The following is a 288,358-nucleotide window of genomic DNA, read 5'->3' on the forward strand; positions in this document are numbered from 1 at the left end:
TGAATAGGCAGTTAGCACTGAGCACCCTGTGGCCATTACTCTCAATAATAGGTATATAGTCATAGTCATACTTTATCGATCCCAAAGGAAATTGGGTTTCATTACAGTTGCACCAACCAAGAATAGAGTATAGATACAGCAATAAATAAAGCTTTGGATACTGTTGTGGGGGATGACCTTCCAGGGGAATAGCACAGAGACCAAGTTACTGGCACAGAGTATAGGTCCATGATGCAGAAGCGAAAGGGAGAAGAGGGGAGCAGTAGTGATAGGTGATTCAATAGGGGAACAGACAGGAGATTCTGTGGATGTGAACAGGACAGCCAAAAGGTATTGCCTCCCAGGTGTCAGGGTCAGGGATGCCTCAGATTGCGCCCACAACATTTTGGAGAGGGAGCGAGAGCAGCTAGATGTCTTGTTACATGTTGATACCAATGACGTAGGAAGGAAAAGCAAAGAGAATTTAGAAAGCTGAGAAGCAGGAGCCCCTAGATTGTAATTTCTGGATTGCTGCCTGTGCCATGCACCAGTGAGGGTAGAAACAGGATGATTTGGCAAATTAATATGTGGCAGAGAAGCTGGTGCAGGGGGCAGGACTTCAGGTTCTTGGATCATTGGGATCTCTTCTGGGGGAGGTATGACCTGTTCAAAAGTGACGGGTTGCACTGAATCCAAGGGGGCCATATTCTTGCAGGTAGGTTTGTTAGAGCTGTTGGGGAGGGTTTAAATTAATTTGGCATGAGAGTGGAAACGAGTGAAGGGACTCAGGATAGGATGGATGGTACAAAAGCAAAGACAGCATGCTGTAAGAGTGTCAGGAAGGGTAGGCTGATGATAGGACATAATTGCAGCCAGCAGGGTGGGTATCAGTGCATTTGGGATGCAGAATCGAAAAGGGTAGCAAATACAGCACTCAAAGCGTTATATCTCAATGCATGGAGTATGAGAAATAAGGTGGGTTATCTTATTGCACTTTTACAGGTTGTTGGGTATGATGTTGTGGCCATCACAGAATTGTGGCTGAAGGATGGTTGTAGTTGGGAGCTGAATGTCCAAGGTTACACTTTGTATCGGAGCGATAGGAAGGTCAGCAGAGGTGTGGCTCTGCTGGTAAAGAATGTCATCAAATCAGTAGAAAGATGTGATACAGGATCGGAAAATGTTGAATCCTTGTGGGTTGATTTAAGAAACCAAGTGTAAAAGGACCCTGATGGCAGTACTATACAGGCCTCCCAACAGTAGCTGGGATGTAGACCACAGGTTACAACAGGAAATAGAAAAGGTGTCAAAAGGGCAATGTTAAGATTAGTCATGGGAGATTTCAGCATGCAGGTCAACTGGGAAAATCAGTTTGGAAATGGATCCCAAGAGAGTGAGTTTGTTGAATGCCTACGAGATGGCTTTTTAGAGCAGTTTGTCATTGAGCCTACTAGATTATCAGCTATACTGGATTGCCACTGTTCAGGACATTTACAGAGATGGGTGAATGAAAAGGGCCTGAAGGATAATTGGGGACCCAAGTTACCCCAACCACAAACTGTTCCAGTTGCTAGCATCCGGGAAACGGTACCGCAGCATAAAAGCCAGGACCAACAGGCTCCGGGACAGCTTCTTCCACCAGGCCATCAGAATGATTAATTCACGCTGATACAATTGTATTTCTATGTTCTATTGATTGTCCTGTTGCACATACTATTTATTACAAATTAATATAAATTGCAGTTTGCACATTTAGACAGAGACATAACGTAAAGGTTTTTACTCCTCGTGTGTGAAGGATGTAAGCAATAAAGTCAATTCAATGTAATGAACCGGAGCTGATTAGGGAGCTCAATATGATGGAGTTCAACTTGAAATTTGATAGGGGGAAAGTAAAGTCTGATGTATTTCAGTGGAGGAAAGGAAATTACAGTGGTATGAGAGGAATTGGCAAAAATAACTTGGAAGGAGATACTAGCGGGGCTGACAGCAGAGCAGCAATAGCATGACTTTGAAGGAAAAACTGAGGAAGGTGCAAGATAGATGTATTCCAAAAACAAAGAAATACTCAAATGGCAAAATAGTGCAAGGGAAGTCAAAGCTAATGTAAAAGGAAAAGAGGGCAGAAAACAAAGCAAAATTAGTGGACAGGCAGAGGATTGGAAAGCTTTTAAAACCCTACAGAGAACAACTAAAAGAAACATTAGGAAGGAAAAGATGAAATAATGAAAGCAAGCTAGCAAATCATATCAACATGGATAGTAAAAACTCTTTGAAGTATGTAAAAATAAAAGAGAGGTGAGAGTGGATATAAGACCACTAGAAAATGAGGCCAGAGAAATAATAACGGGCCAAGGAGATGGCTGATGAACTAAATTGAGTATTTTGCATCTGTCTTCACTGTGGAAGACACTAGCAGTATGTCTGATGTTTGTAGTGTGTTGGGGGAAAAAGTGTGAGTGCAGTTACTATTACAAGAGAGAAAATGCTCAAAAAGCTGAAAGACCCAAGGGTACATAAGCCACCTGGGCCAGATGAACTGCATCCTAGGATTCTGACAGAGTGGTAGAGATAGTGGAGGCATTAGTAATGATCTTTCAAAAATCATTGGACTCCAGCATGGTGCCAGAGAGACTGGAAGATTTCAAATGTCACTCCACCCTTTAAGAAAAGAGGATGGCAACAGAAAGGAAATTATAGACCAGATAGCCGAGCTTCAGTGATTGGGAAGATGTTGGAGTCAATTGTTAAGGATGAGGTTATGGAGTACTTGGTGACACAGGACCAGATAGGATACAGTCAGCATGGTTTCCTTAAGGGAAAATCTTGCCTGATGATCCTATTAGAATTCTTTGGGGAGATTACAAGCAGGATAGATAAAGGGGATGCAAAGGATGTTGTATATTTGGACCTTCAGAAGGTTTTTGACAAAGTGCCACACATGAGGCTGCTTACCAAGTTAAGAGCCATGGCATGACAGGAAAGTGACTGGCATAGTTGGCTGATTGATAGGAGGCAGTGAATGGGATTTCCTCTTGTTTGTGATGGGAACAAAAAGATCCTTTTCTGGTTGGTTGCCAGTGACTAGTGGTGTTCCGCAGGAGTCGGTGTTGGGACCACTTCTTTTTATGCTGTATATCAATGATTTAGATAGTGAACAGATGGCGTTGTTACAAGTTTGCAGACGATACGAAGAATGCTGGAGGTGCTGGTAGTGTTGAAACAGGTAGGCTGCAGAAGGACTTGGACAAATTAGGAGAATGGGCAAGAGAGTGGCAAATGAAAAACAATGTTGGAAAATGCATGGTCATGCACTTTGGCAGTAGAAATAAATGTGTAGACTATTTTCTAAACCAGGAGAAAAGCCAAAAATCTGAGATGCAAAGGGACCTGAGAGTCCTTTTGCAGAACACCCTAAAGGTTACTTTGCAGGTAGAGTCGGTGGTGAGAAAGGCAAATGCAACGTTAGCATTCATTTCAAGAGGTCTAGAATACAAGAGCAGGGATGTGATGCTGAGGCTTCATAAGGCACTGGTGAGGCCTCATCTTGAGTATTGTCAACAGTTTTGGGCTGCTCATCTAAGAAAAGAAATGCTGGCATTGGAGAGGGTTCAGAGGAAGTTCACAAGGATGATTCTGGGAATGAAAGGATTATCAAACAAGGAACATTTGATGGCTCTGAGTCTACTGGCTGGAATTTAGAAAGATGGGGGAGATCTCATTTAAACCTTTTGGATGTTGAAAGGCCTAGACACAGTAGTTGTGGAAAGGATGTTTCCCTTGGTGGGGCAGTCTAGGACAAAAGGGCGCAGCCTCAGGATGGAAGGGCATCCATTTAAAACTGATGCAGAGAAATTTCTTCAGCCAGGGGGTGGTGAATTTGTGGAATTTATTACCACAGGCAACTGGAAAGGCCAGGTTGTTTGGGCGTATTTAATCCCATAAAACATGGGAGCAGAATTAGGACATCTGGCCCATCGAGTCTGCTCCGCCATTCAATCATGACTAATCCCTTTTTCTATCTCCTCAACCCCAGTTCCCAGCCTTCTCCCGTAACCTTTGATGCCATGTCCAATCAAGAACTTATCAATCTCTGCCTTAAATACACCCAACGACCTGGCCTCCACAGCTGCATGTGGCAACAATTTCCACAAATTCATCATCCTTTGGCTAAAGAAATTTCTCCGCATCTCTGTTTAAAGCGGAGCCTGATAGGTTCTTGATTGGACACGGCATCAAATGTTACGGGGAGAAGGTCAAGGAATGGGGCTGAGGAAGGGATAAAAGGATCAGTCATGATTGAATGGCGGAGTGGACTCACTGGGCTAACTGGCCTAATTCTGCTCCTATGTCTTATGGTCCTATTTTAAATACTTTTAAGCTGTTCAGTGACGGCTGTATTTGTAATCTAGATCCTATGTGAGATGAATTTGTGAGCCCTTATCAAGTGCTGAGTGCATTAGTAACTTTTAAAAATAAAACTCGTCCTATAGCAGGATCCAAAGTGAACAAGCAACATATTCATATTAGGAGACACAGACTAGGGTCAATGTGAGGAAGTGGGGAACTGGTTGAAGGGGCTTCGGTGATTTTCTGTAATGGATTGTCCAACAGTGTAACTGACTTGGCAATTAACAAATTGAAAACTCCTTCCACCAATCACTTGAGAATTGCACAATTCTTTGCAGATTTTTCCTTGAAAACAGATTTGTTTCAAAAGGATTCTACTCTGTGGTAGCGCAGCTGTTAGTGCAAAGCTGTTACAGCTCGAGTTGTTGGAGTTCAGTCCCGGTGCCCTCTGTAAGGAGTTTGCATATCTTCCCCATGGAATGCATGGATTTTCTCCAGGTGTTCTGGTTTCCTCCCACAGTCCAAAGACATACCAGGTAGGTTAATTGGTCATTGTAAATTGTGGTGTGATTAGATTCGGGTTAAATTGAGAGTTGCTGGGCAGTATGACTCGAAGGGCCTATTCCACGCTGTATTTCTAAATAAATAAGTAACCATTCTTGTGCTGTCACAGAAGCATAAAGTTTAAAGCTGGATAGAGGCCATATGGCTCATAGAGTCCGTGCAAAGGGCAATATAGCTTGTCCAATGTCCTACCTGCCAAGCAACTTTTTCTCCCTTACAAGCACCTATCATCTTGATGCAGGATTTCAACCCAAAGCATCGAAAATTCCTTTCCTCCATCAGATGCTGTTGACCTATTGAGTTCCTCCAGCAGATTGTTGCTCCCAGCTCCAGCATCTGCAGTCTTTAGTGTTTTCTTATCATTATATCTACCACCTCCACTTGAGTATTTCAAAACATAAACGCTTTGCATAAAATTTCTTGTCAGCTTAATCCTTTTGCTATTTTGATGCACAACTCTTCTACCAAAGTTCTTCATCTTCCTTATGAAAAGTTTTTGCTGGAAAAGTCAATCTGGCACATCTCTTCACTCTTTCTAAGGTCTTTACAACTTCCTTGAAGAATTGTGCCCAAACCAATGCTTAACATAATTTCCAGGAAGTAAATAAAAAATAGTTCAAATAACCAAGTACTCCCTTCCCATTTCTAATGAGACATTTACAAATACCCACTATTACCGGCCCTTGGAACTTTACCTCCCTGCATCCATCCCTAACTTTTCCAGTATCTATATTAGTTTATTTATTTTAAGATTTTGATGTCATTGATCGTCTAAGTTGCTCTGTGAAAGTGATCATCTTGAACCAATTGATACAACAGAAATTATGTCTCATGGAAGTGGTAGATGCAGATACGAGAGTTAGACAGAAATGTGAACAGGCGTTGAATACAGGGATATAAACATTATGCAGGCAAAAGGTAATTAGATTGGCATCATAACCAGAGGAGGCATCACTGGCGCAGACATTGAAGGACCTGTTCCATTGCTGGTCTAATAACAAAAAATAGATTCTGGAGTATTTAGTGTGACTCCCTTAGATATGTTCTTCCTTTCAGTATGATCGTAGGTGATCTGTCATGATTTTCGACTTCATTTTTTTACTTGATCTTCATCATGATATTTCCCTTATAGTCCAAGAATTGATTTCAAATTTGCTTCCACCTAATAACTGTATCCATAGTCGGCTGTGATTTAGAGCTCCAACAACTCTCTGGGAGAAGAAATTCTCTCAAATTGCTGTATGCTGTTGGTTCAAGATTCTTCTATCAGGTCAAACTTCCTTACAACTTCTATTTGTTAATCCATCTCAATATGAACAGCTCTCTGAATATTACAGAAGATTACAATTTCATTGTTGCTTGGATTTCCAACATCTGCAGTTTTCTCTTGTTTTGCGGTTTCAGTCTTTTCTGATTTCCATCTGGTCCTTGAAAACTGAGGCATGGAGGCACAGAAGGTTTTCCTAAAATAGTATTGAAACTTTACACAGTCCTTGAAATGTGGTCACGCCAAAGTCCTATATATTTGTAGCAAGATGTTCCAGTTTTTTATTCCTTACTTTTCAAAGAACCAACCAGATTGTTGTCGGAATTTGGACCAGACCAAGACATGACAGAACCAGTGCTTTTCAATGTCACAGTTTTTTTATAAAACTAACTGTTATTTTCAACTTGTCATGTCTTGACATACCTAATTTAATAGGACTTCCTTTTCTCCGTCTTGTCTGAAAGGTGGAGGTGAAACTGGGAGCATCTGATGATGAATGGTCAGGGCAATAGTATGGCCATAATAGATTGGATCTTGATTGCCTGAACCTTTTTTGGTAGCAACGGTGGTAACTTAGAAGGGGCAATGCGGTTCAGGTGCTGAAGAATGTATAGAAGGGAACTAATAGTCTCCAAGTCCAGCACTGTGCTCAGAAAACTGGATTGTTTTGAATATCCCAGAACAATATAGTCTGCTCAAAAAGAATATTGCGCAGAAATCACAGCTGGGGCACAATGGTAACTTATGCCTGGAAGTATCTGGTTAAATAACCAGAAAATTTCAAAATGATCTCAAAATTGTCAATTAACATGGAGAAGGGTCTTTTATCCCACAATAATAAAGATACAGTATGTCAAGTTGATTTCTAGACAATGGTGCTTCTTTACCTATGCAAGTACTGGCAAATCTCGATCAAGCTCTGTGTCGTAAGTTCTACCTGCCCTTGCACCTTAAAATATTTCCATCTACATACCAGAGTATGGATTCCTTGTGCAGTAAACACTTGATAAAACACACACATTGGGATGAACTTTAATTTTTGATTTAAGACTGTCCATGATAAAGTGAGGCATATTGATAGGTAACAACATCAAAAGCAAATCAATAAAGGTGCTGTAATCAGGAGGAATTTGATAAATGCATAGTGTGTGCAATATGTGCTCTAAATGGCCCAAGTCAGGTCCATTTCCTCAATATAATTATTGCAATCACCCAAACCATTTGCTACTTTGGAGATGAAAGGCTGAACAAATTTAAAGCAATGGGTCTCCAATGTCAAGCTGGTCCTGATGGCCATCTTAATCAGTGGTTATCCTGAAAGGCTTGGTACTCTGTATGTAATTGGAAAGTGCTTAAGTTTCCATTTGCTTTGCCATCACTAATAATATCCAGTAGGCTGGATAGTGATGAGGAAGACTTCATTCACAGTCCTTTCAGTACACCAGAAATCTCAGCACCATGTTACCTGTCCTCAGAGTTGCAGCAAGGAAAGGCCTTGCTGGAGGAATTCAGCAGGTCAGGGAGTATCTACGGAGGAGGATAAATAGTTGACATTTCGGCCTGCAAAGTTGACTGTTTATTTCCCTCTATAGATGCTATTTGATTTGTTGAGTTCCTCCGGCATTTAATGTGCCTTGCCCAAGATTTCCAGCATCTGCAAAATCCCTTGTGTTTATAAAGGACATCAAACACTTGCTGTTGGAAACGTTTGAAGGAGTTGAATTGGTGTCTTTTCCAATTCATTCACAACAGATTGGTAACACGGGTATTTGCTCCACAAACTTTCCAGGGTTGCCTACCAGGACAGTGACAATGGGAAATGGAAGACTGCTAACTCAATGGAAGAAGCTCTGTGGTTGACCTGAAGCTTACTGTCCTTCCAGCAAAGAAACAATTCACAATTTAATGTTGGCCACGCAGTATGTTCCAGGATCCAGGGGTATGAGTTCATGATGTACCCATTGGAGATCTTACCAATACATTGAACATGAGCCAAGCCTATTGTGTAATGCCTTCCCTACCAATATACTATGCTCAAAATGTAAAATGGCAGAATCCCTGCCTCTGTAAAACAATTAGAAATGTGTGGATTGTAAAAGTGTAAAATTGCTCAAAGTTCAGGGTAAATTTTGTTATCAAAGTCACCATATACAACTCTGAGATTCATTTTCTTGCTTTGTGAATATGATCAGCAATTGATACACTTATTCAGCACTAGTTATTAATCACTATAAAGTATTGAGAAGCATTGTGGACTAAAAAACATGTGGATTGACAGAAGCAAGTACTTTTTGATCAAGCCTCTCTCCTTTTACGGTCTTGCTCAGGCAGTTGTTTGGCTGCTCGATAGGAGTGGGACAAACATCCTGGGGGTCAGATCCCAGCATTACATTGAGGGAAAAGAATCAATGCTCTAATTCAATAAAGTGTCTACTCCAAAGCATATTCATTTTCAAAACTGTAAAGCAATCATGGTCAGGTCAATGAGAATTTGTAACCATTATTTCCAACGAGTGTAGGTCAAACACCAATACGCAAAGTTAGCAAGCAGAGGGTTGGAAGGAAACAGTTTTGTTGAAAAATCTCCAGCTCTGGGAAGTTGCAGCAAAGTTCAAAGTAAATTTATCATTAAAATGCAGATATGTTATCATATGAGATTCACGTTCCTGCAGGCATTTACATTAAAACCAGGAAACAGAAGAGAATCAATGAAAAACTATACATAAAGACTAACATGTAGCCTAAGTGCAAAAGAAGACAAACTGCACAAATACAAAAAAACTCAACAAATCTATAGAATAATAACTATAAAAGAATCAATGAATGACTGCCCAAATAGGACATTCACTCAGAATGCTGAAGACAACAAGCTGTATAAATTCAAAAAGAAGAAACAAAAATTGCTGTAACAATATGAATTTTAATGATGTACTTAGTTTTGTAAAATAAATTAAAGATAATGTGAGTATGGGTCTAAAGAGCAGATGAGCTGAACAGGACAGAAAATGGTAATAAAGGAGGAAGGGTGCTGGTTCACAGAAATCTTTATAGCAAGATGTAATCTTAATCCAATGGAAGCAGGACTGGCAGCAAAGTAGATCAGGGAGGGACAATAGTTTTTATACTAATTTGCAATGGCTATGTAAAAAAGAGGGCAAATAGTAGAAAGTGAAGCTGTAAAGCAAATGAGAGTTAGGTGTCATCTGTTGTACAACGGTAGTATTCTTACCTCTGGTTTTGGGTTCAAAACCCACTGCAAAGACAGGACCACAAATTAGAGATTGACACTCTAATGTAGTGCTCTTAAGGTTTTGGATGCAGTGGCATTGGCTGCTCTGTCAATTGAGTATAAAAGATTCTTTGACACTAAACAGCAAGGAAGTGCACTGACTAATTCAATATTGCCACTAAAAATCAGATTATTTGTTCATTTTCACCTTGCTGTTTGTGGAAACATGCATAGCTGTGATATTTCATGCAAACAAAAATGGGAAAACATTTGCTGTCATTGGCATTGAGAGATCCTAAAAGGAGATTTAAGTTACTATATAAATGGACAAATTGTATAATAGGCCGCAAATCAGAAAATGTTAAAAATGCTCAACAAGATGAGCAACATTTAGAGTCACAAGTTCATAGAAAAGTACAGTGCAGAAAAAAACTTCTTGGCACATCTAGTCCATGCCAAAACATTTAAATTGTCTGCTCCCATAGACCTGCATCGGGACCATAGCCCTCCATGCCCCCACTATCCATGTACCTACCCAAACTTCTCTTAAACATTGAAATTGAGCTTGCATGCACCACTTGTGCTGCCTACTCATTCCACACTCTCACAACCCCCTGAGTGAAGAAGTTTCCCCTCATGTTCCCCTTAAACTTTTCTATATTCACCCTTAATCCATGACCTCTGGTTGTAGTCCCACCCAACCTCAGTGGAAAAAACTTGCTTGCATTTATCCTATCTATACCCCTCATAATTTTGAGGACCAAAAATCAAGAACAAACCATTGACTAATTAATGGGATGGGTGGAGAGAAAAGTTGCAATACCTTTGTTAGGAGGGATGCTAAAGTTATAAATATCCTTCTCTCATCAAGGTAACCATTGCTGTAAAATGCAGCAGTTAGAGACAGAAAAGAAACAAAAGAACAGAGTTAAACTGAAATACTTAGCAAATGCTGTGAAGAACAAAAAAGTTGGTTTCTTGAAAAATTGAGAATCATGATAGCCGAAGGCTACTATATGTCAAGATGAAAGGTGAAGTACAATTGTTCAATTTTACAATGGGCATTGTTGGAATAGTGTAATCAGAATCAGGTTCAATACAGCAGCATATGTCATGACATTTGTTAACTTTGTGGCAGTAGTAGAGTGCAATACATGATAAATATAGAAAAAACTGAATTACAGTAAGTATATATATATGTATATTAAAGAGTTAAGTTAAAATAAATAGTGCAAAAACAGAAAATAAAATTTAAACAAGTATTAAGATAGTGCTCAATATTCGTTTAGAAATCAGAGAGCAGAGGGGAGGAAGTTGTTACTGAATTACTGAGTGTGTGCCTTCAGGCTTCTATACCTCCTTCCTGATGGTGAAAATGAAAAGAGGGCATGTCCTGGGCGGTAGGATTCCTTAATGATGGATGCCGCTTCTTCAGGATGACCTGGATACTACAGAAGCTAGTGCCCATGATGGAGCTGGCTAATTTCACAACTCTGCAACTTACTTCAATCCTGAGCAGTAGCCACCACCCCCTCCATGCCAGATAGTGATGCAGACAGCCAGAATGCTCTCCATGAATGATACATCTGTAGAAGTTTTCAAGGTGACAAACCAAATCTCATTAAACTCTTAATGAAATACAGCCACTGTCTTGTCATCTTTAAAGCTGCATCAACATGTTAACAGGTTAGGTCCTCAGAGATATAGTATTGACACCCAGATACTTGAAATTGCTCACTCTCTCCACTTCTGATCTCTCTATGAGGATTGGTTCATCTTCCCATATCTTACCCTTTCTGAAGTCCATAATCAGCTCTTTGGTCTTACTAACATTGAGTGCAAGGTTGTTGCTACAACACCACTCAACTAGCTGGTATTTCTCACTCCTGTATGCTGTCTCGATACCATCTGAGGTTCTGCTAACAATGGTTGTATCATCACTAAATTTGTAGATGGTATTTGAGTTATGCCTAGCAAAACAATCATGAGTGTAGAGAGTGTAGAGCAGTGGGCTAAGAACATATTCCTGTGGTGAGCCTTGTTGATTGCCAGTGAGGTGGAGATGCTACTTCCAATCCACACAGATTGTGGTCTTCCAGTCAGTAAGTCGAAGATCCAGTTGCAGAGAGAAGTACAGAGGCCCAGGTTCTGTAGCTTTTCAATCAGGTCTGTAGGAATGATGGTGTTGAATGCTGAGCTTTAGGCAATAAACTGCATCCTGACATAGGACAGAGGTCAATATGAAAGGGGTGAATCATTAAAATGAGAGGTAACTGGGAGCTCAGGGTGTCTCTTGCAGACTAAATGGAGGTTTTCTGAAAAGTATTAATCCTATCTGCATTTTATTACTGGGTTTTCCAGCTAACTAGATAGATGCTCTTCTTACCTGATGCTTGAGGGGTAATAACTTCCTGAAACTGGTGCTGAGAGAGCTTAAGCTCCTGTATCTTCATTCTGATGGCAGCAGTTGGAAAAGAGCATGATCTGGGTTGTGGGTGTCCCTGATGATGGGTGCTGCTTTCCTGCAACAGCACTCTGTTTAGATGTGCTCAATGCTGAGGAGGGTTTATCCTTGATGGATTGGGCCGTATCGACTACATTTTGCAGGATTTTCCAGTCAAGAGTGTTGTTGTTTCCATTCCAGGCAGTCGTGCGGCCAGCCTATATGCTCTTCACCACACATCTAAAGAAGTTTGTCAAAGTTTTAGATGTCATAGCAAATCTTTGCAAACTTCTAAGGAAGTAGAGGCATTGCTGTGCTTTCTTCTAAATTGCATTTATGTGTTGGGCCCAGGACAGGTCCTCTGAAATGCTAACACCAAAGAATATAAAGTTGCTGACCCTCTGATTTCCTGATGAGGCTGGCTCACGGACCTCTGATTTCCTCCTCTTGAAGTTATTAATCAGCTTCTTCTTCTTGCTGACATTGAGAGAAAGGTTTCTGTCATGGCACCACTCAGCCAGATTTTCAATCTCTCTCCTATATGCTGATTCGTCACCACCCTTGATTCAGCCACGATCAGCAAACTTAAGTATGGCATTAGATGTGTGCTTAGCTGCATAGTCATAAGTGTAAAGAAAGTAGAGCAGGGGTCTTAACACACAGCCTTGTGGTGCGTCTGTGCTGATAGAGATTACGGAGGAGATATTGTTGCCAATCCAATCTGACTGGGGTCCGCAAGTGAGGAAATCGAGGATCCAATTGGACAAGAAAATATTGAGCCCAAGGTCTTCAAACTTATTTTTGGTGGAATGGCCAAAGAAGTAGCAAATGAGATTAAACACAAAAAAATTCTAAGTATATATTTCAATAGGTTAAACAAAGTGAGGCAATCTAAACCAGAGGAAATTGAAAAAGGTGCACAGAGAGAGATCTTTGAGTATATATGCACAACTCATTAAAATTGACAAGTAAGGTTGAAAAAGTAGTTATATAGAATAGCAGCAAGTTTAGAGGCATCTTAATGAAGCAATTTTGTGGAAAAATTGGCCACAGCCCAAATACTATGTCCAGTTTTGGGAAAACACTTAGAAGAACAATATGAAGGGCACTAAGAAGGTTTGGAAGAGATTTATTATAACCACCTTGAGGAAGAGTGACTAGTTACAGGAATGGAGATGTCACAATGTCTCTGGGAGAAGCTGGGCTTGTCTTGCAACAAAGGCGTTGCAAAGGAATCTGTTATAGGTATTTAAAATCATGAAGAGTCTCAACAGAATGGATAAAGATAGGCAGTTTCTATTAGCAAAGTGGTCAAGAACCACTAAACGTGCAAGTTTAGATATGGAAGATATTTCATGATCCAAGGGATCTGGATATTTACTTGAGAGAAAGTGGAGAATTGGAAATAGCATTGACTTAGTATGGATTCAATGTGTCAAAGGGCTTCCTTCCATGCTGTAGCTTTTGAGCAATTCTGCTAATGTAGGGTAAAGATCGTGTTGCATCATGGGATTACATTGTGGTGGAATGCAATTCCACTGCTATGGATGGCCCATGGTGCCTCAAGCATGCCCATTTTGAGCTCTCATTATCTGTTCATTTAAAATAATGCCATGAAACACATCTGAAAGGAAAGTATTCTGGAAGACATAAAGTAGGAAGTCCTAGTGATGTTGAAGAAAACTGAGCAATGTAAAATTGGCTACCAAGTTGCTATCACCAATTTTGTATGTATTTTGCATCTCATCGTTACTCAGATTGACTTTACCTTTTCCTCAGCAGAAGAAATGAAATTATTGTTATTATTTTTCCATCAAGTGTTTAGAAAAGAGCTTTAGTGAGAAGGTGCAGATAAACAGGTAAAGTTTCTTTTTGTTGTTCAGCCTTAGTTCCTGATTCAGCATAGGCATCATGGTAGTTAGGGCAGTGGATTGCACCTCCTGCAAGATGTGGGACTGGGAGTCAGGGAACCTCATGGTCTCTCTGATGAGGGAAGTGCAGCTCCTGACAGACTGGTCAAAGAAATAGATCTGGATATGGAGGTAACCAGGTTCACAAGACCATAAGACCATAAGACAAAGGAGCAGAAGTCGGCCATTCGGCCCATCGACTCTGCTCCGCCATTTTATCGTGAGCTGTTCCATTCTCCCATTTAGTCCCACTCCCCCGCCTTCTCACCATAACCTTTGATGCCCTGGCTACTCAGATGCCTATAAATCTCTGCCTTAAATACACCCAATGACTTGCCCTCCACTGCCGCCCGTGGCAACAAATTCCATAGATTCACCACCCTCTGGCTAAAAAAATTTCTTCACATCTCTGTTCTGAATGGGCGCCCTTCAATCCTTAAGTCATGCCCTCTCGTACTAGACTCCCCCATCATGGGAAACAACTTTGCCACGTCCACTCTGTCCATGCCTTTCAACATTCAACATTCATAATAGAATAATAACCATAATAGAATCAACAAAAGACTGCACAAACTTGGGCGTTCAGTGTGCAAATACAAAAAGAAAGAAATAATAAATAAATAAGCAATAAATATCAAGAACATGAGATGAAGCATCCTTGAAAGTGAGTCCTTAGGTTCTGGGAATATTTCAATGATGGGGCAAGTGAAGCTGAGTGAAGTTATCCCCTTTGGTTCAAAAGAGCCTGGTGGTTCTTGAATCAAAGGAGATAAAGGGTGGAAAGGTAGAAGAGGTACTGCCCAGAAAGTACAGTGCTTTAGGAATGAGGCTGAAAAACAGGACCACAAAGGTAGTAACTTCTGGAGTATTCACAAAGCCACATGCTAGTCAGCACAAGAATAGAAAGATAGAACAGATGAAAGAGTGGCAGGGCAGGGATTCAGGTTTTTAGATCATTAGAAACTCTTCTAGCTCCAGGGTGTCCGGCAAAGAGGGACAGATTGCACCTTAACTGCTTGGGAACTGATATCCTGACCAGGCGGTCTACTGCCGCTATGCAGGAGGGTTTAAACTAGTTTGACAAGGGGATGGGAACCAGACCACCAGGTCAGAAAGGGGAGGGAGGGATAGGTGTAATGATAAGTAAAAACAGACAGCAGCAATGTAATAAACACAGTGGAATGGATGGGTTGAAGTGAATATTATGGGTAAGAGTGATTAACAGAGCATGGATCAGTACATGGAACTATAATGTTGTGGTTTTAACAGACAATTGAGGGAAGGACAGAAATAGATGGTCAATGTTTCAGTTCTGAATGTTTTATAAAAGATAGAGAAAGAGGCAAAAAGGCAGGTGGTAGCTTGGATGAATTACACTATTACAATATCACAGCCACACACGGAGAGAACATAGTGGAAGGCTCATCCCCTAAGACTATATAGGTGGAACTCAAAAATAAGAAAGGTGTAACTACTCTGATGTGATTATACAACAGATGTACCTCACCCTCTCCAAATCTAATAGCCACCATGATAATAAGGAAGAGTAGGAAAAAATACGAAAATAGGATTGTTGTAATGGGTGACTTCAACTTCCCTAATATAAACTGGGACCTCTAGTGCAAGGTGTAGGTGGGACAGAATTTTTTAGGTGCATCCAGGAGGGTTTCTTAAATCAATATGTAGATGGTATAACAAGGAGGACCATTCTGGACATGGTGTTGGGTAATGAGCCTGGCCAGGTCCTCTCAATAGAAGAGCAATTAGGAACAGTGATCACAACTCATTCAATTTTAAGATAACTAAAGATAAGTATGGATCTTGCAGAAGAATACTAAATTGGAGCAAGGCAAATTACAAGAATATTAGGCAGGAACTAGGGGCAGTTAATTGGGAACAGCTTTTTTTTTGAGCAAATCCACATCAGACATGTGGAGGATGGTTAAAGACCAACTGCCCAGATTAAAGGACAAATTAGGTTCCAGCAAGACTCAAGAAGAGAAAAGAAACATTTGCAAGGTTTAGAAATTCAAACAGAGCCCTTAAAGATTATAAAGAAGCAAAAACAAAAAAAAAATGAATGGAATTAAGAAAGCCAGGATGGGCCATGAAAAATTCTAAGGCACTCTATACATAATATTAAGAGCAAGAGGATAACTAGGGTGTAAGTAGGACCAGTCAAGGATAAAGGAGGGGAATGTGGATGAGGTCCTAAATGAATACTTGGCAACTGTATTTACCAAGGAGAAGGATGTGGAGGACAGGGAAATCAGTGTGGAAGGTAATAACATGCTAAAGCATTTCGAAATAAAGGAGGAGGTAGTGTTGGGTATTTTAAAGAACATTAAGGTGGATAAATCCCCACAGCCTGATAGGACATTCCCCAGTTTATTGACAGAAGAAAGAAATGAAATTGTTGGGGCCTCGACCAATATCTTCACTTTCTCTCTTGCTGCAGGCAAGATCCTCTGGGACTGGCTAATAACTAATATTGTTCCATATTCAAGATGAGATATAGGGATAATCCTGGAAACTAGAGACAGATGTGTCTTACGCCAATGGTAGAGAAGTTAGTGGACAGAATTCTTATAGATAGGAATTATGAGTACAGTATTTTGAAAACCATTGCCTAATTCGGGAAAGTCAGCATAGGTTTATCTGGGCCAAGTCATGTTTTACTGACTTGTTTGGGTTTTTGAGGAGATTATGATGAAGGCTGAGTTATGGATATTGTCTGCATGGACTTTAGTGAGGTGTTTGACAAGGTCGCTCATCGAAGGCTCATCCAGAAGCTTAAGATGCATGGTATGGAATCCAAGGTACATGGGTTATTTGGATCAGAATTGGTTTGTCCATAGAAGACATAAGTTAATGGTTGACAGAACTTATTTTGGTTGGAACTGTGATTAGTAGTGCTCCACAGGGATCCATATAGGGTCTTCTGCTGAGTTCAATAGTTGCAAAGTTATGTTGCAGCTTTCTCAAATTCTAGTTAGGAAGCATCTGCACTCTAGTTAGCATGGTTTCCTTCGGGCAAAAACTTGTCTAACAGATCTGTTGGAATTTTTTGAGGGAATAACAAGCTGGATAGACAAAGGAGAATCAGTCAAAGTTGCTTATTTGAATTATCACAAGGCCCTTGACAAGGTGCCATTCATGAGGCTGCTGAACAAAATGAAAGTACATGGTATTATGGGAAAGATACTAGCTTGGATAGAAAACAACAGGAATTCTGCAGATGCTGGAAATTCAAGCAACACACATACAAGTTGCTGGTGAACGCAGCAGGCCAGGCAACATCTCTAGGAAGAGGTGCGGTCGACGTAAATTCAGAGGGACAGAGGGAGAAAAAGGAGAGTGAGAGACTTCTCTCACTCTCCTTTTTCTCCCTCTGTCCCTCTGAATTTACCCCTTGCCCATCCTCTGGGTCCCCCCCTTGTCTTTCTTCCTGGACCTCCTGTCCCATGATCCTCTTGTATCCCTTTTGCCTATCACCTGTCCAGCTCTTGGCTCCATCCCTCCCCCTCCTGTCTTCTCCTATCATTTTGGATCTCCTCCTCCCCCTCCAACTTTCAAATCCCTTACTCACTCTTCCTTCAGTTAGTCCTGACGAAGGGTCTTGGCCTGAAACGTCGACTGCACCTCTTTCTAGAGATGCTGCCTGGCCTGCTGTGTTCACCAGCAGCTTGGATAGAAGTTTGGCTTACTGGCAAAAGGAAAAGAGTAGGGAAAAAGGTGGCCTTTTCTAGTTGGCTGCTAGCAATGAGTGATGTTTCACATGGGGTCAGTGTTGGGTCCTTTTTACATTTATATTAATGATTTGGATGATGGAATTGTTGGAATTTTGGTCAAATTTATGGATGTTAGACAGTTAGAGGCGCAGGTAATGTTGAAGAAGCAAGAAGTCTGCAAAAGAATTTGTACGGAGAATTGGCAAAGACATGGCAAAATGTAATGCATTGTGGGAGGGTATGGTCATGTATTTTGGTAAAAGGAATAAAGGCAAAGACTTTTTTTTTCTAAATGGGGAGTGAATTCAGAAATTGGAGGTGCAAGAGGACTTGGGAGTCTTGTGCAGGAATCCCTAAAGGTTAACTTGCAGGTTGAGTTGGTTGAGAAGGCAATTACAATGCTCACATTCATTTCAGGAGGGCTAGAATATAAAAGCAAGGATGTAATGCTCAGGCTTTATAAGGCATTGTTCATACCTCATTTGGAGTATTGTGAACAGTTGTGACCCATACCTAAGATGTGCTGTATTGGAGATGTTCCAGAGGAGATTCACAAGAATGTTCCCAGGAATGAAAAGGTTAATGTATGAGGATGCCTGTGGGCCTGTACTCACTGGAGTTCAGGTGAGGGGGATCTCATAGAAATCTATCAAATATTAAAAAGTGATATAGCGTGACCGTGGAGTGGATGTTTCCAATAGTGGGAGATTCCAGGACCAATGTACATAGCCTCAAAATACATCCTTTTAGAACAGAAATAAGGAGTAATTTCTTCAGACAGACAGTGGTGAATCTGTGGAATTCATTGCCACAGACAGCTTTGGAAGTCAAGTCATATGGTACATTTAAAGAAGAGGTAAGTTCTTGATTAGTAAGGACATCAAAGGTTACAGGAGAATGGAGTTGAGTGGAAAAATAGAAGAAGAAGAAAGATGGAGCAGATTTGAAAGGCCAGATGGCCTAATTCTCCTCTATGTCTTATGGTCTTATTGACTTCAATTCTGGTCATTTTATTACAAGAAGTATGAGGAGGCTTTGGAGAGGTTGTAATAGAGGTTTACCAGGATGATGCTTAGAGTATATGAGTTATAATGAGAGGTGAGGCAAATTCAGGTCGTTTTCTGTGGGGAATGACTCATTTATTCTAGTTCTTGGTGTAGTAAGCACCAATGGAAATGAACCCACCAGCATACTTTTAGAAACAATTAGATGCTGAAGGAGCACTAGGTATTTCTAGGCCTTAACTTATTTAAGGTGGGACATTCATTTTAAAGCTGAGATTTACAGTATTTGTTGTCAAATGTTTATTAGGCACATTGAATTAGATATAAAAATCATATAATTTTGTAGTGTCAAAACAAACATTTGGCCAACTATGCCTTTGACAGCTCTCTGAAAGAGAGGACACTACCTTGCCTTTTCTCAAGACTTTACCAATCCTCAAATGAGAGGACATTACACATCCTCTCATTTGACACCCATCCTAAATCAATTAACATTAACTATCTATTCAACAGTTCCTCAGTTACTTAATGGAAATTTTAATTTAACATTTGACCTAATGTGAAAAGTCTCCTGTTCTCTAGTCATCTTGTAATTATTGGCTTTCACTACTGGATGATCTTAGCTTTTTTTAAGCACTTCAGCTGTTTTACAATTAAAAATAACCAATTTCTTAAAACTCTGCCATTCCATAATACTAAGCACAATGTCAGCTGGCATAGTTGTACTGTACAACATTGATAAAGGACTGAATTGCCAAAGGTTCGATTCTTGAAGAGATGTTAAACTATCTGCTTAAAAGGTTGAATGCTATTAAGAATATAAACTCAGACTAATGTCTCCCCTTTAACCAAGCTGATAATCATCCCTCATTCATTGCGAGAATAGATGGCTTTGGTCAAATATCTCACTGGTGTGTATGTAATTTCATTATAATGCACATCATGCAAAATATTGTTTCAATATTCTATATTATTAATATTGAAACAATATTATGGTTATAATACCGGTGCCAAGCTGTATTGGCCCTAGTGCCCTTCCCTTGGACAACATCGGTGGCGTGGAGAGGGGAGACTTGCAGCATGGGCAACTACCGGTCTTCCATAAACCTTGCTCAGGCCTGCGCCATGGAAACCTTCCAAGGCGCAAATCCATGGTCTCACGAGACTAACGGGTGCCTATATAATTATGGTTACTAGTCTATTATGGATTAACCATGCCCACAAGAAAATAACTCTCAAGATTGTATATGGTGACATATATGTACTTTGATAATAAATTTACCTTGAACTTTGAAGATTAAACAGTTTGAGATAGCCTGAATGGCTACAAGTTAGATGTTTCTCTAATGAGCAAAAAAAAAGTTCCAGTTGAGAATACCTGTCAGACCTCTATACAAAAAAGCAGTCTGCTTTGTTCTTGAGATGTAGATGGATGCTGTGTACATTAAATAATTTTTAAAAACCTGAACATTTATAAAGTAATTTTTTTTGCATTGGATGCTGTTCAATCTGCCAATGAAAAATAGGATTTTGTTTCTTTACACTTCCAAGATTTTTGTCCAAAGTCCTTGCTGCAGGTTATAACCTGCCAAGTGAGCGTCTAAGTACATTTTCCAAATGTGGTGAGGGTTCCTATCTCCATCATCCTTTTGTCTCACATACCAATAATTACAAATGATTATTTTTCCCTCTCCCAACTCCTCTACCAGTTAATTTGGTCTTCTCAGTTACTTAATTTTGTATACAGGGAAATAGATCCTCTCTGTTCATCCCATTGTTGGACTGAAGAAATTAAAAATCTGTGGACAGTTTGCTGGTGCAAATCAAAGATGAGTGGACAGGTACATGAAACAAATGTCTTAGTTTTTCCAGTTGGTGGAAGAGGTTTTCAGATTTAACTCTGTGGATTAAAGTAATCAACAGGGGATATAACAAGGGCCCTTCCAATATTTTGTTAGCCAGAAATCATTTCCAAGAGGTTATTTGTGGTACGCTGTTTGATAAGGCAGAAGAATCAACACGGGTTTCTAAGAGTTGTCTATGTCCGTGACCTGAAGTAGCCTGATCCCAAAACTGGACTTGAGCTGGCTATAATTTGTGTGAATTGACTTGATTCAACAAAAAAAAAGCTAAGAAATTACACCAACGACATACCAGTGGTGTCACCTGTAGTCTTAGGCCAATGTCAATGAGGGGTGGACACAAGATGGCCTAATGAATGTTCTTTGAGGGAGAACTCAGGAAACTAATTAGTGAGAACTCAATGAAGACCAATTATCACAAGGAAAACCACATACCTGGGGCCATGGGAGATTCCATTTTGTGAGAGAAAAGAAGTTTGAGAGAGTATAGATCCAAAATCAACAATAAAATTCAGAAAATACATGCATTTCATATAGTAAGTACACAATAAAGTTGCAAGTTGTTTGAATTAATTAGGATTTCTGTGATTAATCACCTAACCCAAATTTGTTAATCAAGAGTCAACACCATTCAGGTCTCTCATAATTTACATAGCTCAATTGTAAATCTTTTCCCAGTCTCCCCTCATATTTGTAATCTATCAGTTTGCAATATTTCCTTTGCAATCGCTTGTACCTTTTTTTTGGTGTGGTACTGTGATCAAAACAGTGCTGAAGAACCTGTAAACTGGGTCAGATTCAATGAGTGATTATGAACATTTCCACCAAAGAAAATGAAATAATTTGAATATTAGGTAAAAATCTATTCATATTGCTGCAGAAAATAATAATCCTATTCATAAAAATTGGAAGAATGCTCTGGTGAGAAAAGATAGTTATTTTTGAAGGTGGAACTTGAATTTGTGTGAAAACTACTTGGCTCTACTTCAATATAAATTAATAATATTAAAAATTATTAAACATTTTCTATATGCTGCTTAACTAAATTAGTTATATTGAGATGAGTCTTTATGATAGATTATTTCTTAATGCAGGCACACATTTTTGTAGTATTTATTCCACACCTAAAATTAGTCAAGAGTGCAGGTATACAACATAAACAATAAAATTTAGAAATCTTTATTGAACTCGTGGTCAGGAAGGAGAGCTTGCTGCAAGTGCTGGTAATTTTGGAGATAACAATTATCAACTCCATCACAAAAAAAATTATGCCGAGCGGGGACTACCTTCTAATATGTACTTGGTTCCTCCTTCTCCATATTATCAGCTTCTTAAACCGAACTGAAAATCCTTAACGCTATCAGACTATATTTTTGAATTTGCGATTGTGTAGTTATGCTGTCGTGTAATTTACATATAATTTATGTTTATATTGGTAATATATTCTGCTTCTGCGAAAAACTAATGTTCATATTTTACCCCGTGTAAATACGCCAATGACGATAAATTTTGAGCTTGATAGATTAGTCGACAGCAAACATAGGGAAATTATGAGATAAGTTGTCAAACATTAACAGCCTTGCGGAGCAAAAATATTACTTGGGGCAGAGGGCAGGCCTCCATTAGAAAAGAAATACCATTATGTTATGCAGAATAATTCCTCTTCCATAACGCTGCTCGACAATTAGTTTTAAGAGATACCCAGTTAATATCCGAAAAGCGACTAGTCAGAGGGTCACAAAGTTATCCACGCTTTGGATAGGATATATTGAAAGCAAATAATCATTTAATGAGCTGATTTCAACGTTTCACGCCTTCTGGATTAAGAAATCGGAAAGAGCACGGCAAGCTGAGGGAAGAGCGAGCCCGGAGCTGAACTCTCACCGCCGTCAGCCCGCCGCCGCCATCTCGCGGTGACGTTGCAGGAAGGCGGCAGCGGATCGATATAATCGCTCCCTCCATCTTCTTCACTCCCCAAAACACTAATCTGCTGCCGCCAAACCAATCTCTCTTTTTCTTTATTTGCATTAACGCCGATCCGTCTTTTCATCCACCGTGCACATTGCCACTCGTGACCCGCACCAAAAGCAGTCGCTTTCCTCTGCAGTCGCTCTTTGGTCTACCTTTCATTCATTGCACCCCCCCCCTTCCTTGTTACTGACGCTTGGAACTCTTTTTCCATCCGCGTATGTGTACGGCCGACTGAGGCCGGCCTCAGCACTCCCTCAATGGCGACCGAAAATCTTGATTAAAGAGACTGGAGGCGGCCGGGCCCGGGGCTGAGCGAAACAGCGGCGGGATAATTTTGTTCCGTATATAAAAGCACACAATATACAGGGAAAAATATTCAAAAATATACATAATTACAAACAAAAACTCACGTATTAAAATCCTTCTTTGAAATTCAAGTACACAATTAAAAAAATAAGGAAAAATGGCCGAGACAACCGCAATCTCTTCATTAGAATCAGGTAAGAGCAACATGCAAGAAAAGAAACTTAAAACACCTCAGTTGTTTGTTTTAAAAGGCAACGCTGCTGAAGAATAAAGAACCTCTTGTCTTTCCCCCCACCTTCTCTCAGAGCTCTACTTCCTAATCGCTCGCTTTCTCTCGGCCGGTCCTTGCCGAAATTCGGCGGAGGTGAGTGGTTTTTCTTTCAATTTAATAGCTTGGGCAACAGGACAACCATCTTCAGTTGTTACACCAACGAATAAAATATTTTTCTGTCTATTTTGGCAGGTGCTGTTGCGAGAGCTGGAGGAGAAAGAGGTGGGTAGAGAGAGAGATGGTGGCAGCGACCGCTCAGTTCGTCTTCTCTGTCCTTTACTCCGTATGCTGCTCCTGTTCGGCCTCTTATGTCACTCCAATGCTATCTGATTTGACGGTTCTTTTTTCCCCCTCACTACATTAGTTTAAAAAAAACTCACCTGAGCTAGATATTTAAAGGCTTGACATTTCGCTTTTTTCCCTTCCTTATAAACTCTCCCTTTCCTCCTCTAGCTGCTCCCAAAGCGTCTTGACTGGGAAGGTAACGAACACCACAGAAGCTATGAAAACTTTGTAAGTGTTTTTTTTTAAATATTTAATATTCTGTAATTGGTATATAGAAGTGAGATCTTTTATTTTAGAATTTAATTTTGGTAGGTGTAATTTCAGAAAAATCTCATTGAATGATGTTTGTCAATAGTTTGCTTTTTTTTTACTTGGGGTTATTTTGGGGTAAAAGGTGTTAAAATTGATAAATCGTTGAGACTAAATTTATTATATTTTTCTCTCAAAGTGGGAGTGGTTCAGGACAAATCATTCCGAAGTCGTCAGCACTTTACATAATTGGTCAAGACCCAATCATGATTTCGCTTTCATGCACAGCAGCGTTCGCTCAGTTTGGTGAGCCAACGGCTGATTGGCTGATGGGAAAAAGATGGTTGTTTTACACCACGCATGCTTCAAACTTTTGGAGTGCTTTTAATGTGCGCAGAGATTTTTTTTGAGATGGCCAAAGGGCTGGCGTTAATATAAATTACTTTGAGTATATGTTTGGTCGAAGGAGAAAATAGATCGCAGATCCTATGAGTTTTGAAATAATCGAAAATGCTGGAAACAGGACATCAAAGGATAGGAAAGTTCACGTTTCATGTTCACAATTTTTCATCGGAACTTAAAAGAAAAGTTTCAGATGCAAGGTTATGGATCTGAAATTCCCCCCCCCCCCAGAGATGCTGCCTATAGTGTTTTGTATTTCCAGCAATTTCTGTTTGTTTCAGATTCTGAATGGTCCCTTGAAACGAAGGTCAAGGACGTTAGAATAACCTGCTTTATGTCGATGGAAGTTCATTTTGCTTTAATACTGTTATGTTCCTGATTTGATTGTAACATTTTGATAATGATTTTGGGCAGATGCTTATAATTATCCTTAAGTTAGAAAACCTGTTTTGTTTCATTAAACTACTCACACCAGTTGAGTTGCATTACTCTTATAGGTCACTTCAGGTTTTGTTGTGCCATTTCACTCAGAACAATGAACTCCAGAGTTGTTTTGTGGGCGTCTGGTTGTCATGTAGCTTAGTACTGTATTTCCTTTTTTCTGCGGTTCAGGCGAGAGGGGTGTGTATCAGGTCAGAGCCCTATGGAAGCTGAGAGAGAGGATAAAATGAGCAGATTAGGGCAAGGCTTGTATTTTTGGACTGCACAGGTGCAGAAAGTGTTGACATCAGAGGCCTAATCTCAGCTGCAAATGAAAGAAGGATAGGCTCAAGCAGAGCAGCCATTGCTTGAGAGTGCCAGTGACAGACATCTCACCTCTCCAGGAAGTTCTGGGAGTCTCCCGCATATTAATAGAGGCTCCCTGATGCCCGCAAATTATATACAATATCCCAGAAACCAATCTTTTTGAGAGCGGTGAGTGAGAGAGCGTGAGAGTGAGCGTGCCATGGCAGAGTGTTCCAAAAAAAGAAAATATAAAATGTATGTCACCCCAGACTATACTAAAGTGTACCTCTGCCTAATAGGGGTAAAAAAATAATGACAATGTTGCTCGCTGCACTGTTTGCAACAGTGACTTTTCTATTGCCCATGGTGGGTTAAGACTGTAAAAGATATGTTGAGGTGAGTTTAACAGGTGTCATTTGTTCATTAGTATAGCTCACGTTATTCAAACTAGCTGGCTAGCTGCTAAGGAGATAACTCTATTGCAGACATCCCACCTCTGCTGGAAGTTCAGGGAGTCTCCGGCAAATTGATGGTGCTACCTCCCTGAAATGAGTTTTTGCAGGGTGGGATGTCTGCAGTGATAGTGTGAAGGCTTTGGTGTGAATAGGTGAAGGCTCAGTTAAGAAGGGGCAAGCCTTTTTCTTTTTTGGTATAGAATAGTCAGGACGGAATGCTTCCCCTGTCAGATGTGGGAATGACTCTATCTGAAAAGTGCACTCAACTTCAGCGCCTGACTAACCAGGTCAAGGAATGAAGCTGGAGTTGGATGTACTTGGGATCATTTAGGAGCTGAAGATATTATAGACGAGACTTTAGAAGAGGTAGTTGCACCCAGAGTACAGGCTTTGGACAGTAGATGGTTAATCACTCGGAGAAGTAAGGGGATTAAGAAGCCATTATAGGGTTCCCTTGTGGCCATTCCCCTCAGCAACAAGTATACCCTTTTGGATACTGCTGGGGAGGATGACCCATTAGATTGGCACCAGCTGCCAGGCTGGTGGCACTGTGGCCATCTGAGTTTCGTGAGGGAAAGGTAAAGTCAGGTACTGCGGTAGTTATAGGGGGACTCAATTGTAAGGGGGGCACAGAAAGGAGATCCTGTGGCCGCAAAAGAGACATCAGGATAGTGTGTTGCCTCCCGGGTGCTTGGGTCCGTGATGTGTCAAAGCAGCTGCAGGGTATTCTCAAGAGGTTGTGGTGCACATTGGCACCAATGACACAGGCAGAAAAGGGGAAGAGGTGCTATGCAGTGAGTGTATAGAGTTAGGAAAGAGGCTGTAAACCTCCAAGGTTGTAATCTCCAGATTACTTTCTGTGACACGGGCTAGTGCAGGGAGGAATGGGGTGACAGCATGGAAGAGTGAGTGGTTATGGACATGGTGCAAGGGACAGGGTTTCAAGTTCTTGGATCATTCGAACCTTTTCTGGGGAAGGGGTGACCTGTAAAAGAGGGATGGGTTACACCTGAACTGGAGGGAAACCGATATCCTGGCTGGAAGATTTGCTGATGCTACTTGGGAGAGTTTAATCTTGTTTTGCAGGTGCTGGGACCTAGGTCAGTAAGGGAAGGATCGGCACAGAAAGTTGATGTCAGGGAAGGTACTAAAGGCAACATTAAAATAACAAGTCTGCTGGGTTGGATAGTTTGAAGTGTGTACATTTTAATGCTCGGAGTATTAGGTGTTAGGGTGATGAGCTTAGAGCATGGATTAGTACAATGGACTACAATGTTGTAGCCATTGCTGAGACTTGGTTGACAGAGGGGCAGGAATGGGTGATTAATGTACCAGTTTTTTTTGACGTTTTAGAAAAGATAGAGGCGGTGGTAAAGGAGTTGCACTACTAATGAGGGACAATATCACAGCTGGACTCGGGAGATATAATGGAGGGGTCAGACAGAGAGTCCATTTGATTAGAACTCAACAATAGGAGGGGTGCAGTCACACTAATGGGATTATAATACAGACCCCCAAATAGCCACTGGGACATTGAGGAACAAATATGTAATCAGATTAAAGAAATGTGTAAAAACAAAAGGGTTGTTGTCATGGGGGATTTCAACTTCTCGAATATAAACTGGGACCTTGGTGCAAAGGGTTTAGAAGGGGTAGAATTTAAGTGTATCTAAAAACGTTTCTTAAGTCAATATGTGGACAGTCCAACGAGAGGAGGGGTCGTACTGGACCTGGTGTTGGGTAATGAGCCTGGCCAAGTGACTGGCCTTTCAGTGGATGAACAGTTAGGGAACAGTGACGACAACTTATCTTTCAGGATAGCTATAGATAAGGATGGGTACGGTTTTTGTGGGAGGGTTTTAAATTGGAGTCAGGCAAATTATGGGGGCATTAGGCAGGAACTAAGAAGTATTAGTTGGAACTACCTTTTCTCTGGCAAGTGCACATCAGATGTGTGGAGGATGTTTAAAGTTCAATTGCCCAGCGTATGTGAAAGGTATGTTCCTGTTGAAAGGAAGGATGGGGATGGAAAAGTAAGAAAACCTTGGATGCCCAGAGAGGTGATGAATTTAGTCAAGAAGGAAAAGTATGTAAAGTCGTGATCAAACAAAGCACAGGAGTATAAGGAAGCCAGGAAAGAACTAAAGAAGGTCATTAGGAAAGCCAGGAGAGGCCATGAAAAGTTCTTGTCAAGTAGGAGTAAGGTGAATCCCAAGGCAGTCTATACATTATCAAGAGTAAAACGATAACTAGGGAGAGGGTGGAACCACTCAAGGATAAAGGGGGTAACATTTGCCTGGATGCAGAGAATGTGAGTGAGGTACTTTGAGTACTTTGCTTTAGTATTTTCCAAAAAAAATGGAGATGGAGGACCAGGATATCCAGTGCTGGGTGTATAAATACATTGGAGCATTTAGAGGTCAAGGAGGAGGTAGTGTTGGGCTTCCTAGGGAGTATTAAGGTGGATTAATCCCCAGGTCCTGATGGTATTTACTCTGGGTTATTGTAGTAGGCAAGAGCTGAGATTGCTGGGCACTTGACCTATAGCTTTGTGTCCTCTCTAGCCACAGATGAGGTCCTAGAGGCCTGGTGAGTGGCTAATTTTGTAACTCTATTTAAAAAGGGAGCAAAGGAAAATCCTGGGAACTATAGACTGGTGAGACTCACATCAGTTGTAGGGAAACTGCTGGAGAAAATTCTCAGGGATAGGATTTGGAAACCCATTGCTGAATTGGGCAGAGCCAGCATGGCTTTGTGTGTGGCAGGTCACGCCTTATCAACTTTTGACAAGTTGACGAAAGAGATTGATGGGGTAGGGCAGTGGATGTTAGCTACATGGATTTTAGTAAAGGGTTTGTCAACGTTTCTCTTGAGAGGCTAATCTAGAAGATTAAGATGCATGGTACCTGTGGCAAATTGGCTGTTTGGATTCGGAACTGGCTTGCACGTAGAAGACAGGGTAGTGATTGAAAGGACTTATTTGAGCTGGAGGTCTGTAATTAGTGGAGTACTACAGGGATCTGTGCTGGGACCGCTGTTGTTTGTAATGTATATAAGTGACCTAGATGAAAATGTAAATGGGTGGTTTAGTAAATTTGAGGATGACACCAGATTAGTGGAATTGTGCAGTTGTGGATAGTGTAGAAAACTGGCATAGAATATAGCATGATATACACCAGTTGCAGATATGGACTGAGAAATGGCCGATGGAGCTTAACCCAGATAAATGTGAGGTGTTGCACCTCAGTAGGGCAAATGCAAGGAGACAATACACTGTGTTGAGCGGGGAGATCTTGGGATCCAAGTTCATAGCTCCTTGAAAGTGGCTATGAAGGTCAATAAGTGGCTAAGAAGGCCTATGGAATGCTTCCTTTTATTAGTCAAAACATTGAGTTCTAAAGTCAAGAGGTTATGTTGCAACTCTATAAAATTCTGGTTGGGCCACTTCAGGAGTATTGCATACAATTCTTGTTGCCCCAGTGTAGAAAGTCTTCGGAGAGGGTGCTGAAGAGTTCACCACGATGCTGCCTGGGTTAGAGAGCATGTGCTTTCATGAGAAGCTAGATAAACTTGGGTTGTTTTCTCTGGAGCGTTGGAAGCTGAGAGGAGATCTGATAGAGGTTTACAAAATTATGAAAGGCATAGATAGATTGAACAGAGAGTACCTTTTTCCCAGGATTGAAGTGTAAATGCCAAAGGGCATGCACGGAAGGTGAGGGGGTAGGTTCAAGGGCGATGTGAGGGGTAAGATTTTTTGACTCAGAAAATCGTCAATGCCTGGAATACGCTGTCTGCTATTTTGGTAGAGGCAATTGCATTAGAGGTATTTAAGAAATTTTTGGATAGGTACATGGATATAAGGAAGATAGAGGGATATGGACAATGGTGTAGGTGGGAGGGATTTGTGTTTGAGTGCTTTTGATTTGTTTTTTAGCTGGTTCAACACAACATTGTAGGTGGAATGCCTGTTCCTGTATGGTATTCTGCTGTGTTCTATGATCCTTGCTTATGTTTTTTCCTGAAATAGTGAATTTTCTAATTTATGAAAAAATAAGCATTAACTTTCAAAACAAGGAAATAGTTGAGGCAGGTACAGTAATATTTAAAAGACATTTGGATAAGTAATTGATAGAAGATAGAACATAGAATAGTACAGCACAGTATAGGCCCTTTAGCCCAGTTTGTTGTGCCCACCCTTCAACCTCCTCCAAGATCAGTCAAACCCTTCCCTCCTGCATAGTCCACCATTTTTCTTTCATCCTTTTGCTTATCGAAGAGTTTCTTAAATGTCCTTAATGTATCTGCTTCTAGCACCACTCCTGGCAGGATATTCCACCCACCCACCACTATGTAAAAACAAGTAAACAAACTATCTCTGACATTTCCCCCATACATTTCTCATATTACCTTAAAATTATACCCTTTCGTATTAGCAATTTCTCTAGTTTTCCTCCCTCTATATACCCCTTATCTTGTACACCTCTATCAAGTTACCTATCATCCTCCTCCGCTCCAAAGAGAAAAGCCCTTGCTTGCTCACCCTTTTCTCATATTCCATATACACAACATCTACTGCTCTACCTTCTATCAGTTTCTTTTGCCACTGCCTTGAAGAATTCAGTCAGGCTCATGAGGCACAACTATGCTGACCAACTCTAATAAGGCTATACTACTTGTAAATGCTTGTACATTCCAAATGCACAAGATTCTTTAGATGCTGGAAATCTAAAGGAACAAATGCAAGATTCTGGAGGAATTCAGCAGGTCAGGCGGGATCTATGGAGAAGAATAAGCAGTCGATGTTTTGGGCTGAGACCCTTCTATTTCTGAGAATCCTATCCAAAAGTCTGTCCATCATTGATGTTAGACTTACTGGTACATAATTTGTAGCATTATCCCTCTTGCCTTTCTTGAAAAAAGGAATAACATTTGCCACTCTCCAATCTTTGGCTACTGCTCTTGTGGCCAATGAAGATGCAAAGATCGTTGCTAAAGGCACGGTAATTGCTTTCCTTGCTTCCTAGAATAACCTGAAGTATGTCCTGTCTGGCCATGGAGACTTGTCCTAATGTTTTTGAGAAGTTTCAGCACATCCTATTTCTCAATGTTAACATGTTCCAGCATATTGACCTGTTCTATGCTGTCCTCACATTTATCTAGTTTCCCTCATTGGCAAATACTGAAGCAAAGTATTCATAATGGATCATTCCCCTATCTTGTCCAACGTCAAGTCCACGTCTCCTGTTTTATCTCTGATTCTGTTCTACTCTCACCACAGTGAACAGGTCTTTGGTATTGAATCTGGCGCTGTGGCTCAGAAGGGAAAGGGCCGGCGGAGGAATATAGTGGTGATAGGAAATTCCACAGTTAGAGGAGTAGATAGGAGAGTCTGTTGACGCGATGGAGAGGCCCAGATGGTATGTTGCCTTCCAGGTGCCAAGGTCAGGGACATCATGGATTGTGTCCACAATATTTTAAAGGTGGAAGGTGAGCAACCAGGTGTGGTACATATTGGTACCAATCACGTCGGAAGGAAAAGAGAAGAGGTCCTAAAGAGAGAATTTAGAGAGCTAGGTAGAAAGCTGAAAAACAGGACTTCCAGGGTAACAATCTCTGTGCCACATGCCAGTGAGGGCAAGAATAGGATGAGTTGGCAGATGATTGTGTGGCTGAGGAACTGGTACATGGCGTAGGGTTTCAGATTTATGGATCATTGGGATCTTTTCTGGGGAAGGTATGACCTGTACAAAAGGGATGGGCAGTATCTGAACCCAAGAGAGGCAAATGTCCTTTGTGGACAGGTTTGCTGGGGTTGTTCGGGAGGGTTTTCGAGGGGATGGGAACCGGAGTGATAGGGTTGAGAATAGGGATGTTGGTTTACAAACAGAATTAGTGTATAGTGAGACTGTCAGGAAGGACAGGCAGAAGATACAGCAAAATCCTGGTTTATGGGATGCGTTGCAGTGTAAAAAGGGGACAAAATTGAAAAGGGTAACAAATACAGGACTGAAGGTGTTCTATTTGAATGCATGTAGTATACAAAATAAGGTTGATGATCTTGTAGTGCTGTTAGAGATTGGAGGGTATGACATTGTGGGTATCACCGGAGTCATGGTTGGAAGTTGATTGCAGTTGAGAACTTCATATAGAAGGATAAACAATTTATCAGAAGTACAGGCAGGTAGGCAGAGGAGGAGGAGTGGCTCTGCTGGTAAAAAGTGAAATCAAATCTTTGGAAGATGTAGAATTCTTGTGGGCAGAGGTAAGAAACTGCAAGGGTAAGAAGACCCTGATAGGAGGTAATTTACAGGGCTGTGAACATTATGCAGGATGTAGTTTACATATTACAGTGGGAGATTGAAAAAGTGTGTCAAAAAGGCCATATTTCGTTAGTCATGGTGGATTTCAGTATGAGATTAGATTAGGAAAATCAACTTGATGTTGGATCTGAAGAGAGAGAATTTGTGGAATGCCTCCAGGATGGCTTTTTGGAGCAGCTTGTGATTGAGTCCACCAGGGAATCAGCAATTTTGGATTGGGTGTGGTTATGATGAACCGGATATGATTAGGGAACTTAAAGTAAAGGAGCCCTTCAGAAACAATGATCATAATATTCAAGATTCAAGTAATTTATTATCAAAGAATGTATAAATTATACAACCTTGTGATCTGTTTACTCACAGATAGCCACAAAACAAGAAACCTGAAAGAACCAAAAAGACTAACATCTGATGTGCAATAGACAGGGGGAGAAAACACAAATCATGCAAACAGTTGAAGCGAATAACAACATTCCGAAGCAAAATTGAGCCCTGGAGCAGCTCGGTGTAGGCCCAAAGCCTCACTTATTAGTTCATCATATTAGGAGCACAGCAGCCCGGACGGTCTTCATGGCCTCAGCTAAAGTCAGATGTATCAATACCACAGTGGAGTAAAGGGAATTACAGAGGCATGAAAGAGGAGCTGGCCAAAGTTGATTGAAAGGGAACACTAGCAGTGATGATGGCAGAACAGCAATGGTTGGAGTTTCTGGGAGCAATATAAAAGATACATCCCAAAGAAGGGGTAATTAAAGGCAGGATGATGCAACTGTGGCTGACAAGGAAAGTCAAAGTCAACATAAAAGCAAAAGAGGGCATTATAATAGAACAAAAATTAGTAGGAAGTTAGAGGATTTGGAAGCTTTTAAAAGCCCACAGAAGGCAACATTTTTAAAAAAAAAGCATAAGAGGAGAAAAGGTGAAATATGAAGATAAACTAGCCGATTATATCACGATGAGACCATAAGTTATTTTTCAGATATATAAGGAGTAAAGGAGAGGCGAGAGTAGATAGCCATAGTCATACTTTATTGATCCCGGGGGAAATTGGTTTTTGTTACAGTTGCACCATAAAATTAAATAGTAATAAAACCATAAATAGTTAAATAGTAATATGTAAATTAAGCCAGGAAATAAGTCCAGGACCAGCCTATTAGCTCAGGGTGTCTGACCCTCCAAGGGAGGAGTTGTAAAGTTTGATGGCCACAGGCAGGAGTGACTTCCTATGACGCTCTGTGTTGCATCTCGGTGGAATGAGTCTCTGTCTGAATGTACTCCTGTGCCCAATCAGTACATTATGTAGTGGATGGGAGACATTGTCCAAGATGGCATTGTCCAAGAGTGGACCGCTGGAAAATGATACTAGAGAGATTGTAACAGAATAAGTAAATGGTGGATGAATAAGTATTTTGCATCATTCTTCTGTGGAAGACAGTAGTATGCTAGAAGTTTGAGAGTGTTAAGGGACAGAAGTGAGTGCAGTTATTATCAGGGAGATGGTGCTTGGGAAGCTGAAAGGTTTGTCGGTAGATAAATCACATGGAACTGTTGAGCTACATCCCAGGGTTCTAAAAGAGGTAGCTGAAGAGATTGTGGAGGTGTTGGTAATGATCTTTCAAGAACCAATAGATTCTGGCATGGTTCTGGAGGAAATGGTTGTAAATGTCACTCCACTGTTTAAGACGGCAGGGAGGCAGAAGAAGGGAAATTATTTGTCATTTAGCTTGATGTCAGTGTTTGGAAAGATGTTTGAGTCGATTGTTAAGGGTGTGTTTTGGGTGTACTTGGAGGCACATGACCAAATAGGCCAAAGTCAGCATGGTTTTTTTTAAGGGAAAATATTGCTTGACAAATCTGTTAGAATTATTTGAAGAATTAGCAAGCAGGATTGACAAGGATAATTGATGGATGTTGTGTACTTGGAATTTCAGAAGGTCTTTGACTAGGTGCAGTACAAAAGGCTGCTAAACAAGATAAGACCTCAAGGTATCACAGGAAAGATCCTAGCATTGGCAGATTGGTAGGAGGCAAACAGTGAGAATAAAAGGATCCTCTTTGGTTTGGCTGTTGGTGAATAGCGGTGTTACCAGTGGTCTGTGTTGGGATTGCCAGAAATTTGGATGATGAAATTGATGGCTTTGTGGCCAGGTTTACAGGTGATATGAAGATGGGTGGAGGAGCAGGTAGTGCTGAAGAAGTAGAGAGGCTGCAGAAGGACATAGATTAGGAGAATGGGCAAGGAGGTAGCAGATGGAATACAGTGTTGGGAAGTGTATGGTCATCCACTTTGGTAGTAGGAATGAAAATATAGTCTATATTCTTAAAAAGTCGAAGGTGTGCAAGATTCCCTACAGGTTAATTTGCAGATTGAATTGTGCTGACAAAGGTGAATGCAATGTTAGCATTCATTTCAAGAGGACTAGAATACAAAAACAAGGCTGTCTAAGGCACTGGTGAGGCCTCACTTTGAGTATTGTGAGCAGCGATGGGCCTCTTATTTAAGAAAAGATGTGCTGATATTGGAGGGGGTTCAGAGGAGGTTCACGAGAGTGACCCCGGTAATGAAAGGGTTATCATATGAGCAACACTTGAAGGTTCTGGGCTTGTACTCACTGGAATTTAGAAGAAATAGGGGGTGGGGGGAATGGGAAGATCTTATTGAAAGCTATCAAATGTTGAAGATACAGTGGACGTGAAGAGATGTTTTGAATGGTTGATGAGTATAGGGCACAGCCTTAAAATAGAGGGATCTCTACTTAGACCAGAAATGAAGAGAAATTCCTTTAGCCAGGGAGCAGTGAATCTGTGGAATTAGATGTCACAGGTGGTTGTGGAGGTCAGTCACTGGGTTTATTTAAGACTGTGGTTAATAGGCTTTTGATTAGTCAGGGCGTGAAAGGTTTTGAGGAGAAGGCAAGAAAATGGGTTGGAGGGGAAATGGATCAGTCACGATGAAATGGTGGAGCAGACTCAGTTGGCTGAATGGTCTAATTCTGCTCCTATGTCTTATCGTCTCACTTCAGTTATCCTCCTGTTTTTCATGTATCTGCATATCATGTTGGGGATTTCATTAATCCTACTTGCCAAGACCTCCTCGTGTCTCATTCTAGCTCACATAAGTCCCTTCTTAATCTTGTTCCAGGCTACTTTATAACTTGCCAGAACTCTGTCTGATCCTTGCTTTCTAAATCTTATGTATGCTCCTTTCTTCCTCTTGACTAGATGTTCCATATCTCCTTTCAACAGTGGTTCCTTGATCTTACCATCCATTCCCTGCCTCAGTAGAACAAACCTATCCAGAACCCCATGAAGGTGCTCCTAAGCACATTCCACATTCCCTGATTAGCGATGTCACCCTCCACCTCTTCCCTCTCTCCCTGTTCCTTTTGAAACTTTTAAACCAAGAACATACAGTCACTATTCCTGCACTTGTGATTGCCAAGTCTCTGTCATGGTCCCAACACTGTAGTCCTGTATACTGACTGTGACTCTCAAAATGTAAAACTCTCAGCATACTTTTCTTCGTGCTGCACAGTGATGTACCCTCAGAGCTTTGGAAACTTTGGTTTAATCCGGATCTCCAGGACGGTCTGTGAAATTGCATCATATTCCTGTGATTGGATAGGTTTCATTTCCCTGGATGCACCAGTTTCCTTTCACATCCGAATTGATGATTGGTAGGTTAGTTGGTCACTGTAACTCATCTCCAATATAGGTGGAATACCTCTAACATGGGCAGAATACAGAGGAGGTGGTGTTGATAGTTGTGTTTGAGAATATGTACATGGCACAATGGGATTGATGAGATTGCTCAGAGCTGAATGATTCTTATGTCACGTAAAAATTTTACCTTGAACAGACAGGTAATCAAGCGTCTTTTCATATGTTACTGAGATGCAAATAGGGTTTGTTAGGGGTGATCCTTGCACAATGTCAGCTATAGTCCTGTACAAAAGTCTTAGGCACCCTAGATTTTTTTTGAATGGTTTTAGATGGCATGGCCTTCACCGAGACCGGATTTCAACATCATGGAGGCTGTCTACAATTACCTGGAGAGACAGATACAAGTGAGTCAGTACATGTCTGTAAAAACTGTGGAAAATTCTCCAAGATACTTGAAACAACCTCGCAACCGATTTTCTTATACAAATGCATGACAGTGTACCTAAGATGCAGTTTTAAAGGCAAAAGGTGGTCATACCAAATATTGATTTGGTTTAGTCTTTTACTGTTTCCACACTTTATAGTAATTTTTTTTGATATTTGGAAATTTTTCATTATTTTTGTAAGCATTTTTGTTTTACAGAATTTTTACATGTGCCTTAGATTTTTACGCAGTACTATATGTATCTGTTGACCTTACTGGAAGCTGTCAGCCATATATGCATTGTACAGGGGGTGTTTGATAAGCTCGTGGCCTAAGGTAGAAGGAGTCAATTTCAGAAAACCTAGCACATTTATTTTTCAACATAGTCCCCTCCTACATTTACACACAGTCCAGCGGTCGTGGAGCATACGGATCCCTTCTTTGTAGAAGTCGGCGTCTTGGACCTCCAGAAAGTGGTCCACCGCAGGGGTGATTGATAAGTTTGTGGCCTAAGGTAGAAGGAAATGATTTATATAGCTCTCATTACATGCATGTGCAGTGCAACTCTTTGATTATGTAGAAAGTTTGAAGTTAATAACTCATCTCCTTTACCTTAGGCCACAAACCTTATCAATCACCCCTGCTGTAGACCACTTTCTGGAGGTCTAAGACGCTGACTTCTACAAAGAAGGAATCCGTATGCTCCATGACCGCTGGACTAAGTGTGTAAATGTAGGAGGGGTCTATGTTGAAAAATAAATGTGCTAGGTTTTCTAAAATTGACTCCTTCTCCCTTAGGCCACGAACTCATCAATTACCCCTCGTATTCTACGTATAGAATATGTATTCTACATATGGTACGCCTCTGTACTGCTTACTTTTCATGTCCAACTTTGTATGAAAATGTAAAGCCTTAAGCAATTCCTTTGTGATGTTACAGCTTTTATCAAATCGGCACGTGCCGCCTGATTATCTGCTACGGATATGCCAACGAATTGGCACATTGCTGGATAAGGAAGTTCCTCCAAGTGTGTCTGGAGTACAGTCCCTTCTTGGAGCAGGGCGACAATCGTTGCTACGAACTGCAAAAGGTAAAGGCTTTCATGAACAGTCTGTGATGGGTCTTTGGATAATTCAGTTGTCTAGGAAATTTAATAATGCAATGACCCACACCCTCTGTTACTGAGGTGTGGTGCTTGCAATATCATAAGTTCTTGAAGAAATTACTGGACTGTAAGGAATACATATTAGATTAGATTATGAGGACACTCAGTCCTTGTTTATTGTCATTTAGAAATGTATGCATTAAGAAATGATACAATGTTCCTCCGGTATGATATTACAGAAATACAAGACAGACCAAGACTAAAACTGAGAAAAAACACATAATTATAACATATAGTTACAAAAGTGGAAAGCAATACCATAATTTGATAAAGAGCAGACCATGGGCATGGTAAAAAAAAGTCTCAAAAGTCCCGATAGCCCCATCATCTCATGCAGTCGGTAGAAGGAAGAAAAACTCTCCCTGCCGTAAACCTCCAGTGCCGCAAACTTGCCGATGAAGCACCTGACCACAGCCGACTCTGAGTCCGTCAGAAAACTTCAAGCCTCCGACACCGAGCATCATCTCTGCCAAGCGCTTTGACCCCAGCCCCAGCCGCCAAGCAACAGGCAAAGCCGAGGATTCGGGGCCTTCCCCTCCGGAGATTCTGGATCACACATTAGAGGCGGCAGCGAAACAGGCATTTCAGAAGTTTCACCAGATGTTCCTCCGTGCTTCTCACATCCATGTCCATCAAATCAGGATTGTGCACGGCACCCTACTTGACAAATAACAGATATTCATATAAACATGAGATTAACCAGAGACAAGATGGGCAAATCAGTTGCCTGTGCTGTGAGTCTTTTTGGTGTTTTAAGTTTTGTTTCTGTCCCAAATGTTGGGTCATGATCTGGAGTAGACATTTTAATTTGGTTCTGTTTATTTTTCTCTTCCATGGTGTCTAACTCATGACCAAAGTGTTAATTATGGTTGGTTGGTTTTTATACTCCCATTTCACGTATAAGTTTTTCCCACTCTCCGCCTAGTATTGCCTTGTCTGTTGGATATACTCATGAAGCTTAGCTGCATGGGTCTATTATACTTCCGTATTGCTTACACAAGACCTTTGAGGAGAAAAGTAGCAGTTAAATTGTTAGAGTAGTACCTATTGCCTGATTACTTTGAGATGTTATTTTAAAGATATTCTTATCAGGACCTTTCAGTTCCACTTTTTGCTGTGTACTGTTAATTTCTTTGCTTGCACTGATTTTTTTTTTAAAATGGTACCATTCATTCAAAAGAAGTGAAGTCATGATTCTTAAAGATTGCAACTTATTTCTCTCATGCAACTGCTTCTGAAAATAATCTATATTGATACCTCAGGGTGTTAATTGCTTAATGTTTTTCTACTCTTAGAAATTAAGAAGCATACAATATTTATAGCTACATTTTGCTCCATTAGGAGAGTAACTGTGGCTGTGGTGTAATTATTTATGGATTTGCAGAACAGAACAAATTAAATTTTTCTTGATGTGTATTTAATAAAAAAAACTTTCCTTTTCGCATTGCCCTATGACCAAAAAGAATGAGATTTCTTAATCTTTACCCTTGTTATTGACTATCCTGTTCTTTCCAAAATAATGCATATTATTTGGTCTGCATGTCATTGTAAGATGCATGGTTGTTTTAAACTGGCCAGCCTGTGATCAGAGAAGGTAGGAAATGGAAGTAGGTGGAAGCTTGCTGCACCATTCAAAGAAAGTAAAACTGATTCTGTGCCTCCAGCTCACCTTTCTGTCTGTTTTCTGTGTGTCTCCTGTAGCTATTCATTGAATACTCAATTAATCACCAAATAAATATTCATAATTTCTGGTTTTGAGTCCTTAAAGTTAGGAAGGTGGTTGACTTTATTGGTCTTTATTGTGAAAAGAAATGTATTGCAAAAAAGATGTCTTTATTGAAATTTTATGGAGTTCTCTGAGATTATATACAGAAGATTGTGTATAGGTCTAGTCTTCATATTAAAGTAAAGACATACTGCTTGTAGAGGAAGTACAATGAAGGTTCACTGGATATATTCCAGGGATTTTGGGAAAGACTATTATGAAGAAAGATGAAGTGAACAATGTCCATAATCTCTATATTAAGAAGAATGAGAGATGACTGGTTAGACTCGGGGATAACATTTTCCCTGACTAATGCATCTGGAACTAGAAATTATTCTCAGAACAAGGGATCTGCTGTTCAGGACTGGTAAGGGGAAAAATTTCTTCACCCATAACGTAGTGAAACTTTGGAAATCTTGCCCCAAGAGAGTTGTGGACATTCAGTTGTCAACTACATTCAAAGCACAGATGAGCAGATTTTTGAATATTGATGTAATCATGGAATATAGTTTTAGTCCATGAAAGGGGTGCTGAGGTAAAGATCACTCATTATTATTGAATGGCATAGCTGGCATGAAAGCGGAACAGTTCTCATATTTCTTTGGAATGGAAGTTTTAATTCAATATTTATAACTTTTGAAGAATATTTTACTTATCAGTATCAGCCCTGCTAATAAAAAAAACATTGTTTATCTGCAAACATGATAAAATCAGATGATAGAAATCAAAGCAACACACTCAAAATGCTGGAGGAACTCAACAGGTCAGGCAGTACCTATGGAAAAGAGTAAATAGTCTTCATTTTGGGCCACAGGCCTTCATCAAAACTGTTTCTCTGCAATTTGGTTGAGTTATACCTGGTAATCCAATCAGCTTGAGATATATCATAGACTAATATTTTGCTAAGAACCAGTTACTTTGATAAATCAATGCAGTAAGCTCGTGGCAAAATTTGAGGGAAAATACTTGGCGTGGCAGGATGGAAATGCACCTCTACCAAAGGCGATGTAAGGTGCTCATTCCCTCCGCTAACCTGTAGGTCACTCTTGGGTAAGGTGTAGCACCTGCTTAGCCTGAATAGAATGCGCTGCCCAGTATGGTGGTTGAGGCAAATACATCAGAGTTTTAATAGATTTTTGGGTAGGCACATGTATGTAAGGAAGATGGAGGGATACGGATGTTGTGCAGATAGCAGGGAATAGTGTTCAGGTGTTTTTGATCTGCCTTGTAGCTGGTTCAGCACAGCGTTGTGGGCCAAAAGGCCTGTACCTGTGCTGTACTGTTTGTGTTCTGTGTTTAACTTTGATCTCACTCCACCTTAACTCATTGGGTAGATTGATTAATGATGTAAATTTCTTGTTTTAAGATTCCAAACAGGTAGTATGGAGAGGCTCAGCTTTTGCATCTCTTCATAGAGGGAGACCACCTGAAATGCCTGTTTGTTATGGGAAACCACCTAGCGTGGGTAAGTGTGAGATTGGTCTAGTTCTGCTTTGAAAGTATATTTGATTGGAATTTCTCAGAATATTCACTCTGGTTCAAACTTCTGATTTCAGTGGAAATAGTTCGTGGCAGACAATTGACAGGATATGGACGTTTTAGTTCAATTTTTCCAACCAGCACCTTTCAGCATATAAAGATGCATCGGAGGATTCTTGGACATCTGTCTTCTGTGTATTGTGTTGCTTTTGATCGCACAGGTCACAGGATTTTTACTGTAAGTATTCTGTGTCAGTTTATTTTGCGCTTTGCTTTGAATTTGTGCACTAAATAATTGGAGATTGAGTGTTTTCCAAATGGTGTGGCATATCAGCGAGCTAAATTCAATTTTTGAACTGTGAGGCCAGTTGTTTTCAGATAGAAGGAAAAGCATATTTTGGAATGCTTGTGTAGACTTTGTAGAGGTACTTTTGAATACTTAGGTAACGGATGTATATGGAATTGTATTTCTGCAATAAATAAGTGAGCACCATCAACAAAAATCTTTTAACATCTTTATTCTCCTAAATGGAATGGCAAATTATTTTTTTCTTTTGAAGTTGTCAAAATGTTTAATACTCTCTAGCAGGTGCTGCCTGATCTGTTGAGCGTTTCCACTTTTTTTCCCTCTGTTCTGCATTTCTGGCTTCTGTAGTTTTTGTTTATCAAAACCTAAAATTGGGTTTAAATGATTTAAGAAAGAAATAATAAGTGTGATCAATATTTTAAATGTCACTTAAAAATCACAATCACATTCAGTATCACTGACTTGTATAATGTGAAATTTGTTGTTTTGTGGTAGCAGTATAGTGAAAAGACATCAAATTTCTTTAAATTGCAAACAAATAGTGTAAAATTAAAGGAATAATGAGAGTAGTGTTCATGGACTTTTGAGAAATCTGAAGGAGAGCAAGCTGTTTCTGAATCATTGTGTATGGTTCTTCAGGCTTCTGTACCTCCTCCCTAATGCTAATAATGAATAAAGAGTATGTCCCAGATGGTGAGGGTCCTTAGCGATAGATGTGTCTTGAGACACTGCTGTGTTCGACAACATATGGTTGTTGACCATGAATAACACTAATATTTCAATTTGCTGGTCATAAACATTGAATGATGAGGTTAAATACTTAAAATCGCTATTTTTGCTTTTTAAAATGTTCATTCGTATTACAACTATCAGTGCAAAGTTTATTGTTTTCTTGTAACTTGTAGCTTAAGTTTTCAAGGTTTTTCTTCTCAAAAGTAAATGTTTAAGTGTAGTAATTGTTAGGTTTTTGATTTGGATAAATTCTTAAATGGCTGAGCATGTGTTTCAGTTTATTAACACAAACCTGCTTCAGTTGTGACTCATTATTTTGTAAACACTTGTAGGTAGGTGTGATTCATGATTAATCACAAGCTTGTATAAAACAAAATCAAGGGTGCTATGCAATGTTGCATTTCTTATAGAGAATTGTTTTGTGGCCTTTGTGCATTTTTACATTATGGTTAGTTCAGTCTTAAACTTCAGGTCTTTGTTACTTGCCTGATGCCATGTTTGAAATTTTAAATTATTTCTGGATGCTGTTTGATTCTGCCTGTGGCTTGTGAATATTTTATAACTTAAGTAAGACTAACTAACTAAGACCCCCTTTGAGTTTGTTTCATCATTACATAAAAATCACACCTGGCATCATTATTATCCTACATTAAAATGAAATCTAAAAGTATATCTCTGTCAGCCTTGAATGTACTTACTGGTTCTTCATTCTTATCCTTTCGGCTTTGGGCATTGCAAAAGATATAATCCCATAACATGCATCCCTGACTTTTAATCTCTTACTCCAGCCTCCAACTAAAGGGGCAAACTTGTCTATACCTCTCCCACTTATTAATTAATGTTGTTCCATAAAATCACCACTTCTTTTGTGTACATGCAGGTCCATTTTGCTAAATATTTCCCGACATCCTGACAGCTTCATCCAGAAGTCAAATGTAGAGGTTTTTGTTAACTGCTTCAAATCCAGGTGCAGATTCACCAAGGCTACATGAAGTTGTAGCAAATCTTTGTTATATTTGTTCTTTATTTCCTTTGCGATGAGGCCATTGTTACAGTGGTGCTAGAAAGTTTGTGAACCCTGTAGAATTTTCTGTTTCTGCATAAATATGACCTAAAATGTGATCAGATCTTCATGTGTCCTAAAACTAGATAAAGAGCACCCAATTAAATAAAAAACAAAAAATTGTATTTCATTTACTTGTTGAGAAAAATGACCAATATTACATGTATTGTTGGGAACAGTATGTGAACCCCTGGGGTAATGCCTTCTACTGAAGCAATTTGGAGTCAGCTGCTTCAATTAATGAGATGTGGGTTGTGGAGATGCCCTATTTTTAAAAAAAAGAGACACACAAAATCAGGTTACTGACAGAGCTTGCTCTTCTCAGGAAAGATCTGTTTATATGCACCATGCTTCAATTGAAACAACTTTTAGAGGACCTTGGAAGAAGAATTGTAGAGATGGGTCAAGCTGGAAAAGGCTACAAAAACATTTCTAAAGATCTGTGTGTTCATCAGTCCACAGTAAGGGAAATTGTCTACAAATGGAGGCAACTCAGTACTGTTGCTACTCTCCCTAGGAGTAGGCATCCTGTAAAGATCACACCAGGAGGACAATGTGCAATGCCGAAGGAGATGGAAAAGAACCCAAGGGTAACAGCAAAAGACCTGCAGAAATCTCTAGAACTTGCTAAAATCTCTGTTCATGTTGTTACATACCAGCAGCAATAGACCACAAACTAAGTCAGGGTTTAATGTTAGACCACTATATTTATTGGTATCTAGTCAAAATATAGAAAATTAAACAAACTACTCTTCTAAACAGAAGTTAACAGTGTTATGCGTTTGTGGCTCCTAAACTGTCAAGCTTAGGAACAGTTCTTAAAGTTTTAAGATGGCAAGCTGAAAAGTTTCAGCTATCCATGGAATAGGTGGGGAGAGAAACTTGTAAGTCCACATTAAAATGCAACGAGGAGGCGACCACGAAGAATTTCACAGGTTCCACGCTGGGAAAACGAAGTAACAGTCACAGAAGATCTCAGCCGTCGAGTTGTATTCCGAAATCCACATAGAGATATTACAAGGTGACAGTCATGGAATATTCCTTAGCACAAGTGGACACCACATAACACATCCGAATCCATGTAAGGGTTAACGAAAGTGGTTGCCACAGGATACTCCAAAAATCCACGTATGGATCATAAGAAGTGACAGTCATGTATCCAATATGCGTTGTGTGCCACTCATTCACCCAGTCCTTTGGGCATGGGAAGGTATCAAACTTCACCCGTTACTGTAGCGAGCTCCAGTTCGCAGTCTGAAGTCCTGTCTCTCTGTCTCTCTGTCTCTCTGTCTCTCTGTCTCTCTGTCTCTCTGTCTCTCTGTCTCTCTGTCTCTCTGTCTCTCTGTCTCTCTGTCTCTCTGCATTTTGTGATACTGACGTCGTACTCCCGCCTTGTCCAGGAGCTTAAAGTGATGCCCACAGTAAACAAAACCCGTGGTCATCTAACACCTCTCCCCAAGAAGGAAAAATTTTGATCTGTAAGAGCAAAATTTTAACTACAGACTACAATATGTTAGACAATACATATACGGTTACCACATAGCACACTACAGACTAATATAACATATTGCAGGAGCATATACAAATAGTAAATTCCACTCCACTATTAAAAGTACACTGCAAGCTTGACACCAAGAAAGACAGTCGGCAATTATATTATTCTTGCCTGTAGTGTGAGTTATCATGAGATGGTACTCCTGCCAAATCAAACTCCAATTCAACAACCTTCTATTTTTGTTTTTCAGTTTATTCAAAGCACTAATGGATTATGATCTGTATAAACTACCAGTGGTTTCTGAGCTGTGCAAATATAAACATCAAAATGCTGCAAAGCTAAAATAAGTGATAATAATTCCTTCTGTATGGTGGAATAATTTCTTTGATGCTCATTGAATTTCTTTGAGAAGTAAGCCACAGGATGGTCAATATCATCATGATCATCCCTTTGTAGTAACACTGCTCCTGCAGCTTTGTCACTGGCGTCTACAGCTATGGAAAATAGTTTTGCCAAGTTAGGTGACCTGAGCACAGGTCAATGACATAAGACGTCCTTCAATTTCTCAAATGCCTCCTGGCAAGGCTCTGTCCAAATAAACTTTTCACCCTTCCTCAGGATGTTAGTTAATGGGAGGACAATATCAGCAAAATTCTTACAGAACTTGCGATAATATCTGACCATTCCTAGGAATCTTCTAAGAGCTTTTTTTTTACCAGTTGGAATGGGAACCTCAGAAATTGCCTGAACTTTTGCCTGAACAGGAGCCAACCTGCCTTGACCTACAACATAACCAAGATAGGTTGCAGTGGCATGGCCAAATTCATTCTTAGCTAAGTTAACTGTAAGGTTGTCCTTTGAGAGCCTTTCAAACAGCTTTTCCACTGCAGAGATGTGGACTTCCCATATGTCATTCCTTGTGACCAAATCATCAATATTGGCATCTGTGTGTTCTAACCCTTGAATTACAGAATTAATCATTCTCTGGAATGTTCCCGGAGCATTTTTTATTCCAAATGGCAGAACATGGTATTCATATAACCCAGAAGGCATTACAAATGCAGAAATTTCTCTACCTCTATCCGTTAATGGAGCACACCAATACCCTTTTAACAGATTGATTTTTTTGTAAGGAACTTAGCTTGTCCAACCTTGTCTACACAATCATCCGCTGTAGGGATTGGATAAGCATCTGTTTTTGTTGTAGCATTCACCTTTCTGTAATCAGTGCAAAACCTGATACTACCATCTGGTTTAGGTATCATAACACAAGGTGAGCTCCAGTCTGAAGCAGAATGCCCAATAATACCATTTTCCAACATATACTCAGTTTTTTGTTCAGCAAGTCTACATTTTTGAATATTCATGCGATACAGATGTTGTTTTATAGGGTTTGGCATCACCAACATCTACATCATGTGAGGCTACTGTTCTATTTGGAACATCAGGGAACAAATCCTGAAATTTCATGATCAGCTGCTTCATTTGCTGCCGCTGCTGCGGCTGTAAATGAGCCAGTTTCTCATCAAAATTTTCCAAAATAGTCAAATTTGTCAATCTGGCTGAAATAATGTTTGATTTAAAATGGGCCTCAGTAGGATCAGCTAGTAAATTTCCAGAGAGCTCGGATCCATCATTATTTACAAGCAACCACTGCTGCTTTTCATGATGCAGCTTAAGCATGTTTATGTGACAGAGCTGTGTTGGCGGCCTCCTGTCTGGTGTTTTGACTATGTAATCCACATCATTGACCTTAGACACAATTTCATAGGGACCATGAAATCTGGCCTGCAGGGGATTTGTCTGCACAGGGAAAAGAACGAGCACCTTATCTCCTGGCTTAAATGTCCTAACTTGGGCTTTCTTATCATACCAGGTTTTCATTTTACTCTGAGCAGATTTAAAAATTTCCCTTGCTAGGTTGCAAGCCCTTTGTAATCTGTCTTTGAATTTTAAAACATAGTCCAACAAATTTATATGCAGGTCATTGTTGATCCACTGCTCTCTTAATGCCAAAGGACCTCGGATCTGGTGCCCAAACACAAGCTCAAAGGGGCTAAAGCCTAGGGACTCTTGCACAGACTCCCTTACTGCAAATAGAAGCAAGTGAACTCCCTTATCCCAATCCTTCTCATTTTCAATACAGAATATCCTAATCATGGTTTTGAGGGTAGAATGGAATCTTTCTGAGGCCCCTTGGGATTCTGGATGGTACGCAGATGACGTAATTTATTTGGCTCCCAGTTTGTAAACTACCTGCTGAAATAATCCTGACATAAAATTACTTCCTTGATCAGACTGGATTTCTTTAGACAAACCAAATAGGGTGAAAAACTTTGAGAGCCTTCAACACAGTTGGAGCTTTGATATTCCTGAGAGGTATTGCTTCTGGAAATCTAGATGCTGTACACATGATGGTTAGCAAATACTGATGGCCGGCTCTCGTCTTTGGCAATGGATCAACACAATCCATGATAACTTTAGAAAAGGGTTCACCAAATGCAGGAATAGGCTGCAGTGGGGCCACTGGGGTGACCTGATTAGGTTTACCCACAACCTGACAAGTGTGACAAGTTTGGCAAAATGTCACTACATCTTTCCTCAAACCAAACGAATTGTCTCAAAACCTTGTCCACAGTTTTATTCACACCAAAATGGCCACCCAAGGGCATACTATGGACCAAGGTTAAAATCTCATTCCTATAGACTTTAGGAACTACAACCTGGTGAACAATTGCCCATTCCTCCCTTGCCAGAATATCAGGTGGTCTCCACTTCCTCATTAACAGTCCACCCTTGATGTAATATCCTACTGGCACTTTCTCAATCTTCTCAACTGAGGAAGCTGTTTCTCTCAATGCAACAAACTCAGGGTCTGTGGTCTGTTCCGCTATCAACTCCTTCCTGGACAAAGGCAAATCTTTATAGTCAGGCCTAATACAAGGATCCTGGTCAAACAATGAAGGCAGGAAAGTCACTGACAGGTCATCAAAACCTGAATCTTGGTATGAGCTATCATGGGTAGCGGAACCACTCTCCACAAGACCATCTGCGTTGGTAAGCTTCCTGGCCATAGCATGAGAAACTGCACAGGATGGGTAAACATTAGAATCCATCTTCGGGTCATCAGTGATTGGTGTAGTCGTCAACTGCACTGCAGGGACATCTTTGCCGCCTGCTAGATCATTCCCTAACAACAAAGAAACGCCCTTCACCGGTAAACTGGGCCGTAGTCCTATCTTAACAGGTCCTGAAACTAACTCTGACTTCAAAATTACCTTGTGCAGAGATACAGGGACAATGCCTCCTCCAATGCCTTGAATAAGATTCACTTCACCAGTGGCAGTCTCATCACAAAACTCCAGAACATTGTCCAACAGGAGCAACTGAGAAGCCCCAGTATCTCGAAGGATTTTCACTGGCACCAGGGGTGACCCTTCATTCACTGAAACAAATCCCTCTGACGCAAAAGGAATGAGCTCTTCCCTAACCGGGTCAGATATCTCAGCTCTCAGCAGAGCTTCATCAGAATGTCCAGAACCTTGTGTTTCAAGGCGCTGAATACAGGCATCTGGAACTACCTCCTTTTCCTCCTTCAGGAGGAAACAATTAGCCATAACATTACCAGGTTTCCTACAATAGTGACAAGTAGGACCAGAATGTTTCTCCTTTAATTGCTTCCCTTCATCCTTAACTTTGTCACTTTTCCCAGATTTGATTTCTGGTTTACCCTGACCATCCATGCTAGTCTTTTGAAAGGTCTTACCTGGGGTAAACTTCAGCCTATGCGTCAGAGCAAACTCATCTGCTAACTTAGCAGATTCTTGCAAAGTGCCAGCATCCTTCTCATCTAAATATGTCTTTATGTCATTATGGGCACACCTTTTAAACTCTTCAATTAAAGCCAACTCTTTCAATTTGTCAAAATCATCATCCACATTTCTAGATGTGCATCTACATGTACAAATGTTCTGTAGAGAACATACAGACTTCTCATGAGCAAATTCCACATGAGTCTGGCTCACAGATTTCCTCAAATTCCTAAACCTTTGCCTATAGGCTTCTGGAACCAGTTCATTAGCTTTAAGCACAGCCTATTTTACTGTCCCATAGTCAGCTGCATTGTCAACTGATAGGGCAGAATACGCCTGCTGAGCCTTACCTTTAATAAGACTCTGTAACAGCAGAGGCCAGCAGTCTCTTGGCCACTGTAGGCTCTGAGCAACTTTCTCAAAATGCTGAAAGTATTTATCAACCTCAGCCTCATCAAATGGAGGAACCACTTCCCAACTGGCAACAAACCTATCACTAGAGCCAGAAGTTTGACCCACAAACCTTAGCTTCTCTAGCTCAAACTGCCTCTGTTTGTCCCTTTCCTCAGTCTCTAAGTTTCTGTAGCTCTCACTTTTGTTGTTCCGTCTTGTACTGATGGTCGTCTGCTTTACTTTCAGGAAACATTTCTAACACCTCAGCTTCAAACACACCCATAGATATATAGTGCTCAACTATTCTCCTCTGAATCTCTGCCTTTTTCATAGCCAGCTTTACTGTAAGAAATTTTAACTTCTTATCAATGACCAACAACCTGCCTTTTTAGCTTCCTCTAATGCCTCAGAGGTTGGTGATGCCAGGAATTCATCAATATCCATTGCTGCTGGTTTCCACACACAAGTCAATCAAAAGGGAAGTAATCAATGAAATCAATGGGTAAGCTCCAATTTGTTCAGATCCCAGACGAGTCCCCACTTTATGTTACGTACCAGCAGCAATAGGCCACAAACTGAGTCAGGGTTTAATAGTAAACCACTATATTTATTAGTATCTAGTAAAAATATAGAAAATTAAACAAACTACTCTTCTAAACAGAAGTTAACAGTGTTATGTGTTTGTGGCTCCCAAGCCGTCAAGCTTAGGAACAGTTCTTAAAGTTTTAAGATGGCAAGCTGAAAAGTTTCAGCTATCCACGGAATAGGTGGGGGGGGGGTGGAGAAACTTGTAAATCCACATTAAAATGCAACGAGGAGGCGATCACGAAGAACTCCACAGGCTCCACGCAGGGAAAACTGAGTAACAGTCACAGAAGATCTCAGCCATCGAGTTGTATTCCTAAATCCACGTAGAGATATTACAAGGTGACAGTCACGGAATATTCCTTAGCACAAGTGGACACCACATAACACCCCTGAATCCATGTAAGGGTTAATGAAAATGGTCACCACAGAATACTCCAAAAATCCACGTATGGATCATAAGAAGTGACAGTCACATATCCAATATGCATTGTGTACCGCTCATTCATCCAATCCTTTGGGTATGGGAAAGTATCAAACTTCACCCATTACTGTAGCGAGCTCCTGTTCGCAGTCTGAAGTCCTCTCTGTCTCTCTCTAGATGTGTCCCAGCAGTCTGTCCGCATTTTGTTATACTGACATCATACTGCCACCTCGTCCAGGCGCTTAAAGTGACACCCACAGTAAACAAAACCTGTGGTCATATAAAAATGTGTCCACTATAAGAAGGACACCTTGGTGGAAACCACTCCTCTCCAAAAAAAAAAAAATCATTTCTGTACATCTCAAGTTTGAAAAATACCACTCAGATGTTCTACAGTGGTACTTCTGGAATAATGTTCTGTGGACAGATGAGACAAAAGTTAAACTTTTTTGGCAGAAAAATGCACATTGCTATGTTTGGAGGAGAAAGGGCACTGCACACCAACACCCAAACCTCATCCCAACTGTGAAGCATGTTGGAAGGAGCATCATGGTGTGGGGTGCTTTGCTACCTCAGGTCCTGGACAGCTTGCAATTGTTGAGAGAACAATTAATTCAAAATTATATCAAGACATTTTACAGGAGAATGTCAGGGTAGCAGTCCATCATCTGAAGCTTAATAGAAGTTGGATAATGCCACAAGACAATGATCCAAAAGACAAAACTAAATCAACAACAGAATGGTTGAAAAACAGTCAAATTCATGTTTTGGGATGGCTGAGTCAATGTCCTGACCATAATCCTATAGAAATGTTGTGGAAGTCCTGAAGCAAGCAGTTCATGCAAGGAAACCCACCAACATCCCAGAGTTGAAGCAGTTTTGGAAGGAGAAATGGTCTAAATTTCCTACAAGCCAATGTGCAGGACTGATCAACAGTTATCAAAAATATTTGGTTGAAGTTATTACTGTACAAGGGGTTACAGCAGTTACGGAAAGCAAAGGTTCGCATACTTTTCCCAACAAATACATGTAATATTGAATACTTTTTCTCAATAAATGAATGAGGAAGTGATGTTTTTTGTCTTATTTAATTGGGTTCTCTATCTAGTTTTAGGACTTGTGTGACTATCTGATCACATTTTAGGTCATATTTATGCAGAAATAGAGAAAATTCTGCAGGGTTCACAAACTATCTAGCATCACTGTACCTTGCTGCCTTAGTTATTTGTTGTTCCTGCAGATAACATTCCTGTTTCAGATGCAGATCATATATAATGGTGTAGCTCACACCATTCAATGTGTTTTTCTATTTCTCCTATTAAACAGATATTCCCATGCTTCAGCTTGTATTCCAGCTGCTATCTTTTCTCATAATTGACTGAAAATGTCAATATTCTTTTATAGGCACACAAGAAAATGTGAACAGGATAGGCCATTGAGCCCCTCCAGTCTGGCCTGCCATTTCATATGGTCATGACTGCTACCCCATGGCTCAACTCCTGTTCTGTAACAGATCCCCTTGTAGTGACTTGCAGTTCTCTGGGGTAGAGTATTCCAGAGATTTGCTACGCTCTGTGAGAAGACTTTATCTTAAAAATATGTCTGTCATTTGAGAGACTCCTGCTAGTGTAACCACCTCTTTTCAAAACCACAAAAATACCCTGTCTTGCTCCCATTAGTACGTTGTACATTTCAATTAGGTCATCCTTCATTTTTGAAAACTTTTTTAAAAGTTTGATCCTCACCTCAGAAGTTAGATTGGGGAATCTCTTGGTCAGTTGATGTCCTTCTCGCAATTTGTTCCCCCCCCCCCCCCCCCCTGTCAGCATCTCTGGAAATATTACACTTGGTTACTTTATCCAAGTCACTAAAATAGAGGGATCCTTGCACTCCAAGGCACCCTGCTTGTTCCAGTCTGCTGATTAGAAATGTGCAAGTACATTTACACCTTGTGTCACGAACATGAGAAATTTGTAGATGCTTGAAATCCAAGCAACACACTGAAATGCTGGAGGAACTCAGCAGTCCAGGCAGCATCTGTGGAAAACAGTGCAACAGTTGACGTTTTGGACCAATACTTCATGTCCTTATTTTGCGGTTTCTAAGTGACACCTTATCAAACGTGCCTCAGAAATCTATTTTGTCCATTGACATTTTCTTTACCTACTGTTAGTTGCATTCTCTAAATTTGTTTGGCAATTTTCACAAAACTATGTTGGCATTGTTTAGTTGGCATCAAATGTCTTGCTAAGCATCCCCTAATGTCCAACAGTCTCTTGACAATTGTTGCCTATAATTTTCTGGCATCTTTCACCTTCCTTTATTGAATAGTGGTATCATCCTTACTGTTTTCTATTCCTCTGAAACCTTTTCAATATTAGTGGAAATATTTATGCCACCCATAAAGGATGTTACCAGGACTTGAAGGACTGAATTACAGGGAGAGATTGAGCGGACTGAGATTCTTCCTCTGGAGCATAGAAGTATGAGGAGTGATCTCACAGAGGTATATGAAATCATGAGGGACATGTGGTGAATGCACACAGGTTTTTTTTCTCTAGAGTTGGGGAATCAGAACTAGAAGGCATAGATTTAAGGTGAAAGGGGTATGGTTTAATAGAACCTGAGGGGTACCTTTTTCATCCAGAGAGTGGTCATTATATTGGGATGAGCTGCCAATAAGAATCATTGAGGCAGGTACATAAACAATATGTGTAAAAAGTATATGGTTAGGAAAGGTTCAGAGAAAACATGGGCAAATAGGACATACTTAAATGGGAATCTTGGTCTCTATGGACCATTTGGACCAAAATGCACGTTTCCTGCTGTATGATGTTGTAAGTCTATGACTCTGTTCATCCACCATCTCTGGAACTATGTCTTTTCAAACCTAGGAAAACAGGCCATTATGTCTGTGGAATTTGTCAGCTTTTGATCCTAACAGTTTGCATCATATTTCGAAGGGATGATGTGCAGCATCTTGTGAATGGGAGGGTTGGAAATCTAAAAATGAACATTGAAATTAATTCTACTCTTAAATTCAGTCACATCAACTCCATCTTTGGTGATTGGCATGTTTTGTCAATTTCTGCTGGAGCTGTTTGTGACAAAATAAATCTATAAATTTAATGCATCTTGAAAGCTTTATCATTGTCCGGAAAACATCTTAGTAGGATTTGTGTACAAGTTGTACCATCAAATGTTTTGTTAATCAGTTTGATTTGAGCTTCAATTATAGGCAAAACATGTCTATCAAATTAATTTTAAGCTCTCATATAATGATGTGGCAAATTTTACATGTGAGTTACCATGGTAGCTTGCACCATATAAAATTAGGTTAAATTTAAGTTAAATTAGAGGAGTGGAAAATTAAGTGAAGTAAATGGGGGTTCAAAGGCTCTAGAATTCAGAAAGTTGTTCAGTAACACATTAATAATTATGTTCCAGGGCTCTGATGATTGTCTTGTAAAGATCTGGGCCACACACACTGGTCGATTACTCTCCACCTTGCGTGGCCACTCTACTGAAATTTCTGATATGGCTGTGAATTACGAGAACTCTATGTTAGCTGCTGGCAGTTGTGATAAGCTAATTCGAGTCTGGTGCTTGAGAACATGCGCTCCCGTAGCTGTGCTACAAGGACACACAGGATCCATTACTTCTTTGCAGGTAATATTAAAAATATGTAAAGTTTATGACATTGTAAGTACTATATGAATGTTGTTTAAAATTGTAATCAATGGGTTTGCTCTTTTCTTGATTCTACCAGTTTTCTTATGGTGACCTTTTAAGAATTTCATTCTGACGACAACAAAATTACATAAATCCTGAACTTTAAAAAACAATGATTTCAGCAAGTTAGCTCTGAAAGAACTTGCATTGTGCCAGCACGGAACAGAATTATGTACTTGCATATTTAAAAATCAGGCTTCTTCTACCATTTAACTACAAAGGGTTCTAAAATAACTTTCTGTAATTGAATGTAGGTATGTAAAAGACTTGCCCTTTCATTATGTGAACTGGTTGTAACGTGATATTCAAGTACTTTGATATATAAAATAGATAATTGCAATAGATTCTTATTGGGGGAGAAAAGTGGTATGCTGATACAAATTGGAAGTTATTTTACAATCCGATCAGTTATTGTATTTTTCAACACATTTATTTTTTAAATGACTGTCCAGTCATTATTGTATCAGCATCTTAAATTGACAATGCAACTCAGGCAAGGTTACTGGAATTCAGAATTTGGCATTAAAAATCCATTTGGAAAGGTTGTCTGGATAGACATTGGGGTTAGATGGAATCCATTGAGTGCCCCAATTATATTTTTGAAATTTCAGTTTTGGCCACCATCTAAACATATCATAAATATTGTACATGATGTGTGAATGCTCAGAACACAGATAAATGTCGATGCAACTATTTTACACATTCTAATGTCAAAATAAATTAGTAAATCAAGATTCAGTATTATTAATATGAGGTTTTGACATTTAAAATCAAGTTTTTAATTTGTTGTAGCTGCATTAAAGCAAAGAATGTGATTCATCTATTTTGTTTACTGATATTATGTAAATATGATTAAACTATTTACAATAGTCCTTGTGTTTTATGTATGATGCTGCTTTCTACAATTTTCCAGTTTGGTCCAATGAGTAAAGGTTCAGTCCGGTACATGGCCTCTACAGGATCTGATGGGAGTGTGTGTTTTTGGCAGTGGGATTCAGATACGCTAAAGTTTAAGTAAGTTTTACTAAGTATTGATCAATGACATAAAGTGGCTATTTTGTAAATTGGAATAATTATAATCTTGGTTTAATAATTTACTGGTTCATTTTAAAATATTTATTTAGTCTTTGCTGATATTCGTATGCACTACCACATTTGTAATATTTTCAAAGAGTAGTAGTGACAACTATTTCTAAAACCTTCTATGTCAGTCGGAATAAATATTCTGAAATGATAAAGGAAATAAAATTGATTTTTTTCCACTTTGAAAATGATTTCTCACTTCCAGAAAATAATTTTATTCTCAAACAATAAGTGTGAAATAATATTGTGCCATATCATTGGAAGCATGACAATAGTCAAAAAATAAGAATGACAAAAGATTTTGAGGGAGTAATTATAGTGAACAGAAATGTTTGTTCATAGTCAATTCAACACAATATTATTTTCTCAGTTGGTTACAAATGCTTTGCTCTCTGGACTTAGCAGATTAATTTAGGGTTATAATTGAAATAATTGAAATTACAATGTATGGGCATGAACACATCAAATGACTGAGAAGCACTGTTGTTTCAAAGTATCAAAGACTGTTTTTGCAGGCGTAGCGAAATTTTCACATGCCAAATTTAACCAATAATGGGTCAATGATTTGATGCTTGAGCTGAAAAACATTGCAGCCACTGTTTGAGCACTTGAAATGTTTTATGTCTCAATGAATAAGACATTGTATAGTTATAGATCCTAAAAAATGAATAGTTCTGATTGGTTAATGCTGTCATATGATTTATGCATGTGTAACTCTGATAGAATTATACAATAGTAGGCACAGTAGAGGGCCATTCTCTATTGAATCTTTGCCACTTCCAGATGGAACAATCCAACCAACCTGCTTCTCCATTCTTTTCCCTGTAGCTCTGTACATTCCTAATTATATATTCAATTTTCTTTAAGGATCTAATCTTATTTTCACCACCTATGCAGGTGATGAATTCCAGATCCTAATCAGTCTAAGTATTTTTCTTGCATTTCCCCTTGTTGATTTTAGTTTGCTTAGAACTTTAACCTCTACCTTTCTGGTCCTTGAGCCATCCATTATAATTAAGTTTCCTTTACTTGATTAAATGCATCAAGACGTCAAAACCTCTATCAAATGTCCTCACGATGTTTTGTTTCAAGGAAACAAGTTCCAGCTGAAATGTTGCTTAAATATATCATCTGTCATGTTTGAAGGGAATTCCAAGGTTGATGCAGGGTAATCCAGTTCATTTAACCTTGATGTCATTTTCTTTGTAGTGGTTTGATGCAAACGAGTAGATTGCTGGCTTTTCAGAAGACATTCAATTCAAAATCTACAGAAATGAATCATGTCAGACCATGTTTGTTCAGCAGGTTTCCTTTCCTAAAGTTTTTAGTAATAGTCTCATCACTATTAAAACAGTGCTGTCACCAGTTTGTTTTTAATTCATTAATTTCATTAGCTGTATTAATATCCACAAGCTGGTACTTTAAAAAAAATTGCTGTGTTTTATGCATTGTTACTCATCTGCAGAATGTAGATGTGGAAAATGCAAATTCAAATCCCATTTTGTGCATGAGATGTTGGGAATGAGACTCAGTTGTGATCTTGTTGAGAGCATTCTGACTGGCTGCATCACCACCTCTGACTTGAGACTTCAATGCACAGGATTGAAGGGGGCTGCCAGCTGCTATAGCTACCTTATGTTTCTTGCAACAATCTGTGATCTTTTTACAAATGTATTCTCCTAAGTCCCTAAGTCTGTTGGGTGGTCTGTAGTATAGCCCCATTAATGTGGTCATACTTTTCTTATTTCTCAGTTGCATCCATAATGCCTCATTAGATGAGTTCTTCAGTCTCTTCTGATGAGGCACTGCCATGATATCTTCCCTGACCAGTAGCACCACCGTCCTGCTTTAATCCTTCTGCTCTGTCACGTCTAAAGCAACGGAACCCCAGAGTATTGAGCTGCCAGTCCTGTCCCTCCTGTAAACAAGTTTCACTAGTGGCTTTATAGAGTGGGTGACGGAGTAGAGGTAGACAGAGTAGGAGGGCTTTGGTTCAATGGGCTTTGTTGATAGTGGGTTGAGGCGAGGTAAGCTACCTGTGAGGAATAGGAAGTATGTCTGTGAGGCTGGTGTTCTGTAGTGGGTGTCAGATGTGGGAAGTCTGGGAGACGCCCAGCCTCCCGGACAGCCATATCTGTGCCAGGTGCATCGAGCTGCAGCTCCTTGAGGATCCCATTAGGGAACTGGAGCTGCACCTTGATAATCTTCATCTGGTCAGGGAAAGTGAGGAGGTGATAGAGAGGAGCTATCAGCAAGTAGTCACACCGGGGCCTCGGGAGACAGATAAGTGGGTAACAGTCAGGAGAGGGAAGGGCAAGAGTCAGATACTAGTGAGTACTAATGTGGCTGTCCTCCTTAACAATAAGTACTCCTGTTTGAGTACCAGTGGGGGGGGACAATCTACTTGGGGAAAGCGACAGTGGCCATGCCTTTGGCACAGAGTCTGGCCCTGTGGCTCAGAAGGGTAGGGAAGGGAAGAGGAGGGCAGCAGTGATAGGGGAATGTATAATTAGGGGGTCAGACAGGTGATTCTGTGGATGCAGGAAAGAAACACGGATGGTAGTTTGCTCCCCAGGTGCCACGGTCCAGGATGTTTCAGATCGCTTACACGATATCCTGAAGTGAGAAGGTGATCAGCTGGAGGTCATGGTACATATTGGTACCAAAGACATAGGGAGGAGGTCCTGAAAACAGACTACAGGGAGTTAGGAAAGAAGCTGAGAAGCAAGACCTCAAAGGTAGTAATCTCGGGACTACTGCCTGTGCCACGCGACAGTGAGTATAGGAATAGAGTGAGGTGGAGGATAAATGTGTGGCTGAGGGATTGGAGCAAGGAGCAGGGATTCAATTTTCTGGATCATTGGGACCTCTCTTGGGGCAGACGCGACCATTACAAAAAGGACAGGTTGCATTTGAATCCAAGGGGGACTAATATCTTGGCAGGGAAGTTTGCTAAGGCTGTTGGAGAGAGTTTAAACTAAAATTGCTGGGGGGTGGGAACCGAACTGAAGAGATGAAGGAAGGGGAGGTTGGCTGACAAATAGAGAAAGCTTGTAGGCAATGTGAGAGGGAGGATAGGCAGATGGTAGAGAAGGGATGCTCTTGGACTGGTGAGTTGAGATGTGTTTATTTTAATGCAAGAAGCATCATGAACAAAGCGGACGAGCTCTTGGAGCTATGGCGTTGTGGCCATTACAGAGACTTGTATGGCTCAAGGACAGGCGTGGTTACTTCGAGTGCCAGGCTTTAGATGTTTCAGAAAGGACAGGGAGGGAGGCAAAAGAGTTGGGGGCGTGGCACTGTTGATCAGAGATGGTGTCAAGGCTGCAGAAAAGGAGGAAGTCACGGAGGGTTTGTCTGTTGAGTCTCTGTGGGTGGAAGTTAGGAACGGAAAGGGGTCAATAACTCTACTGTGTTTTTTATAGACCTTCAAATAGTAACAGGGACATCGAGGAGCAGATAGGGAGACAGATTCTGGAAAGGTGTAATAATAACAGGGTTGTGGTGGTGGGAGATTTTAATATCCCAAATATTGCTTGGCATCTTCCTGGAGCAAGGGGTTTAGATGAGCTGGAATTTGTTAGGTGTGTTCAGGACGGTTTTCTGACACAGTATGTAGATAAACTGAGAAGAGGAGAGGCTGTACTTGATCTGGTATTGGGAAATGAACCTGGTCAGGTGTCGGGTTTCTCAGTGGGAGAGCATTTTGGAGATGGTGATCACAATTCTAACTCCTTTACCACAGCATTGGAGAGGGACAGGAACAGACAAGTTAGGAAAGCGTTTAATTGGAGTAAAGTGAAATATGAAGCTATCAGGCAGGAACTTGGAAGTATAAATTGGGAGCAGATGCTCTCAGGGAAATGTATGGCAGAAATGTGGCAAATGTTCGGGGATATTTGTATAGGTACATTCTGTATAGGTACGTTCCAATATAGGGTATGGAAACCGTAGTGTACAAAGGCTGTTGAAAATCTAGTCAAGAAGAAAAGAAAAGCTTACGAAAGGTTCCAAAAGCTAGGTAATGATAGAGATCTAGAAAATTATAAGTCTAGCAAGAAGGAGCTTAAGAATGAAATTAGGAGAGCCAGAAGGGGCCATGAGAAAGCCTTGGCGAGCAGGATTAGGGAAAACCCCAAGGCATTCTACAAGTATGTGAAGAGCAAGAGGATAAGACGTGAGAGAATAGGTCCAATCAAGTGTGACAGTGGAAAAGTGTGTATGGAACTGGAGGAGATAGCAGAGGTACTTAATGAATACTTTGCTTCAATATTCACTACGGAAAAGGACCTTGGCGATTGTAGGGATGAGTTGCAGCAGACTGAAAGATCTGAGCATGTAGACATTAAGAAGGAGGATGTGCTGGAGCTTTTGGAAAGCTTCAAGTTAGTTAAGTCACCGGGACCGGACGAGATAGACCCTTGGCTACTGTGGGAGGTAAGGGAGATTGCTGATCCTCTGGCAATGATCTTTGCATCATCAAGGGGGATGGGACAGATTCCGGAGGATTGGAGGGTTGCTGACATTGTTCCCTTATTCAAGAAAGGGAGTAGAGATAGCCCAGGAGATTATAGACCAGTAAGTTTTGCTTCAGTTGGTAAGTTAATGGAGAAGATCATGAGAGGCAGGTTTTATGAACATTTGGAGAGGCGTAATACGGTTAGGAATAGTTAATATGGCTTTGTCAAAGGCAGATCGTGCCTTACGAGCCTGATTGAATTTTTTGAGGATGTGACTAAACACATTGACAAAGATGTAGTGTATATGGATTTCAGCAAGGCATTTGATAAGTTATCCCATACAAGGCTTATTGAGAAAGTAAGGAGGCATGGGATCCAAGGGGACCTTGCTTTGTGGATCCAGAATTGGCTTGCCTACAGAAGGAAAAGAGTCATTGTAGATGGGTCATATTCTGCATGGAGGACGGTGACTGGTGGTGTGTCTCAGGGATCTGTCCTGGGGATCCCTTCTCTTCGTGATTTTTATAAATGAGCTGGATGAAGAAGTGGAGGGATGGGTTTGTAAAATATGCTGATGACGCAAAGGTTGGGTGTGATGTGAATAGTGTGGAGGGCTATCAGAGGTTACAGCGGGACATTGATAGGATGCAAAATTGGGCTGAGAAGTGGCAAATAGAGTTTAAGAGAGGGGTGATTGATGAGTTTGTGGCCTAAGGTAGAAGGAGTCAGTTTTAGAAAACCTGGCACATTTATTTTTCAACATAGTCCCCTCCTACATTTACACACTTAGTCCAATGGTCGTGGAACATACGGATCCCTTCGTTGTTGAAGTCGGAGTCTTGAACCTCCAGAAAGTGGTCCACAGCATAGGTAATTGATAAGTTTGTGGCCTAAGGTAAAAGGAGATGAGTTATTAATGTCAAACTTCCTACATTATCACTCAGAGTTGAACTGCACGTGCATGTAATGAGAGCTGTAAAACTCATCTCCTTCTACCTTAGGCCACAAACTTATCAATCACTCCTGCTGTGGACCACTTTCAGGAGGTCCAAGACGCCGACTTCTACCAAGAAGGGATCCGTATGCTCCATAACCGCTGGACTGTGTGTGTAAATGTAGAAAGGTACTATGTTGAAAAATAAATGTGCTAGGTTTTCTAAAATTGACTCTTTCTACCTTTGGCCACGAACTTATCAATCAGCCCTCATATTACAGCTTTATAGGACCCCGGTCAGACCCCTCCTGAAGTTCTGTGCTCAGTTTTGGTCACCTCACTACAGGAAAGATGTGGAAACTACAGAAAGGGTGCAGAGGAGATTTTCAAGGATGTTGCCTGGATTGGGGAGCATGCCCTATGAGAATAGGCTGAGTGAATTTGGCCTTTTCTCCTTGGAGCGATGGAGGAAGAGAGGTGACCTGATAGAGGTGTATAAGATGATGAGAGGCATTGATCGTGTGGATAGTCAGAGGCTTTTATCCAGGGCTGAAATGCCTAACATGAGAGGGCACAGTTTTAAGGTGCTTGGAAGTAGGTACAGAGGAGATGGGTAATTTTTTTATGCAGAGATTGGTGAGTGCGTGGAATGGGCTGCCAGTGGTGGAGGTTGAAATGATTGGGTCTTTTAAGAGGCTCCTATTGGTACATGGAGCTTAGGAAAACAGAGGGCTATGTGTAACCGTAGGTAATTTTTAAAATAAGTACATGTTTGACATGATCGTGGGCTGAAGGGCCTGTCTTATGCTGTAGGTTTTCTGTGTTTCTGTGGCTAGAACGTCAAAATTCCAAGTGTTGATTCGTGCTCTGGGCTTATCGACCTTTCCTATAATACTACTTGCATTGAAATATATACAGCTCAGTTCACTCGTTGAACCATGCCGAACCTTTTGATTGCTGACTTTGACTGAGGTCTTACCAACATCTGTCTCCACAGCCTCTCCACTAACTGTTGTGGCACTCTGGATCCCATTCCCCTGCAACTCTCGTTTAAACCCTCACTGTGCAATATTAACAAACCTTTCTGATAGGATATTGGTCCCCCTGCAGTTCAGATGCAAACTGTCCCTTCTGTACAGGTCCCACCTTCCCTGGAAGTGAGCCCAATGGTCCAAAAATCTTATGCACTCCCTCTTCCTCCAACTGCTTAGCCACGTGTAAAACTGTATAATCTTCCTTGTTCTGGCCTCGTTTACAGGTGGCATGGGTAGTAATTCTGAGATCACAAATCTGGAGGTACTGCACCTAACTCTCTGAACTCCCTTTGCAGAACCTTGTCACTCATCCTACCCATGTCATTGGTACCCACATGGACCACGATTTCTGATGTTCATCCTCCCACTTAAGTTTGCTGTGGACTCAATCCGAGATGTCCTTGACCCTGGCACCCGAGAGACAACATACTATCCTCCTTGAATTCAATCTTGACTTCCTTTCAATTCTGAATTAGCGATTGAAGTTTACAGGAGCGGTTGAGACCATGCTGTCCAATGATTTGTTCTTCATTTATCTTCCTTTTCTATTCTTTCCTTTATAAACTTTATTTGATGGCCATTTGGGCACCACTTGGGTTATATCTCGGCAAAATGGCTTAATTACAAATTTTCAAAAGGCATTGGAGTTAAAAACAGTAGGTAAGACTTATTTTAGCTTTGATTATGTTATAACACTATCACTCATCTGAAAAACAAAGAAATAAGTTATTGAGAGGTTTGTTAAAAAGACATATTTTTCTTTAATCTTGAATTCCTTTCAATTAGGAATCAGCCATTGAAGTTTACAGAGCGGTCGAGACCAGGCTCTCCAATGATTTGTTCCTCATTTAGCATTGGTAAGTACTAGAAACACTTTGTATTTTTTAATTTTTATGAAGCCTGAAAGTGCATGTAGCTAGGTAAGATATTGCCTGAAATGGAGGGCTATAAGGGTAATTTAGATCAGCTGTGTTTGTTCTGCTCTGAAACATAGGATGCTAGACGGTAACCTTATAAAGATTTATAAAAATTTTGAAGGGCATAGATAGTCATTCATTCAGTAAGTACAGTTTAGTAAATCCTTTCACAGGTATTTTCAGAAGTGATCATAAATGTTCAAAACTGCATATGTTTGTTCTTTGTTTCTGAGAGATAGTAGAATTTGCAGAGTTGAGTAAGAAATTTATTGTGAGATTTTTCTTAAGATTGTTCAAATGTGTTCACTAATAGAGAGGTCCCAATTCTGCACTTTGGAACTTTTAATGCTTGTTGTGGAATATCTTGGTAGGGAAGGTTTATGCTTTCTCCACCTTGTTCAAAAATTTCCATAGACCATAAGAAATAGGAGCAAATTAGGCCATTTGGCCCATCAAATCTGCTCTGTCATTCAGTCATGGCTGATCCTTTTTTCCCCTCAGCCCCACACCCCGGCTTCTCCCTGTAACCTTTGATGCTGTGATCAATCAAGAAAACTATCAAGCTCTGCCTTAAAAACACCCAATGACCTGGCTTCCACAGCTGCCTGTAGTAACAAATTCCATAAATTCACCACCCTCTGGTTAAAGAAATTTCTACTCATCTGTTTTAATTGGACACTTCTCTATCCTGAGGCTATCTAGACATTCCCACCATGGGGAAGCAGCCTTTCCATGTCTACTCTGTCTGGGCCTTCCAACATTCGAAAGATTTCAATGAGATTCCCTCCCACTCCCCATTCTTCTAAATTCCAGTGAGTACAGACCCAGAGCTATCAAATATTCCTCATATGATAACCTTTCATTCCCGGAACATTCCTTGTGAACCTCTTCTAAACCCTCTCCAATGCCAGCACATCTTTTCTTAGATGAGGAGTCCAGAACTGTTCACAATACTCAAAGGTGAGGTTACACCAGTGCCTTATTAAAGCCTCAGTATCATATGCCTGCTCTTGTATTCTGGACGACTTGAAATGAATGCCAACATTGCATTTGCCTTCCTCACCACCAACTCTACCTGCATGTTAACCTTTAGGGTAAACTCCCAAGTCCCTTTGTATCTCAGATTTTTTTGATTTTCTCCCCGTTCAGAAAATAATCTGCACATTTATTTCTACTACCAAAGTGCATGATCATGCATTTTCCAATATTGTATTTCATTTGCCATTTTCTTGCCTGTTCTGCTAATCTGTCTAAATCCTTCTGCAGCCTACCTCTTTCCTCAACACTACCTGCTACTCTACCAATCTTCATATCATCTGCAAACTTGGCAACAAAGCCATGTATTCTAAATCATTTATATACAACGTAAAAAGAAGCGGTCCCAATACAGATCCCTTCGGAACACCACTTGTCACTGGCAGCCAACCAGAAAAGGATCCTTTTATTCCCATCACATACAAGAGAAAATCTGCAGATGCTGGAAATCCAAGCAACACACAAAATGCTGGGGGAACTCAGCAGGCCAGGCAGCATCTATGGGGGAGTGGGGAAAGTACAGTCGACGTTTTGGACCGAGACCCTTCGACAGGACTGGAGAAAAAAAAGATGAGTAGATTTAAAATGTAGGAAAAGGGAAGAGAGAAACATAAGGTGATAGGTGAAACTGGGACAGGGAGGGATGAAATAAAGAGCCGGGAAGTTGATTGTTGAAAGAGGTACAGGGCAGGAGAACCTGATGGCATGAACATCGATTTCTCAAACTTCTGGTAATGTGCCCACAACCCCTTTCCCCCTCTCATCTTATTTCCATTGCCTCCCTCTGGTGCTCCTCCTGCCCTTTCTTTCTTCCATGGCTTTCTGTCCTCTCCTATCAGACCTCCCCTTCTCCAGCCCAGTATCTCTTTTACCAATCAACTTCTCAGCTCTTTTCTTCACCCCTCCCTCCTCCCGGTTTCACCTATCATTTTGTGTTTCTTTCTCCCCTCCCCCTCCCCCTTTTAAATCTACTCTTTTTTTTCCCTCCAGTCCTGCCAAAGGGTCTCGGCCCGAAATGTCGACTGTACTTTTTTTATGGATGCTGTCTGGCCTGCTGAGTTCCTCCAGCATTATATGTGTGTTCCTTGTATTCTCACTTGCTACCTTCTACCAATCAACTAATGCTTTAACCATGTCAGTTACTTTCTTGTAATACCATGGGCTCTCAATGTGGTTAGCAGCCTCATGTGTGGCTCCTTGTCAAAGGCCTTCTGAAAATCCAAATGTACAAACGTTTGTACAACATCCACTACAAACCCTTTATCTATCCTACTTGTAATCTCCTCAAAGCATTCCAACAGGTTTGTCAGGCCAGATTTTCCCTCAAGGAAGCCATGCTGACTTTATTCTATCTTGTCCTGTGTCACCAAGTACTCCACAACCTCATCCTTAACAATCGACTCCAGTATCTTCCCAAGCACTGAGGTCAGGTTAACTGGTCTGTAATTTCCTTTCTACTGCTTTCCTCCTTTCTTTAAGAGTGGGAGTGATATTTGCAATTTTCTAGTCCTCTGACACCATGCCAGAGTCCAATGATTTTTGAAAGATCATTACAAATGCCTCCACAATCTCTACCACTACCTCTTTCAGAACCCTAGGGTGCAGTTCATCTGGTCCAGATGACTTGTGTCTTTCAACTTTTTGAGCACCTTTTCCCTTTTAATAGTAACTGCGCTCACTTCTCTTCCTTCACAGCCTTCAACATCTGGCACACAGCTAGTGTCTTCCACAGTGAAGATTGATACAAAATACTTATTTAGTTCATCTGCCACCTCTTTGTCCCTTATCATTATTTCTCCCAGCATTTACATACCTGAAAAAGCTTTTACTATCCACTTGTTTAGCTTGCTTTCATATTTCATCTTTTCCTTCCTAATGATTCTTTTGGTTGCTCTCTGTCAGTTTTTAAAAGCTTCCCAATCCTCTATCTTCCCACTATTTTTTGCTTTTGCTGTAATAGTAATAATAATAATCAAAATACTTTATTGATCCCAAGTGAGAAATTCTTTCGCTACAGCAGCAACATTTAAAGACACACTTAGCAGTGTGCAGACTTAACTAATAGTAAAGTACAGAATAATAATATGCACAATAATAATTTACCCATGTCCAGTAATAATGTATGAATAATAAAACAGAGACTCTTGTACTATGAACGTGTTCTCCTGTCACATGGAGATGAATTGTTGTATTTACTTACTGCTTTTGGTAGGAAAGATTTTCTGTAATGATCCTTGTGACAGCAGAGCTGAATGAGTTTGTTTGAAATAGTGCTCTGCTGCTTATTCAGTAGGACATGAAGAGGATGGCTTGAAGAGATTGTCCATAATGGATAAGTTTGTTTAGTGACCACCTCCTCCACCACTAACTCAAAAGAGTCCAGGTTGTAGCCAGGAATGGATCCAGCCTTGTGATGAGTTTATTTAGTCTTTTTGCATCACTAGCATTGATGCTGCTCCCCTAACTTAAAGCTGCAAAGCATACTGCACTCACTACAACAGACAGGAAAGAGATCTCCAACATCCTGCTACACACATTGAAGGATCTCAGCTTCCCATTAGTTAAGGTACTTAGGTCCCAGATACCTCTGAACTTTGAGACGCTCTGTTTGGGGCATGTATTGTTTCTTGAACAGAAGGAAGATATAAAGTTGCTGCAGGCCCCCTTAGCGGCAAGTAAGAAATCAATCACTAGAAAATGGCTAAATCCAATACCACCTACATTAGAAGATTGGTACGAAATTATCTTGGAAATATTTAAAATGGAAAAGTTGACTTACTCCCTGAGAACTCAAAAAGAAAAATTTTATCAAATCTGGAATAAATGGATTGAATATATAACCCCAATGCGAGCAGACTTTAGATGACTCTCCTAATGATTTATACTGCTCTTCTCATCAACACAGTAATATTGCTAACGTAAGCACCCCTAGTCTAAATGTTTTTTTTTGTTTTCTTTTGGAAAATGGGGAATTAACCCAAGTAAGGGGAAAGATTTGGGAAAGGGATAAAAAAATGAAAAAATTAAGTAAATAAGTACATAGGGATTGGATAATTATGTCTGCGGGCAGGAGCAAGCATGAACAAATTAGGATATAAACACCTACAATGGTTGATACATAGGCTTATATACAACATTTTGGACCAGTGGAAATGGTCCAGAAGGGTTATATGGAAACTATTATTACCATTTTTCTTAACAACTAATTCCATTACTTAGCCTAATAGGTTAGATTTACCACAGTACATAATTATCTATTTAAATGTTTATTTTCCTTTTATGTCATCTCAATGTGTACTTAAGAATGTATAAATAATTGTAGTTTTATACATATAAAAAAATGGAAAAGGTTATATGTGTGAAAAAAGTACATGATATTTGTGAATTCTCTATCCAAATAAAAATAAAATTTAAAAAAAAAAGAAGGATCTCAGCTTCCTTAGAAAATAGTCTGCTCATCTCCTTCTTGGAAACAGCCTTGGTGTTGGTTTTCCAGTCAAGTCTGTTGTTGAGGTGAACACCTAAGTATTTGTACCACTCCACCTCTATGCCTTCTCTTTTGTTTTTACATTAGCTTAGACTTCCCTTGTTAGCTTTGACTTCCCTTGTTAGCCATGGCCCCGCCCTCTCCAGGATCATCCTACACTGTTGTCCTTGTCCACCGAACCCTTGTGGCTGCACCAGGCTTCAGTGTGTTCCTCAGCACCTACTCTTGCAGCCTGGAATGTGTTAGTAGGCAGCATTCCTCCATAGCCATCTCAATGTGCTGGCAGACCAACAAGTTCCTGGCAGACCAACAAGTTCCAGGCAGACCAAGGGCATCATTCACAGAGTTGATGATCTGCCAGCGGTGGCTGATGCCCATCTCCATGTGTGACCCTGAGAGCAGCCCATACATCAGAGGGAACTCTGTCATGCAGCTGCTCTGGGTGAACTGTGATACAGGCCCTTGCATCCTTCTTCACACCCTCTTCACAAACCCACAGTCTGCAAAGAGGTGAGCAATCATCTCGTCCCCATTGCCGTCATGCCGCAGGCAGTTCGTGTGGGATAGAATCAATTACAATGGTTTAAAATTCTTGTCAAGCTATGTGTGGGTTACATGTGGATAGTGCCGATGGAATACCACACCCGGGTTTTCACCAGAAATTTGCAATACTGAAAAACATTAATTACATAAAAGTTCAGGGTTTATTGTACTGGATTCTCAGTGCTTTCAATGTTAATGCTGTACCATGTTGTATCTGTAGAAAGTCTGAAATGAGAGGTCTGTATTTTTGTCTGCTGTTTTTCCTTTCTAATGTACATATTAATTATTTTCTCTCATAAGGTGGTATGTTTCTAGCAGCTGGCAGCAGTGATCATGTGATTAGAATATATTATCTGGGATCTGGAACACCTGAGAAGATTTCTGAATTAGAATCTCATGTGGTAAAGATGTTCCTGAAATTTTGAAGCACATTTTATTTGACTTCTGTTTACTGCTTAAGAACCTCGGATTTTTTAAAAACAAATATGTTATCTGGTAGCTTTTAAATACAATGAAATTGCTTTCAATTCAAGCATTAGTCATTAATTAAATTGCTTTACCTACACAATTTCCATTGATTGCATCTGTTTTAATAGTAAATGATTGCCTACTTAGTTCAATGGGAGAGTTGTGTTCAAGGGAGAGAGAGTTTTGTGGAAAAAAGGCACAATTTCACGTGCCAAAACAATAATTAGAATTTCCTAAACTTGTTTCATCTCTCTGTTTAAAGAATTTATATTGGTTTAAGGGAATCTTAAAAATTACATCTAACGATGCTTTGAGATTCACTAAAACCATTCTGCTCCAAATATTGTTACACTGTTGGCTCAAATGTAAACTACAGATGTGAATTAAAGCATTGATCTGAGAGTGATTATGGGTGATATCAAGGTAACATTTGAATGAATATGTCAAGGACTCCTGGTAAAATTGAAGCCAATGATAATCAAGGTAATTCTAGTGCAGCAGTTCCCAGCCTTTTTTATGCCATGGACCCCAACCATTAACCAAGGGGTCTGTGGATCCCAGGTTTGAAACCCCGGCTGGGCCACATCTCATTCAAACAAAGATATTAGAGGTCAATTACTGAAGCCCAAAGATAGTTGCAGGAGTTCCTCAATGTAGTAAACTTAACTGATAGTATCATTCAGTATGGAAACAGACCCATAAAATATGTGCTGGCATTTAAACATTTATTTACATGAAGCTCATTTCATTTTTACCATGTTCTCATTAATCTCCCCCCGATTCTTCTTTTTAACCAGGGACAATTTATATCAGACAATTAATCTACCCACTTGCATGCCTTTAGGATGAGGGAGGAAATCAGAACATTCAGAGGAAACCTGTACAGAACTCAATAGTATCCAGCAATCAAAACATTAGTACATCTACATTTGCAAACTTTCACTACTCACTCCTCCATTGGCAGTCCTTGTGTCTAGTGTGTGCCATCTACAAAGTACGTAACAATTATTTGGCAAGGTTATTTTGGCAGCATCTCTCCACTCCCAAACATGCCACTAGATTTTTTCGAAGCATTTCAGGATCTGCAAGAGAATGCTACCACTTCAAGGATACTTAATATAACATCCTATCTTGGAAACAAATTGTTGCTGGTTTAAATCCTGGAAATTCCCCCTCACATTACTGTGAGTAACTTCACCGGAAGGATTTCAATAGTTCAGCTATATGGTTCACAATGAGTTAAGTAGCATGAACAATGCTGGCCTTGTAATAATATTTACCTCCCAGTAAAATAATTGAACCAAATGACTTTATGGAGAATGTTTTAAACATTTGTACAGGAATGACCCAAAGTCTTGCCTCTTTCACCCTGATGGCCCTCCGGGAGGAAAGCATGTATGTTCTGGTGTTTCTCTTCAAAGCAAATTAGTTCATGAAGCAAACTTTCTCTTCCACTGTTTTAAATTAATGTTGTATTGAATCTTTCTAATGGAGGTACCTGTATCTGGAAACAATTGACATGACATCAGTATTGTCTATTCATCTCAGGCTAGCTTAAAATTAGTAACCAGGATATGAGCATAAGGAAGTTGATGGCTGATGTGACTATTATTCTCAACACTTTTTTCTGCCTGATGTCCATAATGCTGTATTTTCAAGTGTTGCTGAAAAGGTGGCTTAACATACGGTATTCTGATTCAGAGGTGTGATTAACTACTAAGCCAAATACCAATAACCAATGTAAAGAAATGGAATGATTAAATGCTTTCAATGTCTGAAATCCAAAGAATTGGTTAATAGGTCCTTTGTCGAATGCCGACAAACTTGTCTTTCTATCATTTTAGCTTACTTTTCTGCAGAATCCATAATATATTTATTTTTGTGGGCAGCCTTCTATGTAACAAAAAATGTATCAATTGTACAATGCAATGAGATTATTGTTATATGTGACATAGAAAACTGGTGTTAAAATAGCTGACATACAAGCTGTGTTTTGTTTGTATTTCTTAAATATTGACATTTATTTTTACTGTTCCAGGACAAAGTAGACAGTATTCAGTTCTCGAACAACGGTGATAGGTAAATCTTTTCTATATTGTTATTGGATAAGTGTTTATAATGTAATAACATTGTTATTTTGGTTTGCTCTCTATAATGCTTCCTGGCAATTACTGGAAATTCCTGATTATAACTTGTTCATAACTAGATTACCATTGCAACAGTTTTGTTTGAAGCAACACACTTAATCTGCTATGAGTATATCTGTGTTCACATTAGTTAATACAGTAGTTTTAATGAAGTGATTTTCATCTATTAAAAGTTGCGTGGTTTTGTTAGTTAAAGGATATTCTGAAGATAGTATTTTACAAACCTGTTAGTTTATCCTATGTAATCTTGAAAAGAGACCATAAAACATAGAGGCAAAGTTCAGACATTCAGTCCATCTCCTGCTTTATCTCCGTAACCTTTGACAACCTCAGTAATCTGGAACTCATCAACCTCCTCAAATTTACCCAACAAATTGGCTTCCACAACTTTCTGAGGCAAGGAATTCCTTAAATTCACTACCCTCTGGCTAAAGAAGTTCCTTCTATCTTTGTTCTAAATGGATGTCCTTCTATTCTAAGCAGGGGCGGCGCTAAGGTGGTGCTAGCTGGGGCTATAGCCCCAGCAGAAATTGCAATAGCACCAGCGTAGCACCACCAAGAAATTAACTGCAACTGCTTTGCTTTCTCTGTATAGTTTTAAATACAGCTTGTTTCTCCAGTTGATCTAGTGAAACAGTGCCCCCAATTACCATAGCACCCATGCAGCAATAAAGTTATAAACGCTGTCAGATCCACTCTACTCTTCTGCTTACTCGTTCGTTGTCAATGTCTTGCCGTTGCTGTCCTCAGATCAGTTAAGCTGATCTAAGATCACTTAAGGTGGTGATGTCACTCACTCTCACTCACGCGAGAGATTGATAGTATACGTCCAGGCACAGATCAGTGGTCTCGCGAGACTAACTGATCCCCCCCCACAAACGCACATTGTACTTTACAAGCTGGCGTGGGCCCGGCACGTACATTATTTTGGCTGCATGAAAAATGGATCGATTTTTAGTGAGAAAACGACCTCGTCCAGAAGAATCAGTGGTCTCTCAGCCTGAGCTTGTCTTAATTGAAAGTGACATGCAGAAAGAAGTAAGTGGGGATGAGGACAACAGCAGCTTATCGAAGGAGTGTGAGGACGAAGTAGAGGAACCAGAAATGGAGCGGGATTCGGAAGAGAACGTGGATGAAGCTGCTCTTAGTGCTAGTGGGACTACTGTTAGCGATGTTAGCCAGCAGCCTGAGGAAGAACCCCGTCGGCCAGCATTGGGAAAAAGTACCCTTTGCTGCTTGCAACAGTTTGGCAAGCTGCAAAGGAGTTTTATTCGTGGCTGGTTTGACTGACTGGAACATTCAATCACGAAAGATACTACGTTCTGCTTCGCATGCAGGCAATTCCTGTGTGGAGGACATGTGTTCCATTCTGAGTCTACCTTCACTGACACCGGTTACTGCAACTGGCGGAAAGCTACAACAGTTTTCAAAACCCACCATGTAAGTGCAGCTCATAAGTTTGCTATGGAGGCATGGGCCGAATTCAGATTGAGAAAGCAAGACGGTTCAGGATTGGGAAATATGCTTGACAAAGGGCATGCAAAGATTGTCCAAGAAAATCGTGAGTATATGAGAGCAGTGGCGGAGTCTCCAGCAAGGACAGACAGTGAATGGCGCAGTGGAACTTCTAGCTGTAATGAGACCCTACCGCGATGCATTTATAGATTTATACAAACTAATCTGCATATCACTGGCTGTACCTGTGACAGCTGCCTCATGCAAACGGAGTTTCTCTTGCCTCAGACGCCTCAAAACCTACCTAAGGAATAGCAGCGGCGATGCTCGGAACAGCAACTTGGCCCTGTTGGCCATAAACAGCCGGAGGACCAAAGCACTTGACATCCAGAAAATCATTGATACTTTCACCACCAATCACAACAACAGATGGATTGTGCTTCTCTGAAAACATCAATGGTGAATGCAGTTGATTTTTTTAAAAATTTGGTCCAAGACTAATGCTGATTATTATTATTTTGTGGTGGATACCCCATAGTCCTTATGTTTCCTACAAATCCCAAAATATTACATTTACTGCTATTAAGCCCATTGGTTTTGCTTAGACTTCCAAGCGGCGATTGTCTTGATTTTTGTTTTAAATTCAGTAGCCAAATTAATTGGGGTATTGCATGGTCAGAGTACGATTTGTCCAACTCCTGGTAAAGCCTTGCATCTGTTGTTTGCCTTATTTGACTTTAATAATGGTGTATCTTCTGGCATTGTCTGTCTATGTAATGCGAATAGCAGTGGACATTGTGGGTTAGTGTTGTGTTTTTCAGTTGAGAAGCATGCATTTGACGCTGATTGCGGGATTGGTGCGTGATTCATGTTGTGCGCTGTGGGTCGGATGCTCTGTTGGTTTGTTTGTTTATGCTCTGTGTAGCCCAAGTTGTCTCCAATGCTGTTGATACTGTCACAGTTCACTTCTATATTATATTCCTCAATTGCTGTTGCTTGTAAACAGAGACATTTATAGTAGGCACATAATGCTTGAAACTGACTTTGAACGCCACGCGTCTGGCCTTGCGGATACATATTTCCATCCCTCAGCACCATCACTGAATAATTCAGCCTCACTGTAGCACCAGCAAGAAAAAATCTCTGGTGCCGCCACTGATTCTAAGTTCTACTCTCTAGGTCTAGATTCCCTCACTATAGGAAATATCCTCTCCATATCCACTCTATAGGCCTTTCAGTATTCGATAGGTTTCAATGAGATCACCCCCTCCCTCATTTTTCTATACTCTTTAACAAGTAGAGGCCCAGAGCCATGATTTCTGGAATCATTTTTGTGACCCTTCTCGAGACCCTCTTCAATGCCAGCACATATTTTCTTAGATAAGGGGCTCAAAACTGTTCACAGTACTCCAAGACGGTCTGACCAATGACTTGTAAAGCCTCAGCATTACATCCATACTTCTATATTCTTGCCCTCTTGAAATGAATGCTATCATTGTATTTGCCTTTCATTCCACTGACTAGACCTGCAAGGTAATCTTCAGGGAATCCTGCACATGGACTCCCAAGTCCCTTTGCACCTCTGATTCATTTGTTCCTTCTACCAAATATATGACCATACACTATATTCCATCTCCAACTTGCTTGCCCATTATCCCAATCTGTCTTGTCCTTCTGCAGACACCTTGTTTCCTCAACACTACGTCTCTCCACCTATCTTATTGTTTAAAAACCTGTTCATAAAACCATCAATTCTGTCATCCAAATCATTGACACTTAATATAAAAAGCAGTCCAAAAACAGATTCCTGTGGAATACCACTTGTCACCGGCAACTAACTAGAAGGGGCTCCATTTATTCCCACTCTTTTCCTCCTGCCAATCAGTCAATCTTCTATCCATTGTAATAATACTGTGCGCTGCTATCTTGGTAAACAGCCTTGTGTGGCACCTTGGCAAAGGCCTTCTGAAAATCCAAGTAAACATCATCTACCAATTATCCTGCTAGTTATTTCCTCTGTCCTGCTAGTTATTTCCTCTAACAATTCCAGAGATCTGTCAGGCAAGAATTCCTCTTAAGGAAAATAGGTATTCTAAAATTGAAAATGCAGTCATTCTAAATTTGGTAATATATGTAGTAGAATGAACTTGAAAGATAAAAAGGTGTGTAATTTATCATTTTGGTAGGGAATTACAACCAATTTAATAACATTTAAAGTTATTATTTTCCAGATTTAAGGTGCTATTTAAATAGGCTCTAACTCAACAGTAATCTGTTGTTGTTTTATTTAAAATATAGCTATCAACATGGTTTTGACTTGATCTATTTTTCTTGTTACTTAACTCCTATTACCACTATTAGGGCATAGGCTGCTGTCAGCAGCTCTTTTAGAGTCCTCTGTTGTGGGCCAGTCTTACAAATTGTCTCTGCATCTTCTTCACATATCCCGCCTCTCTCATGGATGAAGTCTTTGGAGCTATTGCTGGTGTTTCTGTAGCACTAGGTTTTTAAGGAATAGGATTGTGCTATCCCCACAGCCAAACCAACACATTTCGCAGCCAGGTGGGACCATCAAAGATGGAGTTAACTGTTTCTCTGCTAATCATTTATTAATATTGGCATTATTTTAGTAATACAGAAACTAAAAATAGTTGCCAGATTTTTTGCATTTTAAAAACTTGTGTTTTATAAGCAAAAGGATTGCAAGGGGTGGAATTTTTCCTCTGAAACACCAGAATGGCAATCCATGTGTGGAGCCAAAACAGATGGGGCCAATCTTAAGTGAATGGTAGAGATAATAGAGTGGTAGTACAATGGTAGAGGAATGAAAGTGGTAGTAGAGGGTCTCCTCTCTGACTGGAGGTCTCTGTTGCTTGTCATCTATATCAATGATCTGGATGATAATATAGGTAACTGGATTAACAAATTTGTGGATGACACCAGGATTGGGGGTGCATTGGACAGCGAGGAAAGCTTTCAAAGTTTACAGAGGGATATGCATGTGTACTTAGGAGACAGACCCAGAATCTATAAAAGAGAGTCTAAATGATATCAACTTCATGGCCTCCTTTACAGATTACAGAGGGGGAGATCTTTGCTACCTTGAGGGAAATCAGGGTGGATGGATCCCCAGGGCCTGATGAGGTGTTCCCTCAGACCTTACGAGAGGCAAGTGCAGAAATAGCAGGGGCAGTAGCAGGGATACTTAAATCATCCCTAGCGACAGGGGAAGTACCAGAAGATAGACTATGTTGTTCTGCTGTTTAAAAAAGGCTGTAAACGTAAACCAGGAAATTATAGACAGGAGAGTCTGTACTTCCTCTGAAAAGTCCTCCTCCCGCCCCCCCATCCTCACCACATTCTACGGAGGTAGTATTGAGAGCATCCTGAGCAGCTGCATCACTACCTGGTTCGGAAATTGCACCATCTCGGATCGCAAGACCCTACAGCGGATAGTGAGGTCAGCTGAGAAGATCATTGGGTTCTCTCTTCCCACCATTAGAGACATTTACACCACACGCTGCATCCGTAAAGCAAACAGCATTATGAATGACCCCATGCACCCCTCATACAAACTCTTCTCCCTCCTGCCATCTGGAACAAGGCTCCGAAGTACTTGGGCTCCCATGACCAGACTATGTAACAGTTTCTTCCCCCAAGTCATCAGGCTCCTCAGTACCCAGAGCCTGGACTTAGACCAACCTGCCCTGTACTGTGCATATTATCTTGTTTATTATATATTGTAATGCCTGCACTGTTTTGTGCACTTTATGCAGTCCTGGGTAGGTCTGTAGTCTAGTGTAGTTTTGTGTTGTTTTATGTAGTTCAGTGTAGTTTTTGTATTGTTCATGTAGCACCATGGTCCTGAAAATCATTGTCTCGTTTTTACTGTGTACTGTACCAGCAGTTATAGTCAAAATGTCAATGATAAGTGACATGACTTGATCAATGGTGAGAAAGTTATTGGAAGGTATTCTGGAGATTTCCTGGTGGTGGCTGATGGAGTAACAACAATCTGCCGTTGCTCCAACTTTAATTATCTTACTATTTCCAACCTGTGTTGAAACTTCAAGTGTGATATTCTTTCATCATGGCTGGATGGAGTGCCAGAGGTACTAAAAAGGATGATTGTCCTGCCTCTTTGGATTCTATTATGGAATTGCTACAAAGTCATACACAAGAAGCCTCTGAGAAGTTTCAACAATTCAGCACTGAATTTAAACAAATAGATGGTAAATTGGACTCTATCCAACAAACTCTTAATGAACACGATAAATGTATTAAAAATAATGAAGAAAATTTGTTGGCTCTGGAAACAGAAGTGGATGAATTGCAGAAGCTTTGTGAAAAGCAATCAAAGTCCAATGAAAAGTTAAGACAGAAGATTATTGACCTAGAAAATAAAAGTAGAAGGAAAAACCTATGGGTTTCTGGGTCTCGAAGAATTAATCGAAAGTAACCATCCTATGGAGTTTTTTGCAAACTTTTTGCAAGAATTATTTCCAGAGATTTTGACGTCTGTGCCTATGATCGATCGAGTTCACAGATCTCCTGCATTTAGACCTCAATGTTCAGAGATCAAGATCAGTAATAATCTGTTTTCAGGAATTTAAAATAAAGGAACTCTTAATTCGCGAATCTCGTGGAAAAGGCATGATTGACTATAATGGTTGCAAGATTAGAATTGTTGAAGATTATTCGCCTGAGGTTATGTAGGAGTGTGTGAAGTTCAATGAAGTTATGTCCGAGCTTTTTAATATGGGTTTTAAGCCTTCCTTTCACTACCCAGCCCGACTCAGAATCACACTTAAAAACGGTTCTTTCGAATGGTTCCGCTTGACTGTTGAAGCACAAAAGTTTTAAAAATCCGAAGGTTAAATCTGAAGGCTAACTGTTTAGTTTTTCCTTACATGAAAACACAAGATTAAGTGAGAAACTTTTAATTCGCAAATCCCATTGAGAGGGCATGATTGGTTCTAGGGTGGAATATGAAGATTCTCGAAGATTATTCGCTTGAGGATATGCAGGAATGTGCTAAGTTTAAACAACCTCTGTTGGAATTTTTTAACAAGGGTTTTAACCTGTCCCTTGGCTACCCAGTTTGACTGAGAATCTTATTAAAGATGGATCCTTCGAATGGTTTTGTTTGAATGCTGAAGCACAAAGATTTTTTAAATTTGAAGGCTAATTGCTTAGTCTGTTTTTCCGTGAAGATATAAGATTAATGCTCAATGTCTATCTGTATGAATAATTGTATCTTTTACTTTTGGTAAACATTTATAACTAATTTCCTTTCATATTTTTAGTACTGTATTTTTGATATACGAGAATTGAATCTCTTGTTTGGGTATTGTCTAGTCTAGGTTGGAATATAAATAACCTTGAAACTAATTGGAACGATCAGGTTTTTTGGGGGGTTGTCTGTAGTTTGTAAATGCTGACTTTCTATTGGTCGGTTTTCTTTCTTTGGGAGGTGGGCGGGGTTATGGCTCCCCCCAGAAGCTGTTTTTGAATTTTTAGCCAACTTATTGCTTGGTTACCATTTCTCAAGGTTTATGGCATGGTTTTTAACTTGCATTTTAACCCTTCCTTTAAATAATAATAAAAATGGACCAAAGTATTAATTTACTCAGTTTTAACGTGAAAGGGTTAAATCACCCTGTTAAACGTAATAAGATTTTTGCTTATATGAAGAAATTTAAGGTCCCTATTATTTTTTTTTAACAAGAAACTCACACATGCAAAAGTGATAATCTACGTTTTTTTAGCCGTTGGAATGGATTTTGTTTTAACTTTTCTTTTCAGGCCAAATCTAGAGGAGTTTCGATTCTTATAGATAATGCACTTTCCTTTGTCCAACATATAGTGTCTGATACTAATGGATGTTTTGTTATAGTTTCAGGAAAGCTAGATAATAAATTAATAGTATTTGCCAATGTGTATGCCCCACATGTAGATGACCCAGGATTCTTTGAACGCTTTTTTTTGTTTTTACCAGACCTGAATCTTTATTCTTTGGAGATGGGAGGAGATTTTAACTGTTGGCTAGACCCAATTTTAGACTGATCATCTTCTAAACCAGCGTCTCTTAATAAATCAGCTTTGTTCCCCCTCCCCCTTTTCTTTCTCCCTAGGCCTCCTGTCCCATGATCCTCTCATATCCCTTTTGCCAATCAATTGTCCAGCTCTTGGCTCCATCCCTCCCTCTCCTGTCTTCTCCTATCATTTCAGATCTCCCCCTCCCCCTCTCACTTTCAAATCTTACTAGCTCTTCTTTCTATTGGTCCTGACAAAGGGTCTCGGCCTGAAACATCAACTGTACCTCTTCCAATAGATGCTGCCTGGCCTGCTGCGTTCACCAGCAACTTTTATGTGTGTTGTTTGTTTATTCAATCCTTTTTATTGATAAAACGAATACTCCCTACCTAAAGATGTAAAAAAAACGCCTAACATCAACTATATATAGTTGATGTTTGGCATTTTTTATATCCTTTAGATAGGGAGTATTCGTTTTTTTTCCCATGTTCGTCACACATATTCCAGGATTGATTTTTTTTTAATCGATAGTCAAATGATTTCATCAGTTCGTTCCTGTGAATATAAAGAGGTTGCTGTTTCAGATCATGCTCCTATATTTTTATCTTTAAAACTCCCTGGTCTTCTTCAAAACAACAGATTTTGGCGTTTTAATACAACTTTGTTACTTGATAAGGAACTTTAAAAATTTCTAGAGAAGCATATTATTTTGTTTTTTGAAGAGAATAAAAAGGGAGAGACTTCTGATCTTATTGTATGGGATACTTTCAAGGCCTATATTAGAGGGCAAATTATTTCTTATACTGCGAGTGTTAAGAATAAAGCTAATAAAGAAAGAATTAATTAAAAGAGTTAGATCAAAAATATGCTATAGCTCCAGATCCTGTTTTATATAAAAGACGTGTTGAAGTTAAAACTAAATATGATCTTCTGTTAACATATCTAATTGAAACTTAACTTCTTAAAGAGTTTACATTCACGGAGATAAATCAGGTAAAGTATTGGCCAACCAGTTAAAAACTTCTGTAGTTAAACAACAAATTGAAGAAATTTGCAAAACTAATGGTGATCGGACAACTGATTACTCTGAAATAAATGATAAATTTAGAGAATTCTATTCCAAACTTTATAGTTCTGATTCCCCTAAAGAATAATACCGTAATGAATAATTTTCTAGATCAATTAAATTTCCCTGCACTTTGTGCAGATAATTGCAAACAGATGGATCAGCCCATTTCTTATGAGGAAATCGCCGAGGCTATACATTCATTACACTCAGGGAAGGCTCCGGGTCCAGATGGATTTTCTGGAGAATTTTATAATGCTTTTTCTTCATTAATAATACCGCAGTTACACTTAGTCTTTTTGGATTCTTTCAAATTGGGTAGTTTTCCTCAATCTTTTTATGAAGCTTCTATTTCGCTTATCCTAAAAAAAGAACAAGGATCCAACTGAATGCTCTTCATATAGGCCAATTTCATTACTTAATGTAGATACTAAAATTCTTTCTAAAGTTCTGGCTCATAGGATTGAAACTATTTTACCTTCTATTATTTCTGATGATCAGACTGGATTTATTAAAAACCGACATTCCCATTTTAATATACGCCATGTATTAAATGTTACTTACTCTGCTTCTCAGGAGATATCGGAATGTGTGATATCCTTAGATGCTGAGAAGGCCTTCGATCGGGTTGAATGGGATTATTTATTTAAAACCTTAGAAAAATTTAATTTTGGACCAGATTTTATTCAATGGATTGAATTACTTTTTATCTCCTTCTGCTCAGGTTCTTACTAATTTTCAAAATTCCAAACCATTTAAACTGACACAGAACTAGACAAGGCTGTCTGTTGAGTCCTTTACTTTTTGATTAAGCTTTAGAACCCCTTGCCATTGCTTTTCGAGAATCTAATGATATCTGTGGTATTTTAAGGAGCGGTATCACCCACAAAATCTCGCTTTACGCTGATGATATATTGCTTTTTATTTACTAATGTTGAGACCTCATTACCTTGTGTACTTCCTTTACTCTCCAGTTTTAGCCATTTTTCAGGATATAAATTTTACCTACATAAGACTGAATTACTTCCTTTAAATAATCTGTTATCAATTAATGCTAATCTCCCCTTTAAAATTGTAAGGAATCAATTTACTTAATTTGGGTGTAACAATCACTAGGAATTACAAACACCTGTTTAAAGAAAACTTCCTTACTTTATTGAACCATGTAAAAAAGATATTATTAAATTGGTCACCTCTTTCAATATTGTTGATTGGACGAATTAATTCTATTAAAATAAATATTCTACCTAAATTTATATATCTTTTTCAGGCTTTATCCATTTTTATTCCTAAATCCTTTTTAGACTCTCTTGAATCTATTTTATCCTATATATGGAAAAATAAATGTCCTCATTTAAATAAAGTTCATCTTCAAAAATCTAAAAAGTCTGGAGGTTTAGCCTTACCTAATTCTAGGTTTTATTACTGGGCAGTTAATATACGATATCTTAAGTTTTGGCTATATTGTATTAATCATGTAGACTGTCTGTTATGGGTGTCTTTAGAAGCTAATTCTGTTAATAAATTTTCTATTATTTCTCTTCTTGGACCCTCACTTCCTTTATTTGTAAGTAAACTAACTGATAATTTTATAGTTAAACATACTCTGAGGATCTAGATACAATTTAGATTATTGAGATTTTCCCTTTTTAGTCCCATTTATTCTAATTGTTTTGAAAAAACCCTTCATGACTGATTTAGTCTTTAAAGAATGGGACAGGTTGGGTATTAAATGTTTTTGGGATCTCTTTGTTGGAGGAAATCTTTTTTCATTTGAGCAATTGTGAGCTAAATATAGCCTACCCAAAGCTCACTTTTTTAGTTATCTACAAATCAGAGACTTTCTAAGATCTCAATTATGCATATTTCCTATAAGCTCAGATAAGAACTTACTAGACGTAATTTTTAATTTGACACCTTTTTATAATGGTTCAATATCTAATGTTTATGGTATGTTACTGGAGATGAGGAATGTTCCTTTAGACCAAATTAATAGTCTCTGGGAACAAGATTTACAGACATTAGTATCTGAGGAAACTTGGAATGAAATTTTTAAACTGGTTCATACTTCATTGCTATGTGCTTGCCATTCCTTCATGCTATTTAAGGTGGTACATAGAATCCATATGACTAAAGATAAGCTATCTCATTTTTATTCAGATATATCTCCCTACTGTGACAGATGCAATAATGGAGAAGCTTCATTAATTCATATGTTTTGGTTTTGTCCGTGTCTTGAAAAATATTGGAAGGAAGTTTTTCAAACTTTTTGTCTACTTTTCAAAGTCAATTTTAAGCCTAATCCTCTGACGGCCCTATTTGGTATTGTTGCAGGACAAGATATCAAGCTGAAGACATCTGATTTACATATTTTGGCCTTTAGCTCTCTTATAGCTAGGAGGGTGCTTTTGTTTAAGTGGAAGGGTGTTTCTCCTCCTACTCATGCTCAATGGTTATGCAACGTTATGTCATGCTTAGATTTAGAGAATCATAAACACAAAATAATCCGCAGAGGCTGGGGTCAAAGCAGCACTCACAACACGCTGGAGGAACTCAGCAGGTCGGGCAGCATCCGTGGAAAAGATCGGTCGACGTTTCGGGCCTGAACCCTTCGTGACGGCCCGAAACGTCGACCGATCTTTTCCACGGATGCTGCTGGACCTGCTGAGTTCCTCCAGCGTGTTGTGAGTTTAGATTTAGTGAAGATTCGTTGTTCAATTTCTGAATCTCGTCAAGACTTTCAAACATTGTGGGGACCCTTTCTGAATTATTTTCAAAACTTTCAAAACCCTCAATTCATTATTTAAATTTAGATTTTGGCTATTATTAATTTTTATTATATGAGAAGGTATTTTACCTTTTTCTCCTTAATAAACAGCTTCGGTCTTGGTAGGGGTTAGACTTTTTTCGTAATAAATTAGTATATTTCAATTTAACTTTGACTAACCTACATGAATGCGGGGTAATGAGATTGTTATTATGAATAGATATAATGTAATTGGTAGTTGTTTTTTTTTACCTTTATATATACTTCCTTGTACTCTGTATTCTTCTATGTAGAAACTAATAAAAATATTGAAAGGGAAGGTATTCTATGGGACTGGATAGTACTTGGATAGACGTGGACTGATTAAGGAAAGTCAGCATGGCTTCATGCAGGGTAGGTCATGTCTAACCAATGTTATAGAGTTTTTGAAGAAGTTACCAGGAAAGTGGATGAAAGTAAGACAGTGGATGTTGTCTACATGAGCTTTAGTAAGGCATTTGACAAGGTCACGCATGGGAGGCTGATCAAGAAGGGTCAGTCGCTCAGCATTCAAGATGAGGTAGTAAGTTGGATAAGACATTGGCTTTGTGGGAGAAGCCAGAGAGTAGTGGTAAAGGGTTTCCTCTCTGACTGGATGCATGTGTTGTTTAATATCCAGATCATTGATATAGATGACAATGTAGTTAACTGGATCAGCAAATTTGCGGATGACACCAAGATTGGGGGTCCATTGGACAGCGAGGAAGGCTGTCGTGGCTTGCAGAGGGATTTGCATCAGTTGGAAAAATGGGCTGAAAACTGGCAAATGGAATTTAATGCAGACAAGTGAGAGGGTTTGCATGTTGGTAGGACAACTAGTGTAGGTCTTACACAGTGAATGGTAGGGCACTGAGTATGGTAGAACAGGGGGATCTGGTAATATAGGACCATAATTCATTGAGAGTGGCATCACAGGTATATAGGGTTGTAAAGAAAGCTTTTGGCACATTGGCCTTCATCAGTCAAAGTATTGAGTCTCGAAGATGGGATGTTATGTTGAAGTTGTATAAGACGTTGGTGAAGCCTAATTTGGAGTATTGTGTGTAGTTTTGGTCACCTACCTACAGGAAATATGTAAGTAAGATTGAAAGAGTGCAGATATAATTTACAAGGATGTTATCTGGTCTGGAGGACCTGAATTATAAAGAAAGATTGAATAGGTTAAGACTGTGTTCTTTAGAATGTAGAAGATTGAGAGGAGATTTGATAGAGGTATATAAAATTATATGTTTCTAGATATAATGGATAGGGTAAATGCAAGCACACTTTTTCCATTGAGGTTGGGTGGGATTATGACCAGTAGTTATGGGTTAAAAGTAAAAGGTGGGAGGTTTAAGGGGAATATGAGGGGAAATTTCTTCACTCAGAGAGTTGTGAGAGTGTGGAATGACCTGCTCGCACAAGTGGTGCATGTGAGCTTGTTTTCAGCATTTGGGAGAGGTTTGAATAGGTACATGGGCAATAAGGGTAAAGAGGGCTATGGTCCTAGTGCTGGTTGATGGAAGAAAGTACTTTAAATGGTTTTGGCAAGGACTAGATAGGCCGAAGGACCTGTTTCTGTAGTTTGCTTCTCTACAATTCTATGACTCTGTTCTTCGCTTATATTTGGGTTTTGCATCTGCATGATGAATCTTTTATTTTTGTAATGCTTATTTTGATAAATTAGATTTGTCAGTGGTAGCAGAGATGGAACAGCACGAATCTGGCAGTACCAGTCCCAAGAGTGGAGAAGTCTCTTACTGGACATGAGTGCCAAATTGCCAGGGTAAGATTTAGGATTGTCTGTTATTAAAGTTTGTGTTGTCATATATGAGTATCTATACAAATGGCTGTAAGGTATTTAACTGCAGGTGTATTAGCATTCAGACTTATTTGTTTTATGCTTTGTGTAATATAGTTTTTCTCAGAATATAGTTACATGTTGCTTTTCACATTGGGGTTTTCTACTGATAGTGTTGATGAAATTTCAAAGGGGTTTTGCAAGTACTTAATGCTATAATTGTACACGTGGAGAATAAGAAACAAATTCAGATTATTTTCTGACAAGTGAACTATCTTAATCTACCTCAACAGAAAGGTTTATCTGGGTTAACTGTAACATTTTAAAATTACAAGTATTTTGACATGCTTTGTTACAGCTATATTGTAAATGTCTCCAGTATTGATGAAATGAATGATGTTGATGAGGAACTAAAAGAAAAGGAAATTTGAGAAAATTCCAATGTATTCCCTGAATTTATATTTTAATATTGTATTACTTTTGGTTTTCAATCATTGTGTTATTTGCAAGTTATTTTTGATTTTTCTGTGTACTTATTGTATTTTAAATAGTGACACTTGTCCAGGTGATGATAAGATCACAAAACTTAAAGTAACAATGGTGGCATGGGACCGTCATGACAATACTGTAATCACTGCTGTCAACAACCATACTTTAAAGGTGTGGGATTCTTATTCTGGACAATTGCTGCATATCCTAATGGTGAGTAGTAGTCAAATTATTATCATCATCATCATCATCAGGTGCCATGCCCAGTTTGAACTTTGACTGCCATGGCCCACACACTCCTGTTTCGGGTCAAGTGGATCAATTCATTGGTATTCATTTCCAGTTCTCTGGCTGCTGTCTCCATCATCATTTGTCTTTGTCTTTGTCTTCCTCTTGCTTTCTTCCCTTCAATCTTTCCCATAATTACCGTACATTCTAACTTCTCTCTCCTAATTACATGTCCAATGAAGTTACGTTGCCTTTTCATGATCTCATACATTATTTCTCTTTTTGTGTTTGCTCTGTTCATGACATCCTTGTTAGATATTCGTTTCGTCCACGATGTTCTTTGCATCCTCCTCAAAAGCCACATCTCTGTTGCTACAATTCGTTTCCTCACGTTACTAGACACTGTCGAACATTCTGAGCCATATAACGTAACTGGATAAACGTAACGTCAGTACTATGAGACAGGTTGTCATGCCTAGTTTAGTATTGGTCAGTATACTCTTCATTTTTGTAAAGGTGTTTTTTGCCACACCTATTCTTCTTTTGATGTCCATATCACCTAGCTTCCGAAGTAGCAAAAGTTCTGTACTTGTTTTATGTCTTCCCTGTTTATTCTCAGCCTGAAGATAGGATTGTCCTTCTTTTTGGATATCACCATATATTCTGTCTTTTTGCAATTGGTAGACCTATTTTTACACTCACTTCAGCAATTATGTCAATTAAATTTTGTATTTCTTCCTCCGTACTTACAATTAACACAGTGGCATCTGCATATCTGAAATTATTGATGTTTTCACCTCCAACTTTGATTCCCAAGATGTCTCTTATTTTTTGTAATATTGTTTCACTGTACACATTAAATAAATCAGGGGAGAAAGCACACCCTTGTCTAATGCTTCTCTTGATTTTCGTAAACTGATTCACTTCTCCATCTATTCTTACAGCGGCAGTTTGTTCCCAGTACAGATTTCTGATTAGGCAGAGGTCTTTCGAATCTAGATCTAGAGCTTTCCGTAATATTTCAAATAACTTATTATGCTTCACTTTATCAAATGCTTTTTTGTAGTCGATAAAACAAATAAACAAATCTTTTTGTACTTGAGTAGTTCGTTCTGATAGTATCCTTAACATCAATATTGCGTCTCTTGTACCTTTGTCTTTCACAAAACCACATTGTTCTTTACATATTTCAGCTTGTATCTTACTCTTAGCTCTTGTCATCAAGATTATTAGAAGGATCTTGGTGATATGACTCATTAAACTTATGGTCCTATATAATTCACATTCTATTGCTCCAGGTTTCTTAGGAAGAGTGATAGATACTGACTTTTTCATCTCTTCTGGTATTATTCCAGTCTCATAAATGTCATTGATTAAATCAGTAAGTTTTTCAATTCTACAATCTTCAAGGGCGATAATTCGTTCTATTACTAATTCATCAGGACCTGCTGCCTTTCCTTTCTTCATCTTATTTATTGCATTTATATGTCAAATTATATGTTAAGGATTAACACGCTGCAAAACTGGCTGAGTAATATTATCAGGTACACTACTTTAGTCACTATGAAAGGCTCATGTTTTTCTCAGCTTACCTATCTCAAGATCTGCAGTTTGCTTTAAGTTCTGGTAAAATCGAATAAATACACAAATGCCAAGTCTCTTCGTTTACGAATTGTCATGGGTACATCATATTGGTAAACATGTAGGTGGACTTGAATATCTTAAGAAATGATGTAGGAATCTTTATCTAAGCATTCATTGTTGACACCTAATGGAATATTACAGTAAATAATGTTATACTATCAATTGAACATTAAGAACATTTTAAACTCTCTCCCTTTGCTTGTCTCTTTTCATTCAAACTGGCTCCCTCCCTTTATTTTTGAGTTAATGTATTAATTTTTTTTGCATTTTATGATTTAAGTTTATTTCCTTTCCTGGATTTTGGGATCCCATTATATAGTTTAGCAGTGTGAGAAGCGTACAAAAAAATTGTGCTGAGGCAAACAAGATTTATTTATCTGGAGAGAAGGCACAGAACAGACCCTTCCGGCCTAACGAGCTGTACCACCCAGTGACCCATCTATTTAACCCTACTCTAATTACAGGATGTTTGCAGTGACCAAGTAACTTGCTAACCAGAACATTTTTGGACTGTGGGAGGAAACCGGAACACCCGGAGGAAACCCATGCCCTCACTGGAAGAATGTACAGACTGTCTTACAGAGGACGCTGGAATTGAACTCAGAAATCTGATGTCCTGAGCTGTAATAGCACTGCGCTAACCGCTACTTTACCATGGTGCCCCAATGTTAAAAACAGATGCGAATAGAATCCAAATGATTAATCAGCACCATTTTTCTGCATCCTCATTTCCAAAGCTTTAAACAATTTATGTTTGCTTTAGAATTACTTCTTGGAAAACCATATGTTGGTTCGATTGTATTAATGTCACTTTTGACTATGAAACACACGCACTGAATATTTAGCCTCCTCTTCAATAATACCACATAGAAAAGATAAACTTAACATGGAGCAGAATATTAGATTCAAAAATGCCATTCCCTATTCCCAGTTCCTCCGTCTCCGCCGCATCTGCTCCGAGGATGAGGTTTTCCGTTCCAGGACACCTCAAATGTCCTCTTTCTTTTAGGATCGTGGTTTCCCTTCTGCTGTCATCAATGATGCCCTCACCCGCATCTCCTCCATTTCTCGCACTTCGGCTCTCACCCCATCCTCCCGCCACCACAACAGGGACAGAGTTCCCCTTGTCCTCACCTACCACCCCACTAGCCTCCGGATCCAACACATTATCCTCCACAACTTCCGCCACCTTCAACAGGACCCTACCACTAAGCACATCTTTCCCTCTCCACTCCTGTCCACCTTCTGCAGGGATGGGTCCCTCCGCGACTCCCTGGTCTACACGTCCCTCCCCACGGATCTCCCACCTGGCACTTATCCCTGTAAGTGCGGGTGCTACACCTGTTCCTACACCTCTTCTCTTGCCACCATTCAGGGCCCCAAACAGTACTTCCAAATGAGGCAACACTTCACTTGTGAGTCTGTTGGGGTCATCTATTGCATGCGGTACTCCCGGTGTGGCCTCCTCTACATCGGTGAAACCCACGCAGATTGGGGGACTGTTTCGTCGAGCACCTCCGCTCCGTCCGCCAAAACAGACAGGATCTCCCAATAGCCACCCACTTCAACTCTGCTTCCCACTCCCATTCAGATATGTCCATACATGGTCTCCTCTACTGCCATGATGAGGCTAAACTCAGGTTGGAGGAGCAACACCTCATATACCGTCTAGGTAGTCTCCAGCCCCTTGGTATGAACATAGAATTCTCCTACTTCCGGTAATTCTCTCCCCCTCCCTTCCCCTATCCCTATGTCACTCTGTCCCCTCCCCCAGCTGCCTATCACCTCCCTCATGGCCCCGCCTCCTACTACCCATTGTGTTTCCCCCTATTCTTTCTTCACCTTTCCTGCCTATCACCTCCCTGCCTCCCTTTCCCCACCCCTTTATCTTTCCCCTTACTGGTTTTTCACCTGGAACCTACCAGCCTTCTCCTTCCCACCCTCCTCCCACCTTCTTTATAGGGCCTCTGCCCCTTCCCCCTACAGTCCTGATGAAGGGTTCTGGCCCGAAACATCGACTCATCGTTTCCACGGATGCTGCCCGACCTGCTGAGTTCCTCCAGTGTGTTGAGAGTGATTAAATTTCAACTGTCAAGGGTTGACTTAGTGATAACATTGTTTGAATTGGTAGGTAGAGGGCTTTAACCCTTCTTGGAACAGATGTGCACTTTGCTGACATTAGTGCTTCCTTTCAGTTTTGATGTAAGGTGACAAAATTTTTGTGATCCACGGGTTAGATTTTTTAAAAACTTAATACACACGATTGTGTTTTAATAACCATATAACCATATTACAGCACGGAAACAGGCCATCTCGACCCTTCTAGTCCGTGCCAAACTCTTACTCTCACCTAGTCTTACTGACCTGCACTTAGCCCATAACCCTCCATTCCTTTCCTGTCCATATATCTATCCAATTTAACTTTAAATGACAACATCGAACCTGCCTCAACCACTTCTGCTGGAAGCTCGTTCCACACAGCTACCATTCTCTGAGTAAAGAAGTTCCCCCTCATGTTACCCCTAAACTTTTGCCCTTTAACTCTCAACTCATGTCCTCTTGTTTGAATCTCCCCCATTCTCAATGGAAAAAGCCTATCCACGTCAACTCTATCTATCCCCCTCATAATTTTAAGCACCTCTATCAAGTCCCCCCTCAACCTTCTATGCTCCAAAGAATAAAGACCTAACTTGTTCAACCTTTCTCTGTAACTTAGGAGATGAAACCCAGGCAACATTTTAGTAAACCACCTCTGTACTCACTCAATTTTATTGACATCTTTCCTATAATTCGGTGACCAGAACTGTACACGATACTTCAAATTTGGCCTTACCAATACCTTATACAATTTCAACATTACATCCCAACTCCTATTGTCAATGCTCTGATTAGTAAAGGCCAGCATACCAAAAGCTTTCTTCACCACCCTATCCACATGAGATTCCACCTGCAGGGAACTGTGCACCATTATTCCTAGATCCCTCTGTTCTACAGCATTCTTCTTTGCCCTACCATTTACCATGTATGTCCTATTTTGATTAGTCCTATCAAAATGTAGCACCTCACATTTTTCAGCATTAAACTCCATCTGCCATCTTTCAGCCCACTCTTCTAACTGGCCTAAATCTCTCTGCAAGCTTTGAAAAGGTACTTCATTATCCACAATGCCACCTATCTTAGTGTCATCTGCATACTTACTAATCCAATTTACAACCCCATCATCCAGATCATTAATATATATGACAAACAACATTGGACCCGGTACAGATCCCTGAGGCACACCGCTACACACCGTCCTCCAATCTGACACACAGTTATCCACCACTACTCTCTGGCGTCTCCCATCTAGCCACTGCTGAATCCATTTTACTACTTCGATATTAATGCCTAACGATTGAACCTTCCTAACTAACCTTCCGTGTGGAACCTTGTCAAAGGCATTACTAAAGTCCATATCGAAACATCCACCGCTTTACCCTCGTCAACTTTCTTAGTAACCTCATCAAAAAGTTCAATAAGATTTGTCAAATATGTCCTTCCATGCACAAATCCATGTTGACTGTTCGTAATCAGACCCTGTCTATCCAGATAATTATATATACCATCTCTAAGAATACTTTCCATCAATTTACCCACCACTGATGTCAAACTCACAGGTCGATAATTACTAGGTTTACTCTTAGAACCCTTTTTAAACAATGGAACCACATGAGCAATACGCCAATCCTCCAGCACCATCCCTGTTTCTAATGACAATTGAAATATTTCTTTCAGAGCCCCTGCTATTTCCACACTAACTTCCCTCAAGGTCCTAGGGAATATCTTGTATATTCCTTAAAAGTGCCAGTACTTCCTCTTCTTTAATCGTCATACTTTCCATAATGACCCTTGTTTCCTTTATTTTACACAATTCAATATCCTTCTCCTTAGTGAATACCGAAGAAAAGAAATTGTTCAAAATCTTCCCCATCTCTTTTGGCTCCGCACATAGCTGTCCACTCTGATTCTCTAAGGGACCAATTTTATCCCTCACTATCCTTTTGCTATTAACATAACTGTAGAAACCCTTTGGATTTATTTTCACCTTACTTGCCAAAGCAGCCTCGTATCTTTTAGCTTTTCTAATTTCTTTCTTAAGATTCTTTTTACATTCTTTATATTCCTCAAGCACCTCATTAACTCCAAGATGCCTATATTTATTGAAGATCCCTCTCTTTTTCCAAACCAAGTTTCCAGTATCCCTTGAAAACCATGGCTCTCTCAATCTTTTAACCTTTCCTTTTAACCTAACAGGAACATAAAGATCCTGTACCCTCAAAATTTCACCTTTAAATGACCTCCATTTCGCTATTACATCCTTCCTATAAAACAAATTGTCCCAATCCACTCCTCCTAAATCCTTTCGCATCTCCTCAAAGTTAGCCTTTCTCCAATCAAAAATCTCAACCCTAGGTCCAGTCCTATCCTTCTCCATAATTATATTGAAACTTATGGTATTGTGATCACTGGACCCGAAGTGCTCCCCAACACAAACCTCCGTCACCTGTCCTATCTCATTCCCTAACAGGAGATCCAACACTGCCCCTTCTCTAGTTGGTACCTCTATGTATTGCTGCAAAAACTATCTTGCACACATTTGACAAACTCCAAACCATCCAGCCCTTTTACAGAATGGGCTTCCCAGTCTCTGTGTGGAAAATTAAAATCTCCCACAATCACAACCTTGTGCTTACTACAAATATCTGCTATTTCCTTACAAATTTGCTCCTCCGATTCTCGTTCCCTATTAGATGGTCTATAATACACCCCTATCAGTGTCACAACACCTTTCCTATTCCTCAATTTCATCCAAATAGCCTTCCTAGACGAGTCCAGTAGTCTATCCTGCCAGAGCACTGCTGTTATGTTTTCTCTGACAAGCAATGCAACACCTCCCCCTCTTGCCCCTCCTATTCTATCACACCTGAAGCAACAAAATCCTGGAATATTTAGTTGCCAATCACACCCCTCCTGCAACCATGTTTCACTAATAGCTACAACATCATATTTCCAGGTATCAATCCATGCTCTAAGCTCATCCACCTTTCTTACAATGTTCCTAGCATTAAAATAGATGCATTTAAGAAACTCTCCACCTCTTACTCTCTGTTTATCCTTAATGGAGCAAACAACTTTGTTACCTTTTTCTTCCTTGTCCCCTACATCTTTGGTCTGAGTGCTCCTGATCTCTGTCCCCTGCCTATCCTCCTCCACACACTTTCTACTAGCTTTCTCAGGGTATTAATGTAATACACTGGGTTTTTAAAATATGTGCAAGTATGTCAAGCAACATGCAACACTCATGGATCTCAGTTGCGCAAAGTTGTGTTGTGAATGTGAAAACTGAGTGATGTGGCTCTTGTCTCCTATTTGTGGGTCACTTAGCACTAGTAAATGGCCAATCTTAACAGCTGCTGAGAAGTTAGATATATCTATTTTGTTCATGTCTTTTGTTGATCATTCGGCACTGCCCTCCTCACTGCTGATCTTTTTGAGTTCACCTATTCTTTCTGATGTTGCCTATCTTGCACTTTACAAACTTATGATCCCTTGATGCTTGGAGTGTTCACTGGGTACACTAGCAGAATGATAGTGTAGAAAAGGCTGTGGCAAATTCAGTTATTTAGGGGCTATCCCAATGCTTGCATGCTTTGGGCCTCATGATAGAATATTGTAGCCGCTTATCTTTTATGAAATTCATGCATGCATATTTAATTTTGACCTTGTGTCTATCAGTTGAGATATTAAATGGATGTTCTGCCTGCAAATTCAAATGAGGCCTGCAGTGTTTTAGTCACACTGACCAGAATAGATTATCTGATTGTTATATCAATCCCCTTTGTGGAACATTACCGTGTGCAAATTATTTGCTGTTCCTTTCAATGCAGCAGTGAGCACACTTCAGAAGAACTTTGATTGTTTTGGCCATGAGATGTGTTGTGAAAGTGCAAGTCTTTCTTTCATTGGTTCTGCATTTGTTGTACAGATCAAGTCCGGGGAAACACAGATTAATGCTGCAGTGTGCATTTTTTTAAAAAAAATAAGAAAACAAATAAGTTTATCTGGAAAAGATAAGTTGAATGACTTTGGTATCAGAAATTTAAATACGGAAGATTAGAATTTGTGTTCTCATAATGCTTACAGTTGTATTGTCTTTATGCATGATTTACTTAAGCTGGAGTGAAGCTGAGAAAATAGAGAAGAATTTTGCCATAGTTTTCAAGAACATTTAAAGATGGCTCCTTTTGTATAATACATCACTTTGAAATCAGCTTTATTTGTGTAGATTGTGCCTTTTCTTAGCTGTGCAGGAATTGAACAGGTTTAAGGTGCTGGGGAGTAGGTACAGAGGAGATGTCAGGGGTAAGTTTTTTTTTTACTCAGAGAGTGGTGAGTGCATGGAATGGGCTGCCAGCAACGGTGGTGGAGGCGGATCTGATAGGGTCTTTTAAGAGACTTTTGGATAGGTACATGGAGCTTAGAAAAATAGAGGGCTATAGGTAAGCCTAGTAATATCTAAGGTAGGGACATGTTCGGCACAACTTTGTGGGCCGAAGGGCCTGTATTGTGCTGTAGGTTTTCTGTTTCTATGAAGCATGTGGCTGAAGGAGCTAGTTAAGGAGGAAATGCATTTATACATAGGGTGACTTCTGATACCAAAATTATCATTGATGTAAATCTTTTTCCCATTTACCCACATCCTTGCTGAAGAGGTTGTAATTTTATCAGTGTTCATAGGAAATTTTAGTAAGTAAGATTCTATACCATATGAAAGACAAACTTTCATTCGTATGGTACGAAATTTTGATTTCATACCCAAGAATGAGTGTTTGAAGTGGTTCCTGGAGAGTAGAAGATAAAATGAAGCACTCATATGGGTTTTTAAAATGAATGAGACATAGGAGACTGCAAATGCTGGAATCTGAAACAACACAAAGCTGGAGGAACTCGGTGGATCAGACATCAGTTAGCAGGGAAGTGGACAGTCAATGTTTCAGACAATGTCCATTGAGCTCCTCCATTTTTTTGCGTTGCTTAAACAGATATAAACTTCCTGATGCTTATTTTTGTTTCATTGAGAATAAAATTATAATCGAAGTTTGTGTATATGAAAAGAACTAATTTATGAGTCTCGTACAGAGTGTCTAATTTTTTTCAAAGTTTGGAATATGACAATGTCTTTCATAGTCTTCAGTGATAAGATGTAGAGAAGAAGTTTTTGTTGTATATTTTGTTCTGTAAATAGATTGGAAAATGATTTGAAAGAATTGGATTCCTAATGTTGGCCTGAGGGGATTCCTTTTTGTGGGAAGAAGGGCAGTTTTTAAAATATTGGTTTCCCCTTCACTTTACACAAGGCTTACTGATCCCTTTAACTACATACACTAAACTTTAGCTTTCCTCACAGCATTTATGATAGAATCAGTTATTCACAAAAGGTACTTTTGTTTGTTCTGTGGTTTCTTACAAACTGCTATTATTGTTCCTGCTCTATTCTTTTTATCTGTTTGCTCTTTAATTTGCTTCCTGTCAGATAAAGGAATGGATATTATCCCTAAATGACCTCTGCAGCTTTCATTTCATTCCCATGCATTATTACCTTTCTTCCTACCTTGTATGTATCTTCAGAACAATGTCATGAATTATTCTTTGGTATGAAATGTCAGACTTTTCTGCTGATTTCAACATTGTCTATCACATCAGATTTGTGAAATGTGCTTTCTTTCAAATACATGGTAGATCACAGAAACAGGCTGTTCAGTCCATCATTTCAAGCATAATGTTCAGAGTATTTTTGAATGTCTGGAAATGTAAAATCTGTTTACAGTGCATATCTTACTTTGAGATGAGGCAGGGTTCTGCTTTTAATCTTGCATGTTGATAGTCCTTGACATGCATAAATCAGCTGGACAAATGTTGAAACCTTGTTGCTGCTGAAACCTCGTTACACCTCCATGAATATACATCCAAGATTGTGAAGACCAGCATGGTTGGTCCTTTGGAGAGTTAGTTTACAAAAAGATGAGCGGTTTAGACTGTGGAGTGGTAACAGGACTTAGACTGAGCATGGTGAACTGAATCATGCATGCTTTGGCCCAGTAGGTATGAATTTTTTGAGCTCAGACTAGATGGTCCCAAAGGCATGTTTCTGTGCGATTCTACTCTATGACTATGATTCTATGAAATAATGAACTTTTGGTTGCTTTTAACCATGACTGGTGATCCATGGCCCATTTTTAATGTGAAGAAATCAATTTGAAGTAATCAGAGTTGTTAAGCCTAAAGTACACACTTGCATTAGTGGAGAAGGTTGCATAATAGTCTGATCTTGTAACTGGTTTCTAATTGTCTTCCTTTACTGAACTTGGGACCATTAAACCACTGGATACTTTGAAAGTTTACAGGGAAAGAGCAACTAAGTTAAAATGGATCACAGAGCTTCAAATATATACAAATGTGTGGATGAAAATCAGAGATGGCTAGAACATTGGAGCATGAGTAAGCTATTGCATCATTCAGTATAAAGGCTGATCATCCAAATACCCTATTCCAGCTTATTTCCCACATTCATTAATTTACTTACCTTAAGAGGAGCATCTAACTTGTTTTTAAATTTAATGCATGATTTAGTTCCAACTGCTGTCAAAACAGAAAAAAGCTGCCAGTAATGTGAATAATTTCATGATAACTGCTGGCACTGTCTAGTGAATTTCATTCAGTTGTACAGCAGAAAAAGCTGGAAATACTTGGGCAACATTTTTCAGAAAGAAACAGTTAACCTTTAAGGCCAAAGATCTTTTATTGAAACTGGGAGAGAGAGGAGAACAAGTTAATTTTTTTAAAAAAAGTGCAGAGATGGTGTGTGGGGTGTGACATGGGATTAAATTGTAGAGGTCCTCTGATCAAATGGGTTAATGGGGATACTTAGAAAAATGGTTAGTGAGACAGAGAAACATAAAGTGGAATAAGACAGAAGGTGAATTGGTGTGCCGCACAATAGGGCACAAGATGATAGGCGAAGTTCAGAATGAGGATATGATTGAGAATTAAAGTGGCATGAAATAAGGACTGCATCCAGGTGCTCTGTAAAATACTCACCCAATTTGTAGTTAGTTTCATCAAAGTAGAGGAGACCATATTGTGACCACACAATTAAATACACCAGATTGGAAGAAGTACAAGTGAATTGCAGCTTCACTCTTTTAGTGCATCTTGACCTGCAGGGCTGCTGTTTGAACACATCATGTATTTTTTTTGATCATTACTGATGCATGTGAACAGAATACCTGTATAACTTATCCTTACAGTAATCCTGCCCGCACGCTAAAACCCTGGTTCCATTTGTGTTTGTGCTTATCTTCTCTTCAACTTAAGTATTTTTTTCCTTTTCTCTTGATTAGTTTTGACAAAGGGTCTTTGACCTCAAACTTTATCTCTATTTCTCTTTCACAGTTACTGCCTGACTTGAATTATGATCTCATTTTCAGCATCTATATTTTAAAAAAAAACATCTATTTTATTTTAGGGTCATGAAGATGAAGTGTTTGTTTTGGAGCCTCATCCATTTGACTCAAGAATAATTTTGTCTGCTGGTCACGATGGGAATATCTTTATTTGGGATATTACTAAAGGAACAAAATCTCACCATTATTTTAACATGGTAAGTGTACTAACTTGAGCAGATGTGGTAAACAGCGGAAAAGTAATATCCATAAGATAAAAGGAGGACCAAACAGGAAAATAGTGTGAAGACAGATGAGAAGATCTGGTAAGTAGAATTGAAAACATGAAAAGCTAGTAAATAATGCAAGTTTCAATCATTTGAACATTTACATTTTGTCAATATTGTATATTTTGAGAAGAACCATTGGACTTTATTGTTTTCAGAACATTATTTGGTATTGTCCAGAAATTAAGAAGCCTTTTACTTGTTTTGTTCTTTGGAGATTCATATTCTTTGAAAAGTTAACATCTTGGGTCTAATGGGCGGTTGTAAATGTTTGCAGTATGTCAAGAGTTTGGACCATTATGACTTGATGTGTACTCCATTTAGGGGTGCAGAAAATGTTTTTGAAGGACCATTTGTCTATGGGAGTGCTTTAGTATTGGGGAAATGGAGATTAACATGGGTTAAAGGCTGGTTATCACAAATACATTTTCTGGAGTAGTAGAGACCCCCGAAGATTAATTTTTATTTCTGTTGTTTACTATATATGTATTAATGATACAGGGCAGGGTGAAGAGTGTAACATATCCAAGTTTGGGAACCTGGACAGGGGTAAGGTAAATGGTAGGGCACTAAGAAGTGATGAAGAACAGTGAGAACATGGAGGTTCTCTGAATGTGGTAACTCGGGTATTAGGATGGTGAAGAAGTTATATGGCATGTTTTCTTTCATGGGCTGGGGCATAGAATAAAGAAATTGAGAAGTAGTGTTGCAAATTTGGAATATTGTGTGCAGTTCAGGTCAGCACAATATGTAGGAAGAGTATGGCTGTGCTGGGGAGTGTACAGAGGCGATTCACTGGGACGCTGCCTGAATTGGAGGACTTCACTTATTGAGATGGAATGGATAGGCTATATTTGTCTTCCCTGGAGCGAGGAAGCCTGTGAGAGTTGAACTGAAAGTCTGTAGAATCCTTGGATATATTTAAGACTGAAATAGAATTCTAGTCACTAAGTAAATAGCAGATGGGGGGAAAGGGCAGGAAAGTGGACTTGAAGAATGTCTCATCAATTATAATGTTAGCAAAAGGGGTGCAAACTTGAGATGCTGATTTGCATACTCTGACTTCTTAATCAATTAGTCCTAAAATCTGGGATGAAAATCAGACTTTTAATTGTGTATTTATTGTTCTTACAGTTTCCACTTTAGCATTTGTTTTCATTCTTTCTCACAACTAACTCTGATCTATAAGTACAAGCAAAATTTAGTAAATATACTAAATTGATTTTCAATTTGTGCTTCATTGTTATTGTTTTAACTTGCTTTACTTCAAAGCATTACGTGATGACTTTGATCTGTATGAATGGTTTGCAAGACAAACTTTTTACTGTATCTTGGTACATGTGACAATAATAAACCCAACCACGGATGTACATTTTTGTAGTTTTTGGCTTCCAGTTAATTTTGTTCATTTGTTTAATATAGTACATTAGTCAAGAGGTACAGTCGACATTTCGGGCCAAGACCCTTTGTCAGGACTAACTGAAGGAAGAGTGAGTAAGGGATTTGAAAGTGAGAGGGGGAGGGGGAAATCCAAAATGATAGGAGAAGACAGGAGGGGGAGGGATGGAGCCAAGAGCTGTACAGGTGATTGGCAAAAGGGATATGAGAGGATATGGGACAGGAGGCCTAGGGAGAAAGAAAAGGGGGAGGGGGGAGGCCCAGAGGATGGGCATCTGAATTGCTTGAAATGGGCATCGTGTGTTGCTTGAAATTCCAGCATCTGCAGATTTCCTCGTGTGTACATTAGTCAAATTGTTTTTGTTTGGAATTCTTGTGTTTAATTTTCTTCGATTGAATTAAATAACTTAGTCCCAGTAAAAGAATCTTTGTGTTGAATCAGATCAAATCTGTTCTACATTAAAGCCACGATCATGAGTTTTCTAAGTAAGTTTTACTGATTCATCTTTGTTCTATAATTCTGGCTTTTCCATTCTAAGCTGTTATTAATGCCTCTTCCATGCAACCTGAAGTGTGTACTTCGAATAGGGTGCAATTGGATGTGGTTCAAAAAATATATTTAAGCATAATTGCATAGTTAAAATCCATGGTCTTCTTACAGATTGAAGGCCAAGGTCATGGTGCTGTATTTGACTGCAAGTTTTCACCAGATGGCCAGCATTTTGCTTGCACTGACTCACATGGACATTTGCTTATATTTGGATTTGGATGCAGTAAATTGTATGAAAAGGTAAGCTTTTGTGCTGTCTTATTTTTACGATCTTCCACAAATGCATTAATTGTAAAAGACAAAGTCTACAGTTGTGCATATGGGAGGAAGGAAACAAAGTAAAAGTCACAGAATTGTACAGTATGGAAACAAGCCATTTAACAGAACTCATCCATGCCAACCAGTGGGCTTCCTTGTGTACTAATCCCATCTTTCAGCACTTGGTCAATAATGTTCATGCTTAAATGATTGAAGTGTTCATTATAGAGATCTAAGTGCTTTCAGTGACTCAGCTTCAGTCATTCTCAGACAGTACATTCCACGTACTTGCCAAAATCTGGTGAAGAAATAGCCCTCCATATCCACTCTAAATCTGTTCCACTTTACCCCGAATACATGTCCTATAGATTTATCTACTTCTGATATGGGGGAAAAGTTTCCTGTGGTCTATCCTATCGACATTCTTCATAATTTTTTAAACCTCAATCATGTCCCGTTTTAACCTTCTTCGCTCCAGGAAAGACAGACATACAGCTTTTCCAATCTCTCTTCACAACTGAAATGATCTTCTGGCAATATCCTGTCACATCATTGGTGACCAGAACTGCATGCATTATTCCAGCTGAAGTGTGACTGAGGTTTTATAAAGTTGTAGCATAATCTCCCTATTTCTGCACTCATTTTTCTGACTAATGAAGATCAGTATTCTGTTTGCCTTCCTACCACATTATCTGCCTGTGTTGCTACCATCAAGGGTCTGTGGAGTTGTATTCCAAGTCCCTGTCTTCCTCAATACTCCCTGAGATCTTTCCATTCATGGTTTATGTACTGGCCTCAGTATCCCAAATCATCTCATCTGCCATTTCTCAGCCTATTTCACCAACAAGGATATCACCCAGTAGCCTAAGACTACGTTACACACTATCAACAACTCTTCCAATGTGTATGTCATCTGTGAACTTGACATTCATGCCTCACACTTCTACATCCTACAAGTATTTCACTTATCTTGCAAACAGCATGATCATGTCTCAGCACACATCCTTGTGAGGCACCACTAGTCACAGGCATCCTGTTCTAAAAATATTCTTATACCATTGCTCACTGTTCCCTATTGCCAAACCAGAGGTATGTCGAATACCAGGTGAAACGTGAAGTCTTTGAGGTAATTACAAGTCTGTGTCTTTACTGTTGCTTTGCTCACACTTGAGTGCTCGGTGACAGGTGCCGATGCTTTTTTTTGCCGGTGGGGGGAGGAGGAATTGTTGCTTGCTGCTACTTACGCACGGGAGGGGGGAGCTTGGGGGCTGCAGTTTAAGGTTCTAACATTTGACTGTCGTTCATTATTTGGGGGTACTCTGTTTTTGTGAGAAAAGCATTTCAGGACGTATATTGTATACATTTCTCTGTCATTAAATTGTACCTTTGAAACCAATTTTGGATCCATTTTGACAACATGTCCTGGACTCCATGGGCGCTGACCTTTGAACCAAATTTCTCATGTAGGGTCTTTCAAAAGCCCAACTGAAGACCATGTAAATCATGCTGACTGCCCTGCCTTCATTAATAAACTTCATTACGTCTTCAAAGAATTCATTCAAATTGGCCAGGCAAAGTCCCTCCTTTTCCGGGTGACATTAATCACCTCCCTTCTGAGCAGTTTCTCTCCCATTCAGCACCTTCCCTATCGTTGATGTTAGGCTCACAGGTCTATAATTACCAGGCTATTCCCTGCTACCTCTCTTGAAAATAAGCTGGTTAGTGGTGTGGTAGCGCCCACACTGGACTTCGAGGTGAGTGGTCCTGTGTTTGAATCCGGCTGGCTCCTTGCACGCTTTCCATCCATGCTGGGTTGAGTGTCAAGCTAGCAACTCGTTTTAAACAAAACAGACAAATGCGAAAGAAACGGCATGATTGCTGCCTGATGTGCCACAAGTCGCAGAGAGGAACAACAATGATCTCTTGAAAAGAGGGACCAAATTTGAGAGAATTTTAGTGATGTTGAATAGATGAATGGTATTTAATCTATTTTCAGTTTAACATGTTCAGAAAAAAATTTGTTTAACTTGCCAGTGATAGTGTTAGTAAATATTTTTCTATATTGGCTTCTATACTTAAAACTCAACTACATTGCTTTTTTAGCTTTTGATGCTTTTGATACTTTTATTAATAGAGACATTAATATTTTCAACTGAAGTGGAACATTTGGTTGTTAACGTCTTCAGATGAAAAAAGTGCAAGTGGTACATTTTTTTTGAAGGTTGTATATTTGGTTTATTTGATTCATCTAAGTGGTATGACAGTTTAGGAGCCTGTTCAAAGTTATTGAAAGAAATTGAACCAAGGAGTAGTCAAATTAAAATCTATTTTGTGATAAAATTGCAGTACTTAGCACAGTAAGTTTGTTTTTCTGAGACTGGAAGTGAAGAAAAACAACATTTCAAGTCAGTGATAGGAAACTTGATTCTAATAACTGTGGATGTACACTATGTAAAGAATAAATGCTTTGTTTACAGATTCCAGAACAAATGTTTTTCCATACTGACTATCGGCCATTAATTCGTGATGGAAACAACTTTGTCTTGGATGAGCAGACTCAGCAGGCTCCCCATCTCATGCCACCACCATTTCTGGTGGATGTGGATGGGAATCCTCATCGAACAGAATATCAGCGATTGGTGCCAGGACGTGAGAACTGTCAAGATGAACAACTCATACCACAGTTAGGATATGTGGCAACAAGTAAGTGTGTTAGTTTGCTATCAAAACAAACAGATTCAATACCTGTTCTTAAATCAAACAATTGAAAGCATGGCCCTGCTTTGTTTGCATTTCTATATTTATTTACCTTCAGTTTGAATCTTCTGGAATTTCTCATTTAAACAAAAATCAGCAGAATGTGTTCTGCACATCATTTAATTTAAGATTTTTGTGAAGAGTGATCGTGGAGTGATTTCTTGAATTGGAAAGAATAAAGTATTTAGTTCACCTTCTCAAAGATATCTAAAGTGCTTAATAACTAGGGAAGAAGTTCTAAAGATTGGTCGTAATATAGACATTTCAGAACCAATTTGAACAGGATCTCTTGGAGAGCAAATAAACTAAAAGTAGGAAGAAGTCCAAATGCAGTTGTCAACCACAGAGTTGTGGATGCAGAATATGTTTAAAGTTGAGATAGATTTTGAGACTGCAGCAGAGCTGAACGCTACGAGATTAGGAAGATGAATGGAATTAATGCCAATGATTCAAAGTCAAATCTTGAATGGCAGAGCAAACTTGAGAAGCCAATTTGTCTACTCTTAATTCTTCTGACTGTCACCTTGAAATTCACTTATTGAGAATCTAGCATTGTCATTATCCCAACAGTCACCAGTGATTAGAAACATCGTTGCACAAACCACAAAATTCAGTGGTTATTAAAACAAGTCAGAAGCTGAATTGAGTAAAATCCCAAGAATCTCATATGCTTGGGACTTTGAACTGGTAAATCTTCCAAGTATTATTCCTATTAATACCCAAACATATTGTTAACTGCTATGTTTTTACATGTTACATAGTAAAAATAAATTTTCCAGTGAATGTGATAAATTTAAAGGGAGTATTTGAACCAGGGTCTTGTTGTGACAAATGGGGATCTTGGCAAACAGCACCTGCTGTGTGAGATGCTGATGCATTGTGATTTCCAAATATTTGGCGAGTACATTATGGGAGTTTCACTATTTTGTGACAAGGGCCTTCCCTCAAGGCTCAAAGCCTTTCCACCATGGATAAGATGTGTCAGAAATGTAATAGAATGTTTCAACTTGCATAGATGAAAGCTTCTGAAACAGTAGTCTAAGTTAGATGCAGCTGAAGTAGCGTGCATGATTGGCTCTTCTTCCGTTCACTTAAAGTTTATTTTGAAGTTCCAGGTTCTGACAGATTTACAAGTATGTTGCTGTGCTTGACAGAACGTAATTCTTAGGAAGCTAGAGCAAGCTGGATCTTGTTTCTTGAGAGGAATAGGAATTCTGGAGTGATGAGAATGTGTATTTCATGCAGCAGTGTATTGAACAGTTGCATTTCAGAGGATGAATGCATAGATGAGATAGAAAGGAATATTATGATTTGGGGGGTAAGTTTTTAGTTGTCTAGTTTTGAACGATAAAGCTTTCATTTTTTTCACAAAGTTGCGTAAAATTACTGACTTAAATGAAACTTTTTGCCTTCACTATGCTAATTTTCCCCTTGTTCTGTTTAGCAACATTTTGACTCGCCCTTCCCTGGCCAGACCTTTCACAAAAAACTGCTTCAGCTTTATGTAACAATATTGTTCTTTTAAATATCTGTCAAATGTTTGATGCATTGATAGGTGATGGTGGTGTTGTGGAGCAAGTAATTGGGCAGCAAACAAATGAACAAGATGAACAGAACGCAGAACTTAGTATTCTGGATGGCCTAATTCAAAATTTGCAACAGGAACAAGACCAGCGGATGGGAACTGAACAAAATGGATTAAATGGTCCACATAACAGAGTCAGCACACCTGCAAGAGGTACATTTCTTACTGTAAATTGAATATTCCCCAAAGTGTCTGTTGTATGGTCGCAGGAATTTTGATACTTGGTATGCAATTTTTACGCTTAAGGTTCTCTCCAATAAGGAGTAACTTAATGTAATTCTCTAATAATTCTGAACATGTTGCATCCTAATTAAGCCAATCACGTGACCTTTCCTTTAATCAAAAGGATACACACGCAAACTGTTTAAAAAAATATGTTAGAAATTAAATAATTGCCAGCTAATCATGGCCTATCAGATATAAGTCGAAACACTAAAATTTTGCAGTGTTTCCATACAACACAATAAAAAGGTATGAAATTAAGTTTGAACAGAATCTTACAAATGATTAAAGTTCAAAACAGAATAATGAATATAGGAAAAATTTCAGTGTTTTTAATAATTTCGTCTGGAGTTTGAGTTTTATGGTTAACAGAATAATGAACTGCTTCCTAATGTGTGAAAAGCTTTACTGTAACCTGTCTTATTTCTGTAAGTATGCATATTTTAAAATTTGAAATCAATAACACTTCAGCCAAAAATTTGTAGTTTACAAGTTAGTCATTTCAAATATATTTTTTATTTTTAAAGATGTGATACTATTATTATAAATGTGAATTTAAAATAATTTATTTTACTTTTAGATAGAATTGTGAATAGTGAATAGTGATTTCTATCTATCAAGTTTATATCATCCTGATGTTATCATGTTCAAAGTATTGCCTTAGATATTATCTTAAGTACAGCATTACTGTGCAATCTGCCAGTAGGCGCTAATAAATGTACCAGCTGTAAGTGAATTAATGTTGAGGTGTTCAAAATTCAAGTTCAGAGTACATTTATTATCAAAGTCTGTATGCTGTATACAACCTTGAGATTTGTCACCTTACAGGCGGCCTCAAGACAAAGAAACCCAGAAGAACCAGTCATAGCTAATACAAGAGCTTGTTAATTGCAGGCCATGGCCTCAATTCAGTGTAGAGTCAAGTAAACCTTGCTGAGCAGCAAGCTGAATGCCAGCCTGGCCCTGACACACTGACCTTTTTAATCCGGTCCAGCACTTAAATTGGCTAAACAGGAGTTGTTCCTTGCTCTCAGAGCTGGGGCCTAACACTTCAATGCAGACATCCCACCTCTCCCGGAACTTCCGGGAGTCTCCCGCATATTAATAGTGCTCCCTGATGCCCGCAAGTTATATACAATATCACGGAAATCAATTTTTTTGAGAGCGCGAGTGAGAGAGAGCGCGAGCGAGAGAGAGCAAGAGAAAAGTGAGAGAGCGTGTGAGAGAGGGAGCAAGTGAGAGAGAAAGCGAGAGAGAAAGCAAGCAAGAGCGTGCGAACAAGCCATGGCAGTGTTCCAAAAAAAAATATAAAGCGTACGTCATCCCAGACTACACTAAAGTGTACCCCTGCCTAATAGGGGTCAAAATAAAGATAGTGTTGCTCGCTGCACTGTTTGCAACAGTGACTTTTCTATTGCCCATGGTGGGTTAAGACTGTAAAAGACATGTTGAGGTGAGTTTAACAGGTGTTATTCGTTTATTAGCATAGCTAACGTTATTTAAACTAGCTGGCTAGCTGCTAAGGAGCTACTCTATTGCAGACATCCCACCTCTCCCGGAAGTCTCCCGCAAATTGATGGTGCTTCCTCCCTGAAATGAGCTTTTGCAGGGTGGGATGTCTGTCAATGTGCTCTCATGCATGGGGCCTGCTGCCTTGATTCAACCCATACCTGACCTTTAAAATCTGGCTCAACAGTTAAATCATCAAACATTAGCTTGTTCATTGTTCTTGGCCTGGGCAAGGTAAATTTTATTATCATAGTACATATACATATGTCACTACATACAGCCCTGAAATTCATTTTCTTTTAGGCATACTTAACAATCTTATAGAATAGTAACAATAAAAGAATCAGTGAGTGACTGCCTGAATAGAGAGTTCAACCAGAGTGCAAAAAACAATAAGCTGCGCAAATGCAAAAAGAACAAACAATAATAATATAAATTAAGCAATATATTTTGAGCATGAGTCCTTGAAACTGAGTCCACTGGGTGTGGGAATAATATTTCAATAATGGGGCAAGTGAAGTTACCCTGTTTGTTCAAGAGCCTGGTGGTTGAGAGTTAGTAACTGTTCCTGAACTGGGTGGTGCAAGTCCCAAGGCTCTTGTACCGACTTCCTGATGGCAGCAGCGAGAAGAGAGCGTGTCCTGGGTGATGGGAGCTCCTGATGATGTCTGCTGCTTTTGTGCAACAGTGTTCCATGTATTGTGGATGTGTTCAATGGATGGGAGGGATTTGCCCATGGTGGACTGGGCTGTATCCACTACTTTTTTGTAGAATTCTCCATTCATGGGCATTGGTGTTTCCTTGCCTCAGTTCTGCCACTTTAAGTTGGCTCCAGATCCCCTCCAGCAATGGTCATGTATTGGCTCATCCCCTGCTCTCAGGTCCAGGCCCCGCCACTTGATTTGACCTGTACATGCCAAGCCACAACCGTTCTGCACCTTTGAGACTTCAGTTCACACTGCAAAAATGCCAGTTTGTACTGGTGGTTCAGAAGCTCAACTTTCAAAGGGAAGTTGCATGCTTTTGATTGCAGTGATCATCAAAAAAAAGTTAATAGTTTTGTTTGCTACCAGCAAGTGGTCTTTGTGCGTGACCAGTGCCGTCTTAAACCGGGTATGACGATAGTGTTTGCTTTTTAAATTGTTTTCACATCGGTGATTCAGTGGGTTTTTTTTTTGAAGAAAGACTGTGTAAGTAGGATAGGTATGCTATTTTATTTCGCTGTGATTGAACTCTCTGAATATCAGGTTCATATATGTAAAAGGCCATAATTTGTCTTTGCTTTAAAATAATGAACCATTGTCAGTTGGTATTTTTAAATGTAATTAAAACACTACTAGATCATTATAATATGCATGAAAAGGCCTTTCTTGTTTTGGAAGGAAATTGATTTTCTTAACTGTGTTGGAGGTGATATCAAGCCTTTGACATTTTATCTTTTTTACCTTTGTTTATGGCTTTCAAAAAAAGGGAAATTGAGATCCAAGCCAAAGGCCAGAGATACTTGGCTGTGCACTGATTGTGCCATATTAATTAATTGCAAAGTAATTGGTTATTGTTTTCCAGATTTTAAGGAACCAAGGTTAAGTCATATTGCCTCAAGTTTGCCATTAAACATAATTTCTTTTCCATATTTACCTGTAGAAAAATTCTTTTGTAAGCATGAAGATGAAAAATAAAAGTCATGTATTGGTTAATCTTGCTCTCTAAAGTCCTTCACCTAAGTTTAATTGCCTTTCTTGGATGCTGGGGAAGGTGACAGATGTACGAGGGCAAGGTTTGAATATTATTGAGGAATATATGAATTATTATTAGTAGCTTTGCTCACTGATAACTTTGGAAGGAAAATGAAAAGACTTGTATAGGAATAGAGTACAAAATCAGGGAGGTTTTTTTATCATTTAATAATTTAGGTGAGCAAAGTTCAAAGTACTGTACTATTCTGATCTATAAGGATTGTCTTAGAATTGAAGGTGTTCCTATCAAGAAAAATTTAGTAGTTAGGGGATATTTTCTTTGGGTAAAATGGAAATTGGATGAAAGTCTTAAATTATGAAGGGGTTCAATAGTGTTGATGAGGAGGAAAAAATTTCATGAGTAAGTTAAAAATCAAAATTATAGGAGCTAGTATATAGTCATGAACAGATAAATTGAAGATGAATTTCGGAGATGATTTCTTATACAGAAGGAAGAATTTTGAACTTCCACAGTAATCAATGTTTTTTAAGAATAGACAATGTAAGCAAGTTAAAATAAGGAATAGTGCCATATGGTGGGAAGGACTAATTGGAGTGAGATGAGTTTAAACATTTGCATTGGTCATCTAGGCTAATTTCCCCCTTTCGTGCTGTGGATTTAAAATAACCTTGTCCTTTTTTATGACAAGTCTTCAGTGCTAAGGACCACACTGCATTTTTGGAAACCAAAATACCAGAGAAACAAAACAGATTGAAATGTAAATAGAATGACACAGATTTTGATTTGAAGAAATATGTCTGCAGCTGGTGGAGTGGCGGAGCAGACTTGATGGGCCGAATGGCCTACTTCTGTTCCTTTGTCTTGTGATCTTGTTAAAAAAAAGCTCTTTAACCCATTGTTTCATTTGAACTCTGTCTCCCATTTTAAAATAATGGAGACAAATGTTTACTTGAAATGCTTACTTAATTATGGAGATTAATATTGAATTTGGGGCTGGCAAATAACAGGTTCTACTATGTATTTAATGCATTTTCTATTACCTGCATTACTAAATGTTTATATTTTCCAGGTTAAATGATAATTTGATAACCATGCTTGAAGTCTTTATTTGTTTCTTTGTTCATTTTGTTTATCAAGCTATAAGGAACCCAAGCTCTGATGTTTTGTCACCACCAAATGTGGGATTGCGTCGAAGTGGGCAGATTGAGGGTGTTCGTCAGATGCATCATAATGCTCCTCGTAGCCAAATAGCAACAGAAAGGGACATAATGGCCTGGAAACGAAGAGTGGTGGTACCAGAAATACCACCAAGTGTGAACAGGTATGAAAGTATCTAAAATTGGTTGCTCTGAGATTTATTGGTTTACTTCGTATAATGAATTTTTTTCCTTCAGGCCCTCCTACAGTAAAATTCGACCACAGACGTAAGAAATGGGAGCTAAAGACAGTTGTCATTCATATCAAATATTTTTCAGCTTGAATACTTATTTCAGAGTTCAAAGTAAATTTATTATCAAAGTACATGTATGTCGCGGTATACAACCCTGTGATTCATTTTCTTGCGGGTATCCACAGTAAATCCAAGAAACACAATAGAACCAATAAAAGACAGCACCCAGCAGGGTGGACTAACAACCATTGTGCAAAACACAATGAACTGTGTAAATACTAAAGAGAAAATAATAAATAAGCAATAAGCATTGAGACCATGAGATGAAGAGTTCTTGAAAGGGAGTCCATTGGATGAGGGAACAGTTCAGTGTTGGGGCAAGTGAAGTTATCCCCTTTGGTTCAAGACCCTGATTGTTGAGAGGTAATAACTGTTGCTGAATCTGATGGTGTGGGTCCTGAGGTTCCTGTATCACTTTCCTGTTGGCTACAGCAAAAAGAGAGCAAGGCCTGGGTGGTGGAGATCCTCGATGGATGCTTCTTTCCTGCAATAGCGATCCATGTGGATATGCTCAATGGTGGGAGGGCATTACCGATGATGGCCTGGGCCTTGGCCACTACTTGTAGGATTTTCTGTTCAAGGGCATTGATGTTTCCATACCAGTGATGCAACCAGTCAATATACTCTCCATCACACATCTATAGAAGTTTGTCAAAGTATTAGATGTCATACCAAATCTTCACAAAATACTAAGTAAGTAGAGGCACTGCTGTGCTTTCTTCTTAATGCCGTTTCATGCTGAGCTTAGGATAGGTCCTCTGAAATTATAACAGCAAAGAATTTAAAGTTGCTGACCCTCTACCTTTGATCCCCAATGAGGACTGGCTCATGGACTTCCAGCTTCTTCCTCTTGAAGTTAATAATAAGCTTCTTGGTCTTGCTGACATTGCAGCAAGAGGTTGTTGTTGTGGCACCTCCTATATACTGATTCATCACCACCTTTGATTTTGCCAGTGACAGCAAACTTAAATACAGCATTGAAGCTGTGCTTACCTTTAATCATAATTATAAAGTGAGAAGAGCAGTGTACTAAATACTCAGCCTAGTGTGCACCTGTGCTGGTCGAGATTGTAAAGGAGATGTTTTTGCAATCGGAACTGACTGGGGTCTGCAAGAAAGGAATTTAAGAATCCAGTTGCACACGGAGGTATTGAGCCCAAGGATTTGAAGCTTATTGAATGTTGAGCTGGTATCGATTAAGAGCATCCTGATGTATGCTTCTTCGCTATCCAGATGTTGCAGGGCTGAATGAAGAGCCAGTGAAGTGGCATCTGCTGTGGACCTGTTGTGACAGTAGACAAATTGGAGCAGATCCAAAGCAACACATACAAAATACTGGAGGAACTCAGCAGGTCAGGCTGCATCTGTGGAAAAGAGGGAACAGTCAAAGTTTCAGGCCAATACCCTTCTTCAGGACTGAGAAGGAAGGAGGGAGATGCCTGAATTAAAAGGTGGGAGGAAGGGAAAGAGGCTCGCTAGAAGGTGATAGCTGAAGCTAGGTATGTGGGAAAGGTTAAGGGCTATAAAAGAAATGATCTGATAGGAGAGGAGAGTGGTTAATAGGAGGAGGAGGAGGGAACCTATGGGGAAGTAATAGGCAGGTGAGAAGAAGCAAAAGTCAGAGTGGAAAATATTTGAAGTGGGTGGAAAGGGGAGGAAATTTTGCTCACTGGCAGGAGAAATCAGTAGTCATACCATCAGGTTGGAGAGTACCCAGATGGAATATAAGGTGTTACTGTTCAACCCTGAGAGCAGCAAGAGGAAGCACAACAGGAAGTCATGTATCAACATGTATGAATGAGAATGGGAATCATAATTAAAATGTTTGACCACCAGGAAGTCCTGCTTGTGGCAGATGGTGCAAAGGTGCTCAATGAAGTGGTCTCCAAATTTATGAAGTCCCTCTTGCGGTCTTTTTTGTCCTTGCCTACCATCTCATCAACCTTATCTAATACATTATCCTCCACAACTTCCATCATCTCCAAAGGGACCCTACCACTAAACATATCTTTACCCCCCCCCCCCCCCATCAACCCCTCCACTTTCTGTTGGGATCGCTCCCTTTGCGATTCTCTTGTCTATTCGTCCCTCTGTCCCCCTTCACTAATCTCCCTCCTGGCATTTGCCTCTGCATATGGCATAATCTGCCCATACACCTCTCTCAATTCCATTCAAGGTCCCAAGCTGTCCTTCCAGGTGAGGCACTGCTCTACCTGGGAATCTGCTGGGGCTTCCGATGCAGCCTCCTCTACATTGGTGAGACCTTTCATAAATTGGGGTACCTTCACATAATCTGCCACAAGCAGCACTAACCGGTGGCCAAACATTTTAATTCCAATTCCCATTCTGTTTCGACTTGTTAACCACTTCTTGTGCCAAGATGAGCCCCATCTCAGGTTTTAGGAACCAACACCTTGTATTCTGTCTGGGTACCCTCCATCTGATGGTATGACTGTTGATTTTCCTTTCAGTGAACAAAATTCGGTCCCATCCCTTTCTCTGTTCCCCACTCTGACCTTTCACCTCTTCTCACCTGCCTCTTCCATAAGACTGTAAGATAGAGGAGCAGAATTTGGCTATTTGGCCCATCGAGTCTGCTCCACCATTTCGTCATGGCTGATCTAATTTTCCTGTCAGCCCCAATCTCCTGCCTTTGTTGTCCCCCATTGCTACCTCTCCTTACTTCTCTCCATATCCCTTCATGCCCTAACCAATCAAGGATTTATCAACATCTGCCTTAAATATACATAAAGACTTGGCCTCCACAGCTAGCTGCCTGTGGCAAAGAAATTCCTTTTCATCTCCATTCTGAAAGGAAACCCCTCTATTCTGACACTGTGTCCTCTGGTTTTAGATTCTCCCAAAATAGGAAACATCCTCTCCACGTTCACTCTATCAAGGCCTTTCACCATTTGATCTTCATATGACACGCCGTTCATTTTCACGAACCTCCTTTGAACCCTCTCCAGTTTCAGCACATCCTTTTTAAGATAAGGAGCCCAAAACTGCTCACAATTCTCCAAGTGAAGCCTCAGCAGTGCTAAATTAAGTGTCAACATTACATCCTTGCCTTTATATTCTAATCCACTTGAAATGAATGCTAACATTGCATTTTCCTTCCTCACCACCGTCTTGGTCTAAAAATTAACTTTTAGTGAGTCTTTTACAAGGACTCCCAAGTCCCTCTGTGCCTCGGGTTTTTTGTATTTTCTCTCCATTTAGAAAATAGTCAACCCTTTCATGTCTTCTACTAAAGTGCATGACCATACACTTCCGGGCACTGTATTTCATCTGCCATTTCTTTGCCGATTCTCTTAACCTAAGCCCTTCTATAGTCTCTCTACTTCCTCAAAGCTACCTGCTCCTCCACCTATCATCATATTGTCTATAAATTTGCAAAAAAAGCCATCAATTCATTCATCCAAATCATTGACATATAACAAAAAAAATTGGTCCTAACGCTGTGGAACACCACTAGTCACTGGCATCCAACCAGAAAAGGCTGCCTTTATTCCCACTCTTTGCCCCCTGCCATTCAGGGACTGCTTTATCGATGCTGGGGTCTCTCCTGTAATACCATGGGCTCATAGTTTGTTAAGCAGCCTCGTGTGGCACCTTGTCAAAAGCCTTCTGAAAATCCAAGAAGACAACAACAACTGATTCTCCTTTGTCTGTCCTGATTGTAACTTCTTCAAAGCATTCCAACAAATTTGTAGGGCAAGATTTTCTCTTAAGGAAACCATGCTGACTATAGTTTATTTTATCATGTGCCTCCAAGTTACTTCATCATTAATAATTGACTCCAACATCTTCCCAACCACTAAGGTCAGACAAACTAGCCTGTAATTTCCTTTCTTCTGTTTCGCTCCCTTCTTGAAGGGTGGAGTGACATTTGCAATTTTCCAGTCTTCCAGAATATTGATTCTTGAAAGATCATTGCTAATGCCTCCATGATCTCCTCAGTCTCCTCTTTCAGAACTTTGGGGTGTATACCATCTGGTCCAGGTGACTTTCAGACCTTTCATTTTTCCAAGAGCCTTCTCTCTAGTTATGGTAACTTCACACCCTTCATGGCACTTGGATTGTAGTTTTACATTTGCTGTCAGCAAGTAAAATGTGGTATGGAAAACAAAAAAAAACCTCTAGAAATTCTAGAAGTAAATTACCATCTAAGAAGAAAGAAAAAATGTACAGTAGTTAACGTGACAGGTTGATATGTGAAACAGTCATAACAGTCCTGCCAGGAGCGATACTACTTTGGAACTTGAGGAGATTTTGTAAGAATCCAGCAAATTTCTGCAGATATGTCGTGGAGAACATTCTGACCAATTGCATCACGACCTGGTTTGGGGGCTGCAGTGCACAGGGTTTAGTCTCAGCCAGCTCCAACGTGGGCACAAGTCTCCCCACCATCAAGGACATCTTCAAAAGGCAATCTCAAGAAGGAAGCATTCACCATTAAGGACTCTCACTATCTGGGACGTTACGACCCTCTTCTCATTAACAGTATACATTAAAGATCTGGAAGAGGGGACAGAGTGTAGTGTATCTAAGTTTTCTGATGGCAGTAAATTGAGTGGAAAAGCAAATTGTGCGGAGAGTCTACAGAGAGATTATAGATGGGTTAAGTGAGTGGGTAAGTGTCTGGAAGATTGAGTACTATGTTGGTAAGTGTGAGGTTATCCACTTTAGAAGGAAAAATGGAAGATCAGATTATTGGTAAACGATTGCAGCAGGCTGCTGTTCAGAAGGACTTAAGAGTGCTTGTGCATGAATCGCAAAAGGTTGGTTTGCAGGTGCAGTAGGCTATCAAGAAGACAAATGGAATGTTGCTTTTCATTGTTAGAGGGATTACATTTAAGAGCAGGGAGATTGACCTGCAACTGTATATCAGGTTCTGGTGAGGTCGCATCTGGAGTACTGTGTGCAGTTCTGGCCTCCTGACTTGAGGAAGGTACACTGGCTTTGGAGGTGGTGCACAGGAGGTTTACCAGTTTGATTCCAGAGAGGAGGGGTTGGACCATGAGGAGCGATTGAATCGCCTGGGACTGTACTTGCTGTAATTCAGAAGGATGAGAGGAGATCTGATAGAAACATAAAATTATGAAAGGGATAGATAAGATAGTCAGGAAAGTTGTTTCCACTGGTAGGCGAAACTGGAACTAGGGGACGTAGCCTCAAGATGCAGGAGAGTAGATTTAGGGCAGAGATGAGGAGGAACTGCTTTTCCCAGAGAGTGGTGAATCTGTGGAATTCCCTGCCCAATAAAGCAGTGGAGGTCACATCAGTAAATATATTTTAAGACAAGGTTGGATAGATTATTGTACAGCTCGGGAATTGAGGGTTATAGGGAAAAGGCAGGTAGATGGAGATGAGTCCATGGCCATATCAGCCACGGTATTATTGAATGGTAGAGCAGGCTCAATGGCCAGAATGCCTACTCCTGCTCCTATTTTCTTTTCTTGTGTACTTATTACTACCATCAGGAAGGAGCTACAGGAGCCCGAAGAGATGCACTGAAAGTTTTAGGAACAGACTTTTCGCAGCCACCATTACATTCCTGAAACATCCATGAACACTACCTCACTACTCCTCTTTAGGACCATTTGTTTTATTTTTTATTCCAACATAATTTTCCCATGTCTTGTACCCTATTAGTGCCACATAACAAAGCTCATGCTGTATGTCAGTGATAATAAACCTCATTCTGATTCCCACATGGGCAAGAAGGACTGTTTACTGGGCCAGTTTTATTGATTAACAGTCAACAATTACTTTAGCCATAATCTACCAGAGGTGATAGTTGCTTGGATCACTAAAGAACTCTTCCAATGAACAGAATAATTAGTGCTGACTACTAGGCATGGCATTATATAATTAGCATTCTGCAACAAGACTCTGCATGGATGGTAGAGTACTCTACATTGGCTGGGATTAATTTTCAATCATAATCCTGATGCGGCCTCTGGCACGTTGTCAGATTTTTCATTTGCAATTTTCTCCCCATTGTTGGCACAGTCCGGCCAGTAGATGGAATTTTGAAATTGGGTTTGTCATCTGTCTTCTGCTGTTCAGAGTAGAATGAGAATAAGAACAAAGTGAAAGACTTTTGTATCAAGTGTCCTGAAAAGTTTTGCAATCAATGAAACACAAACACGAGGAAATCTGCAGATGCTGGAAATTCGAGCAACACACATAAAAAATGCTGGTGAACGCAGCAGGCCAGGCAGCATCTATAGGAAAGGTACAGTCTACTATAAGCCTGTGGACTCTCACAGCTACCTGGACTATTCCTCTTCCCACCCTGTCTCTTGCAAAAATGCCATCCCTTTCTCGCAATTCCTCTGTCTCTGCCGCATCTTCTGTCAGGATGAGGCTTTTCATTCCAGGACAAAGGAGAAGGACTTCCCTTCCTCCACCATCAACTCAGCTCTCAAACTTATCTCTCCCATTTCATGTACATCTGCTTTCAACTCATCCTCCCACCACCCCACTAGGAATAGGGTTCCCCTTGTCCTCACCTACCACCCCACCAGCCTCCGGGTCCAGCATATAATTCTCCATAACTTCCGCCACCTCCAACGGGATCCCACAACCAAGCACACCTTTCCCTCTCCCCCCTCCCCCTACTTTCCGCAGGGATCGCTCCCTACGCGACTCCCTTGTCTATTTGTCCCCCCCATCCCTTCCCACAGATCTCCCTTCTGGCATTTATCCTTGTAAGCAGAATAAGTGCTACACATGCCCGTACACTTCCTCCCTCACCACCATTCAGGGCCCCAGACAATCCTTCCAGGTGAGGTGACACTTAACTTGTGAGTCGACTGGAGTGATATACTGCACCCGGTGCTCCCGATGCGGCCTTCTACATATTGGCGGGACCCGACGCAGGCTGGGAGACAGTTTCGCTGAACACCTACGCTCTGTCCGCCAGGGAAAGCAGGATCTCCCAGTGGCCATGCGTTTTAATTCCATGTCCCATTCCCATTCTGATATGTCTATCCACGGCCTCCTCTACTGTCAAGATGAAGCCACACTCAGGTTGGACGAACAACATCTTATAGTCCGTCTGGGTAGCCTCCAACCAGATGGCATGAACATTGACTTCTCTAACTTTCGTTAATGCCCCATTTCCCCTTTGTACCCCATCCCTTATTTATTTAGTATTATATTTTTTTCTTTTCCTTTTTTTTTCCCTCTTTCTCCCTCTTCCTCTCACTATAACTCCTTGCCCATCCTCTGGGCTTCCCCACCCTCCCCCTTTTTCTCCCTAGCCTCCCGTCCCATGATCCTTTCGTATCCCTTTTGCCAATCAACTATCCAGTTCTTGGCTCCATCCCTCCCCCTCCTGTCTTCCCCTATCATTTGGGATCTCCCCCTCCCCCTCTCACTTTCAAATCTCTTACTATCTCTTCTTTCAGTTAGTCCTGATGAAGGGTCTCGGCCAGAAACGTCGACTATACCTCTTCCTATAGATGCTGCCTGGCCTGCTGCGTTCACCAGCATTTTTTATGTGTGTTGCAGTCAATGAAATACTTTTTTTTTAAGGTACCATTACTGTAGGTAACTGAAAATATGGTACTTAGAGCAGTAGATGTCATGTACAGGTGTCCCCTGCTTTTTGAAAGTTCACTTTACGAAACCTCACTGTTAAGAAAGACCTACATTAGTTACCTGTTTTCACTAACAGAAGGTGTTTTCACTGTTATGAAAAAAACAGCGCACGCTAAAAGGCAGCGCGCCCTGAGCAGCCGCTCTCCCCCGGATTCGGAACTACATTCTAGCCGGCATTGATTAAACACGTGCCTGTGAGCATCCATTAGCAAGATGAGTTCTAAGGTATCGGAAAAGCCTGAAAGAGCTTGTAAGGGTGTTACACTTAAGAGTAAAACTAGACATAATTAAGTGTTTCGATTGTGGTGAACGTAGTAAGGACAAAGTGAGTTTGGCTTGTGGAAGTTGACGGTGATGTTTAAGAGGTTTTGGCATCCCATGACCAAGAACTGATAGATGAAGAGCTGATGCAATTGGAAGAGGAAAGGATAACAATCGAAACTGAATGCAGTAGCGAATGGACAGAAAGTGAAGTCGTCCAGGAACTGAACGTGAAGCAACTGCATGAGATTTTCGCTGCAATGATCAAGTATGACTTTAATTTTGAAAGGGTACGTCGGTTTAGGGCATATTTGCAGGATGCTTTGAGTCCTTACAAAGAGCTGTATGATCTAAAAATGCGCAAGGCTAAGCAGTCAAGCAAGCCTTCCACATCAGCCACAGCAGACGACGAACCTTGACCTTCGACATAGAGACAGACAGTCATAGGAGAAGATGACCTGCCTGCCCTGATGGAAGCAGACATCACTCCAGTGTCTCACCATCCCAACCACCGGGCTGTGGACAGATACCAATCTGTGAAGAATGCAGCAGTAGCCGGGAGGCACCCAGCATGTCTTTAAGAAAAAAAGCAGAAATAAGCAGGCTAATTAATTAGGTGCCGCCCGGGCACGTAAATGTCGGCCCAGATCAAAGGCGATTGGTGGGTCAAATATGATGGCAGAATGCGGTATTAATAGTAAGACTCTTGGCAGTGTGGAGGATCAGAGGGATCTTGGGGTCCATAGGACACTCAAAGCTGCTGCATAGGTTGACTCTGTGTTTAAGAAGGCATACGGTGCATTGGTTTTCACCAATCGTGATATTGAGTTTAAGAGCCAAGTGGTAATTTTGTATCTGTAAAGGACCCTGGTCAAACCCTACTTGGATTACTGTACTCAGTTCTGGTTGCCTCTATAGGAAGGATGTGGAAACCATAGAAAGGGTGCAGAGGAGATTTACAAGGATGTTGCTTGGATTGGGGAGCATGCCTTTTGAGAGTACATTGAGTGAATTCGGCCTTTTCTCCTTGGAGCGGCGGAGGATGAGAGGTGACCTGATAGAGGTGTATAAGATGATGAGAGGCTTTGATCGTGTGGATAGTCAGAGGCTTTTTCCCAGGACTGTAATGGCTAGCACAAGAAGGCACAGTTTTAAGGTGCTTGGAAGTAGGTACAGAGGAGATGTTAGGGTTAAGTTTTTTACGCAGAGAGCGGTGAGTGTGTGGAATGCGCTGCTGGTGACGGTGGTGAGGGGGATAGGATGGGGTCTTTTAAGAGACTCCTGGACAGGTACACGGAGCTCAGAAAAATAGAAGGCTGTGGGTAACCCTCGGTAATTTCTAAGGTAAGGACATGTTTGGCACAGCTTTGTGGGCCGAAGGGCCTGTAGTGTGCTGAAGGTTTTTTATGTTTCTAATTAAAGCAGAAAAAGGACTTGGATGAATTGCTTTTCACATTCTTTTAAAGTACTGACTAGGATGCGATCTAACTCCTCCTTGAAACAAAAAGTGCTAAGGATTTTTCTTTTGCATCCAACTGAGAGGACTGACAGCTGCCTCAGTTTAACATATTATGCTAAAGAAAACAGGACCCCCAATCGCTTGGGACTCTTCTAAACAGAATGTATCAGTACAGGTTTAATGCTGCATGTGCACCAAGTTTCTGAGTTTGAGATGAGTGTGTCGTCGCTGATCAACGGATATGTGGGCATAAATATGGTAAATCTTGAGAAAAGAGCAGGTGGCTCCATGTTCCATTTCCAAGATCACTTCAAGAAAATACTGTTCTGTGATTCAGCTTCCCTTTTCTAAGTTGATATTTGTAATTTGTGCCTGAACTTGAGATAATTCCTCTCCTAGTTTATCCCTTTGCCCTTCTTCATTCAATGAGGATTGTATGCTAACTTGTACTTTAACAAGTTTAAAATAATAATTGATACTTTTCCCAATTTTCACTATATTAATGGAAAGCATGCATTCAGCTTGCAGGAAGATTTTAGGATTGCCAAAAGTGAGGAGGAAATTGCCCTATATATCAGAGAGAAGAAAAAACGATCAATTTATTCTGCACAAAGGGTAAGTTCTTTAACTGTAATATTCTTGTACATAAACAGAAATGCCATAAATATTTTCTGTATTGAATTAAATCTGTGAATTTAGGATTGGATGTAGGCAGTTCCACAATAAAGTTAGATAACCAACTTAATATTAACTTAATAATCTCTGTACCTTCCCTCAGTTAAAGTATTCAGACATACATAATCCAGATGAGGTTCACCCAAGATTTTACACAACTGCTGTAAGACTTAATATAAAAACTTCCTGAAACACGGGAAATTCGATGCCCGAATAGCCCACTCAAGCTTATAAGCTTGCTCCATTATTTAATAATAAAATATCTGATATAATTAATGCCCAACTCTGCATTTCCATCTACCAATCAAAATCTTTAATCAATTTGCCATTCCAGATACCAGAATTGAGAATTCTTCTCTGATCCACTTTTAATCTCTTAAGGAAAAAGATTGGTACTGTAAGCAGTAAACCAGATGTGGTGTCACTAATGCTGTATATAATTCAAACTTTATTTTCTATGTTAGCATTCTGTCTTTCCGGCAATAGCACACCCACTTTCCCTATTTGTTGTTGTATCAGTATTTTCTGATTTTTTTTTTTTTGAAGTTATAGTATGGCACCAAAATCTCATCTATCTTTCAAGAGTAGAACAATCTCTTGTCAATTAGATAATATGCTTGTTTATTTTTCTTGCCAGAATGAACAATTTCCCATTTGCCTACCTTGTATTTTATTTGTGAAATTTCTGCCCAGCTCCTTAAACCTTTGCAACTTCTTGTCCTATTCACAATTTATTTTCCTAGTTATATTATAGACATCAGAAAATTTAGCAAATATACCTTCAATACCTTTATGAATAATAAATTTAAAGCATTGAGATCCAAGGACTGATTCCTTTGGAAGCCACCTGTGTGTTCTGCAAATTAGAATATAGACCGTCATTGCTAAAAATGATGGAGATCTGTAGCCCGAATAGAGAATGGTCAATTTATTACTTTCTGCATACAAAATACATAGATTTTTGCAATTTTTTGATTTATTTAGCTGCTAATCTCTAATTATCAAAGAGATTTAAAACTAATCTTCATTTTAAGTCTGTTTTAAAACTAGACTCTCCTATACAGTTCAGTATTAAAATACCATAACTGAGTGAATGCTCAGCTTGTAAACCAGGGGCTCTGGCATATTTTTACTGCATGTGACTAATGATGCCTCTTTACAGATGTATCAGCTGTTTTTGTTGTTTTCAACAAGCTGCTCTTTTTATCTGTGCATAGAAATAACTCCCCTGCAATGTTAGTTTCCTGGATATGTCACTTTACATTGTTACATAATCAGCTTAATGTTTTGCGATGAAAAATTCAGTTTTCTTATATTCATTTTAGAATGATTCCTTGGATTCATTTGAACGTACAAAAAGAAAAATGAGGGGACGCCGTTGTGAGCAGCGTAAATATCGAACTCGAGCTGCTGTTGAAGAATTGGCTGAATTTTTCCAAGAGGAAGCAGAAGAAGTTAGCACAGAAGAAGTTAGTGATCTTAGTCGTAATCCCAGATGTAACAATTTCATTTAGTTTAGGCTTTGGTGACTGTTTTATTTAGTACTCAATTGAAAACTTTGATTTGTGTTTGCAACTGAGAGATTATAGGAGAATGAGAGTAAAGTAGAAATTATGAGATTAGTTACATCTCAAACAATGCATTTTATCAGTAGAAGAAACCTGATGTAAAATCAGTAATTTTGGTAGTGAATAGAAAACAACATTTTAAAACCAGATGGTTTGGAAAATATACTGAAAATTTATAAAGCTTGGGAAATACTAAGTCAACAGTTTTTTGGTAGGGTAGAATTGTGTATTTGCCTTAAGCAAGTGCATGCATTTCTACTACATTTAAAACTGCTTATTTGATTTTAGCTGGGAATTATTTTAATTGTATAGTAGGATTATAGTTGTTGCACAACTCTGAAAGTGGAGCTCTGACTTTGAGAGTTAAGTTTTTAATTCCCTGGAGGTGACTTTATTACTTTAGCCCATCTGGAATGTAGTTCCAGGACATGTTGAATGCAATTTTAAAATTGTTAGGCACAATTGTTAAACTTTGATGCCATTTTCTTAAACTCACCTGCAGCAGTGTGCATAAGACCAGAAGATACAGGAGCAGAGTTAGGATACTTGGCCCATTGAGTCCACTGTGCAATTTCATCATGGCTAATCTAATTTTCTTTTCAGTCCCAATCTCCTGCCTGTGTGCTGCACCGCTGCCCCCCCCCCCCCGCCCCTGGTATCCCTTCCTTGCCCTGATCAGTCAACAATCTGTCAATTTCTGCCTTAAAAGTACTTCAAGACCTAGCCTCCACACGAGCATATCTACGGAGAATAGCGCCTATGGCAAGCACTGAAATTGCGCCCCTGTCCAAACATCTGACACCCATCTTATAGATAACTTTACCATAATATCAGCTCAAAAATACATGTCAAGCTCGTTAGTCTTTTATTTAACAAATTATGGTATTACATGAAAATTATAACTGCACTTTCCTTGCTTTCACTGATAAAAATTGGTCTATGATGTGATCAAAGTCAGTTTTTTCAGTTTCTTCTCTTTCTACACTCAGCAGAGCAAGATCACGGACCATGGAGGCTCTCAAATACGAAAGTATTAGTTTTAACTTGCTGAATGATCTCTCACAGCTGGCGATAGAAACTGCGATGGTTAGCATTATCTGAATAGTAATGTGAAGATTGGGGAAGACGGTCTCGTCTCCATACCGAACAATAAATTCAAGAAGCTCTTCAGGTCTTGATACTTTCATGTTGACCCACCTCAATAGCAACATTTTGCAATCCAAAATTTCTTCATATAGCTGCTGTTCATCAACATCAGAGCTGTACAATTCGCCCAAATTTTCGCACCACTTCTTTAGGTTGTTACTGTCGGCGCCGTAACACAGTCCCTCAACATCAAGAAGGAACCCAAACTTGGTGTCAGTGTCGTGCAAATGAGCAAAGCTTTTATCCATTTCTCTGTGAAGACGGCCGAGTATTCCCTTCATGACTCTTTCCATTTCCTCCTTAGCTGTTAACCCAGCGTCTCTTGAGTTCTCATCACCCATTCGCTTCTTTCATCTCTGATGTCTTTCAACTTCAGTATTCCATTCTTGACAGAGACTGACTCCTCCTTCGAGTGACTCACTGGCCAACACTTCTCTTTCATCATAAAAATGATCTCTGAGGGCTTTCAAATCCAGGGCAGCATCATGGAAGTTCATGCTAGGATCCTGCAGCCTCTTTTGAATGCGGTCAATGTGAATGAGTACTTTGTTCCAAAATCCCAGTAAAATCAGAAAATCGTAACTCAACATGTGGTTGTACAGCTGCCTTGTGTCACTTCTTGTTTCACTGGTCTCGTTTTCGTTGTCTATCATGTCCTGGAGAACTTGAAGTATCTCCTCAAGGTACTTGTTGACGGACTTCACTGCTTCTGTCCTTGCACTCCACCTGGTTTCGGATTCCAACTCAACAACCACAGGCACGGCATTTTTGGGTTTTCCCCAGCGCTGTGTCGAATGAGAGAAAAACATAGGGAGCTTCAATGGTTCCAAAAAAAGTGACCATCGTTGTATCCTGCTTGGCTGCATATGTACACTCACCAAGTTGAGTGAGTGATTGTCACAATTCACAAACACCGCCAGGTTGTTTTTCTCACTTATTCTTTGATGAACACCAACCACTTCTGTGTCCAGCCATCACAGCAGCGTTGTCATAGCACTGTGACCGATAATCTTGTAGCTCCATTTCATCCTTCTCTAGCTGTTTCAAGATGTCTTCAACCAAGCTCTCAGCATCCTTCTGGCTTATCTGAATAAAACCAAGGAAGGACTCTCTAACACGAACTGTTTTCCTCTCAAAATCAACTTCCACATACCTCAGTACTTCTGACATCTGCTCACGGTGTGCCTGATCAGGACTCGAGTCGAACATGAGACCATAGTACTTCGTTTTATGAATGCTTCTCAGTAAACTCTGGCGAACAGTGGATGCCATCATGTGGATGAATTCATTCTGGACACCCGGTGAAAGATAAGACGTGGATCCAGGATGACTTTCCAAATGAGTGAGGTGTTCTTTTATGACAGGGTCAAAGATGGCCAGTAGTTTCAGTAAGCCAAGGAAATTTCCCGCATTGGAGTCATCGTCTAGCTAAAGTGACTCCCTGAGTCCTCACAAAGCCAGATACTGAGTTGCAAGGAATTTTATGCAGTGAAGGATTCTCATCAAGATATCTTGCCACTGCTGCTTTTCCTTCTCAATCGGTGACTGAAATACTGCATCAATAACTCCTCTGTTTCCAGCTAAATTTTTCCCCATTTCTTTCCACTGTGTGAAACATTCCCGATGATTCTTGGCATTTTCATGAACACTTATCCTTTCAGGTGCTTTCCACTGGTTGAATCCACTTTCTTGCTCCAGTGAGGATTGATGGTCTGACCGGGAATAGAGTATACAACAGATACAAAATGCAGACTTTTTAGAAGGGGGCTAGACCAGCCATGAGCAAGTCACTTCCTTACCACAACCATTTCCCAATTTCCTCTTGAACCAAATTTTGCTCATTGAATGGTTATTTGTTGGTAGGAAAGGCCCCTCACTGTTCTGGAAATACTTCCAACCCAGCTTTATTATTTCTGTTCTCAATGCGTCAGGCAGAATTGCTTTTCCAGTATCCTTGTCGAACTTCAGAACTCCAATGTCATGCTGTTCAGTCACTTCTGGTACTGTTCGAGGCTCTTTGACACCATCTAGTTCACTAGGTTCAGTGTCGTCAGGTTCAATCTCGTCAGGTGAAGTCTCGTCAATAAACTCAACATCGCCACCACCACAATTGTCTTCCCCTCCTGTCATATCCACGTTCTCTGTGGCAGCTTCACTCTTAATCTCATCATGCTCGGATTTATCTGATTTGACTTCCTCCTCAGCTTGTGACGCATTTGTTCTTGATCCATCTTCGGATTCTAACAAACTTGTAGCAGGTGCAGGCAGGTGACTCCATGGAATGTGTTGAACTACTTGTTCCGGGCTTTTCAAAGAATGGCATGAAGAACTTGCTGGACTTCTTGGCTTCCTCTGCTTCCACCTTTCGTCTCTTCTGTCCTTCAGCTTCACTTCCTCCTCCTTTGTGAAGAAATGTTTCATGGTCCTCTTACACAATGCTCTGAAATAAGGCCATCCTAGTGTTTCTCACCCATGATAATCAAAGACAGGTCATACATCTGAAGAAAATACTTTTTTCATGATCTGAGGATGGCTTGTCTGACTTTAATAGAAACTACTCAGTGGTGTCCCCCTTCAAGTGGTGCCCAAGGCACGTGCCATAACTGCCATACCTTAGATATACCATTGCCTCCACAGCTGCCTGTGGCAACGAATTCCACAGATTCACCAGTCTCTAGCTAAAGAAATGCTTACTCATCTCAATTCTAAAAGGAAACCCCTCTATTCTGAAGCTGTCCTCTGGTCTTGGGCACTCTCACCATAGGAAGCATCCTCTCCACATCCACTCTATCAAGGCCTTTTTCCATTTGATAGCTTTAAATGAGGTCACCCCCATTCTTCTGAATTCCAGTGAATACAGGCCCGGAGTTATCAAATGCTCTTCATATGACAAACCATTCAATCCTGAAATCATGTTTGTGAACCTTCTGTGAACCCTCTCTAGTTTCAGCATATCTTTTTTTAAAGTAAGGGGCCCAAAACTGCTCTCGGTACTTTCAAGTGTGGCCTCAACAGTGCTTTATAAAGTTTCAACATTACCTCCATGCTTTTATCTTCTAGTTCTCTTGAAGTGAATTCTAACACATTTGCCTTCCTCACCACAGGGAATCCTACACAAGGACTCCCACGTCCCTTTGTGCCTTATTTTCTTTATTTTTTTCGTTCCATTTAGAAAAAAGTCAACCCTTTCAAGTGCATGACCATATACTTCCCGACACTGTATTCCATCTGCCATTTCTTTGCCCATTCTCCTCATCTGTCCAAGTCCTTCTGCAGCACCTTTATTTCCTTAAAACTTCCTGCCCCTCCACCTCTCTTTGTATTGTCTGCTGACTTTGCAAAAAGCAATCAATTCCATCATCTAACTCATTGATATATAATGTATAAAGAATCAGTCCCAATCCAGACCCCTATGGAACACTATTAGTCACTGCAGCCAACCAGAAAAGGCTCCCTTTATTCCCACTCTTTGCCTCCTGCCAATCAGCCACTGCTTTATCCATTCTAGAATCTCTCCTATAATAGCATGAACTCAGAGCTTGTTAAGCAACCTTATGTCTGGCACCTTGTCAAAGGCCTTCTGAAAGTCTAAGTACACATCCACTGAATCTCCTTTGTCTACTTTGCTTGTTATTTCTTCAAAGAGTTCCAACAGATTTTTCAGGCAACAGTTTTCCCTTGAGGAAACCATGCTGACTACAGCCTATTTTATCACAAACCACATCCTTAATAATCGACTCCAACATCTTCCCAACCACTGAGTTAAGACCAACTGGCCTGTGAGTTCCTTCCTTCGGCCTCTCTCCCTTTTTGAAGAGTGGAGTGACATTTGCAATTTTCCAGTCTTCCAGAACCATTCCATGATCTAGTAATTCTTGAAAGATCATTACTAATGCCTCACAATCTCTTTAGCCACCTCTGATTGATGAAGTTCAATGTTCAAAGTAAATTTATTGTCAAAGTACATGTATGTCACCATATACAAGCCTGAGATTTATTTTCTTGTGGGCATAATAAATCCATTAACCATAATAAAATCAATAAAGACCACACTAAGAGGCAGGACAACCAGTGTGCAATAGACAACAAACTGTGCAAATACAAATAAAGAAATAGTAATAATGGTAATAAATAGTAATAAGCAATAAATATTGAGAACATGACATGAAGTGTCCTTGAAAATGAGTCCATTGGTTCTGGGTTCAGTTCTGGGATCAGTTCAGTATTGGGGAGAGTGAAGTTATCCCCGGTTCAAGAGCCTGATGATTGAGGAGTGAAAACAGTTCTTGAACCTGGTGGTGTGAGTCCTGAGGCACCCTGTACTATCTTCCTGATGGCAGCAGTGTGAAGAGAGCATGACCAGAGTTCTGGGGGTTCCTGATGATAGATGCTGATTTCCTGTGACAATGCTCTGTCTCGATATGCTCAATGGTGCCAAGGGCTTTACCCATGATAGACTGGACTATATCCACTACTTTTTCTAACATTTTCTGTTCAAAGACATTGGTGTTTCCATCCAAGACAATGAGGCAGTCAGTCAATATACTGTCCACCACACATCTTTGGAAGTTTGTCAAAGTTTTAGATGTTACACTGAATCTTCCAAAACTTCTAAGGAAATGAGAGTAAACGATTGGTCAATATGCTGAGGCCAAAGTCATAACTATTAATAACCAAATAGGTGAAAATCCTTGATACAGTAAGATTGGAGATACTGGAAACCTGGAGCAACACACACAAGATGCTAGAGAAATTCAGCAGGTCAGGCAGCATCCTGATGGCCCAAAAATTGAAAATCTTTATTATTTTATATGCTGTATAATACCTGTTTTTTTGCTGGTCAAGAGTGTAGTATTTGATAAAAATTAATAAATAATAAGCCAATGGGTTATAAAATCTATGATATTCAAGTTTATTCAAATTCATTGTCAAACAGTGTGGTAATAATGAAATATTATTGTCTCTTAGGAGAGTAATTCAGCAGAGGGCAGTGGAGGCTCTTCAGAAGAGTGGCAGAGCGAAAGTAACAGCTCAAGGTAAAATGGCGATTAATTCAAATTGTATGTTTATACCTTTGAGTTGCTGTAGAATACAAATTTGTTTGCGTTTAACTTGATATCACGGAAGATAATTGGATACTGCTTCAAAGCTTTGAAGGTTGGCATTTAAAGTGCAGAAAAAAAAACTATAATCTTGATATTTCAGGATGTTTACTATCAAGCTCTTAGAGTGCTGCTTTATATTGGCCTTCAGTGATAAAATTACTTGCATTGATGTCATGCATTTAACATAAAAGATACTTGTACAGCTTCATTTTCAAACAGCATTTGGTGCAGGCCCATATTAAGATAATGTGACCAATAATCCACAGCTTGGCTAAAACAGGAGTAGCTTAAAGGTGTTACGTACCCCGTAACGGGTTAAAGAACCAACAGAAATGGAAAACAGCCGGAGTCTGGTATTTGCTGTTAACATAAGCTATTTTATTAGTAACTATGCAATACAGTAATATGTAACCAGATAAATCAAACAGGTTAGCAAAGTTCATGCATATATAATGTGGAAATATGTAAAGGCCAAGCTTCTTCAAGCTTAAAAGGTAAATGGATACAGTCTTATGATGGGTAAATGAAATCAGTTCAGTTCGTGGTATTGAGTTGAATAATGTTGGAGAGAGAGAGGTGTTTAGTTCTTCAGGTAAGCCGATGCCATCGATCCTCTTTTGTCCTCCGAAATCCTTTAGAAGTGTCTTCTGTGGTTAAGTTATCAACCCAGCCAAGGGTTGGACACACTGACAACTTCCCACCGGTCACACCTTTTCCACACTGCGAGAGCCAGTGATCCATTCTCCCAATTGATCCTGCAAAAACTCACCTTTCTGTGGGCATAACAAAGCTCATCCAGTATCCAAAACCATGCGTGTCTGTCTAACAACCAGCTGACCTTGTATTTATCTCAGCATGCTGAACACCAGCTATCCATCAAATAATGCCACCGTCAGTCACTATGGCAACCCACGAGCTGCTCGTTGTGTGTGTCTCTCTTGTGCGCTTTCTCGCTCTCTCTCCCTAGACCTCCTGTCCCATGATCCTCCCCCTTCTCCAGCCTCATATCAGTTTTGCCAATCAACTTTCCAGCTCTTAGCTCCATCTCTCCCCCTCCTGTCTTCTCCTATCATGTCGGATCTCCTCCTTCCCCTCCTACTTTCAAAACTCTTACCCTCTCTTCTTTCAGTTATCCTGACAAAGGGCCTCAGCCGGAAACGTCGACTGTACCTCTTCCAATAGATGCTGCCTGGCCTGTTGCGTTCACCAGCACTTTTTGCGTGTGTTGCTTGAATTTCCAGCATCTGCAGATTTCCTCATGTTTATGAATTTAGTGACCACTTTTGTACCACTTCTGTTTTAGAACTTTGTTAAGGGGCCAGAACTGACCACAGTATTTTAGAATAGATTTAATTAATGTCTTGAAGAAGGACAGTAGAAATCCCTTAATTTTTCATATTGTATTGTGCAAGCTATGCAATTTAATGCCATATTTTCTCTTTGCTACTTAATGGCATATTTGCTTCTTTCTTTGGACATTTTAAATTTTATTTGCTAAATGCAGGAATATTTCCATTTCTCATTTAGAGTCTGGTTGTATTCATCACTTTTTGCTGAATTGTGTATGGTCTAGTTACATAGTTTGTTAACCTTAATAGTTATTAAGGATTTGTCCTTCAAATTTGTATCATCTACACAAATATATTTCTTTCCAATCCTCCAGAATCTTAATAATCACAACAAAGAGTCCCTTGAGGTCATTCTGGTCAGAATCAATTAAACTGGTAGAATAGTGCAAATATTTAGCTTTTCTGCTGTGAAGTACCATAAATTTGATGCACTCAGTACATGATTTATCAGGAAGCTTTCATTTAGACTGGAAGACATATAAACACAAAACAAGCTTGCCATGAACCTTGTTGGTGAACGCAGCAGGCCAGGTAGCATCTCTAGGAAGAGGTACAGTCGACATTTCAGGCCAAGACCCTTAGTCAGGACTGACGAAGGGTCTCGGCCTGAAACGTCAGTCCTGACGAAGGGTCTTGGCCTGAAACGTCGACTGTACCTCTTCCTAGAGATGCTGCCTGGCCTGCTGCATTCACCAGCAACTTTGGTGTGTGTTGCTTGAATTTCCAGCATCTGCAGAATTCCTCTTGTTTGCGTTTTTAAACTTACCATGAAGTCAGTTTTGGAAAAAAATGCCATAAGGAAATTATATTGCTTCAGATTTCCACTTTCATAAACAGAAAAAAACTATGCAATTGTGTCATTTATGCCTTTCAAAAGGAATGCTTGAATACCAGACATCTCCAATGAACATGAATTTAATATACTCTTGTTTTGTGTTTAGTGATTCGTCCAGTGATTATTCGGACTGGACAACAAACGCAGGAAATAATCTTCAACCACCCAAAAGACCAAGCAGGCGACGAGCTCCACGCTTACTGAGTAGCTCCGATGATGAACAGGATGATAAAGCCAATGAACTTTGGAATAAAAAAATAAAGAAACCCAAAGGAAGACCACGAAAGGTAGCAGTAACCTATAGTGGGTTTAAAAAAAAAAAAGACCCCCCCAGCATTTAAAGAAGTAATATATTTTCTGTATTGGCAATATAAGCCAGAGCAGGTATGAAACTGATATGACAGCTATGCTGATAGTGATGAGTAGCTTGATGCTCCTGCATTATATTTAAAGTGACATGCAGTCACTTAGTTAGCATTTCTAAGGGCATCATGCCAGTTAAAATATTTGAGCAAACATATTGTACATGATAGAAATTAAATTGAAATAGTTTGAATACGAATGCGAATATTTTCCTGGAGTGGAACACCAAAAGGAAGAAAGGTCATCAAGGGTAGACAGTAATCCAAAACTGTCATAATCAGAACAGCCATGTTCTTACGGGATGGAGGAGTGAGCTTGATGGACCAAGTGGTCTACTCCTAATTTTGTGTTTGTTTTTGTGTTAACATGAGTTCTTCCTGAATTATATTGAAGGAACCAAAAATGTATACTCCAATGAGTTCTTTAAACTGAATCTATCTTTCTGATACTGCTCTACCTACATACATTAATGGCTATGTAATGTCACAACTGTTATTACCATGGCAGTATATAAAACAGGGGTCCCCAACCTTTTTTGCACCGCAGACTGGTTTAATATTGACAATATTCTTGTGGACCGGCTGACCGGGGAATGGGGGGGAGGGGGCGTTCAAGTAGGGTTAAACTCACCTCAACATGTCTTTTACAGTTAGGGTTGTCAACTTTCTCACTCCCAAATAAGGGAAAAAGTAGCAGTCAAATACGGGACACTTGTGTTTACCCCAAGAAAGACTACCATGACCATGAAGCCTTGCGCGTGCACCTGTGTGCACATGCGTGACGTGCGCATGTGCGTACGTGCCGATTTTTTTTCCTCACAAATCGGTTTTGGCTTAATCTTCTCGACTATACATACATTATTTCTACTTTATATAGGCTGTGTATTTATCATATCATTCCTGCTTTTACTCTATGTTAGTGTTATTTGATATGATTTGGCAGGATATTTTTTTGGGTCTGAGAACGCTCAAAAATTTTTCCCATGTGAATTAATGGTAATTGCTTCTTCGCTTTACGCCATTTCAACATGAAAGGTTTCATAGGAACGCTCTATCTTAGCGGGGGAAATACGGGACAAGGGCGATCCCGTATGGGACAAACCAATTTAGCCCACTATACGGGATGTCCCAGCAAATACGGGACAGTTGGCAACCCTATGTTCAAGTTCAACAGTGCGTGACAGGGAGTGAGGAAAGATGCAGCTGACTCATATCGTTTCCTTGAGACCCAGTAGCACACCACGGCCCGGTGGTTGGGGACCACTGATATAAAATATTACAGGTCGACCTTCACTAATCTGACTACCTGTAATCCGGTTCCTTCGATAATCCGCACTGATTTCAAATTTTCCGTGCAACTGTGATCTCAAATTTTCTGGGCCACCGTACCAATCTGCTGCGCATTGTTTTGGTTGCGCTAGATCTGTTCATGTGTTGGCACGCTCTTGTAAGCACAGACAGGAGAGTCCTGTTTGTTTTCCTGCACTTATTAATATAATTGGCATGAGGCGCGGCTGCCCGGCACCCGCCCCTCTCACCCACCAGCGGTAGGGGAGCTGGCGCGTGCTGGGTCGGTCCGCCTTCTTATCCGCCTGCCGGCAGTCGCACACTGCCCTCCAGCGTCACCTGGTGGGTGCTCCGTTCTCTTCTGCCTACGACCTCAGATCAGATGTGGTGACCTGCTAAATTTAAGCATATTACTAAACAGAGGAAAAGAAACTAATGAGGATTCCCTCAGTAACTGCGAGTGCAATGTAGTCTTTGGGGTAACTGCAGGTCTGTGTCTTTGCTATCGCTTAGCTCACGCTTCAGTGCTGGTAGTGGGTGCGCTTTATTTTTTTGCCAGTGGGGAGGGGGGATTGTTGCTTGCTGCCGCTTACACACGGGAGGGAGGGGAGCAGGATGGGGGAACTTAGGGGTTTTAACATTTAACCGTTCATCCTTTGGGGCACTCCTCTGTTTTCATGGATAGTTGTGAAGAAAAAGCATTTCAGGATGTATATTGTATACATTTCTCTGACATTAAAGTGAACCTTCGAATCCTTTGATATTTTAAAGGTATGATGAGGTGGTTAGCTGTTGCTTAATGTGATCCTTCTGTAATTTGGCATTTTCACTAATCTGGCACTCAGGTCCCAATGGCGCTGGATTATAGGAGATCAACCTGTAATTAACTATTTCAGAATCGGAATCAGGTTTATTATCACTGGCATGTGACGTGAACTTTGTTAACTTAGCAGCACCAGCAGTTCAATGCAATGCATAATACAGAAGAAGAAACTAAAGATAATAATTAATAAATTAGTGTACATATATTGAATAGATTAAAAATCATGGAAAAAACAGAAATACTATGTATTAAAAAAAGTGAGGTAGTGTCCAAAGCTTCAATTACCATTTAGGAATGGGATGGCAGAGGGGAAGAAGCTGTTCCTGAATCACTGAGTGTGTGCCTTCAGGCTTCTGTAACTCCTACCTGATGGTAACAGTGAGAAAAGGGCACGCCCTGGGTGCTGAAGGTCCTTAATGGACACTGCCTTTCTGAAACACTGCTCCTTGAAGATGTCCTGGGTACTTTAGTACTCAAGATGGAGCTGAATAAATTTACAACCCTCGGCAGCTTCTTTCAGTCCAGTGCAGTAGCCCCCCCCGCCCCCCCCCAAATACCAGACAGTGATGCAGCCTGTCAGAATGCTCACCACAGTACATCTGTAGAAGTTTTTGAGTGTATTTGTTGAACCTCTTCAAACTAATGAAGTATAGCTGATGTCTTGCCTTCTTTATAACTGCATTGATATGTTGGGATCAGTTTAGATCCTCAGAGATCTTGACACCCAGGAACTTGAAACTGCTCACTCTCTCCACTTCTGATCCCTTGTGTGTGATCCTTCGTCTTACCCATCTGGAAGTCCACAATCAGCTCTTTCATCTTATTGACATTGAGTGTCATGTTGTTGCTGCAACACCACTCCACTAGTTGGCATATCTCACTTCTGTATGCTCTCTCGTCACCGAGATTCTACCAATAATTTTGCTTCGTCAGCAAATTTATAAACAGCAAATCCATAATCATTATTACATTTAGAAGATTGTTTAGTTTGCTAATTGAGCATGTTTCTAATAATATGACTTGTATTTGTTCTTGTAATGCAGAAACCAAATCTTCTACCAACTGGTGATGGTTCAATATTAGAGGAATGGCATCCACCAAAGTGGATTACTGACACTGTGCCGCGCAGATCACCTTATGTTCCACAAATGGGAGATGAGGTAAGGATGATAGAAAAAAAAAAGACTATAATCAAGATTTCTTTTGATGATACTAGAGTTTTGAAGATCATTAGGTTTAACTATTAAGAAATTATGACATTTTGAATACGTTTTTTGGAATTTTATGGGAAAAAATGTTTAGGCAGCCATCTCATCTATATTCTGAAATTTAATTTGTCTTTCCTTGGTGGCACTGTGGCTTCTTTTACTGACACTTGCACCTTCATGTTCTTGGTAGTTTACTGGTCAGATCTGTTGGTAGCAGTAATTTGTTTCCAGATTTTTGTAATTTAGAGTCATAGTGTATCACAGCATAGAAACAGGCTCTTTGCCCATTTTGTCCATAGCAACCTTAAATGCGGTCTCTGTCATCTTTTTTTATTTGCTTAGAACGGGGTTTCCCTTCCTCCAGTATGGATGCTCACCTGCATCTCCTCCATTTCCTGAATGTCTGCCCTCACCCCATCTTCCTGCTGCCTTAATAGGGATACAGTTCCTCTTGTCATCATTCACCACCTGATAAGGCTCCACATTCATCACATCGTTCTCTACAACTTCCATCATCTTCAATAGGATCAAACTACAAAACTCATCTTTACCTCTCTCCACTCTTCACTTTCTGCAGGAATCACTCCCTCCATGATTCTCTTGTCCATTCATCCCTCCCCACTAATCTCATTCCTGGCACTTATCTCTGCAAGTGGAAAATGTGCTACACCTGCCCGTCCACCTACTCCCTTGCCTCCATTCCGGGCCCCAAACAGTCCTTCCAGGTAAGGCAACACTTCACTTACGAATCTCTTGGGGTCATCAACTGTATACAGTGCTCTACATTGGTGAGACCTGATGTAGATCGGCAGACCTCTTTGTCAAGCACTTTTACTCCGTCTGGAAAAAAGCAGAATTTCTCAATAGCTAACCATTTTAATTTAAATCCCCATTCCCATTCTGACATTTCTATCCATTGCCTCCTCTTCTGCCATGATGAGGCCATTCTCAGGTTTGAAGGCAACACCATCATATTCCTTTTAACAGTGGCTAATCCAGATATTGGAAATTTGGAGAGGAGGGGATTTCAATCAGGTCCACTGCCTGAGGGTAAAAGGCAGGAGCAGTTAGTGGCAATGTAATAGAGCTTTGACCAGCTGTCAATCAGTATTTGAGATTAATTGGTAAAAGCAAGTTAAAGGAAAGCAGGGCCAAGCACAGTGGCTGCGTCTGAGTGGACGTAGTCAGAATGGTGACCTTAAGGCTTTACCTCTTCAAGGCTTCACCGAGGTAGAGATGACAGGCAGGATAGTGTAATGTTCCTCTTGTAGGATGTGGAAAGGCAGGGAGATCTCCAGTGTCCCTGACTGTACAGCTACTAGAGGTGCATCCAGCTGCAGCTTCTGCCATACTCTGTTAAGGAGTTGGAGCTGGTACTGGGTGAACTCGTAGAGGAAGTCAAAGAGGGGTTGTCTACGGAGTCTCTGTGGGTGGAAGTCAAGAATAGGAAGGGGTCAATAACTTTTTTCTATAGACCACCCAATAGTAACAGGGACATCGAGGAGCAGATAGGGAGACAGATTCTGGAAAGGAGTAATAATAACAGGGTTGTTGTGGGAGATCTTAAATTCCCAAATATCGATTGGCATCTTCCTAGAGTGAGGGGTTTTGATGGGGTAGAGTTTGTTAGGTGTGTTCAGGAAGGTTTCTTCACATGATATGTAGATAAGCCTACAAGAGGAGAAGCTGTACTTGATCTGGTATTGGGAAATGAACCTGGTCAGGTGTCAGGTCTCTCAGGAGGAGAGCATTTTGGAGATAGTGATCACAGTTCTATCTCCTTTACCATAACATTGGAGAGGGATAGGAACAGACAAGCCAAGGAAATGTTTAATTGGAGTATGGGGAACTATGAGGCTATCAGGCAGGAACTTGGAAGCATAAATGGGAAACAGATGTTCTCAGGGAAACGTACAGAAGAAATGTGGCAAATGTTCAGGGGATATTTGTGTGGGGTTCTGAGTAGGTACGTTCCAATGAGACCTGGAAATGATGGTATGGTACAAGATCCGTGGTTTACAAAGGCTGTTGTAAATCTAGTCAAGAAGAAAAGAACAGCTTACGAAAGGTTCAAAAAATTAGGTAATGATAGGAATCTAGAAGATTATAAGTCTAGCAGGAAGGAGCTTAAGAATGAAATTAGGAGAGCCCGAAGGGGCCTTGAGAAGGCCTTGGCTGACACGATTAAGGAAAACCCCAAAGCATTCTACAAGTATGTGAAGAGCAAGAGGATAAGACGTGAGAGAATAGGACCAATCAAGTGTGACAATGGAAAAGTGTATATGGAACCGGAGGAAATGGTGGAGGTACTTAAATACTTCAGTATTCACTACGGAAAAGAATCTGGGCGATTGACTTTAGAGCGGACTGAAAAGCTTGAGCATATAGGCATTGAGGAGGAGGATGTGCTGGAGGTTTTGGAAAGCATCAAGTTGGATAAATCTCTGGGACCAGATGGGATGTACCCCAGGCTACTGTGGGAAGTAAGGGAGGAGATTGCTGAGCCTCTGGCGATGATCTTTGCATCATCAATGAGGATGGGAGAGATTCGGAAGGATTGGAGGGTTGCGGATATTGTTCCCTTATTCGAGAAAGGGAGTAGGGATAGCCCAGGAAATTATAGGCCAGTAAGTCTTTCTTCAGTGGTTGGTAAGTTGATGGAGAAGATCCTGAGAGGCAGGATTTATGAACATTTGGAGAGGCAAAATATGATTAGGAATAGTCAGCATGGCTTTATCAAAGGCAGATCGTGCCTTACGAGCCGGATTGAATTTTTTGAAGATGTGACTAAGCACATTGATGAAGGTAGAGCCGTAGATGTAGTGTATATGGATTTTAGCAAGGCATTTGATAAGGTACCCCATGCAAGGCTTATTGAGAAAGTAAGAAGGCATGGGATCCAAGGAGACATTGCTTTGTGGATCCAGAACTGGCTTGCCTACAGAAGGCAAAGAGTGGTTGTAGATGGGTCATATTCTGCTTGGAGGTCGGTGACCAGTGGTGTGCCTCAGGGAAATGTTCTGGGACCCCTACTCTTTGTGATTTTTTTTATAAATGACCTAGATGAGGAAGTGGAGGGATGGGTGAGTAAATTTGCTGATGATAAAGGTTGGGGGTGTTGTGGATAGTGTGGAGGGCTGTCAGAGGTTACAGCGGGACAGTGATAGGATGCAAAACTGGGCTGAGAAGTGGCAGATGGAGTTCAACCCAGATAAGTGTGAGGTGGTTCATTTTGGTAGCTCAAAAATGGCAGAATATAGCATTAATGGTAAGACTCTTGGTAGTGTGGAGGATCAGAGGGATCTTGGGCTCTGTGTCCATAGGACACTGAAAGCTGTTACACAGGTTGACTCTGGTTAAGAAGGCATATGGTGCATTGGCCTTCATCAATCATGGGATTGAGTTTAAAAGCCGAGAGGTAATGTTGCAGCTATATAGGAGCCTGGTCAGACCCCACTTGGAGTACTGTGCTCAGTTCGGGTCACCTCACTATAGGAAGGACGTGGAAACCATAGAAAGGGTGCAGAGGAGATTTACAAAGATGTTGTCTGGATTGGGGAGCATGCCTTATGAGAATAGGTTGAGTGAACTCTGGCTTTTCTCCTTGGAGTGACGGAGGATGAGAAGTGACTTGATAGAGGTGTACAAGATAATGAGAGGCATTGATCATGTTGATAGCCAGAGGGTTTTCCCCAGGACTGAAATGGCTAGCACGAGAGAGCATAGTTTTAAGGTGCTTGGAAGTAGGACAGAGGAGATGTCGGGTAAGTTTTTTACGCAGAGAGTGGGGAGTGTGTGGAATGGGCTGCCGGTGATGGTGGTGGAGGCGGAAACGATAGGGTCTTTTAAGAGACTCCTGGGTGGGTACATGGTGCTTAGAAAAATAGAGGGCTATGGGTAAAGCTTAGGTATTTCTAAGGTAGGGACATGTTCAGCACAGCCTTGTGGGCTGAAGGGCTTGTATTGTGCTGTATGTTTTCTATGTTTCTTTGTTTAACTGGGGATCATTTGGGAGGCTGAAGGAGTGATAGGACATATCAGGAGGTAATTTCATCGAAGGTGTAAGACACAGGAAACTGGGTAACAGGAAGGGGAAAGGGGTTAAGGAGCTAGTGCAGAGTACTCCTGCGGCCAGCCCCCTAAACACCAGGTATATTACTTTGGATACTGTTTTGTGGGGGTGGGGAGAAGGTGACCTAACAGAAGAAAGTCACAGTGATCAGGTCTCTGACACTGAGTCTTCCTCTGTGACTCAGATGCGAAGTGTGAAGTAGAGACATGCTACGCTGATAGGGGATTCGTTAGTTTGGAGAATGGACAGGAGGTTCCGTGGGCGAGAATGAGATTCCCGGATGGTATGTTCCCTCCCAGGTGCCAGGGTCTGGGGTTTCTCAGATCAATTACTCAATATTCTTAAGTGGGAGGGTGAACAGCCAGAAGTTGTGGTCCATGTAGGTACCAATGACTTGAGAAGGATGAGTGATGAGGTTCTGCATAGGGAGTTTAGGTGCTAATTTAAAGGGCTGGACTTCCAGGGTTGTGATCTCAGGATGCTGCCTGTGCCACGTGCTAGTGAGGCTAGAACTAGGAAGATTGTACAGTTTAATACATGATGAAGGAGTTGGTGTAGGAAGGATGGCATAAGATGTTTTGGATCATTAGTTTCTCTTTCAGGGAAGGTTGGACTTGTACAGAAGGGATGATTTGTGTCTGAACAGGAGGGGGACTAATCTTCCCACTAGGATATTTGTTAGTGCTGCACGTTGGGTTTAAACTAAAGTTGCAAGGGGATGGGAACCTGAGTGCCAGAACAATTAATGGAGAGGTTGTGAAAGCAGATGTTGCTAAGACCTCAAAGTTAGGAATCAAAAGGTTGAGCATGGTGTGACAAAATCGAAAAGGGTGAAAACAGGACTGAAAGTGTTGTATCTGAATTTGCGCAGTGTATGGAAAAAGGTGAACTTGCAGCATAGTTGCAGATTGGCAGGTATGATGTTGTAGGAACTATGGCTGAAAGATCATAACTGGGAGCTTAATGTCCAAGGGTGTACATTGTTATCAAAAGGGTAGGCAGGAAGGCAAGGGGGCAGTGTTGCTCTGTTGGTAAAAATTAAATCAAATCATTAGAAAGAGGTGACATAGGGTAGGAAGACATAGGGTAACTCTCATCTTCTCACCTGCCTATCTCTGCCCCTGGTGCCCCTCCTCCTTCCATTTCTCCCATGGTTGGCGCTCCTTCCTATCAGATTCCTTTTCCAGCCCGCTACCTTCTTTACCTGGTTTCTTATTTCATCCACCAGCGTGCCCCCCCCCCCCCCCGGTACTTTTGCTCTTCCCACCGCCACCTCATTCTGGCTTCTTCCCCCTACCTTTGCAGTCCTGATCAAGGGTTTTGACCCAAAACTTGGGCTGTTTATTCATTTCCAAAGATGCTGCCTGATCTGCTGCATTCCCATAGCATTTGGTGTGTGTTGCAAGCAGAAGGTACATTTGTCTTAAAATATTTTTATTTCTGCTCAGTGTCTAATAGTAATATTTGTTTTCAAGTGTTTTGTCAAGTCATGGTAATTATATCTGTGCCCATGATGAGAGAGATACAATTTTGCCCCCCCTTCCAGCACTTGATCCACAGTACTGCAGGTCACAGTTCTTCCAAGTATACATCCAGGAACTGCTTAAATGTGGTGACTGTTCCTCCCTCTATTCCCCTTTTAAGCAATGTATCCTAGAGTCCTACGATCTCCTGGAAACATTTGTCCTTGCTTCTCCAATTTTTCCAACTGGTCCAGATCCTGCCGCAAGGTTTGATAGCCTCGCTGTCAACTACACTTCCAATCTTGGTGTCATGATTCCATAGATATTTGCATTTAACGAGCAGTTCTACTGGTCTACCAAATGAATTGGCCATTGAGTGATCAAAGATGTGGATAAGACAATCAAGCACACTGAACAGTAGCCTTTGTGTTCCTGCTTACAACTTTTCAGCAGCTGGCTCTACCTTCACGCTCCTTTTCCTCCACCTTGCTTCAGTCTCTCAATGCCATCCCTTCTGTCACTTCCCTGGCTCAACCTATATATCATCCTTCATTCCTCTCCAGCCACCAATAGCTTTGGACTCCTGTCTTGTTATGTTCCTAGCTCCTTTATTTTTAATACTGGCCATCTCCCCTCTCTGCTAATGTTGACAATTTCTTTTCCCCTGTGGATGCTACTCAACTTAATTTTTCTCATTTTTGTTTTCAGAATTTAATTTAATTTTTATTTATTTGATTTTTGTTTAGAGATACTGCGGAACTGGCCCTTCTGGTCCAATAAGCTGATTTTTGTTAATTAGAATGATTAACATTCATTATAATTTGTGTCCTTTTAGTCCTCAACTTCCTTTAAAATGAAAATGTTCAATCCCTTGACAGGAATACTATAAAGTGTGCCATGAATTAATAGATTCTATTAATGACTTAATTTTCAGGAAACAGTTGCTGTGTCTCTTTCTGAAATACAATGTCTTCCATCAAATTACCTGGAAAATTATTTATTTTTTGAAAATGTCATAATACTTTGTACATTGAGCATTATTGGTTGGATTTGTTTCAACAGGTTGTCTACTTCCGGCAAGGTCATGAAGCTTATGTTGAAGCTGTTAAAAAGGCTAAAATATACACCATCAGTAAGCGCAAACAGCCGTGGCACAAGATGGAACTTAGGGTAATACTGAACAATGAATTTGTGAATTGAGTCAAATTTTATTTCCACAAGTATGTGAGTAATTTAATTTGTGGAGTTTCAGTGGTTGTTGTGTTGTAATTCCATCATCTCTCTATCAACTTTCAAAGCTGAAGTCCGTCTGATACAAGAAGTGCTTTGGTTGGTGTTTCCTGTTTTGATGTGAGCAAAGACCATAAGATATAGGAGCAGAATTGGGTTATTTGGCCCATTGAGCCTGCTCAGCCATTTGATCATGGCTGATCCATTTTCCCTCTCAGCCCTGATCTCCTGCTTTCTCGCCATATCATTTCATGCCCTGACTAGTTAAATATCTATTAACCTCTGCTGTAAATATACCCGATGACTTGGCCTCCAGAGCTGCCCTGTGGCAATAAATTCCACAGATTTACCACCCTCTGGCTAAAGGAATATCTCCTCATCTCTGTTCTAAACAGGTCCCTCTATTCTGATGCTGTGTCCTCTGGTCTTAGGCTCCCCCACCAAAGGAATCCTCTCCATATCCACTGTACTGAGGCCTTCCAACACTAGATAGGTTTCAATGAGATCCCGTCTCATTCTTCTGAATTCCAGTGAGTACAGGCTCAGAGCCCTCAATTGGTCCTCATATGGTAACACTTTTAATTCCCGGAATCATTCTCGAGAACTGGCTCTGAGCCCTCTCCAATGTCTATACACCCTTTCTTAGATAAGTATTCCAAAACTGCTCTCAATACTCCAAGTGAGGCCTTCCAGAGCTTTATAAAGCCTCAACATTATATCCTTGCTTTTATATTCTAGTCTCTCAAAATGAATGCTAACATTGAATTTGCCTTCCTCATCACTGACTCAACCTGCAAGTGAACCTTAAGGGAATCCTGCATGAGGAGTCCCTAGTTCTTTGGCACCTTTGATTTTTAAATTTTCTCTTCATTTAGAAAATAGTCTACGCTTTTACTTCTGCTACCAAAGTGCATGTCCATATACTTACTGACACATTATTCCATCTGCCTCTTTGCTCATTGTCCTAATCTGTCTTAGTCTTCTCGAGCCTCCTTGCCCCTCCACTTGTCTTTGTATTGTCCACAAACTTGCCACAAACCCATCAATTCTGTTATCCTAATCATTGACATATAACATAAAAAGAGTCGGTCCCAACACAGACCCCTGTGGAACACAAGTCACCAGCAGCCAACCAGAAAAGGCTCCCTTTATTCCCAATGTTTGCCTGATACCAATCAGCTAGTGCTCTACCCATGCTGGTATTGTTCCTGTAATGCCATGGGCTCAAAGCTTGTTAAGCAGTCTCATGTGTGGCACCTTGTCAAAGTCCTTCTGAGAATCCAAGTACACAACATCCATCAATTTTCCTTTGCCTATCCTGCACGTGATTTCTTTAAAGAATTCCAACAGATTTGTCAGGTAAGGTTTCCCTTAAGGAAACCATGCTGACTACAGCCTATTTTATCATGTGCTGTGAAGTACCCCAGAACCAGACCACCCACCCATAATTTCCTTTCTTCTGTCTCTCTCCCTTCTTGAAGAGCGGAGTGACATTTGCAACTTTCCACTCCTCTGGAACCATGCTAAAATCTATTGACTCGTGAATGATCCTTACTAATGCCTCCAAAATCTCTTCAACCACCTGTTTTAGCACACTGGGGTGTAGTCCATCTGAACCAGCCTTCAGACATTTGAGTTTCCCAAGAACCTTTTCTCTAGTAAAGGCAACTTCATTCATTTCTGCCTCCTGACACACTCAAGCTTCTGGCATACTTCTCGTGTCTTCCATAGTGAAGACTGATGCAATGTACTTATTCAGTTTGTCCACCATTTCCTTATACCCCTTACTACCTCTCCAGCATCATTCTCCAGCGGTACGCTATCCAACCTTGCCTGTTTTTTTACTCTTTTTAATAAGTGAAGGAACGTTTGGTGTCCTCTTCAATATTTTTGGCTAGATTACCTTCATTTTGCATCTTTTCCTCCTTAATGACTTTAAGTTGCTTTCTGTTGGTTTTTAAAATCTTCCCAATTCTCTAACTTACCACTAATTTTTGCTTTATTATATGCCTTCCTTTTGGCTTTTATGTTGACTTTGACTTTCCTTGTCAGGTACAATGGTGTCATCCAGCCTTTAGAATATGACTACTTTGCGATGTATCTATCCCGTGCCTTCTGAATTGCTGCCAGAAACTCCAGCCATTTCTGCTCAGTCATCATTCCTGTTAGAGTCATCTTCCAATCAACTTTGGCCAGCATCTCTTTCATACTTCTGTAATTCCCTTTACTCTACTGTAATACTAATACATCTGTTTTCAGCTTCTCCTTCTCAAATTGCAGGATGAATTTTATCATATTATGATCATTGGTCCCCTAAGGATTCCTTTACCTTAAGCTCTCTAATCAATTTCTGTTCATTGCACAACACCTAATCCAGTATTGCTGATGCCCTGGTGAGTTCAACTTCGAGCTGCTCTAAAAAGCCATCTTGTAGGCATTCTTCAAATTTCCCCCCTTGGGATCCAGTACCAACCTGATTTTGCCAATCCCTCTGTTCTTGAAATCTCCCATGAATATCATTACATTGTCCTTTTGAAATGTCTTTTCTATCTCCTGTTGTAATTTGTAGCCCATATCGTTGCTGCTGTTTGGCCTGTATATAATTTCCATCGGGGTCTTTTTACCCTTGCAATTTCTTGGCTCTACCTACAAAGATTCTATACTTTTGTTCCCATGTCACCTCTTTCTAAGGATTTCATTTCATATTTTTTTTACCAATGGAGCCACCCCACTCACTCTTGCTTACCTGTCTGTCCTTTTGATACAATGTGTATCCTTGGATGTTAAGCTCTCACCTATAATCTTCCTTGAGCCACAACTCAGTGATGCCCATCACTAACTGTGCTACAAATTCATCTATCTTATTCCATATACTGAGTGCATTCAAATATAACACCTTCAGTTATGTGTTTATCATCCTTAATATGTCCAATATATACTTTCTGTGGTAATTGGAAAATTCTAGTATTGTTTGGTGCTGGGAAGTCTTGAACCTATAACTATGTACTTTCTAGGATTTGAGCAGTTGGCACTTTTATGACATTATTTCTATTTTAAATAGGATCAGGAATTTTTGAAAATTGTTGGGTTAAAATATGAAGTTGGCCCTCCTACACTATGCTGCCTCAAGCTTGCCTTCATAGACCATGAAACAGGCAAAATTATGGACAAATCATTTTCAGTTAAGTATGTTATCCATATTTGTGCTCTTGATTAATTGCCTTAGTTTAACAATTTATGCATAAATTTATTCGACTGTATTTCTGAAATTAATATCACAGATAAGGATCTCACTAAAACAAATTGAGAAGATTGCAATATTAGTTCTCAACTGTATTTGACCTCCCATTATGAATCTATCTCTAGCTCTCCTATACATTTTCTGCTCTCTGTTTTCACAAGTGTGTCTAAGATGATGGTTAGAGATTGCTATTTCTTCTCTTGTCACTCTTCAGTTCCCTAGTAATTTGTTTTTTTTAAACAGGATAAACTCCACCAGCATTTCTCCTTTTATGTTTAACTCCTTGTCTCTCATTGCCATCTATTTTTGTAAAGGTATATAGAACATTTACTCAGAATATTTCCTTTAATATGTTCAATAGACACGTTTCATAGTTAATCAGTCCTCCATATGTATTTTACTTGTCAATATTTTTCCCTTGTACTCTCTGCATTTCTTTACAGTCTCATCTTTGAAATTTCCAATATTTTAAATTTTCAGGTTTTCAGTATTAAAAAAAGCTCTGTGTTGGACTTGAGCTTTCATTATTTAAAATATGCTATACGATGCTTATTATAAGGGTTTTTTGGAGTCAATGACAATAAATTATTTTCAACTGATCATTTATTTAGCTTGTCTGAATATCACTACATTTTCTGCACAATATAGATTTTTAATACTGGGCTTACTACAGTTATGAAATGTTGCTCTTTAGGGATATGGCATATGTTTCTATCTGTTGGTGAATTGAGATTCATGTAAGTCAGATTTAACAAAAAAATGGTCTTCATATTCTTCTTATGATGTGTCTGTAACATATTATAACCTCTAAGAATTTCAATACGATTAATCATACCACTGAAACGAGGAAACCTGCAGATGCTGGAATTTCAAGCAACACATAAAAGTTGCTGGTGAACACAGCAGGCCAGGCAGCATCTCTAGGAAGAGGTACGGTTGACGTTTCGGGCCAAGACCCTTTGTCAGGACTAACTGACAGAAGAGCTAGTAAGAGATTTAAAAGTGGGAGGGGGAGATTCAAAATGATAGGAGAAGACAGGAGGGAGAGGGATGGAGCCAAGAGCTGGACAGTTGATCGGCAAAAGGGACATGAGGGGACCATGGGACGGGAGGCCCAGGGAGAAAGAAAGGGGAAGGGGGGTAAATCCAGAGGATGGGCAACAATGGATGGGGTATGAGGGGGAGCTGGGGCACCAACGGAAGTTAGAGAAGTCAATGCTCATGCCATCAGGTTGGAGGCCACCCAGACGGAACACAAGGTGCTGTTCCTCCAACCCGAGGGAGGCCCTATCCCTACAGCAGAGGAGGCCGTGAACAGACACACCAGAATGGGAATGCGACATGGAATCAAAATGTATGGCCACTGAGAGATCCTGCTTTCTCTGGCGGACAGAGCGTAGGTGTTCAGCGAAACGGTCTCTCAGTCTGCGTCGGGTCTTGCCAATATATAGAAAGCCGCATCGGGAGCACCAGATGCAGTATATCACCACAGACTTTAATTCCATGTCCCATTCCCATTCTGACACGTCCATCCATGGCCCCCTCCACTGCACAGATGAAGCCACACTCAGGCCGGAGGAACAACACCCCACACTCCATCTGGGCAGCCTCGAACCCGATGGCATGAACATCGACCTCTCCAACCTCCGTCAATGCCCCACCTCCTTCCCCCCCCCGCCCCCCAGCCGCACCGCATCCGCCACTGCCCATCCTCTGGGCCCCCCTCCCCAGGCCTCCTGCCCCATGATCCCCCCACATCCCCCGCCCCCGCGAATCAACTGTCCAGCTCCTGGCTCCATCCCTCCCCCTCCCACCCCCAAATCCCCCACCAGCTCCTCCCCCAGATAGTCCCTACGAAGGGCCTTGGTCCGAAATGTCGACTGCACCACTGTATCATTGCCTGAGAATATATAAAATTATACATTAATCTCTTGGTGAATCTAAATACTGCAAATTGGAGATTAGATGTTTTATATTCCAGGTACCATGACATGCCAGATGTGATAGATTTTCTTGTTTTACGTCAATTTTATGATGAAGCAAGAAAAAGGAATTGGAAAGCAAGTAAGTCTTATTTGTTAATATCATTAATTATGTCTTTCCCATAAATGCTAACTGAGTGTTTCTATCTTTTTCTGTTTTTCCCAAGTTTTATTCATTCCTTTCTCCAATTTTAATTTTTCTTAAAAATTATTCCACCGTCATATAAAAGACCAATTCCACAACAGCCCCCTATTGTCCTTATGTATGCAATTCTTCAAAAGCTACTTTGTCAGGAAATGAACTGAGGCAATCTGTGATCTTCAGGCCTTCTGTATTCTACTTTACGGAAGTCCTTACAATGCAGTTGTGGCATGTCAGTGAATCCACTTGGCATTTATATTATGTTAATTGTGCAATATTTTGTGTTGGAAGTCGTGAAGCTCGGACCAAGTGTGGGAATTATAACATGTCAAACATTGAACCATTAGGCTACTTAGAACGTGATTAATTAGAGTTAGCAAAACCTATTTTAACACGTACTCTCAAGTTATGTATCGTATTTTAAAGGTATCTGTTGAATATATAATGCAGAAATGAAATTTAGTTCACTTTGCCTCTTCTATCTTCTAATAAACTTGGACCCAATCTGAGCTACTTTTGAATAGAACAATGGTTTGTGGGAATTGCTAGGTTCTGCTCCCATTGGAATCTAATTGTATGCTTTTAGGCAAGCTCTGGATCTGTACTGAAAACTGTTCTGTTTATCACCTTATTTTAAGATGTCTTGCTTTAGCGATTCATTATTTTGTTGCCTCAGATGACAAATTCCGATCTATAATAGATGATGCTTGGTGGTTTGGGACAGCATTGAGTCAGGAGCCGTTCCAGGCAACATATCCAGATAGTCATTTCCAGTGTTACACTGTTTGGTAAGTTGGAAGAAACCATATATGAACTCCAAAGCCTATTCCTGTTAAGTGTAAAGCTCAAAAGGTTTTAATCTGTAGTAACAAGTGTATCATTGTGAAAGTTTTCTGATAAAGCCTTTACAAAAATAAAAATCACAATTCAAAATAATCCTCAGAATAGGAAATAAAGTTGTAGTGAGCAGTTGGTTCCTAAAGTTTAATTTCAAGGAATAGTACTTTTGAATTATGTAGATAAATAGTAAAGAAGGATGAATTGCCCAGAAGTTGTACACTTGCTATATGCAGTCAATGGCAAAGCAACCTCCTATCTCAGTTAGCCTGTTTTGCTCACTTCTCCCCACCTGTGACAATCATTATGGCTGACAGCAGAGGTCTGGACACAGCTCAGAAATCAGGATGTTGCCTTCAGATCAGGGGATAAGACAGCTCTCAGGTCAGCAAGATCTGTGCTTTCCCGCACCATCAGAAAGTCAAAATGGAGTTATTCACAGAGAATATATGGCCATTTCTGTGACACCAGAGACATGAAGTGCATGTGGCAGGACATTCAAACCATAACAGACAACAAGTCCACTCCGAGTCAACAACAGTGAAGCTTCTCTTCCTGAAAAGCTGAATGTCTTTTATGCTAGGTTTGGTGCACGGAATGATGTGTTGGTGAGGAAGGCTTCCCTCCCCCTGATGAGCAGGCACTCTGTCTGGCTGCAGCAGATGTGAGGAAGACCCTAGCCAGGGTCAACCCATATAAAGCTGCAGGGCCAGATAACATGCCTGGTTGGGTGCTGAGGGGCTATGCAGCCCAGTTATCAGAGGTTATAACGGTCCTCTTCAAAATCTCTCTGGATCAGTCCACTGACCCACTTGGGCTTTAAGGTGGCCACCATCATCCCGGTGCCCAAGAGAGTGACAGTAACCTTTCTCAATGACTACTGTCCAGTGGCTTTGACCTCAATAATAATGAAGTGCTTTGAGCAGTTGGTTATGGGTCGCATTACATCCCATCTTCCTGTTACATTCCATCCTTTCCAGTTGGCTTATTGTGTAAATTGGTCCATTGATGATGCCATAACCTTTGCTATCTGTCCCACCTGGAAATTGCCATCTAATATGCCAGGTTGCTGTTTATCAACTTCAGCTTAGCATTTAATATGATTATTTCTTAGAAGCTGGTGGGTAACCTGTCCTCTTTGGGTGTCAGCAGGTCTCTTAGTAACTGGATCTTAGACTTCTTGACAGAAAAGCCAGTCCATCATTCATTGACAAAAATGTCTCTAGCTCTATCACAGTGAGCACCAACGCTCCTAAGACTCTGTGCTGTTCACGCTGCTGACATATGACTGCATTGCTAGATTCAGTTTAAACTGAATCATTAAATTCACTGATAACACGACAGTGGTTGGCTTCTTCAACCATGATGAAATGGCGTTCAGAGAGGAGTTAGAGCAGCTGGTAGAATGGTGCGAGCACAGCAACTTGAGTCTCAGTGTGGACAAGAACAAAGAGATGATTGTGGACTTTAGGAAGTTGGAGGCTGACCGCTACTCACTGCACGTACACAGATCCTCTGTGGAGAAAATTAGGAGCATGAAGATTCTGAGACTGCACGTAACAGGCAATCTCACCTGGTTGCTCAGCACTGCCTCTTTTGTCAAGAAAGCACAGCAGCGTCATCACCCCTTGAGATTGAGGCAAGTGAGGCACCCCACCACCTACTCTAACTAATTTTTACAGGAGCACCATTGAGAGGGTCCTGACCAGCAGCATCACCATCTGGTAGGAGAGTTGCAAAGCACAGGTCCCTACAAAGTATTGTGATGACTGTTGAGAGGATCATTGGGATCTTTCTTCCACCCACCAAAGATATTCATCAGTTGTGTCATGTACTCAGGGCCCTCAGCATTGTTAATGATCTCTCCTATCCATCCAACAGTGAGGATGTACTGTTGCATTAGGATAAGAGCTGTTAGGATGGGAAACAGCTTCTTCCCCCACAAGTCATTGCTTTCTAAACCTTTCCAATCCATGTGCGGTTGAAGTCAGAAGTTTACATACATCTTAGCCAAATACATTTAAACTCAGTTTTTCACAATTCCTGACATTTAATCCTAGAAAACATTCCCTGTCTTAGGTCAGTTAGGATCACTATTTTAAGAATGTGAAATGTCAGAGTAATAGAGAGAATGATTTATTTCAGCTTTTATTTCTTTCATCACTTTCCCAGTGGGTCAGAAGTTTGCATACACTTTGTTAGTGTTTGATAGCGTTGCCTTTAAGTTGTTTAACTTGGGTCAAGCGTTTTGGGTAGCCTTCCACAAGCTTCTCACAGTAAGTTGCTGGAATTTTGTTCCATTCCTCCAGACAGAACTGGTGTAACTGAGTCAGGTTTGTAGGCCTCTTTGCTCACACACACTTTTTCAGTTCTGTCCACAAATTTTCGGGAGAAGAGAAGGCTAAGGAGTAAACCCCACACAAATCTAGCAGCTCTGCCAAATGTACTGCTTCGCATTCCTTTAGACCACATCCGCGAGGCCGAGGGGAGGATCTTGATGTCTGGGCAGCCCAGGAACTCCATATTCATCGCCCAGGTCTGCGCCCCGACGGGCGCATCCATTGTCTACTTAAACAGACGGAGCCATGAATACTACTATTCTGTCATAGATTAAGGAACCTTCCATTTACTATTAAAATGTTTTATAATCAACATAGTGGTCTCCTATCAGAAAATGTTGCAACTGTTGAAAGAGAAACGGTATTTCAGGATCTCCATTTAACAAGGAAATGGAGAAAACTAGTTGGTTTCAAGATGTGGAGAAGGAAGAAACAGCATCTGTGGATGGAAACTAACAGTATTCTGGGCAGAGACTAAGGAATGTGTAAGGGCCACCCATAGTTACCGTGGTGATGCATTGTACAGGTCATTCAGTTGACAGTTTAATGGGGGCAGTTAGAGAAATTAAACAAAAGCTATGAAACAGCACATCATCTTCCATCAGGTCGTTTTGTTGCCCTACAACTCTGGATAACTTGCTTTCTTTGTCTGTATCAGAACAGATCATTAATGTGGTACATCATCCATCTTGTAGCCTTTGTTCCTTTTCTTTCTAACTGGATAATCTCTACCATAAATCCTATGGCAATCCCGTCCTCATCCTAACATGGGCATTTTATTTGTCCTTTTTTTTTTCTCAGCAGTTTAACACCGTGTTCTCACTTCCTAGTCTTGAACATGGGTCTTTGAAATGAAATGTTTACTTGTTTTCTCTTTCCACAGATGCTGCCAAACCTACTAAATGTTTCTGGAATTTTTTATTTTTATTTCAGATTTTCACTCTCTAGTTTTTTTAGTTTTTAATTTACTGTGTTTTTTGTTTTGCCGTAGGCACTATCAATTTATACAATGTGATCTCACAGAGAAATAATCAGTAAATCAATTTATTTTGAGGGATAAATAAGGATACTTAGAGAACTTGTAAACAACAATATTCTTTCATTCTGAAAGTGAAACTTCAGGCAATATAGAATTTAATTGTCGTCACTTTGAGAAATATGTTCATGATTTGGTGTGGGAACTTGTGACTGTACCTTGCATTTTAAAAGGAAGATATGAAAGCTTCAAAAGAGATCAGCATTTATCAAGATCTGTGATCTATAACTTGTTTTTCCATTTTGTCTCTAAAGCTGGGAGAATAACGAAATTGAGAGGCTCAGTCCTTGGGATATGGAACCCATTTCTGAAAATGGTAATTATCTAGAATCATGTGCTAAAGTTGTTAGTTAAGCCTTCCATTGTAGATGTATGTTAATCAATTTCAAGTGATATTTTACAGGAATAATGTTAATAGACACAAAGAAAAATGACCTTAACGTTTGGCTAACAAAATTGCCTATAATACATGAAATAAGAGATGTTCATTATTGTTTTTGAAAAGGCTTGAATTGTGTAATAATCAACCAGAAAATGCAGAAAATACGCAGGTCAGGCAGCATCTGTGAAAAGAGAAACTGTTGACATTTCATGTCTAGGGGACCTTACTCAATTTCGGTTCTGATTAAATATCCTGGAGCTGAAAGAGTTAATATTACTCTTTCTACATGTGATCTGCTGAGTGTTTCCAGCATTTTCTGTTTTTTTTTTCAGATTTCTAGAAAATGATTTTTTTCAATTTCATTTACTCTTGAACCGTGGGTTTTTTTTTACATGATCTAACATTATTTGGTAATTTAATCTCAAGTATCGAACCATGACTGTGACATGTTATTTCTGCTGTTTGATGATAGCATATAAGCAGTTCAATATAAAATATTTTCGAAGGGATGAAATTTTTATGAATATTTGGATTATGGAGAGGCAATCTGCCTTGTGTGCATCAATTTTGGTGAGAGGCGAGGTAAACTGTAACTTTAATTTGTGACCATTACCATATCTATCTGTGTGATAACTGTCCTACATATCAGTTGAATGTTCTTAGCATTCCATGGCACAAGTAGTTATATTTGGTCAAAAAAAAAATGCTGGCGGTATTAAGCAAGTAAAACAACATTGTTGAGGACAGAAATATTCAGGGATCTGATAAGAGGAGAGATTACCTGAAATCGTTCAATAATATACTCCAAGAGAGTTAGTGTGCCAGATGGAAGATGATGTATGTTGGTCACAAATGTATGCTGGGCATTGTTGGAATAATGGTGGAGGTTATAGATATCAGAGTGGTATTGGGACACAGAAAAGGAATAAAAATGACATGTGACTGAAAGCTTGGGGCCATCCTGGTGAAATGAAGAGAGGTGTTCTGCCCTCAATCTGTCATTGGTTTCTCGAGGAGACCTCCATCATGAGCACTGAATACAGTGCACTAAATTGGAAGAAGTGCAATTCAATTCCTGCTTCATCTGGAAAGATTGATAAAAATTCCTGAATTATGGAAAGAAATTAAACAGTAGGACATGAGAAAGCCTGCTGTTGCTGGAAATCCAAAGCAACAAACATAAAACACTTGAGGAACTCAGCAGGTCAGGCAGCATATATGGAAAAGAATAAATAGTGTCTGTTTTGGGCCAAGACCCTTTTTTAAGACTGACAAGGAAGGGGGTCGATGCCAGAATAAAAAGGTGGGGGGAGGGAAAAAGTCTAGCTGGAAGGTGCTGGTGAAGTCAGGTGGGTGGGAAAGGCCAAGGGCTAGAGAAGGAAGAATCTGATAGGAGAAGAGAATGGACCATAGGGGAAAAGGGGTGGAGGAGTGGACACAGGGAAGAAATAGGCAGGTGAGAAGAAATAAAAGGTCAGTATGGGGAATGGTGTTTTGGGGGGGTTGTGCTTGTTTGAAGGAGAAATTGATATTCATACCATCAGGTTGGAGGGTACCCAAATGGAATATAAGGTGTTGCTCTTGTACCCTGATGGTGGCCTCATCTTGGCACAAGAGGAGGCCTTGGATTGACACATCAGAACTGGAGTGGGAATCAGAACTAAAATGTTTAGCCACCCGGAAGACGGGTTGCATCTTCCGCAAATGTGTAGCAGAGTGCTGTATGAAAGGGAATAGATGACTCTTTTAAATGTGGCTATATCTTTGTTTCGATTTGTTTTTTTCTCTTGTATCCAGCTGCTGAGTCTTAAGCTAATTGTTATCTTGACAACTTTGTGATCTATATTATAAACATCCCCTCTTTCATTCTCCACATCTGTGCAACTTAGTTTCTTTGAGTTTTGATGGTGGGTCGTTGACACCATAAGATATAGGAACAGAATTAGGCCATTTGGCTCATCAGATCCGCTCCACCATTTCATCATGGGTGATCCATGTTTTCCTCTTGGCCCCAATCTCCTGCCTTCCCCCTGTATCCCTTCATGCCTTGACCAATCAAGAATCTATCAACCTCTGGTTTAAATATACATAAACACTTGGCCTCTACAGCTGCCTGTGGCAGAGAATTCCACAGATTTGCCACTCTTTGGCTAAAGAAATTCCTCCTCAACTCTGTTCCAAAAGGAAGCACTCCAAAAGGAGGCTGTGTGATCTGGTCTTGGACTCTCCCACCATAGGAAACATCCTCTCCCCATCCACCCTATTAAGGCCTTTCACCATTCGATAGATTTCAATGAGGTCACCGCTTATTCTTATGAATTCTAGTGAATACAGACCCAGAACCATCAAATGTCTTCATATGACAAGCTCTTCAATCCTGCAATCATTTTCGCGAGCCTCCTTTAAACCCTCTCCAGTCTCAGCACATCCTTTCTAAGAAAAGGAGGCCAAAATGGCCCAGAAAACTCCGAGGCTTCATGAATGTTTTATAAAGTCTCAACGTTACATCCTTGACACCGTCTATTTCCATCTGATGCTGGTTGACTTTGTGAGTGCTTCCAGCACTTTCACATTCTGTTTGGATTTATAGAATCTGCAGTTTTTTTGCTATAGTTATTTGTGACTTTTTTATGTCCCTGTTCATTTTAGCCCAGTATCCTGATGATCCAAGTGCTGGTGTTTCTGTGACTGTGGAAGAGCTAGAAGCTCTGCTGTACAAACCTCAAGAGGGAGAATGGGGTGATAGATCAAGAGATGAAGAATGTGAACGTATTATCAAGGGCATTGATGATGTTCTGACACTTGGTAGGTTCAAAAATGCATTTGTGTTTTGGGGCTATAGCTTAATTGATCTGCATCACTGCATCAAGTGATAATGTGATATTGTTTAAGTACCCACTTCTACACATAATTGAGACATGTTTTATTTTACAGATATAGCAGCTCCCTTTAATGCACCTGTAGACCTTCGTGCATATCCGACATACTGTATGGTGGTTTCTTACCTCACTGACCTCAGCACTATCAGAAAGAGATTGGTCAATCGGTTTTACAGGTATATGATTTTTTTCCCCTAAAAAGGAATGTGAGATTATATGAATATGAGAATATATCAGTGTAATAGTATTTTAATTTTTAAAAATTAGAGCTCAAAATTAGTGCTATGGCTTTGCTAACTTGATATAATTCAAGTTCATTTAATGGATGGAATTTCAAAATGAGCATCTACAAATGAAATTGTGTTCCATTTTTAGATATCTTTAAATGATGTATCTTGACATTATTTCTTGCATTCAGATTTAAAAATAAAACACATTCTTAGCTGGTGCCATAATCTTTTAATGCAACGTTCTGAAGTGAAATGATTAATGAGATACTAAACCTAATGATACATTTAATGTTGTAAAAAGCCATGAATAACAAAACATCTTTCTTTTGCACACAGACATCAAAAAGGTGATGTTTAGGTCTTCAGCAGCAACGTCAATGACTCATAATAAATGTATCACAGCTTGCTTCCAGGCTTGCTGTTCCTCCTAGACAAATCAAGTTAACTGTTATCTAATTTATTCCCATGATGTGATATTACTTGATCTTTTATGAATGAAGCAAAGGTGAAAGATATAAAAATATAATTGTTTTAATGGAATGTTATGTGGAATGAGAGAACTGTGAACAAAATTGCTGTCAAGAACACAGATTGATGGGGTGTATATAAACTTGGTAGTCCAGCATCTACCCAATAGACTGGAAAAATTGAATTAGAATCTAGTCTTGACTAGAAATAAAAGTGACCAGATTGTGTGTGTATGTGGAGGAAGGGAAAAATACCACCCATTTATAGTGAAACCTCTTATATTTGCATAATCTTGCTGAAGTTTTGAAGTAAACTTAATGTAAAGTGGCTTTTAATTAGGGGAATTCTGGAAGTTGGTTTTCTCTTTTTTTTGCATTTATATCACCATTGTTTAGAATTAGAGACAATAAATATTCAGCTATGAACTCTTTCAATATGCACTGCAATTTCATTTGCAATATAGGTAAAGAGAGTGTGGAAGCTTAGTTTAATGTTCTACACAACGTTTTTAAAAACTCTGATTGTAAATAATAAAATAATAACAATGATTTCTATCAGCTTAAAATCAATGTTTAATTTTATATGGAAATATTTCATTTAGAAACAGTGTTTCTATATTGATACTTGAGTGTTGAAGAAAAACCTTAGTACCCAACATTATTATAATGTTCTGCATCTTGCAAAGTCATTATGTTGAAGAAGAGTTATTATTTATGGCTTGTGATATAATTTGCAGGAGGATCACTGCACTTGTGTGGGAAGTGAGGTATTTAGAACACAATGCGCAAACTTTCAATGAACCAGACAGCCCTATTGTTAAATCAGCCAGAAGAATCACTGATCTACTTCTTAAGTTCATTGAGTGAGTAAACCACTTTTTTCCATAAACACCAATCAAAGATTCAAATTATACTTTGAAATTGTAATTCAATAATTTCCAAATTATAGTCATTAATTAAAGTAAAACCAGGTCACTTGTATTCTCTCAGGGAAGGAGCTGTTCTAATGTTGTGTAATCTATTTCTCTTCTGTCTGCACAGAAGTTGCCTAGTAATGGCCTCTGAAAAGAACAATCAAGTTGCTCAGTTCAGAGGGGGTTACTTGCATCATCCTCTTGATAAAAAGGAGCTCTTTTACAGTATGGGAGGAGTCATTGCAACCTTGTATGGGTCAATCAGTGTTATCACTTCTAAATTATAGGTTTTGTAAAAATACATATTTGGATAGATGATCACTGATAATTGATTACTCTTCCTAAGAATGCGTATAGATGCTTAAAGCGCTCCTTGTCCAAACTGAATGACATCATCATCAATGAAGACCAAGGAATGTTAAATCCTGGCACATCATCCATGAGTTTACAAGAGTGGAAGAGTTCAGGCAGTTTCTATGTGATTTGTGTAATCATTACCCTTCCAATTCTCCTCAAAACTAAATTGGAGTGACATTTTTGAGGATGTTAAATAAAGCATTTAATATATTGCTTTGCTGTAATTATGAAGTAGACAGCAATGTCACATGCATGGTCGTCAGACGAAGGATTAATTACTCTTTCGGTTGTAACAGGACTTGTGCAGAACACTTAAATTACTATTGCAGGAGTTCTGACTTTCATTTAGATTAATGGAAGGGGTAAGTGGAGAAATGATATCAAAGTAACCGGAATTTGTATTTCTCTGGATTCTTTAATGTAGTAAAATGTCCCAAAGTTCTTTAGTCCTTCAGCAGTCGACACCAAGCCAAATTAGTGTTAATCTAAAGACCAAAAGAAAAATTGAGTTATTGTTGGGGGAGGGGTGCTGGGTTTAAGCTGAAGAACTTGAAGGCAAAGTGGAAAGTTTAATTTCCATCATATGCAATTTAAATTCAGTTAATTATCTAGAATTTTAAAAGAATCACAAGCTACACACACAAAAAAATGCTGGTAAACGCAGCAGGCCAGGCAGCATCTATAGGAAGAGGTACAGTCGATGTTTCAGGAGCTCGGCCCAAAATGTCGACTGTACCTCTTCCTATAGATGCTGCCTGGCCTGCTGCATTCACCAGCATTTTTTATGTGTTGCTTGAATTTCCAGCATCTGCAGATTTCCGTGTGTTTGCATTTAAAAAGAATCGTCTTGTTATTGATGACCACAAAACTACTATGCTATAATACAATTGCATCTGATTCCCTAATATCCTTCAGGAGAGAAAATATATTGCTCTTGTATGGGCTGATCAATTATCTTGTAATAGTATTCAAAGGGCTATGACTCAAAACAAGGGATATTTGGTTGCTCTTAGCTAACTTCTGTGGTAAATCAGATAAACCAGATGGACCTTCATGCATCAACATAGACACCAATTTAAGATAAAGTTGCTTCTGACCCTTGTTGATCTCAAAATCCGTTTAGTCATTTGGACTGGCATATAAGCTAGGAGAGTGTTCCATACCCAGTGAAACAAAATCTGATGTAATCATGCCCACAGGTTTGTTTGTTTTTTTTTTACAGACAGCATGGCAGATTCTTGAATTGCAATTTTTGTCTCTTTGACTGGACAGATCCATCAGATGGAAAATGGAGGATATCGAGCAATAATTAAGTGCTGCATGCGGGGATCCATAAGAACAAGCAGTAGCTTAGAGATAGAACTGATAATGTGTGCTCCTGAACCAGGCTGAATTCCAAGTTCAAATACAAGTTAGCATTTTAGGATCTCCATTTAACTGGGTTTAAAGTTGCAGCAAAGATGGGAAATTAATGGACGGGACAAAGGAAACATCTGTGAGTGACTTAGGGATAGCCAATCTTACCATGAGGATGTGTTGTAGAGATCATTGAGCCAATAGGATAATGCGGGCAGTCAAGGCAGCAATTGACTTGTTATGGCATTAATGTCTAGGTAAGACTGTAAATGTGTTGAAGGAAGGTGATTATTGTAATTGGATCTAAATCATTCCAAGCTCAGAACAGCAATGGGGATATTTACAGATGATTGCACAATGTTTAATTCTATTTGCAATCCACTGAAAATGAAGGGATTGTTCAGCAAGATCTTAAGGCAGTGATGACTCAAATATTAATTTTAAAGACTATAACTTTTACTTTGCATTTTCTGTACACAAGCTTTTCTACTTGCCACATGTTTTATTCCAGGAAAAGAGACTGTTATGATATTTTTGAGATTTGGAATACAATGGAGAATTGTTCAATGGACTCCCAAGAAGAGGACGAGGTATTTAAGGCTTTTAAATCATAATGTAGTTAACTGATTGTGGTTAATACTGTTAAAATGAGATTTTACATTATGTACTAATCAGTTAAAAGGAAACATGTCAAGAAATTACTGAAGCTCAAATATTATCTGATTTTAGGGTGGTGCTACAACCAGTGTTGCAGGGATATCTACTCGGAGAGTGAGTAATATACGTTTGTAGATGCTGATTTTGCTACTAAATATTGTATGATTATTAATCAAACTGGTAGGTTTAGGAGTAGCATGTCCCTACAATGGATTCCTTAAAAATATTAGTCAGACAGCATGGAATCAGGCCCCTTGGGCTCAACTGGTCCACGTAAACTGAGATTCCATCTAAACTAATCTCATTTGCTCACATTTGGCCCATATCCCTCTCAATCTTTCCTAATTACTTTTTAAATACTGTAATGTACCTGCCTCTACTGCTTCAGCTGACAGCTTATTCCATATACTCATCATCCCCGTGTGAAAAAAGTTGCCCCACAGATTACTGTGAAACCTCTCCTCTCGCACCTTAAGCCTGTATCCTCTAGTTCTTGATTCCCCAACCACGGGGACAAATGCTAAGGTCTGTGCCCCTCATGATGTTATACACCTCTACAAGATTACCCCTCATTCTCCTATGCTCTAGTGAAAAATTTAGCTTTTGAGGTGCTCTTCCCCTGGGTTACAGAATTTCCTCATTTTCACTGTGCTCTGGCAGCTCTGTTCTAGTTTATATTTGAGTACTGAGAAAGGAACTGGAGAACACAGGTGGCACTTTATGCTATCCATGTTGCTGAATATAAATTTTAAACCAAATAAGTGGGACAAAGGGGCCATAGCACTCTCATGAAGTTACTGAATTAGTATCTGGAGGTCAGAACCATTGATCTGCATTTAGAGCTTGAATCCCATCACAGCAGTTAGAGCATTTAAATTAAAGAAATTAAAATGAAGTATCAGTAATGATAGCCAAACTATTGGGTTATCTTTAAACAAAATCTCATCTGTTTCCTTAAAGGAAAGAAATTTAACATCCTGTGGCTCATGTACATCAGCAGACTTGGAGCAGCTTGGCTGAATTTTAATTAAATTCTAAAATTCTTGAGTTCAAGGGTGAATAGTAAACACTGCCCTAGCTATCCATGTCAACAATTAATGAAATCTTAAAAAAACATAAATTTATTATATTATAATTAACATCTCCTTGATGTCATTTTCATTTCAAGGAAATATTTTTATTTTTGTTTCAAACATTGATAGTCTTGCTTGCAATTAAATAAATGGTTAATTAGAGTAATATACTCATGAGAAAGCTCATGGCTTCATCATTCTGGTCAGGAGTTGTAGGGCTTCTTTAACATCATTGTAAACACCGTTGTATTAGGTATATCTTATTAATCATGCACAAGTTCCTTTGTTTTGATGCTTTGATTGTTTAGATCTGTTTTATTCCTTTCAGAATCACCTAAGGCATGAATTGGATAGCAGCATGATCTGTGATGCCGATGCATGGAAAGCTCAGTGCAGAAGGCTGGTGGAGGTCCTATTTCAGTGTGAGGATTCCGAACCATTCAGGCAGCCTGTGGACCTCGCTGAATATCCAGTAGGTTAATTCAGCTCTTCCATGCATGCTAATTGAAAGCTTTTATCTTTAGAGTAAACTTGATAAGTCTCTCAATAACTTCTTTTTAAGTATAAATTGATCCATTGAAGCACTGCATGTTTGGTGCAACAAAAGTCTAAATGCCGGGTATACTTGTAATTTGGATTTGTTTTACAACATCTCTTAAATGGTGCTTCCACCACCACCACCTCTGGCAGCTCATTCCAGATTCTAACTGCTCTTTGTGTGAAAGATTTACCCGATGTAACTCTTTTATCCTCCTCAATTCACACCTATGCCCCCTTGTTTTGGACTATCCCACCATAGGAACCAAGACGCTGGCTATGTGTCTTATGTATGCCTCTCATTTTTATCTATTTCTATCATGTCACCTCTCAGCCTCCTTTGCACCAGGAAATACAAAACCGGGCCATCCATCCATTCTCTCTTAGAAATAACTCAAGCCCTCTAATCCAGGCAACATTCTGTGGATTTTTTTTTGCATCCTAACTAGCTTAGTTATGTCCTTCCTATGGTGTGATAACTAGAACTGTGCACAATACGCTTGAGTGTGGCCTTAAAATCGTTTTGTGCAACTATAACCTAACATCCAACTCACTGCCTTGACCAATGAAAGCAGTTATGACTTTCTCATTACACTGTCTATCTGTGTTTAAATTTTTAGGGATCTACTTCTACCCCAAGGTCTTACTATTGAAACACACTTTCCCATTTCTAATAGTCATATGAAAAGGCTTTTTTTTTTGGAATTGGTAATGAAACAAGTATGCTGTGACTTCTATTTCAGAAATATTTACTTGCTGTACAATATTTAGTCTGGTTTGAAAGATTTTTGGAAAAAATCTTCTTTAGCAATTCTTTTTCAGATGAAGAATAGCCTTCAAATTCAGTATTTTTAAAACCTTGTTACAAAATGCTATACTTACTGGAAATTGAGATGTGTTGAAACTTTTGTTCTTGTTATCAGAGAAGTAAGGCATCCAAAATGTACTGGCTGAAGTATACATTTTTTTTTTACCTTGCTATTTAAATTTTTCCATTTTCTTTTTTTTTTAAAAAGAAAAGTTGCATTGAAGATGAATATATCACAGATTGAGCACTCATTATCCTAAATACTTCGGGCTGGAAATATTTCAGATTTCGGATCATTTTGGAATATTTGCATCTCTATAATGACATACTTTAGAGATGGTACCCAACTCTAAACAAAAAATCCATTTACATTATATATACAGCTTATATATGTACTCTGAAGGAATGTAATATTTTTAATAGCTATCACTACCTCAGCTGCCCAGCTGAACAGTCAGTGACTGTTTGGCATCGCCATCATTCTTGACTCTGAATGTATGTTCTACTGGTAAGCAGTCTTTGTCTTAGTTGTTCATCAAACACATACTGATACAGCTGTTCAGTGTGTTAGATTTTCATCAGTGATGATCTTGGCAAACTCATCAATTTATTTCTCTTTTGCTTTGTGACCAGCAGATGCTTTATCACTATAAATCTTTAAAAATTTAATGCTGAGCCTTTTCTTAAATTTCTGTAACCAGCCTACTGAACATTTACAATTACCTTTAGTTTGTCGTGATGGATCTTTGCTTGTTTCATGAGCAACATATTGTTAAGCAGCCTATGTTCACTTCATGCAGTATTTTCCTATTTTTCGTTAATTTCTGTATGCGAGGTCAGTTCTCAGAACCACCTGTAGTGCGCAGAGTCCTGCACATTGCTTGGGAGTCTTCCCAGTGCCTTGTGGAATTCTTCATTTGTGATATGTCAGCATTCAAAATTTTTGGATTCAGGGGTTTTCAGGTTTTGGAATTTTGGGTAAGGGGTGCTCAATCATAAGTGTAAAGAAGGAGGAATTGTAGACTTAACTAAATTTTGATTATTTGGTTAATACTTAGGACTACAGGGATATTATACACACTCCAATGGACTTGGGAACTATAAAAGAAGCATTAGAAATGGAAAATTATGAAAGTCCAATCGATCTTTGCAAAGATGTGCGATTAATCTTTACTAATGCTAAGGCTTATTCCCCAAACAAAAAGTCTAAGGTAAGCTGAATGAACTTTGATAGTTGACCGTGATAGACATTTGCAGAAACTGGCCTTAAATTTTCGGGAAGATAGTTGGGGTTTCCTTTGTTTATTTGGGACACTATGCTGCTTAATTGTGACAGGAGTCTATTACGCAGCAGTTTCTAACAAGCATCAGTTGCATGAAGTTGTGTGGCTATTAGACACTACACCGTGCTTGGAGTGAACAGTTTGTAAATGATGTCAATTGCTTATGCTTGTGTTTAAAAAGGAGTGATTTTGTCACTGATAGTTGGCAAGGAATAAGCAGTAGGACAATTCAGAACTGTTCACTGCATTTTGAAGCAATCAAGCTTTGAGATGCCAGAAATAGCTGGGAGTGAAAATGAAATGAGTTCACTACTTCAAGTTAGGAATTACATAGAATTTGAAGGTATTGACAATCATTTTGACTGTTACAATGGAAATGAAGATTGGGAGGATGCAGTCGTCAAAAGCATTGTATAAAGACAGTACATTATCTGCACCAGGTTTCTGCACTAATTTTGTTCATCTACAGTCAATCCAAAGAACATGACAGTGTGTTGGTTGTCCATCGTATCTGACAATGACAGTAAAACCTGTGCAGGTGAGTTTTTAACTTGGAAAAACTGTTAGACTGGGACAGTTCCACTCTCAAATTCAGAAGTCCAGGTTGAGCGGTACAAGAAGTTGTCGTAAGCTGGGTCTTCCTTGCTTGCAATGGATAAGTGTGACGATTTCTTGGCCATTGGATCTCACTATTGATCTCATCCACCTAGTGAGCTGGATCTGACTTCACGTGCTAGGACAGGCATGTCTCTAGTTCATCAGGATATGAGACCTAACAGCTACCTTAATTTAGCCTGCTTGTGGAAGTGGTGTACTGAGGTGTGGCTACTGTCACATACAAACAGCTACTTGGAGACACAGGTGAGAGCTGAGTATCTAGTGAAAGCCAAAGGTGAGTGAGCTGCCCAGAATGGATGTGACAAGCCCCTTCACAGAGGTGCTGCCCCTCTCTGGACACCTCATACACTGCAGTATACACTGGATAATTACTCTGTCGATAACTGTTAGGAACTAGTGCATGGTTTTATTGTACTGTGATAGCATTGGTCGTATTCTAATTTGTTCTGTATTTCATTTAAGTATGTAATTTGTTACTTCGTTAAATAGTAGTTTGCCTTTTTTTAAATAGGATTTTAACTATTACCATGTAACTTCGGCTAATTAGGCAGCCACTTAATTGGACCAAAATGTACTGGTCCTGATATGTCCCTTTTAACTGAAATCCACAAAACTTCAATTGTTTCCATTCAGATAACTCATCCAAAGGAAACAACTTCAGCCTCTCCAGTCTATCCTCATAGCTTCTATGACTGTATGACTGCACTCCTGAATGTGCTCAGTCATCAAATTTGTAGATGACACACAACTGTGGTCGGCCTAATCATAAACAACAAAGAATCTGCAATAGTTGCTGAGGTGCTGAAACTGTCCGATAGTCTTCAACATCAAGAAACAAAATGAATAATAATTAACTTCAAGGAGGCAGGAGATCCTGAAACCCCACTATTCGTAAATGGTGAGCTAGTGAAAGAGGTCTTCTCTTTCAAGTTCTTGGGGATGAACATCACTGAGGTGTTCTCTTGGTCCATCAGCATAACTTCGATTGTACGGAAGGCACATCAGCTACTATACCATCTGAGGTGCTTAAAGAGAGCTAATCTGCCTCCAAAAAAACTGGCCAACTCTTGTCAGTGTGTGATAGAAAGTATACTGACATATGGAATGACAATGTGGCACTATAGTTGCAGCAAGACATCATAAAGCACTCCAATGAGTAATTAGGACAGCTCAGCACATCATTGGGATTCAACTACCGTACCTGGAGACAATCTACAACTCTCAATGCCTGTGGTGTGCTCATAACATCATTAAGAAACACACTCTGTTCAAACTCCTGTCATCTGGTAGGAGATATAGAAGCATATCCAAGGCAGTAAGACTGAAAAAACAGCTTCTTCCCAAAGATTGTTGTGCAGCTGAATAACACTACACCCTGGCTTGCCAATGGCCTTTGAGTGTTATGGACTATTGATGTGTTGCATGTAAATATGGGAATTTTTTAAAAATTAAGCTGTACCATATTCACTGTAAATATGTTTTGTACAGACTGAAGTAGGACTGCAATCTCATCGTCTTGAGTAATGATAATAAAGTTCTATTCTAGCTAGAATTTTCCTTCATGGCGATATCCTGGTACATTTCCTCTGTATTCTCTTGTATAATCATACTTTCTTGTAGTGTGGTGACCAGAACTGTGTTCATTATTCAAGCTATGGTCAAATAAAATGATGTTTGCACTTTTAGTACAACTTCCCTGTCATTTTATTCTGGCCTTGACTAATAAAGGAAAGAATCCTCTTGACTTTTTCAATCATATTAAGTAATTCTGCTACCTTTAAAGTATCAGTCAGCGCAAACTCCAAGGTCTCCTCCTTCTTCCACAACTTCTATTAATGATATATTCTGTTGACATGTTGCGTCTATTTTGTGCCTCTCCGAATTAAATTCCATTTGTCAGTGTTCAGCTCAACTAACTAGGTGTTGGAGTTGAAACTTTTTTCCTTTGGCCACACCCAATAGTATTTCATTCCAGTTTTTGTGATCATCTGAACACTCAGGTTGTAAAATTTTTAGCAGGTATAACAGTAGTGTGGAACTGTGCAGTATGCACTAAATCTTGTGGAATTTTATGAGAAGCATCCTTCCAGTTATCACTGAACTGGATGTTCACATACAATTTGCTGAAAATTGGTTGGTTTGGTTTTAGTCTGTACTTGTAATAACAAATGTTCAAGCAGGTGCAATTTGCACTGTCCTCGGGAAGAAATGGAGGACAAATTGATTGAGTCTATCACAAATAAGAACGTTATCATCATCTGATAGGTTTGTACTAAAGACAATCCAATGTCCTTCAGGTCACTGAGGAGCAGACATGCAGGCAGATTATGGAAAGCAGTAAAATCAACATTGTGGGTAACTTCATCTTTCCTAACAGAGACTGGGAGCTTCTTAGTGCAAAAGGTTTAGATGAGGTAGAGTTTGTTGAGTTTGTACAGAGCACTTTTTGAAGGAGTACGTATGTGATAGTCCAACTAGAAGGAAAGCTATACTGAATCTTGTACTGGGGAATGAGCCTGGCCAGGCTACTGACCTTTCAATGGGTGAATACCTGAGAAACAGTCATCTTAACTTGAAGTTTAGCTATGAATAAAGATAAGGATGGACCCTGCAGGAAATATTAAATTGATGGAGGGAAAATTATGAGGGCATTAGGCGGGAGTTAGGGAGATTTAGTTGGGAAGAGTTGTTTTCAGGTAAATCAACATCTGACACGTGCAGGTTAATTAAAGACCAGCTGCACATCTTTAATGATCATGCTAAGGTGCTAGAGCATTTCAAGATTAGGAAAGAGGCAGTGTTAGGACTCTTGAAGAATATTAAGGTGGAAAAGTCTGCATGACCTGCTGGGATGTACACTTGATTATTGAGAAAGCTGAGAGATGAGATTGCTGGAGCCTTGATCACGGTCTTTCTGTCTTTGCTAGCCACTGGTTTGGTACTGCAGGACAAGTGAATAGCTAGTATTGTTCCTTTGTTCATCTTGCGAATAGTGGTGTTTCACAGGTAAATGTACTGGGATTGTTGTTGTTTGTCATAAATGTAAATAATTAGGATAAAAATGTGGTTGGGTGGGTGAGGAAGTTTGTAAACAACGAAAAGATTGATGGCATTGTGAATTGTATAGGAAAGTGCTGAATGGTACAGCAATTTTTAGATCATTTGCAGGTATGTGCAGAGAAGCAGTAGATAAAATTGAATCCTGCAAATATGCACTTTGGGAGAGAGAACATAAAGGGAGAGTACAGTATACAGAAAATGGCAGGATCCTTACAGCATTAATGAACAGAGGGATCTTGGGTCCAGGTACTTGGCTTTCTAGAAGTGGCTGCACAGTTTTACAGGGTAGTAGCGAAGGCATATGGTACCTGAACTAATGCTTCATTAGTTGAGGTATTGACTTCAACTTTATAAAACTCTGGTTAGGCCACATTCAATTCTGGTCACTTCCTTGTAGGAAGGACGTGGAGGTTTTGGAGAGAGTGTAGGATGCTGCCTGTTGGAGAGCATGTGGTTTGGTTGGACAAGCTGGAGCTGTTTTCGGTAGATTGGTAGAGGCTGAGGGAAAATTTGATAGAAGTTTATAAAATTATGCAAAGCCTAGACAGACAAGATGGGCAGTATCTTTTCTCCAGTACTCAAATATCCAGTACCTGATGGTATGTATCATGCACTTAAGTTGAAAGGAAAAAGCAGAAATGAGATGTGGGAGCAAGTTTTTTTTAAAAACTGTGTTGGTGGGACTTGGAATGCGTTGCAGGGGTAGTGGTAGAGGCAGATGGCATAGGAGATTCTTGGGTAGGTACATGAATACGCAGCAGAGGGAGGACTATGGTCAACATGTAGGGAAGAGGGGTTAGTTGAGTTAGTAATCATTGGTTTGACACTGTGCTGTGGGCTGAAGAGCCTGTCCTGTACAGTTCTTTGTAGGGAGGCCATTTGGCAGAATGGGATCCACAGCCCTTCCCATGAGAAGCATTCCATTTGGCCCATTCACCTATCCTTATTTTCCAGTCCCCTTGCAACTTAATCTTTCATACAGTTAACACCCCTTTGATTCTTTTTGCTACCTTAATTACGCTAAGGTTAATTGCATGCTGTAAATTATCCCTACTGAAACATCTTTGGGTTGAGGAAGGAAGTTAAGAGTATCTGGAGGAAACCCACTTGATCATCATGGAGAAAATGCATATACATAGCATCTGAAACCTGGATTGAAGTTGGTTACCTGGAATTGTGAGAGCTTATCTGTGACATTGATTCTTCCTTTTGAAAGGTGGTTCTTCCGTATTTTTGGTTCACATGCATAGAATAATTTAAAATGAGCCCCATAATAATAGGATCCATATTTGTTATGAATTGGTACTTAAAAGAAAGTTTGAAAATATATTGATTTTAAAAGAATATAATGATTAGTTCAATTACAATGTTACTGTGCTATGATTCATATTTTTTAAAGAAAGTAATCTGTTTCTCCCAACAAATAGATATATAGCATGACTCTGAGACTGTCTGCATTTTTTGAGAACCAAATTCGAAAAATCATCTCTGATTATAAAACTGCTCAAATGTACAATAGAAGGGATCAGCACAAATGGAGATGTAAGAAACGGATACACAGTTCTGATGCCTCTAGGTCAACCAGTAGAGCATCCAGGTAAGATAAATGCAGTGTAATATTTTATTTAGACAGATAGTTACAAAGAATAAACCTGTAATCAAATTTTTAAAAATTACATAGAAATATTTGAGCTGTGTCACCAGGTTGTCTGGGGAATATTCTATTACACCAGTATTTGGAGCAATTTTAGTGAAACTCATTACTCCATTTTATGGCTAAATAACTTGAGACAAGTTTCCTTTTGTAAGGGGTAAATGGAAGATGGATTGGCTTTCATGTTTCGAATGGTCTGTAAATTATTGGTAGGGTGATAAAACACAAAGTTCATTAACAGTTAAATGTAATGAATAAAATCATGTCATTCAAACTAAGGGATTTTAATATTTTTAATTACATGCAACAATTATAACAGTGGCTGTGCAAATCTGACAAAGCTTGGTGGTTCATTATCTGGCTTAACGATGATGCTTGCCATGTTCCATTCCCTTTCATTGGGATCCTGGTTCTTACATGCCTGTCCTATTCATTAGTAACCCATTCCTGCCTCCCTTTCCTCGAAAATTTAAGATCCTGTGAAACCTCTTTTTAGAAAGTGAATTTAAAATGTTTTGGGATATTAATAGAAATAGCATTTGATGATCTGGAAATTCTGCTGGTCTGGCATTACCAAAAGCACTGAACATCCTGGATTAACTAAGTTTTACTCTATAATACTATAATTAATTTTGTCATTTGCAAAGGAATGGAATATTCTATTTCTAAATTATATGAATATCAATGATGGCAGAGGATTTTTTTTCATCAAATTTAGAGAGCTCACATTATAACTAATATATAGTTAATGGAAGGGCAAGTTCTGATGGCCATGAAAGAATAGCGGTATATATGGAAAGAACTTTTAAATACAACATTTGGAAAAAATCATCCAAGGATATTAAATGGAACACTTTCTTCAGATGTACAAAGGAGGATTTTAGAAGAATATAACAACTTCTTTGTCTTAATAAGGGAAGCATCAATGGATTGTAATTTTTGCAAAAAGATTCCTTTCAAGGCCTTGTTTGGAGAATACAGTTTGCATGAATGCAAAACTTGGGAAAATAAAAGAGACATGAAGTAGTGTTGATATACATAAACATTTAGAGGTATTTGTGTATACCAACACCAGATTTACTTGCTCTAGATCAACTCTAAATTGTTTGAAATATACTATGCTCTCCCTAAGCAAACATTCCTTTATTATCTAATTGCACCACCATTTAGCTTGCATTTATGATTTCAAGGAAATATCCAGCAGTTATCTTAAGCATTTTGTTTTTGTTTCTGTCAAATCTTTAGTCCAGAGCGAAAAAAGAAACCAATAAAGCCTCAAACAAAAGTTGAACATCTTTGTAAAACTTCTACCTCATTAAGCTCATCTCAGAACAGTACAAGTGGCACTGGTGATAGTGCCTCCAGTGATGCTTCTGAGCATTCTTCCACTTTACCCAGAGTGAGGAACACAAGGGCCAGAGCACCTGCCCCCACGGTAAAGAAAGAAGGAAGAAAGGATTTATTGAATGGGTCAGTTGGATCAACAACAGGTGAGCAATGAAACTGAATAGGGTTTAATTTGTACAGAATGCTTAATAGCAATGTAGTAACATATAACTGCATTTTTTTTGGAAAAAAAATGGTAGGCCATGGTAAATTTTAGTGGTGCTACACTACGCTCAGTTCTTTGCTAATGTCTCTGCATTTTACTTTCTTCGCCACTAATGTCTTTTTGATTAACTCTCCTTAGTTCTGCCTATTAATTTCAATGTACTGTATGGTTTCTAAAAGGTCAATTCTGTTCCAAACCAAGCCCTAGAAATAATTTGCTTGAACTTAACAAAATGTCAGTTCCTAGTAATGATCCTTCTCTGGTTTGAAAAACTGGCTGCTAATTGAGAATTTTATTTTCAAAATAACACAATACAAAGGAACAGATTAAAAACATCTGTGGATGACATTTTAAAGATCAGTGAATCCTTGTGAGATAAACTGTTGCAACTGATGGTTTATGCTATGCTGCTAAGGTCCAGAGCAAACACCCATTTGCAAACACAAGTTAACAGTGAGGAGTTCTGGACAACTTCCGGGCAGAGAAACTAGAAGGATATTGTTGGGAAAGCAGTTTGCTGGTAGCAGTCATGATGCAGTCAGGCTTAGCAAAATGGGAAAATACAAAACCTGACTATTAATGAATAATCTTATGAAAAGGCCAAGATTACAAAGCTGAGACAGGGTTTTGCAAAACTGAACTAAATTGTTGTTGGGACATTAAGTTTCATTCATGAAAGAATGTTGAGCGTTCCAGCAAAAATATATTAATATGGGTAGAGCATTGGCTAATCAGGAAACAGCAGTGTTTGGGAATAAGATAAATATTGCCAGGTTGGCAACCTATATCTATTTGGGTGACACAGGAGCTTTTTACAATGTATTGTGTGTTAATGATTTAGAGGAAGGAAGCAGATGTACTGTAGCCAGATTGCAGATAATGCAAAGTTAGGGAGAAAGCAAAATCTCAATGTAGAAAGAGATTGTTTAAAAAGTTGGCAGATGGAGTATAATGTGAGAAAGTATGAAGTTCTTCATTTTGGAAGGAAGAATGATTAAAAAGTTTTTATTTAAATAGAGAAGGAATGCAGAAAGTCGTATCTGGCAGACATCTGCTTCCTTCCTCTAAATCAAGGAAATTTGGCATACAGAACGAGCAGGTGTTTGCTGAGAACAAGGCTGAACAATTCACAACCATGTTCATATATATGAAACATTTATCTCCTGTTTGAGGCCATTACAGAAGCTAGCCATCACCAAAATCAAGTTATTTCATTTGATTACAAGGCATATCTGACATGACAAAGGTTATGGGATCAGCAAACATTTTAACAGCAATACTGAGGACTTGAGCCCCAGATTAGCCTTGTTTCCAGTTTAGCTGTTTCCATGTAGTAGTGGCATCAACGTGTAATTATGGATATTGCTAAGATGTGTTCTGTTCAAAAACCCAGATGCATCCATTCCGGTTAATTACTACTGAATCAGTAAAATGTTGATCAGAATGTTATCAATGAAACATGCTTTCCAGAAAACTCTGCACTTTGGATTTCACGAAGACCTTTTGACTGCAGACCCCAGGCATGGAGCAAAAAACCTGAAATCCAAAGAATGAGAGGGACTAATCTTTACATAAAGGCAGAAGTTGACAGAGAGTGGCATCAAGGATTCTGCTTCAAGAGCAAATGCTCTAATGGTTGGAATCACACCTTGTGCAAAAGAAAGTTGTGGTTGTCGGAGGTCAGTCATCTAAATCCCAGAACATCACTGTTGGCGAATAAACTCTTCTTGGACTTCCAGCCAGGTACAAGCTGTACCTGTACCTGGCTGGAAGACCAACAAGAGTTTATTCATCATATACACCGGGAAAGTGTGGCAGTGTGGAAGATCAGAGGGATCTTGGGGCCTGAGTCCATAGGACACTCAAAGCTGCTGCACATGTTGACTCTGTGGTTAAGGCATATGGTGCATTGGCCTTCTTCAATCGTGGGATTGAGTTTAGGAGCCGAGAGGTAATGTTTCAACTTTATAAGACCCTGATCAGACCCCACATGGAGTACTGTGCTCAGTTCTGGTCATCTCACTACAGAAAGGATGTGGAAACTATAGAAAGGGTGCAGAGGAGATTTACAAGGATGCTGCCTGGTTTAGGAAGCATGCCTTATGAGAATAGGTTGAGTGAACTTGGTCTTTTCTCCTTGGAGCGACGGAAGATAAGAGGTGACCTGATAGAGGCGTACAAGATGATGAGAGGCATTGATCATGTGGATAGTCAGAGGTTTTTTTCCCAGGGCTGAAATGGCTAGCACGAGAGGGCACAGTTTAAGGTGCTTGGAAGCAGGTACAGAGGAGATGTTTTTACGCAGAGTGGTGAGGGCGTGGAATGGGCTGCCGGCGACGGTGGTGGGGGCAGAAACAATAGGGTCTTTTAAGCGTCTTCTGGATGAGTACATGGAGCTTAGAAAAATAGAGAGCTATGGGTAACCCTAGGTAATTTCTAAGGTAAAGACATGTTCGGCACAGCTTTGTGGGCTGCAGGTTTTATGTCTATGTTTTCTGTGAAAGTACTAGATCCTTTTTCATCACTGTTACCGTTGTTTGGGGCAGTCTCCTGGACCCAACTATCTTCTGCTTTAACAGTGATTTTCTTTCTCTGAAAGTTAGAAGTGGGATTGTTTGCAGATTGCACAACAGTTCATCACACTTCCTCAACAAATGAAGCAGCTCCATGTCAGCATGCAACACACATGCTGAAGGAACTCAGCAAGTCAGGCAGCATCTATGGAGGGGAATAAAACATTGATGTTGGCTGCATGCATAGTTTAAGCTAGGGTAATGTTCATGCCACAATAGTACTAAGCAAATAACAATTGATATGAGAGAAAGTTTCACTAGCTACCCTTGATTTTGAGTTCAGCATTCAACACCATAATTCCTTCCAGGCTAGACAAGAAGCTTAGTAACCTCAGCCTTCACCCTGCCTATTGTAGCTGGATCCTGGACTTCCTGTCAGATCGCTGGCAGGTGAACACTCTCTGCCCCTCTGAACCTCAACACAGGTGACCCTCAGGGCTCTGTCCTGAGCCCCCTCCTTTACTCCCTTTATACCATGACTGTGTCATCACCCACAGCTCCAATCTGCTAATTAAATTTGCTGATGACACTACACTGATTGGCCTAATTTCAAATAATAATGAGGCAGCCTACTGAGAAGAAGTCGTCACACTGACACAGTGGTGTCAAGAAAGCAACCTCTCCTTTAATGTCGCAAAAACAAAGGAGCTGGTTGTGGACTACAGGAGGAAAGGAGACAGGCTAACCCCTATTGACATCAATGGATCTGGGGTTGAGAGAGGAAACAGCTTTAAGTTCCTCGGCATAGACATTAATTGAGGATCTCAAGTGGTCTGTACATACCAGCTGTGTGGTGAAAAAGGCACAACAGTGCCTCTTTCACCTCAGATGGTTGAAGAAGTTTCGTATGGGCCCCCAAATTCTAAGTACTTTCTACAGGGACACAATTGAGAGCATCTTGACTGGCTGCATCACTGCCTGATATGGGAACTGTACTTCCCTCAAGTGCAGGGTGTGGACAGCCCAGCGCAGTTGTAGATGTGAACTTCCCACTATTCAGGACATTTACAAAGACAGGTATGTAAAAAGGGCCTGAAGGGTTATTGGAAACCCGAGTCACCCCAACCACAAACTGTTCCAGCTGCTGCCATCTGGGAAATGGTACCTCAGTATAAAAGCCAGGACCAACAGGCTCGGGGACAGCTTCTTCCACCAGGCCATCAAACTGATTAATTCACACTGACACAATTGTATTTCTATGTTATATTGACTGTCCTGTTGTACATACTATTTATTATAAATTACTATACATTGCACATTTAGACGGAGACAACACAGAGTTTTACTCATATATATGAAGGATGTAAGTAATAAAGTCAATTCAATTCAATTGATAGTCAATGATATTACAGTCAGCATTCTTCACCAATCACATCCACAGGCTTATCTTTGACTAGAAACTTGTCTGGTTAGGTATGTAAACATTTTACCAAGAAAAGCAGATCAGAGGATGGGCACCCTGTCACGATTGAATCTCCTCTTGACATTTCAAAGCCTTTTCATATTGTACAAGATTCACAATATGGGATTGATGGGAAACTCACTATTTGCCTAGCATAGTGTCGTTCAAACAGTGGTCAAAGCTGAACGTGTTAATAATATGAAGGAAGGCACTAAAGTTGATATGGCCAAAATTTGCTGTTGACACTGAGGTAGATTTTGAGTTGTGAAGAGACAAAAAGAGTCGAGAAAGGATGTAGATACATTATGGCAGAAAAATTATAAAGATAAAGTATATGATCTGGATGGTGAGAAATTGCAGGGTTTTAAGATGCAGAGGGTTCTGAGTGTTCAAGCACATGATTTGAAAAAACGTTATAATAAAGTGCTGAAAGTAGACATCTTATTGATGCCTCTCATAAACTTGAAAATTTTTCATGAGGTCAACCCTTATTTTCCTGTGTTCTAAGGAATAACAACCAAGCCTGGCCAATCTCTCTCCATAACTCAGACTTTCTGGTCCTGACAAAATCTTTAAGTTGTTTCTGCACTCTAGTTTAACTAAGTTTTTCTTATAATCAGGTGACCAAAACTGCGCACAGTATTCAGAGTGGTTGGCCTTTTCCCCAATATAAAGATGTCTAGAACTAGGGAGTATAGATTTAGAAAATTTAAATGTGACTCAAGGGGCACTTTTTTTCATGCAGAGGGTGATAACTACAGAGAAGGTTGTTGAGACAAGTGCAGTTATCATTTATAAAGCACTTGAATAGATAAATAGAAGTCCATAAAACGTAGGAATGCAATTAGACCATTTGGCCCATCGAGTCTGCACAGCATTCCATCATGGCTTACTTATCCCTCTTAACCCCATTCTTCTGAAGAGCAGAGAAGGATATTGGCGAAATGCAGTAAGTTGGAAGTAGCTGGATGGGCACTGTGGTCAGCATGGACCTGCTGGGCAAAAGGGCCTGTACATCTGCTATGTTCTTGCTGCTTTATTGCTCTATCTAACAATGTTCAGGGAATTTAAGAACAAAGTCAAGTTTATTGTCCCATGTGAGACCTCGTAAAAAGTTTGTTGAAATCCATGTAGGCCTTATCTACTGTCCTCCTCTCATCAATCTTCTTGGTCACCACTTCAAAATCCTCAATTAAACTTAAGACACTATTTCCCATGGTGATCCAATGTGCCTAATTTTGTGCTGTATGACGCATTCAGTGAGACCCGAGGTAACGTGATAGGTGGCTAAAGAAGTCTACATGGTGTACACTTTATTTGCAAAAGAAGGAATGAAAAAGCAGCAAGATTCTGTTGGAGTTCTGTAAAAGTCTTCTGTGCCACTTAACATGCACAGTTGAAGCCACTATGTTACAGTGAGAATGTGAAAATAGTAAAGGGTATAAAGAGGAATTACAAGGATGTTTAGATTGGACATGACTGGCTATGAGGCATGATTGACCAACCTGGAGTTGTCTTCTTTAGAATGCTGGTGAAATAATTAAAGGTTTAGAATATTAACTGTTCTACTTAACACAGACTTCAAGAGCCATGGTTCCTTTAATATAATATTTAAAAGAGGAGTTAGAATTGAAATAATTCTGGAATTGACAACCTAAGTTGTTTGTCTGAGGTGGTCTGGGATAGGAAAAAATTAGTGCATTTAAAAAAATATATGCTTGTGCACTTGAAGTACCACACAAGGCAACAGAGATAGACTTGGGAGCTTTTTGTTAGTGCTGTGAATACTATGGGACACATAGTAGCTTCCTATGCTGTGCTTTTATGAAAACAATGAATCAGAAATGATTTGTGTACCTGTGTAAACCAAACAAAGATATGAGCTGCTTTCTGCAATATTGTATTTCACAGTATCAGAAAGTGGAGACTCCAGTGAAAGTTCTGCCGAAGCGAATAATTGTACTATGAAATCTTCAACCTCTTCTCCAAATTTTACTGAAACAGAATGTGTGGCAGGCAGCAGTAGGACAGTAAAAAAGCGAGTCTTATCTAAACACAAAATAGGTGAGTGTGATTAAACCAGTGAGTTTTATATATGAATTAAGCTGAAAGGGTCGTTTTATTTGGATAACTTAGGATATGAATCTCAAACTTTGATTCGGATGTGATTGGCCATATAATCTACCATCTTTTACTGTGCACTTTGGGTTAATAGTACTTGGTGTACTCAATTTGTTAATGAATTGTTTAGATTAAGTGTATTTTGATACAAAATAGTATTTTGCTGTTCCAGTTTTTTTGGCCGAGATGTTTAAACTTGATAGAATCTTAATTTGAGTTTTCAGCTGGATCTTGTAACATGAATCATTGTTTAAAAATATAACTTTGTCTAGTCTTCTGTTTACTTCATCATCACAAAAAACAAGCAAGTTGCAAATTATCTGTCATATTTTTCTTTAAAACATAATGTTTATTTTGGTTCAGTTTCGGCTCAGAGATCGTAGTAATCCTTGCCACAGATTACCAAATGCCGAATGTGTTTTTCCAGAGCTGGATATAGCCCAGCTGTACTATTAGATATTGACAGAGCCTATGACTGGATCCCGATGAGTCCAGAACAAGAGCCACCCACAAAATGGTTGGCTTGCTGTCTGGCAGAAGTTTTCTTTCCATGCACTTGATATGCTATCCAAAACAATTTTAAAAATAATCTCAACTTCCATCTACCTAATCCCTTCCAGTTGCTTCCTCCTTTTGAAATCATGATCTTACTTGGCACAGATTTGTGCAGATCCAGTAATGCCGCATTTCTGGGCTCCAGTAACATTAGAGAGTATTGAGAAAAACTGCCGTAAATAGTAACCATATCTTTGGATTTTCTGCATAATCACTGAAGTCCTGACAGTTTTATGGGTAAAGGCTACCATGATTCTGCCAAATTCAGGCCCTTGTATTTCACCAGCATTCTCATCCTGCAAAATGATCTGGTTCATACACTCAGTGGCCACTTTATTAAGTACCTCTTATACAGTGGTATGCAAAAGATTAGGTACCGCGGTCAAAATTTCTGTTACTGTTAATTGAATAGAAGATGAACTGATCTCCAAAAGTCATAAAGTTAAAGATGAAACATTCTTTCAATATTTTAAGCAAGGTTAGTGTATTATTTTTGTTCTGTATAATTTTAGAGTGGGAAAAAAAGGAAAGGAGCATCATGCAAATGTTTGGGCACCCCAAAAGATTTGAGCTCTCATAACTTTTTACCAAGGTCTCAGACCTTAATTAGCTTGTTAGGGCTATGGCTTGTTCACAGTCATCGTTAGGAAAGGCTAGGTGATGCAAATTTCAAAGCTTTATAAATACCCTGACTCCTCAAACCTTGTCCCAACAATCAGCAGCCATGGGCTCCTCTAAGCAGCTGCCTAGCATTCTGAAAATTAAAATAAATGATGCCCACAGAGCAGGAGAAGGCTATAAGAAGATAGCAAAGAGTTTTTAGGTAGCTGTTTCCTCAGTTCGTAATGTAATTAAGAAATGGCAGTTAACAGGAACGGTGGAGGTCAAGTTGAGGTCTGGAAGACCAAGAAAACTTTCCGAGAGAACTGCTGGTAGGATTGCTAGAAAGGCAAATCAAAACCCCTGTTTGACTGCAAAAGACCTTCAGGAAGATTTAGCAGACTCTGGAGTGGTGGTGCACTGTTCTACTGTGCAGCGACAATGGCACAAATATGACCTTCATGGAAGAGTCATCAGAAGAAAACTTTTCCTGCATCTTCACCACAAAATTCAGCGTCAGAAGTTTGCAAAGGAACATCTAAACAATCCTGATGCATTTTGGAAACAAGTCCTGTGGACTGATGAAGTTAAAATAGAACTTTTTGGCCGTAATGAGCAAAGGTATGTTTAGAGAAAAAAGGGTGAAGAATTTCATGAAAAGAACACCTCTCCAACTGTTAAGCATGGGGGTGGATCGATCATGCTTTGGGCTTGTGTTGCAGCCAGTGGCAATGGGAACATTTCACTGGTAGAGGGAAGAATGAATTCAATTAAATACCAGGAAATTCTGGAAGCAAACATCACACCGTTTGTTTAAAAAAAAAAGCTGAAGATGAAAAGAGGATGGCTTCCACAACAGGATAATGATCCTAAACACATTTCAAAATCCACAATGAGGCACAAGCTGAAGGTTTTGCCATGGCCCTCACAGTCTCCTGACCTAAACATCATCGAAAGTCTGTGGATAGACCTCAAAAGAGCAATGCATGCAATATGTCCCAAGAATCTCGCAGAACTAGAAGCCTTTTGCAAAGAAGAATGGGTGAAAATCGCCCAAACAAGAATTGAAAGACTCTTAGCTGGCTACAGAAGGCGTTTACAAGCTGTGATTCTTGTCAAAGGGGGTGTTACTAAGTACTGACCATGCAGGGTGCCCAAACTTTTGCTTCGGGCCCTTTTCCTTTTTGTTATTTTGAAACTGTAAGAGATGGAAATAAAAAAAAATAATCTTGCCTAAAATATTAAAGAAATGTATCATCTTTAACTTTGTGCCTTTTGGAAATCGGTTGATCTTTTACTCGCTTAGCTATTCACAGTGACAGAAATTTTGAACAAGGTGCCCAAACTTTTGCATTCCACTGTACCCAATAAACTGGCCATTGAGTGTATGTTTGTGGTCTTCTGTAACCCATCCATTTCAGGAGTCGGTGTGTTTGTTCAGGGGTGCTCTGCTGCACAGCACTGTGACTAGTGGCTATTTTCACTTTTCTGTCAGCTTAAATTAGTCTGGCCATTCTCCCACAGAACTAGCACTTGGACTTTTTTTTACTTTTCTTACTATTCTCTAAACTCTAGAGACTGGTGTGTGCAAAAATTCCAGAAGATCAGTTTTTCACATACTCAAGCTACCCTGTCTGGCACCAACAATCATTCCACAGGCAAAGTCGCTTAGATCATATTTCTTCCTCATTCTGATGTTTAGTCTGAATAATAACTGAACATCTTGACCATGTCTGCATGCTTTGAGTTGCTGTCACATGATTGGTGGATTAGATATTTACGTTAGCAAGCAGGTATACAGGTGGCCCTAATAACGTGGCCATTGACTATATTTCGTTAATATTGCTACCAGGGATTCCTGTTTGGCTCTTTCTAATTTCTGCTTATTTTATAACCGTCTTGAGAAACTTGAGAAAATCAGTTACAGGGAAAGGTTGAATAGGTTAGGACTTTATTCCCTGGAGCATAGAAGAATGAGGGGAGATTTGATAGAGGTTTATAAAATTATGATGGATATAGATAGAGTGAATGCAAGCAAGGCTTTTTCCACTGAGGCAAGGGGAGAAAAAAAACCAGAGGACATGGGTTAAGGGTGAGGGGGGAAATGTTTAAAGGGAACATTAGGGGGGGCTTCTTCACACACAGAGTGGTGGGAGTATGGAATGAGCTGCCAGACGAGGTGGTAAATGCGGGTTCTTTTTTAACATTTAAGAATAAATTGGACAGGTACATGGATGGGAGGTGTATGGAGGGATATGGTCCGTGTGCAGGTCAGTGGGACTAGGCAGAAAATGGTTCGGCACAGCCAGGAAGGGCCAAAAGGCCTGTTTCTGTGCTGTAGTTTCTATGGTTTCTATGGTCTTCAAATTAAAATATTTCTGTTCTGTTTCAGAAACAAGTGCTAGTGGTACTCGGATAAATGGACATAATAGAAAATTGGTCCGTCAGACCACAGCAGCTAAGAAACGCAAGATATTGAGTGATTCTGAAGAAGACTCGCAACCAGAGAGGGATCAGGAGATATTTGGTGGTGTTAAGAAAAGAAAAAATATCAATGTTGTGGAAGATGATGACTCTATCTCTGACATCCAGGAGCAGCAGCCGGGGGCGGAAATGGTTCACAGCAAAAGTAGTTCCAGTAGCAGAACTAGTTCTACATCTGAAGGCAGCTCAAGCTCTAGTTCTGAATCAAAATCACAGTCAGACTCTGAATCTGAATCAGGATCTGCTTCTGACTTAGACAGTGATTACAATGTGAAAGCAAAGTCAAAAGTTAAAGTGAAAATAAAATTGAAAAAAGGGAGACCTAGAAAAGTTAAACGGAGAGGAAAAAATAAAGCTGTCACTAAACAAGGCACCAACAGATTAGAATACATGAAACAGCAGAATATCTTGGACAGTGAAGAGGAAGAGGGAGATGATGATGATGACTCTGATTATGTCAAAAGGGATTGTGTTTGTAGACCCTCTGCAATAAGGACCAGAAACCAAGGCAGAAGGACTGTAAGATATGACGATTATGATTCCGATACGGATGGTGTCTTACATAATGAGAATAATGGAATATCCAGGTCTGGACGGGTACGGCGGATACCCATGAGAGTGAGAGATTGAGAGGCAGCCATTTATTGGCTTCGTACCACTGTGAATTTTTTCTCTAGAATTTCAGGGATTATATTTATATTTTTTTCTGGATTTATTTTCTGAGGGGGGGGGAAGCTGGCTGTTCACAGATACAAAAAATCATGATTGATGCTGCAAACATTAAGCAACATTTAACAGCACAACATACAGAAAAAGGACATAAGGAACTCTAGTCATGTCTGTGGACCATGCAAGAAAAGAGTCTCTAACTCACATTTGTCTCCTATTGAACACTACAACAAAATGTATTTATTTTTACTGCCTTGTGTGTACTTTAGGTCAACTGTCTCTTCAGTAGTCAAAGTAGCTATGTTTCCAAATTTGGGTGCTGGATTATGAATCAAAAGGGATCAGTTTGCATCTATCTCACTATCGGTGATAATGACTCCATGAATTGAATTTGTTCAAAATTTTTGTCAAAACTGTACTTTAATACTGATTTAGAAATTATTTTTGGAAGAGGATGAGTTTAAGAGAATGAAATAGCACTGGAGTATGGAAAAGATGAGAGTTTCTTTGAAGTAGGTGTGCAAAATTAAACAAAAGTCTGTAAATTTGCCCTAATTCCAGTGTACCTTATTTGGATGGATAATAATTTAATCTGTTGGGATTTTGTTTGTTATTTGTCTGTCTAGTCAGCAGCCATAGTAACTGTCTGATTAATTTTCTGATCATCGTGTTTGGTTAAAGGACAGAATAAAGCAATGTTTGCTGCTGGCCTTAATGCTCAGAGTATATACTATATTTTCCCATTTATTGCAAGCTTGAGAGCAAAGAGAAGTTAAATATTTATACTGTGCCAATTTTATACAAATAGTGCAGAATATGCACATTTTGAAATGTAAGGGATCGTTTGGAGTTGAAATGAGGGGAATAAAAACTAACTTAGGAGCAGATAAACTATAAAATGCAAGAAAAAATGTACTTGAATCTGGTTTAAACTTGGTTATACCTCTTTTTCTCTGGTAAATTACTTAAGTTAAAAAATTAATCCAGTCTAGTTTATGTAATTAAATTTGATGTTTCAACGTCTATGCAAATAATCAGTGCTTGCCAAAAGGTAGTCTTAAAATTAAGTCCTTCATTAAGGGCATCTTCAAAATATCTCATTAAAAATGGTGATCTGAGCTAAACCCAAGCATGCTTAACTTACTAACTCTGAAATGATATGGTGCACTTTGGCTGTAATAAATAGTGTGTTTATTCCAAAATAATGCAATTTTCCTAAATGTGCAGAAAATTAATTGTATCTTCAACCTATACTTTCAACTGGTCCTATATCCACTTACAGAGTTTGTATAATTAGATCATCTTTCGTGCTGTTCAACTTTAAAGGCAGTGATTTACACTGATGTGCAGTAATGTAGGTTCAGCCAGTCTTGGCTGAACATCCATCTATGTGTAGCTAGCTGGTGAACATTTAGACTTAGCTAACCAAATTGTCGAAGGGATTAGTGTTTTTACCCAAACTTGATCTAGACTTAAATCAGCAACAAGCTGCAAAACTAGTTTTGGAAAATAATTGGTTCTCCCGTTTATTTTCTCAGCCCAGTCTGATTAACTGCAATGACCTTACAATTGTGCAGACTGAAATTAGCCAGCAACAAATAATTGGAAATTTCCTTTTATGTGTCTCTTGGAGCAATGCTATACTGAAGAGTCTGGTGTGAGTCTTTAAATTCCAAGTTATTTTCTAATTTAATTTCTTCAGCAAAAGTCACCTGGGGTGGCATGCAATGTTTGACCAGGTCTGCAACAAATCGGTGATGCCCAAATGTTGGTAGATAGTGGCTTCAACTTTGATAATGTCTTCAACTTGGTAAATGTTACAAACCACAACTTTCACAGGAGTGCCACAAGAAAACTGATTTGTTATTTTGTAATGTTCCATTATTTTGGAATGAAATGCATCAAAATTAATTTTCCCAGTCACTAATAGTCAGGATTCTTCTGCCTATTTATAATATTTATTCAAATCTATAATGTATCCCACATGATACAAGATTGACTTGTTTACTGAAGATGTGAATGCACTGTTATTAGTATATTCCAAGAGATGGTATCATAATTTAATTTGAAGATCAATGCAAAACAACTGTGCAGGTTTTTTTCACAGGAATGTACAAATTTCACTTTTGTTTATGGTGAGCCATTTATTTAGTGAAGTATTTGTACTTAAATCAGGTCAGTTTAATTTTTCCAAATTAGATTTTCCTACAATTTAATGTCTTCACCTTTAGACTTCTCAAAAGTTCTAAGATAACAGTTAAATTAAACCTCTACTCCTTGCACAGTTTTTCAAAGAGCAAACAAAGGATTTGTATGTCTGAATTTGCCATACTGCTTTAATTTTTGCAGTGTGGGACCAGTAGCCATCATTCTTTAGAGATGTCCTATCATCTGTATCAATTTCTATTTACTACATTTTTTTTCTAGGATGACAAATAGAAGGAAAATAATTTTTTTAAAAAAGTTCTTTTGTACTGTTCAATTATAAAATGCATACATATTTTCCATTTCTCATATGCAAAATGTTGTTTGAATGCCAAATGATCACTCTGAAGAAGAGGAAGTAGTCGAACTCTTGTCAAGAGAATCTTCTGAGATTTAGTATGATGATGGCAGCCAGCTTTGCTCAATTTGATAGTTTAAAGAAATATGTACAACCGCCTGTAACAGCAAGTGGCCTTTTAGCTCATCCACAGTTTATTGGTGTGGAGTTGTGCTTATAAAGAAATTTGGTGCCTTTAGTTTTGTCCGTGCCTACAATTATGCTAGATGATATTCATAATCTTTTGATGTTCTTTGTCCTCAGGAACATATTAAACTATGTTTTTCCTTTGCTAACCATGCCATTCCTTCCCATGTTTAATTCTAATGTTACAGAATATTTCACTCTCAGATTTAATATCATTTCAAAATGGAAAGCTTTGAAATGGTGATAGTTTTTTTGTAAAATGTTAACAGGCAATTTTAGCCTAATTTGCAGGGGAAGGAACCCATACAGTCAGATGGATTCACTATTATTTCATTGCTTCAATAGTAAGTAACATTAGGAAAAACCAAGCAGGAATTGGCAAAAGATTCTGGGTTTTCTGGTGGACGTTAGGTTAAAATTGTCCCCAAGTAACTTGTCTGATTTTCTTGCATTAACCAAAAGTCAAAACTTATTAATTGTCATCTTCGAAAGATTTTTATTTTAGGTTAAGCATTCCCTTGATAATATTTTGACTTGAGTGTAAGTGGTGAAAATACTGCAGATAGAAAATGATGCCTAAATATAGAGGAGCAGATAATTCTCTCAGATACTTGCATTTCACTGGTAATTGTTAAGTAGCTAAACAATCGATGTCTGTAATGAGTAATGAACCATCAGTGGAATCACAGTATCCCACCTGTTCTTATCCCAACTATATTTCAATGGATGTAAAGAAGACGGTTTAGAAAATAGTAAAGGTGAAGTCATTTTGATATCTAAAATATCATGCAATGCTGATATTGAGGAAATCATTCATTGGTATAAACTAAATCTTCATGATGGCTTTAATTTTATTTATCGAAATGTTTTTCTCTTGCCCATTCCAATAACATTGAACAACAAAATTCAGAGGTGGTTGTAAATTTAGGAAATGGGCACATGGTACTAGCTCTTTGAATTTGTTTCAAAGTATGCATTCCAACCTTAACAAGAAGGCATTTTTGCTTTATTGTGCACATTTTCTTCTAGCACCATGTACATATCCTACTCTCATTCCAAACCCTCATTGTTAAATCATATTTTCCCTGCAAATCACGGTAAAATTCCTAAAGGAAATAATTTTTAAAAATGCACTTTGCAATTGACTTACTCCCTTGGCACTCTAACGAGACTGCACAAAAACGATATAGATCTATCTTGGTTTTCCAACTTTGAAACAGAAAATGCTGTGAATAATCAGCATCTATGGAGAAGCATGACTTCTCACAGGTTTTTAGCTCTGTTTCCCAACACTTTGCATCCCTCCCTCCATCTCATGATTCTATAATCTACTTAAAGCTTTATAACTCCACTCTGTCCCTTATATTGTGGTAACATTAAAATATTATAAACAGACATATTTCTTTCATTACCAATGACAATAAAAGCTGAGTAATTAAATGCAATACTTTACAGCATTATGCTATTCAGCCAATCTGTTGTCAAAATCAAATCATGTTATATCAGCAGAGATTAATACCCTAACATCTCTCAAGATACACTAATGTATTCTAGTTCTTAAAAAAATTACAGTTTAATCTTGAGCAAGATCAATAAAATTTGAGTATTAATTTGAATGGGTATGACTCCATAAAATCTGGTATCTTCCACATCTTCCACTAATTTTTAGCCTTAATGATATAAGCAGGTTGAATGGAATCATTGATTCTGAATACTCTCAAGTAGAAACTTCACCTGAGTTGCTTAAAATGTGCCTACGTGGTTAATGTCAGAAAGTTGTTCAATTAGAGACTGCATTGGAATGAGATAAATAGTAACCTCAAATAGGAAATGCATTTTTTCTTCCTTCTTTTCTTCGCCTCCCCCACCACCTATCTGAGAGATGCCAAAACAATTTGTATTGACATGACCCTCCTTCCCCTACCAGCTAAAGAATTATGGTTGAAGGTGTAATTAGTAATGAAGGCATTGGCACAATTGTGTACCATTCTGTTGCATAGTTGAAATTTCCCTATTTTTTCAATTATTCTGTGCATGTGCACAGGCTGCCTTGATCAAAATCTATCTCGTTTTTGTTAATTAAAATATACTACAAAAATAATACCCCTTGATCATAAATTATAAACATTGTGTTTCTCAGGCATTGTTTTGAACAACATATTATATTGCACAATGGAATTGTCCTAAAATGTAATTTAAAATTGCCACATTTGTCAGATAATGATGCAGTAGTTTCAATGAATTAATTTTCTGGATGTGTTGCTTGATATTTTTGTCTTTGCGCATGATGTATTAAAGAATAATAACTAAGAACAATGATTTCCACTTGCATTTTGTATTGCATACACAGCTTATTTGGAAATTCTGCCTCGTTTACAGAAGAGGTTTATTATCCGGAGCAAATGGGCTTTCAAAAGACTGCCTCAAAAAGAATCAACCTTCCTATATTCTTAAGACATGCAGTGTTTAGCATGTTGTTTTCATTTTTTTTATATTAAAACACATTAATTTACTGCAAAAATTATAAAGCTAGTTCAATTTCTGAACAAGCTTAGCAATAGTTTTTGTGCATGGCTAACATATGGTATGACTGAATTGATTCAGTACCTATAGTTTAAGCTTAGAATTAATTACAAATACTAAAGTTTTGTTTTATAGTGACATAAATTCCTGAGATGTTAGCTCAAAGATGAACTATATCAATTTATGGAAATGTGTATCATTGACTATGCTTTTGAGTTCCAAGTAGGAGCACAGTATTGTAGGAGTGACATTTAAGATTTTGTATAACTATTTAAAATATTGAATAATGATAGTTAATAGATATTGATTTAATACAGGCAGTTAACTAAGATCTTGGTTTTCAGTAATGGTCGGTGATATACTGTGCTGTATATTTTGCAATATAGTGGGTAATGTTTCCATACATTTTGCATTCTGGAGGCTAATTGTGATAAAGTGCAATGAATCAAATCATGTGATTATTGCGATTTGATGTTTTATTTGGGGAGAAGAGCACAATTTCCAAAGCCGACTAAGGCAGTGCCAAATTGGAGTGTCTGATATGAATTTTAATTTCTGCTCCTGCATAGATAAATCTATTAATTAGTGGTAGGATTTTCTGATTTTGAAGAGACAGACGAAGAGTTACAGAATAATGGTGCCCACTTCTGCAGGAGCAGAATTCACTGTTGCACTGAAAGCAGCAATAGCGACTATTACATACTGTATCTGGCCACTTTGTGACATAGGCAAAAGGCTGTGACTCCGGTGTGTGGATTAGAACGACGTTGGTTAACAGTTTTTTTAAGTTTAAACATGTTGCACATTAGAGATTTTCTCCAAAGTATCCACTTTAAAATAGCTGTTTATTAATTTTCCTGGGACATTGTTTTTGCCAAATTGTTTCAATTTTGATCTCAGGACTGTTTATATGTGTTAACTGATGAATCAGATTATTCAGGGAGAGGTGTTTGCCTAACTGGAAAACTTCAGTTTTCTTATGAAAGGAAAAACATTGGCAGTTTATTTTATTTTTGGCAATTTATTGTAAATTGTGCATATGTAAATATATAGAAACCTTGAAGATTTTGCCTTAGCAGCATAGAATCTTGTGTAAATTAGTGTATGTGGCTGTAGTTATGCTATTTTCCAAGTTTATGCAGAAAATTGATTCCCATTGTAAAATTAAAATCATTGTTTAAAAATAAAAAGCATTCAAAAAGTTGTATTTTGGTCAGGATTTTGTGGTGAGTTATATTATCCACCTGGGTCTACCAGAGAATACCCAACAACAAAGTTCAAAGTAAATTTATTATCCAAGTGCATATATGCCACCATATACAACCCTGAGATTAATTTTCTTGTGGGCAAACTCAATAAATCTGTAATAGAATAATAATTAGAACAGAATCAATGAATGACTGCACCAAAATGGGCAATCTATCAGTGTGCAAAAGACATAAATAATAAGCAATAAATATCATGAACATGAGATGAAGAGTCCTTGAAAGTGAGTCCATAGATTGTAGGGCGTTTCAATGATGAGGCAAGTGAAGTTGAGTGATGGTTGAGGGCTAATCACTGTTTCTGAACCTGGTGGTGAGAGTCCTGAGACTCCTGTACACCTTCCTGAAGGCACCAGTGAGAAGAGAGCGTGTCTTCAGTGGTGGGGTCTTTGATGATGGGTGGGGTCCTTCATGATGGGTGCTGCTTTCCTTCAAGTGTTTTGTGTAGATGTGTTCAATGGTGCGAAGGGCTTTACCAGTGATGGACTGGGCTATATCCACTAATTTTTGTAGGATTTTCTGTTCAAGGGCTTTGGTGTTTATACCAGCCTGTGATGCAGCCAGTCAATGTACTCTCCACTACACAGTTTGTCAAAGTATTAGATGTCATGCAGAATCTTTACAAACTCCTAAGGAGTTGGAGGTGTTGCCATGCTTTCTTCGTAATTGCACTTGCATGCTGAGCCAAGTCAGGTCCTCCGAAATAACACAGAGGAATTTAAAGTTCACCCCCTCCACCTCAAATTCTGCAATGAGGACACCGGCTCATAGCGTGCTGGTTTCCTTCTCCTGAAGTCTCCCTGCCCTTGCTGATATTGAGTAAGAGGAGGTTGTTGTGGCAACACTCAGCCAGATTTTCAATATGCTGATTCATCACCTTCGGTTTGGCCTATGATAGTGGTGTTGTCAGCAAACTTGAATATGACATTTGAGCTGTGTTTAGCCACACGGTCGTAAGTGTAGAGCAGGGGGCTACGCAGACAGCTTTGTGGTCCAGGTCTTGGAGTTTATTGATTAGCTTTGAGGGGATGATGGTATTGAATGCCAAGCTGTAGTCAATAAAGAGTATCACTTCCTACCTCTACATTGCATCTTTGTCCCTAAACTTTCCTTCACATTTCTCATTTACATTCAGCCAATTGGGCATTTGCAGTTTTTACATATTGCTGTTGGTAGCTGTCCCTCTTACATAATCTGTCCAAGCTCTTGATCTGGATGAGCAGAAATGTCCAACTGAAATTTGGGAAGAATGAAACAATTACCTTTAGTTCCTATTACAGATTCTGCTTTTTGCTTGCCATCTCTTTTCATCTCTTCAGCACCTGAGAAGCTGCACAAGACTACATGTACATGTATATGTAAACTTGTTATATTTGACCCAAGTTCAACTTTTTGTCTTTTAATTATTCCTTCATTGAGATTTCCTACTCCACCTCTCCTCAACTTTATTTTCATAACTACTATCCGAGATGGAGGGACAAGTGTAGATCTTTAGATTCCTTTAAACTCACTAAGAATTCATTCTTCATTATTACAAATTTGTTTTATCCAATCTCTATATAAGTTAATGCGACTAATATTTGTTGCATCCCTGATGTTAATCACATTTAGATGAATGTTTATTACGTATATCTGTAACTTCCTGATTTATGACATACCTAACATTACACATACTAATTGCTGGTAAAGCTTTTTGTCGTTGCCGTTTACAGTTTCTTTGCACCACTCAAATTTATTTTAATTCTACGACATCTATTGAACAAAGGTTGTTTTTTGCTGCTGTACTGATCTCAGGAGAAAAAAACCCTGAAAACAATGAGTACACAACAGTTGGACCATAAGACAGAGGAACAGAATTAGACCATTCATCCCATTGAGTCTGCTCCATCATTCCATCATAGTTATTATCCCTCTCAATCCCATTCTCCTGCCTTCTCCCTGTAGTCTTTGATACCCTGACTAAACAACAACTTATCAACCTCCGGTTTAAATATGACCAATGACTTGGTCTCCACAGCCGTCTGTGGCAATGAATTTCACAGAATCCCCAGGCTCTGACTGAAGAAATTCCTCCTCATCTCTGTTCTGAATGGATGCCCTCTATTCTGAGGCTGTGTCCTTTGGTACTAGACTTCCCCGCTATGGGAAACCTCTCCACACCCACTCTATCTAAGCCTTTCAACATTTGATATGTTTCAATAAAATCCCCTCACCCCCATTCTTCTGAACTCCACCAAGTACAGACCGAGAACCATCAAACCCTTCTCATACATTAACTCTTTCATTCCCAGAACCATACTTGTGGACTCTTCTGGACCCTCTCCAATGTCAGCACATTTTTTTTTAGATAAAGGCTCAAAACTGCTAACAATACTCCCAGTGGTCTGACAAATGCCACATGGAGCCTTACTGGTACACCCTTGCTTTTAGATTCTAGTCCTCTCAAAATGAATGCTAACATTGCATTTGCCTTCCTCAGCACCAACTCAACCTGCAAATTAACCTTTAGGGAATCCTACATGAGGACTCCCAATCCCTTGGCATCTCTGATTTTTGAATTTTCACCATTTAGAAAATAATCACCCTTATCATTCCTTCTACAAAAGTGCATGACCATACACTTTCCTACACTATATTCTATCTGCCTCTACTTTGCCCCTTCTCCTAATCTGTCTTCGTCCTTCTGCAGACTCCCTGTTTCCTCAACACTGTCTGACTCTCCACCTATCATCCACAAACGTGGCCACAAGGCTATCAATTCCGTCATCCAAATCATTGACATTTAAAATGAAAAGAAATGGTCCCAACACAGGTTTCTAAGAACCAATACTGGTCATTGACAGTCAACCAGTGAAGACTTCATCATCACCACTCTTTGCTTCCTGCCAGTCAGACAATCTTCTAACCATACTAGTATCTTCCCTGTTATACCATGGACTCTTACCCTATTAAGCAGCTTCATGTATGGCATCTTGTCAAACGCCTTCTGAAAATCCAGGTAAACATCTACTGACTTTCTTTTGTCTGTCCTGCCTGTTATTTCTGCAAAGAATTCAAACAGATTTGTCAGGCAAGATTTTCCCTTGAGGAAACCAAGCTGACTGTAGCCTATTTTATCATGTGCCTCCAAGTACCCTGAGACCTTATCCTTAATAATCGACTCCAACATCTTCCCAACTACTGAAGTCAGGCTAACTGGCCTACAATTTCCTTTTTTCTTTCTCCTTCCCTTCGTAAAGAGTGAAGTGACATCTACAATTCTCAAGTTCTCTGGAAACATTCCATAATCTTGTGATTACTACTAATGCCTCTACAATCTCTTCAGTTACCTCTTTCAGAACCCTGGGGTGTTGTCCATCTGGTCCAGGTGACTTTTCTACCTTCAGGCCTTTTAGCTTCTCAAGCACCTTTTCCCTCGTAATAGCAATTACACTCACACATGCCTCCTGACACTCTTGAATTTCTGCCATACTGTTAGTGTCTTCCATATTGACGACCGATGCCAAATACTTATCAAGTTTGTCTGCATGTTTGCCTCATCTTTTAATTCTTTATACATCTGAAAGATCTTTTGGTATCCCTCTTATTATTGGATAGCTTGCATCTTTTGTCTCCCCATGCCTTTTTTTTTAGTTGCCTTCTGTTGGGTTTTAAAAGCTTCCTGATCCTCTAATGTCCACAAATATTTGCTATATCTTATGTCCTCTCTATTGCATTTATGCTGTCTTTGACTTCCCTTGTCAGCCATAGTTTCATCATCCTCCCTCCAGAATAAAACTTCTTCAGCATGTATCTATTCTACACCTTCTAAATTGCTCCCAGAAACTCCAGCCATTACTGATCTGCTGTCATCCCTTCTAGTGTCCCCTTCCATAAGACCATAAGATATAGGAGCAGATGTAGGCCATTCAGCCCATCGACTCTGCTCCACCATTCAATCATGGGCTGATCCGATTCTTCCAGTCATCCCCATACCGTTTGATAATCAAGAATCTATCTATCTCTGCCTTAAATGCACCCAATGACTTGGCCTCCGCAGCTGCTCGAGGCAACAAATTCCACAGATTTACCACCCTCTGACTAATTTCTCCATATTTCTGTTCTAAATGGACGTCCTTCAATCCTGAAGTCGTGGCCTCTTGTCCTAGAATCCCCTACCATGGGAAATAACTTTGCCATACCTAATCTGTTCAGGCCTTCCAATTAACTTTGTCCAGCTCCTCTCTCATTCCTCCGTAATTCCCTTTCCTCCACTGTAGTACCAATATATCTGAAAGGTTATCTTCTCCTTCTCAAACTGCACGGTGAATTCTATCATATTATGATCACTGCCTCTTAAGGGATCCTTTGCCTGAGCTCCCCAGTCAACTCTGGCCCATTACGTAACATCCAATCCAGAATTGTGTTTCCCTAAGTGGCTCAACCACAAGCTGCTCTAAAAAGTCACCTTCCCACAATAATTCCATATCTTCTGATCCTATTTCAACTCTTTCTTGGGATGTAATTTCATCCTTACCAGCAGAGCCATGTCACCCACTCTGCCTACCTGCCTGTCTTATCAATATAATGTGTATCCTTGGATGTTAATCTCCCAAATATGATCTTTTTCTCAGCCATGACTTAGTGAAGCCCACAATGTCATACCTGCCAATCTTCAACAGCGCTTCAAGATCATCTACCTTGTGCTGTATACTTTGATTTTTGCCCCAAAGTTACACTTCACCTCATCCCATCATCTGCCTGTCCTCCTCCACAGTCCCACAACACACTGCCTCTATTGTACTTGTATACCAACTGTCCCATCCTCAGCCCTATCACTCTGGCTCCCATCCCCCTGCCAAATTAGTTTAAACCATCCCGAACAGCGCCAGCAAACCTGCTCACAAAGTTACTGGTCCCCCTCGGGTTCAGGTGTAATCTGTCCCTTTCGTACAGGTTGTACTGTGCCCAGAAGAGATCCCAATGATCCAGAAATCTGATAGCCTGCACCAATTCCCCAGCCATACATTCATATGCCAAATCATTCTATTTTCACCCTCACTGGCAGCAATCCAGAGATTAAAACACTGGAGGTCATGTTGCTCAGCTCTCTCCTTAACTTCCTATAAACTCTTTGCAGGGCCTCATCCCTTTTTCTGCCTATATCATTGGTCATCACAAATTCTCCCCTTTGGAATGCTGTGGACCCAATCTGAGACATCCATGACTCTGGCGCCTGGGAGGCAACATAATTCTAGCCATAACCGACCTCTGAAAGCACCTCATTGTGGCAGGTACGAGTTCTACCAGTCAGTAGTCATTGAGGAAGCTCATGCTGCCGCTCTTGGGCCCAGATATGATTGCTGTCATTTTTTTCAGTGAGGAACAGAAGATGGTCCTTCAACACTCCAGACAGTCGGTGGGTACAGCTTATTGGTACTTGGTCAGGTTCACCATTGGGGCTCCTTGCAAGGATTCACCTATTGAAGGTTCCTGAGAACGAGATCACAGGGTCTTCAGGTGCTGTGGGGATTCACACAGGTGTCATGCCATTCTCCCTTTCAACGTATGCATGAAAGGTGTTGAGCTTATTGGGAAGCGAAGTAAAACTTCCATTTACGCCATTAGAAATAAGACCATGCACACTCTACCATAGCTGCCGTGCATCTAATTGTGTCTCTAATTATCTTTCTGCTCTCCATGGCCTTCCGTACCTGGACTTCTTCCTGACTTGCTGCTCTTGAAAACTACCTCACCTCAGCACACTCTCCATCTCTTGGTTTATCCAGGGCTTCTGGTTTATGTATAAATTGATGTTTATTTTGAGAATGTTGTGCGCCTGATACCATGGGCCTGTGATGCTGCAGCAGGTTCATCTGTGCATATAACAATAAACTCGACTTTGACTTGATTTTCTAAATGTCTTGCAATTAGCTCCTTACTGATGCATTCCAGCAATTTCAAAGTGACAGATATTAGTCTATAATACATTGATTTCTTCCCCCCTTTAATTAAAAATAGTGTTTCATTTGTTGTTTTCTAAACCACTTGGACCTCTCGAGGATCCGGTAAAGTTTTGCTAGATTTTTGCCAATGCACCCATCCACTATCACTGTAATCTTTTAAGACTCCAAAGCGGCAGGTCCAGGAAATTGCTCTATTGGTTTGCTAACAGCGATTTTTCTGGTGTCTGGAGATAGTTTGAATTCCTCTCTCTTCAGAGTAGTCTACCATCACATCGACTCGCAGCACAGAATCAGGCGCTCCACTTTGCCTCTGCGTTCCGGCTGCGGGCAGAATGTTCCCCTCCTCTCGCGGAGCGGGCGGCGCGCCCTCTGGTGGCGGCTATGTGTATCCTTGGGTAGACCGGCCCTCTGGCGGCGTGCGTCTTTTCAGGGTAAGGATGCCCTCTGGCGGTGGGCGTGTGCATTGTCTAGCTACAGGCGCCCTCTGGCGGCGAGTATGTATATTTTCTAGGCCGATGCGCCCTCTGCTGGGCGACGGGAGTTAGTGATTCGCCGCCTGGGAGACCGCAGGACTCTGCCCGGCAAATGGCCACGTTTTTCGGGGAGGTTGTATCCGTCTTCTCCCGGGCGGTGGACGAGGAGGACGAAGATGAGGATGAGGAGATCAGAAATGAGTTGGCGGGGCGCAGGTGAGGTTAGACCGAGGCCCCGGCAAATGGGGCTCCGTGTGTCGGTACTGGGCCGCAGGAGGAGCCTGGAGGCCACCCTTGCTGTCGAATGGACCAGCAGCTGCTGGGATTTACTGGTTTGTCCGATGGACCGGTAGCTGTTGGTTTGCTGGGGTAGGTAGGCAGCAGGTGGGATTCATTGGTCTGTTGGGATGGACCAGCAGCTGCTGGGATTTCCTGGTCTCGCTGGATAGACCAGCAACTACTGGGATTTACAGGGCTGTTGGGATTGCTCTGGGATTTTGGGATTAACATCCATTGGGATTGTCGTGGGCCGGTTAGGATGGATTTGCCTATTGAGACTGGCCGGGAGTTGCTGGGATTTACTTGCCTATTAGGTACAGTTTCTGTTTTCTGGGAGTAACTAGTAACTAGATGCAGGATGCTGGGATTAACTCATGGTCTGCATGGATTGACCCAAACCAATTGAGTTGACTCACAAACTGTTGGAAATGCACTGCATCTGTTGGGATTAACTCATCTCTAAGAAATCATTCAGAGTTGTACGGTCATGTAGTCTGTGGGGATTACTTCCACTCTGCTGGGATTAATGGGTCTGTTGAGATGGCCTAGCCCTTCTGGATTTAACTCCTAGTTTATTAGAATGAACCAACCTGCTGGGATTATCTCCTGACCTGGAGGAATTTATGAGTGGTGGGCTGGAGGATGGATTGCTTCCAGGTTTGTTGAGATTTAATGACTGGTGGAGAAGACAGAAGGACCTACCTTTGTTTGGATTATTTGGTCTGTTGGAACTGTCCAAGGTCTAAGCCTGGTAGGATAGTGGATTCATGCTCCTCCAGACAGGGAAACTGCTAGAATATTGGCTTCAGGAAGCTTTGCCACCAGGACCAAGATAGTCTGCTCAGATAGAGGAGACTGCTGAAGCTCAAATCTGCAGCAGCTATCAAAACAAAATATCAACAATGCCTTCTCTTCCCCCACCCCAACAGATCTAATGTTAACTGTCCTGGTGAAGGGTGTCGGGTCTGAAACATGGAGTGTTTACTCTTTTCCATAGATGCTGCCTGCTGAGTGCCTCCAGCATTTTGTCTATGTTGCCTAATATCACCTGCATATGTCACGAAATTTGTTTTTATGGAGCAGCGCAATGAAATACATAATGAAATAACTGTAAATTACAGTAAATATGTATTCAAGTAAGTAAGTAGTGAAGAAAAGGTAATGAGGTAGTGTTCACGGGTTCAATGTCCATTCAAATGTCGGGTGTTAGAGGGGAAGAAGTTGTTGCTGAATCGGTGAGTGTGTCTTCAGGCTCTTGTACTTTCTCCTTGATGGTAGCAGTGAGAAGAGGGCATGGCCTGGGTGATGGATCCTGCCTCTGTGAGCATCTCTCCTTGATGCTCTGGATGCTGGGAAGGCTAGTCCCACGATGGAACTGACTGAGTTCACAACTTTCTGCTGCTTACTTTGATCCTGTGCAATAGTTCCCCCCCCCACCCCCCAATACCAAAGGGTTAGAATGCTCTCCATGGTACATCTATAGAAATTTGCGAGAGTCTTTGGTGACATACCAAGTCTCCTCAAACTGTTACTCTTAAGAAGAAGGCAACTCATGTGAGCAGCCCTGAGCTCTTGTTTCTTCTACTATGGTTGGGATTGATACTTCATTAGAAACATAGAAGATAGGCGCAGGAGTAGGACATTCGGCCCTTCCACCCTGCACCGCCATTCAGTACGATCATGGCTGATCATCCAACTCAGAACCCTGTACCTGCCTTCTCTCCTTACGCCCTGATCCCTTTAGGCACAAGGGCCTTATCTAACTCCGTCTTAAATATAGCCAATGAACTGGCCTCAACGGTTTCCTGTGGCAGAAAATTCCACAGATTCACCACTCTCTGTGTGAAGAAGTTTTTCCTCATCTTGGTCCTAGAAGGCTTCCCCTTTATCCTCAGACTGTGACCCCTCGTTCTGGACTTCCCCAACATTGGGAACAATCTTCCTGCATCTAGCCTGTCCAATCCCTTTAGAATTTTATATGTTTCAATCAGATCCCCCCTCAATCTTCTAAATTCCAACAAGTATAAGCCTAGTCGATCCAGTCTTTCTTCATATGAAAGCCCTGCCATCTCAGGAATCAATCTGGTAAACCTTCTTTGTACCCCCTCTATGGCAAGGATGTCTTTCCTCAGATTAGGGGACCAAAACTGCACACAATACTCCAGGTGTGGTCTCACCAAGGCCTTGTGTAACCTCAGTAGTACCTCCCTGCTCCTGTACTCGAATCCTCTCGCTATGAATGCCAGTATACCATTTGCCTTTTTCACCACCTGCTGTACCTGCATGCCCACTTTCAATGACTGGTGTGTAATGATACCCAGGTCTCGTTGCACCTTCCCTTTTCCTAATCGGCCACCATTCAGATAATAATCTGTTTTCCTGTTCTTGTCACCAAAGTGGATAACCTCACATTTATCCACATTAAATTGCATCTGCCATGAATTTGCCCACTCACCCAACCTATCCAAGTCACCCTGCATCCTCTTAGCATCCTCCTCACAGCAGTTTTGATCAACCTCTGATTCGTCTCCGTACACCCATTCTGGTCTGACAGGGATTAGCCTGTGTCTGCTATGATTAACCCAAGGTAGTTGGGTCTCTTTTTGTTTGTTAGGGTAAAATGTATGTTTTAGTTATACTGGGGTTTTATTGCGATTACCCGGAAGAGATTTGGATTGCACTTGGATCTGTTGAGAATGACCGTTGGGGATGGGTCGGCCGGGTAGTGCAGCGGTTAGGGCAATCGTTTTACAGCGCTGGTGATCACTGAGTGAGATTCATTTCCCACCGCTGTCTTGTACCTTCTCCCCGTGAGCGCGTGGTTTCCTCCCACAGCCCAAAGGTTAGGGTTAGTAGGTTGTGGGCATGCTTTGTTGGCACTGGAAGCGTGGTGCGCTTGTGGCTGCCTCCAGCACTTCCTCGGACTGTGTTGGTCGTTGGTGCAAATGACGCATTTCACTGATTCAGTGTGCAGGGTAAATCTGTTACCTTACAGCCGTTTCTCTGTGTTTTGTGGAATTACTCTGAATTTGTCCTGGTAACCCCAGGGTTACTGCTCTACTAATGAATTGGAGAGTTGTGAGACAGCAGGTTGGTCAGATTCCATTAATATGAAGAAAGTTAGACTCAATAAATCGATATCTGTAAGACCACAGACACAGGAACATATTTAGGTCATTTGCCCATCGAGTCAGCGCCGCCATTCCATCATGGCTGATTTATTATCCTTCCTAACCTCAATCTCCTGCCTTCCCCTTGTACCCTTTTGATGCCCTGACTAATCAAGAACTTAACAATTTTTGCTTTAAATATACCCAATGACTTGGCCTCCATAGCTGCCTATGGCAGTAAATTCCCCAGATTCATCATTCTCTGGCTAAAGAAATTCCTCCTCATCTTTGTTCTAAGTGGACATCCCCCTGTCCTGAGGCTGTGCTGCCTGGTCCTGGACTCCTCTACTATAGGAAGCATCCTCTCTATCCCAGCCGTTCAATATTCGATAGGTTTCATTGAGATGCCCTGCCCCCCTATTTTTCTGAACTCCAGTGAGTACAGATCCAGAATCGTCAAACACTACTCACACCCTTTCGTTCCTGGGATTACTCGTGTGAACTTCCTCTGGAATCTCTTAGGTAAGGGCCCAAAACTGCTTACAATACTTCACGAGTGGTCTGACCAGTGCTCTATAAAGCCTCAACACTATATCCTGAGTTTTATATTCTAGTCTCTCAAAATGAATGCTAACATTCACTTGCCTTCCTCATCTCCGACTCAACCTGCGAGTTAACCAGATTGGTCTCTGCCTTTCCTCACCCTGAGCTCGCTTTGAGTACTCTGCCCTGGAGACCTATGGTGGCCAAATCATTGAAGGTAGCCAGGTCTCTGGTCCCAGAGGGGACAGGTTATCTACGCGTCAGGCAGGAGAATGGAGCAGATTTCTGAGTCAGCCGTGTTAAATAGTGGAACAGGCTAGAGGGGGTTTCTGCCTATTCCGGCTGCTGCTGCTGTTGTTCCGCCTTGGTGAAACTTCCGAGGCGTGACATGACTGTTCTGTTCGTGCTTGGACTGTGAGCTTTTTCTGAAAGTGTGTCTTCCTCCTCAGAGGTATTTCCATCCAGTGGAGTCCGGAGAGCAGGATGTCGAGTGAAGACACGGCCAGCCGGAGTATCCCTTGCTCAACTTTTCTGGTTGCTGTTGGAGAGAATGCTGTTGGTGAGTAAGGACAGGGGCTGGGGTGGGGAGTTGTCGTTGCCCTGTAACTCCAGCCTTCATTCCATCTAAAGCCAAGCACAACACAGTGTCAGACAGCTGAAATACACAGCTAGGCAGGCAGGATCTGGCAGCCGAGAAGAGGAGCTGACATCGATGACCTTGCGTCAGAATTCGGGTTGTAAGTAGACCTGAAGCTCAGTTAAACAAGAAGGTGCTTTCCCGGCGTGTATGACGGATAAACTCTCCTCAGGCCTCCAGCTGGGATGGGTATCGAGCTTAACTGATGTTTCGATGACAAACTCTGCCATCCTCATCAGGGATTTTAGCGTCGGTTAAAATTAATACTTGTACCCGGCTGGAAGCCCAAGAAGAGTTTATTCATCAAGAACAGTTGTCTCCCATCAGCTATTGGGTTCTTGCACCAGAAGGTACGGTGGTGTAGTGGTTAGTGCATCGCTTTACAGTAGCCAACTGTGTAAGATAGGGGTTTGATTCCCACCGCTGTCTGCAAGGAGCTTGACGTTCTCTCTTTGACACGTGTGCATTTCCTTTGGGTGTTCCACTTTCATACCACAGTGCAAAGATGTACCTTGTGGTTAGTGAGTTACGGGCGTGCCATGCTGGATCCATAAGTGGCAACAATCCTCGCTGATTTGATTTGACGCAAAAGACGCATCTCACAGTACGTTTCAAGGTACAGATGTGACAAATAAAGTTTTCTTTTATCTTTTTCAACTTGACTACCTCATTATAGAAACACTACAACCACACTACACTACAATCGACTTTTGTTTTTGTTTTACTTGATTTAGATTTAATGTCCGTTAAGTATTATAATTGTACCTGTCTCTACCACTTCCTCTGGCAGCTCATTCTGTAAACCCACCTCCCTCTGTGTGAAAATGTTGTCCATCAGGTCCACCTTAAATCTGTCACCTCTCACCTTAAACTGATGCCCCCTGGTTTTAGATTCCCTGGCCCTGGGTTACGTTACCCTGCACCTTAACTACTCCCCTATTGACTTTACAGTACTGTGCAAAAGTCTCAGGCACAGTGGCCTCGGGAGCCTCAGACTTTTGCACAGCACTGTAACAATCGTACTTATTGCTGTTGCAAAAATAAAGTCTAATTTCATGATAAACTTGATACTGATATGGGTCACTGATGTGGATTGAGAGTGGGACGGGAGCAGAGAGAGGTGAATCATGTTTGAGAAAAGGGGAAGGGAGAGGGGAGGGAACGGGAAGCACCAGAGAGACATTCTGTAATAATCAATAATCCAATTGTTTGGAATGAAATGAGGGCTGGGTGTGTCTGCTCCCTCGCCACCTTCGCCCCCTGGCGCTCCTCCTCTGCCTCTTGTCCCACACCCTCGCCCCGGCACTCCTCTGCCTCCTGTCCCACACCCTCGCCCCTGGCGCTCCTCCTCTGCCTCCTGTCCCACACCCTCGCCCCTGGCACTCCTCTGCCTCCTGTCCCACACCCTCGCCCTGGCACTCCTCTGCCTCCTGTCCCACACCCTCGCCCCTGGCACTCCTCCTCTGCCTCCTGTCCCACACCCTCTCCCTGGCACTCCTCCTCTGCCTCCTGTCCCACACCCTCGGCCCTGGCACTCCTCTGCCTCCTGTCCCACACCCTCGCCCCTGGCACTCCTCCTCTGCCTCCTGTCCCACACCCTCGCCCTGGCACTCCTCCTCTGCCTCCTGTCCCACACCCTCGCCCTGGCACTCCTCCTCTGCCTCCTGTCCCACACCCTCGCCCTGGCACTCCTCTGCCTCCTGTCCCACACCCCTCCTGCCTCATTCCTAACATCCTTTGCTCCCGTCAGATTTACAGTCTTGCTGTCCACTCCATGTTGACAAATATAGTACAGTGCACAATCTTAGACACGCGAGCTATATATTGTGTGTGCCTAAGACATGCACAGTACTGTATGTCTAGACCTCTACAAGGTCACCGTCAGCCTCCTTCACTCTGGGATAAAGATCTGGCCTATCCAGAGTCACTTCTAGCTCAGTCAGCCAGACAGCATATGTGGACAGAGAGACAGAGTTAACATTTCAGATGAATGAACTTTCATTAGCAAAAGGAAAAGGTACAAAAGAACCCCGATTTAAGTTACAGCGAAAGGGGAGAGGTGGGGAAAACAAAGGGATTGTGATTAACAAGCATTGCTTGATGCCAGTGAGAGAGAGGGGTGAGGGCTTGTTAACCACAACTGATGTGTGTGGAGGAGGTGTAGACAGAAGAAAATGAATGAGAGATCTGATGGAACAAATAAAGCTGGAACAGAGATACAGAATTCAGCTGCTGAAAATCTGAAAGGAAGCGGATCTGGGAAATGCCCAACAGGTTGGGCAGCAGCTGTGAGGAGAGACTATCAGAATCAGGTTTAATTTCACTGGCATATGTTGTGAAATCTGTTCTTATGCAGTAGCAGTACATTGCAATAATGATTAAAAAAAAACTGAATTATAGTAGGTATATATACATTAAAAAAGTTAAATAGTGTGAAAAGAATAAAAAGTAGTGAGGTAGTTTTCATGAAAATTCAATGTCCACTCAGAAATCCAGTGGCAGAGGGGAAGAAGCTGTTCCTGAATTGTTGAGCGTGTGCCTTCAGTCTCCTGTACTGCCTCTCTGATGGTAACAGTGAGAAGAGGATGTGTCCTGGGTGATGGGGTTCCTTGATGATAGATCCTGTCTTTTCGAGGCACCGCTCCTTGCAGATATCCTGAATGCTGTGAAGTGGAGTTTAATGTTACAGGGCCAATGACTTTTTATAAGTACTGACCAGGTCTGATGGAAACTAGTTATCCAAACTCAGCGGTGAACCTTGAGGGCTGGTCAGAAGGGGAGATGCTGGTCACCAATCTCACACCAGGTTTCATGAAATCTGCAAGAAACCAAGAACAGAACTCAAAGTAGAAGTGGGACAGATAATCAAAGTACTGAGCAAATGGAACCTCAGAGACCGCAATATGGTGATTGGTCACTGGTGTCGTCGACAAACTTAAATATAGCATCAGAGTTGTGCTTAGCCTCATAGTTGTGAAGTGTAAATCGAATAGAGCGGGGCTAAGCACAACCTTGAGATGCACCTTTGCTGATGGAGATTGAGGAGAAGAAGATGTTGTCAATCCGAACTGACTGGGATCTGCAAGTGAGGAAATTGAGGATCTAAGGAGGTATTTAGGCCAAGGTCTTGAAGTTTATTGATTAGTTTCGAGGGGATGGTGGTATTGAATGCCGAGCTTTAGTCAATAAAGAGCATCCTGATCTATGCATCTTTGCTGTCCACGTGTTTCAGGGTTGAGTGAAGAGCCAATGAAATGGCACCTGCTGTGGACCTGTCGTGTAGGGAGGCAAATTGGAGCGGATCCCAGTTGCTTCTCAGACAGCAGTTGATAATGTTTCATCATCAACCTCTCAAAACACTTCATCACTGTGGATGTAGGTGCTACTGGTTGATAGTCATTGCGGCAGGTCACCACGTCCTTCATAGGCTCCGGTATAATGGAAACCTGCTTGAAGCAGGTGATACATCAGACTGCTGAAGTGAGAGGTTAATGATATTGGTGAACACTCCAGTTGGTTGACGAGCACAGGTCTTTAGTACTTGGCCAGGTACCCTATCTGGGCTAGATGCTTACAGTGGGTTCTCCCCCCTGAAAGTATGCTCTCATATTGGCCTTTGAAATTGAAATTACAGGGTCATCGGGGGCTGTGGAAGTTTGTGAAGGTTCCTCCATGTTTTGATGGCCAAGGTAAGCATGGAAGGACCATGAGCTCATCTGGCAGCAAAGCCCTTGTTGTCACCTATGTCACGTGGTTTCACTTTGTAAGAGATAATAGCAGCCAAGCCCAGCCACAACTGTTGAGCATCCTTCACTGACTCAAGTTTGGTCAGGAGTTGCTAAGGTCTTGATTTAATTTTTTTTAGCAACAGAGCCACCCCATCTCCTCTGCCTGCCTGCCTGTCCTTTCAATGTAGAAATGAGGGTTCCAGTGAATGAAATGAGCTAGTCCTATTTGCTATTAATTGGCCCGTATCCTCCTAAACATTAAAAAAAAACTCAGTTTTGGGAGAGAGCAATTGAAGAGGAACACTGCAGATGTGAAGTGCTTAAAGTTTAGAGAAATAGAGCACAGAAACAGGCCCTTTGGCCCGTCTAGTCTGTGCTGACCTCATATTCTGCCTAGTCTGATTGACCTGGACCATGAACTTTATATCTCTCTCTTCCATGTACTTATCCAAACTTCTCTTAAATGTATCCACGACTTCTCCCTGGCAGCTGGTTCCTCACTCTCGCCACCCTCTTGAGTGAAGAATTCCCCCTCAGGTACCTCTTGAACACTTCACCTTTCACCTATTCAGTTCCCTATAACTTGGGTCAATAAGACGCAGTCCCAATCTTGTAAATTTTCTCGGTACTCTTTCAATCTTACTGATATTTTTTCAATAGGTGGGTGACCAGAACTACACAGAATACTCCAAATTTGGTCTCACTGTCTTAAGCCTGATTTATACTTGTGCGTGCGGGCTACGCCGTAGGCCTGATTTATACTTCTGCGTAGCCCTACGCCATAGTGAGCGTGCGTTGTTGTGTCTGCGTCGCTCTGCAATTCACCGCCAAAACGCTAGTTGGCGGTGGGGTTTCTATGCCACTCTGTTGAGTTTCTTCACAAGAGATATGGACGAGGAGATGCATTTCAAACATTTTCGGATGTCGGCAGGTAGATTCGACGATTTGGTTCATCGTCTCCAACCATTTATTTCGCATCAGTGTACAGACATGGCGGAGAAAAGCAGCTGGAAATGCGTAGAAGGAAATGCGATTCTACCCAGCGGACCAATCACAGTTGTTGCGGTCTGCGTCGCCGGGATGTGTGAGTTACTGTTTTGGGGAGATGCACGTCACCCTATGGTGTAGGGTTCGCGGTACCTATGGCGTACATTTGACGCAGAAGTATAAATCAGGCTTTATACAACATCAACATAACATCCCAACTTTGGTACTCAAAACTCTGAAGGCCAGTGTGCATTTTCACCTTGTGAGCTCTTGTTGTGACCAGTGAAGACAAGTATCAAATATGTCTACTATATCACCCTTACTACATTTTGTAGTGCATCACCTCACTTTTCCAGATCAAACTCATCTGCCATTTCTCTGTCCAAATTTCCAGCTAATCAATATCTTGCTGTATCCTTTGACAACCACCTTCTTTATGTTAAATTCTAGCAATTTTTGTCATCTGAAGACCCGCTAATCAGACCATCTCCACTTCTATTCGAATCGTCCATGATGGATGTTGATCCTGAAGGAAAATCTAGGACAATGATTGTGAAATCAGGTTTATTTATCAAAGGGACATCGAAATATAAAGTGAAGTGGTCACCTACCTTCAGGAAAGCTGTAAATAAGGTTGAAAGAGTACAGAGAAAATTTACAAGGATGTTGTCGGGTCTGGAGGACCTGAGTTATATAGAAAGATTGATAGGTTAGGACTGTATTGCATAGAGCATAGAAGATTAGGAGGAGATTTGAGAGAGTTATACAAAATTATGAAAGGTATAGATAGGGGAAATGCAAGCAGGCTTTCTCCACTGACATTGGGTGAGACTACAACTAGAAGTCATGGGTTAAGGGTGAAAGGTGAAAGGCTTAAGAGGAATATGAGGGGAAACTTCTTTACTCAGAGGGTCATGAGAGTGTTTAACGAGCTGCCAGTGCAAGTTGGTCATGTGAGCTGGATTTCAACATTCAAGAGAGGTTAGGTAGGGGTATGGAGGGCTATGTTCCTAGTACAGCTCGATGGGAGAAGGCAGTTTAAATGGCTTGGCTTGGCTTGGGCTGAAGGGCCTCTTTATATGCTCTGTTTTTCTATGACTCTATGAGTATTTGCACTAACAGCCAGCCGAGCCTAGGGGAAAGCCTGCAGATGTCAGCACACATTCTGGCACCAGGCTCGACAGAACAACACAGAGTACAACGATAAGGCCCCAGTTCCGACTTGGCCCTAGTTCCTGTGCTTTATTTAAATTGACTGAGTTCTATTTCTGCACTTTATGCACACACCACATTCACTTTGAATTACACTTGTGTAAAAAGAAGAATTAAAAACGTTGTGGTCCACACAGGACTTGTGTCCCAGAGAGTCTGTTCGTCCAGGACCCGTAAAGTCCTGAGCCTGTTGGATTGCTGTAGTTTTACATTATTGACTGTGCACTCTTTGTGTTTATTTAATAGGGTTTCTGAACTCGTTTGTGCAGTGCAGTGGGAGTTGGGAGATCATCGGAGCTGTTAGATTATGGAATGAGCGAATTACGAGAAAAGACCCTGTGGATAAGCAGTTTCCATCAGATTCATCATGCCTTCTCTACCGACTGACGTCCAACCCAACAGTGAGTTGCCTTGTTGTTGAGTATAAGAAGGACGCCTCCCAGGCTTTCAGACCTAGGTTTCTACTCTGTCCTGAGACAGTGTCCTAGCTCTCTAATCTTAGAAAACGGCCTCTCAACCCCTACAGAATCCTTTATGGACTTAATAAATTGCTTTGAGTATCTGTCAGTCTGAGTAAATTTACTAGCAAGATTGAGTTTTGCAAAATATTGTAAATAGTGCGCCAGTTCATCTTTCACATGACAACCCAGGATCTGAGGCTGTGAAATACTACAGAATCGAGATCTGAAATAAAATGCTGAAATATTTAGCAGGTCAGGCAGCGTCTGGAGATGGAGGAGCTGTTGATGTTTGAGACTGATGATGTTCATTGGCGATATGAGACTGAATGTAGAAAACTAGCTCAAGGTGTGATGGGGTGTTGTGGACCATGACAATGAGACAGATGGAGAGCCATGAAGCCTTACAGCATGGAAGTAGGCCATTCGGCCCAATTCAGTCATGCTGACCCAAATGTTTACCGGAGCTAGTCCCATTTGCCTTATAGCCCTTTCCTATCCCGGTAACTGACCAAATGTCTTTTCAACCTTGTAATTTTACCCCCAGTCTATAGCTTCCAGAAACCAGCATAAGCACTGGCCTGATGGGCCACAAGGCTTGTGACAGACTTTAACTTTAACTATAACTTCCAATCGCAGCTTGAGCTGCACGGCCACCACCCACTGTGTGAAAGTTGTTGCCTGTCAGGACCCTTTTAAGTTTTTCCCTACTCACCTTAAACCTATGTTCTCCGGTTTTAGACTTCCCTACCCTGGGAAAAAGGCTGTGGCTGAAATAAGCCCCTCATGATTTTGTTCGGTGGTACAAACTGCGGGTGGGAAAGCTGGGATCCACAAGTGGCCCCATTTTGTTTGCCATTGGATTGTGCACTTTGCAGCAGATGATGAGTGTCACAGAGTCTTAGAGCATGGGCGCAGGCCCTTCAGCCCATCGTGCCTGCGACAGGCATCCATTTGGAATTAGAATTCACATCATCATAAACATCTGCTTTGATTGTAAATATCGCTGATTGTTAAATTAGATTTTGTACACCTTTAATTATGAAGGTTAATGCTCCCCAAGTGCTGGTGTAACTTTTTGCACCAACAACGGACACTGAGCTTTAAAACTACATCATTAGTAGTAAAGCAGAACATAAAATAAATAGTACAGCACGGTACAGGCCCCTTGGCTCCCTATGTTGTGCTTACCCTTTAACCTACTGCAAGATCAATCTAATCCTTTCCTCCCGCATTGCTCACCATTTTTCTTTCATCCACGTACTTATCTAAGAGTTTCTTAAATGTCCCTATACTCTTTAACAATATCCTTAAAATCGTGACCCTTGTATTAGCCATTGTTGGCCTGTGGAAAAAGTGTCTGGCCCTCCGCTCGATATACACCTCTCATCATCTTGTACGCATCTCACCCTCTCGCGTAGCTCTCTGTAACCTGTCCTCATAAGACATGCTCTCTAATCCAGGCAGCACCCTGGTAAATTTCTGCACCCTCTCCAAAGCTTTCACTTCCTTCCTATAATGAGGTGAACAGAACTGGACACAATACTCATTGGAAGTAGTGTAGAACACTCTTAATGCTGTAAATTATTCTGTAGCAATGCAGGTTATTTTCCTTTTAGTGTTGTGTTTGTTCATCACGTAGTCTGTTTCTGTAACTGCAGATTCTGACTTGCCATTGCAACTGCTATGTGGCTGAGGATCAGCTTTTCCAGTGGGCTGAGAAGGTAGGTGTTCTTCTGCTGCCTCTTCAGTTCAATCTGCTCTCTTGTTGTGGGTCCCGCATCTTATCTGTAGGCAAAGGCTTATTGGTTGAACCCCCATTTGCCCACAGAAAAGGAAGTGTTGGCGTTCAAAGATTACCGTAGTGGATTAGTAATCCTCATCGTTATGTTCCGTGTCGTATGACCATGATTGTTTTTGTCAAATTTTTTTACAGAAGTGGTTTGCCATTGCCTTTTTCTGCGCAGTGTCTTTACAAGATGGGTGACTCCAACCATTATCAATACTCTTCAGAGATTGTCTGGTGTCAGTGGTCGCATAACTAGGATGTGATATGGACCAACTGCTCATACGATCAGCCGCTACCTGCTCCTATGGTTTCACGTAACCATGATCAGGGTGCTAATCAGGTGCTACACCTCGACCTGTAGGCCAGTGGAGGGAAGGAGTGCCTTACACCTCCTTTGGCAGAGACGTATCTCCACCCTGCCACCTGTAGTAACCGTAGACCCAGGGGAAGTAGTCAGAAACCACCGTGAGCATCTGAGAACTTGAACACCACTTAAAAAAGGAAAGCAAGGGAGTTTGTGTTAGTAAAATCAACCACACAGAAATAGTGAGAAGTTGGGAGGTGCTAGGTGTTAAATGTGAAGGGCTGAAGAAGGAAACTGATCAGGGAGAACAGTGAACATGGAATAAAGGAAAGAAGGTTGTGTGGACACGCACGCATAGTCACACACTTGGCTGGGTGGTTTCGAGGTAATCAAATGGATCAAGCTCGCCAACCATTACAGGAGACCATGCTAATTGGTGCAAGAGGGTGCAGTCTTGTTGTTTGTTTTACCCATGTCTGTTACTCAGGGAAAGAAACATTTTTTCTTCTTATTACAGGTTTTCGAAAATGTCCAGAAAAGGAGCCTAAATGTCATAGTTCTGTCATGTTCATCTGTTACTGAATATAAATCATCCAAGTCCATTCCGAGCATCCCTGTACCATTTCTTCGAGCCCTGAAGACAAGAGCACTGCAGGAGACTCCCCACTGCCAGTTACTAGAACAGCCCAACGTCATCTCTGGGCTCCCAGCAGCAGGTATGGATTCAGTGGCAAGGGGGGATGGAAGTGGAATGATTGTTGAATATTTCTCTACATTTTTGTGTTTACGTTACTTGTATCTCCAGTGATCAAAAAAATTCTTTCTCATAGCATGCAAGACTGAAAAGACAGGACTGGAATTTTCTCGCTTCCAAGCTGTATTAAACTGATGGAGATGTTCCAGTTTTTGGCTGCAATTGCTTTCACTTTCTCTTCCACTGACATAACGTTTATATAATTAAACTGTTCATTGGGGCACAATGACGCCCTTCCCTGTATTGTGCATCTTTTTCTCAGTCTCACTGCTTTCAGTTCTGAATAAATTTCGATTGAACTGCCTTCTATTTATTTATTTAGATCATAAGACCATAGGTATAGGAGCCAAATTGGGCCATTTGGCCTATCAAGCCTGCTCTGCCATTTCATCGTGGCTGATCCATCTTTTAGCTAAGCCCCATTCTCCTGCCTTCTTCCCGTATCCCTTTATGCCCTGACCAATCAAGAATCTATCAATCTCTGCCTTAAATATACATAAAGACATGGCCTCCATAGCTGCCTGTGGCAAAGAATTCCACAGATTCACCACTCTCTGGCTAAAGAATTTCCTCCTCATCTCCATTCTGAAAGGATACCCCTCTATTCTGAGGCTGTGTCCTCTGGTCATAGACTGTCCCACCATACATCCTCTCCACATCCGCTCTATCAAGGCTTTTCACCATTGGATAGGTTTCAATGAGATCACCCCTCATTCTTTTGAATTCCAGTGAATACAGGCCCAGAGCCATCAACGCTCTTCAATGACAACCCAGTTTATTGATTGATTGAGATGTATTGTGGGATAGGCCCTTCTGGTCCTTTGAGCTGTGCCCACATTAATCCCCTGATTTAACTCTAGTCTAATCACACAACAATTTACAATGACCAATGAACCTACAGACCGGTACATTTTTGGACTGTGGGAGGAAACCAGAGCACCCAGAGGAAATTCAGGTGGTCATAGGGAGAACGCACAAACTCCTTGCAGATAGTGGCTGGACTTGAACCCAGGTAGCTGGCACTGTGTCTTAGTGCTAATCACTATGCCACCATGCCACCCCCCCCCACGCTTCCTTTGTGATCTTGAGTCCCACACTAGCCCATGAATCGCATTACCCTCATCACGCAGAGCACAATTGTGCATAAAGATCACCTTCTCTCTCAACTCATTTCTATCTTACTCTTTTGAAAAACCATACTTTTGGAAGAACCTCATCCTTGTCACATCTTCTACACTTGTATGGTGATAGAGCGGTGGCCTGATTTTAGCAATGAGGCTTGAACAGATTCTGAAATGTAATGTAAGAGCATGTGCCCTATTGTTGTTCAGTAACTTGATGTATGGGCGGTGAATGGCACTTTGAGTTGCTGACCAGCTAGCTTATGGCTGTGAGTAACTTTTGCCATGTGTGGCTTGATAGTCCCAATCCATTGCTGCAACTTAATACAGTTCTTAATGTATGAAAATTGTTCTGTTTTTCAGTGTTGTCTACTGTAGAAACCTATCCTTTCAACTTAGACCACAGACTAGGGGTTCCCAGCCTTGGGTCCATGGACCCCTCGATTATTGGTAAGGCTCCGTGGCAAAACAAAAGTTTGGGAACCCGGCCATAGACCGCAAGACAGAGGAGTAGATTTATGCCATTTGGCCCATTGAGTCTGTTCCACCATTCGATCATGGCTGATTTGAACTTGGATAAGCCAGTTACCCGATATCTGTTTTTTATCTTCATCTCTGTGATGGTGCTTAAATTCCTGCATTTATCCAGCAGCATCGTTGGTGGTCAGGAAGGTTAAACCTACATCCCGCTGCTCCTTCTGTAGTACTAACTGCATCTCTTCTATAGCGCTGACTGCATCTCTTCAAGTGGGCTGACCATGAGCACTTCCTCAGGGCTTGCTAAAATTGCCCCATAAATAATTTGTCTTTCTGAGCCATGGATGCGATTAAATGGGTAGCTGGTACAAAGAGTAAATCACATACTCAAGTATCAAAGATCAAATTGAAAGGATAGATTTCTGCAGGAGACAACACTGAATTTTAAAATGTTAAGAGTGGCCCCCTCCAGTAATTGTGGGTTCTCAGAATTACTTTAAAACTGTACACCTGAGATCCACAATATAATGGTGGCAGCCCACTCCTTTGTACAATTACTTCTGTAACCTCTCAATTGCTAGATAACGTAGGTAATAGATTGACTGAAAATTGACCTTTAGGACATGCTGTCCCGAGGCAAACTAATTTGAGTTCAAAATCAAGTACTGAGTACAGCCCATTGAAATGTGGATTGTTGGGGTTCCTGTGGATAGTTAAACTTGCTATTTTCATTTTAGATGTACTGCATGATAACATGCCTGCGCTGCCCAGTTACATCCATATGTCCAATTAACCTACTAACCCGTGTGCCTTTGGAATGTGGGAGGAAACCAGAGCGCCCACAGGAAACCCACACAGTCATGAGGAGAGCGTACAACTCTATGGACAGTGGTGGATTTGAACCTTGGTCACTGGCGCTATAACAGGGTCACGTTACGCTGACTGCAGTACCACTGTGCCGCCCCTATTTAGTCGTCTTTGGTTTTTTATTTCCCGTGTTTTCCCACACGAAGAGCAGTAGCTCATAGGATTTGGATTCACATTTCGACACCTCAGCCAAGCGGCGGCTGCTGTTGTATGATCCCAGTTACTGAACTGAGGCCATAAATGAGAATTTTGCTGACATCCTAAAGAAGGTGAACCAGATTAACTCTGACCAGAGTGGAGCACATGAGTGTTATATGTGGCTGGACTGCAATTTGGATGTTTGCTTTCTGAGAATTTGGGAGGGTTGGTGTGGAGAAATATCAAAAACTGAAAGGTGTGTTTTTTGTTCTTTGTTCCCAGTTCTGACCTACTGTCAGGCTCGAGAGATTCCTGCTGTACTCTACCATTGCTATAGTGATATTACAACATTAGATACTTTGACAATAGAAGCCTTTAAGCCAGTGCTTGCCTGTAGGAGCTTGAATACTTTGGTAAAGGTAAGGACAATTTATTCCTAATAGTTACATGGACATACAGTTGGTGTGGGTGTTGGTTTGTTATTGTCACATGTACATGATGAAGTGAAAAGCTTGTCTAGAAATGGTTCGTACAGATCAAATCATTACAGTACATTGAGCTTTGTGGTGTTTGTGCATTATGCCAAACCATGATAGGAAACGTACAGGAGGGTTTTTGAAACGGAAAAGCCGTTGCACTGGGGCAGTTCCACTCTCTTGACCTCCGTGGTACAAACAAGCATCACAAACTGGGGTCTTCTCTGGTTGCAGTGGATGACCATGATGTCTTCTGTGCCTTGTCATGCCCTTCACTCTCCATGGAGCATTGCATACCTCCTTCCTGGCCGTTGGGCCTCTCATCCGCCCCGGCTGCTAGAGCTGATTTAACATGCTGGGACAGTATGTCCCTAACTCACAGGGATATGCGATAGGATAAGATAAAACAATAATACAGAATAAAGTGTAAAAGCTACCAGAAAAAAAAAGTGCAATGCAGGTAAACAATAAAGTGCAAGATCAAAATGAGGTAGATTGTGAGGCCAGGAATCCATCTTATCCTACAACAAGTCCATTCAAAGCTGTGGGATAGAAGCTATCCTTGCGCTTGAGCTTTGTGGTTATGTTACTTCGTGCTGCTGAAGCGTACATCAAAGACTGTTAGGCAGGAAAGATAACATTTGTGTGTTAAGTTGTGTGCAAACTGCAAGCAAGTTATCTTGGCATTAGGTTTAAAGCAAGGGTCTAGTTGATAAAAGTAAGAGTTTGATATCGTTCTAGGAACTGGAATTTGAAATAAGAACTTAAAGCCTTTTAGTTCCACTTCTCTGCTTTCCTCATGTCTGTACTGCTGAAGGAGACTGTTAGAATCTGTGGTCAGTACCCTGCCAATACCTTGTCAAGTCAGTGTACTTTATGTGCCAGTTTACAAGGTATTCCAGCTGTTCTTCACAGTGGGTCCCATCACAGCCAGGACTCGTCGTGTACTTGTATACACTCTGCAGTCCAACATGGTCTGAATAACTCTTTCTACCCTGTGATTTCTAGTTAACAATTCACTTTTTTATTAGACTTGTAATCCAGAAACTGGCCTAAGATACTTTGTAGCTGGATTAACAAAATGGATACTGAGCTAAGGAAGTAAATTGGGTAGTGTGGGGTGATTATGAGGATGAAATTATGGTTTACAAATGTCATTATAAACCTACTTACTTATTAACTTGGGCCCTTAGCTCCTTAGTGAGGCATAGGCCATCGACAACTTTCTGTCCATCGTCCTCTGAAGTCGTTGGTACGGTTGGAATTCATCAGCACTTCTTCAATCCAGGGGATTGGCCTGCACATCTTTACTAGAGCCCTGTTTCCTCCTCTTATGGTGGGGACGTAGGGTTGGACTTTGAGAGGCATAATAAACCCAGATAGCAGAATAACCAGAGGTGGAACGAATGGGCTGAGCAGAATCAGGAATGGAGAAGTTGGTGAGGGGAATGGAGTGGGGGAAAGAGGATGGTAGATTGCAGCATAAGGAAAAGTTACCTGAGTAGGATCATGAGGCAGTGAGTGAATTGAGATGTCCAACCAGGATGGTACTGGAGCTTGGCAATTCTTTGTGAGATGGCTGCAGCAAATCGATTCATTACATCTATTAGAATTGTTCTGCTGTCCTGAATCTTAATCCTTAAACTCAATTTACCTCATTGCGGCCCTTGCACTTCATTTGTGCACCTGCACTGCACTTTCTTTGTAATTGCAGAATACTATATTCTGCATTCTCTTCTCTTTTCACTACCTCAGTGTAATTATATATGGTCAGATCTGATTGGATGACATGCAGACAAAAGCTTTTCACTGTATCTCAGTAGATATACAGTAACAATAATAACTCAATGTTTAAAGCGTTGGAGGCAGGAGACAGGGACAGTGAATGAGGACTGAATTGAAAAGCAAAAATTACAGATGCCGTGTGAAAACAGAAAAGCACTCACCAGGTCAGGCAGTATTAACGGAAAGATAAACCAAGCTGACGTTTCAACTCAAAGAGTCTTCATTGGAACTGGGACCATGAGAAGACAAGTTCGTCTTCATTTATAGTGAAGGTAGGAGAGGAATGGATAGGAAGAGGAAGATCTCCACATGAATCACCTGGGAAACTATGGCCTAATCTTATCAAGGATATCTCTAGGTGATTCTTTGTTCCTCACCATGGATACTGCCTGATCTGTGACGTTCCTCCAGCATTTTCACGATTCAAGGTGGTTTAAGCTCATTTCCATTGTACCAGTGTAAAAGAGAACAAAGTAATTGTTACTCCTGATCCAATGCAGCACAAAATAAACACACAGATTGATTGTATGTCCAGAAAGTGACACTAGACTCGGGAGTGTCTGTACATAAAGTGACCCTGAATCAGAATCAGGTTTAATATCACTGGCACGTGTCGTGAAATTTGTTGTTATGCAGCAGCAGTACGTTGGAATAAATAATAATAATTGTAAATTACAGTAAGAAGTGTCTGCGTTTTTATGAAGTTAAATAAGTAGTGAAAAAAGAGAAAAAAAAGTATTGAGGTAGCATTTATGGTTCAATGTCCCTTAAGAAATCTGATGGCAGAGGGGAAGAAGCTGTTCCCAAATCTTTTCCTCTGACAGGAAATGTTGCTCCTATTCATTCTCCCCCATCCTTAAATTTAATTTGTTTCCTCACATTCCTGTTTATGGTGAAGGGTTTTCAACCAGAACTTGTCACTCTGATTGATACAAGATGGCAGCCCGCATGGACGCAGCAGCCACTCCAGCTCCAACCAATGGTGAAAATTCTTGTCCTGTTTGTTTTCAATGACCAAAAAACACTAAAACATTAAAATCCTCAAGTCTCGCTTTCTAGTGAGCAGAATAATGAAGGTGTTGCGCAGTCATGGACTAACATGGGGAGCGGGCTCTTGCTTTGCGCCGTGGTCTACTACAGCTACTCAGGGAAGCGGCCTTTGGAAGCGGTACGCCTGAACACAGAAGTGCGGTAACCATGCTGGTATTAAAACGAGACTTAAAATGGACTCTGCAGGCCTGAGTTCCTGTCGATTCTACTTGAAAACCTCCAATCGCTGGAAAATAAACTGGATTACCTGCATCTGTCTGAACCAGTGGGAGGTGAGGGACTGTTGCACACTCGTCCTTACAGAAACATGGCTCCAGGACACTACTCCGGACTCAGCCCTCCAGCTCGAAGGACTAATCTCCTTTCAGACGGACAGAAATGCTGTGTCCTCTGGCAAGACCCATGAAGGAGGACTGTGCATCTAATCAATGAGAACTGGTGTGTGAACACCTCAGTAGTAACGAGGATACTGTTTTTAATGGAGAACTGCAGACCCTTCCTTCTACTTACTGAGGGAGCTCACTGCCATTGTGATTACTGCCGTTTAAATCTGCACCCTCCCCCCCCGTGTTGGTACTAGTGCTGAGGAAGTGCTGGAGGAGCTTTACAGTGTAATCTACTACCTCAAAGCCACTCTCCCCGATGGCATCTTCATTGTTGCTGGTGACTTCAATCATGCCAATTTAAAAACAGTCCTGCCAAAGTCCTACCAACATGTGAACTTCATAACCAGAGGAGAAAATATGTTAGCCCTGTGGAGACTACAGGGTATACCCTGGCCTCACCTTGGATTCTCAGACTGCATTTCCATTTTGCTAATCCCTTTTGCTAACCACTAGTTAAACAAGTCAAATCATTTCACAGCGAGATCAGGACCTGGTGCTACCACAGTGCTGCAGAATTGCTTCAAAAGCAGGGCAGGAGCATATTTGGGGAGGAGGCTACCTACGATCATTACGTCAAGGTTGATGAATATGTGGGATCGGTGACTGGCTACATAGGAAAATGCATTGAGGACGTTGCCATGATTAAACACTGTACTGCTAGGGCAAATCAGAAAAAAATTATTTGCACCATGATCTGGAGAAACGTCATTTCGTTTGCTTGTACAGAATATACAGTCAGGTGACAAACTTTAAACTTGAACTTCAGTGCAGTTGCTGCCTGACATGCTGAGTGTGTCTAGCACTATCTGTTTCCATGGGAGGACAGGAAATGTTGGCCATTTGAAACCTGTGGGATATAACAAAAATTCTGCAGCGAGACTAAATAAATAGCTGTGCGAAATGACAACAATTTCCTCTCTCTATTTCCCTTTCTCTCTCAACTCTACATTATATACACTTAGAGTATATTAAATACTGAAAAGGCCTAGATAGTGTGGGAGTGGAGAGGATATTATGTAGATAAGCCTACAAGAGGAGAGGCTGTACCTGATCCGGTATTGGGAAATGAACCTGGTCAGGTGTCAGATCTCTCAGCAGGAGAGCATTTTGGAGATAGTGATCATAATTCTATTCCTTTACAATAGCATTGGAGAGAGATAGGAACAGATAAGTTAGAAAAGCGTTTAATTGGAGTAAGGGGGATTATGAGGCTATCAGGCAGGAAATTGGAAGCTTAAATTGGAAACAGATGTTCTTAGGGAAAAGTACGGAAGAAATGTGGGAAATGTTCAGGGGATATTTGCGTGGAGTTTTGCATAGGTACGTTCCATTGAGACAGGGAAGTTATGGTAGGGTACAGGAACCGTGATGTACAAAGGCTGTAATAAATCTAGTCAAGAAGAAAAGAAAAGCTTACAAAAGGTTCAGAGAGCTAGGTAATGTTAGAGATCTAGAAGATTATAAGGCTAATAGGAAGGAGATTAAGGAAATTAGGAGAGCCAGAAGTGGCCATGGGAAGGCCTTGGCGGGCAGGATTAAGGAAAACCCCAAGGCATTCTACAAGTATGTGAAGAGCAAGAGGATAAAACGTGAAAGAATAGGACCAATCAAGTGTGACAGTGGGAAAGTATTTATGGAACCGGAGGAAATAGCAGAGGTACTTAATGAATACTTTACTTCAGTATTCACTGTGGAAAAGGATCTTGGTGATTATAGTGATGACTTGCAGCAGACTGAAGAGCTTGAGCATGTAGATATTAAGAAAGAGGATGTGCTGGAGCCTTTGGAAAGCATCAAATTGGATAAGTTGCCAGGACCGGATGAGATGTACCCCAGGCTACTGTGGGAGGTGAGGGAGGAGATTGCTGAGCCTCTGGCGATGATCTTTGCATCACCAATGGGGACGGAAGAGGTTCCGGAGGATTGGAGGGTTGCGGATGCTGTTCCTTTATTCAAGAAAGGGAGTAGAGATAGTCCAGGAAATTATAGACCTCAGTGGTTGGTAAGTTGATGGAGAAGATCCTGAGAGGCTGGATTTATGAACATTTGGAGAGGTATAATATGATTAGGAATAGTCAGCATGGCTTTGTCAAAGGCAGATTGTGCCTTACGAGCCTGATTGAATTTTTTGAAGACATGACTAAACACATTGATGAAGGAAGAGCAGTAGATGTAGTGTATATGGATTTCAGTAATGCATTTGACAAGGTACCCCATGCAAGGCTTATTGAGAAAGTAAGGGGGTATGGGATCCAAGGGGACATTGCTTTGTGGATCCAGAACTGGCTTGCCCACAGAAGGCAAAGAGTGGTTGTAGATGGGTCATATTCTGCATGGAGGTCGGTTACCAGTGGAGTGCCTCAGGGATCTGTTCTGGGACCTTTACTCTTCGTGATTTTTATAAGTGACCTGGATGAGGAAGTGGAGGGATGGGTTAGTAAGTTGGCTGATGACACAAAGGTTGGGGGTGTTGTGGATAGTGTGGAGGGCTGTCAGAGGTTACAGCGGGACATTGATAGGCTGAGAAGTGGCAGATAGAGTTCAACTTGGATAAGTGTGAAGTGGATAATTTTGGTAGGTCAAATATGATGGCAGAATATAGTATTAATGGTAAGACTCTTGGCACTGGGGAGGGTCAGAGGGATCTTGGGGTCCGAGTCCATAGGACGCTTAAAAGCAGCTGCGCAGGTTGACTCTGTGGTTAAGAAAGCATACGGTGTATTGGCCTTCATCAATCGTGGAATTGAATTTAGGAGCCGAGAGGTAATTTTGCAGATCCCACTTGGAGTACTGTTCTCAGTTCTGATCGCCTCACTACAGGAAGGATGTGGAAGCCATAGAAAGGGTGCAGAGGAGATTTACAAGAATGTTGCCTGGATTGGGGAGCATGCCTTATTGGAATAGGTTGAGTGAACTCGGCGTTTTCTCCTTGGAGCGACGGAGGAAGAGAGGTGACCTGATAAAGATGTATAAGATGATGAGAGGCATTGATCATGTGGGTAGTCAGAGGCTTTTTCCCAGGGCTGAAATGGTTGCCACAAGAGGACACAGATTTAAGCTGCTGGAGAGTAGGTACAGAGGAGATGTCAGGGGTAAGTTTTTTACTCAGAGAGTGATGAGTGCGTGGAATGGGCTGCCGGCAACGGTGGTGGAGGTGGATTCCATAGGGTCTTCTAAGAGACTTTTGGATAGGTACATGGAGCTTAGAAAAATAGAGGGCTATAGGTAAACCTAGTAATTTCTAAGGTAGGGACATGTTCGGCACAACTTTATGGGCCGAAGTGCCTGTATTGTCCTGTAGGTTTTCTGTGTTTCTATATTTCCTATAGTGGGGGTGTCTAGGACCGGGGGGGGGGGGGGGGACAGCCTCAGGATACAAGAACGTCTTATTAGAACAGAGATAAGGAGGAATTTCTTTAGCCACAGTGTGGTGAATCAGTGGAATTTATTGCCACATTGGCTCTGGAGGCCAAGTCATTGGGTATATTTAAAGCGGAGGTTGATAGGATCTTGATTAGTCTTGGTGTCAAAGATTATGGTGAGAAGGTAGGAGAATGAGTTGAGATGTATGATAAATCAGCCATGATGGAATGGACTGAGTGGACTAACTTTGCTCCTGTGTCTTTTTGCCTTATGTCTTTGATCTTCCAGCTCAGGAACCCTTGGAGGCTAAGAGCTATTGACATTTGACTAGTTTCTTTGCTTCCTTGCAGGATAATTCCCGAAGTGCGGAAATACTGAAACAGCTAGTAGATGCCAACAAGATCCAGAGCAACCTGTATACATGAAACTAACAATTTCTAACTAGTTTGTACATTAGCACTGGAGTGGATTCCAGAAGAACATTATTTGCTATCTGCTTGTGATGTTTTATTAAATATTGAAATAATAAACCATATTAGTTTTGTTCAACGGCGTCTTGAAGTATTTTGGAAAAAACTGATAATTACTGTACACACTCTCAATTTATTTCTTTAATTTTTATCTGTGGAGTTTTTTTTGTTTCTGATTGCAATTCGGACATTTCTAAGCTCTGAAATCATTTTGCTAAGTTTGTCTATAAATTGTTTAATTACTAAACTAGGCAGAAAAAAAGTTGCCTTCATGAGCACCACAGTAGCGTAGCGGCTAGCACAGTGCTATTACAGCTTGGGGCGTCGGAGTATGGAGTTCAGTTCCAGCGACCCTTATAAGGAATTTGTACGTCCTTTGCGTGGAATGCGTGGGTTTTCCACACGTGCTCCGGTTTTTGGAGATGTACCGGCTAGTAGGTTAATTGGTCATTGTAAATTGCCTCATGATTAGGCTAGGGTTAAATCTAGGGTTGTGGGGGTTTGCTGGGCCGTAAAGGCCTATCCGCGCTGTTTCTCTAAATAGATAGATAAATAGAATAGATTTTTCTTAAATCATTGGCCTGTTATTTGCAAGAATGGTGGGAAGGGCAAGAGAGAGCATTTTCACATATCTGAAGTTTTTTAAAAGCACTGCCCATTTTCAACTTGGAATGATTTGTCCTTGTTACCTCTCTGCTTGGGATCTGCTGTTGATTAAACTAAAAATCATCCAAGTGCCATCAAATGATTACACAGCTGCACACACACACAAGTTATTTGATGAAAGATAAAATGGCTGGATATTGAGAAATAAAATGCTGGAGATTTACGGCCGGTCCCTCGGTGATTGTAAAGAGGAAGGATGCTTTGGGCACAGAATCAATTTAAAAGCTAGCTGCTTCAGGCTGGCATCCTGGAACAACAGGAAGGAGATTCCCTATCTGCACGAGCGCTCTGCTGACAATTGAACCCGTCTGTGAATTTCCACTTTCCTCAGATGAGTGTGTATCTACATTATTGCAGCATAACACCAAATGTAGTACTTTTAGTACCGACGATGCTTTCTTTTGAAGTGCTGTATTCGGGAGGAAATGCTGTGTTTTTGAATTGCTTCTGCAGAGGACATCCTTGCCTTTAAACTACCAGTGGCTGCACAGAAAGCCATCTGACCCCCCTCCCACTTCTGTCTGCAAAAGTTGTTTGAAGTCAGGGAATTGATTCCACAAACTGATGAAACATTCCTTTGGTGTTAAGAGAAAATGTTACATAACTGACAATGAATTGAAGGCAAGAGGCAAAGAAACGGGGGAAGTTTAAGTGGTGGAGGGAATGTACATATCCTGACAGTTTGCATATGGCCATTTGCTTTGGCAGGATGTCACAGTCCCTGTTACCCATGTTGTTTCAGTTTTATTGACCAGGTGAATCTATAGGTTGTGAGTTAGTAGGGTTTCTGCATTCAAACTAAAGACTTGACCACATTGCCTGGACTGTATTTTGAAATGATTGTCTTCTGGGTGAGGAGTAAAAATAAGGAATGTCCTGATGAAGGCCCGAAACATGGACTGTTTAGTTCCCTCCGTAGATTCTGCCTGACTCCAGAATTTTGTGTGTGTCGCCTCTGTCCCGGCATTGATTTCTCTAACTTATGGTAATTTCTCCCCACCTCTCCCTTCTCTGTTTTCCGTTCCCCATTCCATTTTCTCTTCTGTTCAGCTGTCCATCACCTCCCTCTGGTGCCCCCCTTCCCTTTCTCCCATGCTCCCCTATCCTCCATGATCCACTCTTCTCCGGCCCTTTACCCCTTTCATCGATAACCTCACAGCTTCTCACTTCACCCCTCCCCCCCCATTTAACCTTCCTTTCACCTGGCTTTACCTATAATCTTCTAGCTTCCCCTCCTTCCCCTCCTCTACCTTCTTCCCCCTTCCTTGCCAGTCCTAATAAAGAGCCTCGGCCGGAAACATTGGCTCTTTATTCCTCTCCATAAATGCTGCCTGGCCAGGTAATTCCCCCAGCATTTTGTGCGTGTTGTGTAACAATCCTTCATCTGTCTTCTGAGGACAAGGGCGTTCTAATGTATTCACCAACATTTTAGCCTCAAAAAACCTAAATGCTCTTTTGGGAGTCTGCTATTTGCAAGTGAATGTTGTGAATTTTAAATACTTAAGTATTTAATTGCAAGATTTTTAAGCGGCATTCATACATCAATAAGTATGAAATATAAGGGGAATGTTTGTCACAGGAAGTGCACTCATGAGTGAGCAATTAGCATTAGTTCACGTTTATTGTTATTCAGCTATATACAGTACATGTATACAACCAAACAAAACAATGTTCCTCTGGACTAAGGTACACAACACAGTACATATAACTCACATGCAACACATAAAGTAATATCACCACAAGTAAATTTACAAATACTGTAGGTGTATTTATGACTCAAGAAGTAAACAGAATAACATTATGTGTGTTTCATACGTGATGAGAGCTGGCCGGTGGCAGGGAGTTGAGTGGTCTCACAGCCTGGGGGAAGAAGCTGTTAGCTGTCCCCCATCCTAACAGTCCTTGTCCTAATGCAACGGTACCTCCTGCTTGATGGTAGTAGGTCAAGGAGATTGTTGGATGGATGGGAGGGGTCATTGGCAATGCTGAGTGCCTGTGTACACAGCACTCATGATAAATATCTTGGATGGGTGGAAGAGAGACCCTGATAATCCCCTCAGAAGTCCTTGCAATGTTAGAATGTACTCTTCAAAGCAGGGCAGCCTGCTGCCTGATGGCTCTGTGGATCCAGGCGCTGGCGATAGACGATGTTCCGTGGGCAGCTCAGAAAACTACTAGATATATATTATCGGAACTATGATTGCTGCATTGTCCAGCCTGTAATTTCCCTTTAAGAAATGTACATTTGAACCGTCTAAACAAATGAGCGATTTTACGATCTCCTGAACTACTCAGTGAACTTGGTTCAAGGTGCATGCAGGTACAGGACCAAGGTTGGACATCACCAGAGCAGACTTCAAGTCAGATTAAAGTGTCGAGACCTGAGAAGGTCAAATGATCGTAAACACAAAATAATCTGCAGATGCTGGGGTCAAAGCAACACTAGTCCTGACGAAGGGTTTCGGCCCGAAACGTCGACTGATCATTTCCACAGATGCTGCCCGCCCTGCTAAGTTCCTCTAGCGTGTTGTGAGTGTTGCTTAAATGAATGTGTTGGGCACCAGTACCTGCCAGCCAAGACTCACACCTTAGCGCATCCCACTGCCTGCATTTGACTCATCTCCCTCTCACTACTACCATCAGGTGGGAGGTGCAGGAGACTTGCATCCCTTGCCACTTGTTCATGAACAGTTGCTGCCCTACAACCATCGGGCTCCTGGACTGGTGTGAATGGCTTCACTCTTCAGAGTGAACGACTGACTCCACGGTCTGTAGACTCTGCAGCTTGTGTTCTCAGTATTATCTATTTACCTTTTTCATTATTTACACGATTTGTCCTGCATGTTGGATGTTTATCCTGGTTTTTCATGGATTGTACTGTGTTTCTTTCCTGTGGGTGCCTGCAAGAATATGGATCTCATAGTTGTGTATATATATATTTTACTGGCATGTTAGCGTAGTGGTTAGCACAGTGCTTTACAGTACAGCGATTTGGGTTCAATTTCCGCCACTGTCTGTAAGCAGTTTATACATTCTCCCTGTGACTGTGTGGGTTTCCTCTGGGTGCTCTGGTTTCCTCCCACAATCCAAAGGCGTACCGGTTGGTGGATTAATTGGTCATTGTAAATTGTCCCGTGATTAGGCTAGGATTAGACTGGGGGGAATTGTTGGGCGGTGTGGCTCGAAAGGCTGGAAGGACCTGCACTGTATCTCAATGAATAAATGAAAAATAAGTTTACTTTAAACTTTCGGTATTACGTGTTCTCCTGAGTGCCATGGTTTCCTCCTATACCTCAAAGCTGTGCTGGTGGGTTCATTAGTGACTGTAAGCTACCCCTCTTGTAGTTAAGTTGCAAAGGATCAAAGAGAAGTTTCCTAGACCTGGAAGTGAAGAGAGGGTGGTGGTTCTGCTGTGACCTAGCATTGATCCTGTAGGCCAAAGGGCCCGTGTCTTAATAAAACAAAATATGTAAATAACTCTGTTTGCATGCTTCTTTTCTGGGAATGTTTTACATTCTGGAAAGTCCATTGAAGGAAATACAATGAAAATACTGCACCTGCAAATAAATTATGAGCTCAAGAGATTCTGCAGATGCTGGAAATCCAGAGCAACACACACACACACACACAATACTGGAGCATCTCAGCAAGTTAGGCAGCATCTATAGAGGGGAATAAACAGTTGAGACTTCAGATTGACGTTCTGATGAAGAGTCCTGGCCCAAAGTGTCAACTACTTTTTCCTCTGCATAGACGCTGCCTGGCCTGCTGAGTTCCTCCAGCATTTGCTGTGTGTGGTGGTGTTCTGCCCTTCCAAATAAATTGAAGGCTAACTGATTTCCTGGATATAAATTATATGGGATTCTTCAAATCTGCTTAATGAAACCTACAGTTGTCTGTGCTTTAATGTTTTGCCATCTTCTCCCCTTCTTCCTCAAACTGGGGGCACGGTTAACATAATGCTGTTACAGTGCCAACAACCCAGGTTCAATTGCTCCTTTGCCCATAAGCAGTTTGTATGTTCTCCCTGTGACCATGTGGATTCCTAATTCCAAAGATGTACAGGTCAGTAGGTAAATTGGTCAATTGGGTGGTGCAGGCTTGTTGTCAGAAGTGCCTGTTACCATGCTGTGCCTCAAAATATAAGAGCATTGCTCACCCTCTCATGCCTCTTAGGTGTCAGAATCAGGTTTATTCTCACTGATGTATTTTGTGAAATTTGTTGTTTTGTGACTGCAGTATGGTGCAAGAGATAAAAAAAAGAATAAGTGGAGTGAAAGGCGATTAGTGAGGTAGTGTTCATGGGTTCATGGACTGTACAGAAATCTGATTGCAGAAGGGAAGAAGCTTTTCCTAGAACAATGATTGTGGGGCCTTTAGGCTCCTGTGCCTCCTCCCAATGATAGTAACAGGAGGCCAGGCCCAGGGTAGTGAGGGTCTATGAACCACCACCTTCTTGAGGCACTGCTTCGGGAAGATAACTTCGATGGCGGGGATGGAGATGGCTGAGTGTTTTTGGTATGTGCCGCACTGAGCGACAGTCTTAGGCAGTTTAGCTATATATATGTGCCTGTAGTAATTTTATGTATTGCACTGTGGTGCTGCCGCAAAAAAAAAATCAAACTTCATGGCGTGATTAATGATCTGTGTTGTAAACTGAGAGTGGGAGGGGGAAGGGAGAGGGGAGTCATGGTTGAGTGAAGAGGAAGGGCAAGGTAGGGAGTGAGAGGCACCAGTGAGACATAAATAAACCAGTTGTTTGGAATCAGATGACTTTACCAGGTGTCTCGGGGCCGGGTGTGTCTGCACCTGTGCCAGCAACCACCTCCCCAACAACACCCCTGGCACTCCTTCTCTGCCACCTGCCCCACACCCCTCCCGTGGCGCTCCACCCTTGCCATTCCCAACATCCTTTGCTCCCCCCAGATTTACAAACTCCTCCTCCACTCCCCACAGACAAATACAGTACTGTGCAAAAGTCTTAGACACCCTAGCTATATAGATGTGCCTAAAGCCTTTGCACAGTACAGTATTCATACTACAGAAGGAGTCATCAGATCAAATGGACTAGGCCTATGGTGATTGTGGAGAAGGGAAATCTCACCAGAACTATGGGGAAACCATTTGATGTGCTGCTGCATCTCCTAATCAGAAATTGATTCTGTCCTTTCTTGATGAGAGCAGTGAACTGATGATCTGAATTACGCAGCCTAAAAGCAGACGTAGTAAGGGTGTAAAAGGGATGCATACTTGGAAAAAAGCGATGGCAAGACTATGCGGAAAGGACAGAGGAACAACTGGGAAAATGTGGCTTAATGGACTAATGGACCTGACCACATTCACATTCAGATGTATGTATTCACTTACATGGAAGCATGCAGTGAAATGCGTCACTTGGGTTAACAACCAGCACACACAAGGATGTGCCGCGGGCAGCCCGCAGGTGTTGTCACATATTCTGGTGCCCAAGTAGTATGCCCACCGTGTTCAACAAAAGAGCAGTGCAACACACAACACGAATCAATCAGCAACAACAGAACAAAACAAGACAACCTCAGCAAAACAAGCACCTTGTCCACCCTCCCGCTCCCTCTCGCACACAGGCCTCCAACCCTGGGACAGACTGCCTCCAGGCCTCCAGTCCTTGGCACTGGACTCTACCTTCCAACAGGGCCAGCGACAGCACAATTAGTGTATGCAATCCTGCTTAATTCTGCTTTCCTTTCTGAGTTAATCATGCCCCATGAAAGGAAGAGAAGAGTTAGTGAAAATAATGTAGTGAGGATAAGTTAAGAAATACCTTAAAGAGCATAATTCATGATTTCTCCCCCTCAATATGCAGTTTTCAGACTGCTGAGTCTACTATACTAAAACATTAATTGAAACTTCAGAAAAAGTCTGAGGTAATTCATTCAGACTGGATTTAGGTTGTTCTGAAATATTACTGAGTTCAAAAGGCCTGCTCCAGCTCAAAAGGAAATATAACAGACAATTTATATGAAGTCGGGTGGGAGCTCTGTGTAACCAAGGGGAATAATAAGAAGTGCATATGCGGGCCAGATGGGGGAGAACAATCTGCACTGCTTTATGGAAAAATCTGAATATTTATTTTATAGATTCAGATTTTTCTGCAGACACTGTTTTACTGCCGATGACCGGAGAATGTCGGTGGATGGGGAGAATCTTATGGTTCGTCATTAGGCTGATTACTGACAATGTTTCTAATGGACGTTGCTTATTGCAAGAACAAAAGGTTATAAAAGCAGTGGGGAAAAGTTATAAAAGATCTAGGCTGCAAAGAAAAACAAAATTAAAAAATGATCTGTCTTTGATTCATTGTTAGGACAGTAATGTCATCACATGGAATTCTTTTCATGAAAGAGCCGGAGGGAGCTGATTTAATGTCTGCAGTTGGATAACATACAAAATAATGGCAGAGAAATCTAAAGAGACCCTCCAGCTTAGTCTGTTATTCAAAAAGGTCACAGCTGGTCCTCCCCCTTGGTGAAGCCCGAAGTATGACTTGAAGCATCTCTTGTGTTTGGGCCATGTTAGGATATCATATCCCACCCGAGCCATTGTGTGTGATTGGATAGGCAATTCCACAATTCCCATCGCCGCAGAGTGGATATTGCAGAAGCAGTACTGGATAGGTTTGCAGTAGGGGTGCTTTGGGGTGGGGAGGATATTGCCATCAGAGAGAGAGAGAGGGAGAGACAAAGATTCAGGGTAGAGAGCTGGAGAGATGATCAGGAAAGGAGATTGAGAAGGGACCGTAATGAGAAAAACTGCTTTGGAGTCAGTAAGGATCATGGGGGTGGAAGTCAAAGTTCAAAGTAAATTTATTATCAAAGTACATATATGTTATCACGTACAACCCTGTGATTCACTTTCTTGTGGGCATTCACAATAAATCCAAGAAACACAATAGAATCTATGAAAGACTGCACATAGCCAGATGGTCAAGCAATGAATGTGCAAAAGACAACAAACAGTGCAAATACAAAAATAAAATAATAACAATTATTATTATTTAATTATTTGTATTAGATAATAATAATAAGCAAACAATAAATATCAAGAGCGTGAGATGAAGTGTCCTTAAAAGTGAGTCCAACGGCTGGGGGAACAGTTCTGTGTTGAGGTGAGTAAAGTTATCTACTTTGGTTCAAGAGCCTGATGATTGAGGGACAATAACTGTTCCTAAACATGGTGGTGTAGGTTCTAAGAACCCTGTGCCTCCTTCTTGATGGCAGCAGCAAGAAGAAAGCATGGCCTAGATGGTGGAGGACCTTGATAATGATGCTGCATTCCTGCGAGAACACTCCTTGTAGATGCACTCAATGGTGGGGAGGGCTTTACCCCTGATGGACTGGCTGTATCCACTCATTTTTGGAGGCATTTCTGTTCAAGGGTGTTGGTGTTTCCAGTCAATATATTCTCCACTGCGTATCTATGGAAGTTCGTCAAAGTTTTAGTTGACATGCCGAATCTTTGCAATCTTCTAAGGAAGTAGAGGTGCTGCCATGGTTTCTTTGTAAAGGCACTTGCAGTACATGCTAGACTCAGGAACAGGTCCTCTGAAACGATAACACAAGAATTTAAGTTTGCTAACCATCTCCACCTCTGATTCCTCGATGAGGGGTGGCTGATAGACCTCCAGTTTCCTCTTCTGCAGTTAATAATCAGCTCCTTGGTCTTGCTGACGTTGCGTGAGAGATTGTTGTTGTGCCATCGACTCAGCCAGATTTTCAATCACTCTCCTACATGCTGACTTGTCAGCACCTTTGATTTGGTCAGTGACAGTGGTGTCATCAGCAAACTTAAATATGGCATTGGAGATGTGCTTAGCCACAGAGTCAGAAGTATAAAGCAAGAAGAGCGGTAGGCTAAGCACACAGTCTTGCAGTGCACTTGTGCCAATGGTGAGTGATTGTGGAGACGCTGCTGCCAATCCAAAATGACTGGGGTCTACAAGTTCCGAAATTGAGAATCCAGTTGCACAAGTAGCTACTGATACCTAGGTCTTGGACTTTATTGATTAGTTTTGAGAGAATGGTGGTATTGAATGCTAAGCTACAGTCAACGGAGAGCATTCTGATGTAAGCATCTTCACTGTCCAGATGTCCCGGGGTCCAGTGACGAGCCAATGAAGTGTCATCTGCTGTAGACCTGTAGTGATAGTAGGCAAAATGGAGCAGATCCAAGTCACTTCTCAGATAGGAGTTGATAAGTTTCATCACCACCCTCTCAAAGCACTTCATCACAGTGGATGTCAGTGCTACTGGATGATTAGATTATTAGATTAGATTATGAGGACACTCAGTCCTCATTTATTGTCATTTAGAAATGCATGCATGCATTAAGAAATGATACAATGTTCCTCTGGAGTGATATCACAAAAAAAACAGGACAAACCAAAGACTAACATTGACAAGACCACATAATTATAACATATAGTTACAGCAGTGCAAAGCAATACCATAATTTGATAAAGAGCAGATCATGGGAACGGTAAAAAAAAAGTTTCAAAGTTCTGATCAACTCCTGAAAGTCGCTGATAGCAGGTGGCAGAAGGAGAAACTCTCTCATAAACCTCCAGGCACTGACAACTGCCGATGCATTGGAAGCACCCGACCACAGCTGACTCCGAGTCCGTCCGAAAACTTCGAGCCTCCAACACCGAGCACCGAGCACCATCTCTGCCAAGCGCTTCGACCCTGTCCCAGCCGCTGAGCAACAAGCAAAGCCGAGGATTCGGGGTGTTCCCCTCCGGAGATTCCGGATCACACAGTAACAGCGGCAGTGAAAAAGGCATTTCAGAAGTTTCTCCAGATGTTCCTCCGTTCTCTCACGTCTGTCTCCATCAAATCAGAATTGTGCACGGTCCCCTACTTGACAGATTACAGGTATCATTCACCGGAGTGGCCGCGCGCGCTGTCACTGCGTCGCGCTGCCATCTTCTCCAATGATGATAGTCATTGAGGCAGGTTACCATGTTCTTAGCACCAGTATAATTGAAGCCTGGGTACCTCAAACTGCTGAAGTGAGGGGTTAATGATATCAACAAACACTCCAGCCAGTTGATCAGTTGGTCTTGAGTACTCCAAGCACGCCAGGCACTTTTGTCCAGGAACCACATCCTGGCCGGATGCTTTCTGTGGGTTCACCCTCCTGAAGGATACTCTCATGTCAGCCTCAGAGACTGAAATCACAGCGTCGTCAGGAGTTGTAGGAATTTGCGAAGGTCCATTAAGGCCCCCAAGTTGTGACAGGCAAGGTCAGCATTAAAGTTATTGAGCTCATCTGGGAGTGAAACCGTGTTGTTACCTATGTTGTTTGGTTTCACTTTATAGGAGGTGATAGAATTCAAGCCCCTGCCACAGCCGTCAAGCATCCTTCAGTGATTTAAGTTTGGTCCAGGGTTTACGCTTTGCATGTGAGATGGCTTTCCAGAGAAAGTATTTTACTTGGTTGCCAGACCTGACCAGCAGGATTTGCAGATTGTGGATCTCTTGGTTGATCCTGATCTTCTGATTGGGAAAAACTCTGAATGAACCTGGGGACACATGCTTCTGCAAGTCTGTGACAACTGTGGCAATATTCATTCAGATCCGCTGACAAGTCCTTGAATGCGGCCCAGTCCACTGACTTGAGGCAATCCTGTAGCCTCTCCTCTGCCTCTCGCAACCTGCCCTTTGTTGCCCTCATCTCTGGGGTCTTGCTCTTTAGCCTCTGCCCGTGTGGAAGTAGAAGAACAGCTCGGTGATCAGATTTCCTGAAATGTGGTCTAGGGATGGAACAGTAGGCATAGTATAACAGTGGTTGCGTGTGTTGTGGCCCCCTTGTGCTACAGTTGGTATGTTGATGATAATATCACTGACAATGATTTAAAATGCATCGGTGTAGGCTGTTTGTTTGTTTGGTTTTGCTGCACTGAATACCTCGAGTGCATGCTTAACATCGGCCTTTGGCGGTATGGAAACAGTGGTCAGAATCACAGAGAAGAATTCCTGGTAAGTAGAGCAGTCAGCTGTTAATCATTAGATGTTCCAGCTCGGGGGAACAAGAGTGTGACCATACTGCTACATTCGAGTACTACAAAGAGTCTATCATGAAACACAGATCCCCACCTCTTGCCTTCTTTGAATCAGCAGCCCTGTCCATCCTGTGTATTGAGAAGCCCTCAGGTCTCACTGACTTACTGTATTCAGCTTGTCTGGAGGGAGCCATGTCTCCGTGAAACAGAGAATGCAACAATTCCTCATTTCCCTCTGATACAGCCATCTTGCCCTTAGGTCCTCAGTCTTGTTCTCCAGTGACTATACACTTGCTACCAAAATGCTGGGTCGAGGGAGTTTCAGTTGTCTGCATCTCAGCCTGGCTTGGGGTACTTCCCTCTTTTCTCTCTTTCAGCTAAGGTGATGTACCTTCATAAGCTTAAAGATGCTGTTCCTGCATCCTTGAGAGTTAAGTCTGCCATGTCCTTCAGAAGGTTGTGAAATCGCTGGTTTGTTAAGACGATTCAAAAATACATTACTTAAAAGGAATTCCTGGCTGCAGATTGCAGTGAGAGTAGCTCAGAAGCAGTATATCTAGAAGTTTTGTTAACTGTGTGCAAGACGTCGCCATGTTTCACCAACGCTATCTTGAAAAGCAATATTTGGGGTGTAAGGCTGATGACTGGAGGGAATGATTGCGGGGACTGACTGGGTGATTAGAGAGACTCACCTTATAGAATGCGGGGTGACGTTAGAGAGGTGAGCTGGAGAATGAGTCCGTGGATTTTGAAGTGAGATGGGTAACTATAACTTCCAGTGCTGGCCCAGGTGGGGTGAAGCCTTTTCTCATCACCTCTTTTAACTCAATGAATGGCATTCGGTCCTCAGGCTGTGATTGCATCTGCACTGGATAAACTAATTGCAGGTTGAGAGACTGTGTTGTGAAACATCTCCATTCAGTCCTCAGTCATGACCATGGGCATCCAGCCTTCTGCCAGTTCAGTTCTCCATCCCACTCCCACTCTGACCTATTTACCTTTGAGCTCTCGCATTGTTTCAACAAATCCCAAAGTAAACTTTAATAACATCTCAATGTTATCGTAGTAACAGCAAACCACCTTGGCAGGTTGCAGTCTCAGGTCTCAACACAGAATCACTCCACCTCATTCCTGTCTCAGCTGGCCTTTTCTGACACAGGGACAACCAAATAGAACCTGAACTCAGTTTCTCCCACTACCCAGATGCTGCCAGATCTGCTGAGTATTTCCAGAATTTTCTTTTATTCTGTATTTCCATCAACTGCTGTATTCTGCAACTCATGGTCTCAGAATGTTAGTTTTAGTTTCTCTGACTATTTACACACTGTTTTTCCTCTATTTACACTTCTACTTACATTCCTCTGGGCACAACAGCCATGACCAGCTGGTATTAATTCCCCTCTTTTAGGTGAGACTGAAATCAGTTCTGTCACCTGGACAGCTGTGGTCTCTATTACAGATGTTAACCTGAGTTCCAGGCGAAGTGTGAATAGGTTAGGACTTTGTACCCTGGAGCGCAGGAGAATGAGGGGGAGATTTGATAGAAATATATAAAATTATGAGGAGTATAGATGCAGTTAATGCAAACAAGCTCTTTCCACTGAAGCTGGGTGAAACCAGAACGAGAGGTCATAGGTCAAGGGTGACAGGTGAAATATGGCGCCACAGTAGTGTAGCTATTACAGCTCAGGGTGGTGGAGTTCAGAGTTCGGTCCCAGCATCTACTGTAAGGACTCTATATGTCCTCGTGGAATATGAGGTGCTCCGGTTTCTTCCCACAGTCCAAAGACCTACCGGGTAGGTTAATGGGTCATCGTAAATTATCTCATGATTAAGTTAGGGTTAAATCGGGGGTTGTTAGGCAGCGTGGCTTGAATAGCTGGAAGGGCTATTCTGTGCTGTTCCGCTAAAAAAAATTAAGAGGAGCCTGAGGGGGGATCTTATTCACTCAGGGGGCGGTGAGAATGTGGAACGAACTGCCAGAGGGAGTGAGTTTGATTTCAATATTTAAGAGATGTTTGGATAAGCACATGGATGGGAGGGTGTGGAGGCCTATGGTCCAGGTGCTGGTGGATGGGACTAGGCAGAATAACAGTTCAGCATAGAATAAGTGGGCTGAAGAACCTGTTTCTTTGCTGAAGGGCTCTATGGCTGTGACTATGATCCTTTTTTCTCTCCGTCCCTTCACCTCCTGACAATGATGCTTGCTTTCTATATATTTTCCTACTTCAGATGCATGGTCATTAACCTGAAATACTTTCTGCGGCACATTAAACGCAAGCTTCTCTGTGCAACTTTCCTGGGATAAATGGAGAGAGGGTATCATCAACCATTGTACATGCTATTCTTCTTCACTCTTGTCAACTGAGCGCGTTGGTAATGTGATGAATATTCACATTCTGAAAGCCAGGGGCTTTTTGCTGACCTCAGCTTTCTAGCACAACAGAGTGACCCAGAATGATCCTTGTTGTTGCCTATCAGACTTTTAACCAATCTATCTTTAAATCATTACCCAAACTTGATCACAACTTCACCAAATCATTGATGAAGGGTCTCGGTCCAAAACGTCGAGAGTTTATTCCCCTCTGTAGATACTGTCTGACCTGCTGAGTTCCTCCAGCATTTTGTGCGTTGCTCAAGATTTTCAGCATCTGCAGAATCCCTTGTGTTTAGAAGTTGTAATCCTGTCTGAACAAACCTTAGTGGTTTCCTGTTAGCCATACTGATCCTGGAGGCACATGGGACCCTAGTGACTTCATAGATTGGATTCAAACTGAGCATGACCATTAGAATACATAGGGTAGTTGTGGAGGGATGTTATTCTATGACCAGAGATGTCGCACAGGGATCAGGGATGGGGCCTCTGTTGTTTGTGATAGATTTGTATAGAAATTTAATTGAGTTAATTAGTAGGTTTGCAAATGCTCATATACAGTACTGTGCAAAACTCTTAGGCAGATATTTATTTTTGCACAGCACTCTATTTGTCAACGTGGATCAGAGAGCGAGTTTGTAAATCTGGCGGTGCAGAGAATGTTGGGGATGGTGAGGATGGTGTGCCGCGGGGGTGGGGTGTGGGACAGGTGGCAGACAAGGAGTGCCAGGGCAGGGTGTGATGCGGATGCAGACACACACAGCCCTGAGACACCAGGCAAGGTCATTTAATTCCAAATAATTGGTTTATTGCTCATTACAGAATGACTCTCAGGTGCTTCCCACTCCCTCCCCTCTCCCTCCCCCTTTTCTCAAGCACGATTCCCTTCTCTCTGCATTTTTCCCTCTCTCTGTCTACAATAGGGACCCATATCAGAATCAGGTTTATCATCACTCACATATGTGATGAAATTTGTTTTTTTTTGGCAGCAGTATAGCGCAGTACATAAAGTTGCTACAGTACTGTGCAAAGGTCTTATCAATACATATGTAGCTCAGACTTTTGCACGGTATTGTATACAGAAAATATGTACCGCAAATGGCAGCCCAGAGCATTTGTGAAGTGTCATCACTTTTGTAAAGTTGGGAACATGACTCTTGCAAATGTTTACAGTAGTAATGTGATAATGCCTAGACAACCTCTTTCGGTAATTGTGACTGGGAGATATATATTGACCAGCATTACAAGAGTAATAACCCTGCCTATAAAGTAGTGAGATGGGATCATTTATCTCTACCTGAGAACAGAAAGGGGTTCAATTTAACACCTGACCTTCCCACAGCATTCATTGGCCCAGCCTTGGGTTTCTGAAGTGCTGCTTAAACCTCAAGCCTTCTGAGCAAGAAAACCCACTGAGCCATGTAGGCGCAATGAGAGTCGTTGTTGTCATTCCCTTCCACGGCTTGTGGCGCATCGAGTGGCAACCTTGCCGTTTCTGTTAGCGTTTGTCTGTTTTCTGAGTCTGAGTCGCTGGCTCGAAACTCAAGTCAGTATGGATGGAAAGCATCCAAGGAGCCGGCCGGGTTTGAACCTGGGATTCAAACGCTCGCCTCGATGCCCACTGCGGATGGTAGCACATAAATGAGAAATAAACCCAGGTCCTAACTGTGCCTCTTCCTAGAGATGCTGCCTGGCCTGCTGTGTTCACCAGCAACTTTGATGTGTGTTGCTTCCAGGTCCTAAATCACCAGTTTGGGGAGTGAAGTCTGGAGAAGCCGGCCTAAGACTAATTAGAAATGAATATTCAGGTGCTAGGTCTGAGTTGCAAATGACTTTTGTGAAGACCTTTAGCAGCACTTTGTGTAACTGAGTGGCGCAGTGGTTTCGTAGTTAGCGTGTTGCCTTGCAGCGCTGGTGATCTCCAGTTGGGGTGGAATTCCTGCTGGTGCTGGTACGGAGTTTATACGTTCTCCCTGCCACCCCGTGGGTTTCCTCTGGGTTCTCCCGTTTCCTCCCACGTGACAAAGACGTACGCTTAGGATTAGAGAGTTGTGGACATGCTATGTTGTCGTCGGAGGCAGGGTGACACATGTGGGCTGCCCAGCACCATCCTCACTGATTTGATTTGCCACAAACGACACATTTTACTGTATGTTTCAATGTTTCAAGCTACAGCGAATATTTTTGTATAACTGTGTGTGTGGGGGGGTGGTGGGGCGGGTGCAATTCTCCGTCAATCAGAACCCTACTGTGAACTGGCCACTAGATGGCGGTGCAGCCCTGTTTATCTCTAATTGAGCTAATCATCTGATGGATTAGTCACTATTTGGTTCACAAGGATGTAGTTGCTTTCTTTATGACTAAAAAGGGAGAATCCCTTTCCTTAAGTCTAAGTCATGCTCTTACCGCTCAGAGAGATAATCAAGCGTCTTTATTAAATATCTGCTTAGTAACCAGTTGCTGCATTATCAGTTGCTGAGGTGATAGTATTTGTTTTTGCAATGTGTTGGTTGTTCACAATCTATGACCCCCCCCCCGCCCCGCCCATCAGCTTCTTATTCTGTTTTTTGCCTCCTTCCTTCCCAGTCCCGATGAAGGGTCTTGGCCCGAAAAGTCGAGAGTTTATTCCCCTCCGAAGATGCTGTCTGACCTGCTGAGTTCCTCCAGCATTTTGTGCGTTGCTCAAGGTATCCAGCATCTGCAGAATCCCTTGTGTTTAGAAGTTGTAATCCTGTCTGAACAAACCTTAATGGTTTCCTGTTAGCCATATTAAAAAGGAAACTTCTACTTTTGAAACTATTTTTTAGTATTAAATTCATAGAATATGTCTGAGATTCTTTTTCTTGCTGGAGGGCTAGGTTGTACTAAGCCAGATCATGCAAGGCAGAGCCAGGAAATCACGTACAATAAGATTGGGTAAAATTGGATGTAATCAGAGAGTGCACAGTGAAAACTACGTGTAGCACTGCCTCTCCAAATTCAGCTTTCATGTATTACAAAATGGGCACTGTTACAGTTACACACACAAAATGCTGTATGAACGCAGCAAGTCAGGCAGCATCTGTGGAGGAGAAGAAATTGTCTATGTTTAGGTCCTGGTCCAGATGAGAGGTCATGGGTCATGGGCCAAAACATCAACAGTTTATTCCACTCCATAGATGCTGCCTGACTTGCTGAGCACCTCCAGCACTTTGTGTGTGTTGCTCAAGATTTCCAGCATCAGCAGAAACTAAAAGTTCAAAGTTTAAAGTATGTATAGCGTATACAACCTTGAGATTCATCTTCTTGCAGATAGCCACAAAACAAAGAAATAGAACCCCCCTAAAGAAAAACCCCACACAACAACACTATCAACACCCAGTGTGTGAAAAATAAGAAAAGATCGTGCAAGTGATAAAAAGTAGACCATTAACTGCAGAGCCGCCAAAGGTGAGCCCACAGGCATGGAGCGGCTGAGGTGAGTGGAGTCTGACGGCTGCTCCTGAACCCGAGGTTCCTGCACCTTCCACCTGCCGGCACCAATGAGAAGTGACTGGTCAAACGCGGGCAGACGGCGCTGAACGGCCGCTCATTTTCCGCTCTCGTCCTCAACGATTTTAATCTCTCTTTAATCGGGGCAGAGTAACGGAGCCGACCACGGGTTCGTGTTCTGCCTCTTAGGAATCGACGTCGCGTGCACCCCCATCGATGATCGTGGATGCACCTTCTGCTCTCGTCCATGCTGAGTACCCCAGACCGTTTAGTTGGCTCAAAAGTGCAACCTTAAAGAGGAAAATACAGGCTACAATCGATTGCCGTTCCGAAGAAGTATATTCAGAAGGAGAAAAGTCCCTAAGAGTTTTGTGAGTCGTCTTCAGGGTGTTGCTATTGGTCTCTGGTGCCATCTTGCCAGAAACCAACAGTTACAGTTATCTCTTTTTCTCAGAGTTGTCAAGTTTCTTAGATGACAGGTGCCCTCCAAAGAAGTGCCTACTTGAGACATGGTCCTGAACAATGAAGGTTGTTGGCTTATTTGACTGAGGGGATAATACAACCTAACCCTTTCTCTCCCTCAGTGTCAGCCTGTACAATTTTACCAATCACACTCACTTAGCCGCAGTCAACCACTTGGCCCTGGGGTGCTGAACTCCACTGTAGCGAGTCCTGCTGCTGCCATGAGTTCAGCTAACTCTGTGCAGACCAGGCATCGCCCCAGCATGGACAGGGGACCTTTCTGACCTGCATAGCCTGGTACCACATGGGGGGGGTGCAGGAGGAGAGGGTTAAATAAACCACTGGGCTTGCAATGGTAAAAGGGATTTATTCTATTTTGACTTCTTATACTTCTCTGAAGGAGATTATACAACATGTTGTACAGATGGTGACCATGTGTACTTTGGGCTGTAAAGAGGGAACAATACATAACCTAACCACGAAAGTACTTGCTAAATTTACAGTAAAATTTATTTAGCTAAATGCAGTGAACACTTCCAACACATTAATTTAAGTAATTCAATGGTATTTATACTTTAGTGATGGGTGGTCTTTTAAACAATAACTAAACCATTATTTATTAAAACTGTGAGCTGCAATATTTATGTCCGGGTCAAAGGTGAAGCAAGGTTTAGTTTCACCAAAGATTTACATTGTTCCTTTCTCACTTGTTAACATCTCACATCCTGTGGCCTGAAATAGAAACCTCTTGCCCCTCATTCCTCAACTGCACACAATGCTTTTGGCTGCATTTCCTGTAATCACTGACCCTTCACCCCTGAGGTTTTATACACTTTCTGGTATAAATGTTTCCTTTTGCCCTTGGCTCTATTAGTGTGGTGAACAGTTGCGAGAAAAAAAATCAGAGCCAGCAAAATGGGATCCAGATTAGATTGTCGTCTTCTATGTGGAAGGCAGTTCAGACAGATTTTCATTTTAACCCCATCATTGCCCAAATGTGTTAAACCTTTTCAAAGATAATATCCACTGCCAGCACACCCTCTCAGCTTAGAAAGCACAAGTGGGAACAATAGAAAAATCTGCACCACATTAAATATAAGGAAAATGAAAATCAGGGAACAGAACTTCTTAATTTTCTGAATTTTTTACAGTGTTTTCTTTGTAAGGTAAATGTGTTTCTGAAAGGGTAGGATGGTCAAGTAATGGCTGCTTGACAAAGCACAAGTGAGTACGGTGCAGAATGTAGCTCTCGATGCCTCTGTGTGCAGGACGAACGTGTTCTGATAACCCCATAGCTTTGCAAATCGGTGAGATTCGAGCGTGAGGCTTAGAGTTCAGGACCTCGTCATCGACGAGCCTGGAGTTTGAGGCCTAGTGTTCAGGGCCTTGTTGTCGATGAGTCTGGAGTTTGAGGCGCAGTGTGTTTGATGATTGGTAGGTCCTTGGGGTTGATGCCAGAGGATCGAGGTATGAGGGTTGAACTGGAGATCTGGAAGTTGAGGGCCCATTGAATGGAGCCGAGTCTGCAAATCTCTTCAAGTGTGCTGGGGGAGTCGAAGTCCCATATCTGCAAGTTCGAGTTCAAGTTCGCGGGAGGCTGGGGGCTGGAGGTCAATGAAGACGGCCTTACTTGGGGTGAAAGGACAATGTTCTGTATGTGCATGGGTCAGAGGGAGGAACGGGTCTAGTTTTCCTGTTGCTGATTGGTCGTTTTTTTGTGTTGTTCTGCCGAGCATAGTGGGCATGCTACCTTGGCACCAGAATGTGAGGTGACACTTGCAGGCTGTTCCCAGAACACCCTTGGGTAGGTTAGTTGTGAACGCAAACAGTGCATTTCACCATATGTTTCACTGTACACATGATAAATAAACTTGAATCTCAGTGGTGTATTTAATCACAGCCTTGTACGGAGTAAGGAAGAGATGGATTAAAATCACCTCAGTAAATCTGGCATCTTCCCCCTTCCTTTCCAGTCCTGAAGAAGCGTCTCAGCCCAAGACGTCAACTGCTTATTCATTTCCATGGATGCTGCCTGACCTGCTGAACTCTGGCAGCATTTTGCGTGTGTTGCTCAGTAAATCTAGGCATGATCATAAGGTGGCATAATAGTCCAAAGTGACAAAACATCTTCTAGGTACAACTACACTAACTGAACTATCAACGACTAATAAATGCAAGAGATTCTGCAGATGCTGGAAACCCAGTGCAACACATACAAAATGCCGGAAGAGCTGCCAGATCAGGCACATCCATGGAAAGGAATAGAGTTGACATTTCAGTCAAAGATTCCCCTTGGTTCAGTCCTTTCCCACCTACATCCGTGACACTTCACATACTCACTTCAGCAACTTTCAGTTCCCTGATCCAATCGCCTCATTTTCACCATGAATGTCCAGTCCCTATACACTCAGATCTCCCCTCAAGAAGGCCTCAAAGCCCTTCGCTTCTTTCTAGACAACAGGTCCTGATGAAGGGTTTCAGCTTGAAACATTAGGACATTTTATTCCTTTCCAGAGATACTGCCTGACCTATTGAGTTCCACCAGCACTATGTGTGTGTTCCCGACAAAGACTAATGATATTTTTTAATTGCTACGAATTAGGATAAAAAAGATTTCTTAATTATTTTCCTTTCTTCCAGTCATTCCTGCATTTTTAAACAAGGAATAATGATTTTGTTTTCTGTGCAAGGCCTTTTACTGTCTTTCCAATATGAGCTTTCCTGTGAAAAACAAATAGTGCTAACATTGTCGCATTTCATGGCTGGATTCAATGCCTTTTATTACTTAGAAGGTTAGTTTCTGAAGTAGATTTTATCTAATAATTAGTAACAGGCCTAGATATGCGAAGTCTGGAGGCAAAAGAATGTGGTTTTCATTTAGTCTGACTTGGGGGACTGAACACTTCAGGTCTCATTGGGAGTTACTAGTGCAGAGTTCAGCTCCTGTAATCTTTGTAATTACTGTAGCTCCCAGCTATCGTATTATTGTCATTGTAGCCCACAGCATTTAAATCTGAATGACAATCAGACAGAAAACAAATAAACACTAATAATTTGAAAATTTACAAATAGAATATTGTGTACAAATGAACGAATGGATATTTTTGTCCATGTGTTGGTTGTGCTTTATAAAACCGTACACAGATCCAGACAGATCAAAGGCACGATTAGTTTTAGACTGATATTAATTACGCTAATCCAACTATACTGCATTCAGGGCTATTCTTGTTGCTGCAGCTATTTAATTCACAGAATCAGCTACGTCACTCTGGGGTCAGACTTCGTTCTATGAGAAGTCATTAACGATAAACAGTCTGTAGAATTTTTTTAAATGTTTCTCCAAATGGCCAAATCAAAGTAACACTTGAATATCATCCACAGGACTTAGATCGTAAAATGCACAGCATTGGATAGGTCTTAGCCTGTCCATGTATTTCCTTAGCCAGAAATGTTACCTTGCCAAATCTTTGAAGATCTTTAAAAATTCTTTAAACGTAGGTTTTATTCATAGAACATACGGTAGAACATAGCACAGTACAGCCTCTCCGGCCCACAATGTTACCCACAGATTTATTTATTGAGGTACAGCAGGGAGTAGGCTCTTCTGGGCTAATTGAGACACACCATTCAGCGATCTACCCAGTTTAATCCTGGCTTGATCACGTGATAACTTACAATGACCAATTTACCTACCAACTAGTCCACCTTTGGACTGTGGGAGGAAACCGGAGCACCTGGAGGAAGCCCACACGGTCACGGGGGAATGTACAAGCTCCTTACAGGCTGTGGCTGGAATTGAACCTGGTCACCGGTACTGCAAAAGTTGTACTAGCCACTAGGCTACCTTGAATCGAAGATCAGTAGAATGCTTCCCTCCCACATAGCTGCCCATGTTTTTCTCATCCATGTGCCTCTCCAAGAGTCTTTTAAACCTCCCTGGTGTACCTGCCCTTACCAACACTCCAGCAGGGTGCTTGATACACACCCGTCACTCTGCGTAAAAAAGAATACCTCTGGACTCCCCCTTTCCTCCAATCATGGTAAAATTATGCCCTCTCACATTACCCATTTCTGTCCTGGGAAAAGTTGCTATATTTCATAGTTTTTTTGTATTCTTTTGGTAGAAATTGTTTTTTTTTATCAGTATGAAGTGCTTTTGATACCATTCACACCTGTGGAGGTATGGGCAACATTTATTTTCTGACTTACATGCAAAATCGACTCTGGACGTCAGTAAAAAAAGAATCCCTTTACCCAGGTTTGTACTTGTTATTGTGTGAGTGCAGTGAAGATTCATTAGGATTGGGTCCAACTTTGGTGCGTTTGTCTTGTGGGAAATTGGCTGGAACTGTATTCTCTAAAGTTTTGTCTAGATCTCAACAAAAGTTTCTGACAGAGGTCACCAGACTGCCTTCAGAGAGAATATTTCCTCTGGATGTGGAGTCTAGAAAAAGGAGAATTTCTCTCAGAATAAAGAGCAGGTTATTTGGGACTGACATGGGGAGAAATATCCTCGGGCAAAGGGTGATGAATCTTCGGATATCTCTCCAGCTGAAGGCTGTAAAAATTTGATCATTGAATTCAAAGCTGGAATGATTTCTGTCTATTAATGGAGTCAGGGTATACAAGGATAATACTGGAAATGGTGTTAAGGTAGAAGATTGACATTAATCATGTTATTAATGAATGGCGGTGTGGACAAAAGGCCCAAGTGGCTAGTCCACTCTCTACACATGCGTGAAGATTCTGTACGGTTGGAAACATGACAGCCAATTTGCATCATCCTAAAATCTCGCAAATATGAGTGTGATAATGACTAGGTAATCTGATTTAGTCATGCCGATTGAAGAGCAGATATTGAGCGAGGTTAGCATGGCAACTCCATGCTTCTCTTCAAAGTAACAGAACTAGATCTTTTGGCTTGTTTTATGACACGCCAAGAGACACTTCCAGCTGTATGTACCACTTTGTAGTAAGGTAGGAAAGTATGTTGAGAGTAAAAGAGAAGGTTTGTATATTAGATTCTGCCAATGGTATCAATCTGTATAAATTATGTTATGTGGTCAACAGCCATTTAAATTGTATTAAGAGTTATTAATTTTCACATACGTTTACATAACCTAATAAATGCGTAACTTAGGGGTATATGGGGGGTCCAAGAAAGGGTAGCTCCTCTGGTGAAGGACTTGTCATGTCCGTTCTGGCACAGCTCACTTACCTTTGGTCCCCTCTGGACACCCTGTGGCTCCAAGTAACTGTGACAGTGGCCACAGCCCAGTACACCACTTCGACAGGTGGGGTAAACCAGGTGAGGTAAGCTGGTGGACCTCAATACCTCGGTGAGGTAGGGATATGCCTGTCCTAGCATGTGAACACAGCTCCGGCGGACTGGGCGGATGAGATCAACAGCAAGATCCAACGGCCAGTACGGTGGTTCTGTGAAGCTTCTTGGAGAGTGAAGGGCACGAGAAGGCACAGAAGATGTCATGGTCATCTACAGCCACCAAGGAAAACTCCAGTTTATGACGACTACTCATACCACTAAATCAGGACTTCCAAGGTTGGGAGAGAGGAACGGGCCCAGCGCAATGTCTTTTCCACTTTACGAACCGTTCCACAAGGTCACATCACCTCAACCCGACCTTCAAGTCCTGCGGTGATGGAGGAGGGGCAAAGTGACAGGTGAGGTACCCACAGGATTTTACTGTCACCGACCAATCACATAACCTAAATTACATGGTGAAATGAGTGCCATTTGCTAAAAACAGTCTCTCTTTTATCTGTTAGGGAATAAATTTTACTTCTTTTCCAGAACTTTTCTCAGAAGATCTTGCAGTTCGATCAGAATCAGAATCAGATTTATTATCACTGTCTTTTATGATTTGAAATTGGTTGTTTTATGCAGCAGTGCAGTGCAAACATAAATTTACCCTAGGCTTTAAAGTAAATAAATACTGCAAAAATAAGACTAATGAAATAGTGTTCATGGGTTCCTCCAAGAGGACTGTGACTTTGCCATGGTTTGGAGGCTTGTGTGCCTCAATGATCCAGAGAGGTGTGCTGGCTGCAGTCAGGGCTTTATGCTTTGGCTTGTGTTAGGGTCATCCATGCCAAACAGGTCAAAGGGTAGAGGTCAGACTACGAGTGGTCCACCTCAAGGGTTCATCTCAGAGCTAACAACGCTGACCGGTGAAACAAAATTTGAAAGGAAGCAGCAATGAAGAATCCTTCGATATCTGAGTGTGAAGGTATCCCTGAGTCTCCGCCCGAGACTTGCATGACCGACAGTTGTGAAAACCAAGAGGAAGCTACTGACATGATGAAGGAAGTCCTACACACCACCAGAGATGGAGGACCTTCGTTGCTGCCCTAAATGGGCAATAAGTAAGTTCATGGTTTCGTGGACAGGGGAAAGGGGAAGAAGCTGTTCCTATAACATCGGGTGTATGTCTTCAGGCTCTTGTACCTCTGTCCTGATGGTAGTAATGAGAAGAGGGCGTCGCCTGGATTGTGAGGGTCCTTAGTGGTGAATATTACCTTCCTGAGTCACTACCTCTCGAAAATGTCCTCAATGATGTGAAGGGTTGTGCCGAATTCAGCACTGCAGCCAGTCCAGGAACCGGATTGATGCAGGTTACAGCTGCAGGGCCAGTTCAGTGTTAAAGCCTCATAGAATAGTGAGCAGAACACTGGTTTGTCCTTCACCATCAGCCTCGACACCTTCATCTTCTTAGTGTGGCTCGGCACTTAAATCGGCTAGACAGCAATTTATTTCTCGCTCCTTTGGCCTGGGCACTGCTGCTTCAACCCGGCCCAAAGACAGCTCCAGCAATGGCCATGGCTGTACTTGCATTCTAGAGAGGCCAGTCCGCCAAATCCTTTGGGATACCACAAAAGCGCCGAGTAGTACAGCTAGTTCAAAACCACAACTCCCAAAGGGAAATTACGGGCTGTGGATTGCAGTGATCATAGTATTTACTCAGCAACATTGTGCAGTCAGTGGCCAATTTCCACAGAAACAGATAACTCCATGCTGTTGAGAAAAATATTCCTGGCGGGATTATGGAATTTTCCATCTTTAGGTTCCTCATCCCCATCCAAACAGTGTAAGAGCATCTTTGTGTCTGATGTGACTAACCTTTCCCTGACCCTCTCCACCATTCTGTTGAAGGGCATGGACTTGCCAAGTTTTTTTCAATAGCTCACACTACTCTGAAACTTGGCTAATTGTCTTCAAGCAAAAAGCAAACCACAGTTTCTTGGAATTGTCATTAAAGATGATTTTCAGCATTGTGGGGCACTTTTCCAGTGATTGAAAATAAACTTACCAATTGTCAAAAACAAAATCAGCAAAATTGAATCTGGGACTTAGGAGCCCTGTGCTGAATAAGCAAATCTCATGTATTGTCAGGAGTTTTCAATTTTTCTACACGGATAGTGTAGAAAATAGGGTAGTGTGAAAACGTTTGTAAATTTGTTCAACAAAGTACTCTACCTCAAGCAGAAGGGAAGATGGCCAGAAGAAAGAATTGCAACCAACCCCAAATATCTCTTTTTCTAGTTAACCTTGCAATTTTAACCATGCATAGCTCTTCCCACTGATTCACTGACGTATCCAACAAGTGTTTTAATAAGATGATTTGTCCGAATTAGTTACTGAACAAAATTTCATTACAATTTAGATGTTTCACGTGGTAAAGAAATAAAATCTATGACTCTTGTTTTGATTTAGGTTGTTGGAAGAAAGTTACACACTAGAACTGGGAATAGCTGGTAGTTTTTTTCTGTTTGCTGCATCCAAGATGAGATCCTTTCAGATCTACTTGTTCAAAGCTCCTTCTAATAATTTCCTCAGGCTTTGTATGTGAGGGTAGAAATTTCAGTTGGTGAAATTTTTTAATCGACTATGATGTACATTCATAGAATCATGGAAGACAACAGCACAGAAACAGGCCCTTCAGCCCATCTAGTCTGTGCTGAACCATTTAAAAACTGCCTAGTCCGATCGACTTACACCCGGACCATAGCTCTCGATATCCCTCTCATCCACGTCCTTGCTCGTGGTCACGTTTCCAGCCCTTCTCTTATCCACAGGAATCAATCCTAGTCCTATTCTGGGCTAGTTTCCATTCACATTCTGTGCCATGCTCTGGTCAGTTCTGGCCTCAAGTCAGACAGCACTCAGGTCTCTACTCCAGATTTCCGCCCACATTCCTGACCCCACACTGAGCAGAAACCTTTCCAAGCTGTATACCCACCTTTGGAGAACTGGGGGTGCCCTAAGGCACTGGCAAAGTCTGTAGTCGGTGACCATGACTGGTCAGCATTGACAGGCTGTCCCTAGCACATCCTTGGAACAACACAAATGACTCATTTCACTGTAGGTTTCGATGCATGTGTAATAAAAAAAATCTGAATCTGAAACTAAATAGGCGGAGCAGACTCGATGGGCCAAATGGCCTAATTCTGCTCCTATGTCTTATGGTCTTATAGCTTGATAGGTTCTTGATTGGACATGGCACCAAAAGTTAATGGGAGTGAGGCTGAGGAGAGGATAAAAGGATCAGCCCTGATTGGATGGCGGAGCAGACTCGATGGGCCACGTGACCCAATTCTCCTCCTATGTCTTATGGTCTATGGTTTTATGAATTGAACTGGGTTCCCACCACCAAGCATACCTTTCTCTACCCTCATGTTTCGCTTTCCGCAGGAATTGCTCCTTATGCGACTTCGTTGTCCACGTTTCCCTCCCGACTGATCTCCCTCCTGACACTTATCCTTGCAAGCAAAACAAGTGCCACACCTGCCCCTACACCTCCTCCCTCACTACCACTCAGGGCCCCAAACAGTCCTTCCAGGTGAGGCGACACTTCACCTGTAAGTCTGTTGGTGTAATCTACTGTATTCAGCGCTGCCAGTGTGGCCTCCTGTACGTCAGTGAGACCCCACGTAGATTGGGAGACCACTTTGCCAAGCACCTACGCGCTGTCAGCCAGAAAAAGCAGGATCTCCCAGTGGCCGCCTATCTCAATTCTACTTCTCATACCCTTTCCGACATGTCAGTCTATGGCCTCCTCTACTGCTGCAATGAGACCACACTCTGATTGGAGGAGCAACACCTTATATTTCATCTGGCTAGTCTCCAAACTGACAGCATGAACATCGATTTCTCAAACTTCCGGTTATTGCCCCATTCACCATTCCCCATTCCTGTTTCCTTCTCTCACCTTATCTCCTTACCTACCTGCCAATCACGTCCCTCTGGTGCTCCTCCTCCTTCCCTTTCTTCCATGGTCTTCTACCCTCTCCTGTCAGATTCCCCCCTCCTCCAGTCCTTTATCTCCTTCACCAATCAACTTCCCAGCTCTTTACTTCACCACCTTCCCTTCTCTCGATCTCACCTATCACCTGCCACCTTGTACTTCCCTCCCCACCACTTTCTTGCTCTGACTTCTCGTCTTCCTTTTCCCCGGTCCCGATGAAGGGTCCCGGCCTGAATCATCAACTGTTCTCTCTTTTCCATGGATGAATTCCTGCAGCAGTTTGTGTGTGTAGTTTTGTATTTCCAGCGGCTGCAGATTTCCACTGTTTTGCCAACAGGGCTCAAGCACAGTCTGAGCGTAAAACATGACGATGGACGAATGTAGCAGGCCAGGCAGCATCTGTGGAAGAAATGGATAGTCAATGATTCGGGTTGAGGCCCTTCATCTGGACTGGAAAATAGAGGGAAGATGGCTAGTAAAATAAGATGAAGGGAAGATCGGTGGATCCAGCTGAGGGGTGTGATAGGCAGGTGGAGGAAGGGAAGACAGAAATAGTAACAAAAGCCGGGAGGCGATAGATGGAGGCGGCAAAGGGCTTCAGATGATGAAACTGAGAGAAGGGGAAGGTGGGGCATAGTGGGGCAGGTAGAAGCTGTTACTACAACATCCCTACCATTATGAATACCCCATGATTTTATTTGTCCTTGTTGAACTCATACTAGCTTTGTTTCAAGAACATTAGCATATGGCAAAACTAAGTTGTGCACTCTGTGGCCACTTTATTCAGTATAAATACAGGAAAATCTGCAGATGTTGGAAATCGAAAGCACCCCTCACAAAGTGTTGAAGGACCTCAGCAGGCCAGGCAGCATCTATGGAAAAGATTAAACAGTTGATGTTTTGGGCCAAGACTCTTCATCAGGAGTGAAGTTATTGGGTATTAGGTACACCTCTTTGTTAATGCAAATATCTAATAAACCAATCATATGGCAGCAACTCAATGCATTAAAGCATGCAGACATGGCCAAGAGGTTCAGTAGTTGATCAGACCAAACATCAGAATGGGGAAGAAATGACTTTGACCATGGAATGATTGTTGATGGTAGACTGGGGAGGCTTGAGTACTCAGAAACTGCTGATCTCCTGGGATTTTCACGCACAACAGTATCTAGAGTGTAAAGAGAATGGTGCGAAAAACAAAACAAAACAACCTTCAGTGAGCAGTTGTTCTGTGGGCGAAAATGACTTGTTAAAGAGAGAGGTCAGAATGGAATGGGCAGACTGGTTCAAGCTGACAGTAACTCAACCACACATTGCAACAGTGTTGTGCAGAAGAGTATTTCTGAACACACGACACGTCAAACCTTGAAGTGCATGTACTGTGTGGTTTGTGTCTAATAAAGTGGCCACCGAGTGCACATTATTACGAAATGAAACAAATGCCATGAGTCACTTAAGAAACAGTGTGACATCCAGTTTGTGCTTAAGTATAAAACAGTCCCATTAAAATCGTATATGGACATTGTGTAGAAAGGAGAGTTTAGCTGGCTGTTTGATTACTAATATAATTGGTTCAACACAACATTGTGGGCTGAAGGATCTGCTGCTGGGCTGTACTGTTCTGTGTTCTATTTGGTCTCCCTGTGATGTGCCTATTGATAGATTTCTCTTAACTAAATGTATTGAAGAAATAGAGCAAAGGCTGGAGTGTGTCCACAGATCAGCATAGATCTCATTGAATGGTAATTCAGGTTCAAGGGGTCAAATTCTTTAATTCTACTCCTGTGTTTCACACCGCTGGCAGCATGTTTTTCCACACATTTCTGGTTTCCCTTATCTGCTCACTGCAAGGACCCTAAATTAATTCAGGAAATGTCTAAAAATAGACCAGGCTTTCTGCCTGATGGTTAGAAGTCACTCTTTATTGCTTTCGATTGCGAACTGAACAGAATCCTGGTGGAAAAAACCTTGCTGACTGCATACCATTTAGTTATACATTTGTCTTTGCCATTATTCAAATGTGCGTTCTCTTCTGTGAATTGAAATCTTCAGCTGGTACACAGATATATATGTTAAATCTGAGCAGCTTTATACGTGTCACTAACGAATCTGCCTCTCATTAAGTGATTTTCTCTGAAGAAATCTCAGACGGTAGGGATTTTATTCAGGTGTGCAAGAAGGCTAATCACATTGGTAGATATCCCTAAAGATTTGGAGCCCAACATTGAGAATTCTTATATCTAGTGGGATTCTTATATCTCTGCAAGCAAACAGAAACACACAAGACACGCAAAGCACTGAAAACTAGATGAATGTGCAGACAGCTTACAGTATTCATTCATTTGTTATATTTAGGCCTCAGTATTGTAAATTCATCTTATTTGGGCCAACTCTTGAAGAGCAAAAACAAACTGAGAAAATAGCCAAATTCCAAATAGCCAAAATCGGTTGCGTGCATTTGTGCGTCCTTTAGACCGTGCTTAGAGTGAACAGTTTTAAAATAACGCAAACACGAGGAATTCTGCAGATGCTGGAAATTCAAGCAACGCACATCAAAGTTGCTGGTGAATGCAGCAGGCCAGGCAGCATCTATAGGAAGAGGTATAGTCGACATTTTGGGCCGAGGCCCTTCGTCCTGACGGCCCGAAACGTCCACTGTACCTCTTCCTATAGATGCTGCCTGGCCTGCTGCATTCACTAGCAACTTTAATGTGTGTTGCTGTAGTTTTAAAATAACGTTGGCTGCAGTGATTTTTGTCACTGCGAGAAATTAACAATAAGACAATTCAGAATTGTTTTGCTCACTGTGGTTTCAAGCCTACAGATACCAGAAATGGTTGGGTGTGAAAATGAAATGATTTCACTACTACAACATATTAGGAACTACGATGAATTTGAAGTAATAACAATTATCTTGAATTTTACACAAAAAATGGAAGATTTGGAGACTGCAGTTGTTGAGGGATTGCATGAAGGCAATTCATTATCTACATTAGGTGTCTGCGTTAAATTTGCCCATTTTGCAGTCAATCAAAAGAATATAGTAGTATACACTGGATTAAATCCTCTGTTGATAACTTTTAGGAACTAAGACGTGGTTTTATAGTAATGCAGGAGCACCGATAGTGTTTGTTCTGTTTTTCATTTAAATGCATCATTTGTTACTCGGTCAAACGGTAGTTTGTCTCTTTTATATTTTTTAAACTATTTCCATGGAACTTTGGTTAGGCGAGGTAGCCACTTAATTGGGCCAAAATGCACTGATCTCGATGTGTCCCAATTAAGCAGAATAGACTGTATCATAAAGAATGAAACAAAGGCTTTCAGCTAAGAACTGGATAACGTGTCACTTGCTTTTTGGGTGTCAGGCATGCATAGTGACATCATTGTTCATGAAATGCCCATTTATGCCCATAACAGGATACATTGGAGCCCAGTGCTCTCGACATCATAAGTCAGAGAGTAGTCTCTGTAGAACTGGAAACACGTCAGAGTTTTGCTAATTAATGAGATGCTCTGTTGGTACTGGGAGATCTGACTGGTCCCCTTCCTTCCTAAACCATGTTGACTGGTTGCGTCATGGCCTGTCACGGAATGCCCTTGTACGGAAAAGCCAGCCCAGTTCATTATGGTTAAAGCCCTCCCTACTGGTGAGCACAGCTACACGGTGCGCATTTGCAGGGAAGCAACGCCCATCACCAGAGACACTCATCGTCCAGGCCAAGCTCTCGTCTTGCTGCTGCCATCAGGAAGGAGGTACAAGAGCCCAAGGACCACAGCACCAGGCTCAGGAACAGTTATTGCCCTCAGCCATCAGGATCTTGAACCAAGGGGAGAACTTCACTCAAATTCACTCACCCCAACACCGAACCGTTCCCACAACCCATGGGCTCACTTTCCAGGATTCTTCATCTCATGTTCTCATTTACTTATTTCATATTTGCACAGTTTTTTTTTAGCACTTTGGTCACTTGCCTGTCCTGGTGGGTGAGGTACTTCATTGCTTCTATTGTATTTCTTGTATTCACTGTGATTGCCCGCAAGAAAGCGAACCTCTGGGGTATATGTGGTGATATACACATATGTACCCTGATAATAAATCAAATTTAATCTGAAATGATAATACGGAGGAATTTGAAGTTGCTGACCCTCGCTACCTCTAATCCCTTGATGAAGACTAGCTCATGGACCTCCGGTTTCCAGTCTTGCCATATGTTGGTTATGTGTCGTACTGCTGAACATTGTTGGCAATGGAAACATGGCACCACTTTGAAAGCCGCCCTTTGCACATTCTCAGACTGTGTTGGTTGTTAACACAAACAGCACGTTTCACACTATGTTTCGATGTACACGTGAGTAATAAGCCTAATCTAAATGTAATTCACCTCGCAGCCTCTGCCCATCCTTCTGAACCAGGGAAACGAACTCACCCACCCCCAAGAGCTAGATCCAGACACTTCCAGCAGGAACTTGCCTTTTCTGCCTCATCTATTTCGTATACAGCCTCTTATCACTGCAATCTTCTTCAAGCTGCCAAGTATTCAATTAGCTTACAGGGTTCCCTCTCCCCCATCTCTTTTTCTATTCCTCTATTCTGGCTTCCCTTTTACCTCTTCTCTCCTCCTCACCTACTCACCACCTCCCTCTGATGTCCATCCCCTTTTCCTTTCTCCCATAGTCCACTCTCCTCTCCTATCAGATTCCTTCTTTTTCAGCCCTTTACCTTTTCCACCTATCACGTCCTAGGTTCTTAGTTCATCTCCCTTCCCCCACCCACCTATCTTACCCCTCACCCGGCCTCACCTATCAGCTTCCAGCTTGTACTGCTTTCCCTTCCCCCACTTTCTTATCCTGGCTTCTTCCCCTTTCTTTTTCAGTCCTGATGAAGGGTCTTGCCCTGAAACATCGACTGTTTATTCCTCTCCACAGATGCTGCCTCCAGCACTTTTTTTGTGCTTGTTATTCAGGAGTTTCAGTGTCTGCCGAATCTCTTGTGTTTCTGTTTGTACTGTACAGTGCATTTCTCTTTTTAACAACTGGCTGATAATATCACAGCTGCTGGTTAAATGCCAGAGAGTGTGAGATCTAGCAAGGATTAATTGGGTTAGGGTAACATGCATTGGGGTCAGCTGGTGGTATAGTGGCATCAGTACTGGACTTCAAGGCAGATGAGTACTGAGTTCAAACCCAGCCGGGTCCCAACCTGGGCAGCAGCAGTTTCTATGTGGAAGAAAGCCCTGGCAATCTACTTCCATGTCTTGCCAGGTGGACCCTATGGTCCACGAGGTCACGAAGAGTCGGACTCAACTTAACGACTGAGCACCAACAAAGCGCTCAGGGAAATAGGACAGAACCTTGCCGATAAATAGCTCTGATCCTTTGATAGGGTGAATTAACAGTGTTTTAAATCCATTTAAAGGACCCTGATGGCAGTTATATACAGGCCTCCAAACAACTGCAGTGCTGTGGACTACAAATTACAACAGGAAGTAGAAAAGGCTTGTCAGAAGGGCCGTGTTATGATAATTGTGGGGGATTTTAACATGCGAGTGGATAGGAAAAATCAGGTCAGCACTGGATCTCAAGAGAGAGAATTTGTAGAATGTCTGCGAGATGGCTTTTTAGAACAGCTTGTTGTTGAGCCTACTAGGGGATCGGCTGTACTGGATTGGGTATTGTGTAATGAACCGGAGGTGATTAGAGAGATTGAGGTGAAGGAACCCTTAGGAGACAGTGATCATAACATGATTGAGTTCACTGTGAAATTTGAAATAGAGAAGCCTAAATCTGATGTGTCGGTATTTCAGTGGAGTAAAGGAAATTACAGTGACATGAGAGAGAAACTGGCCAAAGTTGACTGGAAAGGGACACTGGCGGGAAGGATGGCAGAGCAGCAGTGGCTGGGGTTTATACAAGAAGTGAGGAAGGTGCAAGACCTTCCTATTGTATTCGCCTTCTTCACCACCAAAAAAGAAGAAATTTTCAAATGGAAAAAGGATGCAACCGTGGCTGACAAGAGAAGTCAAAGCCAAAGTTAAAGCAAAGGAGAGGGCATACAAGGAAGCAAAAATGAGTGGGAAGACAGATGATTGGGAAGTTTTTAAAAGCTTACAAAAGGAAACTAAGAAGGTCATTAAGAGGGAAAAGATTAACTATGAAAGGAAGCTAGCAAATAATATCAAAGAAGATACTTAAAGCTTTTTCAAGTATATAAATAGTAAAAGACAGGTGAGAGTAGATATAGGACCGATAGAAAATGATGCTGGAGAAATTGTAATGGGAGATGAGGAGATGGCGGAGGAACTGAACGAGTATTTTGCATCAATCTTCACTGAGGAAGGTATCAGCAGTATACCGGACACTCAAGGATGGCAGGGAAGAGAAGTGTGCGCAGTCACAATTACGACAGAGAAAGTACTCAGGAAGTCGAATAGTCTAAAGGTAGATAAATCTTCTGGACCAGATGGAATGCCCCCTCGTGTTCTGAAGGAAGTAGCTGTAGAGATTGCGGAGGCATTAGCGATGATCTTTCAAAAGTTGATAGATTCTGGCATGGTTCCGGAGGACTGGAAAATTGTAAATGTCACTCCACTATTTAAGAAGGGGGCAAGGAAGCAAAAAGGAAATTATAAACCTGTTAGCTTGACGTCAGTGGTTGGGAAGTTGTTGAAGTCGATTGTCAAGGATGAGGTTACAGAGTACCTGGAGGCATATGACAAGATAGGCAGAACTCAGCATGGATTCTTTAAAGGAAAATCCTGCCTGATAAACTTATTACAATTTTTTGAGGAAATTACAAGTAGGCTAGATGAGGGAAATGCAGTGGATGTTATATATTTGGATTTTCAGAAGGCCTTTGACAAGATGCCACACATGAGGCTACTTAACAAGATAAGAGCCCATGGAATTATGGGAAAGTTACATACGTGGATAGAGCATTGGCTGATTGGCAGGAAACAGAGAGTAGGAATAAAGGGATCCTATTCTGGTTGGCTGCCGGTTACCAGTGGTGTTCCACAGGAGTCCGTGTTGGGGCCGCTTCATTTTACATTGTACATCAACGATTTGGATTATGGAATAGATGGCTTTGTAGCTAAGTTTGCTGATGATACAAAGATAGGTGGAGGGGTCGGTAGTGCTGAGGAAACAGAGGGTCTGCAGAGAGACTTGGATAGATTAGAAGAATGGGCAAAGAAGTGGCAAATGAAATACAATGCTGGAAAGTGTATGGTTATGCACTTTGGCAGAAGAAATAAACGGGCAGTCTATTATTTAAATGGGGAGAGAATTCAAAGTTCTGAGATGCAACGGGACTTGGGAGTCCTTGTACCGGATACTCTTAAGGTTAACCTCCAGGTTGAGTTGGTGGTGAAGAAGGCGAATGCAATGTTGGCATTCATTTCTAGAGGAATAGCGTATAGGAGCAGGGATGTGATGTTGAGGCTCTATAAGGCGCAGGTGAGACCTCACTTGGAGTACTGTGGGCAGTTTTGGTCTCCTTATTTAAGAAAGGATGTGCTGACGTTGGAGAGGGTACAGAGAAGATTCACTAGAATGATTCTGGGAATGAGAGGGTTAACATATGAGGAACGTTGTCCACTCTTGGACTGTATTCCTTGGAGTTTAGAAGAATGAGGGGAGACCTCATAGAAACATTTCGAATGTTGAAAGGCATGGACAGAGTGGATGTGGCAAAGTTGTTTCCCATAATGGGGGAGTCTAGTACAAGAGGGCATGACTTAAGGATTGAAGGGTGCCCATTCAGAACAGAGATGCAAAGAAATTTTTTTGGCCAGAGGGTGGTGAATCTATGGAATTTGTTGCCATGGGTGGCAGTGGAGGCCAAGTCATTGGGTGTATTTAAGGCAGAGATTGATAGGTATCTGAGTAGCCAGGGCATCAAAGGTTATGGTGAGAAGGCGGGGGAGTGGGACTAAATGGGAGAATGGATCAGCTCATGATAAAATGGCGGAGCAGACTCGATGGGCCGAATGGCTGAATTCTCCTCCTTTATTTTATGGTCTTATTGTCTTATTTTAGGGATCGTGGTTAAACAATAAGTATCAGTAAGGATAGTAGCCAAAACTGATGTATGGTTGTATAGTTTCAGTTAATGCCCACAGTGTTGGCTGTTTACCATTTATAATAATGATGTTTTTAAAACACGTAAACCATTATTGAGAAAAATAATAATGAAATAGTTCTTTGTATTTTTCTGGGATACTCCCATCAGATCAAAGGTGACTTATTTCCACTCTGGTTTTGTGGGACCTGAAGTGACTAATGAGGCCAATTTGGGAACCACAGTCACGACATGATAACAAACATTCAGTGAAATATAATGCCCATGAGGCAGAGAAAACTGCTCTTAATCTGTTATATTGAGTCCCCAGGACCTCCATTGAAGGTTATAATTAGTTCAGACCACTCTCCTGTGGAAATTTCACCTCAGATTCTGTCGGAACATGAATGTGTTGGTATGAGTGGTTAGTTTACGGTCATTACACAATGGAAAAATCAGCAGGGTAGCAACCAAAAGAAAACCTACTGATTTATAGCTTTTAGAAGTAGATTGTGCAAACTAGCTTAGATTTGCGCGAAACATTTGATGCTTAAATCCTGGGCTTCTAGTCCAATTTCGAGTGGGCTTTTGTGGAACTGGAGTGAATGACTTGGCCCTGATACTAGACCTTTACCATCATCTATCTCTTCACATGGACTCCCCCAGATAAAACATCTTCAAAACATCTCTATGCTCAGTAAAAGAGAACTTTTTTTTATAGTTTTCCTGTATTCTTTAGCCAGAGGGTGGTAAACCTGTGGAATTCTTTGCCACAGACATCTGTGAAAGCCAAGTCTTCGGGTATACCTAAAGTGGAAGTTGATAGGTTCTTGATTAGTCAGGGCGTCATAGGTTACGGGGAGAAGGCAGGAGAATGGAGTTGCGAGCGAAAATCAATCAGCCAAGGTCTAATTTCAGAGCAGACTCAATGGACCGAATGGCTAATTCTGTTCCTATGTCTTATGATCTTATTATTATGAAGACTTAACTTATACTACATTAGACCTTCTTGTTCAAGCTCTGCTTCAGCTACTGTCAAAATATCATTGCAATATCACATCATCAAATGCTACATTGACCACTCTGAAGGGCCAGATTACAGTATGACTATGCCAGTAGTAAACTAAACTAAGTTGGATTTATACAGAGCAAAGCTATTGCTAAGGGAGGCACAGTAGTCTCATGGCTAGTGTAGCACCTTGCAGTGCCAGTGATTGGGGTTCAATTCCCCGCACTGTCTGTAAGGTATAAGGTGAACGCAAGCACGAGAAAATCTTGCAGATGCTGGAAATCCAAGCACCACACACAAAATGGTGGAGGAACTCAGCAGGCCAGGCACCATCTGTGAAAAACAAAGAGTGAACAGTCAATTTTTTGGGCCGAGACCCTTCCTCAGGACTCATCAAAAAAGGTGACCATGTTGACTTCTTCCAGGTGCTCCAGTTTCCCCTCACATTCCGAAGTCATATGGGTTAGTAACAATTATTAATTTGTGGGCATGCGATGTTGGCATTGGAAGCACGGCAACACTTGCAGACTTCCCTCAGTTTATTCTTAGAGTGTGTTGGTCGTTGACACCAACAGTGCGTTTTACAATGTTTCAATGTAGATGTGACAAATTAAGCTGATCCTTATCTTTATAGAAGCATTCCAAGCTACTTAGAGACGCATTCAAATGAAATACTGTAGTTCTCAGCACAAAACCAGTTGTTGACTGGTTTCTTATTGAAGGCTTGGCAACATTTGCAAGACTTCTATAAGTTCTGGAATTTCCCACAGTCTGTAGTAACCAAACAGAATAACAATTGACGGACACAAAAGTGAACAACATGATAACATGAATTATTATGTTGAATTAATAGCAGAATAAACACACATGACCATTTTGTAGCCAAATCCAAAATGCTGAAGTGATGAATACACTGTCCTGTTCTATAGTAAGTAATTTAATGATTAACTATCAACCAGATTCAAACAAATGCACAACCAGTTTCTGTACAAACTGTCAGTATCTAGTACATTGTTTTCCCGAGTAGCTGTTCCAATCATCTCCTCTAGACGATGTACTGAGAAAAAGTAAGCTTATTTGATATTTTTTTTCAAAATATACTTTATTCAAAAATAAAATTATATACAATAAACCATTCAATAACTTTCCATCCTTTACATATGTTCCCATTAGAGTCATTACATATCCATACGTATGGCCACCCACGTGGCACTCCAGTTGTTCACCTTACCACATCATTGTTGAGGGGTATACTCCCCGCCCCCCCAACCCCTCCCACTCCCACGGGAGAAGAACCCTACACAGCGGTCCTTCCCCACCAGGCCCTTGCGGTGGCTGCACCGAGTTTCAGCGCGTCCCTCAGCACGTACTCCTGCAGCCGAGAATGTGCCAGTCGGCAGCCTTCTCCCACGGACATCTCCATGTGTTGGTAGATCACCAAGTTTCGGGCACCGAGTTGATGATCTGCCAGCAGCACCGGATGTTGATCTCCGTGTGCGTCCCCGGGAACAACCCGTAGATCAGAGAGTCCTCTGTTACGCAGGTGCTGGGGATGAAACGTGATATTACAATTTTGCAAACTTGCCTCCCATACCTAATAAAGTGGACACTGAATGCATGTTTGAGACCTGCTGCTGCTGTAGCCCGCACACTTCAAGGTTGTGTGTTCAGAGATGCCCTTCTGCATACTGCTGCTGTAATGTACGTTTTTTCAGGTACTATTGCCTTCCTGTCAACTTGAACAAGTATGGCCAATTCTCCTCTGAACACTCTCATTCACAAGGTGTTTTCGCCACAGAACAGCCCACCTCCTTCTACTACCTATTTCTTCCCCCATTCCTTCTTTACCTTTCCTGCCTATCACCCCCCTTCTTCCCCTCCCCCACCCATTTATCTTTCCATTAACTGGTTTTTCACCTGATACCTACCAGCCTTCTCCTTTCCAGCCCCCCCCCCCACCTTCTTTATAGGGCCTCTGCCCCTTACCTCTTCGGTTCTGGCGAAGGGTTCCAGCCCGAAACGTTGACTGATCGTTTCCACTGATGCTGCCCGACCTGCTGAGTTCCTTCAGCATGTTGTGAGTGTTGCTTTGACCCCAGCATCTGCAGAGTATTTTGTGTTTATGTTTTTTTTATTTCTCGCACCATTCTCTGTAAGCTCTAGAGACTGTTATGTGTGAAAATCCCAACAGACCAGTAGTTTCTGAGATACTCAAACCACCCCATCTTGCGCTAACAATTATTCCACAGTCAAAGTCACTTAGATCACATTTCTTCCCCATTCTGATATTTGGTTTGAACAACTGAACCTCTTGACCATGTCCGCATGCTTTAATGCATTGAGTTACCGGATGATTAAGATGTTTGCATTAATGAGCTGGTGTACAGGCATATCTAATAAAATAGCCACTGATTGGAGATTGCTGAGCCCGTGTGAAGAGGTAAACGTTATTAGTAAAGATAGAAGCTGGCAAATACTTTTTGCTGTATTTTCATTTAAAGCTCAAGTTTTAATCAGATGAGGCAGACTGAGTCTCTCTGTCCATGTTAGTGTATGGAAAAGCACTCAAGGCATCGGAATTCTTCCCATTGTTCTGGCCAACAATCAGTTTAAATTCAAGACTCACGTTTATTAGTGATGCGTAGATAGAAATGTATTGTTTGCGTTAACAGCCAGCACTACCCAGGGGCAGCCTGCAAGGATTGCCACACATTCTGGTGCCAAAAGAACATGCCCACAATTGGCTCAACAACACAGAACACAACAATCAGCAACAAAAACAAGCCTCATTCTTCCCTCCCACCCACACATATGCACGGTCCTTTAACCCCAGGGAATGCCTCCAGTAGACATGGACTTGGACTTGGGCTTTCAGCCACTGGAAATCAGCCTCCCAACTGGAATCTCTGAGATTCGCAGACTCAGCTCCTGCTAGCAGGCCTTCAATGTTCAAAATAAACTTACTGTCAAAGTACGTATATAGCACTGTACACAACCCTGAGATAAATTTTCTTGTGGACATAGTAAATCCAAGAACCATAATAGAATCAATGGAAGACCTCATCTAACAGGGCATATAACAGGCCGCACCCAACAGGACGGAGAAGCAAACAATGTGCAAGAAGATTATCAAAATTTTAGATGTCATGCTGACTTCTGGACTTCTGATTCGACCTTCGGACCTCGACCCTCAGACACTCTGATCACTCAGTACTGGGCCTCAAACAGCAGACTTGCTGATGACGGGACCCTGAATGCTAGGCCTAGGCTTTGGTTTCACTGATTCGCAAACCCAGGCGGCCATTAGAACTTGTTCCTCTTGGCCATATGGAACTCCAACTCCAGAACTTGCTGACGTGAGGATGTAGCTCATCTATATTCCGCTTCAACATCCGACATCTGCCCACAAATGTCCCATGTCTGATTTTCCAATGCAGGGTGGAGCCTTAGACTCGGATAGCTTGGAGCGCTAATTTCTCCATAACCATGCCTCTAAATCCTACTATGACCCCTAACTGCCCTTTCTGTCCCCAAAAATCCATACAATTCTAAAAAAAAACACATTAAAGATTAAACAACTCAATCTGAAAGTCAGTGCTCCCAATGCATGCCTCCTCTGCAAGTCATCAGAGACCGCAACTTGGCGCCATCTTGAAAGGACATTTTACTTCCAGCCAAAATGGAGAATATGGGCACAAACACGAGAAATTCTGCAGATGCTGGAAACACACAAAGTGCTAGAGATCAGGCAACATCTATGGAAATGAATTATCAGTCGTCGTTTTGGGCAGAGAAAGGAAGGGGAAAGAAGCCAGACTAAGAAGGTGGGGGAAGGGGAAGGACTACAAGCTAGAAGGTGATAGGTGAAGCCAGGTTGGTGGAGGGGGGCGGGGATGAAGTAAAAAGCTGGGAGGCGATAGGTGGAAAAGGTAAAAGGCTGGAGATGAAGGAATCTGATAGGAGAGGAGAATGGACCATGGGAAGAAAGGGAAGGAAAGGGAAAGAAGAGGGGATAGGCAGGAGAGGAGAAGAGTTAAGAGGAGAGGCAGAGTGGGGAATTGAAAAAGAGTGAAGGGGAGGGGAAAAATTGCCTGAGGTTGGAGATATCAATGTTCATGCCATCAGGTTGGAGGCTACCCAGACGGAATATGTGATATTGCTCCTCCACCCTTAGGGTGGTTTTGTCATAGCAGTTCAGGAGGCAATGGGCCGGCATGCCGGAACAGGAATGGGGATTGGAATTAAAATGGTTGGCCACTGGGAAATCCTACTTTTTGTGGATGGAACAAAGGTACTTGACAAAGTAGTACCCCAAGTTACGTTGGGTCTCACCAATGTGTAGGAGGCTGCTTTGGAAGCACTGGATACATTAGATGATCCCAGCAGATTCCCAGGTGAAGTGTTTCCTCACTGGAAGGATTGTTTGGGGCCCAGAATGGAGGTGAGGGTGAAGGTGTAACAGGTCTTCCGCTTGCAAGGATAAGTGCCAGGACTGAGATTAGAGGGGAAGGACGAATGGACAAGGAATCATGGAGGGAGCAATCCCAGTGGAAAAGTGGAAGGCAGAGAGTGGGAGGGGGGTGAATAGGTGCTTGGTGGTAGGACCCCATTGAAGATGGCGGAAGTTGTGGAGGATGATGTGTTGGATGTGAGGCTTATGGGGTGGTAGGTAAGGACAAGAGGAACTCTCTCCCTGTTAAGGCAGCAGGAAGATGGGGTGAGATGTCCAGGGAAAATATGGGTCCTCGGGTTTAATATTTCATCTGAATGACAATGACTGCTTTCTTTCACAATCACTCATTATGTTTAATTCCTGAAATGGGGCAAGGAGAATAGCTCAGTCCCCCATGAAACACAGCTCCTCAAAAAGTGTACTCTGAGAAGAGAGAACATGCTAGTAGCTTGTTCCCAAATCGATGTTGTTGCTGGCCTTACGTTCTTTGTCCAACATCAAAATATTAGTGTTGGATTTACATGATAGTCTGTGGGTGCTGAGATACATCCTAGGATGTGCTGGGACACATCATCAGTGACGTAACCTGGAGTCGTTGGGTATTTCGGGTCTTTCAACATTAGACACTCTCACCTCGGCAGCCCAGCCAGGGTTTCCACTGGTAGGTGAGACTAGAACTAAGGGACATAGACTCAAGATTTGGGGCAGTAGATTTAGGACAGAGATGAGGAGGAACTGCTTTTCCCAGAGGCTGGCGAATCTGTGGAATTCTCTGCCCAATGAAGCAGTGGATGCTACCTCAGTAAATATATTTAAGACAAGGTTGGATTGATTTTTGCATAGTAGGGGAATTAAGGGTTATGGGGGAAAAGGCAGGTAGGTGGAGATGAATCCATGGCCAGATCAGCCACGATCATATTGGATGGCGGAGCAGGCTCAACGGGCCAGATGGCTTACTCCTGCTCTTATTTCTTATGTTCTTATCAAGCCCTGGCTTGTGTCCCAGTAGCATTGGTCCTTGGGTCACACCTCTTGATCTATAGCCATTTGGAGGCTCGCTCAGCAGCCTCCTGATGACCCACTTAATTGCAGCAATGCCAAGGAGGGAGTAGGTTCTGCACAGCGAGCAGCCAGCAGAACCTCTACACCCACCTTTATAGGCTCGCATTGCGACATCCACCCCTGCGTCTGGCACTTCTCTACCAGCTCCTGGTATTTAGCTGACATTCACTCAAACACCTCCTCAATCTGGTTTTCCCCAGGAACTGTCAGTTCTGTCATGACCACATACTGTGAGGTTTCTGACAGAATGATCATGTCAGGCCTCAGGGATGATGAAGTCGAACTAATCTTCTCATTAAATCAAATCTGCTGGAAGAAAATCTGCAGCCCACCACCTAGGAAGAAAAGCCTGGAACACTCTGTGTGTTCCTTCAAAAATCATGGAATACCTTCAGCAGCAACAGTACAATGGCTCAAGAAGGCTTATCATCTCTTTCTCAAGGGCCATCAAAGAGAAATACTCAGCTTGCGTATCTCATAATATCCATACCTCATACAATGCTAAATAGACAACATTGGCAATGCTATACTTGAGACTTCCCATGAAGACAGAAATTAGAGAACATGCCTTTCCTTATACGTAAGGAGGACAATTCATTTAATACTGTAAAATAGCACCAGATTTCAGCAACAATTAATTTGTGTTAATACACAATGTTCATCAGTCCCAGAAATAATTTTGGTATATGGTATATGTCCTGACGAAGGGTCTCGGCCTGAAACGTCGACTACGCTCTTCCTACAGATGCTGCCTGGCCTGCTGCGTTCACCAGCAACTTTGATGTGTGTTGCTTGAATTTCCAGCATCTGCAGAATTCCTGTTGTTTGGTATATGGTTAATTAGTTACTGCTTAAACTTTGTATCTATACAACTAGCTCATTATTTTATAATTGAGTCCTCTGGAACAAGTATAAAAAAGACTTACAACTCAATCTAAGCTAAAAATAAAACAAGCAAGTCCTAATTAAATCAGAAGAAAGAGTACAAGAGGTCATTTATACCAGTAACTGTCTAGACTGTAAATAAAGGTAGCAACAAATGATTATTGACAGTGAGAAATGTCACTGTCTGATTCCAGGAAACTGGCAGCCATTCAAATGGCTGAGTCCAAGAAGTTGGAGTCAATTTGTGAGAGTTTTGAGTTTTTTACTTGGATGATATTTAACTAAACGGTATGTGCTGGATGGTCTCCACATTGGAAATGATTGCTACAACTAAAACAAGTTAAAGTTACTCTGAAACGGGTTTGTTTCACAAAGTACTTAGAAACGATTCATAGGGTTTTAAGGCCATAGTATGTTTGGGTTGAGAAGGATGCCATTCTGCCCTGAGAAACTATGCTGTCCTCAGTGGAGTTGTTCCCATTTCCTAGCCTTTCATTCACGTACAGTACTGCTGATTAAAAATCAACCTGAAAGAGCTAAAAGCTGAAACACTCAGCATGTTTAAAAAATATGATGATTACAGACTCTAATATTGGAAACGAAATGAAATGAAATACAGGTGTCCCCTGCTTTTAGAACGTTCACTTTACAAAACCTCACTGTTACGAAAGACCTACATTAGCACCCTGTTTTCGTTTTCAGAAGGTGTTTTCACTGTTACGAAAAAAAATTCAGCGTGCGATGAAAGGCAGCGCGCCCCGAGCAGCCGCTCTCCCCCGGATTCGGAACTGCTTTGCTTTAACACGTTGCATTGAGCAGCTATTAGCAAGTTGAGTTCTATGGTATTGGAAAAGCCTGAAAGAGCTCGTAAAGGTGTTACACTTACGGTAAAACTAGACATAATTAAGCGTTTTGATCGTGGTGAACGAAGTAAGGACAACCTGAGTTTGGCTTGTGGAAGCTGACGAAGATGATGTTGAAGAGGTTTTGGCATCCCATGACCAGGAACTGACAGATGAAGAGCTGATGCAATTGGAAGAAAAAAGGATAACAATCGAAACCGAATGAGTAATGATAAAGTATGACTTTAATTTTGAAAGGGTACATCGGTTTAGGAGATATTTACAGGATTGTTTGAGTCCTTATTAAAGAACCGTGTGATAGAAAAATGCGCGAGGCTCAGCAGTCAAGCAAGCCTTCCAGATCAGCCACAGCAGACGACGAACCTCGACCTTCGACATCGAGGCAGGCAGTCATAGGAGAAGATGAGCTGCCTGCTCTAATGGAAACAGGCGACGAGATGATACCCCAGTCATCCACCACCCCAGCCCCCTGGCCACAGACAGGTATCGATTCGCGGAGAATGCAGCGGTAGCCGGGAGGCACACAGCACATCTTAAGAAAAAAGCCAAAATAAACAAGCTAATTAATTAGGTGCTGCCGACACGTAATTGTCGGCCCAGATCAGAGACGACGCAATCGGAAATCGGCACTGATCTGGGCCGACAATTACGGGCGGTACCTAATTAATTAGCATATTTTGTTTCCGCTTTTTTCTTAAAAATGTGCTGTGTACCTCCCGGCTACCGCTGGACCCCTGTGTGCTTCATGGCAATGTATCGCTCGGCGGCCTGGAGGGTGGGGGCCACTGCACCAGCCAACCTGCGACGACTCAGTCTAACACACCATCATCAGTGTGCTCGGCAAGCTGTCTTCCCGATTCCCGTAAGTGACACTACACTGTACATACATTATTTCTACTTTATATAGGCTGTGTATTTTTACGTGTTATTTGGTATGATCTGGCAGCTTCATAGCTTAAAGGTTACTGGAGAGAGTGTTTTAGCCAACAGCGCTTGCGTGAGATTTTGGCTACGGAGAACAGTTCAGTAATGATTGTGGAAAAGTATTTCTACTTTATATAGGCTGTTATCATATCATTCCTGCTTTTACTATATATTACTGTTATTTTAGGTTTTATGTGTTATTTGGCATGATTTGGTAGGTTATTTTTGGGTCTGCGAACGCTCACAAAATTTTCCCATATAGATAAATGGTAATTGCTTCTTCGCTTTACGACATTTTGGCTTACGAACCGTTTCATAGGAACGCTCTACCTTTGGATGGCGGGAGAAACCTGTATCTTTATTGTCATTGCATAGAACAATTTGTCATGCACCAATGCGGCGAAAATGAGTTTGCAACTCGCATACTCAATGCTATAAAACAACAAATAAAATAAATAAACAATAAATAAAATCAAGTAACCAGCCAGTATAAGCAATGTCCAGCAGTATAAAAGCACAACTCAGATGCCTAACAGCCATAAAACCAGTATTAAAGTAGCAATATTCCCCTTTGGGTAAAGGAAATAGATCCTTCCTATAAACCTCTTAATATTAAACAGCTTGGTAAATATCCCTTCTGATCCAAGGAAAGCATCCCTTGTTTGGATAGTCCCTCATTTTCCAATCCAGAGAAAGCTTTACCATGTTGTACCATTGTCGCTGTGTTTCATCCAGAAGTGGAGACGAGAACTGTACGTAGACCTTAAGCATTATCTTAAGTAAGTTTTATAAGCTTCTAGCCTAACCCTACATTTGAGTGTAGGAAGGGCAGAAAATGTCCTCAGGCTTAGATGGAGGAGGAGGTTGACGAGCTTCCAAGTCCATCATCAAGAGCAACGTTTTAGCACCGCCATTAACCAAGCTGGGTGAGACCTGAAGGACATAGACTACGTCCACACTAGACTGGATAATTTTGAAAACGCCGGTTTCACGTAAAAACGATAGGCGTTCACACCAGGTGTTTTTGAAAATACCTCCGTCCACATTGAAACAGATATTTGGGCGAATCACCTCCTACTGGGCATGCGCAGGACACATCTACAGAAAACAAGTGAAGAGTCTTCACCCGCTTCGACGAGTACGCGGCCCGACTCCGACAGTTTGGCCAGCAACAGGTGATGGCTGCGACATGTTTGGTGTCGAATCTCGCCGTGAAAGACTTGGTGCGTGTTCGCCCGGTTACAGCGGGTTTGTACATTACACAGCATCCGCACAAACGAGATTACCCAGTTTGGTGGGGCCGAAGGCTGCTCTCCCTAGAGTGAGCTGAGCGAGTCTAAGTGTTACATATGTCCCCTTATTAACCATTTCAGCCCTGGGATAAAGTCTCCAACTATCCTGTCAATCTGTGCCTTTTATCAACTTATACACCTCTAGTCTCTTCACCGATGAAAGGGACGACAGCTACAACTAAATGTAATAAGGCTTGTTACTGGGCAAAAGGGAAATTTGCTGACCTCATTTGTTTGCCTTTACTTTTGCCATGTCTTTCAGTATTATTTTGCTGTATTTAACATGTGCAATAAAACAAGTTACTGGGCAAAAGTTATTTTATTTTTACCTGAGTGAAAGTGAAACTTACAATTTTCCTTTTTTGGCGTTAACATTTTCACATCTATGCCAAACATAAGCTACTACTTAAAAATGACATTTTGGAATTAGTGACAATTGCACATTAATAAAGAACCTTGTTAAATGTATAGAACATGATGCCTGCATTAGTGTTATCTTGTATTTCCATACAATGTTACATTAGGCTGTTACACATCTATTGTCAGATATTGTTGTTGTGGTGTTGGAGGGTGCGTTCAAGAAAACAATGAAATGCATCGCTCCTGCCACCATTTGTTCTGGCACGTCATGACAGCGGTTTTAAAAATAGCCGGTTACCCGGTACACATTATGCTGGATATTAGGCGTTTTCAGATTTATTCACTCTGGAGAGCGTTTCTGAAAAGCTCCGTTTTTGGGGGAGAAAAGCGCCATTTCAGTGTGGATGGACGGTCAAAACGAAGAGAAAAAGCTTGGGTTACGGATTTATCCGGTCTAGTGTGGACGTAGACATAGTTAGCAGACTGGGACTGTGGGAGACTGTGACTGAACCAGCACGACGGATATTCCTTTGGTAGATCCATTTGTCTCTGATAGCATTGGCATAAGTGACCACCGCACTGTCCTTGTGGAAACAAGGTGCCATCTTCATCCAGTTGCCTTCCATCATGACATGTGGAACTGCAACAGCATTAAATTAAATTAATAGCAAAAACTGCAATTGTACTAAATGGGATAGAGCAGGTCTGACTGGTGAAAAGGCATCTGTGAGGCACTGTAGATATCAGTTTCAGCACAAATGCATCCCACCACAATCTGTAAGTTTGGCATAACCTTCAGTCTACTATTACCATCAATACTAGGATGTTGCCATTCCTATCAATCCTCGGGATAAGCCTGGCTCAATAAGGACTACTCATTTTACAAATTTCTACAGATGTACTATGGAGAGCTTTCCTGACAAAGGGTCTTGGCCCGAAACGTCGACTGTACCTCTTCCTAGAGATGCTGCCTGGCCTGCTGCGTTCACCAGCAACTTTTATGTGTGTTGCTTGAAATTCCAGCATCTGCAGATTTCCTCATGTTTATGGAGAGCTTTCTAACTGGTTGCACCACCATCAGGTATGGAGTGGCCACTGCAGAGGATTGGAGAAAGTTGCAGAAAGTCGTAAGCTCAGCCAGCTCCATCATAGGCACTAGCCAGAAGACCATAAAACCATTACACACAGGAGCAGAATTAGGCCATTTGGCCTGTTAAGTTTTCTTCGCCATTTCATCCTGGCTGATTCATTTTGCTTCTCAGCCCCAATCTCCCGCTTTCCCCCCCATATCCCTTCATGCCCTGACCAATCAAGAATCTATCAACCTCTGCCTTAAATATACATAAAGACTTGGCCTCCACAGCTGGCTGTGGCAAAGAATACCACAGATTAACTACTCTCTGTCTAAAGAAATTCCTTCTCATCTCCGTTCTAAAAGGGCACCGGCACCCCTCTATTCTGAGGCTGTATCCTCTGGTCTTAGACTCTCCCACCATAGGAGACATCCTCTCCACATCTGCTCTATTGAAGCCTTTCACCATTCGATAGGTTTCAATGAGGTCTCCCCTCATTCTTCCGAATTCCAGTGAATACAGGCTCAGAGCTCTCACACACTCTTCATATGACAAGCTGTTTAATCCTGGAATCATTTTTGTGAACTTTCTTTGAACCCTCTTCAGTTTCAGCACATTCTTTCTTTCTAAGATAAGGGTCCAAAACTGCTCACAATACTTAAGGTGAGGCCTCACCAGTGCTTTATAAACATTTCATCCTTGCTTTTATATTCTAGTCCTCTTGAAATGAATGCTAACATCACATTTGCCTTCCTCACTACAGACTCAACCTGTAAATTAATCTTTAGGTAATCCTGCACAAGAACTCGCAAATCCCTTTGCACCTCAGATTTTTGTATTTTCTCTCCATTTAGAAAATAGTCAACCTTTACATTTCTTCTACCAAAGTGCATGACCATACACTTCCCAACACTGTAATTCCATCTGCCACTTCTTTACCCATTCTCCGAATCTGTCTAAGTCCTTCTGTAGTCTCCCTGTTTCCTCACAGCAACCTGTCTCTCCACCTCCCTTAGTATCGTCTGCAAACTTTGCAACTAAGCCATCAATTCCATCATCCAAATCATTGGCAATATAGTGTAAAAAATATCAGTTCCAACACAGGTCCATGTGGAACACGGCAGCCAGCCAGAAAAGACTCCATTTATTCCCATTCTTTGCCTTCTGCCAATCAGCCACTGCTTTATCCATGCTAGAATTTCCCCTGTTATACCATGGATGTGTAGCTTGTAAACAGCCTCATGTGTGGCAACTTGTCAAAGACCTTCTGAAAATCCACCCCAGCATCAAGGATATTTTCAAAGGCAATGCCTCAAAAAGGTAGCATCTGTTATTAAGGACTCCCATTGCCTAGGACATGCCGTCTTCTCATTGCTACCATCAAGGAGGAAGTACAGGAGCCTGAAGACACACACTCAATATTTTAGGAACAGGTTCTTTCACTCTGCCCTCCGATTTCTGAATGGATAATGAGCTGATGTACATTACCTCACTATTTTTTGCTCTCTTTTTGCACTACTTGATTAATTAATTAATTATATATTTCTTATGGTAATTTATAGTTATCTTTATTATGCCTTGCAATGAACTGCTGCCACAAAACACCATATTTCATGACATAGGTCAGTGATATTAAATCTGATTCTGATTCTGACTGAATCAGAATTTCAATCCTGATTCAGTAGGGCTTGTTCGGAGCAGTGTCAGACAGTCCTAAAGATGGCCTGGTAATGGCCGAGTCATAAACACAAGGGATTCTGCTGATGCGGGATATCTTAAGCAACCATTTTGTGTGTGTTGCTGGTATCAGCCTAGTGATGCTGCAGTACAGGACTGCTTGCATGATAAACCACAAAGGCAGTAGACCGAACTGAGTAATCTCACAACCAATGAATCAGGTGGAAACAACACTCACAACACGCTGGAGGAACTCAGCAGGTTGGGCAGCATCCATGGAAAAGATCGGTCGACATTTCGGGCTGGAACCCTTTGTCAGGACTGTAGGGGGAAGGGGCAGAGGCCCTATAAAGAAGGTGGGGGGAGGGTGAGAAGGAGAAGGCTGGTAGGTTCCAGGTGAAAAATCAGTAAGGGGAAAGATAAAGGGGTGGGGGAAGGGAAGCAGGGAGGTGATAGGCAGGAAAGGTGAAGAAAGAATAGGGGAAAACATGAAGGAGGTTTTCTTTCTTCACCTTTCCTGCCTATCACCTCCCTGCCTCCCTTCCCCCACCCCTTTATCTTTCCCCTTACTGGTTTTTCACCTGGAACTCCTTCTACTACCCATTGTGTTTTCCCCTAATCTTTCTTCATCTTTCCTGCCTATCACCTCCCTGCCTCCCCTCCCCCACCCCTTTATCTTTCCCCTTACTGGTTTTTCACCTGGCACCTACCAGCCTTCTCCTTCCCACCCTCCCCCCACCTTCTTTACAGGGCCTCTGCCCCTTCTCTCTTCAGTCCTGACGAAGGGTTCTGGCCCGAAACGTCGACTGATCGTTTCCACAGATGCTGAAGACCTGCTGAGTTCCTCCAGTGTGTTGTGAGTGTTGCTTTGACCCCAGCACCTGCAGATTATTTTGTGTTTACGATTCAGGTGGAAACTCTGCAGTCTTACAATGTCTGGTCAGGAATGTTTGTGGACAATTAGTGGAGGTAAGTCAAAGAGCATCCCCAACCTCATTTAGGGAGGGCACTGTAGTTTAACTTTTAGCTGAATGCTATCACCACGCCAGTGACCTGGGTTCAATTCTGCTGCTGTCTGTAAGGACTTTGTATGCTCTCTCTGTGACCGCGTGGGTTTCCCCAGGTGCTCGGATTTCCTTCTGGTAAGATGGCAGCTTGCATGGGCACAGTGGCCACTCTGGGTCCAACCAAGGGAGTATTTATTCATTCTTTACATCTTTTTTTAAATGTTCGCAAGACGCTGCTAGTTATTAATAACATCAGATCTGCCCCACTAGTGAGTTGCTTGATAGTGGAGAAGCTGAACTTCATGTGGACCGTGCTGCCGCCTGCTACGGGAAGGCATCCGAGTTGGTGCGTGGAGGGACATGCAGTCTAACAAATGCAGCAAGCAATTGTCTTGAATGTTTTTCTTATGATTCTATGACCCTGTTGGACATTGGTAATGTAAAATACTGTAAATCCAGTTCACTAGTTCACTGGTGAAACCGATGACGGGGAAGCTGTGTTGCCACGGTTGAGGCGTGGACTAGGCCCTCATGCCGCGGGGTTGCCTGTTGGAGCCGCCCAGGGCAGAGGTACTGGAGGCAGTGTGGGAGAGAGCAGAGGTGTGGCGGGTTTTCTGGAGTCCATTCTGGGTCAGGGGGTGATCCCTCCCATTGGTGCCCTCTCCAGTGCTCACTTGGTGAAAGAAAAGCTGGATTGTATTTGTCTGTGGCTGCACTAGCGTATGATGATCGGACTGCTGCGGGCATTTTTATCCCGATAACATCCATGTAGCATCAATCTACAGGACATGACACTCAGGGACTTGGGTTATATTTTTTTTTGAGTGACTTTATGTTTACTGCTATCATATATGTGCTATATGTGCCTTGTGCTGTGTCTGTCTGTCAGTACTGAATTTAGCATCTTGGTCCCAGAGGGGAGCTGTTTTGTTTTATTGTATTCATGAATAGTTGAATGACAAGTAAACTCGAACTTAACTTGAAAGACATATGGGTTAATAGGTTAACTGGTTACATGGATGTAATTGAGTGGTGAGGGCTCGGTGGGCTGGAAAGACTTGTTACCATGTTGTATCTGTAAATAAAAAGTGAAAATAAAAACCAGCATGTGAACATTAAAGGTACAGCTGAAGCATTTACAACCATAGCAACACACACAAAATGGAGGAGGAACTCAGCAGGTGAGGCAGCATCTATGGAAATGAATAAACAGTTGACGTTTTAGGCCGAGACCCTTCTTCAGGACTGGACTGTCCTGAATACAGGACCAGACAATGTCCCAGCTGTAGAACTGAGGAGTTGTGTTTCAAAATGTTGAAGACTCTACATTCTGAAGTTGATCCATATTAAGAATATGAAAAGATTCAAGAAATTTAGAGAGTTGTGAACACGGCCTGGTACATCCTGCAAAGCAATCTTCCCTCCGTTGACTCCGTCTTGTTGGATCCTGATGCTTTTGTGATCCAAAGGTTCCTCAGAAGTCTAGAGTGAGGCATAAAGCTTGTTGCTTACAATCGTTTTATTAAGTGTTACAAACGCAAAGGAGAAGACCGATAAAGAAGCATGGCGAGAAAGTACAAAGGAAAGAGAGAGACTAAAAACTAGTGTGGTCATCTCATACCAGACCAGAGGTTCCAATAGAAATTCCAACAGAAATTCCATTGATAACAGTTAACCAATAAAACGGCCGGATTCGAGTAATATGACTCCCACTTGTGAAACCAAGAATTTTCTAGAAAAATACAGAGGTAACTGTAACCACTGTAAAGCTCACTGAACAATTGCACGTATATAGGCACTTATATAAAAATACAAACTACAAGTTAAACTATAAGAAAAATAACAATTCTAACCAAATCCAACAGCCTACACTTCCAGAAAGAAACCAACACGATCAACAATTCTTTTCATCAGAGTCACTCTCACTTCTCTCCCCTCCCATGAGGCAGAAGACACTGCTGGCTGAGAGCATGAACCACTAGGCTGAGGGACAGCTTCTATCCTGCTGTTATCAGACCTCTGTATGTGCCTCCTATAACCAATAGGTGAAAACTTGACCTGTTCCTCTCCCAGTCCACAGCATTGTGGTCCTTGTCCTTTATTTGACTACCTGCATTGCACTTTCTCGGTGACTGCAACACTATATTCTGCATTTTGTTTTCTTTTTACTACCTCCAGGTGCACGTCTATAGGACAGGGCAGAATAATAGAATGGCACAGACGAGATCAGTCGAAGGGCCTTTTTCTGTGCCGTAGTGCCCTATGAACTCAATGTGCTGATGTATGACATACGTCTGGCTGACATGTGAAGCAAATTCTTCTGACTATATTTTGGCACGTGTGACAATAATAAACCAATTCCAACACTATGGAGACACAGTGGAGTTTCAACCTAAAACATTAACAATTCCTCTTCTCCCGTCAGATGCTGCTCAACCAGTCATTGGAAGTGGGCATGCAGGTACAGCAGGCGGTGAAAAAGGCGAATGGTATGCTGGCATTTATAGCGAGAGGATTCGAGTGCAGGAGCAGGGAGGTACTACTGCAGTTGTACAAGGCCTTGGTGAGACCACACCTGGAGTAGTGTGTGCAGTTTTGGTCCCCTAATCTGAGGAAAGACATCCTTGCCATAGAGGGAGTACAAAGAAGGTTCACCAGATTGATTCCTGGGATGGCAGGACTTTCATATGATGAAAGACTGGATCGACTAGGCTTATACTCGTTGGAATTTAGAAGATTGAGGGGGGATCTGATTGAAACGTATAAGATCCTAAAGGGATTGGACAGGCTAGATGCAGGAAGATTGTTCCCGATGTTGGGGAAGTCCAGAACAAGGGGCCACAGTTTGAGGATAAAGGGGAAGCCTTTTAGGACCGTGATTAGGAAAAACTTCTTCACACAGAGAGTGGTGAATATGTGGAATTCTCTGCCACAGGAAACAGTTGAGGCCAGTTCATTGGCTATATTTAAGAGGGAGTTAGATATGGCCCTTGTGGCTGAAGGGATCAGGGGGTATGGAGGGAAGGCTGGTACAGGGTTCTGAGTTGGATGATCAGCCATGATCATACTGAATGGCGGTGCAGGCCCGAAGGGCCGACTGGCCTACTCCTGCACCTATTTTCTATGTCTCTATGTTTCTATGTAACCCACCGAGTTCTTGCAGCAGACTGATTGTAACTCCAATCTCAATATTATGTGTTTTCAAATGAATGAAAACAAAAATACACTCACTGGCTACTTTATTAGGTACCTCCTGTACTTCATAACAAAGCCACTGAGTGTATGTTTGTGGTCTTCTGCTGTTGTAGCCCATCCATTTCAAGGTTTGACGTGCTGTGCGTTCAGAGATGCTCTCCTGCACACCACTGTTTATCTGTATTCCTTTCTTCCCCTCTCCGACCAAATATCAAGAGCCTAGTTTACAGCCGAGAAATGAAGGTGAACTACGCTTGCTTCAGCTAAACTCTCTTGGTTTTGAAATCCAGCTACGTTCAAAACTGATGAGCAGATTGTGTCTGCTTTGCACGGTCATAAATCCACCAGAGTCTGTTGCTGCTCTGGAAGTATCAACATTGCAAACTACCTCCACAAGCATCAAACTAAGGCTACAGATTGCTAGGATAATGGCAACAATATTAAATCAATACTTAAAGTGAACCACTCATATTGGTCAGACTGATTGCTGATTATCTCAGTATACACTCAACTGCTTGTTAATGCAAACATCTAATCAGGCTATCATGTGGCAACAAATCAATGCATAGAAGCATGCAGACATGGTCAAGAGGTTCAGCTGTTGCTCAGACCAAACATCAGAATGGGGAAGAAACATGATTTAAGTGACTTTGACCATGAAATGGCTGTTGGTGCCAGACAGGGTGGTTTGAGTATCTCAGAAACTGCTGATTTCTTGGTACTTTCAATCTCAACATTCTCTAGTGTTTACAGAGAATGGTCTGAGAAACAAAAACAAAAAAAAAGAAATCCATTGAGTGGTATTTCCGTGGATGAAAACACTTGTTGACGAGAGAGGTCAGAGGAGAATGGCCAGACTGGTTCAAGCTCATAGGAAGGTGACAGTAACTCATAGAACCACAGGTTACAGCAGTAGTGTGCAGAAGTACATCTCCGAATGTATGACTCATAGAACTTTGAAGTGATACCTAATAAAGTGGCCTCTGAGTGTATGTTTCCACATGCCGGCATGTATTGAGCAGTAGTTCTGTATGTTGTGCAATAATACTCTCTGTCTCTGAGAATACTGGAAATTCCCTTCTTAAGAGAAATGAAAGTTCTAATCTCAGCCATTATGGCCATGTAAAAGGATTTAAATTGTCAAAGCATGTCCGAATTTCAAGAGGGGAAAATAATTATTCTGCAAAGACTTGGATAAATTTCCTCTCAGGATATGATGGGAATCCTTTTCTTGGATTAGAGGGAAAAAACAAACCCCAACACAATGGGAAAACAATGCTGAGAGGGAGAAAGCAGCGGGATGAAATTCTTTCCAACTACCGTCCTGATGTGCGTAAATTAACCAGCAAGTGAGTCACTTGACATTTGCAGGAACACCCAGAAGCTATGCTGGGTTGCTAATATTCATTACTGAAGTCTTTGTACAAACCAGCAAGATGCTTACTGATCTGTTATTATCCTACGCCCCTGCACTCTTTGGGATCAATTTATTTGAACAAGGTAGACCTCCGTGGGGAAACTGTGGAATTTTTATTTAATTTTGTTTCATGTAATCACATTTATCTGCCTACGCACTGCATCCTGGTGCCTGTGATAGTAATAAGCCAATTACAATTTTATTATTTAAACGGACAATATCACAGGGCAGCTTCAGCAATTGGTTCTGATGATCCGTCCTGCAGAGTCTTAACTTCTTTGAGGACTTACGTGCCTACATCTTGAGCTCACTGGCAAATTTCAAATAAACTACATTTACATCTAGCTTAAATCCTGTAGCGTAGTGGCTAGCGCGACGCCATTACGGCTTGGTGTGTCAGAGTTTGGAGTTCAATCAGTAAGGGGTTTGTGCATAGAATGCGTGGGTTTCCTCCTACAGTTCAACGATTTACTGGTTAGGTTAACTGGTCGTTGTAAATTGTCCCGTGATTGCGTTAGGGTTAAATTGGGGTTGTTGGGGGTTGCTGGGCTGTGTGTCTCAAAGGGCCGGAAGAGCCTATTCTGCGCTGTATCTCTAAATAAAAATAAGAATAAATAATATAAAATTTTCAAAGATTCTGATCACCAATTCATATCCAATACAGACAATGGAGCCACTGAAGGCTGAGAGGAGCACGTTAACCAAATTACCTCAGACACAGAATCAGAATCAAATTTATTATCACTGACAATAGACAATAAACAATAGGTGCAGGAGCAGGCCATTTGGCCTTTCAAGCCAGCACCACCATTCACTGTGATCATGGCTTATCATCCGCAATCAGTACCCTGTTCCTGCCTTCTCCTCATATCCCTTGACTCTGCTATCTTTAAGAGTTCTATCTAACTCTTTCTTGAAAGAATCCAGAGAATTAGCCTCCACTACCTTCTGAGGCAGAGCATTCCACAGATCCACAACCCTCTGTGTGAAAAAGTTTTTCCTCAACTCCGTTCTAAATGGTCTACCCCTTATTCTTAAACTGTGGCTTCTGGTTCTGGACTCCCCCGACATCGGGAACATGTTTCCTGCCTCTAGCATGTCCAATCCCTTAATAATCTTATATGTTTCAATAAGATCCCCTCTCATCCTTCTAAATTCCAGTGTATACAAGCCCAGTTGCTCCAGTCTTTCAACATATGACAGTCCCGCCATCCCAGGAATTAACCTCGTGAACCTATGCTGCACTCCCTCAATAGCAAGAATGTCCTTCCTCAAATTTGGAGACCAAAACTGCACACAATACTCCAGGTGGGTCTCACCAGGGCCTTGTACAACTGCAGAAGGACCTCTTTGCTCCTATACTCAACTCCCCTTGTTATGAAGGCCAACATGCCATTAGCTTTCTTCACTGCCTGCTGTACCTGTATGCTTACTTTCAGTGACTGATGAACAAGGACACCCAGATCTCGTTGTACTTCCCTTTTTCCTAACTTGACACCATTCAGATAGTAATCTGCCTTCCTGTTCTTGCCACCACATACGTCATTAAGTTTTCTGTTTCATGGCAGTAGTACAGTGCAACATAAAATATGTTATATGAGGGGCTCCCAACCATTTTTATGCCATGGACTAACCAACATGTGGAATTCTCTGCCACAGGAAACAGCTGAGGCCAGTTCATTGGCTATATTTAAGAGGGAGTTAGATATGGCCCTTGTGGCTAAGGGGATCGGGGGTATGGAGAGAAGGCAGGTACAGGGTTCTGAGTTGGATGATCAGCCATGATCATACTGAATGGCGGTGCAGGCTCGAAGGGCCAAATGGCCTACTCCTGCACCTATTTTCTATGTTTCTATGTTTTCTATGGAACATCATTAAGCAAGAACCCTATGGACCACAGGTTGGGAACCCCTAAATTACAATAAGAAATATGTACTGTATATATATTAAATAAGTCCTGCAAAAAGGGAACTAAACTAGTGAAGTGGTGTTCATGGGTTTACTGTCCATTCTGAAATCTGATGGCAGAAGGGGAGAAGCTGTTCCTAAAATGTTGAGTGTGTGTCTTCAGGCTCCTGCACTGTCTAGTAATGAGAAAAGAGCAAGTCCTGGATGGTAGGGGTCCTTAACAATGGATGCTTTCCTTTTGAGGCATCAGCTTTTGAAGATGTCCTCGATGCTGGTGAGGTTAGTGCCCATGATGGAGCTAATTGGTTTATAGCAGTCCACAGCCTTTTCCTGATCCTGTGCAGTGGCCGCTCCATACCAGATGGTGATGCAAACTGTTGTGTCTGTGTACAGCTACGTATGAATTAAATAAAAGCACCGACGTGGGAGATGTCTTTAACTGGCAAGAGAGAGAGAGAGAGAGAGCAATGTGCATGCGCAGACAACAGATCAATACGTAGTGCTAATGGAGGATCATTGCTCCAAAAGAAATAAATCCATACATTAAACTTCCTCCCCCTTTAGATTAATGCAACATAAAACTGTATGTGTAAAAACATTAAATTTCCCTTTCATAAAACCATATTCCAAATAAACATGCTTTCAACATAATAGTACATAATAACTTCACAGTTCTAAAGATTCAGTCTTTTGGGTGGTGCTCTTCTTCTTTTGGGATAGCACCTCTGGGCCTGTGGAATAGCATCAGATTTGGCAGGTATCTTATCAATGATAAAGTTCTCGTCACGCCCCTTGACTTGTGGGGTGGCATCAGGTTTGGTAAGCGTTAGGGTTTGGAGTTGTTGATTTGTTGCCGTCTGTGTCGGCCTTCGTGTGCTGTTTATAACTCTTGTTATTTCATTCTGTAACTGTCTGTGCAGTTGGTGATATTTTCTGACATTTAGGCTCGTACTCGTCGCCAATTTGTTGTGCCTGTGCACAACTACATATCGATTAAATAAGAGTATGGATGTGGGAGATGGGTTTAACTGGTGTATTTGCATTGTAGTGAGAGCGAGAGAGAACACAATGCACATGTGTAGACAACAGGTCAATGCACAGCCGCAGCCAACAGATCAGTATGTAGTGCAAAGGGGTGGGAGGTCATTGCTCTAAAAGAAATCGATTCAGACATTACACAAACAGTTAGAATGCTCTCTACAGTACATCTTCAGAAATTTGCTAGTCTTTGGTGATTTTACCAAATCTCTGCAAACTCCTAATAAAATATAGCTGCTGGCTTGCCTTCTTCATAAACGTTGGGTCCAGGAAAGACCTTCAAAGATGTTAACACTCAGGAACTTGAAACTGCTCACACTTTCCACTGCTGACCCCTTGATGAGGACTGGTGTGTGTTTCCTTGACTTCCCCTTTATGAAGTCCACAATCAACTCCTTGGTCTTACTGACATTGTGCAAGGTTTTTGTTGCAACACCTGATCTATCTCACTCCTGTATGCCTCCTCGTCACCATCTGAGATTCTGCTGATAACACCCTTGTCATTGGTGAACTTATAGATAGTGTCTGTGTTGTGCCTAGCCACACAATCGTGGGTGTAGGGAGAGTAGAGCAGCGGGCTAAGCACGCACCATTGATGTGCACTGGCATTGATTGTTAGTGAGGAGGAGATGATATTTCTTATCAGTACAGACGATGATCTCCCGATGAGAAAGTCAATGATCATTTAATATAATACATTATTGTCTGTGGGGTTAACCAAATTTAAATAAAAAAGGTAATTTTGGATATCTATCCAAATCTATATTTAAGATGAACCAATATTGTTTAAATAATCCCAGCAATTTTTGATGTTACTGCCTGGAGAAATCGCTGATGAGGGATGGGTAAGTAGTTAATATTTCTTGCCCACTATGAAGATAAAACTTTGAACTTTTAAGAAATTCTCCTTTATGGGAGTGGGGAAGATTTGGAGAACATGAGCCTTATGCGAGATTCTGATGCAATATGTGCTCTTTGTTTGATTTCCATGTTCTGTATTTACTCAAGCTGTGGTTGCAGTTGTGAATTCTGTCATGCTCAGGCTTGTTTCCCTCACTCGTTGTAGCAGCTGAGATGTGCTAATCACAATTTAGGATGATAACACTCCAGGGAAATCCCAGTGTGCCGATGATGTAAGAGCTAACTGAATACAGACATCCATTGCAACAACAAAAAATTACTTTAACTTTTGTTTGTAAGCTTGATTCCTATCTGGCAGGCTACAAGTTTGGATGCTGGGAAAAGGGACTATAAGTGATGAACTACTTCCATAAGTGAGGTGACCAACATTGTTTGCAAACCTCACATGGTTTGGGGTGAGGAACATTAGAATTTTGGTAATAAACAAATAAGTTCAACCACTAACAATACAACTGGAAGATATTAGTCATAAAACATAGCAAATTATCTTATCAATACACATAACACTAAATTTTGGAGGAGCTCAGCGGGTCAAGCAGCATTTATGGAAACTGTTCACGTTTTGGGCTGAGATTCTTCATCAGGACTCATCAAAAAAGGTGACCACGTTGGTTTCTTCTGTGTGCTTCAGTTTCCTCCCACCTTCTTCTTACTCTGACTTCTCCTCTTTTTTTCCAGTCCCGATGAAGGGTCATGGCCCAAAACATTGACTGTTTACTCTTTTCCATAGATGCTGCTTGACCTGCTGAGTTCCTTCAGTATTTTGTATGTGTTGCTTTGGATTTCCAGCATCTGCAGATTTTTTCAAAATTGTCTTATCATTTTAGTCTAATTTTATGGATGAGAATTCCTTTAATGAGAAGGTTTCCAACATTCAAATACTTAAGTAAGATGGTATTAATTATGAATTGTAGTATAAAAAGGGCTCAGTTAGCTCGATGGACAGAAGTTGGCACTTGCTGTAAAAACACTCCTTTACTTTATTACTTAATTGTTGCCAGACAATTGATACTAGAGTATACAATCATCACAGCGATATTTGATTCTGCGCTTCGTGCTTCCTGGAGTACAAAACAATAGTAAATATAATAAAATTTGAACTATAAATCATAAATAGAAAATAGAAAAGGAAAAGTAAGGTAGTGCAAAAAAACTGAGAGGCAAGTCCGGATATTTGGAGGGTACGGCCCAGATCCGGGTCAGGATCTGTTCAGCAGTCTTATCACATTTGGAAAGAAGCTGTTCCCAAATCTGGCCTTACGAGTCTTCAAGCTCCTGAGCCTTCTCCCGGAGGGAAGAGGGACAGAAAGTGTGTTGGCTGGGTGGGTCGTGTCCTTGATTATCCTGGCAGCACTGCTCCGACAGCGTGCGGTGTAAAGTGAGTCCAAGGACAGAAGATTGGTTTGTGTGATGTGCTGCGCCGTGTTCACGATCTTCTGCAGCTTCTTCCCATCTTGGACAGGACAATTTCCATACCAGGTTGTGATGCACCCTAGAAGAATGCTTTCTATGGTGCATCTATAAAAATTAGTGAGGATTTTAGGGGACAGGCCAAATTTCTTTAGCTTTCTCAGGAAGTAAAGCCACTGGTGGGCCTTCTTGGCAGTGAACTCTGCTTGGTTGGACCAAGTCAGGTCATTTGTGATATTGACCCCTAGTAACTTAAAGCTTTTGACCTGTTCCACCTGTGCACCACCAATGTAGATGGGGTCGTGCAGTCCGCTACTCTTTCTGAAGTCAACAACCAATTCCTTCATTTTACTGACGTTAAGGCATAGGTTATTGTCTTCGCACCATGCCACCAGGTTCCTAATTTCCCCTCTGCTCTTAAACTCATCATTACCCAAGATGCGGCCTACAATTCTGGTGTCATCAGCAAACTTATATATTGAGTTTGATGGAAACTTGGCTACTCAATCATGGGTGTACAGTGAGTACAGCAGGGGGCTGAGTACACAGCCTTGTGGGGTACCGGTGCTCAGAGTGATTGTAGAGGAGAGCTTGTTCCCTATTTTTACAGCCTGGGTCCTGTCTGTGAGGAAGTTGAAGATCCAGCTGCAGATCTGAGTGCTAAGACCCAGGCTCCAGAGCTTAGGAATCAGTTTATTTGGAACGATGGTATTAAAGGCAGAGCTGTAGTCAATGAAAAGGAGCCTGAAATATGCGTCTTTATTCTCCAGGTGTTCTAAGGAGGAATGTAGGGCCAGAGAGATGGCATCTGCCGTTGACCTGTTGCTCCAGTAGGTGAATTGCAAAGCGTCGAGGTTGTCCAATAGGCTGTGGTTGATGAGTGCCATAACCAATCTCTTGAAGCACTTCATAGCAATTGATGTCAGAGCCATAGGTCGATAGTCATTCAGGCATGCCACCTTGCTCTTCTTCGGCACCGGGATTATCGTTGCCTTCTTAAAACACGAGGGGATGTTAGACTGAAGCAAGGAGCAGTTGAAGATGTCAGCAAACACTCCAGCTATCTCACTTGCACAGGCCCGAAGAACCCGTCCCGAGACGCCATCTGGACCCGTTGCCTTCCTTGGATTTATCTTCAGGAAGGCCTTTCTAACGTCCTCCTCGGTGACAATCTCAATGCCACCAGGTCCGGTTCATCCGGAGGGGGCGGGATGCTTCTCTTCTGTTCGAATCCTGCGTAGAATATGTTAAGTTCATCAGGAAAAGAAGTGCTACAGTTTTTGATATTCCCAGCCTTTTCTTTGTGCCCAGTGATCTCATTTAGACCCTGCTTTAGCCTACTGGCGTCTCCCTGGTTAGCCTGGGCTTCCAACTTGGCTCGATATGGCCTCTCGACGCCCTTAATGGCTTTCCGGAGTTCACGCCTGGATTCCGTGTAGTGACTGGTATCCCCGGACCTAAAAGCTGCAGCTCTAGCCTTCAAAAGGGACTGGACCTCATAATTCATCCAAGGTTTCTGATTGGGAAATACCTGGTTCATCTTGTGAGACACACAATCCTCTATGCATTTCCAGATAAACTCTGTGACAGCTGAGGCATACTCATCAAGGTTAGCTGCTGAGTCCTTGAATACTAACCAGTCCACCGATTCAAAGCAGTCACGGAGGACCTCATCCGTTTCCTCTGTCCAACGCGACACCACTTTTTATATATTGGATGGTTGAAAAACTTTAGTCCTGACATTATCAAACTGTGGTAGAGGGTCTCATGAAAGTGTGTTGGGGGTGGGGAATGGAGTATGTTAAAGTTAAGAGGGACTTAAGTACTCATATGAATTGTTTTATTTGGTGTTTACAATTAGAATGGGGAGCTACTGTAAAAATTACCCGTAAGTCTTTATTCTGCCGTATCTTCTGTCATTATCTGCCTAATTATGAGCCAATCAGATCAGCCATGACCTTATCGAATCATGGCCGGGTATGGAACTCCAGAGCATAGGAATGCAAGATGCTACAGAGGGTGGTGCCCAGTTCCATCATGGGTACAGCTTACCCACCGTCAAAGATATCTACAAGAAGAAATGTCTCAGAAGGCAACATCCATCATCAAGGAAGCCCACCATCTGGACCATGCCCTCTTCTCATTACTGCCACTAGGCAGGTAATACAAGAACCTGAAGACACACCTCAGGGTTCCATAAGACCTTAAGACCATAAGACCATTTAGCCCATTAGTCTGCTCTGCCATTCCATCATGGCTGACCCCACATCCTACTCAACCCCATACACCTGCCTTCTCGCCATATCCTTTGATGCCCTGACCGATCAGGGAACGATCAACTTCCGCCTTAAGTACATGCACGGACTTGGCCTCCACCGCAGTCTGTGGCAGGACATTCCAGAGATTTACTACTCTCTGGCTAAAAAAAAATCCTCCTTACCTCTGTTCTAAAAGGTCACCCCTCAATTTTGAGGCAGTGTCCTCTAGTTCTGGATACCCCCACCACAGGAAACATCCTCTTTACATCCACCTTCTCAAGTCCTTTCAATGTTTGGTAGGTTTCAATGAGATCCCCCCCCCAACATTTTTCTAAATTCCAGTGAGTACACTGGAATTCTTCTAAATTCTTCTGAATGCTTCTGAATTCCATAATCAAAATCATAGACAAACAATGTGAAAAACATCAATCCCAATACTGACCCCTGAGGAACACCACTAGTCACAGGCAGATAACCAAAAAAACCCCTTTTAATCCCACTCCCTGCCTCCTGCCTGTCAGTCACTCCACTATCCATGCCAGTATCTTTCCTGTAATGCCATAGTATCTTATCTTGTTAAACAGCCTCATCTGTGGTACCTTATCAAACACCTTCTGAAAATCCAAATAAATGACATTCACTGCCTCTCCTTTGTCCACCCTGCTTGCTATTTCCTTGAAGAACCCTAACAGATTTGTCAGGCAGGATTTCCTTTACAAAAACCATGCTGGCTTTGATTTATTTTATCATTAGTCTCAAAGTACGTCGCAACCTCATCCTTAATAATAGACCCCAACACTTTACCAACCATTGAGGTTAGACTAACTAGTCTATAATTTCCTTTCTTTTCCCTTCCTCCCTTCTTAAATAGTAGAGCGACAATTGTGAGTGGAGTTCGATGACAGCTTCTTCCCCACTGCCATCTGGTTCTGGGACAGACCTGAAAAAATCCTAGTTCTATCTCTGACTTCATTTTCCTCAACTTGCACTAATATTATTGTTTCTTTTTAAACGCAAACACGAAGAATTCTGCAGATGCTGGAAATTCAAGCAACACACATCAAAGTTGCTGGTGAACGCAGCAGGCCAGGCATCATCTCTAGGAAGAGGTACAGTCGACGTTTCAGGCCGAGACCCTTCGTCAGGAAGGTTAGTCCTGACGAAGGGTCTCGGCCTGAAACGTCGACTGTACCTCTTCCTAGAGATGATGCCTGGCCAGCTGCGACTAATATTGTTGTGTTGTTTTTTGTTTATTGCTTTGTGTTCCATACTGCGTTGTTGCTGCAAAAGGCTAATTTTTCTGGCATTTATACCCTGGGTGTGTGTGTGTATATATATATATATGCCCATGACAAAAACCTTGAACCTGTGGTGCTGACTAGCCAACTCTTGCTCCTAATTGTTTTGTGTTCGTATGTACAGTTGCTAAATCCAGGATGGTGTAAGGCGCAATATGCAACTTAGTTAATAAAGTAGAAAGTCAGATTTCTTAAATTGAATTCTTAAGTATTTGGTTTATCTTTAATATTTAAGACTTTGATCATTGTCAAAACTTAAAGTTCTCACACACTGAGCTTAGTTTCACGTTCTTGGCTTTGGTTGCTTCAAACATATCTGTTACAATTTAAAAAAATTAAAAGCCTTAGTTTGAGTGGACATGCACAAGATGTTTTCAATAGTGGGGAAAGTTTACGATCAGAGGGCACAGCCACAGAATAGAAAGACGTTCCTTTAGAGCAGAGATGAGGAGGAATTTCTTTAGCCAGATGATGGTATATCTGTGGAGATCATTTCCACAGCTATGGAGCCCAAAGCATTGGGTATATTTAAATCAGAGGTTGATAGGTTCATGATTAGTAAGGGGCTCAAAGATTATGGGGAGAAACCAGGAGAATGGAGCTGAGTGAGAAAATAATTCAACCGTGATTGAGTAGTGGAGAAGACTTGTTGGGCTGAAGGGCCTAATTCTGCTCCTGCATCTCATGGTCAAAAGAAACAGAATTGGCTGACAAGCTCGATGATGGAAAACCAGGGAAGAGTTGGTGGGAAGAGGAGAATAGAAGGCCTTGCTGGTAGGATTAGATGAGGCATGGGGAGGAATCTTCTGCCATGAGTGGACTGTTCCTGTGATGGGCCATTTTATAAAACACCCTTTGAAAGTTTCAGACTAACCATGCTATTTAGGGATCCATTTCCAATTGTATCTTTATCATTTCACATCAAATTGGAACCTATTTATGTAAAGTTGTTGTGGTACAGTCCTCAACAAATGTGCACTGATTACTTACTCACAAATTTGTCTGTAATGTGCTTACACAGGGAATCCCTTGACCAAGTACGATAATGTAAAATTGTATTTTGATGTCAGTTTATTTAAATGTAGATAGGGTTGTAAACTGTCCTCCATTTACATGGGAGAATTAGCTGTTCCATAAAACTGTGAGGTTCAAAGTAAATTTATTATCGAAGTACATATATGTCACCACATATAACCCTGAGATTCATTTTCTTGCAGGCATTCATAGTTAGTACAAGAAACATAACAGGATCAATGAAAGACAAACTCTCCCAACAGAACCACAAAGGCTTTGGGGTAAAGTTGGAGATCCCACGTTGGTCACTGCCCCCTACTTTATCTACCCTGCCTTTCTTTCCTCTATTCCAGAAAATATTTGGATAGTTTTTATCTGTTCTGCTGGGATAGGTATAAAAATCATTTGCCTTTTACAGAGCTAAACTAGATTTTAATTTCATTCAATGGAAATGAAGTGTTTTATAGCAGACAGTGTTCTCCATCACTTTACCTTCTAACTCCCCAGCAAAGAATGTCTGAATAGTCCCTACATGACATTGATTTAATAAAGGGGTTCCCAACCTGCGGCCGATGGACCCCTCAGTTAATGGTAGGGGTCCCTGGCATAGAAGAGATTGGGAACCCCTGGTTTAGTGAAAAATGAACCATTATTCAGATAAATGGCTGTAGAGTGAGTGTTGGAGTACAACTCTGAAGCCTGATTCTGTTCTTTCCTGATGACATAATCACATGCAAATTTGTCAGAATTAGGTCACCAAGCAGCCCGTAAGACTGGGAAGGCTGATTTAATTTGCTGTTTCTTAGGCAAGAGGATCTGCGGTCTTTGCAATACCTCAGCAGCTGTCTTGCCAAGGATTTTATGACATGATTTATCTGACCAGATTTAACAAATTACTTGTTGTTTGTGCAGTTTTTCAGCACATAGGAAAATAACAAGATATAGGATTAAGAATGTGCTGCATTTTAAGAAAGTCTATTTTTTTTTCTGGAAGCCCCTTGAACCTCTTAGCCGATTCAAAAGACCCTTCACATGAGCGGCACGGTAGTGTGGTGGCTACCACCATGCCTTACAGTACTAGTGAACCGGGTTCAATTCCCATCACTGCTTGTAAGGAGTTTGTACATTCTCCCTGTGACCTCATGGGTTTCCTTCGGGTGCTCTGGTTTCCTCCTGCAGTCCAGAGACGTACCGATGTACAGGTTAATTGGTCATTGTAAATTGTGTCGTGATTAGGCTAGGCTCGAAGGGCAAGAAAGGTCTGTTTGGTGCTGCATCTGAATAAATAAATAAAATAAAATGCCCACTAGTCACCGAGGAGCTATTTCAGCTGTGGGCAGATCCTCCCTTCTTCGCCAAGATGTACTGAGGCCAGCAGCCAAGCTAAAATTAGTTGCAATGGTACATTGACACTGAATGCCTTTCATTACATGCCATAGCGTTTTATAGGGACTGCCTTTGAAAAGTGGAGAATTCATTGTCTGTTTACATTAACCAGTCCAACTTCACATGGAAAATTTACAGTATGTGTTTTGGCTCCTGATGATGTGAAATCTGGTGCTTGTATTTTGAGTAGGAGGGCTTCAAAGCTGTGGTTGTAAGACAGAAACAACCACACAACAGTTTGATTTTGTGCCTGACTGGTCTGCAAAACAAAGTATTCTCATCTCATCATAAAACATCCAGCCAGTGCAATTCCTGCTTTCCCTGACATTGTATTCTCTGAGGAGCCAACACTCATTGAAATAATTATTTGTCTTCACTGTGATCTGTGACTTCCTACAATCCCAAGCATTGCCCATGAAGTCAGGGTTACAGTCACCATTCGCTTGCAGGTTGCAGGATTGTTCCAGGCTACTGCTGCTAATTTATGCCTAATGTCACTGTTTGGCTCTCTAATTTTGTTTTGGGGTTCTTCTATTGATATTTATTTTGTTATTTGTAATGTCTTGGTTATGATTTACACTGCTGTCCTGTAAGTATTTCATTTCAGCAGTTTTCTGCAAAAGCAGTGTGTCCTGCTGGAAGAATGTTTTGGTTTCGGCTAGAGAAAAGGCACCATGTTGTTCAACTTATGAACATTGTGTCAGCCAATCAGGATGGTGGGATCGGGAGAAATTTCTAGAGAGAGTGGAGTGGATAGAGTTTGCTGATGGACAATAGTCTGGTTCACAGGTCTTTTGGTGGGAGCTGGGCAAGGACAGAAGGGAAGATGCCACAGAAGTTTGTTGGAAAGAGAGAATTAGGACATCCAGCTCAGCGAATCTGCTTTGCCATTCGATCATGGCTGATTTGTTATCGCATGTAATCCCATTCTCCCTTTAGCTGAATTCATGTATATGTAGACATCAAGTGAATCGGTGTTCCCTGGTTTCCAATCAACTCCAATCTGCATCTCCAAGGAGACTATTGTTCAGAGCTGCATTTTAAATTCAATCTACAATCCACATTCAAATCTGAAGATTTGTTGCTTTTGAAATTAATATTTGCTATATACCCTAACATCATGTTTGAGTCAGTAACATGCATATATCAAAACTAGAAGCATAACCCAGCAAGATTTCCTGGAAAAATTACTGTCATTGTTTAGTATGAACAATAACATTTTTATATTTATTCTTTTTCTGGATCTTGACATCATGCTAAAAGCCTGCACTTATTTCCGATGCTTAATTACCCATGAGGAGGTAGTAATGAGCTGCCTTGCAGGTTGAGTGGCTAGTAAGGCAGGCAAATGGAATGATAGCATTTATTCCCAGAGTACTAGGCATCAAAGGTTACAGGGAGAAGGCAGGAGATTAACATTTATTTTGTGTGTCCGAATTGTGGGTGTGAAGACGAAGGTGTCTGAAAATTATATGTCATTCAAAGGAAGCATTGCAGATACATTGTCACTATAGAATTGTCCTGCTGTTACTTTTGATCTTTAGCATATAAAAATGTGATGTAATATTGGATCAGGCAGGCCTCTTCTTCCAAGAGTGTCTCGAATAGTTGTCCGTTTTGCTAACTTCAATCTCTCTCCGGTGTATTTGTTCACAGCCACAAACCTGAGAATAACACATAGCTTGAAAATGTGTTAAATACGAGGAAGCTTGCAAATGTGCTAAGCAGTAAAGAGGACTGGAATGGTTTGTAAGAAAGCATAGACCTCTAACTACACATGACAAACGAATTCTTCTTAAATTCACCAGCAGAGTTGTTGTCTGTGGTTAACTGTGGCACCGTGGGCTCTCCACTTGCCTCCAGGTTGTGATTGTGAAATCAAATTTCTCTCTTGAGTCCTGAGCACAAAAATAGGGATAAACATTGTGGCAGTACGGAAGGAATGCTACATTGTCTGTGGTGCTATCTCTTCGCTAAGGTCTCCCAAAGTGATATACTGTATATCTCAAAGTCAAAGTAAAGTTAAAATCAAAGTGTGTCTATGTTACCATATACTACCTTGAGATTCATTTTCTGGCCCCTATTTATAGAAAAAATAAGAAATACAATAGAACTTATGAAAAACTCTACACAAACAACCAGTATGCAAAAGAGAACAGTTTGTACAAATGAAACAAATTACACTAAGAGCTTGAGTTGTAGAGTCCCTGAAAGTGAATCTGTAGGTTATGGAATCAGTTCAGAGTTATGGAGAGTAAAGTTAACAACACTGGCTCAGGAGCCTGATGGTTATATACTATTCCTGAACCTGGTGGTGTGGGCCCTCAGCTTCTTGTACCTCCTGCAGTGAGGAGACAGCATGACCTGGCTAGTGGAGATTGTTGATGAATACTGCTCTCCTGTGGCAGTACTCCATGTAAATTTTTCAATGGTGATGAGGGCCTCTTTCTGTAATTTTTTCCATTGCTAGGCATTGGTGTTTCCAGACCAGCACATGATGCAGCCAGTTAAGAACTAATGATGAAGGTATTTTAAAGAAGAATATGGATCTTATCCCTGCTGTATGGCATTATCTATACCTCAACCAACAATCATCGAGACAAGTTATTTGGTTGTTATCTAACTGTAGGAGTTTGTTGTACTTAAATCGTTTTCTTTGTTTCTGACATTACAGCTGTGATTTGCACTTCATAAAGAGTTTTATTTGCAAATAAGGACTTTATGGAGCCCTGAGATCATGAAAAGGGCTGTTTAACTAGATATTTCTTTTTACAATAAACCAAAGAAGTGACACCTTCGAAAGGTGAAAAATAATTGAACATGAGATTGATTTGTTTAGGCTACAAGTAATAGATTTATTTCTCTGTTTTATAATTATAGAAGTGAAATCTTGGTTTGTATCACAGCCCAGGAGGTTTACTTACAAAGAATGCACATTGCTGTGAATAGAACATAGAACATTGAACACTACAGCACAGTACAGGCCCTTAGGCTTATGATATGTCAACCTTATAACCTACTTGAAGTTCAATATAACTCTTCCTTCCTATATAGGCCTCCATTTTTCTATTATCCACGTGCATACCTAAAAGTCTCTTAAATGTCCCTAATGTACCTGTCTCTATGGTCACCCATGAAAGTGCATTCCAGACACCCACCACAATCTGTGTAAAAAGGTGACCACCAACATTGTCCCTATACATTCCTCTAATCACCTTAAAATTATGACCCCTCCCCATCCCACCCTCTTATTAGCAATTTTCACCCGGGAAAAATGCCTCTGACTGTCCACTAGATTTATGCCACTTATCATCATCTATCAAGACACCACTCATCCTCCTTTGCTCCAAAGAGAAAACCCCTAGCTCACTCAACCTATCCTCACAAGACCTTCTCTCTAATTCAGGCAGCACCCTGGTAAATCTCCTCTGCGCCCTCTCCAAAGTTTCCACATCCATCCTTTCATGAGGCAATCAGAACTGAACACAATAATCCAACCAGGGTATTATAGAACTGCAACATTGTGGAAATGTTGTGATGGTCATGATTTCCTGTCTAAGGCTAGATGGTATATTTAATGTTGTGATGATCATTCCTTCGACATTGCCTTAATTCACACAAATTAGGGGTAAAATGCATAATCAGAGATTACTAATAAGGCAATGTGTGTGGTGAGAAGTTTGCTGATTCTAGTCATAGGTTGAAATTATGGAGGTCCTAGATAAACAGCTAATGAGGTGGAGGTAATTATAGATGTGCTCAGCTTGGCATTGTGAGTGGATTATTCTACTTGGTTTCCATCATCAGGGATACTGCATCTGGATCAGTTAATGGTGGCGGGAGGAGAAGATGGCAGCGCGCCTGCGCGTGCACAGCCCTCCGGTTAAAAATGATATCATATCTGTTAAATAGGGGCCGTGGACAATTCTGATTTGATGAAGAATGAACGTGAAAGCACAGAGGAACATCTGGAGAAATTTCTGAAACGCTCGTTCACTGCTGTTGTTACTGTGTGGTCGGGAATCTTTCGGAGGGTAGGCCTCAAAATCCCTGGCCTTGCCTGCTTTTAGCAACTGAGAAGGAGGTTGAATCGTTCGGACAGAGATGGCGCTCAGTACTCAGTGTCGGACAGCTGAACAGAGCTCGAAGTTTTTGGATGACTCAGAGTTGGATTGTGGTCGGCATGGCAGGGAGAGTTTTTCTTCCTTCTCCTGTCTGCGTGAGATGAGGGACATTTGAGAGACTTTGAACTTTACTGTGCTCATGGACTTCTTCATCAAGTTATGGTATTGTTGCACTGTTGTAACTATATGTTATAATTATGTGGTTTTGTTAGTTTTTTTCAGTCTTGGTCTGTCCTGTGTTTTGTGATATCACATCGAAGGAAATATTGTATCATTTCTTAATGCATGCATTACTAAATGACAATAAAAGAGGACTACGTGTCTTCATAATCTAATTGGTCTTGCATTGTGTGACAGAAGAAGGCTAAAGTGCTGTGGATCTGTGTATAGACCTTACTTTTACCTGAGACAAAGTGCTCCTTGCAGTAATTTCAAAGCTGAAGAAGGGCTGGTGTGAGTTATGGTACGATGTGCAAAGCCTGGATGAGTTTACGCATGAGGAGGTTGTGGGATACATTTTATTCAGGACGTGTGTTGCAAGAGTTGTTTATGCATCTGACATATAAAACAAGTCAAGATATTCATGTTAAATTGTGGGAAAAGAGCGTGAGATCTTAGGTGTGGTAGATGAATCATTAAATAACATGTTTTCAAACAAAATTCCCCAATACTTTGAGAGAAGTAGGGTAATGCTGAGATCGCCAAGTCATAATCACACAGCAACAAACAATCCAGGGGAATAACTCTGGGATGAACAAAATCAGAGGGAAAAGGGAATTGGTTTCAGTTCAAAGCTCAGCATCAGAAATCAGCGAGAGAAGGAAAACATTTTCAAAGTCAGGAGACTTTGCAATGGCATAGTAGAAAAGAGACAAGGTAAATTATCAAAGTATATGTATATCACCACATACGACCCTGAGATTCATTTTCCTGTGGGCATACTCAGCAAATCTATAGAATGGTAATTACAACAGGATCAATGAAAGATTGATCAGAGTACAGAAGACAACAAACTGTGCAAATGCAAATATAAATAAATAGCAATAAATAATGAGAACATGAAATCACAAGATAAAGAGTCCTTAAAGTGAGATCATTGGTTTTGGGACCATTTCAGTAGATGGGCAAGTCAGTGTAGTTCATCCACTTTTTTCAAGAGCCTGATGGTTGAGGGGTAGTAACTGTTCTTGAACCTGGTGGTGTGAGTCCTGAGGCTCTTGTACCTTCTACCTTATGGCAGCCGTGCGAAAAAAAGCATGACCAGGGTGGTGAGGATCTCTGATGATGAATGCTGTTTTCCTAAGACAGGATTTTGTGTCGATGTGCTCAGTGGTTGGGAGGGTTTACCTGTGATGTACTGGGCTGACTCCACTACCTTTTATAGGATCTTCCATTCAAAGATTTGGTGTTCCCGTACCAGGTCATGATGTAATCAGTCAATACACTCTTCACCGCACATCCATAGAAGATTGTCAGAGTTTTAGATGTCATGCTGAATCTCCACAGACTCCCAAGGAAGTAGAGACTCTCCCGTGCTTTCTTCGTAATTGCACTTATCTTGCTGGGTCCGGGACAGATCCTCTAAAATAGTAATACCCAGAAATTTAAAGCTGCTGCCCCTCTCCACCTCTGATCCTGTGATGAAGATTGGCTCATGGACCTCTGGTTTCCCTCTCCTGAAGTCTACAATCAGTGCCTTGGACTTGGACACAAGAGAATGCAAATTCTGGAACCTGGAGCAACAAACAATCTGCTGGAGGAACACACACAAAAGGACCTTCATCAGGTCTCAGTCTGCAACATCAACTGTTTATTCTCTCCACAGATACTACTTGACCTGCCGAGTTCCTCAAGCACTTCACACATGTTGCACTGGATCTCCAGTATTTGCAGGATGTCTCATGTTTATAATCTGCTGGAGGAGCTCAGTGGGTAGAAAAATATCTGTTAGAGCAAAGGATTTGTCAAGACTAATGCAGGATTTCAACTCAAAATGGTGACAATTCCTTTCGTCCCACAGATGCTGCTTGACTGCAGCACATCACCGTTTCTTGTGTCTCCATGAGTCTCCCGCGATCCTGAGCTAAATCCATGGAGCATCATTCCTTTGCCCTCACTGGATGAAAGTCCTGGAATTTTCTGTCATTGGCAAAAGGTTAGCGATAGTTCAGGAAGAGAAATATTGCCATCTCCCCAGGCCAGTCAATAAATGTGGCACTGCTGACATCAGAGAGTGCAACGTGTCTAATGTTCCTTGAGCTTCAGAGAGTTTGGGACTGAAGCCAAGTAACTCTGGGTATTGCAACTGTGAATTTCCTTATCTCTCTCAGTGATAAATGTTATCATTTATAGACTGACCTGACATAAAAACTGAGAACAAAGCAGGTGGTAAAGAAAACAACAGCTCACTTTGATGACCTCAGCCACATTTCACGTACTTTATTGTAGGCATCATGTCAAAAGATTACCCTTTGTACTGTGCTGGGCATGGCCCATTACTTCATTTCTCAAACATCTCTGGTGAAATTCCAAAGGTGTTGATTGAATTCAGTAATGTCACTACACTTTTATAGTCATTTATTATGGGAAATACATATTGAGAAAGATAAATATTAGATGATGTAGATTATTGACCAGCTATTCAATGTGAGGTGCATAACCTAATCCCAGTGCATATGACATTGCAATTTAGTTTATATATCTACAATATCCTAATCATTTGCTAAAAATCTGTATGATTCATTCAGGGAATATTGACCTCATTGCCTAAGTTATTGATTGTTGTCAATTATTGTTGTTAAGGTGATTATAAGCTGCCTTCCTGAAGACTAGAAGTCTTCCACTGAACTCTTAGATCAGGATGGCACTATATTGAAGAACTAATGAGAAAAGTGCACAAGTCATGGCGTTATATGACTCCGAGAAGAACTTGTGCACGTGCTTGTTGTATATATACAGGCATATTATATAAATAGGTTCAAAATTAAAAGTTCAAAGTTCAAAGAAAATTTATTATCAAAGTCTCTACATGTCACCACATGCTATTCTGAGATTCTTTTTTTGTGGGCATTCACAGTAGATGCAAAGAAACACAAAGGAACTGCACACTAACAACCAATGTGCATAAGATTGCAAACTACAAATACAAAAAGGAAAAAACAGTTAATAATAATGATAAATTAAAAAAATTAATAACATTGAGAACACAAGGGGTAAAATCCTTGAAGGTGAGTCTATAGGATGTGGAATCAGTGCTGAGGTGAGTGATTCAGGAGCCTGATGGTTGTAGGGTAATAACTGTTCATGATCCTGGTGGAGGCACCCAAGACTCCTGTAGCTCCTGAAGGCAGCAGTGAGAAGATGGAATGGCCTGGATGGTGACTGTCCTTGATGATGGATGCTGCTTTCTTGTAGCAGTGCTCACTGTAGTTGTGCTCAGTGGCGGGAAAGGTTTTTCCTGTGATGAACTAGGCTGTATTCACCACTTATTGTTGGCCCTGGTGTTTTCCATAAGGGACCAAATAAGTCACGTGGTTTTGGAATATAACGAAGATTAACTAAGCTGACTGATTCGAGTCAGCTCACACACAATGAATACACAGGGCAAACATCAAGGAATCTTTTGAGCTCAGAACCCTGAACCCTGATCATCGGTGCACAGAGATTGTGTGACTGTCGTTTGTGTGCGATGATAACATCAGTAGTATAGCCACACATCCCATTGCTGTCTGTTGTATATCTTTCTCTCACTGATGTCATCAGTTTTTAAAATTTGGAAATCACCTCTGATTTTTAATACTTTAACTATGAGATATTGCTCAATGTCAGTAAGATTCCTATTTCTTTTATCCTACTCCACAATCCTTTCTGCAACCAAAAAGTGATGGCCATAGTGAATTAGTAGGTGCCCATGCCTACTTTTTAATTCCATCACCCTTTGATGCTTTTACATGGGAGGTAGAATAACAGGCAAGCCACTTACAGCTAAGTGTCAGGTAATATTTGTGAATCTATGCAAGCTTTCCACCAGCTCTTAATTCTACCATTGGGCTACTTGCATACGTAAACATTAGTTAACCATTGCTGAGCTACATTATATTTTTACTTCTGACCGCGTTAAGGGGAGTAGCTCTTCCAAGCTGTGACATTGTGTTTCCAAGTCTGCCCAAAGTCACACCAAAATACTGTGACAATGTACATGATAATGAAAGTAAATAGAATGTAGATGTTGAAATTCTGAAATAAAGATGGAAAATACTGAAAAGGTCCTGAAGAAGAGTCTGGGCCTGAAACGTCGCCTGGTTATTAATGCTGCCTGACCTACTTAGTTCCCCAGCAATTTATGTGTGTTGCTTTGGATTTCCATCAGCTGTAGACTATCTTGTGTTGATGAATACTGGAAAGGTTCAGTGGACTTGAAACATGGACGCACATAAAATCATCAGTTTATTCCCCTCCACAGCTGCTGCCTAACCTTCTGAGCTCCTTCAGCATTTAATGTGTTTTGTTCTGGATATCCAGCATCTACAGAATCCCTTACTTTTCTGAAACATTGACTGTTCTTTTTCCACTGACCCTGCCTGACTGTGTGAAATTAAGACACTGGCATGGGTTGCCATCATCCAATTTCTTTAGTTATGTTGATTGCTCTTTGGCCGAGAAGGAAACGGTTGTACTGATTCCCAGTTGTAAGTTTATTTTAATGATGCACGAACTTGCTCCTTTTGAGCAAATTGAACTAAATGGTCTACTTTGTTTCCATGTTTTTCATCCAAACTTAATTTCTTCTGGTGTCTGTCCCAGTACAACAATCTCCCTCATGTACTTTCTAACTGTAGCTTCAAAGTTTCAACTTCGTTCCACTATTACTGCAACGCTGTTCTCACAAAACTTGGTCGTTTTCTGCAGAAAAGCCTTGATTCTCTTCCATCTTCCTCGTTCCCCTGAGACCCAGGCTGAGTCAGATATTTCATAGCTTCCCAAGTGTCTGTGGCCTTTCACTATTCAGTGGAGACTGAACACAGTAAAAGGAAGCTGCTGTGGTGTGGAACCAGCAGGCAGACAGTGGGAAGGTCAGCAGTTTGGTTTTAACCAAATGACCTTGGCAATAGTTCTGAAATGCTGATAAGTAAAGCAATTATGGTCCAGCGCAAATCTTGTATAGTTACAATGTAAGCATTATCTAGAGTTACAGCATGGGCCTATGCCATCCAACTATACCCATGTGACCAATTAGTCTGCTAACCTGTATGTTTTTGGAATATGGGAACACCCAGAGGAAACCTATGTGGTGACAGGAAAAACGTACAAAAGGGTGGTGGTAAAAGCATATACATTAGGGGTAATTAAGAAACTTGTAGACAGGCACATGAATAATAGAAATATAGAGGGTTATGTAGAACGGAAAGATTAGATTGACCTTAGAGTAGGTTAAAAGGTCGGCACAACATCGTCGGCCGATGGGTCTGTACTATGCTGTAGGGTTTTATGTTCTATGCTATAATCATCTAATATTGGTCATGAATGCCCAATTTTCATTGTCTAAATTGCTGTCAAGGCTTTCCATGTCACTGCCAATGGGACGGCTCAGGTGATTTGACACAATGAGTTACAGAAGCAACTCACCAAGTGGATGGATTCATATCCAGATTAAATTTCACTGATATTTTATAATTACACACTTGGATTAGCAAGAGACAAAAATTGCATAAAGTGGATTCATTGTGTGGTGTTCTCAGAAAACTCAGTTTAGCTGAGCTACCTGTAGAACATACTGGCACAGTTAATTTGAAAACCATTGTCAGGGGTCTTGTGTCTTGGCCAAACATTGGTAGAGATTTGGAAAAAGTCATATCCATTGCCAAAATTTGCCTGGAGTTCAGAGGAATATCACCATCATGACCATGGGAATAGGTCACTTGAGACTTCCATTAAATCTGAGCATGTCAACATTTGTTAACAAAGGAATGATAATGACTTTGTACTCAGTTGGTTTGAAGTCAGACATATGCTTATACAGCAGTGAAACAAACCATTGAATAGTTACACACATCAAAGTTGCTGGTGAACGCAGCAGGCCAGGCAGCATCTGTAGGAAAAGGTGCAGTCGACGTTTCAGGCCGAGACCCTTCGTCAGGATTGAATAATTACGGTGGATCCTTGCTATGCTTTGACTACTGTCAGAATTAGTGTTAGACAATAAACCACAGTTCACTTCTCATTTATTTGAGGGATTTTCTGGTAGAAGTTTCAAGCGTTTATTCACACCGTTGTGTCACTCTGCTTTCAGCAGGGCAGCAGAGAGACCTATACAAGCATTGAAAAAAGCCTTGATGTAAGTTTCCAAGTTCCTTCAGCTTCTCAATGAATCATTGATTGGCTAACCTTTTGCAAAATTACTGAGGAATATCAAATTTTACTACTGGCTTCATTCAGTGGCAATGATTATGCATTTTTTGCACATATTTAAATTTGTATGCAGCATAAATTAGTGAGGTAAGTGTTTTATTTTACTGAGATACAGCCTGGAATAGGTGGTTCAGGCCCTTCACACCATCTCACCCAGCTACCCCTAACTTAATCCTAGTCTAATCATGGGAAAAATTATAATGACCAATTAACCTACTAGCTTTTACGTCTTTGGACGGTGGGAGGAAATCCAAGCACCGGGAGAAGACCCATATATTCCACAGGGAGGACATAGAGCCTCCTTGCAGATGATGCTGGAATTGAACTCTGAACTCCGATGCCTCAAGCTGTGACTGCGTCGTACCACGGAGTGTTATTAAATGTGGAAATGAGAAGGTAAAATTGATGACAGAAGTCAAATGACTGAATCTGAAATGAAATTGTAAGTTCCTGAAGAATGTTCACGAACTTGTTTCCAAAAAGGAAATTAGTTGGTGTATTCATGCATAATGTATAAATAAACTGTCACAAATGTCAATTTGTGTACATAAGGTGTAAGCATCATGTTTATTGTAATTAGAGCTTGCAGTCCCTTAGCAATTTGTTATTGCTGTTTTGAAAACAAGTTTTATGACATGTGTGAGTGATAGAAACATAGAAAACCTACAGTACAAAACAGGCCCTTCAGCCCACAATGCTGTGCCGAACATGTACTACTTTAGAAATTGTCTAGGGTTATCCAAGGCCCTCTATTTTCCTAAGCTCCATGTACCTATCCAGCAGTCTCTTAAAAGACTCTATTGTATCCATCTCCACCGCTGTCACCGGCAGTGCATTCCACGCACCCACCACTCTCTGTGTGAAAAAATTACCCCAGACATTCCCTCTGTGCCCACTTCCAAGCATCTTAAGACTATGCCCCCTCGTGTTAGCCATTTCAGCCCTGGGAAAAAGCCTCTGACTATCCACACGATCATTGCCAGGTCACCTCTATCAGGTTGCCTCTCATTCTCTGTCACTCCAAGGAGAGAAGGCTGAGTTAACTCAACCTATTCTCATAAGGCATGCTCCCCAATCCAGGCAACACCCTTGTTCTGCACCCTTTCTATGGTTTCCACATCCTTCCTGTCGTGAGGCTACCAGAACTGAGCACAGTACTCCAAGTGGGGTCTGACCAGGGTCCTATATAGCTGCAACATTACCTCTCGGCTCCTAAATTCAATTCCACGATTGATGAAGGCCAATGCACCGTATGCCTTCTTAACCACAGAGTCAACCTGCGTAGCAGCTTTGAGTGTCCTATGGACTTGGACCCCAAGATCCCTCTGATCCTCCACACTGCCAAGAGTCTTACCAGTAATACTATATTCTGCCATCATATTAGATTTACCAAAATTATCCACTTCACACTTATCTGGCTTGAACTCCATCTGCCACTTCTCAGCCCAGTTTTGCATCCTATCGATGTCCCACTGTAACTCCTGACAGCCCTCCACACTATCCACAACACCCCCAACCTTTGTGTCATCAGCAAATTTACTAACTCACCCTCTACTTCCTCATCCAGGTCATTTATAAAAATCATGAAGAAAAGGGTCCCAGAACAGATCCCTGAGGCACATGACTGGTCAATGACCTCCATGCAGAATATGACCCGCCTGCAACCGCTCGTTGTCTTTTGTGAGCAAGCCAATTCTGGATCCACAAAGCAATGTCCCCTTGGATCCCATGCCTCCTTACTTTCTCAAAAGCTTTGTATGGGGTACCTTATCAAATGCTTTGCTGAAATCCATATGCACTACATCTACTGCTCTACCTTCATCAATGTGTTTAGTCACATCCTCAAAAAATTCAATCAGGCTCGTAAGGCATGACCTGCCTTTGACAAAGCCATGCTGACTATTCCTAATCATATTATGCCTCTCCAAATGTTCATAAATCCTGCCTCTCACGATCTTCTCCATCAACTTACCAACCACTGAAGGAAGACTCACTGGTCTATAATTTCCTGGGCTGTCCCTACTCCCTTTCCTGAATAAGGGAACAACATCTGCAACCCTCTAATCCTCCGGAACCTCTCTGGTCTCCATTGATGATGCAAAGATCATTGCCAGAGGCTCAACAATCTCCTCCCTCGCCTCGCACAGTAGCCTGGGGTACATCTCATCTCATCATCTCATCCAACTTGATGCTTTCCAAAAGCTCCAGCACATCCTCTTTCTTAATGTCTACATGCTCAAGCTTTTCAGTCCACTGTAAGTCATCCCAACAATCCCAAAGGTCCTTTTCCGTAGTGAATACTGAAGCAAAGTGCTCATTAAGTATCTTTGCTATCTCCTCCAGTTCCATACACACTTTTCCACTGTCACGCTTGATTGGTCCTATTCTCTCATGTCTTATCCTCCTGCCCTTCACATACTTGTAGAATGCCTTGGGGTTTTCCTTAATCCTGCTCGCCAAGGCCTTCTCATTGCTCCTTCTGGCTCTCCTAATTTCATTCTTCAGCTCCTTCCTGCTAGCCTTATAATCTTCTAGATCTCTATCATTACCTAGTTTTTTAAACCTTTCGTAAGCTTTTCTTTCCTTCTTGACTAGATTTCCAACAGCCTTTGTACACTACGGTTCCTGTACCCTTCCATCCTTTCTCTGTCTCATTACCTATGCAGAACGCCACGCAAATATCCCCTGAACATTTGCCACATTTCTGCCGTACACCTCCCTGAGAACATTTGATGATAAACCTGATTCTGATATGGTCTCTATTATGTGGAAT

The 288,358-nt window shown here is 41.1% G+C and overlaps 2 protein-coding genes across 6 annotated transcripts; both read left to right on the forward strand.

Annotated features, from left to right (window-relative positions):
• Positions 1-22,314: 22,314 nt before the first annotated feature.
• Positions 22,315-179,802, forward strand: LOC140198843 (bromodomain and WD repeat-containing protein 1-like). 4 transcript variants are annotated; one of them, XM_072259974.1, is made up of 40 exons: positions 22,318-22,810; positions 22,922-22,980; positions 23,080-23,109; positions 23,341-23,400; positions 36,352-36,502; positions 39,709-39,807; positions 39,899-40,059; positions 52,080-52,301; positions 53,278-53,378; positions 60,662-60,732; positions 66,158-66,258; positions 68,364-68,404; positions 81,502-81,600; positions 82,167-82,317; positions 93,542-93,676; positions 95,805-95,933; positions 98,429-98,654; positions 100,264-100,446; positions 104,860-105,043; positions 115,028-115,121; positions 116,507-116,650; positions 122,864-122,931; positions 125,291-125,471; positions 128,700-128,816; positions 135,462-135,569; positions 138,691-138,815; positions 140,852-140,934; positions 141,671-141,782; positions 145,461-145,522; positions 148,238-148,393; positions 148,523-148,643; positions 149,902-150,027; positions 152,303-152,381; positions 152,521-152,562; positions 153,850-153,993; positions 155,925-156,077; positions 161,255-161,424; positions 162,727-162,971; positions 168,920-169,072; positions 172,677-179,802. In XM_072259974.1, the coding sequence occupies exons 1-40, from the start codon at positions 22,774-22,776 to the stop codon at positions 173,396-173,398; spliced, it is 5,445 nt and encodes a 1,814-aa protein (XP_072116075.1). In that variant the 5' UTR covers positions 22,318-22,773; the 3' UTR covers positions 173,399-179,802. The 4 variants fall into 4 exon arrangements, with proteins under 4 accessions (XP_072116077.1, XP_072116074.1, XP_072116075.1 ...); XM_072259973.1 differs by having other exon boundaries at positions 22,317-22,810; positions 22,922-23,109; XM_072259975.1 differs by lacking the exon at positions 168,920-169,072.
• Positions 179,803-186,387: 6,585 nt separating this feature from the next.
• psmg1 (proteasome (prosome, macropain) assembly chaperone 1) lies at positions 186,388-210,345 on the forward strand. 2 transcript variants are annotated; one of them, XM_072259977.1, is made up of 7 exons: positions 186,388-186,548; positions 190,714-190,823; positions 197,075-197,229; positions 198,948-199,010; positions 199,897-200,095; positions 203,019-203,155; positions 210,147-210,345. In XM_072259977.1, exons 1-7 carry the CDS (start codon positions 186,445-186,447, stop codon positions 210,219-210,221), a joined length of 843 nt encoding a protein of 280 aa, XP_072116078.1. In that variant the 5' UTR covers positions 186,388-186,444; the 3' UTR covers positions 210,222-210,345. The 2 variants fall into 2 exon arrangements, with proteins under 2 accessions (XP_072116078.1, XP_072116079.1); XM_072259978.1 differs by lacking the exon at positions 198,948-199,010.
• The last annotated feature ends 78,013 nt before the right edge of the window (positions 210,346-288,358 follow it).

Source organism: Mobula birostris, chromosome 6 (genome assembly GCF_030028105.1).
Source record: "Mobula birostris isolate sMobBir1 chromosome 6, sMobBir1.hap1, whole genome shotgun sequence".
Lineage (NCBI taxonomy): Eukaryota > Metazoa > Chordata > Chondrichthyes > Myliobatiformes > Myliobatidae > Mobula > Mobula birostris.

Bases quoted from the DNA above. Each gene is read 5' to 3' on its own strand.
- LOC140198843 (XM_072259973.1), top strand. From the start codon at position 22,774: ATGGCCGAGACAACCGCAATCTCTTCATTAGAATCAG. The intron at 23,401-36,351 runs GTAAGTGTTTTT...GTGATGTTACAG, and splicing joins ACAGAAGCTATGAAAACTTT to CTTTTATCAAATCGGCACGT. The intron at 152,563-153,849 runs GTGAGTAATATA...TATTCCTTTCAG, and splicing joins CAGGGATATCTACTCGGAGA to AATCACCTAAGGCATGAATT.
- psmg1 (XM_072259977.1), top strand. From the start codon at position 186,445: ATGGCCACGTTTTTCGGGGAGGTTGTATCCGTCTTCTCCCGGGCGGTG. The intron at 190,824-197,074 runs GTGAGTAAGGAC...TTTATTTAATAG, and splicing joins TGTTGGAGAGAATGCTGTTG to GGTTTCTGAACTCGTTTGTG. The intron at 200,096-203,018 runs GTATGGATTCAG...CTTTGTTCCCAG, and splicing joins CTCTGGGCTCCCAGCAGCAG to TTCTGACCTACTGTCAGGCT.